Genomic DNA, 216876 nt, shown 5'->3' with positions numbered 1-216876 from the left:
TTACAAGCTCAAAACAGAAACACTTTAGGGCGATAGAGAATTATTACCCAGTTCCTCAAAACCACTCGGTCTGTGTGAAAAAAAATCTCAGCTCTGCATTGCTCTTTTGCCCAAGTTATCCATTTAACATCCTTTTCCTTATTGCGTGTTACTGCTTATATCTGGATCCATTTTCTACATTTAGTGTGAACCTGAATGTAGTGATGTATCAATAAGGGTTTGGGCTCATTTAGAAAAAATCCACACAAATAATTAATTCCTGGCCATGGTATGTCGTATTTCCACCTATTACTTCCACAATTTCCACTTGAGGGTTCCATGAATATTTTGTTGGCATTTTTACCATCCTGCAAGTGCATATTTAGCTAGTTCTTCTGGGCCGAGCAAATGTGCATCGTTTGGGGAGAAAATGCCAACCTAAACTTTCATTTTTGGTTTTCCTTTTTTTTTGGTTTCTCTTATGTGCTGTTTGGGTTATTTTCGGGCTTCTGGCAACTTTAGTTTATCTTTATCTTAATTACGCTTCAAAAATCAGCCCAGGTGTAATTTTCTCTGGCTGCTTTCTCTGAACACTCCAAGCTGGCAATGTCTCTCTCATATCTGCTGATCTCGTATCTTGAACATTTCCTCTTGTCACGTTCTCGTGGCCTAATGTCGTCAAACTCTACCAAGTCTCCTCTATGACCGTGATTTTTGCCTCATCTCTGTAACTGCAAGGGACACCTAGCAGTGTACCTGGCACATTTTGTATGCTATATCAGTGAGCATTCTCTGAAGAAACAGAACCAGTATATACAAACGTGGAGAGACAGAGGTTTATTCTAAGGAACTGACTCCCTTGAATGGTGGAATTTGGCAAGTTCAAATCTGCAAAGTAGGCCAGCAGGCTGGAGACCCAGGGAGGAGCAGATGCTGCAGCTCAAGTCTATGGAGGCAGAGTGAATGTCCCTTTTAGAATTTCTATAAAAGAAGAGGAAGAGAGTTTTATTTGAGCCCAAGTTAGGACAGCTGCCTGGGATACAGTCTTCACAAAGAAGAGAGGGAACATTTGGTATAGGGTTTTGTGCATTTTTTTAAAAAGATTTTATTTATTTATTTGAGAGAAAGAGAGAGAGAAAGATAGTGAGAGAGAGCAGGAGCTAGGAGGAGAGGGAGAAGCAGACTCCCCACTGAGCAGGGAGCCCGATGCAGGGCTTAACCCCAGGACCCTGGGATCACATCCTGAGCTGAAGGCAGATGCTTAACTGACTGAGCCACCCAGGCGCCCCAGATATGTACATTTTTACATAAAAAGTTACAGATTATTAGACAAAGAACATTCAGAAAGCTTCAGACCTTAAGTTTCTAAAACATGCAGGGCTGTATGACGTTAATCTTATGGGAAGGAGGGAAATCTCTTACTTTTTCTTGTCTTTTGTGCTCAGGAGACACCTTTGTGGTGATTTTAACGAAGCAGATATACAATGTGTGCTCTGGGCAGAAATAGAGCCCATGCTTTGAGGGCTTGCTGAATTGATTTGACTTGGTAAATGTTGAAGTATAGATTCCTTGGGAGCCCAGAAGCAGGGCCCATAAATATAAAAAGTTGAGAACTTCCTTTATCAAGTCTGAGGACAGTCTGCTGGCAGAATTCCTCCTTTCATGGTGGTCAGTCTTTTTTTCTTTTTTCTTTCTTTTTTTTTTTTTTTAAAGATTTTATTTATTTATTTGACAGAGAGAGATCACAAGTAGGCAGAGAGGCAGGCAGAGAGAGAGAGAGAGAGGAGGAAGCAGGCTCCCTGCCGAGCAGAGAGCCCGACGCGGGACTCGATCCCAGGACCCTGAGACCATGACCTGAGCCGAAGGCAGCGGCCCAACCACTGAGCCACCCAGGCGCCCCAGTCTTTTTTTCTTATTAAGGCCTTCACCTGAATTGGTCAGGCCTGCTAATATCATGGACGATCATTGGGTTTCCTTAGTATCTACTGATTTCAGCATCCATCTCATCTAAAAAATACCTTCACAGAAACATCTAAAAAAATGTTTGACCAAATATCTGGGTATTACTGCCTTGCCCAAGGTAATTTGCTCACTGAGTCTCCTGAGTTGAATTGATGATCCAGGATATGTGAGCCAGCTGCCTTGGGCTCTTCCAAATTCTCCTATACTAGCTTTTTTCTGTTTTCTTTTAAAAAGCCTCAGCTTGATTTTTCCCCCCACTGTAAGTCATTTTAACAGATGTTTACTGAAGTTCTCTTCCGCGGTATGTTTTCTTTTGAATCTTTCTGTTATTTTGTGTCTGTTAGAGAGTTCAGGGGGCCCTGCCTATTAACCATTTCCTGTTAGCTGGTGCATAAGCTTGCTTTCTCACTCTTTTGTACGTTCTCATGCTTTAATTAGATGTGGTATTAGACATTCAGGACTGTGAAGTGGCAAAGATTTGTTTAATACCCTGTTTTTCAGTTATCTATGCTTCTTCTGTTTTCCTTCAAATGGAGTAGCTTTGACCTACTTTGGTTGGAGGACAACAGAACCAGGGCCTCATTTTCTTTGTATCAATATGAAAGGGAATTTATTCCAGAAGCATTATCTTATCTGAGCATTTGCAATCAATTATGTATCACTGTATATAGTATAGTATTAGAAATAGAATATAAAGTTGTATACAAAATGACCCAATTAAAAAAATGTGCATAAAATAAAGACTGTATACAGCATGAGTGATGAAATTTGAGTGGTTCTGTTTTTTCTGTTTTCTAAAATTTCTTTATACACATAATAAATAAGAATTCTGATTATGAAAGATTAAAAGTTTCTCCATACTCCTGGAAAACTCTCCCATTACCCCCTTGAGAGGTAATCATAATCATTAGCAACTTGATGTGTACCTTTCAGTCATTTTACACACACACACACACACACACACACACACACACAGAACCCCCTTTTTTTAACCTAAGACCATATACATTCTTCATTCTAAAATTAGATTTTTTTTAATCTAACAAAATTATCTCTCAGCTCTTTCCATGTAAGCTTGATTATTTATCCAAACTCTACTGATTTAAATGTCTACCTCATGGTTTTGAAAAGTTCCATAATTATGCCATGATTCAGGAGAAGGAAATGCATATTCCCATGTAAATAGATACTGAGGTTGTTTTCAATTTTCTACTATTAGAAACAATTCTGCAAAGGACATTCAGGAACATATATCTTCATGAATATTTGTGACTATTTTTTTTTAAAGATTTTATTTATTTATTTGACAGACAGAGATCACAAGTAGGCAGAAAGGCAGGCAGAGAGAGAGAGAGAGAGAGGAGGAAGCAGGCTCTCCACGGAGCGGACAGCCTGATGCGGGGCTCAATCCCAGGACCCTGGGATCATGACCTGAGCCGAAGGCAGAGGCTTTAACCCACTGAGCCACCCAGGCGCCCCTTTGTGACTATTTTTTTAGGAGAAATTTTTAGAAGCTTTCCCAACATTTCTGCTGGAAGTATGCATTACTTTTATCATTTAACAAAGTAAACATTTTATTTTATTTTATTTTTAAAGATTTTATTTATTTATTTGACAGACAGAGATCACGAGTAGGCTGAGAGGCAGGTAGAGAGAGAGGAAGAGAAGCAGGGCCCCTGCCGAGCAGAGAGCCCGATGTGGGGCTTGATCCCAGGACCCTGGGAACATGACCTGAACCAAAGGCAGAGGCTTTAGCCCACTGAGCCACCCAGGCACCCCACAAGGTAAACATTTTATTAAAAAACATTTTAAAACTATCATGAGGCAGCAGCATCAAATGAGGTTACATGGCTTGGTCCATGTCACGAGAGAGGGTCCTGGGTCAGGGCCTAGCATATACCTGGTACACCATAGGTATTTAATGTCTGTAAGATATATAAAAATCACTCCAAGACATTGTTAACAATTCTTTATGAAAAGTATCATTATTTCCACCTTACAGTTGAAACATCTCAGAGGTCAGGTCTGAGTCCCACAAGTTTGTTTCTCAGGAAAAGCCTCAAAATGCCAGATAATACTGGATTGGTGAGTAATACAATACTTGTAGTACGTCTTCTTCAGTAAAACTGGGGGTAGAGAACTAAATCTTCAACACCTCTGTATTTCCAGCATCTACACTGATGCCTAGCAGTAGTAAAATGCCAGGTAAATATTAGTTCTTCTTGGCAGAACAGCATTCACTCTTTCCTTTATGAACGAAATCTTGGTTTTTGTATAAGACCCCCACCTCTCGGGGAAGATGTTCTATCCCTAATCAAAGGGGAGCTCATAATCTAACTTGCCTGCCAGTGGTTGATTTAGGAGAGGAGGTGCAGAGAGAGGCTTTCTTTTTTTTTTTTTTTTTAAAGATTTTATTTATTTATTTGATAGAGAGAGATCACAAGTAGACGGAGAGGAAGGCAGAGAGAGGGAAGCAGGCTCCCTGCTGAACAGAGAGCCCGATGCGGGACTCGATCCCAGGACCTGAGATCATGACCTGAGCCGAAGGCAGTGGCTTAACCCACTGAGCCACCCAGGCGCCCCGAGAGAGGCTTTCTTAACAGTTTCTTCATCCTTGAAAGAATAGACATAGCCTTTCCCATTAGGCCTTGTCTGTAATTGTAAATGGATTTGGTACCTGTCAGAGAAGTCAGCCCGGGGATAAAGCTAACACAGTGAGAATAGCAGGGCAGAAAAATGGAAGGAACAGGATCCTTGATGGTAACAAAGAATTAACCCTGGGGATTTCTCATTTCTAAGATATTTTTTTGTAAGCTAAGCTAGACATGTCTAGACATTTTGTTTTATAAGATAGTAAGTGTCTTTATTATTTAAGCTGGTGAGTGTGGGGAATGGTGAGGGGGGTAGGGAGATTGTAATGGTTATTTGCAGGTATTTGGAGCTAACTGACAAATTGTTCTTTCAGTTTGCATGACCATGTCCTTGATGTCCCAGAAATATTTTCTAATTTTTGACCGAGGAGAAAAAAGTGTCAGGAGGTTAGCCTTAAAAATAAAATAGCCAATTATTTTAGCAGCAAAATGAGTGTATTCAGGAATAGCAGAGAAAATGCAGTTTGGGACTTGTAAACGCCAGTAAAACATAGTCAAGATCCAGAGAACAAGTGAGAGGGGTCTGCTTTTATGGAGGAATGGAGAAAGCTGGGTGGGGTAGTTTTGAATGAAAGCTTATGGGAGAAGAGCCAGAGATCAGGGTTGTGGCTACTTCTCAGTGGTTGAGATGTGGCAGTTTCTCACTGGCTGGGTTGTTGAGGGGCAAAGGGAAAATCTTCACTCCTGCTGTTGTAGTAAAGTAAGCTTCTTCCTCTAAGCATATATAAAATAAACTGCAATGCGTGGTACATGCATGAGAGCTTCCTTCTTTAGGGCTGCCTGACTCTGTTGTGAACAAAGTCTTCTTTTATTCATTTTCACATTTCACCATTCTGTTCAAGATGTTTCCTTGAAAACATCACTGATCAGGAGTCAGTTTTTCTGCATTTAGTGGTTTTGTCCTTTGGTGCCAGAAAGGACCTTCCCTGGTTGTCATGACCCATGTCAGAGGTAAAGTGCACAGACTGGAAAACATCGAGGTCACACCTGAGTAACAAGGAAGGGTAGGAGGGAGAATTCTCAGGCATTTCCCTTCTGAAGTTTATGCATTACCAGGGTTGTAAATAACCATTGGAGATCATCTCGAAGTGCTGAGTTAGCATCTCCCTATTTGGCATGCTGCTTCTACAAAGACTTGACAGGCAAAAGGTACAAAGTTTAAAAATGATTATACAAAATGAAATTAAAAGTAATGTGACAAATCCAGTTTGGGTGATGGCTCTAAACCAGGAGCCCAGATCTAAAGGTAACCAGAGAAAGAGGCCAAAGGACCACAGATCATTACATGAAATTTATTGTAGCCAATGTGCTTGTTGCCTAATTTTGTGCTGTTGGGGGTCTAATACCCCAGAAGAATTTATCCATACAGGACAGGTGGTATTGCCTATTCAAACACCTCCTTGTTCAGCGAGTAAATAACCAAGGGCTATTCAATCATCCAAAACTACTTTAGGCAGCAAGTCAAGTGATTAGTTTTGGGCTGCTATTGTTTTGGCTGTGGTTGACTAACTCTCCCAGTATTAGGAAGAAATTCCTGATCATCTTTTCCTCAGCAAACCCAGAGTCCTGTATGCTTCCTAGAAGTTTCTGTTTAAGATGGCCATGAGGGTTTAGTGGAGTAGACCAGTGGTAGGCTTCTGACTGTTATGAAGAGAAAACAGAATAGTAAATACAGGAAGAGCACATTGCCCTTTTCATCCTCCAGCTGTCAAGACAGTGACCTGCCCCGAGTATAGGGGCCATTATGAAACCTCCTCACATAAAGGAGTTGCCAAGTACTTGACCAGTGAGGTGAGTTTCCCAGTCACTATGAAGTTTGAGGGGGGTTACCAAGTAGGTATAATATTTTATAATAGGATTTTTAGCCACAGAAGACACAGTAGCCTGCATACAGGGAAAAGCTTCAGTCCAGTGAAAAAACATACAAACCATGACTAAAACATAATTTATCCCTGAGGTGAGAAAACCTGAATGAAATCCATTTGCTAAACCTTGAATGGCCCATTGGGGAATTTAAAGTGTCCAGGAGTGATGGTTGTATTTTGTGTTTCTCTAGGTTGTATTTTGGGCAGGTGGGGCAAGAAAATAGGCACTTTCTGTCATTATTTCCCCACTAGTCTGGGTTCATAAGAGTTATGATCTTATCAGTGAACCAGTGATTCAATGCATGTACAGTAGTAGTCAGTAATGGGAGTTTTCTGGACTCTGCTAGGACTGGATTTCTATTTGGGCCAAACCAAATTTCTCTTTTTATTGAACCAACAGTTATGAGGTTTCCAGTTTTGTTTTCCCTTTCCTGGGACCAATTTTTGAGCATCTCTAGTAAACTTTTCTCGATTATCATTGGGGGAACATTTCTGTGGACCGTGACAGAGGCATGGTTGTTCATTCTTCTGAGTGCAGTGTTCTTGTAGAAACATCAGTGAGGAACGCCCAGGGACCTGAAAAATCACCAAAGTGGCAGTAGAAGTCTGGCATCTAATAATATGGCTTTTTGAAGCTAAGAACCATTTTAAATTTTATCTTAGTTGGAAGTATGGAAGCCTTGCTGTTTCCATAGCATTCCAAAGTCATAAGCTACTCCAAAGGAATAGCTCCTGTCTGTATGGATATGGATCCTTGGCTAAATGCAGGCCTGAGTGAGAGCATACAGTTCGGCCTGTTGGGATGAGGTAGCCAAAGGCAAGGTACCTCAAGAACATCAAAGAGTTGCAGCTGTATAGCTCGCACAAAATGTATCATTTTTACCTTTTAAATAAGAAACATCAGAAAACCATGGAAAGTCGGCATGATAAAGCAGTTTCTGTAAGTCATTATGGGAATCAGAACGTGGTTTGTCAGTAGTAAGCAGCAGTGAGAGGTTTTGTCCATGGAGGGAGAAGAATCGCAGGGTTAAACTTATTGAACTGAGGAAGAGTCTGGTAAGTAGCAAGAAGATTGTATAGGAGGTGAGGCAACCAGACGAAAGGTAGTGAATAGGGTCAGCATTTAGAAAGGCTTCTACCACATGGAGTGCAAGAATAGTCATGGCGGGGGGAATCTCATGATTATTTCTTCAGTGGCCTTCACTAAAAGGACTGTGGGAGAAATGGTCTGAGACAAGGGAGGGTACCCTTGTACAGTAGGGTCTAGTTATTGGCTATGATACACACTCTTTGGGTAAATGTGGTCCCCATGTTTTTGGGTGAGTACCATAAGAGCATTCCTTTATTTTTAACGTACAAAAAGGAAAAAGAAGAAATTGATCATCACAATATCCACGGGCAGAGGGATTTATTAAGCTTTCCTTTTAAGGCTTTATTTATTTTTTTTTTCCCTTTAAGGCTTTAAAGGCTAAGTCATCTTGATCTTCCTAAATAATATGGTCAAGTTAGTAGTTTTTTTAGCATAACATCTATGGGATGGGCCATAAGAGAGAGATTTGGACAGTTTCCACAATCAGTAGCTAGCTAATCCCCCCAAACCCTCATAGTTGGTACCTAGTTTTGAGTTTTGGGAAATTCAAGATGCCATGAACCCTATTTGGATCTAAATGAGGTCCTTGTTCCAAAATCAGGTGCCCTAGATAGCAAACCTGAATTTGAACAAAGCACAATTTTATTATTTTTTTTAAAGAGACTTCATGTCCCTTTAAAGCTAAACGTTTTACCAGATGAATGCTGTTCACCTGTGAAGAGGCTAGGAAAGAGACCAGAGAAGGAAGTCATCTAAGTATTGTAATAATGCACAACCTCCAAGAAATTTTGTATAATTTGATCAGCCTTTAAGGCTAGTGAGACATAAGAAGGGGTTTCAGGAAAACCCTGGGGCATTACTGTTCAGACTTTTGGTTGTTCTTCTCAAGTAAAGGCAGAGCTACTGGCTACTGGCTGGTCTTATGCACTGAGCAGTATATAAACCAACCAGTTAAAAAATGTGCTTTCAGTGGGGGATGGAGGCACATAAATAGGGGAATCGGTAAAACAAGGTGGTGAAGGATGACGACACTATTTATGGCTCAGAGATCCTGCACAAAACTCTATCTGTAGCCATTCAGTAGCATAAATGAGTCAGGAGTCTAAATGATAGCAACATTAACAGGCAGCATAAAGTAAGAGGAAACTAATGGCAAAGAACAACCCTAGTTATTATTTATATTCAAGCCAAAGAAACACTTTTTCCATGGATTTTTGTTGAAAGAGCACTATGTGATATGAACAATATCCTCAACAGACATTTTAAACTGAAACAGTTATGAGTTTTATAGGAATGCTTATTAAAAACATCCCTCACCAGGGAACTTGGACTACATCCTCAGAGGCTGGCAGTGATTTGATTTCTGTAAACAATTAAAAATCACTTTGGCTAAGGTTGAAGGTGGAGGTGGGGGTTTGCCGGAAAAGGGCACAAAGGAATATTCTGAAGTAATGAAAATATTCTGTATCTTGATTATGACTACTCAGATATATATATATATATATATATATAAAATATATATAAACTCATGATATTTATTAAAACTCATGAACAGAACACCAAAGGAGTGCATTTGCATCTCGATTAAAAATAAAAACAAAACTCTCAGGCCAAGTCTGGATAATTACAGCCAGAAAAATAGGCATAGCAAATTAAAATTTTGGACAAATATATAGAATACTTACATACGGTGATTCTAATTCTTTTCAAGGATAACATAATTAATTTATCCAAACAAAAATACTGTTAGTTTGTCTTTGCTTTTATTTACTATCAGGATGCAAAAATTCCAAACTGCTACAAAATAAATGATGAGTTAAAATTAACTTATTCCTTACAACCACCATTAGAAGTAGGTGCTATTATTTCCCCATTTTATGGGAGGGAGTTCCGACAAAGGCCTTGCACTCAGGACCCTTTCCCCAGTATTTGGCCACACCCTGGCTCACGATAACCCACAAAAGCTCGACAGACCAAAGGTCCCCAGGCATCAGCAAAGGGCTACAGGTGAATCATCGTCACTCAGTCCGAGTCCGGTTCTCTGAGCGGCGACATTCCGCTAGAGGCTGCGCAGCGCCGTGGCCAGACCAGGTATCTGGTGACACTCTTCCCGTGGCCCCCAGCGGGGCTCATAACGGAACGCCGCTGCCGGGAAGGCATTCAGCCCCCGACCCGTCCACTTTCCGGCGAGCCTGGGCCCCCGAACGCGGCTGCGCGGCTCCACCCCCTCCCTTGTGCGCTCCACGGGCGGCGAGGTCATTCTGCGCCTCCACATAGCGGATCGGGCCCTCTCCGCGCACCCTGAACCCCCGGGGCTCGGCCCCGCCCTCGTCTCGCGAGCGCTTCCGAACTGGCGATCAGGTACTTGTACCCGCCGCCCTGCCGGCCGGGCGTGGGTCCCGCCTGCCCTCCTTCCCGCCGACTCTCCTCGGCCCGGCCCCCGCACGCGCCTCCGCCTCCCCCAGAGACCCGCGCGTTCAGCCTCGCGTGCTCCGCGCGCTCGTGTCTACCGGGTGGTGACCAGGCGCCCACCCACGCAGCCCCCTGCCCAGGCGTGTTTCCTCATCACCACCACCAAAAAAGAAAAATTAAGGAGGGGGTGGTGGGGAGGAGGACTGTGCTTCTGCCCAGAGCTTAGTTTTGAAGTTTTGAATTTGAATATATAGTTCGGGGCCAAGAGTGTGAACGGTAGAAGAGCAGTTTAAGCAGTAATGGTGTTCTGAAAGCGGAAGGCTGAGAGCAGTACGTGTAAATGTTAAAAGAGAATTTCCAAGGAAAGAGATGGTCATCGTCCCCCACCCCTGCTAGCAACTCCCCAAAACACACTTTTGGGTAGAGCCAGAAGGAATGGCAGAATAGAATCTGGGGCATTGGGGGAGGGAGACAGGGGGTTAAAAGTTGGTCCTTAAAAGCCAACTAAGCTGGTCTCCGAAGGTCTCAGGAGCCCAAGATGGGAGCCCTTACTCTCCTATTTATAGACGGGAAAATCAAGGTCCAGAGTGCATGGCTGTCCACAGCCATACACCTGATTCTTGGCAGAGCCAGGTGTAGTAGCCCAGAACACCTGTTCCTAGGCATTGTTTGTAAATAATAAAATATGGAAATTACGTTTTACAAATATCCTGTATGAGTCAAGAACTCAGCAAGGTCAGTAAATCCTGTTTGGTAAGCTCAGCCTGTCTTCACCATTTACCCTTCTCCAGGTGCTTGCCGCCCTGCCCTCCCTGGCCCACAGAAGTGCAGTCCACCGGCAGCGGCAGCGAGGCGTTTAAAAGTGCCTGGTCCCTACGAGTGAAGTAGGTGGGTAGATTTGGGGTAGATGGTGGAGGGCTTTGAACATGAATGATGCAGGCAATAGGGCACGATGAATATTGGAAATGCACATATGGTACCTCGCTCACCAGGGATTAGATTTGTCGAGGGAATATTAAGTGAGATCCCAAGACTCTAGAAGCCAAATCATTAAGCAGAAAGACAAAATTAAAATACTGCTGTTGAAAGGAAGGTTGTGGGGAGAAAGATTCTAGTTCAATAACAGAAAAATCTTTTTCCCTAGTTGACTATGAATGAAAATGGTGCTTACTATGTGTTAAGCACTGCTGTAAGAGCTTTACAAAAATTAATTTATTTACTTCTCACAGCAAATCAATGAGGTTGTTACTATTTTGTCACCATTTTAGAGATGTAGAGGCTGAGGTGCAAAGAGGTTGCCCAATGTAAGTAGATCTGTGCTGAGGAGTGGCCTGAAATCTGAAGATTTGGGTCTCAGTGCCTCCATCATTGGGTGTGTAAATTTACCCTCTCTGAGCCTCCGTTTTCTTATCTGCAAAATGCATATTGTTGTCCTGGCCTACTACTGAGATGAAAAGTGCAGGTACTTTACAAACTGTGCATTGCGACGCCAAGGGAACATACTACTATTTAATAAAGGAGGGATACACTTCCAGGCCAAATCCCAGTGAAAAAGAGAAAATGACAAGCTTGGTTTGACTTGTAGAATTTAAGGGCCTTGCCACTCACAGAGAGGCAAAGATGGAGTCATAGTTAAAATCGTTGGCTTTGATAAAAAATAAATAAAAAAAAAAAAAACAAGAAAAAAAAAAAAAATCGTTGGCTGTGGAACCCTGTGACCCAGCAATTGCACGACTGGGTATTTACCCAAAGATTCCCAAAGATGTAGTGAAAAGAAGGGCCATGTGCACCCCAATGTCCACAATAGCCAAACTCTGGAAAGAGCCCATACACCCTTCAACAGACGAATAAAGAAGATATGGTCCATATATACAATGGAATAATACTTAGCCATCAGAAAGGATGAATACCCAACTTTTGCATCAACATGGATGGGACTGGAGGAGATTATGCTGAGTGAAATAAGTCAAGCAGAGAGAGTCAGTTATCATGTGGTTTCACTTATTTGTGAACATAAGGAATAGCATGGAGGACATAAGGAAAAGGAAGGGAAAACAAAAAAAGCGGGGGGTGGGAATCGGAGGGGAACATGAACCATGAGAGACTATGGACTCCGAGAAGCAAACTGAAGGTTTTAGAGGGGAGGGCAGTGGGGGGATGTGTCAGCCCAGTGATGGGTATTAAGGAGCATATGTAATGCATGGAGCACTGAGTTTTATATGCAAACAGTGAATCATGGAACACTACATCAAAAACTAACAATGTACTATACGATGACTAACGTAACATAATAAAAATTAAAAAAAATTATTTTTTAATTTTTAAAAAATTAAATCATTGGCTGTGAAGTCAGATGGACCTAAGCTGTAATCCCAGCCCTACCACTTATTACCTCTGTGACCTAAGACAAGGCACATCATGTTTCTCATACTGCATTCTCTTGGTGATCCTCAATGTACTCACCTCTAAAATGGGTCTAATACATTGTTTATAGAGCAGTTGTTAGGCTTGAATGAGATGCACTTAATACAATGCCTAGGGGTAGCGAGTTCTCAATAACATGTAGATAGGGCCATTATTTTTTTGATTCTTCTTTTTCCTCATCTTCTATGTATCTTAATATTCCTACAGGGACAGCCTCACCATGTGTGAGGGACTGATAGAGAGGTATGTGGCTGCCATGGTGCTGAGTGCAGCTGGAGATGCCTTGGGGTACTTCAACGGGAAGTGGGAGTTTCTCCGGGATGGAGAAAAGATTCACCGGCAGCTGGCCCAGCTTGGTGGTTTGGATGCCATAGATGTGGAGAGGTGGAGAGTCAGCGATGACACGGTGATGCACCTGGCCACAGCAGATGCTCTTGTGGAAGCCGGCAAGGTCTTGGATTTGGCTCACCTGTATTCCCTACTTGCTAAGCATTACCAAGACTGCATGGAAGACATGGATGGCCGCGCACCAGGTAAGTGCAGCCAGTGGAGGTCACGGGCAGGTGGAGGAGAATACAGCAGGCCCAAGGCACTCATTAAAAATGTTAACTGAGGGTGCCTGAGTGGCTCAGTGGGTTAAGCCGCTGCCTTTGGCTCAGGTCATGATCTCAGGGTCCTGGGATCGAGTCCCGAATCGGACTCTCTGCTCAGCAGGGAGCCTGCTTCTCTCTCTCTCTCTGCCTGCCTCTCTGCCTACTTGTGATAAATAAAATCTTCAAAAAAAATTGTTAACTGAGATTTCAATATCAAGGATTTTTTTGTAGTTGTGATAAAAATAGAAACAATCTAAACGTTCTCTGATTTATTTAAGTATGGTGATGCATTCACAGCTATTTAAAATTATGCAGATAAGTATTGACTGATAAAAAAAGATACATATTAAATTAAAAAATGAGGCTTACAAAATACAGCGGGCACCCAAAAGCATGTTGTTGTTCCTAACCGGTTGCTCCTTTTCCCAGCCTGGTATTCCATCTATCAGCCTCTTTCTGGAATTCAGGATCTCCCGTGGTCAGGTTTTCGTTGGGTTCTCTAAGGGCTTGGGTTCGGAGTCTGATGGTTTTGATGGAGTCACTAGCTAGCTGGTGAAGTGATTTTTGAGCAGGGTTCTTAAGCTCTGAGCCTGAGCTTAGTCACTTAAGAATAATCTTGTATGTTAAGCCTACCTTTTTGAGTTACTGTGATGTCTCAGTAATAACTGATAGAGATTCCAAGACTCTATGAATCTGGTTCTTATGTCATCCGTCTTCTCATGCTAGAGATTATATAGGACGTTAGGAAAAGTGTTGGCTTGGGGTTTGGGGTCAGGGGGCATTCATCATATTTGGGGGGCTTTACCTTTCCATCAGAGAAACTTAGGGACCGAACTTGGTTCTTTCCTCCTATGGAGGCCTTTGCTTCGGTTACACTGAGCCTTTGCTCTCCCTGACTCTTGCCAGGGGGTGCTTCAGTGCAGAATGCCTTGCTGCTGAAGCCGGATGAGGCCAATGGCTGGAGGATTCCCTTTAACAGCCATGAGGGTGGCTGCGGGGCGGCTATGCGTGCCATGTGCATTGGCCTCCGGTTCCCTCACCGCAGCCAGCTGGACATGCTGATCCAGGTGAGCATCGAGAGCGGCAGGATGACCCACCACCACCCTACAGGCTACCTGGGAGCCCTTGTTTCTGCTCTTTTTACAGCCTATGCTGTGAATGGCAAGCCTCCCAGGCAATGGGGAAAAGAACTGATGGAGGTGCTACCAGAAGCTAAAAAGTACATTATCCAATCAGGCTACTTTTTGGAGAAGAACCTTGAACACTGGTAAGTTGGTATGTGCATGCTCCTGCTGGAAAATGAATCCAGGGGGCACCTGGGTGGCTCATTTGGTTAAGCGTCTGCCTTTGGTTCAGGTCGTGGTCTCAGGGTCCTGGGACCGAGCCCCACATCGGGCTCCTTGCTCAGTAGGGAGCCTGCTTCTCCTTCTCCTTCTGCCCCCGCCCCATGCTCTCTTTCTCATGTGCTCTATCTAAAACAAATAAATAAAATCTTAAAAAAAAAAAAAGACTGAATCTGAGTGTACACATGCAAGCACATGGGCGCTTAGAATTCATAGATCAAAGCAACCATCCTGGTGTTCACCATCCATTTTTGTTATCTGCTACATCCAGCACTGCCCCTCCCTCTGCCGCCTGCTGAAGGGTTTCAAGTTCAGTGGCAGAAATGGTTGCCACCATGTAGCCAGTGAAGACCTCAATGGGTAGTACACCTGCAGGGCTTCCCTGTTCTGTATTCCAGCCTTCTATCGGTTTTGTGGTTATCCTATACTGCTAAGTTCATGTTACTATGAACTTCCCTGCTTATTTCCTAGAACCCATTTCTTCAGTGTTGTCATGACACACAGTGTTTTGAAATCCTCGGTTACAGTGCCCACAAGATAGGTTTTTTCACTAGCTCGTTATAAGTGGTAAAGCCACAGTTTCCCTTTTGGGTGAGTTGATGTCACATCACCTTTCTTGGAATAAAGAGGTCCAGAAGCTTTCTACTGAAATCACCTGTGGTCGTGATGTTCCAAAGTTCTATCTTGAAAAAAAACGGTATAGTATATAAGGAGATGATGTGTTAATTAGGCTGACTAGAGTAACCTTTTCACTGTGTATCTATTATATCATCTTGCATGCCTTAAATATATACAAGTTTTATTAAGAAAACAAAGCAGGGGCCTGGGTGGCTCAGTCGGGTAAGCGTCTACCTTCACCTCAGGTCATGATCTCAGGGTCCTGGGATCGAGCCCCATGTCAGACTCCCTGCTCAGTGGGGAGTGCTTCTCCCTCTTCCTGCACTTCACCTGCTTGTGCACTTGCTCTTTCTCTCTCTTTCTGTCAAATAAAATTTTAAAAAAATAATAAATGAAGGGGTGTCTGGGGGGCTCAGTTGTTTGAGCTTCCAACTGTTGGTCTCAGTTTCAGTCTTGATTACAGGGTTGTGAATTCAGGACCTACACTGGGCTCCACAGTGGGCATGGAGTCTATTAAAAAAAAAAGTGGTGCCTGGATGGCTCCCAGTGGGTTAAAGCCTCTGCCTTCGGCTCAGGTCGTGATCCCAGAATCTTGGGATCGAGCCCCACATCGGGCTCTCTGCTCAGCAAAGAGTCTGCTTCCCTCTCTCTTTCTCTCTGCTTGCCTCTGCCTACTTGTGATCTCTGTCTGTCAAATAAATAAATAAAATCTTTAAAAAAAAAAGAAGAAGAAGAAGAAAAAAAAGCAAGTAAGTTTCATCTTTGGAAGGTGATATTTGATACTGTTCTCAATTCAGGAAAAATAGACCTTCATTTCTCACCTTTAACTTCCTGTTTTATTTAGCAGCAGGTATTGGTGCCTTGTTTATATTAATCCTTGGCAAAAATTTATTGAACAAATGGCACTTAAAGATTTTGAGTTTTTTTTTTAAAGATTTTATTTATTTATTTGACAGAGAGCGAGAGATCACAAATAGGCAGAGAGACAGACAGAGAGAGAGATGAGGAGAAGCAGGCTCCCTGCTGAGCAGAGAGCCCTATGCAGGACTTGATCCCAGGCCCCTGGGATCATGACCTGAGCCAAAGGTAGAGGCTTAACCCACTGAGCCACCCAGGCGCCCCAAAGATTTTGAGTTTTTAATACAATTTTGATATTAGCACAAGAAGTTGAAGTCATTTTGGAATTCTCTCCCTGTTCCCACATCTATCTGGTACCTCTCAAATTTATTGTTTCAATTGACTGTAGAATTTTTCCTTCCTGCAGGTCCTACTTTCAAGACCAATGGGAAAAATACCTAAAACTTAGAGGGATTTTGGATGGCAAGTCAGCCCCTGTCTTCCCCAAGCCCTTTGATGTCAAGGAGAGGGATCAGTTCTATACCTCCGTGAGCTACTCTGGCTGGGGTGGCAGCAGTGGCCACGACGCCCCCATGATTGCCTACGATGCCATCTTGGCTGCGGGAGACTCCTGGAAGGAGCTTGCCCACCGAGCCTTCTTCCACGGGGGAGACAGCGATTCTACTGCTGCTATTGCTGGCTGCTGGTGGGGAGTTATGTATGGTCTGAAAGGAGTGAGCCCCTCCAACTATGAGAAACTGGAATACAGAAACCGGCTGGAGAAGACAGCCAGGGCTTTGTATGCTCTGGGCTCAAAGGAGGACACTGTAATTGCCCTTTAGTGAGATGTGATGTCATCTCTTGTTTTTTCCCTCTTGTGTGGTCCAGTTTCTTTTCACTTTTTCCCAGGTCAAGAGTTTTAACCTTATACTCCAGGAGTTTTGAGATGACATGTCCCTTGAGCACCTGAAGCTCATTTTTCCAAACTCACCCTATCCTCCCCCAAATCGGTCCCTCTTTCCATCCTGAAGAATTCTTATCTCCATTGACAGAGTCCGCGTCTCCCCAAGGTAGAAGTCTTCAAGCCTCACACTTGAGTCTTCATGTTCATCATCTAAACTTTGACTTAAGTTTTTTCTGTTTGTTTCAGGTTGAGTTCCCCAAAGGTGGACTCTCAGACAAGGATTTAAATACAAGTCATCTACTGGGGAGGTGACTCCAGGAAGTGATAGGAGAATGGGGAAGTGAGACAAGGAGGGCAGGGAGGCCAGTACAACATACATTACTGAGCACGTTACCACTGGGGGCAGTGGGAGTTAGTCCATCTGGGTTTTCGGGGTAAGCCATGGCTCGGAGGAGTCGCAACTGAGGAGCAAGCAAACCAAGGTGTTTATCCATCTGACAGTGGTTGAGGACCTCTCCTAGGGATGCTCACTCCTTGGCACTTCTCAGCCGGCCTCTTGTGCAAGCCACACCCAGCTGTCTTTAGGCAAAGACTCAGGTGCTTGCAGCAGCATACAGTGCATCGGAACAGTGAGGGTGATAATGTGGGGTTCCAACAATCTCTGCAAGGTGGTTCTACCTCAGTATCCTTCACATGTACTACCTCTTTTACCTTTCTGCACCATCCATCTCTCAGCTGGATTTCACAGTCCAGGCTACTCAGGTATGAGAGGTGCCACTCCTAGGCATGCTCTGTACGTCACTGGCTGTGACACTTCACGTGTTGCTGGTTTCATTGTCCATCTGCTTGTCTTTATTCTCCTCCAGACACAACCTAGCACAGTGCCTGCGAACATGGGAGGTTCTAAATTTGTATATATGATGTGAATGTTGTTAATTAACTTGCCTGGTGCCTTAACTCCATTCTTGACTCCCTTCTTCTTGCCCTCCAGAGTTCTCTTTACAAATAACATCAGTCATGCTGAAATTCTACTCACAGTCCAGTGAATGTGCACCCCCTTTCCTCATTTCTTGATGCTCTTCCCTCTCCTTTTTCAACTGGTAGATTCTTACTCATCCCTCAAGCCCCAGCTCAGGTAGAACCTTCTAGGTGAAACCTGGTCTGATTGTTCAGGGACTGGGCCACTTTCTTCTCTTATGCCCACAGCCCTCTGTCTCTAGCCCTGTCACCACACTGATCCTGTCGTGTGGTCGTTGCATGTCTTCTGAGGACAGTCTCAGATTGCTTGTGAGGAATTGTTCTCTTTGTGGCCTCCCTGCCTGGCCCACAAGATACATTCAGTAAACATTACTTTGGAAGTTCATCCAATTGTGTGGGTGTGAATGCTTTCAACATGCCTTTCAACATGTTCCACGTCTGTTTCAGACACCTACTACTTCACGTTTCTGGGAGTGTCGTGTGATGTGCTGGGAGAAATGATGAGTCTGATGCTTTAACCAAGCCCATGCACGGACTTGTGTGAGACAAAACTCTCGGCTCCATATTTGCAGCAGGACTCCAGCAGAGGCATGGGATTTATAAGTCTTATATACATATAGGGAGAAGGGAATTCCAAAGTTAATTTTCTGGCTCAAAAAGCTCTCATGTATTTAAATATTTAAGAAAACAAGCATGTTTTAAATATTACGAGTATGAAAACAAAGAAAACCAACTGGAATTGTTGACTTTCAAGGGTGCTTGTCTACAGGTCACAGAGCAATGTAATAACTTCTTAAATTCCCACATCTTAAAAGACTCCTTTATATAAATATTCTGATGTCAGTTTGAGAATCATAGAAAACACATGGTATGTACTTTTTTACACAAGGTTCCTGAGCAGATTAGGTTGGAGACCCTCATGACTGCTTTTCATTTCCCACTTGATAAGATCTCTTATAGCACAGAACAGTGGGTGTTTTTCTGCAGATGTAAGAAAAGAGGAAACATTTCTCCTTTGTCTCTCTCAGGTTTCTTTTTCTCAGTAGTTGGGAGCCTGCACTTTGAAGGTGGAACACTAGAATTCTCTCAGCACTAACCAAAGAGCAGACCTGGGATGATTCAATCCTACAGTATAGAAAAGAGCAGGGGAGAATTTTAACAAGTGAAATCTGAGGCATGACCTGTTTTACTTCTGTACCCGGTTTGGTAAATTGTCTGAATTTAGTGAGTAAAACATGAAATAATTTTATTTTTCCTCCATTACTGCCTTCAGTATACCGTGTTGAAGCTGCTTTTCCTGTTCCTTTGCAGATCACATAGTTTTTGGTCTTTTGATGGGGGGTGGGGAACATATTAAAAACCCAGCCCAGTTGATCCCAGTACAGTATATTTTTTAAAATTTCAGCTTTATTGAGGCATAATTGATATAAGATTATAAGGTATTTAAAGTACATTGTGGTGATTTGATGTACATATACATTGGGTCTAGACTCCCCCATCTAGTTAATGACCATATCCATCACTGCACACATTTATCTTTGGTGGTGGGGGGGTGAGCACATTTAAGTTCTACTCAGCAAATTTCAATTCTACAGTATAGTGTTATCAACTGTTGTCACCCTGTTATACCTTAGATCCTCAGACCTCATTCATCTTCATCTTTTACCAATCTCTCCCTGTTCTCCCACTTCCCAGCCCCTGACAACCACTTTCCTACTTTGTTTCTTTGAGTTTGACCTTTTTTTTTTTTTTTTTTTTTGAGATTCCACATGTAAGTGAGATACCATGCAGCATTTGTCTTTTTTTCTGTCTGGCTGTTTCACTTAGCATAATGCCTTAAAGTCCATCCCTGTTGTCGCAAATGGCTGGATTTCCTTCTTTCGCAGGGCTGGATGATATTTCATTGTATGTATTATGTATTATGTATATACCACACCTTTATCCATTCATCTGTTGACACTTAGGTTGTTTCCCTTTCTTGGCTATTGTGGATAGTGCTGCAGTGAACACAGACGTGCAGACCCTTTGAGACCCTGTTTTCATTTCCTTTGGATTTTTATTTTTTTAAAGATTTCATTTATTTGAGAGAGCATGCACAAGTGGGGGAAGGGGTAGAGGGACAAGCAGACTCCCCACTGAGCAGGGAGACTCAGATCATGACCTGAGCCACCCAGGTGCCTCTGATTTCCTTTGGATTTATACCCAGAAGTGGGATGGAATCCCAGTCCAGTTTTATCAGTTCTACAACTTTGGGGTCATGCCCTCTTCCCTCCACCCCACTGTCAGTCCTGGGCCCAAAGAACTTAGAGGACAAATGGGGACATTCCTCCCCTCCCTCTTCTAGGCTCCTCACTCCTCTCAAGTGTTGTCTTGAGATCTTTCTCACTAGTGGAGCACTGGTAAGAAAGGCTCAAGGCCGCTCTCTTCTGGGGAGTCCATTCAGCCCAGGGGAAACTTGTCCTTCCTGCTCACATCCCGCAGTGGGAGTGCAGGCTTCACACCTGCTGCTGTCTCACATTTCCACCCATCCTTCTCAGAGAGGTGCTGGTGTGACCTTGATGTCACCTTCAGTCTCAGTGGGTAGGCCCTCCCTCACAAGCTTGTTGTGGAGGATCAGAAAGAGTACCACCTCTCCTCCCCTTTTAAGAAGGTAACGGGGAACCCCCGCCAAATGCTGACACTTTTTTTTTTTTTCATTTGAATCACTATAGTTTTCAGCTGGGGGAGGTGAAAACCCATGTCTTTTCATGTCTTCCAGTCCCTTGAGAATGCTGTGGAGGAGGTGAGAGGAGTGTGGTAAGAGGGTGGGGACTAAGCATTTGTTATTTCCCCAGGGGGAACTTCAGCTACAACTGGGGCAACAAAGAAAGATCCTAGAGATCCTGCTATCTTGGCTTTGAGATTCTCTCTCTTCATCACACGCACAACTTCAAAAAGAGTTCAGATTTTCAGCCTCCTTTTTTTCTCAAACCTCAAAATCTCTTCAGACTACTCTCAACTGGCAACCTTGCTTGCTATCTCTCTGAGAAAAAAGGTGCAAACAGAAGAGAACAATTGCACACTCCCCTCACTACCTCTGCCCTTCCACCTACATTGACTCATGGTCTCCACCTTTGCTCCTGACTGTGAGTGCTAGTGTGTGTGTGTGTGTGTGTAGAAGGAGGAAGGATGAGAATGAACAGATGAAAGAGCTAATAAACTTAATTATATGCATGTGTATGAGTGTGTGGTTTTTTTTTTAAAGATTTTATCTATTTGTCAGAGAGAGGGAGAGAGCCCAAGCAGGGGGAGCAGCAGAAAGAGGGAGAAACAAAATTCCCCCTGAGCAAGGAGTTCCGTGGGACTTAATCCCAGGATCCCAGAACACTGGTATCATGACCTGAGCTGAAGACAGACGCTTAACCAACTGAGCCACCCAGGTATCTTTATATGCATGTTAAAGTAAATTAAAAAACGATCTGATGCACAAAAGAATTTATCTTGCTTATTAAGTTAATACATGTGTACTAAAACAGAATAGATCATGTGAATGTTACAGGATTAATGATACGTTTTCAACCCACTATATGACCGTGCTTCATTTGCTTTCTTTGTTTTCGAAGATTGCTAGATGTTATCTTGAAGTCTTGGCAATATTTTTTTAAGATGTGAAAAATTAGCGCTGGGCTTGTTATGCCCCAATAATGGGTCCGTGATTAAAGAAGCGAGACTGATACAAAGCGAAGGTCAAGCAAAGCTTTATTTCGCGCCAAGCATTAAGAATCTAACGGAAAGTTCAGGGCCACACCTCTTACAAGAGAGGGCGACCCTTCTCTGTTTCACAGACTAGCTTTTAAGGGTAAAGGCCATGCGGTCAGGCCTGGCCACGCACAGGTGGCCAATGAGATTGTAACACACACACAGGAAACTCCACAGTGATGCTAGGTGACCAATTGAGTTACAATTTACCCTAGTAGACATTTGAACCAGTCTATTACACCTTGATTGGGATTGGCGCCCAAAGGGCGGGGCCCATACTCCTTGGTAACCAGGGAGACAGTATGCATCCCCCCACTGATCCGATGTCTCCACCTGGCCGGACCCACCTTTGTACCTGGGCTTTGTTACCTGAAGCTGGTTTCTGGGACTTGTCTCCAAGTAAATCCCCTGGGGGAAGGGGAGCAGGGACAGTTTCTAAATAGGTCCTTACAGGCTTATCCCCCCTTCTCCAAGCTTCTTCAGCCACCATATTCTCCATTTACTCCTCTCTACCTTTCCAGACTAAACATGCATCTTTTTTAGACAGCCATAGAGCTACTGAGAGAGTGGAGGAAGGGATGGAAATCCTGATGATTTCACATCCAACCAGCCTACTGAATCAGCTCCTCAAGGAATGGCTGCTGAGGTCTGGTTAGGAATCTAGGAATCATCCATATAGGGCATGGGGGGAGACTTGCCATCAGTTTCCATCCTTAGGGTTTAGGGGTTGAAAGAAATGACACCTGGGTGTAGGGTAGACTCTTTCCATTTGGAGAAGGAAAAAGAGGAGAAAAAGAGCTACCCTGTGTCAGGCAGTTCACCACAACCTATTAACAGGTGAAGAAACTGGGCTCTGAGAAGCCGCCATCTGTCCAAGGTCACACATCTAGGTGAGAAGGAGCTGGGGTTTTCAGTCTCTTTCAGTGTCTTCAGTCTTGTCATACTACAAGTGTTAGCTGTAGTTAGAATATTTCCTTAGGCAAGGCAAAAATGAAACCCCAAGAGTTATATGGTGATGGCAGAAGTCTGTGCCCTCTGTTCACCTTCCCACAACCATGAGGTGAAGGCAGGACTTCAAATGTGGATGTGGGTGCAGGGGTAGGGAGGGGCACAATGGAGTCCAGGTCAGATGGTGAAATGAACAGAATCTTCATTCTCCTCTCAACATCACTTTCTTCTTCAGAGAGCCTCCTCTTCTCACACCAAAGACACCCCACCCAATGCCTGAGCCGCGATTAGGACTTCCTCCACACTGTGCTTGGTTACACCAGTTCCATGTAAGTTTCCTACTTCACCTTTAGTTTTTCCGTGTCATCATCTGTACAGGCAGAGTGGTCTTGGGCAAGTGTCTGCTCTCAGGGTCTCTGGGCTTGGTGCCCGTGGACTTTCAAATCTAACATCCAAAGAACATGAGTAAAAAATGAGATTGTCTGAAGATTGGGACAGTGTCCAATAAAGAACCCTATGGTTTCTCCTGAGCTACAGAGCTGTGGATAAAGGTTTGTGCTTTGAATAGAGGGCCATGCTTCAAACCAGTGTTCCCCATCATTTTGGATGGTAAATGGGCAGCCATCTCCCATTGCTAATGCCAGCAGGCAGAGGTCACACAGTCTGCTTGTCAGACCACTTCAGGGGCTAGTCCTGTCTTCTCTTTAATGCAAATTGTCCCACTAAAGTCCATTTGTGAAACCTTATTTAAATGAAAACCTGAAAGCACAGGTGGTCGGGGGACATGGCAAGAATAGAGGAGGTGACACTGAATGAGTGAAATTGGGAAACATGACTTTCAGCAGACAAATGAATCTCCAGCAGGATGATGTCTACTGGAGACTGCTCTAGTGATGGTGACATTTTGGGATGAGATGTGCTTTCAGGTGTCCCTGACTTTACACCAGCCCTGAATGCAGGAAACTGGGAGGAAGGCACCCTCCAAGGGCATGCATGTTTTCCCTCTTGCAGGAACATGGCAAGTAAACCTAAGAAAAAGCACAATCTGTGCTGTTTTGCAGAAAGACCTGGCTCTGCTCCTGGGCATGGTAGTTACCCCTCCAGGCCTGAGGTCGATGAGGGCTAATGTACTTCAGAGTCAATAATGGCTACCCTGAAGGCTGTAGTGAGGATGAGACTAGATGTTAGATAATAGAAAATATGTATCTTGGTCTCTGCCCTTGGTTCCTGTCCCAAAGCTCCCGAAGCCCCTGTACTTTCCTACAATATAAGATCGCTAGGAGCATCTTTAGTTCTAATAGTTGGTCTTTGGCCTCAGTTCCTGACACAGGGCTTCTGAAACGCTTGTAATTTCTTGGGTGATAAGAGTGTGATATGTTCTGATGAGATCACTCTGAGTGGATTCACGGATGGCTCCTGGGTGAAGGCTGGTCACCAGAAAGACCAAGCCATGATTGGAAGCTTGGATTTTTCAGCCCTGTTCCCCACTCTTTTGAAAGAAGAAGGGCTGAAAATGGAGTTAATGATTGACCATGCCTATGTGAAGAAGCTTCCATAAAATCCCAAAAGAATGGGCTTGGAGAGTTTCTGAGTTGGTGAACCCATGGAGAGTTAAACACACTTTAAACATTAACATGTCCTTGCTTTGTAGTCCCTAGCTGGTGAGGACTAGAATTATTTCTCAGAATTAGTTCATATTGGTTATTACACTAGTTTATGTGCCCACGCCCCCATCCCCATGGTGATTCCAAGACACACATGCACACACATACACACACACACAAATAAACAAAGCCATATTCACTTATGGAGCTGTAAGCTAGGGGTCCTGACAGCAGGCGAGGGAGGTGGGAAGAGCTGGGAACAGGCAGACAGGGAGGGCTGAAGGGAATCCAGCGGACTCCAGGGTGGTAGCATAGAGGCCTCCCCTTCTTTCCCCCAGATTTTCCTTTTTCTTTTTCTTCTCTCTCTCTTTTCTTAGAGATTTTATTTATTTATTTATTTATTTAGTTAGTTAGTTATTTGAGAGAGAGATGGAGAGTACAGAGGGAGAAGGAGAGGGTGAAGCAGATTCCCTACTGAGTAGAGAGCCTGATGCAGGATGCAATCCCAAGGCCCCAAGATCATGACCTGAGCCACAGGCAGATGCTTAACCGACTGAGCCACAGGCGATCTCTCTCTCTCTCTCTCTTTTTTCTCCCCGCAAATAAATATTTAGTGAGTACCAATTGTATGTCAGACACTGTTCTAAGCACTGAGCACACAATGGGAACTCAGCAATGAGCACTGGATGCTGAACACCCGTTCTTGGTCTCTTCTTGCCTCCTTGTGTTCTTAAATCCTCAGCAAAGAAAGCCACATGACTGCATGTGACAATGGGAGGTCTAAGTGTTCTCTCAGATCAGGCCCCTCGCTGCTGCCCTCTCCAGATGGGCACACTCTACCAGAAGTACCATGCCTTCCCTTGGAAAATCCTGAGCACTGGCTGTGTTGCAGGCACTGCGCTAGGCTCTAGGGATACCTCATTGAGCAAATGAGACCCGAATTTTGTTCTGAGGCTGACATTATCCTTGGGGGAGACAGACCTTATACACTGAATATAATTAGTGTTTTTCAGTGTCTCCTGACCTCATCTTCTAAAACCTGCCACCTCACTTTCCAGGAGGCACCCCCCCCACCCTTCCTTGGTCTCTTCCAGCTGTGCTCCCCACGCTGTTGGGGTCTTTGAGCTTTAGTATCCTCCCTGGTAAAATGGAGATGGCTGTAATAAGAATTAACAGAAAACTCATGGTTCTAGCATGTGTACAAGCATCTGAAGAACATGCTGGAATCCTGAGCCCAACCCCAGAGATTCTCACTTAGAGCTCTGAGTTCAGGTCCCCTGGATGATGCTTGGTCAGGGGGTCCCACACGGGAGCCCTCTAACCCCACCCAGAGAGCACTGTTCTAGAAGATGAAGGGGAAAGGGAGGATGCTGTCTAAACCTCAGCTGCGTTAATGCCGCCTACAAGGAGAACTGGGAGAACTGGGGTAACTGGCATGACATGTCAGCTCCACAGGTGGTATGAGTGGCTGTGAAATTGTAGCCCTCAGTCTGCTGCCACGGGGTACCTAATGGACTGGCCATCCCAGGTGCCCTCTTTCTGGATCTCCCCTCGTCTTTGTGCAGAGACTGACCCCAGCTAGTGATGGAGCAGGATGGAGATGCTAATCCAGGTTCATTCCTATAAGACATAGGACTGTGTTAGTGAGAACCTTCAGCTTGAAGATTCCCCATTTCCCTTGCCAGAACATTCCAGGAACCGTGAGGCAGTGCAAGACTTTTCCATGTCTTCCTCTTTCCTTCCCCCTCCCTTTCACAGGTGTCAGACCTGCATCACTGTCTCTAACTTTTTTTTAGCGCCCCTTATTCTTCACAGGTGTCATCACTAGTAAATCTCTTTCACATCTAGTCCCATCTTGACATCTCCTCCCCGGAGACCTGGACTAGCACACCCAGAGTGGTCTGTGGTACTGGAATAGCCTTTGGTTGTGCCCTATTTGTTGCTCCTTGCCTTCCTGGTGCCAGCAGGGGGATAATGTGCATGAGGAGAAGCCAGCGCTGGTCCTTCCAAAACCGTTTACCCTCAGCCTGGGCAGGCCTGGCACAGCCACACAGGCATGGCACCAATGCCTCTTTGGGGGCTGTTTGTGTCTGGTGCAGTGGTTCAGAGCATGGCTCCTGGGGTTAGCTTATCCCAAGGCTGCATGACCTTGGGCAAGGTACCTAATTTCTCTACCCTCTAAAGCTGTACTCACCTTCCCGATTGTCCGAGGTTTCTTTCTGCCCTGTTGACAGGTTCCCTGCCTCTTAGCAGCATGCTACAGTCTCAGGAGTGTTGGGCAAGTACCTTGCCTTCCCCTTGCCCGTGACCTGCCTAGACTAGCTCTCTGTGGTTTCTGCTACTCTTTTGGGCAGAGAGGCCGTGTGGCACACTGGAAACGCCCTGGTTCCAGGATCCCTCAGCCACTTCTAAGAATAGGGTTTCTATAGGTCCCTTTCTTTCTCTACTGCTTGGTTTCTTGATTCACGAATTTAGGAAGGTGAACATCTCTTTTTAAAGGCCGGGCTTTACTTCTAGCTCCAAGAGTCTACGAAAGGATAGTACTCTCAGAGGCAAACTTCATAGTCTTCTACTCTTTCTGTTAAATGTACACTAAACACAGCAGTTCAGTGCTGTTCTAGGCCGTGGGGATTCAGAACTGAAAGGAGGACGCCTGGGTGGCTCCATGGGCTGGGCGTCTGTGACTCGGGTCATGGCTCTGGGGTCCCGGGGCTGACCCTGCTTCAGGCTCCCTGCTCAGTGGGGACTCTGCTTCTCCCTCTCCCTCTGCCTCTAACCACTGCCCCCACCCCCAAGTCATGTTCTCTCTCTCTCTCTCTCTCTCAAGAAAATGAAAACAAAAACTGAAAGGAGAATGAAAGGAGAAGGTCTTTTTGTCACCACCTAGAGATGAAAGACTTCTGCCTTGGTTTTTACTAACATTTTACAATGGGAAGTGGGAGACGTGCAGGAAATCATTTCCTGATGATGTCTGGCTCAGAGAGGAAGGACAATGTGTTTCAACGTCTCCTGCTTTAAAAAAAAAGAAAAGAAAAGTGTATTTATGTTCGTTGAGAAGAAGAAATCCACAAACTGTGGAGTTTAAACAGATAAGGAGAGTTCATTTTTCTTTTACAGGTCAAGAGGCCAGTTAATGATTAGTGAGACCCAAGTGGGTGTTTGCTGTCCAAAACTTTGAGAGGCTGGCTTGTAGGAACTCGGCTTCACCCCAGCTGTGAGACTTGAAGCTCAGCGATGCCCCCAGGCCTCAGGAAGAGACTCTTCTGCTCATGGGGGCTCCTTTTGTGGCTTAGCATTGGAAGTGCAGGTAATTCTGGGGCTCGGATAATTGGGTGGCATTTCTTTGTCAGTGGTTCTATTTCTTAAGCCACCTGTTTATGCAGTGCTAACCTTTGGAAGGTCCCCTAAAAGCCCTCCTTTGAGATGAATTTAGAAGAGGGAGGAAAAAACCCTACAATCATAATGGGACTGATGGCAACTAGGACACTCTCTCTTTTCTCTGGAAGTTGCATTAATCCTCTTCACCTGGCACAAGCTAGGATTAACTCTAAGAAAATAAGACCTTATTATTTCCAAAATATGATTTACATTCCCCCTATTAATATCCACTGTACCAAGATATATTTAATTTTAAAATCTGAATTTTCCATGGGGCGCCTGGGTGGCTCAGTTGGTTAAGCGTCTGCTTTCGGCTCAGGTCATGATCTCAGGCTCCTGGGATTGAGCCCCGCCTAGGGCTCCCTGATCAGCGGAGAGCCTGCTTCTCCCTCCCTAGCTCCCTCTGCTTGTGCTCTCTCTCCCTGTCTCTGTTAAATACATAAATAAATCTTTTTAAAAATTTTTAAAAAATTTTTCAGACTAATAGAAATTTTGTTGTTGAGAACAGTAGATGTCCTTGCTAATTTACTGATCCAGCTCAAATTTAGTTTTGTTGTCCTTCCTGGTAGGATAGCAAGTCCCTGCTAACCACAGAAGAAAGGATGACCTTTAAGAAAAAATTCCTTCAAGTGCCACTTGGCATTGTACCTTTCCCTAGGTAAAAACCCTACCCACCATGCCTGCCGCTTGATGTAGCAAATGTAAACACTCCCGGGGCCTGGAGGTTCTCTGGCTGGTGAAGATCCCTCTCTTCTGAGCACTGGTCCTTCCGCTGGGAAAGCTTCCCCCCAACCCACCTACCCTGCAGGTCCCCATTCATTCGTGTTCACCAGACATTTAATTTCAGTCCCTGGCTTTAGGATGTATCAGTCCTTCTGCCTGGAGCTGCTCATACCTTTTTGTTGATGTATGCTCTTCACATCTTCCAAGAGACCTGCCGTGATTCCTCCTTCTCTTGAAATACCTCCTTGCCTCTCTCAGCACCCCTCCCTGCTCCAAAGTTCAGCGTGCATGAATGCGTTCACCCCTGCCTTAACGGGGAACTTTTTTTTTTTTTAATATTTTATTTATTTATTTGTCAGAGAGAGCGAGCAAGAGCGAGCACAGGCAGACAGAGTGGCAGGCAGAGTCAGAGGGAGAAGCAGGCTCCCTGCAGAGCAAGGAGCCCGATGTGGGACTCAATCCCAGGATACTGGGATCATGACCTGAGCCGAAGGCAGCTGCCCAACCAACTGAGCCACCCAGGCATCCCTAACGGGGGACTTTTAAAAGGTGCTACTCAGCATCATGTGTGCTTTCTCTTGAGTACTTATTTGTGTCTGTGTATAAAATGGCCTTCTTATATGTATATCAAATTTGTGTGTTCGTGTGAAATTCTGCCATATGAACCACAGAGCTATCTTGCTATTCTACATGGCCATTTATACATGATACACCATATCTGAAAGGATTTCTGTCTTATGCATTATTGATAGATGTGGGAAATACTGCCCTGCAAAGAAGCTATAACAATTTATTAGTATGTAAGCATGGCTGTTTCCCCAGCCTATCTGCCAATACTTTGTAGCATCAAACATTTTTCATGTTGTCAACTTGATAGAAAAAATTGTTATTGCATTGTTGTCTTAATTCTTAGGGCTTATTATGATTTGTGCTTCTGGTGGCTTGTTTAAGCAATCTTATTATAAAGACAATTTCTCATATTTTCTTCTTAATCCCACATGCTAGCCCAATCAGACTAACATCACCAGGAACAAACCCTTTAACTGTGGTGTGTTTTTTCAAACAGTGCTGTTTTATTTTGACAAAATTTATTTTTAAAATATATTTATATATATTATTTTGCATGTATGTCCATAAAAAATTTATTTATCATTTTCTTTTCTTGTATTACCCATGTTCTGTTGATTCTAGGATTATTATAACCTCATGAAATAAGTTTTTATTTTATTAACAGCTTATATAAGATAATGATTACTTGTACTTTAAAGCGGTGGAGTTCTTGTGTAAAACCATCTAGCTCTAGTGTATCTTAGTGCCAGAGAAGACTCTTGATTACCGGTTTAATGTTTGGATGCTAGTAGTTTAATTTGGGCTTACAATTCCTTCTTGAGTCAGTTCTACTAAATTATATTTTTCTAGAAAATTATCCATTTCTTCAAAGTTTTCCAATGCATTCGGAAATTTTTATTTTTATTTTTTAAGATTTTATTTACTTATTTGACACAGAGCGAGACACAGTGAGAGAGGGAACAGAAGCAAAGGGAGTGGGAGAGGGAGAAGCAGGCTTTCCTCTGAGCAGGGAACCTGAAGCTGGTCTTGATCCCAGGACCCTGGGATCATGACCTGAGCTAAAGGCAGATGCTTAACGACTGAGCCACCCAGGCGCCCCAACATATGTTTAAATGTTTAAACATATGTTTAAATAGTTAAACATATTTTAAAAATATCTTTTTATCCATGATGTCCTGGTGTTATACTATAATATACCTATAGAGTGATTGATTGATTGATTGATTTATAGAGGTTTATTTATTTATTTGAGAAAGGGGGGCAGAGGGAGAGACACAATCCTGAAGCAGACTCCCTGCTGAACTCAGAGCCCCATGGGGGGCTCAACATGGGGCTCAATTTGTGACTCAATCCCACAACCCTGAGATCATGACCTGAGCAGAAATCAAGAGTTGGATGCTTAACTGACTGAGCCACCCACGCACCCTTGTTTATTTTTTATCTCACTTATCACCAAGTGTATTTTTGATTGGAGAACTCAGTATTTTTTTTAATTTTTAATTTTTAATTTTTTATAAACATATAATACATTTTTATCCCCAGGGGGACAGGTCTGTGAATCGCCAGGTTGGAGAACTCATATATTTTTTCAGTTATGGAAAATTCTTAACAATGATCTTTTGAAAATATTGCTGCCTCTCCTATTCTCTTCCTTTAGAGCACAGCTACTAGATAAAAATTGGAACCTTTCCATCTATTGTCTATACTTTTTAACTGTGCTTTCATATTAAAAAGTTTTTATTTCTGGGGTGCCTGGGTGGCTCAGTCGGTTAAGTGTCCAACTCTTGATTTCGGCTCAGGTCAAGTTCTCATGCTTATGAGATTGAGCCCCAGGTCAGGCTCTGCACTGGGTGTGGAATTGGCTTGAAATTCTCTCTCTCCCTCTCTCTCTGTCCCTCACCCTGCTCGTGCTCTCTCTCTAAATTACTTAATTTTATAAAGTTTTTTACTTCTGTACTAAACATTATAGTATCGATTCTTTTTTTATTTCAATGGTTACCTTTTTCATTTCCAATTTTTGAACTTGTTTATTCCTATATAACTTATTTTATCACTTATGTATGTTTTTATTTCATGATTTCTTTTCTCTGTCTTTATTTTTATCCTTGTAGATTCTCAGCATACTTATTTTAAAGTCAATGTCAAAGGCTTTTAAAACCTTATTTTACCTGGAATGAATTCATAATTCATTTATTGGTTTTATTGACTATCTTTGTAAACATTTGATTTCTGTATATAGGTAGGTATTTTGTTTGTAGGATGTTTTTTAGGTAAACTCATTATTAAAGTGTAGCATATATATAGACAAGTGCACAGATTATTAGTATACAGATTAAGGAATTTTCAGAGTGAATTCACCAGTGTAACCAACATCTGGGTCAAGAAATAAAACACTACAAGGTTCTTAGAACCCTTTCCATGTACCCCTCTTAATCACTACTACCCCAAAGATAACTATCATCTTGTCTTCTAACATAATAGATTAGATTCAATGAGAAGCTTGTGTTTGGCCGCCCCCCATCACCTCCTCCCCTTCTCATCTTCTTTTAAGATTTTATGTATTCATTTGAAAGAGAGCATGCAAGAGCAGGGGTAGAGGATGGGCAGAGGGAGAGAGAGAGGGACAGTTAGACTCCCTGCTGAGCACAGAGCTGGATCCCAAGACACTGGGGAAATCATTTCAATAGGGATTTTTTGTTTGTTTGTTTTTAGCTTCCTTAACAGAGTCAGGGAGCCCCCCTCCCCCTCACCCCATCACAGGTCGGCCTGGTGCTGACCTTCTACACCTGACATGGAGCACTCTAGACCCCACTTACCTCACAGAGCCGAATTCTCACAACCACTGCCTTCTGCCAGACTAGGAACTCAGCACCATCTTGCAATTCCGTTCTGGTTCTTGTTCACAGAGATATAATCTTTCTATTTGAGATTGGCTATGTCTTCATCTCTTCTCTTTCGATATTCATCTACAATTAGTCTTTGGTTGGAGTGTGGGTTGGGGAGAGGGGAGAGCTGAACATGATTCACTGTGTCACCTTCCATATTCCCAAGTGATCTAAAGTTTTATTCTATCATCGGCAAATATTAGCGATTTTCTCGCTTCCTTTTCAAATTTTGTAACTTCGATCCCATTTTATTGTCTTGTTTCCCTGGCAAGAACTAGACCTTTCAGTACAATATTTCACAGAAACGCTGATAGCAGACACTCTCATTTGTTTCCAGTTCTAAATGGAATGCTTCTAATGTTTCACTCATAAATACGGTCATTGCTATAGGTTCTTGGTAAACACTTTTTCTTACATTAAGAAATGTTGGGTATTAAATTTTGTTGTGCTTTTTTCTTTTACATCTATTGAGATGAGTACTTTTTTTCCTTTAATTTGTCATATGTGAATTACATTAATACATCTTCTAATGTTAAGCTATCTTCTCATTCCCTGGATTAAACCCTACTTGGCCATGATGTGTGTTTAGTTCTTGTTATCCTTTTTCCTTGTTATCTTGTTATGCGTGTTTAGATTTGCTGATAATTCAGGTTTTTATGTGTCTGTTTAATAGTGAAATTGGCCTTCCATTTTCCTTTCTCCTTCTGTCCTTGTCCAGTTTTGATATCTTCGTTCTTTTCATAGAATGAATTTAGATTCTCTCTCCCCTTTTCTATTCTCCAGAACAGTGATGAGAATCGAAGGATTGGTAGAATTTTTCTGTAAAACTGTCTGGCATAGTAGAGTTTTTTTTGATGAAGAGATTGAAAACTACTGTTTCAATTCCTTAATGCTACAGTTTGACATTTGACTTTCTGTTTTTTCTTTCTTGAGTAAGTTTCAGTAAGCTATACTTTTCTAGGAAATTGTCCATTTTCTAGGAAGAAAATGTGTTTTGAACTTTTGGGTGGATATAAACATGCTCTTTTATGGTTTTAAAAATCTAATCTATTTATATCTCCTTTTTATTCTCTACATTGTTTACCTGTGACTTCCCTCTTTTTTTCTTACTCTGCCTTATCAAAAGTACATCTAGCTTATTATTCTTTTCAAAAAACTAGGTTTTCATGTTTATTGTCTGTGGCAGACACTATTCTAGGCAGTAGAGTAAACAAAATGGGTAAAAATTCCTGCCTTCTTTGAAAGTATATCCTAATGTAGAAAAATCAATAAACAATACACTTAATAATAAACTAGTGAATGCCATAGGAGGTTAGAAGGGGATGATTGCTATAAGAGACAATAGATCAGGATGAGGAGGATTGACAGAACTTGGATCAAAGGCACAGGCAGGTGGCAATTTAAATGAGGTAGTTACCTTTGACAGGCAAAGACTCAAAGGAGAAGATAGGGGATGTCTGTGGGAGGATACTCCTGGCAAAAGGGATGGCCAGTGCAAACACCCTCAGGGGGTCTAGGACTGTATAGTGTGAGAAAAAGCTGGGAAGACACGTGGCCAGAACAGAGGAAGCAGTAGCTGAACAGGCAGAGTGCTCCTGGAGCCTGTGGCTTAGATGATTCAGGCTTTATTTTTAACATAATAACCTCTTTAAAGACTATCTCCAAATCCAGTCACATTCTGAGGTCCTCAGTGTTAGGACTTTAACATATCAATTTATAGGGGCAACTTGATTTATTTCATAACAATACCCACTTCACCATGGCCTTTAGTCTTTTCTGGTTAATAGTCATGTCCTTTTCTGGCATTGTATCTTTAGACATGAAAACTATTCACAGATTTTGGTTACAGAAGTGATGTGTTTAATAAATTAGTCAATAGTGCACTAGCTGATTTATAATAAATGCTTGTAAGTCCCTGTTTCTTTCTTCCTCTCAAGAATACTTTTTTTCCTTCTAAGAACAGATGACTTCACCTTAGATCTTTCTTGTTTTTCTTTTGTTTTTTTTCCTCTAGGAGATGCACCTCCTACCGCACAGACAAAGTGCACTGACTTCCAGAATGCTAATCTTCTCCAAGGCACCAATCTCAAAGTCCAGTTTCTCCTCTTCACCCCTTTGGATCCCAGCTGTGGGCAGCTAGTGCAGGAAAGTAGTGACATCCAAAACTCTGGGTTCAATGTCACTCTGAGAACCAAACTACTCATCCATGGATTCAGGTGGGAGTAATCAGCCAATAGAAACATTCCAGCTAGGAACTAGAAAGTGACCATGATGCCATAGGAAGTTAGTGGGAGCAAGAGGAGAAATGGATTTACTGACAGTCCCATGTTTCATCTTTTACCTCCTGCTATCTTTGAAGGTGTCTCATATCAATGTAAATATACATTGTATTGTGCATTCTTGTGGGTCTTGTGCATTACTCCTCCACTCAGTCTTGTCTACAGCTCTCACACAGTAAATAATGTATGATCCCGAACAAGTTGCCCCAGCACATGGAGCCTTGGTTTCCACGTCTGAATAAAAGGGAAGTGGTACAGATGGTCTCAGTGATCCTTTTCTCCCTGAAGCATGGGTTTTATGATTCATTTCAACCAATGAGGTCATAGGCTTTGTGCAATCAGAGTAACAGCATGGTGTTTTTATCCAAGGGTTTATTTCCTCTTCTTCATTTCTTCCCTAGTTTCCCGATTTAAAAACTTCCACTCATGGGTGCTACTTCCATCATCTCCTGAGGTTAACCTTCCTCAGGTGCTAGACACTTCTCTTCTTCAATTTCTTTGATGCCTTATAGTCCAAATTTTGTTGTAACACTGAGTCTCAATTTAACCACCATCCATCCTTCCAATATCTTCTCTCCAGAGCCCAGTGACAAGGCCAGAAACAGAGGAAGTTTGGTGGGAGGAAAGGAGAGAATGCAGTGAAATAATAGTGATATCAAACAACTAGAGATGGGGGCGTCCAATGAAGAGGTGGACACCGAGGCACTGCACAAAGGATCACCGTTTCAGAGTCTCTGGGTTCTTTCTGCTTCTCAAGTCACTGGACTCCGGGGACCCGGCCACTTCCCTCCATAGGCGTTCTTCCTCTCTCTTGTGCCAAAGTCTCTCCTCCAGCAAATCTCATATTCAGCCACTCTTTAAGGCTGAGTGTATCCCAACCCAGAGATAGCTAACAGAGCTAGAGAGCTCAGCAGGTTGTTACTCTGTCTGTTCCTAGATCCCCCAAAGCCACGTTCTGTGGCACACACCCAGTTTGGGCTCCTCTGCCCACATGAGCGTGCCCTTACTGTTCCCTTATTGTGGGCCACTGAGAAAACTTCTCCCCGTCTCAATCTCTTGGGACAGCTTTATGAAATTTTTTCTACCATTCTCCTTTTCTTAGAAAAGCCTATTATACTGTAAGTTCCAAAAGAATAGAAAATATATCTTATTTTTCTTTCTTTCTTTTTTTTTTTTTTTAGATTTTATTTATTTATTTGTCAGAGAGAGAGCACACGCAGGGGGAGCAGTAGGCAGAGCAGGCAGAGGGAGAGGCAGACTCCCCACTGAGCAGGGAGCCTGATGTGGAACTCCATCCCAGGACCCGGAGATCATGACCTGAGCCGAAGGCAGAAGCTTAACCTACTGGGCCACCCAGGCGTTCCATTAGTTTTCTTTATTTCTCACAAAGCACCTAACGTACTGCCTGGCTCATTGAATTAATGAAAGGATGACTGAATGAGCAAGTAAATAAAATCATCCCTCAAAGAGAGTGCTTATATTATAGAATGATAATTAAGATGGCAAATCATAACTCTAAGGTACAAAGCTATCTTTTCTCCCCCATTAGTAACACAAGCAGTGTCAATGTACATGGTGTGTGTAGTACGCACTGCACAAAGATACCTGACTGGGGGCTGGTGGGGCTGAAATCCCACCTGAGTTCCAGGCCCTGGTATGAGGCTGCATCTACCAGAAACAAAAGGCCCTTTTATAATTTACACAAGGTCTCCATATATACAGGCTGAAGCCTTGGTGACTTTGGGATTAAGCTCTCCTATGCTCAAAGTGGTGTAATATTTATTGCCCATTTACCCCCCTTCATTGTTTTGACCTTCACACACACCCCCATTTATTCTGTTAATAGAGAGTGTCGTCATTTCCATGACAATGGATATTGACTTAACAGATAATTTTCCCATCCTTTCTTGGCCCTCTGTCTAGGGCTTTAGGTACAAAGCCTTCCTGGATTGATAAATTCATTGGCAGTCTTCTTCGGGCAGCAAATGCTAATGTGATTGCCGTGGACTGGGTTTATGGTTCTACAGGTGTCTACTTCTCAGCCGTGGAAAATGTGGTTAAGCTGGGACTTGAGATCTCCCGTTTCCTCAGAAAACTCCTGGTAGGTGCCGAAGGGCTTGGGGGTGAGTTTGGCTGCTTATGAGGAGACAGAGGACAGAAAAGAGGCATCAACACATGAAGAGGAGCTTTAGGGCAGAAGCAGAGCCACCCAGTAGCTTGTGGGTCTTTCCTTCTAATCTCCACTTTACCATGTACAGTGTTGACTTTGGGCAAGTTGTTGCCCCACTCTGAACCTCTGCTTCTCCTCTGTAGAATGTGCCATTGATGTTAGATATAGAGTCCCTCAAGAGGAAGTGGCCATGGTCATTACTCACACACTTAAGTCACCAAAGAGAAAGTGAAGCAGTCGTTAAGGTGGGGTGTCTAGGAAGAGGGCAAGTCATAAATGGGATGAAAATTCTGCCTTCTTCTCCCAAAGCATGTGTGGAGGTATGTCATACCCAGGGTCCTCTGATTCTGAAGCTTCAGGGAAAAGTGTGAGCCCGTGAGGCCAGAAGCTGCTGTGACTCACATGCAGTTTCCTGTAAATGCCCTATTCTAGGTGCTGGGTGCGCCAGAGTCTTCAATCCACATTATTGGAGTTAGCCTGGGGGCCCACGTTGGGGGCATGGTGGGACATTTCTACAAAGGCCAATTAGGACGGATCACAGGTAACGTTATTCTCTGCCCATCCTCCCAAGTTTAGAGATAGAGAGAGAATGTCCTGGAAATGCCTCTGTTGAGGTGAGCAGAGGAGATCTTTGTTCTTATGATTGAATTATCTATTTTCACTAAAATTTATTTATTGTGGCCCTTTTGCCTGAAACAGTATTGTGTTGTTATTGTGTGATCTCTAATGTCAGTGTAAGAAGCCACGTATTTCTTCTGAACCTCGGTTACTACCTCTGTACAATTAGTTGTAATAGCTCATATCTGCTTGGCCCACTGTGGAAATCACCCTTAGACAATTATGCTAAATACTTGCAAAAGCACTGGGGACTTTATGCTTCAGAAGCTACTCTCAATGAATAAGGGACTAGAGCTGTGTGGTAAATACCCCGATCTTTCTGGCTCTTCAGTGGGACAATTCTGAGTCATGTTCTACAAAGTCTCTCAGAAGGGTCCCAGTGGGATAAGACCCAATTGCCCCAAATGAAAAAACATTCATTTTTTTCATACTCTAATTTTCCTACTCCCTCACTATACTCTCACTGATCTTCTCCCAAATAAGCTTCTTGGGCTTTAAGTCCTTGTCTCAGGGTCTGTTTTTTGGGAAAGAGAGAAAAAGGCATTCAAACTAAGACACGGGGATAGTAATTTTTACTTCACTGTGTTGTTATGAGGACTAGCACAAGGTCTGGCATCCAGTAACTGCTCCAAAGATTATAGCTGTTGTGATGAGTACATGAGGATCAATATTACTTACATTAGCCCTTACCAAATGACTGATGTTATGAAGCTCATTTCAGAGCCAGAGAAGCTAGGTCATTGAAAGTTGTAGATGACAACGTGGGGTTTCCTGGGAGCAGTGGTCCTGAGCTGTTTTCTTACCCTTGGGTCCTTGCTAGAGGACTCTAGGAACTGACTGGGAAGGGCCCAGAGAGGTGTGTGGTGGGTCCACGAGGGCTGCGGCAGCCAAGAGGAAAGGGCCCCTGACATCAGACTGTCCCAGCAGGCCTGGACCCCGCTGGACCGGAGTACACCAAAGCCAGCCTGGAGGAGCGCCTGGACCCTGGAGATGCCCTCTTCGTGGAGGCCATCCACACAGATGCTGACAGTGAGTGTGGGGGTGGGTGGACCTCCTAGGGGCAGGAAATGAGCACAGCAGGGGCTAGGTAGCTGGTATCTGTGTGGTTCTGGGCAGTTTCCCTCCCTTCTGAGCTTTTATTGAAGAGAGGAGTCATCTTGATCTCTGATTAATACTAAACCTTGTGATGAGGCTGTGTGGGGGAGGGCATTGCTGCCTGGCAGGCATCTGGGAAAGTCATGCTTCTTTTTCAGGGTAAATGTGACTGGCCCCATGCGATTGGGGCATTCCATGTCTGGGGCAGATACTCAGGCCTGTCAGGACTTCCTCCTCCCTAGTAAGGAGCCCAGGCCTTCAGACCAGTGAAGAATAGAATCCTTGCCGCCAATAGTGACAGGCACAGGAAAGACCTACAACCCTAAATACATTATGACCAAGTGAAGCTATTCTGACCATCTGGGAAGAGGGGTGGGTGGGCATTCTTCCTCATTTCTACCCTTATGAAATGCCCAAGAAGTGGCCAGGCCTTGTGCTCAGCATGGTGGGTGCAGGAAGAAATAATGCCTATCCCTCACCAGAAGAGTGTGCAGTTCAAGTGAGAAGTGTCCGTGTCTCATTCCTTTGGGTCAGAAGCCTTCTTCTAGCACCTAGCACTCACAGATTCAGAGTTCTGGAAGAAACTCATGCAGTCATATTATTTAACCCTCTTTTCCACCTTCATCATCTCACAGATAGGAAAACAAAGCCCACAGGCCTCTGCCTAGCTGTTGGGTTAACCGGTTAATTGTCACGTTTAACCCTTCTGTTTTTAAATTTGCTAAATAGGTGACTTATTAGGTTCCCATTTACCAGAGCAAGGCCTTTCAGTCTTCTTCAAAGTTGGGGGCTCCCTCCTCCTAATGTGATGGGGTGGGGAAACATTCCATTTTGTCTAACCGATTTTTATTGAACTATGAGTCAGCACTGAGAATACGGCAGTGTACAGGGCATTGAAGAAGGTCCCACCCACGTGGAAATAGAGACTAATTGAGCAGGCATTCCTTCATTACTTCCTTCTATAAATATTAGGTACTCACAATATGACAGGCATGGTGCTGGTATTGAGGATATAGCAGGAAAAAAAAAAAAGACAGGTAGAGTCCCTGCTATAGGCTGTAGAACAAACAAGTAAGCAGACATAATTACACACTGTGACTACGATGGTGGAGGAGGGGGAACAGAGGGTGATTTGGGTGGGGGAGTCCCTTTAGGTAGGTTATTGAAGAAAGTCTATCCAAGGTGAGACTTTGCAGGTGAAAATGAACCAGCCCTGAGAAGATCTGGGAAAACATTTGAGGTGGAGAAAAGCAAAGCCTGGATGTAGGTGGGGACAGCAAAGAAAACCACATGGTTAGAGAACAGAGAGTGAGGCAGGAGAAGGGGGTCCTGCTCAGGCTGGCCATGGGGAGGAGTTTACATTTATTCTATAGCTGGTGAGGCATAGGATTTCTTGTAAAGATTATTGTGGCTGCTGGGCAGAGACTTGGCTGCAGGGGACATTAAGGGAGCCTGGAGGTTCATTATAAGGTGTTTGCAGGAGTGGTCTGGGTGGGAGATGGTGGGGGCTTACACAGGGGTTGGGGGAGTAGAGACGTTGAGAAGTAGAAAGATTTGAAATACAGTTTGGAGGTAGAGCTGACCACAGAGGTGCTGGGCTAAGTGTAGGGAATGAGGGAAAGGACAACTTCTAGGTCCTTGGCTAAGCCCTGGATAGATGCCATTAAACGAGTAACATACAACCAATCACTTACAGTAGTGATGTGGGAAGGGGAAAGATGTTACGAAAAGGAAACTTGGGGTCTTTGGCAGATGGCTCGGAACCAGTCTGAGGGTCAGATATGGCCACATTGATGAAATTGGAACTCCAGGGCACAATCTTTCAAATTAGCCAGGTTTCTGCTCCATCAAGACAGCACAAAAATATGAGGGGGACTGTGGAAATGTGGCCCCAAATATATATCTGTCTGAACTATTGCTCCAAACAAAATAAGCGCTTGTTTGATAAGGATATTTACTAAGCTTATAACATTTGGTGAATTATCAGAAAATATCAGAGTTATTTTTCTTGATTTATTAGACAAATATGATTATCTTTTCATGGTTTTATTCTTCTTGGCTGCCTTTCAGTGTAGAAAACAGAGGGCATGGTCTTCCCTGTCCTGGCACTGGGGAATGAGGCAGGCACCCAATGAGCACACAGTGTGGGTAGGCTCCCAAAGTCAGAGTTCAGGCTCTGCTGCCAGGGGACCCCCCTGTGGGGCCTGGAAAATATGCCTCTGCAATCCAAAATAATGGGATTCTTCCTCCTTTCAGATTTGGGTATCCGGATTCCTGTTGGACACGTGGACTACTATGTCAATGGAGGCCAAGACCAGCCTGGCTGTCCCACCTTCATTCATGCAGGTCAGAAAGCCAGATGGAATTGGGATTTGGGTGGAGCCCTAGTGTCCTTTGCTATGCACCATAATGCCTTTCCCTGCACTTACTGAATGCATGTCTTTAGGAGCCCGAGGAATTCTGGTGGAGGAGGGCCCAAAATGAAAAGCTTGCACCATACTTTCACTGGCCTCCCCACTTCTTAGGTCCTGCAGTGATAGATCATCACTCAAGCCAATAAACCCTATTCTTCCTGGGTGCCTTGTTGTGGCATGGTCCCCACTAACTACATCTGGGGCAACAGCCTAATTGTGGCAGAAGTAGAAAGACATGCCCAAACCTGGCTAGCTGAAGGATCAACCCACTGTTGACCATTTCCTTAAACTTATTAAATTTGGCAGTTCCCCAGAACTGTTTTCAAAATAATTATCTTGAGTACATTCAATGAATATACATTTCTTCTTTTCTAAATACTCAATTGATGCTTGAACAGCATGAGTTTGAACTGCACAGGTCCACTGATACATGGGTTTTTTGATAAATACAGTAGAGTACTGTAAATGTACTTTCTCTTCCTTATGATTTTTAACATTTTCTTTTCTCCAGCTTACTCTCCTGTAAGGATACAATATAGAATACATGTAACATACAAAATATGTGTTAATCAACTGTTTATGTTATCAGTAAGGCTTCCTGTCAACAGTAGGGTATTAATAAATAAGTTTTGGAGGAGTGAAAAATTATACATGGATTTTCAACTGCACGGTGCCCCAACCCCCTTGTTGTTCTGGGTTCAGTTGTATTCTGGAATGTTCTCTTTGAATACATTCTTTTTAGCGTAATTTTAAATAACATTGAATTTGTCAAAAGTTAAGGATCAAGGGTTGTTTAGTCTTTTTTTATTCTTCTTATGACTATAGTCAACCTATCAGCATTTTTTATGAGAATTTTATCCTGATTTCTGTTTACTATGTTTTTAGTCTTTTCCCGCTTTACCAAATTTTCGACACTTTAAGGAATCTTGATAATCTTATTGAATAACCACTATGCTAATTTACCAAATTTATTGATTTTCCAAAAACACATTTCTTTTCACAATTTATAGATTTTCTAGCATTTTTTTTTAAAGATTTATTTATTTATTTGACAGAGAGAAATAACAAGTAGATGGAGAGGCAAGCAGAGAGACAGAGAGGGAAGCAGGCTCCCTGCTGAGCAGAGAGCCCGATGCGGGCCTCGATCCCAGGACCCTGAGATCATGACCTGAGCCGAAGGCAGCGGCTTAACCCACTGAGCCACCCAGGCGCCCTTCTAGCATTTTTTTAATCAGATAAGATCTTTTTGGTTTTGATGACCTTTGAATATTTCTGTGGCATTTTAGGTGGCCACTTTTCATTTTTCTTCATAACACAGTTTGAGAGGGGTTTAGTTTGTGTCCCTCAGCTCCCTGTTGCACCTGGAAGGAACTTGCCCATAGAGTGTTCCAACCATGGGGGAAGGCAAATTAATACAAGCTCAGACTTGGTTGCTGATCCCAGAGTGGGGCTCCCAAGGTGAAGGGAGAATCTGAAGACCCAGAATCCTGGAGCTGTGGTTCACTATAGACCTCTTAGCCCCGCCAACTCATCCATTGTGAGTTACTTCAAATTTGTATACAGTAAACAACAACAAGAAAACCAAGTTTTTATTAAATTGGGACATTTGGTACATTCAGTGTGTCAGTCATTTGACCAGGTGAACTTGAAGCACGTTGACTTTCAGAGACTTACTGTGAACTGTGGCTGACTCCCTTGATTGTCTCATTGCTAGGCTGGGTATCATGAAGTTGTAAAAAATTGGGTTGTGTAGGTAATGATGAAGGAGGTAAAATATGCAACAGATACTCATTGTAAGAAGTGGGTCAGGATTACCAATACCCAGCAAGCTCCCATTTTCCAAAAGAGAGTTTGCATGATCATGGAAGATGGATCTCAAATTAAGCAATTTTTAAATAAAGATTTTATTTATTTATTTGACAGAGATCACAAGTAGGCAGAGAGGCAGGGAAAGAGAGAGTGGGAGGCAGGCTCCCTGCTGAGCAGATAGCCCAATTCAGGGCTCGATCCCAGGACCCCGGGATCATGACCTGAGCCGAAGGCAGAGGCTTTAACCCACTGAGCCACCCAGGCACCCCTAAGCAATTTTTTTTTTGATCGATTAAGTTTACGTATCTCAGGAAAATTCAAAAGAAGAGGGAGAATATAGTAGCCATGTCTGTTAACATTTTAAAATGTGGCTCAAGAGTTACCATGTATTTATTGCCTGCTGCAATATAAAATTCAATAGAATTACAGTAAGCAGGATGGAGAGATTTTCATTTGTCTTAAACTAAAGACTTGGTTGTATTTTTTTTCCCCCTGTGCAGGTTACAGTTACCTGATCTGTGATCACATGAGGGCTGTGCACCTCTACATCAGTGCCCTGGAGAATTCCTGTCCACTCGTGGCCTTTCCCTGTGTCAACTACAAGGCCTTTCTTGCTGGACAATGTCTGGATTGTTTTAACCCTTTTCTACTTTCCTGTCCAAGAATTGGTAAATGCCACCCCTTTGGCTTCCTTTGACAATTTCGGGAAAGTTTAAGTCTTGCTAGTTGCCACCTCTGTAAGTCCTGATTTCTTATGATCAAGAAGTCTATCCAACCAGAGTAAGGAAATTCACCAATAAGGTGTTCAGCCTATTCCCACTTGGAAGAAGGCATTTGGCCTTCCACGTCCCACTCCTCACCCTGTATATTGCTGCCTGATGCCATATTTGCTCTGTACACACCTTTTACACACAGCCCCTCATCTGCAAGTCCAGACTCAGGACACTTTAGAAACATTGGTATAGCCCAGAGCTGCTGCCCCTACTCCAAGACCAGATGCTTGCCATAGGTCTTTCTAGCGAGGCAAGTCATTCTCCAACACCTGATGGACTCTAAATCAAGGTGTTGTGGGGAGCCCTCAAGAATGGCACTCATGGCCCACTTTAGAGGCTTGAGGCTGTGGTGGCCACGGGCCAGCTGGAGGGCTGTCTCATTGCTGGTCGGATTGGGCACATTCCTGGATCCAGGCCAGTCTGGGGAGAAGGGCTTGGAAAAGGTGGAGGGATCTGGCTTCAACTCCCCTTCCACAGGTCATTGCTGAGAATATCTTAGGGTTTTCCAAGATGAAGGATTTCAGGAAGAACTCTGGGCTGTGCAAATGGCTCCTGCCCCTCCCTCATTTTCTCACTTCTCACCCCTGGCTGCCACTCGGAGCTGCAGCAGCCTGTCATTCCTTCTATCAATGAAACAGATACCAGCCTGACAAAATGTTAAAGGAGATGTAGCTTCCCACAATAAAGCAAATCAACGTTACTTCCAACTCAGTGGGCATATGCCACAGTTTCCCCCAGATGTGATGGGCCTGCTGATATAAACAGCCACCTCACACTGTCGGCCAGCATCACTTCTTGCTACACTTTCCGTGGCCGTGAACACCCCAGGGAAACGTGAACTACTTGAACTAATTGAACTGATTACTGGAACTTCCAAGAATATTTCTTTTCTTCACCCTGTGTGTCTTTGTCCAAACTGTACTCTCTGCTTGGAATGCCCTTCCCTAACTTGTCAACCACTATTCTTCAGGTCAAACACTTTCCTGTGCTTTGTCTGCACAGGGCATAAATGCCATCAAAACAATTGCCTTATAGATTATTTTGCCAATTGGAGACATAATTTTAAATTTCTGTTAAAGATCTCTTGAATGGGCCAGATGATTTGAAGAATGTACTTCCTGTTTGTGTGTTTACCCTTGGCTGGGTTGCAGGTACCCTGGGATGCGCCGTAGGGCATGGCATAGAATGAGCATACAGTGGCCTTGTTTGCAGAATGAACGAGTGCATGAAGGAATCCAAACGTGGTTGGGTGCCATGGGACAGTGCAATGGCCTCCTCAGGGCTCTGCTTTCTTTGTCTTTGCCTCTCTACTTCCAGGGCTCGTGGAACAAAGTGGTGTCAAGATAGAGCCTCTCCCCAAGGAAGTGAAAGTCTTCCTCCTGACCACTGCCCGGGCTCCGTACTGTGGTAAGTTGGGGGAAAGACATGTAGCTCAGTGGTGGCCGAGGTGGGGGCTGAAAGACTGGGACAAAGAGGTCATAGGAGGGGTGGGGGAGCAGCAGCGACTGGTCTTAGATCCTGAACTTTCAGAGCTAGTTCAACCCATTGCTCTGCTTCAAATGAAGACTTAAGGACATGTTACTGTCTATATACTTCTCCTAGCTCCTCCTGTCTCCCTCCAGTGTGGGTTCTCTGCAGTATGGTATCTGGAAGGCCCCCAGACCCCTCCGTCCTGCATACTTTTTTGCTCCCTCCTTGGTGTCCACGTTATGCATCTCCCACCCTGGCAGCCCTCCCAGGTCAGGGTCTCTGAAGAATATTAAACCTTGTCCTCTGCCCTCCTTCCCATACATGTGCCTATTCCAGTTCTTCCCTGTTGCTTCTAACCATAGCAGTTCATTGAAGCGCAGATGCTGGTAAAAGATGTTCAGTGTGAGAGGAAAGTGTGTCTAAGAATCTATGAAATCCATCCCAGGCTGGAGCATCATCTTTCCCTGTGCTATTTGCATCTTAAGTAGAAGGACTATACTTCCTTTTTTAGGCTGTTATCTGGGATCTTGTCTGGTTTATTGTGGGTACAGGACAAAAGTATGCTGGTTAGGATGATACATTATATGGCCATGCTAATTCTAACTGATTTTGGGGTCAGCTTTTGTCTGGTTCTGGAGGGATCTTTATGGCCATTCCTTCCCTGTACCAGAACTTCTGGTGCCATGTGATGTGGAGCCTGAAGCTCAGACTGTGGTCACAAACTTGCATTTGAATCTCAGCTTCTGTGCTTGCCAGACATGTGATCAGGAGATAGGACTTAACCTTTATGAACCTCTACATTTGTGTGTAGAAAATGAGAGCAATAACATACCTACTTCAAAGAATCAGCTGTGAGGATAAAATAAATTAGCATACAGGAAGTTGCTAGCACAGTGACGGGAACTTGATAAGTAATATGATCCCTTTCCCTTTATCAGTCAGAATTGGAGGATACTAGATGGGGGTGCTTATCATGCTAGAGAGAATTCCTGGAACAGGTGGGCTACAAGAGTCCACGATGGACTTCTCACATATATCCACTCACCTGACAACCCAACTCTGAGTAAGGTGTGAGGAAGGAGAGGCTCTGAGAGGTGAAGCCTCTGCCCAAAGCTACACAGTGGGGTGGAAAAGGCAGAATTCAACTCCGGGTCCTCTGGTTCCCAAATCTATTCTCTTTCCATGCTACCACCCGCTTCTGCACAGGCCTCTGCTCTGCTTCTGAGAGCCAGTCGGTGTCAATGACATAAGCTTTGACAGCCCCAGGATCCAAGCTGTCTGGGAGGGTGGGGATACCACAGAGACGCCCAGGCTGCCACAGAGAGGGAGACAGTCATCTCCTACACATGAGTGGGCTTCCTAAAACTCTGCGGGGGAGGGGAGAGGAGGGTGAGTGCTACATTTTATGAGTTCTTATTTAGTGTAAGAGACATCTTGGGGCACCTGGGTGGCTCAGTGGGTTAAGCCGCTGCCTTCAGCTCAGGTCATGATCTCAGGGTCCTGGGATCAAGCCCCGCATCGGGCTCTCTGCTCAGCAGGGAGCCTGCTTCCTCCTCTCTCTCTGCCTGCCTCTCTGCCTACTTGTGATCTCTCTCTGTCAAATAAATAAATAAAATCTTAAAAAAAAAAAAAAGAGAGACATCTTTTTCAGTTCTTTCAAAATCACAACACCAAGATAATGTCAGCAAGCAGGGAGGAGTGGGATGTTCTAGCATTACAAGTAATAACAAAAATTAACATGTATCGAATGTTTCCTAGTCACAGGCACTGTGTAAGGACTTTGTAGATATTATCTCATTTAATTCTCATTCAGAACTATTTTTTTTTTTATTTTTATTTTTATTTTTATTTTTTTTTTTTTAAAGATTTTATTTATTTATTTGACAGAGAGAGAAATCACAAGTAGGCGGAGAGTCAGGCAGAGAGAGAGAGAAGCAGGCTCCCGCTGAGCAAAGAGCCCGATGCGGGGCTCGATCCCAGGACACTGAGATCATGACCCGAGCCGAAGGCAGCGGCTTAATCCACTGAGCCACCCAGGCGCCCCAGAACTATTTTTTTTTTTTAAAGATTTTATTTATTTATTTGACAGAGAGAGAAATCACAAGTAGGCGGAGAGTCAGGCAGAGAGAGAGAGAGAAGCAGGCTCCCGCTGAGCAAAGAGCCCGATGCGGGGCTCGATCCCAGGACACTGAGATCATGACCTGAGCCGAAGGCAGCGGCTTAATCCACTGAGCCACCCAGGCGCCCCCAGAACTATTTTTATGACCCCCAGTTTACAATGAGGATCTGGGACAGCAGGTAATCTGCTGCTAAGAGGCAGATCTCAGATTCCTGCCCTGCTGCTCTCTGGGGCTTGGTGTGCATTGGGCACCACTGACTTCTGGCCTAGGCATCTGCTCTGCTTTGGTTTCCCAGTGCATCACAGCCTCGTGGAGTTTTACTTGCAGGAGCCAAGGAACAAGGACACCCTCATCTCTGTCACCTTCCTGAGCAGCAATATTACTTCCTTGGTCAAGATCACCATGTACGTAAGTGTCCCTGCTCACTCACACACACACACACACCCCTCCCATGACAGCCCTGTGTGCTTACTGGGGATGGCCCGAGCCCATCAGGCTAGAGGTGGGGTGAGGGCAGTACCTACGACAGATGCACCCACAGACACATGCTGGGAACTGTCCCAGGTTCAGGATCAGTAGTGAATCCAAGGATGGTGTATTTAGATAATACCAGAGGAGGCCGGTGAGAGAAGTAATGGGATGTCTTCAGGGCTAGTAAGAACATGAGAATTGGGTCCCTGATAGGAAACACTAGTCATGGAAATCCAGGAAGGGGGTATCAGTGATGTCAGCAAGTAGGAGGACCTCAGCCACTAGCCCAGGGAGGGCTGACCAGAGCCTGGGAAACACCTACTCCTGGAAAGTGGGTGTGGTACTGGGTGAGTTCCTAGAACTGAATCGCAGGCAGAGGGTCAGTTAGCAAGTGAGTACGAGGAGAGCAGGGCTTGAGGCCATGTGGCTAATCCTTAGAACCAGGCTGAGCATTTCCTTCCCTTGGGGGCACATTTGGGTCTACCAGCTGGCAGATGTTATCTTGACGCTAACAGGAGTCATCGTGAGGTGGGAAGATAGAGAACTTCAACTATAGGGAGGCTCAAGGCCGGCAAGGGAGATGAACCCAGCAGCAGACGTGCTTGTCTCTTTAAAAAGCAACTGGTCATGGGGCACCATCCTGCCCTGGGCCTGAGGGGTGGGTCATGTGGGGCAGGTGTCTTTATGATAATCACCTGTGACCATCAAAGAATAACCACTCCTAAAAAGTAAGCAAGCCACTGAAGGTGTTTTCAAGAGAGATGTTAAAAGGATTTAAGTTTCCTGGCTAGCTTTCTATAAAAGTCCAGCCCTGGAGGCCCTCGTTGGCAACCCTGTCTGGACCCCTCTCACTCTTGAGAGCTTTTTCTGTTTCTTCACTTAATAAACTTCTATTGCTTGTGGGGCCTGGGTGGCTCAGTCGTTAAACATCTGCCTTCAGCTCAAGTCATGATCCCAGGGCCCTGGGATTGAGCCCCGCATCAGGCTCCCTGCTCAGTAGGCAGGAAGCCTGCTTCTCCCTCTCCCACTCCCCTTGCTTGTGTTCCCTCTCTCACTGTGTCTTTCTCTGTCAAACAAGCAAACAAACAAAAAACCCCAAAACAAAAAACCCAAAAGTTCAAATAAACTTCTATCTCTTTACTAAAAATAAGATAAAATAAAATAATAATAATAATAAAAAGCAACTGATTAGTTAATCATAAGCCAGCAGGAGCCAGTCTAATGAGAGGTTGCTGTCTCAGTCAGGGTCCAGTCCAGAAACCAGAGCCCAAGCCCGGAGTCCAAGAGAAGGAATTGAACCCAGGGAATTAATTACAAATGTGTAAGGAGAGCTGAAAACCCAAAAGGTTAGTGGGGAGGCAGTGCAGGGATCAGCAACAGGGAAGGGGCCAATGGCCTGTGGGGTTGTAGGAACAGAGCCCTGGTGGTGGTGGTGGTGGTCATGGTGTTGGTAGAGTGCCAGCTGGATCCACCGAGGGAGGGGGCTGCGTGGTGGGAGCCGGGAAATACAGCCCCTCTGGAATCACAGCCCGAAGTGGTCTCCCCACTAAGTGTGCCTCCTGCAAGTTAGACCTCGCTGGGACCTGCCGGCAGGGGAGCCTGAGACGTGTGGGTTGCGAGGGGCAGGATGAAGCACAAACATGCAAACACAGGAATGAGTAGTGCATGTGCACGGATGTGTCCAATTGTCCACAGCGGTGGGTGTCAGGAGAACAGATAAGACAGAGCCAGACCAAGGCTGAGAAGGTGACGTTTGAGTAGTAATTCGCAGGAGTTACCCAATGGAGGGTTGGTGAGAATGCAGCCCAGGAGCAGGAGCGGAGAGCAGGGGGGAAGCACTGGGAGAGAAGGCTGGGGCGGGGGCGCAGCTCAGGGCCAGACCGTGCGAGGTTTGAAGGACCGATTAGGGATTTTGGTTTTTATCTCGAGAGCAGTTTGGGAGCCAGTGGGACTTTGAAGCAGAAAAGTGACTGGATCAGATTGGAATTTGGAAAGATTCCTCAGGCTGCAGCGTTAGACATTAATTGTACTAGCAGGGGAGACGGATTTCCGCCCAGAGGAGCACACTTCTGGACTCCCATACACCCTGCCACCAGCCAGGGCTCCGGCTCACACAGGCCACAGAGAGAGAGGGAGGGTGGGCAGGCAGGATCCCAACACAGACCTTCATGTGCCCACCTAAGTCTTGCAGATAATAGCTGAATAATTTTCAGTAGATCAGTCTGAGGTCGTGTTATTTCCACCAGGTGTTTTCATTGCTTCTCCTGTGCTTTGGTAGATGAGATGAAGCTAGCAGGAGTCAACACAATGACACACAACTGGCCTCTGGTTAGAATCACCAGAAGAGCAATAAACCCCACTGACCCCTCCCCAGCCAAGCCCCGCCCCAGGTCAATTACTGCTGAGTCTCTGGATGTAGCCTCAACCACTACACTTTTAATTAAAGGATTTTTTTTAAAGAATGTATTTATTTATTTGACAGAGATCACAAGTAGGCGGGAGTGGAGGCAGGCTCCCTGCTGAGCAGAGAGCCATCCCAGGACCCTGGGATCATGACCTGAGCCACCCAGGCGCCCCTCAACCGCTACACTTTTTAAAAAGCCCCCCAAGTGATTGGAAGGGACGTCCACAGATTATTTCTTCCTTCTCCCCAAAGCTATTTTTGTTTTACTCTTTTGTAGAAGACTCAGAACGTGGCTATCTTTAATTCCTTGGTTTTTGTTTTTGTTTTCCTTTTTGCAGAATAGAAATCGAAAAAAAGGAGGGGGGTTTATGTGTGGTCTTTCCCTACTTTCTATAGCTTTGTGAACCCCCAGGATTTCCTTCTAATTAGAAAATTTACCCAAATCAAGTCCTTAGGTTGCAGAAAAAATAAAAATCAGACCTGAGAGAAACCTAGTGACCCTCGGAGAAGTAAGAGAACTCGGGTTTATTTTACTCTGGCAGACCCAGACCTGCTCACCCTGGAGATTCTGGGCCCGGGGAAGCAGGGTTATAGAGCTTTTTATAGGGGAGTGCAGGGGTTCGGGTTCCAAGGGCTGGGGGCGGGGGAGGCTGCTTTAAATGGGAACAGTGCAGGGAGCCTGTGGCGGGATGCCTGTTTACAAAAGCAGAAAGGGCTGGTTATCTCTTGCTCTACCCACAGAGATAGTAACTCTCTATCTGCTGGCCTTCTGGGCCTGGACCTGCTCTGGCTAATTTTCCTCTTCAAGGTCACTCACAGCATCCTTCATACCCTGCTAGTTTGTAACTAGCTGCTGTAATCCATGCAGCTTCTTAAAAGAAAAAATCTTATTTTGTCCCCCCTTTGACATATTCCAAAACACTTCTTAAATTAAAAAACAAAAACAAAAACAAACCAGGAATAGCTTTTAAAGTCATATAGATTCTTCCTCAAAAGAAAAAAAAGCAAATTATATGACTAACCTGAGGTTAAAAAGGACACGAAGAAGACATTTTCTCACTCCAAGAAGCCAGAAAGGAAAGAGAAACCATGTGGTTGAGCCATGTACCCCTGTTCGATGATCCCCAACACCCCCTGCTCTCCTCATCTTTCTACAGGCCCCACTGCTTCTGAGCCTGGAGAGGCTGTGGGCTCGACACAGGAGGCAAGTGCCTTCTCTGCACCCCAGGGTTTTGCTCAGTTTGGTGAAATCCCAGCAGGCTTCCTTGCTCCACACCCGAATCTTGTCTTTGTCACCTCTCTAGATTGGTCACTTCATACTCTTTCCATCTTGAGCCAAGAGAGACCTGAATTTTGCTTTCACTCTGGGTCACTTAGGTTGCAGTCGAGGCATACCTAACCCTGTGGGTCAGGCTCATGGCTAGTGTGTGGGGGAGCCGGAGATTAGACACAGGGCGTGTGACTCCAAAGCCACACAGTTGGCAGGAGACAAATCCTGGGTACCACGCCAGCTCTGTCTGGTTTCAAGATCCGTTTTTTGTTTGTTTGTTTGTTCCCATCCACACATCCAAGCTCGGCCTAGTTCACACAAAATTTATGGAGCTTAATGCCCTAAAAGAAGGCTGTACTTCTAGTAGGTAGATCTGAAAGTGAAGATCTTCTCCAATTTGAAATCTAAAAACACAGAATTTTTTTCCAGATATGAAAATCCAAGAGCTATTATTTTGCTGTCATGTCCACTTGTTTGCTTTCAAAAATCAACAACTACTTTCTGAACTATGTTAAAGCTGTGAGTATATGCACAGGGGGCTGGTGAGTATGATACAAGGGATTTCTTTTTTTTTAAGATTTTATTTATTTATTTGAGAGATCACAAGTAGGCAGAGAGGCAGTCAGAGAGAGAGGAGAGAGGAGGAAGCAGGCTCCCTGGCTGAGCAGAGAGCCCGATGTGGGGCTCGGTCCTAGGACACTGGGATCATGACCTGAGCTGAAGGCAGAGGCTTTAACCCACTGAGCCACCCAGGCGCCCTGATACAAGGGATTTTGATCCCCACCATCAAGGAGTTCTTTTGTGCATGACAGCTGAACAACACTACTAGCAGGAGCCAAGGGGGAAGCAAAGGCCAAATGTGCTTGGGTAGCTTAATTTCCCTTTCCCTTGCAGACCTAGACAGGAACTCCAGGGGAAAGGAGTCATAGCTCATGCCAACCCTCAGTGCCAGATAAACCAAGTGAAACTCAAGTTTCATTCTTCCCACCGAGTTTGGAGAAAAGACCGGACTACCATTGTTGGGAAGTTCTGCACTGCTCCTTTGCCGGTCAATGACAAGTAAGCCCCAAATCTACCCCAACCCATCCCTCCCCACCCCACCCCACCCTACCCCACTCCGGCACACCCATAGGACCAATACTGACCTTAGATGTGACATTTGTTGAGGTGCAATCTCATCACAGTGGTTAGCTTCCTCAATGAAGAGATGACAAAGACCCAGCATTTTCTTGAATTTCCTATGAGGCCATCTTGGGTTGGAGGTGTTAGAAAGCCAAAGAGGGTGGAGAATAGCTGGGGTGGGGGTGAGGAACAGAGAGAGAGCGCACACCCCTTCACCACTTTCTCCATAGCCAGATACTCCCTGGATTCTCCCAGACTTAATTGTTTTCTTTAACTCTTTAAAAAAATAATTTACATTATTTTTAAGTGTATAATTCAGTAGTATTAAGTACATCCATACTGTTGTGCAACAATTATCACTTTCAACTTCCCATTCCCACTTCAATATAAGAAACTTCATTTTATCTGATATACAGCTGGATAACTTTATATATAAATATAGAACCTATTTTGTATATGTCTTATTTAGTTTCTATGTATGATTTTATTGGAACAAAGATTTTTTTTTTTTAAGATTTTATTTATTTTATTTTGTTTATTTATTTGACGGACAGATATCACAAGTAGGCAGAGAGGCAGGCAGAGAGAGAGGCCCCTCCTGTGCCTCTAGCAGGGATTGATACTGTTCTTAACACCTTTGGGCACGTGGAGGACAGGAGTAGTAGACTCCTAGATGGATAGTAGTAGACTCCTATAATGGATGATCGTAGACTTCCTTCACCTGACATTATGGGTTCACAAGAGCCCACGACTCCTAGCCCTCTCTCCTGACTAATCACGAGCCTGCCCTGAGGGTATATACCTTCTTGTTGCTCTTCTGTTACAGCAAGAAGATTGTCTGCTTACCTGAGCCAGTGACCTTACAAGCAAGTGTGACTGTTTCTTTTGACCTGAAAATAACATGTGTGTAGTATAAGCCTGGATGAGATACATCCCCCTGGATTTCAGAGGAGGTTGGGGAGCTATGTTCAACTTATTCTAGGCCATTACTACTATAAGGAAGGCAAAATTTTTTTTTTCCCCATATTAACCACTTTAGAGGGGACAGATAACTCATCTAGTGGAGCCTTGTCTCTAATAGCAATTTGAACAGCCTTACACAAATACCATTTCAGCTTTTCTATTCATATTTAACTGCAATAGCCCCATATCCTTGAACATCTGTATCTAGGATTCAATAAAACATTCAAAAATGCTTTTTAAAAAAAATAATAAACTACCATGGAATATCTGAATGATTTGTTTTATTAGAATGGAATTCTGTTATGTACAAAAATGACTGTCTATAGGATTGGAGAAAATAATGGAAACTGAATTCTCTGTACTAAAATAGCAATTGAAAAGAAGTTCTTGGAAAAAGAGAGGGGAGGGAAGGCAGGGAGGATCTTCCATCTGGAAGATCCCTTACCATTGCCTCCTCTGGGTATCTGGAAGGTTTTGGGGATCAGAGAGATCTTTTGAGAATAGAAGTGGATTTTCTTTGGGTCGGTGTTTCCCCAACTTTGTTATAAGTTACCTCGCATCAGCATAGTCCAGCAAGAAACAGATGATGTGCTCAAATTGGGTAATTTGCGGAGAATTTAATAACAAGACTGTTGACAAAGGTGTTGGTAGGAAGTGGAAGGACCACAAAGGATAGCGCAGTTCCCTGGGGCCAGGGGCCCTGGCAGCTGCTACTGTGCTAGGTCTGAAGAGGCAAGAGGGAAAAGCACCGGAATCCCGAGACTGAGAGGGGCTCTTTTTTTTTTTTTTTAAAGATTTTATTTATTTATTTGACAGACAGAGATCACAAGTAGGCAGAGAGGCAGGCAGAGAGAGAGGAGGAAGCAGGGTCCCCGCTGGGCAGGGAGCCCGATGTGGGGCTCGATCCCAGGACCCTGAGATCATGACCTGAGCTGAAGGCAGAGGCCCTAACCCACTGAGCCACCCAGGCACCCCTGAGAGGGGCTCTTGACCTTCAGCCAAGGGACACAGTCACGGGGCAGCAGTCCTTCAGGGAGGGGACCTGCTTGTGCTCCCCATTGAATGACAAGATCCAGAAGCCAGAAAGTAAGAGGCATGCTGTTGTGAGCCCGGGGGTAGAGCAGGACAGGGAGGGCTGGAGAGTGGCTGTGCTAGGGGTGAGGAACTGAAATAGCACATACCCCTTCACCACTCTCTCCACAGCCAGGTACTCCCTGAATTCTTCTAGACTTAATCGTTTTCTTTAACTCTTTAAAACATCATTTTAATCATTTTTAAGTGTATAGTTCAGTAGTCTTAAGTACATCCATACTGTTGTACAACCATTAACCACTTTTCTTCTCCCGAACTTTTTCATCTTCCCTAGCTGAAACTGTATCCCCATTAAACAGCTGCTCATTGCCTCTCCCCACAGCCCCAAGTAATCACTATTCTACTTTCTATCTTTGTGATTTCTACCCTTCTAGAATACCTCATACAATTACACAGTATTTGCCCTTTTGTATCTGGCTTACTTCACTTGGCATAATGTTTTCAAGGTTCACCCATGTTATAGCATGTGTCAGAATTTCCTTCCTTTTCAAGGGTGAATAATATTCCATTGTATGTACAGTCCACATTTAGTTTATGGATTCATCCCTCCATGGACACTTGGGTTACTCCATGTTTTGGCTATTGTGAATAATGCGGCTGTGAACATAGGCATGCAAATATCTGTTCAAGACTTTAAAAAGAACCTAAATAAATGTGCTTTGAAAGAAACTGCTACTTGCTGACTCATGCACCATAGTAAAGGCAGGAAAATGACATAACCCACAGGCTGCAAATGCTTTCCTTGAGCCGACTGCCTCATCAGACTAGAGAGCTCAGGCCTTTCTCCAGGCTGCAGAAATGCAGCGAGAAGATAGGGGATGCACTGTGAATACTAACCTACCTGCTTTATTTTCCGCACCGTCCACCATGGTCAGTAGGACCAATAACATGTCTGAAGAAACTTGCCCCAATATACAGGTTTAGAGTTCATTTTTATTTTTCAAAATCTAAAATCCCTCTTCCTTTTACTTCCACCCTCCTCCACCCGGGATCCAGGCAAGAACCTCCCTGGAGACAGGCCCACCCCACCTGGAGCTGTGTTAAGGCTGCACTTCCTGTTCCTTGCAGCTCATTTGCCATCTTGGGAGATACCGCGTAGCACATAGCGCTTCCTTGGCTTTTCCTACAGCTTATCGATTTGAAGTGTGTGCAAATTATGCTTCTACGATCAAAATTGCATTACGTGATGCTGATTGGGATTACACGGACCTGACCTGTTTTTCCTTGTCCTCATACTTTCAGTTTTGCTTTTGGACACACCCTTGTGTTACTTTGCTAATAGCTTCGTACGTTAAAGTGCCATTAGACTCTCCCACATTTGATTTTCCTGCCCATGGGAAACTTTAGGTCATCACCTTAAATGAATAACCAGTTTCCCTTATCACAAGTTAATACAATGAGAACATAATGTTTAAAATTTCAACAAGAGACTGTGGCTTGCTGAAGGCTCTACACGCCAGGCCTGTCTTTTTCTTTTTAAAAAGAGAAGATCAGGGGCGCCTGGGTGGCTCAGTCCGTTAAGCGGCTGCCTTCAGCTCAGATCATGATCCCAAGGTTCTGGGATCGAGTCCCACATCAGGTTCCCTGCTCAGTGGAGAACCTGTTTCTCCCTCTCCCTCCGCCTGCCTCTCTGCCTACTTGTGTTCTACCTGTCAAGTAAATAAATAAAATCTTTTAAAAATAAATAAATAAAAAATAAAGAGAAGATTGGTAAATACAAGAGAGATGTCAAAACCAGACTAAGGCCAGAGACTTTCTTCTGTATGTAATCAGCGAACTGATAGAAAATGAAAACAGAAATAGCCATCTCACCATGAGATTTAATGTTATTTAAAGCCAGGTCTATGTGCTACCTTAAACCACCTTGCCCAGCAGCCCACACTTCTGGAAGCCCGGCTTTAAGTAGGTAGGGCATGGGTGGATGAAGGGAGAGGTAACAGGGAATTCTGCTTGAGAGCAAGGCAAGAGTGTGGGTCTTATCTCCACACCCACGTCGGTCACAACCTCTTTGAAAATCTTTTCAAGGACAGAGACTATTACAGAAGTAATTCACTTCAGAAGTCAGCTTGTGCCCTTATGTGGTACTACAAACATGCTTTCCAGACTCTTCTTCTCTCTGGTCACCCTACCCTGAATATGTTCAGTTTGTGCCATAATTCCAGGACTAGGCTCGATATCATAGTCCTTCCTCCCACAGAATACACCAGGAGTACATTTTCACATGTTCCTCATTATAATCCTCCAGTAATTCAGCCCAAGAGTCACTTGAGGGAAACTATAGAGTCTATATTTTTATGGTCTATATTCTTATTTTATATTTTTAAAGAGTCTATATTCTATTGTATCCAGCTGACTTGCTTTCATGTGGAGTAGATTTTTTGAACCTGAATGAACTATTCATATAACCTAATTCCTTTCCATATTATTGTTGTAGTCTCTCCAACCCATCAGGAATTTCTTTTTTTCCCTCCCCTAGACTCTTAACTATAGAGAACGAACAGACTGTCACCAGAGGGAAGAGGGGTGGGGGGATGGGTGAAACAAGTGAAGGGGATTAAGATTACACTGATCTTGATGAGCTCGAGAAATACACAGAATTGCTGAACCACTCTATTGTACACTGAAACCAATTTTGTACACTGAGACACTGTATGTTAACTATACGGGAATTAAAATTTTAAAAAAAATTTATGGTCCCATGGTCAGAGGCATGCTGAACATCCCCTCCAAAGAGAAAGACAAACTATTACACCTTTCACCAGCTACAATGAAGATGGAGGCCCAAGGCCAGGTAGTTGTCTCTGGGTTCTGGAGGCATCCAGAATTCTTTGATGGCCCATATCCAGAGTAAGGAGAGCAGTGGCTGGATCTGAGACCTATAAAACAGGAAAGGGCTCTGCAACCAGTCAGGACTGCAAGGCAAGCAGCCTCCCCTGTTTGAGTCACATGACTCGGTGGATCCCCTGGTATTATCAGTGGTAGGAAAATCTGCTGTGTGAAGTTTGTGGCAAGCCCCACTGAAAAAAAATCACAACACACATCCCTGAGGTTTAGGAAAAAGACCATGCCTTCCAGAAGAAAAAAAAAAAAAATTCCCTGTCTGGAATTTCTTATATTCTGATTTTACCATTAAGAACATTTAGTTCCCGCCCCTGAGCTTTGTGTAATTTTTATATATTTATCTACATATAGATAGACATATGTGTACATTTATCTATGACATTTTTATAGACCCTGGTTTTTTAATTATAGACGAGAACTTGAAAGGAGAAGGTGAAGGGTGAACCCCTACCTCTAGAAGCTTCCTTAAGAAGAATCAATACCCTGGGTCTGACCTTCGCATATATTTCTAACTCATATTTATCTTGACTATTCACACATTATGAGAAAAGTTTCAGTACTTTATATCTACAATGATCCCCTGATTTGAGGGAAAGAGAAAGGAGAAATAATATGATTAATTGAGTTTTAGCATGACTTAATTCCCAGAAGCCCATGTAGGCTCTCCTACTAATTGCTACTTCATTTCCTAAGTATATGCAAGCGATGCCGTTTAGTGATTTGTTCCTGGACTTTGCTGATAACACGCCAAGCTTCCTAGGAATGTCTGCTTTCCCTCTTTTTGGTCATTGAAGCAAATGTATTTGCCCACTATCTTCTAACTTCTTTTCTATGGGATTATTCGGTGATCCCCAAACAAAGAGCTCAGTTACCCTACAAGGTCTTTCTACAGCAAGACTGTGATTCAGGGTCTGGGTACCAGGATTTACTTAAAGCAGCTGAGTGATCTCTTCTCAATCTTGGCCTTCAGATTAATTTCCAAACAAAACACCTCCTCTACATTATTATGTATATTTTTGAAACTAAAAAAATCAAAAGACGTTCATTTTAACAAGTCAAACTATAGACATATGGATGCCATTGTCCTGAGGTTACTAGACATATATACATCCTTCTACACATTTCTCCATGCAGATGCAAATATATACACACGATGCTTTTTATTTTTTTAACAAAAATGAAATTATAGCACACCTATCGCTCTGCAATTTTTCTTTGTCAATAACATATTATGACCATCCCTCCTATTAGACATAGATCCAGTTTACTCACTGGATGTGTATCCACAGTATGGATCTGCCGCAAGTTGGTCAACCATTTTCTTTGTGATGGGTATTGGGGTTATTTCAACTACAAATGATGCCACAATAGATATTTTGTACATCTCTTTCCTATATTGGTACCTCCATTTCTATATGGTAGATTCCTGTGTGAGAATTGCTAGGTCAACAGATACAGCGAAAGGTCAGTAGTGCTGGATTACTTTCTAAAAATGTCAAACCAATTCACAAACTCTGACAAAGGTTCAAAGAGAAGGCTTTCTTGCAATTACTTATTCAAGTATTTGTCCTTCTAAGATAAGTTACTCGAATCCCCAAATATCTCCTCTGGAGTTCCCTTGTGGTGTACAACTCATTCCAAGTTGACCGACTCCTACCCATCTGTGGACCTGGAATGACACTTTCCTTCAGAACTAGAGGGACCAGAGATTTTGTTACCTTTTAAAAATGGCCTTCGGAGCGCCTGGGTGACTCAGTGGGTTAGGGCCTCTGCCTTCGACTCAGGTCATGATCCCAGCGTCCTGGGATCGAGCCCCACATCGGGCTCTCTGCTCTGCAGGGAGCCTGCTTCCTCCTCTCTCTCTCTCTCTCTCTCTGCCTGCCTCTCTGATCTCTGTCTTTCAAATAAATAAATAAAATCTTTAAAAAAAAAATTAAAAAAAATAAAAATGGCCTTCATTCAGACACCATAGTCTCTCAACAGTGAAACCACGGGGAGGGGGGAGCTATAAAGAAGTTTTAAAAAATAACAGCTTATTTTTCATGATTAAAAATTCAATTCACCTGAAAAAATTTCAGCCAATACAGAATGTTGAGAAAGAGAAAGTGAAAAACTAAAACTCCCTGAGCATTTAGTAAGTGCCAGGTAGTGGCACTTACTAAATGCCCTATATATAAATTCCCTATATATAAATTACCTCATTAATTTTCCCAGCAATTCCGTGTGTTACCTCACTTTACATATGAGGACAAAAGGGAGAGGGAAGTTAAGCAACTCACCCATGGTCATGCAGCTAGTAATGGATGGAATTAGCATTCACACCAAGACACATGTGTCCAGAACCTGGGCTCTAACCACCACATAATACAGGTTAGCCTGCTCAAGATGGTTTCTAGCACTTGCATCCACATGTCCTATTGAAATAGAAATTCCTCAGTCCAGCCCCACTCTGCCTAACTGAAATTATCTGCCATGTTCCCCAGTGTGCTGAAGCCAGTATCCCCCTAAAACATACCGTGGATGACGTCTGCTCCATGCCTTTGCGCCTGCTGCCCCCACCATCACCCTCAGACTCTACCAGGTGTTCGGGGTGCACTTCCAGTTTATCTCCTGCAGGAAGGCTGGCCATCAATATGTCATTTCAGTCAGTAGCTATGCTGCCTTGCAACGGTGGTCAACAGTTTACTGCATGCATGCCAGCCTTCTATAGAGAGATTGGAAGGTCTTTAAAGGCAGACATGGGTTTTCTCTCTCTGTGGGTCCTCCACATTGTAAGCATGCAATAAAAGCTTCTTGAATGGAATTAAAGACGGCATCCCAATGATGTAGACGAAAGCAAAGAGAGATCAGGCTTAACTGATCTGAGAGGCTTAACTCTAACAAGGGGTTGGTGTCTTTTCATTAGTATCAGGATGGCCTTCATTTATTCATTTTGTTTTCACATTTCGCATGTAGTGTTACATTTTAACCTTTAAAAGCTTGAGCCCCACATTGGGTATAAAGATTACTAAAAAATAAAATCTTAAAAAAATCTCCACAGGAGGAAGCTCTGGGCATATAAAAGGAATTATATTGCAACATGAATCTCGTCAAATTGGTGAAGTCTCACCCAGCCCTTCCTTGCCTTGTTCAGTGGTCCTAAGTGACCTTCTCAGACAGACAGAGATATACTGCTGCCCAGCCTTCAACATACCTCTGACCTCACTCGTGGGCACTCTCAGGCTGTGGGGTGACCATCACAGCCCCATCTTTACCCCAGAGAGGCTGGCTTCTTTCTCTCAGAGGGGAGCCTGAGGGTGATGTGACCATCTCCACGCTTGAGTTCTTCCATTCCCCAGGCCCTAAAATCCTCCCTATCTTCAGTATTCACCCTTCATTTGTGAAGCCAAAACACTTTGCTTTATGGGACCATCCAGTGTCCTGACAACAGCTCAAACTCAACCCATCCAAAATCAACTCAACATCTCCCCTGAAGCTGTTCCTCTTCTCCTCAACGGTAATAGCCACAACACCATCATCCAACATCCAGGCTTGAAGCCTGAGTCATCTTTGGTTCAGAATGCTGTAATGCTCAAAAAAGTCACCATCCTCCTTTCTCCCTCCCAATACCTTACTTACACTGAGACACCATGTCTCTCAATTTCTTCAAAATGTGTCTGATATTTGTCCTTTCCTCTGTATTCTCTCAGACTTGTGGTAAGGCCCTGGATTAGTCAACAAGCCACAGAGTGTCAGAGGAGGAAATCGTAGCCCAGAAAGATGGAGGGAATCACCTGAGGTCAAACAGCCACTAGAGAAGCAGCACAGCCACTCTCCCGTTCATATTGGCCTTTCAAGCCCGCACTGCCCTTCTGCTGGATTTTAATAACTCGAAGTGACTATTCATTCCCTGTGAAAGGTGAGCTTTAGTAACTTTTTGGAGGTTAACAAGAGGCAGTGTTTATCTGGAAGTAAATTCCTGTTACTACCTCAAAGCTCTGAGTCTTTCCCATCTATCCAGACCTGTGCCAGTATAAACAGATTCTTATTTTGGACAGAACCAGAGGGTGGAGAGGTAGAAAGAGATCTCGGTGAATATCCAGGGAAGGAGAGCTCCCTATGTGAGCGCCTTTCTTCACGGCCCTGGGATCAGGCCACGTCCAGTGAAAAGACCCCTTCTCTTTTTCAGTTACCAGCCCTTACAACTGTACAACTTCTGGAGTTCACTCAGCCCTCCTGGTCTGGACTCCAACCTCACAATCATTCCTTCTCACTCTCAGCCCTGGGTTCGTTTCAGAAGCTGCCCTGCGCTGTATTTCTTCTCTGGGGAGTACAAGGAAATGGGCACAGCTGGAGATACATGATCCCCCAAACCAGAATGTTCATTCTTTTTTTTTTTTTTCTAAAGATTTTATTTATTTATTTAACAAACAGAGATCACAAGTAGGCAGAGAGGCAGGCAGAGAGAGAGGAGGAAGCAGGCTCCCTGCTGAGCAGAGAGCCCGATGCGGGGCTTGGTCCCAGGACTCTGGGACCATGACCTGAGGCGAAGGCAGAGGCTTTAACCCACTGAGCCACCCAGGCGCCCTGTTCATTCATTTATTCATTCATTCATGCACTCATGTGGCAAACCTTCATTGTAAGCCTACTACGTGCCGGGCACTTTTCTGATGGCAAACCTCTTAATAATAACTAAAACATATCGAATGCTTACTAATGCCAGGCATGGTTTTAAGTCTCATCAAACTCTCACTGCAACCTATGAGAGAGAGTCTTCCTTTATTGCCAGTTTACATATGAACAAGCTGGGGTACAGAGCAGTTAGGTAACCAGACAATGAAAGTGGGGGGCTGTAATTTGAACCTGGGGCGTCTAGCTCCAAAACTTTGTTTTCTGAGCCCTATGCTATGTTGATAGGGCATCCTAAGTCAATCAATGTCTATTTATGTCATCCCTATCTCCTTCTTGTTTTTTTAATGTGATTTGCTGGCAGTGGCAAGGTGTCTGGCCCTGTTGCATTAAAGTGGGTTTTACTGGGTCAGGTAGAATAACACAGCATAAATAGGACGGTTTAAAAATATGTGTTTATATGTGTGATGAAGAAATGACAGCTGTTCAAATAATTTGAGACTTCCAGGAGGTGAAAAAGGAGAAGAGAAATAGAAGGTATACGGTGAAGAGCGAGGGATCAGGTTACAAGAAACACAGTTCAGGGAAAAGAGAAGAAACCACACTGGAGAAATTAGTGGTGAGCAACGTGGGTGAGCAACGTTCCCGCTTCGGGGAGGGGCAGGCAAGCGGAGTAAGCAGTCTACTGGCAGGAGACGCGCGGCAACAGGCCTGAGCTCCTCAGCCGGGCCTGGAGAAACCACACAGAAAGGATCTCCTTCCTCAGTCACACATGAGTCAAAGACAAAGTGTCCTAGCTTGAATGGGGACAGAAGAAAAGAACACTGGAAGGTGGAACTAGAAGTTTCTAAAATCCTAATCTGACCCCGTGTTGAAATGTTCAGCGGCTGAGTTTCACAAAGATCTAACACTTACCAACTAAATGGCAGGCACACGGCACTGTGTAAGGTGCTGGGACCAGGGCAGTGAGTAAGAACCCGCGCAGCCTTCAAGCACCAGGAGAGGAAGTCTGGAGGGAGATGAGAGCTGAGGGAGGTGGTCCCAGCGGACTCAGAGTCCTGGAGGGACAGGTTAATGCTGACAGAGGTGGGGCAGATGGCAGGGACAGTGTGGGAGGGGAGGAGACATTTGTACTAGCCTGGACAGATGAATAGGACTCAGAGCAGAGGGTTGGTTGGGCCGAGGGCAATTCCAGGCTGTTGAGCAACCGTCAGTTGGCAGTCGATAGTCGGCAATCACGTGCTATGCGGAAAACGACTCTTGGTAAGGATCACGTCAAAGAGGTGAACCAAAAGTGAAATAAAATCCTGTGATTTCCAGGGAAATTTCTGAGTGGGAGACATGTGTTAATATATGACTTCTATGCCAATTAGAAGTGAAACCCCTGAGAGCATTGTTCACATTTTTCAGTGAAGATTTGTAGGGGAGGCTGTAGGAAACTAGGGTGTCGAGAATAAATGGAGAAGAAGATGCAGAACCTCTAAGATGAATTTGATTCCTCTCCCAGGAAGTTCTCCCCAGGCTGTCTCTCAGGTGTCTGCCTCTCTGTTGCCGACACCATCCTATGTTCTGGCCCTTGGTACCTCCCAACCTTACTGACCATTTCAATGGCCAACATTGTTCTCCTGGCTTCATATTCTCAAGTCTTTCAGAACGTGAACATATATGAAATGGCTATATGCTGCCAGCCTCCATGGGATGCTCTCAATGCAACCTCCCTCAGCACTGCTCTGGGATGCACCATTTTCCTGCTCACTTCCTACTGCCTTTTGATGAGAGCTCAGATTCCACACCTGGTCACTGAGAGCCATTGGTTCTCTTCTCCAGCTGTGCTTTCCTTATACCTTCCAGCCTTGGGTCTTTGACTCAATTATTTCTTTCCCCTTGATTGCTTCTGCCTTGTTTAACTCCTTCAAGGCACGGCTCAAAGTCCGCTTCATCATGAACACCCCCTGATTCCAGAAACAGGAAGTGGTATCTTCTGCTGAACTTCTGTAAGTCATATAGTGGTTTTAAATGCTAATGTAATGTTTTCCACAATGGACTGACATAGGGCTTATTTGTATATGCGTCAGGGATCCAGCTACATCTGAAACTATTAATGGACCACAAGAAGCCTATTTATACAAGGACTGAGGAGTCTTCTGGGAAAACATTAATCCTTGGAGGAGTCAAGCCTTGGTGGGGGGTGGGGGAGAACATGGTGCCTATGATTCGTGTCTCTCCTTTGTAAAGCTCAAGTTCCTTCAGGACAGACACCATGATTGATTTACCTACCGAAGTATGTTGTGTCCAGTATAGTATTTGACAACAAGTGGATATTTAATAAGTATTCATGAGATTAAAGGGTATTTAGTATCTTCTTCTTAGAACAAATCTGACTCTCTGTCAGACTTTATTGGTGAAAATATTAAGCTATACCCCCCAAATTTTCTTTTCATGTGTATGCACCTCTTAGTGTGGGGTTAGTGTAGGAGGCTTACAAATTATGTCAAGAATTTTCCATAGACTGAGTAAGTAAGATGCCTTGTACCAACATGTCATGCTATATTTCAAATACATAAAGATGTATTGTGTCTAATTTTTAAAAATCTGCAAATTTATCTAAGAACCTTATAGGAATCCAGGTATCTTTTGCCATTCCATATACCATTAGATAATAAAAGCAGGTTTGACCTGCTTCTACCAGGTAAGGTCTATTCCTTTTAAAAACAAAGATGGTGTGCCTGGGTGGCTCAGGTGGGTTAAGCGAATGACTCTTGATTTCAGCTTAGGTCATGTTTTGGGGTCCTGGGATCAAGCCCTGCAATAGGCTTCACAATCAGGACAGAACCTGCTTGTGTCTCTCCCTCTGTTCTTCCTCTTGTGCATGCTCACTCTCTCTCTCAAATAAATAAAGTATTTTAAAACAAAACCAAAAACAATGGCACACATTAAAAGAATATCCCAACCTGTGAAGCCTCTGGTATGCATCACATGTATGTAACAATAGCCCTGGTTGGGTGGTCCTCATCCTCTAGCTTGAGGGGCGGCCAGGTAACACTGAGTCTCGGTTTACAATGCAGGAGCTTTTTTGTTGTTTGTTTATTGCTTTGTTCATTCTCCACAGTAGCCCCCAAGGGCTGACAAGAGAGCTATAAATTTCTCAAAATGGACAAGGGAGAACTACACTGTGAAATATAGAGGGAAGAGAAAACTCAAACAAGAAAAGAAATACACAGTGTAATTTCAGGGAGAAAAACTGAGAAAAGATCGTAAGAGCTCTGGGGAACACACTTAACAGTTCTATCGAGCACATAATTGGAATCCCAAAAGGAGAGGGAGGAGAAAATAAGACTCTGAAGAAAGTCCAAGCAGAACAAGGGGACAGAAGGTAACGGTGAGGTGAGTCGGTATTTTAGCTGGGATGGTGACAGGGGCTGATAACGGAATGGCCAGAAAAAGTCAGCCAGGAGAAGTTGGGAGGGATAAGCATTTCAGAGAGAAAACCCCCCTGTAAAGACCGTAATATAGAAAGAAGCTAGATATGCCTGACGGGCCCTCAAAAGCACAGTGTGGCTGAAACAGTATATATAAGAATGAGATCAGAATGTAATATAGCTGAAGGACAGGCAGGTAGGGCTTTCTGGCTTGTAAGCGGCCGGAAGAATAGGACTCGCCAATCATGCCTTTTGCTTCCTCACATTCGCCAGTCTCTTTAATCAGCAAAGCACAAAGTTGATTATTAAATGAGTCTGTGTGACTATCTTTAGTCAGTGGACTCTGGACAGAAGTGATTTGTCTCCCTTCTGGGCCACAGCATCAAAAAGCCAGCACCGGAATGTCAAACTGTTTCTTTTTGCAGGGGACAGAGCCAGAAGGTCAAAGTAGATTGAATCACCAAGTTGCAACACGATGACGTTACCCTCATGAGTCATGCAGACTCTACGCAGACTTTAAGAGAGAAATAAACCTTTGTGCTATTAAGTCATAATAGACTGATCCTAATATCACATGGTAAGAAGTCTGGATTTTATTCTAAGTATAATTGGAAGCCATTTGAAGTTTGGAGCAAGAGAGTGATGAGATCATATTCATGTTTAAATGGCCACTTTGCTGTGTATACAATAGATTATAGGGAGGAGAAAGGGGAGCGATGGGAGGCGCGACCAGGTCTAAGTCTATTGAAGTTAATGTAGGTATGAAAGAAATGGTAGCTTGAAATTAGTGGTGGCAGTGAAGGTGGTGAACATACATGTACCCATTTTGAAGCTAGAACTAAGACAGGGGGAAAGACTCCAAGGTTCTGGGCCTGAGCAACTGAGTGGAAAGAAGGCAGAGTAGGAGGTAATGTGGGTGGGTGGTACTCAAGAGTTATGAAGCTGTTTGGTTTGAAGATCTCTTCCAAAGAATAGGAAGGAAGAAAGAGAATACTCCCTAATTCTTTTTAGAAAATCAGCATAACCCTGATATCAAACCTGACAACGATACTACAAAATGCATAGATGCAAAATTCCTAAAAAAAAAAAACCAAACTTACAAACTAAGTTCAGAAATAGGCAAAGATGAAAATATCATGTAATACAATTGGATTTGCTCCAGGATACAAGGTTATTTTAAAAATCACATAACTATTAATGGAATTCATTAACAGGGGTAGGGAGAAAAATCTCGATAAGTGTAGAAAACCATTTAATGCAATTCTATACTTATCCATGATTTAAAAAAAAAACCCTAAGCAGATTAGGAATAGAACTTCATTAATCTGATAGGGCTATTGTAAAAACCTAATAACACGCATCACACTTGATGATAAAATACTGAAAACGTTTTCCTTAAGGTCAGGTATGAGAGAAGGATGTCTTCATTATCCCTTCCATTCAACCCTGTACTGGAGGGCCTATCCAGCACAACAAGGCATCAAAAGAAAAAGAAGGAGGAGAAAGGAAGAAAGGGAAGGTATAGGTTAGGAAGGAAGAAATAAAACCATCATTACTTAGAGATGATATATTTGAATCTATAGAAAATCCTGAAGACTCTGGATTAATGATTAGAATTTGTAAGTTATTTAAACATTTGATTTATGACAAAGGGGACACTGGACACTTTTGGGGATGGGATAAATTTTTCAGTAAATAGTGCTCAGTCTATTGGATAGCCACTGGAAATAAAGAATTTTTTTAAAAGATTTTATTTATTTATTTGAGAGAGAGACAGTGAGAGAGAGCATGAGCAAGGAGAAGGTCAGAGAGAGAAGCAGACTCCCCATGGAGCTGAGAGCCCGATGCGGGACTTGATTCCGGGACTCCGGGATCATGACCTGAGCCGAAGGAAGTTGTCTAACCAACTGAGCCACCGAGGCGTCCCGAAAATAAAGAATTTAATCCTTATTTCATACCATACCATACACCATACACAAAAATCAAATCCAGGTTGACTGTAGGTCTAACTGTGAAATGCAGAACAATAAAACATCTAGAGGGTAGTACAAGAATATCTTCAGGGGAGGAAAAGATTGCTTAAGCATGACACAGAAAGGACTAATGATAGAGAAAAAAAATGGATAAATGACTATACTGAAACTAAGAACATATGTTCAGGGGCAACTGTGTGACTTAGTCGGTTAAGTGCTGACTGCAGGTGATTTCAGTTTAAGGCATGGCCTCATCATGGGTTGTGGGATTGAGCCCCCAGTTGAACTCCACACTCAGTGGGGAGTCTGCTTGAGATTCTCTCCTTCTGTTCTTCTCCTTCTGTTCACTCATGTTCTCTCTCTCTCAAATAAATAAATAAATAAATAAATAAATAAAACTTTTAAAAAGACATGATTTATAGAAAAAAGAGAAGATTCACAAAGTGGGAGAATATATTTGAATATATATAAGCAGTGAAGGATTTTTAATTTGAATATTTAAAGAATTCTTTTAAGTAGATAAGCAAAAGCATATAAATGAATAGAGAAATGGGCAAGAATAAGAATAGACACATCACAATAGAGGATATCTATATGGCTAATAAAAACATGAAAAAGTACTCAACCTTATTGCTCTTTAGAGAAATGAAAATTTCCCTTAAATGAAAACTACAACAGTATGCTGCTACCTACACCCAATGGATAAAGTATTTTTTAAAATGACAAGGACAACAATTGGGAGGATATGAAACACCTAGAACTCTCACATGCCAGATGCGAAACATCTAGAACTCTCACATGCTGGTGGAAATATTAATTGGTACAATCACTTAGGGAACTGATTGGCAGTATTTACTGTGGTTGAACATACATGTACCCAACATTTGAGTAATTTCACAACCCAAATGCCTATTAGCAGTAGAATGGATAAATACACTAGGTCTATTCATGCAACAAATGATTGCAACAGCTATTTTGCAAACAGCAACACAATGAACAAAGTCTTGGGAGAGAGAAAGAGGGAGATGCCCAAGGACTCCCAGCTGTTTGTGTGTCCCCAGACTGGGCCCCAAACACGAGTGAAGAAGTCTTGGAGGTGACACTAGCCTGAGCCACTATCTGAACACGACAGCATGAGAGACCTTGAGTGACAACAGCCCAGCAGGGCCCAGTTGAGCCCCACGTACATCAGCAAAATAAACTATCTTAAGTCACTGTTTCAAGTATGAATGTTACATGCCAATGGATAACAAAATATGTGTTGAAGTATTTAGGGAAAAAGTAAAATAAAATGTGTTAAATTGATAAACCCACTTTAAAATGTTTAAGGAAATTTAATTAACTGAGTTTGTTGAAGTCCCCCTAAAAAATTATTGTTTAATGCTAGGCTCCTAAAGAGAGCAAGATATTTGTAAGTTGAACTTCAAAGCTTAAAGGAAAACTAGGTTTTTAATTTCTACTTCCATAAATTAAATCTAATGGTAAAAAACCCCCCAACCAAATGAATAAGCAAATCGTGAAAAGTTCTGGTCTAGCTGGCTTCAGAGACCCTTCCCGATAGTTCAAAGAAACATCAGGGAAAATAAATGGAGTGATTTATTGAGTGCTCGCAAGGTGCCACGCCATGTCTGAGGTGCATTACCTAAGTCATCTCATCTGATGCTCACAACAACCTTGTGAGATGGGTTTTCTGAGTCCCAACTTTACAGGGGAGGCTCAGAGAGCCTGTGGAACTTGCCCAAGATTCTGCAGTTTGTGAAGGATGTAATCAGTGTTTTTGCACTTCTGCGTGCCTCCTCCTGGAAGGAAGGCTGGTGAGGGCAAATTTCTGCAAGTTGCAGGGGGCCCTCGTGTCGCTGTAGCACCGATGTCTCCTGAGCCTGCCTGGACCTGGCCTGTGAGCCCTCCAGTGGGTAAGACGGGGTGTGCACTCCAGTGAGCTTCCTGTAAAGATTTGTGTGGCCAGAGAAAAAGACAGTCCATGGATCCTTAAAGTTCAGGAGTGTGGGTTGGAGCCAAGGGGGCCTGTCCTCTGGACATAGCTTGAGAGTAACTGTGGAGAGGAGTTCTAGAAGCTGTGGAAAGAAAAAGAGGAAGGATTTCAGCACTGTCTCTCCAGCTAGCTTGCCTCACTTCCCATTGTTCTGTCCCGTTTTATCTTCTTCTGCTAATTCCCACTGTTTCAGCTGTACCCAAGGCATGACATGGTAGGGGCAGTTGTAGCCTTGAATCATTTCTTCTAGAGTATGATGATGAACCCGCTTTGAAGTTATTTAGCCCAACCTCTTGTTTTATGGGGGCAGAAACCAAGAGATCAACTCCTGGTGCTTCCTGTGAAGAATCTGTAGAGCTCTACTTCTTATCTGGCGCTACCAAATGGGTTTCCAAAACATCTGTATGGCAGAATGATGGCTTTAATGAGGACCGTGTCTTTTATTTTCACAAAGGGAGGGGTAGGTGAATGAGGCTAGTACAACACAAGTGGGAGAACAACGGATTGGGCAGGGGGGACAGGAGCCTGTGAATCAGGGGGCTGGCAGGGGGCTGGCAGGGAGCCACTGCCTCTTGCTGAGCCAACACAATACGGGGCCTTGGCAGGGGGGAGGGGTGCTACCTTCAGAGACCCAGAACCCGAGGCCCCGGGGCAGTTCCTGCCATGCCACGGTCAGGGGCACGTTGTCTGCTCCAGGAGTCTTTCCAGTGGTTTCTGTGAGAAAAGTGCTGTTTAACAAAACTGACAGCTACACCAGCACCTTACAGCCGTCATAGAGAGAAGCTACATGTGATGAGTAGAGAATCAACAGAGTGGGTATAGTGTGACAGTATTCTGTCTCCCTCTGAACCAACGAACCTCACAAAGGAGGTGAGGGTCTGGCCAGTTGATTGTGTGCTCCTTCCCTGACCACAATTAGCCTCCCTATTGTAATCTGCTTATCATTTGCTTGCTTTTTAATTTAAATAATAGGGAGAAAGGCAGCAACATATGGCTTCTACTTTCAAATCACAGAGTTTTCAGAATAACTTGAAAACATAATCAAAATTGGCCAAAATTCAAACAGCGTTCAATTAATTTGTGCCAGCAGACACAAACTCTCTGACTTCTTTGCTCACTCCAGAGTTGCATGCACCGAGCATCTCCTGTAAGGAAGACACTTAATGGAACATTCTGGAGAGTGTCCGCAGGACCCAAGTGTGTCGTGAAGGCCGGGTTAAGGTGAGGTCTGACTGGAAGACCCTGCTTGAGTGCCTTATGGTGCAGTGCTGCTTGGCATTAAAAGAAGCAACATTCAATTCTGGGCACCATGAGACTAAAAGATGCACTGTCTTCCGAAGAGAGCTCTATTGGAAGCCCAGACTATTTTTAGCCAGTCCTGGTGTGAGGGACAAGCCCTGTGTCAATGTGATAAAGCCCTTTCATTCTCAATGAGCCCCAATGCAGCCAGCTTCCTGCCTCTTACGTAAGTGCTGTGCCAGGACAAACAGCACTGAGCTTACAATGCTGGTAAGGGCCCAGCACAGAGGGTGAGTTGTGCCCTGTGTTATAAAGGACACAGTAGTATATTGCTACTTATCACAAGGGACTCTGCTTACTCAGTAAAGGAATAGCCCTAGAAGGGTTCTAATGGCAAATTAAGTCAAACCAAGCACCCCACAACACAATTCCAGAAAAGGATCCCATGATCACAGACTGAATGGAAAGTCATCTGAAATTTGTACAACTTGACCAGGTTTTCAAAATTCTGTAGTTTGGAAATAAATAATGCTTTCCCCCCTTTCTATTACCTAAATAAACAAACATTAAAAAGCCGACTCTCTTTACACTGCCAATACCAATACTTTAGAAAGGTGATTATATGAGCAGTTTTCTCAGAAAAAACTGGATTGGCAAAAGGGTATTTCGTGTGGGAGTCTTAAGGGCGGAGGGGCTTGGAGACTGAGTGGTGACCTTCTTTCACTTAGAACATCTGCACTTGTCATCACATGGTAGGGGGTAGGCTCTTCATGCAGCATGGAGGGGACTTCTAATCAAGCAGGACCCATCATTCAGCAAGGAGGACAGTCCCAAGTCAAAAGAGAAGCTGTAGTGAAATATGGCAGAGGGTTCTTGCTGAAAGACACTCGGAAGCCCTGCGGCCTATGTCCCTTATACGGCTGCCTGTTTCTATTTTCCTCCTAGGAACAACTCATCCATTGCCCTCTTATGTAAATCCACTGAGACCTTGGGGTCCAGCTGGTCCAACACACTCAAACGCAGAAAGGGAGGTGTGGTGAGGTTGTGTGGTTTGTAAAAAGTAGCAGGCCCAGACACAGAAGCCAGGCAGGACTGCAGGTGCCTAGTCTGGCTCTTTCTGTTTATCATGCTGCTTTCTAATGTCTGGGAAAACTCGTGCCGGAAATGTGTAGCCACCCACAGCTGGGAATGTTCACACCTTCACTCAAATGGTTTTATCTGTAGCAGAGGGAGACGTACTGATCTTGGAAGAATATGGATTAAAGACAAAGATGGGGGTGCAGGGTAATTTTGGAGAAAGAACAAGGCAGGAAAATGGTGGGGAGGAAAAGAAGGTAATAGAGAAATACATGAATGATAAAATGGGGAAAATGTAAGGGACAGATATTGGGAGGAGAAATTACCTAAGAAGGAGGAGGAGGAAGAGGAGGAGGAGGAGGAGGAGGAGGGGAAGAAAGGACTTTTTTTCTTCTGAGCAGCAAATGGAGGCAACCAAGGACTAAGCAGAAGTCAGAAAGAGGAAAGAAAGAAGAGCAAATAGAAACAGGAAAAGAGAAGAAACCAGGAGAAACACGAGAGCACCAAGAGCTGCGGGGAGTGAAGACTGTGTACAGGTGCGTAGGCGTGCTGGACAAGGAGAGGGAGCCACAGGACAGGGCTCACACGCATGGATGGGGGTGGACAAGAAGGGTGGCAAAAATCTGCACAGTGGACAAGTAGGACAGTGATCAGTGCAAATGGAGGAAGGCAATGAGTGATCTCGGGTCCTGCATAGATCCATGGAATCTGTGGGTCTAGGGACATTAGCACTACAGGAGATGACAAATTCATGTCTATGAAACAAGACATTCAACTTTTACCATTTGCCTGCCCAGCCTCTTTCACCATTTACATAACTTGTTCTTACAAACTATACATTCACTCATTCACCTTGTGTACCTTAGAAACCTTCCTCCCCGGGCTAGTTTCTTTAAAAATTTGTCAGTGCTTCCCAAAAGATGACGGGTCTCGTAGGCCCCTGCATCACACACACACTTGGAAATGTCTTCCCAACTGGCAAGAGTGGGATTTTCCTCAGGAAAAGCCAGGCCTCCGCCATGGCTAGGTGGAGTCCCAGAGGAAAATGTCACAGCAATGCGAGAGCAACCATTTCCCAGAACTACTCTATATAGGCTTTCTTGTGCATTCTCCTGAGCTGTGAGGGAAATCCTGCCCTTCCTGTTAGGACCTCCCACATTTGTGCCCATCCACCTCACACAGGTTAGGGGAAGGCCAGGCTGCTGTATACCCGTATGATCATAGTAATAGAGCAGCATCCAGTTGTCTGCCTGAATAAGCAAGATCTCTCCACGGGGCAAGATGAGAGTAAGGTGGGACATTTTCCTCCCAGGGTTATCAGCCTCTATCACAAGCCTCTTTGAAATTTGTGATTTTCAGAGCTAGCTGCCAATCCAAGCAGTGATTGCTTTCAGAGCTGCCTCTACACTAGGAACTGATAGGAATTAGAACCATGTCAGCTTCCCCCACCCCCATTTAAAACACATGCCACAAATAAAATCCCCTTTAGCCCTCGCTCTCTACGGCCTTAACGCTGCACGAACTCACAGTTTTGCAATCATTTGATTGCTTAAAATGTCAACAAGCCCATTTTCCAAAATGCAATCACACTTAATAAAAAATGAGTCAAAAAAAAAAAAAAATCCCCTCATGCCTTGCATGCACCTGGAGTGAGCTGCTACTGCAAGGTTGGGTTAGTGCCACTTGCTGGGAGTCCTCTGAGAAGACAGGCTCTGTGAACGAGTTTTTGTGCCCTTACAAGCCGAGTGGAGGCCAACTGTTGGCAGGAAGGCATGCCAGCTGCCTTCTGAGTACTTACACAGGATCCTGAGCCGGGTGGCCGTGCCCGTGTTAGTTCTCCCTCACCTCATGTACTCCCCATCACTCCTATAATCCATGAACGATTCTGATCCCGACACCTCCTCAAAATCCTCCAGCACCAGACTGGTGGAGTCCTCACCCAGGATGCCGCTGTCGGGTCGGGACAACCTGGCCCGGGAAGGAGGTGCAGAAGGGCTGGTGGCCGTTGGAAGAGGAGAGCAAGGGGGTGTTTGCTGGGTGGATGTGCGCAAGGCTGGTTCACGAGCTTCCTCGTCATCCTTCTCAGACTCAGGCCCTGTATCCGAGGCTGCGGGACCCAGGACATGGTAGAGGCTGGGGAGACGGATGTCGAAGCGCAGCCCAAACTTGGCAAAGAGCTTGTCATTGAGAGCGTAGAGCTTCTCTGAGATGTCATAGCCCAGCAGGGCTGAGAAGAGTTGGGAAATGTATCGCTCTTTGGTCAAAAGAAGGTGGAGACTTTTCCGGGGCCAGGAAATGTAGCTACATGGGGTCTCGGCAGTCAGAGTGACCTGAGGGGGGTCCGGAGAAGAGAGTGAAGATTTGAATTAGACTATGTGTCCATGCTTAGCACAGAGAAACATAGAGTTACTCAAAAAACAGCTTTACTTTTGTTAAAGAAATTGTGGCAGCGCCCGCCATGGCCTTGCCTGAAGGAGGTACGGAGAATGACTTTTACTTGTGATGTGGAGGGGGGCTTTGTCAGGAGCCCTGGATCCAGCCATCCACTCACTCATCCATTCACCAAGGGGCCTTCACCCCCTTGGAGCCTCAGCCTCTATGCCCAGTCTCCTCAGCTCTCACAGTCTATGGTCCCATGGCTGATACCATTAACAGCGAAGGGAGATTCTGAGTCTGTTGGGATCTCGTGAGAAAGACGGGGCCTCTTACTGCTCTGAAGATAGGCTGACATGGTGATGACAGTTTGTTTTGAGAATAAAGCAGGATAAATATATTGCAAGAGGGATTAAGGATGGGTTGGAAAGCAATTCAGTTAACAGAAGAGCTTCTGATTAGGCAGGCCAGGCTGCGTCACGTGGCAGAATGCCCGCCTGGAATTCAGGCCCAGGAAGCTGCTCTTGACGAGGCCACAACAACTCATCAAAGAGATCTGATGGCTAAGGTCAGAGGAAGGGCATGAAGGAAGAGGAGATCTGAGGAGCAGAAAGTCGAGGGCACCCCACTCTCCATTTATTTAGCCACCTAGGGATTTCTGAGCACTTGCTAGGGGCACACGACACAAAGCTAAATTACACTTGCAGGCTAGGCAATGTGCCCAATATGAGCAGGTGCTTGATAAATCCTTGTTAAAGCAATGATGGGTGGTAAAGCTAGGGTTAAACTAGAAATGTGTCTGGATAGTAAAGGGCCAGGGTGTAGAATACACAATTTTTTAAGAAGACTTTATTTGTCAGAGAGAGAGAGTGAGAGTGAGAGAGAGAGAGAGAGAGAGAGAGAGAATACACAATCTGGGGAGAAGTAGGCAGAGGGGGAAGCAGGCTCCCCACTGAGAAGCAGCTCCATCTTACCAGTTGCTCAGACCAAAAGCCTTAGAGTCCTCCTTGATCTTCTTTCTCTCTCACACACTACATCCAACACATTATAGGAAATCCTTTTGGCTCTATTTAGACTTATGCACCAGCCGTACATGATGTGATTCCTCATCCCATCTTTGACTTCCTCTCTGGCTATTCTCCCCCTGTCCTCTCTCTGTTCTAGGTGTCCTTTCTATACCTCACACATGCTAGTCCCTTCCACCACAGGGCCTTTGCACTGGCTCTTCTCTCTGTCTAATATGCTATGCCCTCAGCTTCTCAGAGCTCACACTATCACCTCTCTCAGGTCTTTGCTCAAATGTCACCTGCTCAACAAAGACTTCTATGATCACCCTATTTAAAATTGCAATGAGACCTCCTGTATACCACTCTATTTTTTTTTAACTAGCCCTCATTATCTTTACATATTACATAATTATTCATTATGTCTATGGCTTATTTTTTATCTCCCCCACTAGAATGCAAATTGCATGAAGGCAGGGAACTTCCTCTGTACTGTTCACTGATACATCCCAAGCACTTTAGCAGTGCCTTGTATATAATAATTGTTCAGTAAACATTACTGAAGTGAATGAATGAGTCAGGTAAAGACCACCAATCTTATATGCTGCAAAACGACTGAAAGTCACTTTCACGGGTCCTGTATAAAATCCTTCCTCAAAGGTCCTCAGGTCTTCAGGAAGAAGACCCAGCTTATTGCCTGGTTCCCATATATATATGCATTTGTCTGTAATAAAGTTTTGACAGCTTTTTTGTCTAATTCTCATTTCAGAGTCTTGTTAAGTGGGTTAAATGAAGTAGCATATGGAAAGAGGGTTTGGGTCTAGTAAGGCACGACGTAAATTGGAGAAATAACGATGATTTCTGTGCGATCCCCTCTATGCTATGTTCTTGGTGACTAACGAGAGGGTCCCAGTGCTGAATAGCCCATAAATTCTTATTTAATTGGATTGCTGAGAGGTGTGATGGAACATTGATTCATTAGTGGTAAACACAATAAGAATTATGGTTCGGTCACTGTGGATTGCCCTATTAGTTCACAAAGACTGTAACTGCAAAAGGCAAGGACAGCATGAACTATAACTCAGGACAACGCTTGACATTTGCAAAGAGGAAATGGGACTTTACAGAGCCAATAGCGAACGTGTGGATCTCATTGCTCCCAAAGGAGGTGCGCACTAAAAATATAAATGGGAGGAATCTGACAGTAGCTACATTCCAGGCTGAGAGGCCATCTGGGGTTACAGTCTCTCCTTTCAAGCAGCGCTTAGGGGAGGACACCCGGCTTATCCCCCACCTGTTCCTCGGTGTCGGTGTCAGGAACAGAGGCTGGTCTGGCTGGCTCAGGACCTGACTCTGCCCTCCTGGAGGTTCTTAGGGGCCTGAAGGAGTTCTCACAGAAGGCTGCTTGGCTGGCTGGAGAGGGTGGGGGTGTGTGTGGTAGAAGGGGAAAAGGATCAGTGGAGGCCTATGGCTGGTGGGATTGGGATTGCCTCTCAGGGTCTGTCCTCACAGGGCCAGGAGTCAGGCTGGGGCAGAAACAGGCCCAGCCAGGTGGCCCTTCCTTGCAGGTGTCTATTCTGGGGTTAGCTCATATACTAGCTTGAGGGAGTCCCCGACAGAAGTGGTAAAATTCACATGGAACCCAGTAGTAGTGAACTATCTGGACTGGGAAGTCCCTGTAATAGGGTATGTGTGTGTGTGTGTGTTTCTGTGTGTGTTTCTGTGTGTGTGTACTTCACTCTCTTGGTGCCCCGCTCGTTTTCAAAAAGAATAGTAATAGCAGAGCAAGGCAACTTCACTTTGCCATTTTCTGAATGAAGACCTTAGGCAAACTGCTTGATGTTTTGGAGCCTCAATGTCCTTATCTGTTAAATGGGAAAATGATAATATCCACCCCAGAGGGCTGTGGTGAGAATCAGTAAGGCAATGTAATATTTAGTGCCTGACACATACTAGCCAGTCAATAAGTGAGAGTTTCAAAGCAAGGAACTGAGGTTTGAAGGACTGGCAGAGAAGAGAGCAGGGGCCAAGCTGCCAGGCCCCCACCCTGGAGCATGTCTGTGACTGCCTCATAGAGTTCCCTGAGACACCAACTGCCCTCTGCCAAGCCAGTTTGGCAAAGCTTTATTGAACACCTACTGTGTTCAGGATACTGTCCTTTGGAACCTGGGAACAGAGAGAAGAGGAAGCCCAGATTTCTACCTCAAAGAGTTAGGAAATGAAACCAAATCGTTAGAGCAGAGAGCAATGTGTCCCAGTCAGCATAAGTAGAAGGAATAGAAAGGCACAGACAGGAACATGAAGCTGTGGGGATTCGAAGCCCATGAGGTCAATCTGGGCAAGCTTCAGAGGAAGTTAAGATACCATCGCCTCATTTACAGGGGGGAATGCATTTCAGATAGAAGGTACAGGAGGGGTCAAGCGTGGTCCTTGCAAAAACAGGGGGATGAATTTAGGGAAGTGTTAGTTGTTCTGTTCCATATGGCTGGTATGAGCAAAAAGTGTGAAGGAGGAAGGGACTGGAGACGTGGCTAGATGTCACTAAAGGTCTTAGGTTACTCTCTAAGGGGTGTGGGTTTTTATTTTGTGGTCACAGTGGTCTTCATGAATTTTGGGCATAGGAGTGACATGGCCTCTCGGGGATGAGTACCTCCCCACACCCGCACCCGCAGCCCTGGCCCTCCTTCCACAGAAGGAGAGCGCTCCCACCCCTAGCTTCACATTGGCAGTGGTTCAAAGAACAGAGGTGAGTGGGGAAGGATGGAGGGGGGCATATTCCTGGGTCACAGTGGGAGAGGGTGGGGCGGTCCCGGCACTGGCTCCCCATTACCTGGAACACACCCTCCTCAGAGGGCTGCAGAGATTCCCACTCTGGAGAGTCCATGAACTGGTAAGGGAAGATGTAGTGAAGAAACTGCCCATCCTGGCTCACACGAACTCTGGCAAAGGGAGAGAAGAGACCATGTGGAGAAAGGGAAGTGGCCGCCTAAACCCTCCTCCGTCCAAATTATGTATTTAAAAATGGAAAATAGGAGGCATCTGGGTGGCTCAGTCATTAAACATCTATCTGCCTTGGGCTCAGGTCCTGATCCCAGGGTCCTGCGATGGAGCCCCACATTGGGGTCCCTGCTTGGCGGGAAGCCCGCTTTTCCCTCTCCCACTCCCCCTGCTTGTGTTCCCTCTCTCGCTGTGTGTCTCTCTGTTAAATAAATAAATAAATAAAATCTTTAAAAAATAATAAAAAATAAAAATGGAAAACGATTAGGATCCTATATGGGTTTTTCCTCTTTCCCCCAGAAAACTCAGAGTTTCAGCTTCAAGCTCTCCCTAAGGTTGAGTTATACCAGGAAAGGAGGTGTCTCTGTCAAACAAAGGGGGGGCAGACAAAGAGATCTCTGAGGTACACTCTGTCCAAGGGGAAGGAGCTATTGTTCCATTTTTTACTGGAGCTTTATTGGCTAAATACATATGCATGAGTACCTCCTGGGGTCCTGAGGTCTGGAAAAGCAGAGATGGGTATGAGCTAATCCTTGCCTTTAAGGATTTCACAATTTAGTGGAAATCACATATGTGTCCATAACTGCCTATAAGTCCATGTGTGGTCTTATGAAACGGGAGAATAGAGGAGGGAGAGAGATTAGTTCTCTTCAAGTGGTAGACTTCTCAAAGATGACATCTGAGCTGACTTTTGAAAAACGAACAGGATGCTGGGAAGTCGATGGGGTTGGGGACAGGTGGTGGTGTGGTAGTCTCTTTCCCCCTATCTGCTCTTTCCTTTCCTCCACAGTGCCAGAGTTTTAGTGGGGCTTGCTCGGCTAGACCGCATTTCCCTACCTCCCTTGCAGCTAGGTATAGCCACGTGATTAAGTTCTGGCCAAATGGGACATTAGCGCTCCAAATCTTGCTCCTAACGAATGCCTGCGCACATGCATGCACACAAATTACCAAAGACCTTCACCAATAAGCTGTTGCCTTTTGTCTGACAACCTAAAGATGGAAGATAGAAGGGGATGTAGTTCTCACGCCAAGCCATGGATGTGGTGTCAGCCCATAGTACCCCATGGCAGAGACACAGGTGTTCCTACTAGCTAGACAGCTAGGCAGAACTTCCCCGAGTCATAAAAAGATACAAGAGAAAATGAAGTGCCAGGCTCTCCTACCTCAGGTTCTCCACATAGTCTGTCCCCTCTGGCTGGATCTCTTCCCAACCTCCACCTTCTCCTCAGGTCTCAGCCTAAACATTCTTTCTTCCAGGAAGTTTTGTTGACCTCCCCCAGAAAAGTAGCTCCATCGGGTACATGCTCTGAGTGCACTTATGTTTCTCCTTGGAAATATCATGCTGTGATTCACCATTATGTCAAATATTATTGATTTTCTTGATAGACAGTAAGAGCAGTATTTTTCATATTTTAACACTGGATCCTTAGTCCCTAGTGCTTTTAATAAATATTTTTGGAAGGGGAAAAGAAAGAAATGAAGGTAGGAATGGAGGGAGAAAGGAGAGAAGAAAGGAACAATTGAACAAATTGTGTGAACTCACTCATGTCAACATAAAAGGGGACCAACATCTCAAGGAAAAGCTTCCTGAATACAGGAAGACAGACAGACATTAGGAGAAAACAAGGCTGTTGCTGAATACGTAAGATCCTCTTACCAGCTCCTCAGGCAAGGGATCTGACCACTTGAGCAAACATCATTTAAAGTATAACATCTAATGAGCCTGAGGGGCTCCCTTAAGCCATTTAAATTGGTATATCATGCCTTTTATCATTTAAGCCTCTCCTTCCTTCTTGAACCCCTGGATGACAGGTATTTCCTTCCACTTGAATAGCCTAGACAGTTAGCTGCCTGCCCAGGAGGCTGTGCACGAGAGAATTCTGTAGGACAGAAACACACCAACAGTAAGCCTAGCTTAACAAGGTAACAAACTTTGGGGAAGTCACTTGGTTTTTCTGAGTCTTAAAAGGGACTAGTTGCACACATTAAAATAAAACAGAAAGGGCATCTGAGTTTTTAGCAAAGGGCTCCAGATGAGAGCCTGCATGTGATATGGGGGAGGTCTGCACCATAAATCCCAACTTCCTGGCACAGAGTTCTTGTTCACAGCTCTGAGGTATTGGGTACCTCAACTCTAACCAGCCTGAGGTACAATGATTCTCCCTTAAAACTGGAGCCTGGTCACAGACAGGAAACCTCTTCTTCCAGCTCCAGCTTAGCAAAGTTGAGACAGGATGACATTAAAATATAACAAATAAAACTCTTACTCCAAACCCTGAAAAGCAAGAAAAAAAAAACTGTCTAATTTCTGACTCTGGTTTTTGATGCCAAGTATACTAGGAAAAGCCACATTGAGGAGGCAAACCCACCTCTCCCCGTCACAGGGAAGAGGTCTTCTACAAATTCATGGCAAGTTCATCATGTTAAAAATGGATTTAAAATATCGTATAATAATCGTACATCATACAGGTGCTGCAGGCCTTTCTCCCACCTGTCTCAGCTCCTTTGAACGGACAAGGTATAGGTAACAAATAACATCCTGAATCTCCTGAAGAAGAACATTTCTTTTCTTTTCTTTTTTAAGATTTTATTTATTTGACAGAGAGAGAGAGATCACAAGTAGGCAGAGAGGCAGGCAGAGAGAAAGAGGGGGAAGCAGGCTCCCTGCTGAGCAGACAGCCAATGCGGGGCTCGATCCCAGGATCCTGAGATCGTGACCTGAGCCAAAGGCAGAGGCTTAACCCACTGAGCCACCAGGCGCCCCAAGAAGAATATTTCTTAAGTAGTCTATATTTTATTTTTAAAAAGAATTTTATTTATTTATTTGTCAGAGAAGCAGAGGGAGCAGCAGGCTCCCCACTGAGCAAGGAGCCTGATGCGGACTCAATTCCTAGACCCTGGGCTCATGACCTGGGACTTTTTTTTATTTTATTTTATTTTTTCAGTGTTCCAAGATTCACTGTTTATACACCACACTCAGTGCTCCATGCAATATGTGCCCTCCTTAATACCCCCACCAGGCTCATCCATTCCCCTACCCGCTCCTTTCCAAAACCCTCAGTTTGTTCCTCAGAGTCCACAGTCTCTCTGGGTTCCTCATGACCTGAGCCTTAACCGACTGAGCCACCCGGGCATCCCAGATTGTTTTTATTTTAAACATGGAACTGTAGGCGGCAAACATTTTGGCAAGTCATAATGTACTTCTATTTACACATGTATTTGTTTACAGATAATTCCATTTGTTTACACTTCACTTTATTCATAAATGAAATGTCTCCTCACAAAAATCTCATAGATCATTCAACCCAAGACTCTGAGTCCAAACAAAATCACATGTATACCTAACACTGTTGATTCTACACAGTAGGACAGCAATGCACATTATTGCTACCAGTAGTCGTTGTAGTACCATCATCATCATTCTAAAACTCTTTTTTTTCCCCGTATGTGGTTTGCAGTCTTATCTGGTTTCTTCCCCCGCCACCCTGGGAATTAAAGCCTTCTGATAAGATTACTACCTTATTTTTTCTATCACCTTCTCCTGGTCTCCAAAAAGCAGGGAAGGAAACCGCAAACAAAGCTTTTGAAATACTTTGCTTGCTTTCCACCGAGGTAGCCCAAGTGAACCAGGTTACATCATTTACTGTTTGATGCTCAGCCCCACACAGAAGTCCCACTAGGGCGATATTTCAAAGATTCCACAACCACCTCCCAAATGGACAGCATGGAGCCCGTGGTATTTGTTCAGAAGATGTCAGCCAAGGGCCAACACTCATGTGTGGGCTGACTGAGCATACACTAATCGTGACTAAGACCATTTCCGCTCATTTCTGTTGTCACCCAGCCTGAAGGAATCAGCCAGGTATCTCCACCAGATCCAGATCCTCAATGAGACACGTGTGGGCATTACTTCTCCTTCATTGTGTGGTCTTTTTGGTACTTGATCACTGGTCTGTAAGACTCTCAACAGAACACTTGGGAATGGAAAAGAGGACAGGGAATATTCCCTCTCCCCATGTGCTTGTACACCAAATGGCTTCCCCACAGACTCTTATAGGATAGCCTCAACATAACTGGGGCCGTTTCCTCGATGCCCTCACTGTTCCCTGCACATAGTTGGCACTTAGGAAATACTGAATACATCTGGAAGGAACAAATCAACCTTATTAAAAGGTCCACTTTTTCAAAGCTCACAGACATTGTGGCAGCTTACACATGACCCACCAGTGTGTGTAATACGTGTGTGCGCACGCGCGCATGTGCACGGCCATTTTAGACCCAGGCTCAAGAGACACTCAGCCCACACCTCCCAACACCAAGGGCACACACAGTCCTTCCTGCCAACTGAGAAGCTATCTCATGATCTTGTTTCCTCTTGGAAAATGCTAAGAAAGAGGAACCAAACCCACGCTTGGGGAAGAAAAAAACCTGTTTTTGTTTGTTTGACTTGCCACATCCTTCCGTCAATGGAAGGGCCTCAGAATGGAAAGGGACACACTAGGAAACGAGAAGCATGGGCCGAGGGAGGAAACGCCCAGCTCTGACGTAGGAGCTTACCGGCCGGAGAGGAGCAGGGACAGGCGGTTGATGGGGGTCTCGCCCTCCACAGCGTAAGTCTGCTCAGTGGCCAGCGTCAAGACCTGCGCCTCACAGCAGTGAACAATCTCCTTGTACACCTGCAGAGGCACCTGCAGGGGTAGATACAGCGTCTTGTAGAGGACGTCGAACTCCTCGGGGAGGGCGCGCCTGCGCAGCCGGTGTATCAGGTATGCCAGCTGGAGCAGGCAGGCTGTGGCCAGCAGGAAGCTCCAGAGGATGAGGTCCAGGCCACAAGCATCCAACCAACCCCACATCACGCAGCACACGTAGCCCGTGCCCAGGAAGCCGAAGAGGTAGAAGCATCCATACACCCCGCTGCCCCCCATGAAGCCCAGGAGCAAGAAGCAGTTGGCCAGATGGTAGACGGCCCCTTCCAGGTCCCGCTTCCAGCCAACGCACACGGGGCCCTGCCAGATTAGCTGGCTCATGGTGCTGCTGTTAGCACTCATCTTCAGGGCGCCCCAAAGCCTTGCAGGGCTCGGAGACTGTCCCCACAGAGGAAATTCAGAAAGTGGATTAATCGGTCCTCCCAGGAGTCTTCTCACGTCCGGCTTCTCGCCACCAAGCCCACCTTTCCTGAGAGGAATGCTTCCAGGAGCTTTGGGAATAAACGGCAGAGCATAGTACACTTCATGGAGGATTTTTAAATTTGTTTTCCCCTCTCTCTTTCCTTCAGCAAGGCTCTGGCCCTGTCCGCAGAGCTCTGGCGAGCTGACTCGGCTCCAGGTTTCTTAGGACAGTCTTCACATTTGGCTCTCAGCAGAAAAGCTAACGTGTCCCGAGGCAAAGCTAGGACTCAGGGGCTGAAAACTTTAGCTGTGAGGGATAAAGTGGCCACATCCTGCTCTGTTGTCCCCAACCAGAATGAGGAGAGCCCAGCACGGGAGGCACACTTGTGTTCCATTTGGAATGCGTCTCTCTTGGCACCGGAAGAAAGGGTGACCCCAGATGGATACCATGTTTGGAATTGGAATCCAAGAGGTACTGGCAGTGAGAAAAAACAGGCCAGGCACACAAGCAGGCTGGCAGAACACTTATCTCCCCAGAGGACAAGACCTCGGAGGCAGGGAGTCAGGCAGGGGAGAACAAAGGAAAAGTGAGCCCAGAATTTACCAAACGCCTCAGGCAGGATACTGTTCAGGGTGCCTGTGGGGAGGGCTAGGGGCTCTCCTGAGGTAGGCTTACACATCAAAGCAGGAAAGTAGGGGACTATTATAAGAAAAAATCCTAACAGTGAGAACTGGAAAAACCCTCGGAGGCCTTTATTAGGTCACATTATAAACATCACTAGGCATTTATTTTGACAGCCATTAAACAAAAATGACTATGCAAAGCAGATCTTTGAATTCTAAACTGACTTGCCCCTGCATGTCTGGATCTAGTAATAGTTTATTCAATGGTAATACATTCCTCAGATCATCACCTTACCCATTATTTGCAAATTATAATAACTGACACCTATTAAATACCTACCAAGTGCCAGACCTCTAGATACTTTACACATGTAATATTTAGTCACCACACAACCCTTCCAAATAAGTATTGTCCTCCTAGATCTGAAAGAAATTGAGGCTCATAGAGATAACAAGTTCCCACAGACAGTAAGTGGTCCAGCCAGGATGTGATCCCAAGTCAGACCCACCACTGTGTGCCAAGTAGTTTGCACAAGTGGAAATAGACTAGATCTATGACTCCCAACCCCACACACGCACCCCCCCCCCCAGATATCTGATGATGTCTAAGGAATTTCTGGATGAACCTGGGGTCTATTTTGGGTCATCAGAAAATAAATCTGGAATGTGCAAACATTAAGACATGTCCCTCTGGCTTCCAAATGACTCCTTGATTTTTTTTTCCCCATGCTGCTAAATATTTATTATCAGTATTCCTATTAGGGGAGGGGTGTGTGTGGAGTTACTCAGTAACAATCTAGAACTATTTAAGTACTCAGTCCATAGGGACTTTTATTATTCTGCTGATAACCTAACTAAAAATAGTCAGAAATTAGAAATGGGCAAATATGCCGAGTAGTAGAAGTCGGAACTCAACAAATATTTACTGGGTGCTTACTATGAGCCAAGCACTTAGAGAATCAGATTCCTAAGAGCTTTCACTCTAACAAGGGAAAGATATCTCAAAAAACAATGGCAATTCAGTGTGTGAAGCGCAATGACTGAGTTAAGTTTAAGGAGAGGTGTCCACCTTGAAGGAAGGGTAGTGTACAGGAGGGAAGACACAAGAGCTAACGCTGGATTTGAGGCATAGGCATTGAATGAACCACGTAGGTAGAGGGAGAAGAGAATTTCTAGTGGTGAGTACGGCAGGAGCATAATCACGGAGTTTTGAAAATGCATGACGTGTTGAAGGAAGCCAGTTTATTTTTTCTTTTCTTTTTTTCTTTTTTTAAAAGATTTTATTTATTTATTTGTCAGAGAGAGAGAAAGAGAGCGCAAGCAGGCGGAGTGACAGGCAGAGGTAGAGAGAGCAGCAGGCTCCCCGCTGAACAAGGAGCTGGATGCAGGACTCGATCCCAGGACTCTGGAATCATGACCTGAGCTGAAGGAAGTGGCTTAACTGACTGAGCCACCCAGGCGTCCCTTTTTTTTTTTTTCTTTCTTTTTTTTTTTTTTTTTTAAGATTATGTTTATTTATTTGAGAGAGAGGAGGGGGGAAAAACTAGTAAATGAGTAAGGGATGGGGTGCAGAGAGGGAGAAGCAGACTCCCTGTTGAGCAGGGATCCTTAGGCGGGGCTCAATCCCAGGACAGTGAGATCATGACCTGAGCCCAAGGTAGACGCTTAACCAACTGAACCACCCAGGTGCCTTTTTTTAAAAATTTAAAATCAACTGACCAACAGATGTGTAATTTATTCACTTCTTTCTAAAGCTGAGGGGGGAGAATCGGTGGTTAAGGAAAAGAGAGCAACTAGAGAAGGAAAGGCCCTGCCCACAGTCTTCCTCATGGCAACGATCTGGATGTCATTTGAGCAGTAGAGTTTGGGGATTTCCATATGCTGCTTTTATGTCACCTGCCTGCCTCCCAACCAACCCACTGACTTTAGCAAGCAGCAGCTGTTCATCCCTCCACCTTAGTCATGCACCCAGAGCTGCCAGAGTGGTGATTCCTGCCAGCTGTGAGCCAGGAAATCAGAAGCAGGAAAGAAGAAGCAGTGGAGGCTAGAATTTCAAAGCAGGTCATTTTTCTCAGCAAGCCTGACCAATGGCCCCGCCCTGACCCATTAAAGAGACAGGCAGACCCGCTCTTATTCCCAGCCTCCCTTCTTTGTCAATCCACATAAGTGCTCATCTGAGCATGCTAACATTACATTTATCAAGCAGTTTTTGTTTCCTCATGTCATCCCATGGGATCTTTTTTTTTTCCATTGGAAGAAATAAACTCAAGAGAGGTTAAGGAAGGTCACAGAGCTAGTATGTGAACTAAAGCATAGGTCATTTAAATCGTGTGTTCTTTGTGTTGTCCCACCTTGCTAGGTACCTTTGGGAGTTTATATGTATCCATATACAGGCTCCTTTATTGCTCCAGGGGATTTGACCCTGCTGCTGGGGTATGTGTGTGTCTGTGTGTGTGTGGCATCATCAGTATATAAAACTCACATTCTGCCTGCAGTGACAATGACATTGTTGCCTGAAGGATGGGACCTGTGATGGGAATACAACAAAGCCAAGTTGCAGCTTGTTTTTAAAACCAGATTTGAAAGGCCAGCAAAAAAAAAAAAAAAAAAAAGTGTAAAAATGGTATGTTCTTCTTTTTTATTTAAATTTTTTAATTTATTTGACAGACAGATTACAAGTAGGCAGAGAGGCAGGAAAAGAGAGAGAGGAGGAAGCAGGCTCCCCGCTGAGCAGGGAGCCCGATGCAGGGCTCGATCCCTGGACCCTGGGACCATGACCTGAGCCGAAGGCAGAGGCTTTATTTAACCCACTGAGCCACCCAGGTGCCCCTGATATGTTCTTTTTTAAAAAATTAATTAATTTTAAAGTAATCTCTAGACCCAACATGACTCTGAGTTCAAGAGTTGCATGCTCTACCAACTGAGCCAGCCAGATGCCCAAAAACATTGGGGGAGAATAAAAGGGAACAAACAGAAGTCGCATCGTCACACCATTTGTTGAGTTGATTCAATTCAATAAGCATTTATTTAAGGCAAAGTATGTGTGGCAAGCACAGGGGATATACAGATGAGCATGACAACTGTCACTTTCAAGGAACTATTGGTCTATCGAGGGAGACGGACCCAGAAATAATTGCAATCCAATTAAATAAATGTATTTGGGGGTCAAAGGAAGCCCTGATCAGGGAGAAAAAATTCAGAAAAAAACATCACAGGGAAGGTGACATTTAAGCCAGTCTAAAGAGATGATGAGGTGTTCCCCAACTAGGAGGAGGGCATTCCAGGAAAGGAGAACAGAATGTGAAGTCAAGTCCAGAAGTAAAACAAAATACACTTGACATATTCTGGTAATAGAGGACAGCCTACTGTAGGTGAATCAGGAGGAACAGCAGGGCACGAGGTAGGAAAGGCAGATCGGGGCCAGATTATGAAGTCAGCTGGCTAACCTGCCTCTCCAAGGGATTCTGTGAACGACGGCTGGTCTGTGAGCTATTACCGGTCCATGATGAGATGAGGACAGAAACTGAGAGAATTGACATTTTTATAGCAATTTGACAAAGGGACTTACGGCCTTTTAATGCAATGAAGACTGGGCTTGTAGAGTATATGTGTTTTTTAAACTATATTTTCCCCAAATTCTGAGTAGTGATTATTAATTGGAAAAAAGTAAACCACATAGAGTTTGAAAAACACCGAGCTTGAGATTAATCCTTTCCTAATATTTATTAAAATAGAACAGAGGCATGGTCTGAGCTTTGGACACATACTGCCAAGTTGACCTTAGGCAGACACTACTGTTTGTCTGCCCTATAACCATTCCCCATTTTTTCTTAGTTTATGGAACTGTGATTTTGCTTGGACAATATGTTAAGGAAGGTGAGATTTTCCCTCAGTTGCCAGAGCCTAAAATAAGACTGGTCAAAGCCAAGCACAATATCCTATTCCCCTTGGTGGCAACTGCCTTACGAGTGGGCATGTGACTAACGGGATATAAGAGGAAGTGTATGTGGGGCTTCTGGGAAAAAAACTTCCTGACAGACAGTGCGAGGCCTGCTACTATCTTGGCTTGACCAGTGTAGTGCAGTGATGTAATGCTTGAAGCTACCATGAGATGTGACATACCTAAGGAGGAGAAGGATAAAGAACTGAAAAATAGAGTAAGTCACACTTCTCCAAAGTTTTACTGATCTGGAACTCTCAACCTTCAGACTTCACAACAGGACGTCAACTACATTTCTTGCTTAAGCACTGTAATTAGGCATTCTGGTACTTGCAGGTGAATGCTTCTGGACTCAGATCTCCCTTGGGATCTCCAGAAGGTCTACTCTTCAGGAAACAGTTCTCTGAACATCTGCTAATTGTTTTATTCTATGAAAACTTAACATCAGCCAATTTATTGTGCTTTACTAATATGTTTCTCTCAAAAGTTTGAATAAACTATGAGAGGAGATGCTCCTTTAAAACTCAATTTGGCCATTTAGGATGACTTAGTTGTTAAGTGAACAAGGTGGAAAATTGATTGCCTACTCAGTCTATTTATCCCTTCCTCCTTGTTACAGAATTCCAGTTTTGTGCTGATAACTATAATTACAAATGGATCCAAGGGTTGGGGGGAGGGGTCCTATTTAAGCCAATCTGCATAAGGCGCTCTGTTCAGCAACTATTACTGGTCAGCAACTATACAGCAAATATAACCTAATTTGTCTCAATCAGACTTTTAAAAAAAGGGATTTCATGTCTTGGGAATGCTTTCTCTGTTCTGCTGGACTTGAACAAGGAAGTACATGGTATCATCAGTCCCGGAAGAAAGAGCTCTGAGATGAAAACAACTTGGATTCTTGGATAATATCATTGAACCTATGACATCATTGCATCTAGAGCTTCCCCTAACTCTGGATTTCCAGACATATGAGTTTCTCTTGGTGAGGATTTTCTATTACTTGCTTTCAAAATCACCATAATCGACAGAGATGGAACTACCAGCTAGCAGTTTTTGAGAGCTAAAGGAAACTCTGGCTAGTCACACATGCACTCGTTTTAGGAAAGTATCTTGGAATACTCATCATAATACTGAGTATTCAACTCTGTATGTTCACAGTTTATATACATATAGGTACTAGATTATAAGCTGAGAAGCTTAGAGTAAGACCATATCTTACATCTTTGTTCACTACTTAGCACATAATTAGGCATATATTATGTCCCGAGTAGATGTTGAGTCAAATAGCCTCTCCTCTCATCTCCTTGAGTGCAAGAAGTATGTCTAATCTACACATGAATATTCAACACCTAGGGCAGTTACTTGCATATATCAGGCCTTTACTAGATGCGAACTGTATGAATAACTATGAATATGTGATGTTTATATTAGGTATCTGGTACAGGAAAGAACATTCAGCTTCAACTCTACTGACCAAAACTCACATTCCAGGTCACCAGCTATTTGACCACAGTGATTTCCTTAAAGTGAATACCTCTCACCTGTAAAATGGGGATTATGGTTCTTCTAGCAGCCTCACATCAGACCAATGAAACATATAGTTATCCTAAAGTAGGCCTTACTTAGGGTCCTGGTCTTGTATTTTTTTTTTAAGATTTTATTTATTTGAGAGAGAGAAAAAGAGGGTGTGAGCAGGGGGAAGGGGCAGAGTAAGGGGGAGAAGCAAACTCCTCACCGAGGAGGGAGACCAATGCGGCACTTGCTTCCAGGACCCTGCGATCATGACCTGGGCCAAAGGCAGATACTTAACCAACTGAGCCACCCAGGCATCCTCATGGTCCTATTCTTATCCACCTTTTAGTCAAATGTTTTAAGATTAGACAAAAAGAAATGATTAGAAAGAATGGTGTGACTGTGTCTGCATTGTTTGGGAATTACTGTGAATATCAAGGGCTTAGCCAAGATGTATGTCAGAATGTGGTGGTCACCTATTAGGAAGTGAACTTTTTCATTTTTCAGATTACTGTGGTAACATTTCTTACTATTACTAGTATTAAAATGTTATGCATAATTTTTGGGAAGGCTTAAGCACTAGGGAAGGATGGGCAGAGGGTCTTATGAGATATATTTTTAATTATGGCAGATGTTAAGGGCGCTTTAGTTCCTTTACATATGTGAACATATCAAACTGGCAAAGCCTGAAAAAACTAACCTTGCTAAGAGCTTAGGGAAATAGACACCCCCCGATACAAAGGTGCAATGGGCAACCCCCCTCTAGAGATCAGTCTGGCAATACTCATCCAAAGCCTTGAAAACATGCATAGCCTCTGGCCCATCCTTAGCTAAGTGATTAGTAAGGGATCTGTAAAGAAATTCCTATGGAAACTTCCAGTGCCGTTTTATTATGAAGTGCCCCCCCAAAATAATAAAGAATATACATGCAGAAAGGGATGAATGGCAAAGTCACCAAAAAGTCGTCCTATTGTACACTGGTAGGATTTCAGGTCATTTCTTCCTTATATGTTTCCATAAAACCAACCATCAAAAAAATCAGAAATAATTTAGGCGTCAGGTATATGTCCTGTTTAAGACCGATACTCAATTCCACAAATGGTATCTGACATAGAGCAAGCATTCTACAAAGCACTTTGTTGAATGAATGATGGTACAAACAATAGGGAACTGGTTAAATTATAGTAAGCTCAGAATGGAGTTATACATATGAGGATTATAATCATAGCTGGTAAAATACATCAAGGGAGAAAAGTAATATGATTTCATTAAAAATATATAGCATAGAAAAATGACCTCATTTATTATTTTTAAAACATGTATAAATACATAAGAAAAGTTTGGAACAGCACACAGCAAAAATTAACACTGGGTGGTAAGTTTATAAATTTTTTCCCCCCTTTTGTGTAGTTCATGGCATAGTCAAGCAGAATCTGGATGACTATCTGCCAAGGACTGGGTGTTTTGGTGGGAGTTGATTTTTATCTGTCTCAGGAGTCCAAAATTCTATTCTTCACCTATTCTTCACCTGAACGTATTATATCCAAACAAATATTCAGGGGAAATATGAGTATAAAATCAAAGAATTAGAGAATGTTAATCAACATTAAATGCTAGATACAATGCCAAATCCATAGTATATAAACCATTTTAAGTAGTAGTCACAACCCTGTACAGTTAAGTATTACTTCTATCCTTGCTTTTTTTCTTTCAGATGAGAAAAACAGACTGAAAGAGGTTGTGATCTGTTGAACCTAAGTCTGTCATATTTCAAAGCCACGCTGTTAATTAACTAGCAGGAATCCTAAGGAAAAACTTAATTCAGCTCCTTTATTTTATAAAAGAGGCAATTTTCCCATCACAGAATGACGTATGGACACCACATATTCTCTTATGTTCTTCAGTATTTTTTGCTGAGATTTGAAACTCAATTTACTTCAGGCAGAATACAACCTTGTTTCATTAGCCCATAAGCAGCTAACAGGACCGTGGGGTTCTATGTTCTACCCCAGGTATCACTCTGTAGCAGAGCACTAAGCTATTTCATTGGTGACTATCTGTCCTTGTCCAGCCTCTGGTCTGGGCCAGCTTCTAATCAATAAGAGACAATTATCTGGCCAGAGGCATTAAACTAAGGATCCTAGTGTATCTTAAAATGCAACTAGACATCTACAGATTAATTATGCCATACAGTTAAGATCTTCTAAGCCAAGGCACCTAAATGTAGCCCAAAATCTAAACAAATAACTTACCCCAAAGAGAGAACTAGTGAAGAGTAAGAATAATGATATAAAATATTAAGACTGAAAGCTTGTCCAGTTCTTGCCTTTAAGTAAGTTAAAAATAAAAACCAAAAACACTGAATGAGATGACATGGCTACCATACCCATTCTCAACTCGGCTATTTCCTTACTTCTATGCACTTCATTTTGGAGATTTCACTGAGTGAGATCAGTACCTGCTTTCTTCTTATCTAGAGTTCCCAGAAAGACACAACAGAAGAAATTAATATTTTAAGATTTTTTTTAATACTATATCCTTAAAGAAAAATAAATAAATGCCATGTAAGGATGAGAGGAACACAAAAAGAAACACACCTTAAGATTTCTGACCAGAGATATTTCCTTTTTTTTTAATAAATTATAAATACTTTTTCCATTTATCAAAGGTCCTCAAAGAATTCTCACAACTACTGAATCTTCTTCATTCTTCAGGAATTATTCATTCACAGAGTAAACCTACAAAAAAAATTTTATATTAGAAAATTAGATTTCAAACATCATGCCAGACCTAGAGATTTAGGGAATTAAGACCACTGGAAATGAATCTCACTCAAGTACTATTAATTCTAAACTGTGGTTTAGAATAAAAACCTATAGTTTTAAACTCTAGTTTTGTCTAACTAAAAAATCAAAAACCAAAACTGTTCGATCCAGTACATTTTTTAATCTTCAGAAGTCTTTGTTAAAAACTACATATATTTATTTATTAAAAAATATCTTCCCCAAAAGGCTAGGGCAGTTCATTTTTGCAGATATTCAAGAGAAGATACTTGCAAAGCTCTCCTTGCTGATTCAAGTATGTCTGGCAAAGATCCACAAAGTGGAAGGCAGAAGGTCAGCTCTGTATCCAAAACACTTCCTGTGTAAAGTTACTCACTTTGACCCCAGGGGAAAAAATGAAATCCATTTAGAAATCAAAAAAGGAAAGTAGTAGAGGATAGGGTTGCTGGTTTAAGTCAATCAGTACCAGGCTTCTCTCGAGACCGAGATCTACCCCCACCCCCAGTCCCTAACCCAGAAGACAGAGAACAATGCTTAAAATGGTAAGTCATTTGGGCTAGCCAACTCTTCAGGCCCAATGCAAGTGCTTCTTCATCTAGCTATTAATCCCTGCATGCGGTTTAAGAAAAGATAAACCTCACTAACAATACAAACATCTGAACTCTCTTTTCTAAAAGGCTCAAAGGAAGAATACACTTAAGGAAAGGATTGAGCAGGAACATAAGCAGAAATGAAGCCACCCACACTGTAAGAGACAGCAATCCATACCACTGTTACTTTTTCTGCGGCTAACTATGTATCAGGAGGGGCTACTCCTGAAAGCCTCTGGGTATAAAACTCTTGGTTATATATGTGGATGTAAAGTTCTTGACAGAAGACACCCTGTCTTTCTCATGCCACCATTTTCTAGTAGTTAACAATAAAGATCTATTGAATGAATAAAAGTTTGAATAGCAAGAAATAACACTTTTTCTGGATTTTCTTGGGATCATATTTTCATAGATAATTAGGTGGGTGTATGTGAAATCAGCATACTTTAACCAACTATTAAGTTCTATTAAACAGTAAATAGAGTATCCTCACTGCTCAGTCCTTGGCCTTTTATTTTCTTTCAACAATTTTAGCCCCTAGACTGAGTTCTCAAGGTTCCTTCTGACTCCTAAAGTCAGAAAGATACTAGCTGCCATTTCCTCTTTACATTTTTAAGCAGGTTCTTGGTTTCTCTAGTTTCTCTTGCAGTTAAAAAAAAAAATAGTCATAAGACAGAAGAAAGTGTCTAGAGTCACTACCATCATATTTTTCCCTAGGAGTTTTCAAGTCTCTTCCTTTGCTATTATTAAATCTTTAGGTAATTTATATTTAGCAGTATCTCTGCTACTTCTTCAGCTTAACCCAATGGTTCTTAAAGGGTATAAATGAGTTAAAGGGTACACAGGAGTTTCTGAGTCAACAGGAAGAGATCAAGGCCTACAGCATGTGAATTTTGGAAAACAGTCCTCAGGTGATTACAAAGTACACCTCTGGCTGAATGTAGCCTACTTTTATATTAAGTCCCAATGTACTAAATTAAAGGTACAATAAGACCTATCTTATTTATGATCTAACATTAAAATCTACAAAAAATTTCTGAATTAAGTAACTTTTGCGATCATTACCGGGAAGATCTAGGTTTGCAAAAGTGTTTTTCCTTTACAGCTATCCTCAGAAAAATGTGATCTAACAGTCTAAGGCATATCCATTTAGTTAGGTTTATCTTATAACAATGTAGACAGCCGTATTGGATTTTACAACCAATGACCTGGTTATTGATAAACACACACACACACACCCCCCCCACACACCCACCCCTACGCATTTTAACAATAGGTCTTTCCCTCTTTTAAGTTTTTAAAATTTTTATTTATTTGAGAAACAGAGTGAGAGAGAGAGAAAGAGAGACAGAGCGTGCACACATGCACAGGCTGGAGGAGGGGCAGCGGGAGAGGGAGAAGCAGGCTCCCTGCTGAGCAGGGAGCCCAATGTGGGGCTTGATCCTAGGCCCCGGGATCATGACCTGAGCTGAAGACAGCCATCAAACTGACTGAGCCACCCAAGCACCCCAACAATAAAGTTTCAGGATTGAAGATCAAGACTATGTGCATCCTAAAAATGAGTATGTTGGCAATAGATCTCATTAAATGCAAGGAATAAAGTGTAAAGCATCTGTGTTTTGGAGAACATAAAAGACCTAAACTCCAGTTTTAATTCCACCAGTTATCCATTTGTCACCTAAACAAGTTTTTTTGACTTCACTGTTCATCCATTTCCCAATGCGGGTTAGAGAGACAGGACACCTGGGACCAAAGGAGATCCAAACACCTGTTCCTTTTCCAAAAGCACTATCATGCTGTAAATGAAAACATGACATCTGAATTCTAAGAAAGGCCCTATGTGGATTCAGATTGTTTCTCTCATAACCGGGATCCAAAAATATGTAATCAGGTCATATATTCAACAGACCTCAACTGAATGTCTGTTATCCACAATTACGAAGACATAGACTATCCCATTCTGGTTTCTCTTAAGTAGTTGACAAATCCTATTCATACACCTGTCATTTAATCATCATAATGACTCTGTTATATAAACTAAGGTCCAGAAAGTGACAGACTTGCCCAAGACCACACAGTTAAACATCAGGTCTTTTAAGTCCAAAGTTTCTCCATTTTCTTCTACACACAAACGAAGTACATAAGAATCACTCTCACTCTCTGTCCCAATAATATAAAGAAAACTAGGATATCTTTGAGTCCTTGTGAATTTATGATAATTATCCTATCAGTTATAGCACCTCTGTGGTCCATGTGAAGTCCAAGAGAAGTTTCTGTTGCTCCTAAAATAAGCATTTTTAAATCATCTTTTTTATCAAGACAGGCTTGGCACTAACCAGCAGTTTATACAACACCCTAGGAAGAGAGTTAGATTATGAACAAGGAAACTGTGTATAAATGTTAAGATTCTAGGTCTTTAAAAATAATCAAAAGGTATACTTAACTTTTAAAGAACACCCCCTGACACATATCCCCAACTTACTTATTTTACAAAATGATTCACCATGGGATTTAAAGAAATCTAAAAGCCATTTAAGTATGTCATGTACACACAGGATACCGTATACCATATATAAAATCCACCATACCATATATAAAATCACAAAATGTATTATGGTTCTCTTTTTATAAATTAAAAAAATGAAACCCAGGGAGGATTAGTGTCTTGATGAATGTTAAATGTAGCTGAAGTAAAATACATGCTAAACTAGACGTCAGGAGAACCAAAATTAAAGCCTCAAGACTTTCATCCTAGACTGTTCTCCACTACATAGTGATACTTATCAGCTTGGAACAGGTTCCTTGTCCATCCTTTTTTATAGCTCCATGAGGAAGACTAGCCATATGTGAAATTCTAAAGAGGCAGAAGAGAGGTGAAAGGGAAAGAAACCAGGCTTTCTATTACTGTTACACTGGTATGTGACTTTGGCTTTATCTCTCAGCTATTATTAAGTTAAAAGCGGTGGTGTGGTGTGGATATTGGGGGGTGGGAGGGGTAGGCAAAAAGCAAAGGAAGGAGAACTCACTTTGGGAGGCCTTAGTTCCTCATTTATTTATTTATTTATTTGACAAACCTCTACTGTGAACCTACTACATGCCAGCCATGGTTACAGGTCCTAGGGATATGACAGAGAGTAAAGCAAAAAATTCTTTCTTTCTCAGAGTTTAAATTCTACTTGAAGTAAAGAAAAGCAGATAATAAGTAAATATCTAATATGCAAGCAGTGATGTTAAGAATAGGGTAGCCACTAGCTGAATATGGTTATTTAAATTAAAATTAAACTAAATATTCAGTTCTTCAGTTTTACTAGTCACATTTCAAGGGCTCAAGAGCCACATATGGCTCCACATATAGCATAGTGGAGAGTGAAGGTACAGAATATTTTCATTATCACAGGAAGTTCTATAGGACAGTGCTGGGATAGTGATGGGCAGGAATGCTATTTCAGATGGAGTGTTGAGGCAAAGTTTGTCTAAGACGGAGGCTTTTTTTCTTTAAAGATTTTACTGATTTATAGAGAAAGAGAAAGAGAGAGAGAGAAAGCACAAGAAGGGGGAGGGGCAGAGAGAGAAGGAGAAGCAGACTCCCCACTAAGCAGGGAGCCCAATACAGGGCTCAATCCCAGGACTCCAGGATCATGACCTGAGCTGAAGGCAGACACTTAACAGACTGAGCCACCCAGGTGCCTCATAAGGAGACTTTTGAACACAGACCTGACTGGAAGGAATTAAGGTGCTATCTGAAGAAAGAGCTTCCAAACAAAAGATCATTTATTTATGGTATTGTTGTTAATTTAAGGTCCCTTTTAGCATTAAAATTTGGATTCAGAGTTCTTAAAAAAAAAAAAAAAAAAAAGGTCTGGGGCACCTGGGTGGCTCAGTCTGTTAAGCTTCTGCCTTTGGCTCAGGTCATATCCCAGGGTCCTGGGTTTGAGCCCTGCATCAGGCTCTCTGCTCAGAGGGGAAACTGCTTCAACCTCTCCCTCTGCCTACCTGTATGCTCTCTCTTTCTCTTCCTTTCTGTGTGACAAATGAATGAATGAATGAATAAATAAATAAATAAATATCCCAAAAGAAAAAAAAAAGGTCTGAGGTTGTAATATTATTGGAAGCCTGGTACAAAAAAGTAGTCATAGTTCCTTTCTCTTTTGCAGAAAGCAATGCTTCTATGTACTACTTATTCCCTACTTAAAAGACCCTACTAAAGACCCACAACATCAGAAATAAGAAATAAAGAATATTTTCCTTTTAGTTCCTTTAAGTCAGACAACTGATTATTTTGGACTTCCTACACTATTATTCCTTCTGACTCTAAAAAAATTTTTTTTTTCTTTTTAATTTGACAGAGAGAGAGAGATCACAAGTAGGTAGAGAAGCAGGCAGAGAGAGAAGGGGAAGCAAGCCCTCTGCTGACAGAGGGCCCAATATGGGGCTCGATTCCAGGACCCTGAGATCATGAACCGAGTCAAAGGCAGAAGCTTAACCCACTGAGCCACCAGGCGCCCCTCCTTCTGACTCTAAAGGCTTTTATCAAACTCTTTTGTGAAAGATCCACTGAATACCTCTCAATTTATTAACATCATTTACTCCCTATATTAGAAACTGAAAATTATTTTTAAGTGATACTTAAGCATCTTAGATTAGCCAGGTGAACTGCCTTTTGAACAGAATGTTGCCCAAATTACTGCTAAATCTATAAAGCACAAATCTGAAGCAATAAGTCTATGTATTATCTTCCCAATCAGAAAGAATCTTGCTCACCATCTCATATCTTAAATCCCAGGGCTCTCATGCATTCCTTGTGGGCCTCGATTAGGTGTCCACAGTGTTCTTCTCCTTTCTCAATGATGCTATAAAACAAATTGTACTTGTTATCTAACAAAGCAGGCATTAAACACGTTAGTAGTAAGTAAGCATGCATGATAGTGATGGGGAGTGAGGCAGAACATGGGTCTGATGGAATGTAGCTGGGGTTAAAAAAATTAAAAAAGCTACTACACCAAATGGCTTTGTTTTTATTGGCTCTTGTGAAACTTCCATGCCCATAAAGATGTTTCACAGATAACTAGTTTTTAGGGAGAATCTAATTAGAAGAAATAATTATGCTTAATATTGCCTCTCGTTCATATCCAAGGAACAACACAGTTCTCTAATGAAATAAACCATCTGAGTACAATATCTACTTTAAACAAAGGACAGAGAGAAGAACTTACTTTTTTGCCTAGTACAGAGGAATTAAATTTTTTATTCTGCCCTACATTCAAATAGACCTAAATAAATCTTCTTATCACAATACACCCCAAAACATTCAAACAGCAAGATCTGGCAGCCAATAGCATCCTGATGAGCCTCCCTCATGATGATCAAAGAACTTTTTATTTGTAAAATTCACAAAGTAAAACCTAGGACCACACAGCTTTATTTCTAGGGCCTGAAAATGTAATTTTAGCAAAGATCAAGCTAAGCCAAGTGCAATTATAAAAAAAAAAATACTAACTACAGGTATATGGGCATAGTGGTCTGAAGCAATTAACACAAAAACAATTTGAAGGTTAAGTTCTCCTTTAGAGATCCAAATCCTATACATCCTTCAAACAGCTCAAGGGCTGCCTGCAAATGAATAAATGCTTGGGGTAGAGCTCCCTATGAAGGTAATAGCTAGCAAGGCACTTGTGTGGCTTGAATCATTAACCCTTACAGTAATCCTAGATAGAGGTGGATATTTTTATTAAGCCCATTTCGCACAATTTGCTCTAAGTCACATAGTGGTGGACCAGGATTCAAACCTGACTCTGGATCCCAGGCTCTTAATCATGACAGCATACTATCTTTAGATTCAATAAGCACTTATCAGATTGTAGTCTTTCAATTCACCTTTCACAGTATTATTTGCGAAGTACTGAGTATTAATAAAAAGCACTAAGCTCCTACAATTATTAACCCCACTATGCCACTTTTTATTATTTTTATAGGAGGACAAAAAGGGGTTGGAGGGAGAGGTGTACATTCACATTTTCTGAGCATCCGCCAAATGAGACTTGCTCCACAACACAGGCTGTATAAAATTAGTACAAACAAAACCTTTTGTGCGTTGATAGTACTTTAGATGTACTATTCTGAACACTGTCATCAACGTCATAGTCTGATCTTTAATTCATTTACCCAAAGAGCGGGGAGAGGTAGGGGGAACTCTTCAGTACTTTAAGAAATGTACCGTGTCCTACTGTGCCAAAACTTTACCACAACACTTTTACTCTTTGATCTTGCCAAAATTTTCTATCACGGCCCATGCCACGTGGTAACAGCAATCTTAGTATACGTCTCCATTAATTTTAAGCTCCTTTAAATCAAGTAGCATCTATAGTTCTATGTCTTTAGTAGACCTAAGGTAGTGCTTGACACAACAGATACTCAAAAACCCCTTGCAGTAAAGGATCACTAAGTGAAGCGAGCCCGGTTCAGTCTGACCTCTCTCTTAACCTTTCATCCATGTTTCCGGTCTGGGCTATGGGCTCAATGGAGACAGCTGATCCATACCCTACAGGGCCCTCTTAACTCTCAAGAGCGCAGAACAGCGAAACTACGAGCCCAGGGCCAGGCAGGGCACGAGGGCACCGGAAGGCGGCGCGCGGGGCCTGCCCGCCGCCCCCTCCCCGCTGGCGCACTGACCAAGCATCGCGGGCCTTCTTGGTCTCCGGGCAGGCGCAGCAGGGCTTCAGCGGCTTTTTCTCCTGTGAGTCAGACGGGGCAGGGCTTGCGGCCGCCAGACCTGGCATCTTTGAAGCCTAAAGCAGCAGTTAGCACCGCCAACTACACTCTCCCAGGCTTGGCTAACGCCGATTCGCCTGCAGTCACTTGCGGCAGTTGGTCTATAAGGGACAGGAAGTCCCGCCTCTCTCAGGCGGGGAGGGAAACTGGCGCCTACGCAGGAGAGGCTAAATGAAGGTATTAAAGCGAGACGCCTCTTCCGCGCAGGCGTAGAGAGGCGGAGTGAAAGCGCAGGGTTTGTCAATCAAAGTGGGAAGACTCGAAAAGGAAGAGCGGAGTAAGTTAACTCCTACTTCACAACCTCTCCGCCCAACAGTGGAAAATCGAAACCGAGGAAGGTGAAATGACTTGTCCACGCTCAACAAGAGAAACCACTAACGAGAGCCAGTCCCCCCTCCCCAAGTAACATATTAGTTCCGCAGGTTTCCTGCTGTTGTGTTACCTGCCCTCTCCTCCCCTGCTGTTGTATAATCTGCCCTCCTCTCTCCCCATCCCCACCTCCACCTCCGTCTTTTTCTGATTTAGTTAAAAGCGTTCAGCAAAGACATTTGGACAATGCAATCCACAAGTGTGGGGAAGAAAATTCTAATACTCATACGGTACCCCATACACGTTCAATTATTAACGGATTGGTGTTTATAGCTGCCTTTCTGAGTTGATTTCAGTATGAATTGTTCACTCATAGGGCGAATATATCAGTTAAAACATTTGAAAAAGGACTTTTCCTTGATTCTCGAATTCGATTAGATATATGCGAACTGGCGCCTACTATGTTTTTTGTTTTTTCCTCTGCAGAGAGTTGTTGGAGAAAGGGAGTGAACTTATTTTTTAAAGCGGGGCTTCAAAGCATTGTTCAAATAGCTGCCTAGTGATTGATATTTTGGGTACTCAAACTTTCAGTATCACCTAACCAAGGTTTGTTGCTGTATTTTAGAGATTTAGATCAGGGAATCCATTGTTTGAATGTGAACTGGTGCTATATAGAAGTAGTTTCTCTCTCTTTTTAAAAAAGATCTTATTTATTTGAGAGAGAAAGAGCGTATGAGAAGGAGGAGGGTCAGAGGGAGAATCAGACTCCCTGCTGAGCAGGGAACCTGATGTGGGACTGGATCCTGGGACTCCAGGATCATGACCTGAGCTGACAGCAGTCGCTTAACAGGCTGAGCCACCCAGGCACCCTAGAAGTAAGTAATTTCTCAATGTATATTTTCCAGATTACCAAAACCATCCCTATTTTATCATCTAAGAACTTCTTTTTTTTTTTTTTAAAGATTTAATTTATTTATTTGACAGAGAGAAATCACAAGTAGATGGAGAGGCAGGCAGAGAGAGAGAGAGGGAAGCAGGCTCCCTGCCGAGCAGAGAGCCCGATGCGGGACTCGATCCCAGGACCCCAAGATCATGACCTGAGCCGAAGGCAGCGGCTTAACCCACTGAGCCACCCAGGCGCCCTCATCTAAGAACTTCTAATGGGCATGATTTTTACTTCATTATGGATTGGTATGTTTAAAAATACAATGTATAGTCCTTATGTTCTCCTAAAATAACCCTTATCTACCATTATCAGTTCTTTCAACTAGGTGTTCACTACTCTTGTTTAATATCTTGCTATTTAAACAGTGCGTCTTGGACTTCCAACATCAGTATCAGTTGGAAAGGTAATGTACAATAAACATGGCTGCACAAATCAATGGGGAAAAGAAAACAAATGGAAGAAAATTAAACACCACATGAAAAGGTGGGGCCTGGATGCATTAAAGGTGTACATGTGAAAGGTCAAACTAAGAAATTAATAGAAAGTAGTGAAAATAGAGGAGCATATATATATATTTTTCTTTTTTTATTAATCATCCCAGTTTTAGGGTGCCTGGCTGGCTCCTTCAGTGAAGCGTTCCACTCTTGATCTCAGGGTCACAAGTTCAAACCCCACATTGGGTGTAGAGATTACTTAAAAATAAAATCTTTATAGCCAGCAGACACATGAAAAAGTGCTCAACATCACTCGGCATCAGGAAAATACAAATCAAAACCACAATGAGATATCACCTCACACCAGTCGGAATGGCTAAAATTAACAAGTTAGGAAATGACAGATGTTGGTGAGGATGCGGAGATAGGGGAGCCCTCCTACACTATTGGTGAGAATGAAAGCTGGAGTAGTCACTCTGGAAAACAGTATGGAGATTCCTCAAAAAGTTGGAAAATAGAGCTACTCTATGACTCAGCAATTGCACTACTGGGTATTTATGCTAAAGGTACAGTGATCTGAAGGGGTACGTGCACTGGAATGTTTATAGCAGCAATGTCCACAATAGCCAAACTATGGAAAGAACCTTGATGTCCATCAACAGATGAATGGAGAAAGAAGGTGTGGTGTATATCTACAATGGACTACTATGCAGTCATCAAAAGAAAAGATATCTTGCCATTTGCAGTGATGTGGATGGAACTAGGGGGTGTTATGCTGAGGGAAATGAGTCAATCAGAAAAAGAAAATTATATGATCTCTCTGATAGGAGGAATTTGAGAGGCAGGGTGGGAGGTCTTGGGGGGGGGGTAGAGAAGGAAAAAATGAAACAAGATGGGATCAGGAGGGAGATAAACCATAAGAGACTCTTAATCTCATGAAACGAACTGAGGGTTGCTGGGGAGTGGGAGGTATATGGACAGTGGGGAGGGTATGTGCTATGGTGAGTGCTGTGAAATGGATAAGACTGATGATTCACAGACCTGTACCCCTGAAGCAAATAATATATGCGAAATAAAAATAGAATCTTAAAAACAATCATCCAACCTTAATAGTATGTCTGTTACTTAAGACCCCAAAATACATTAATGTAAAGTTGGTTGGAGGTTATCTTTATACTGAAGCGTGGGGTACAACCTATTTGACAACATTGCAAAAGCACAGATTGTAAGTGTCAACACAAATTGAACAAACCATTTAGAATTTCTAAAAGTAAAGAGTTTTATCTGAGCCCAAGTTAAAACAGCTGCGCAGGAAGCACACTCTTCACAGAGAAGAAAGTACTCTGGAGAATAGTTTCTATGGAGTTGTATACTTTTTTATATCTTGTAAAAGCTCAATAGATTATAGGTTAGTGTATAGGCAGGAATTATGAGTTTTATTGTAAAGGAATGTAAGGAACAGGAGTGTTATTGATATCTCAAGGATAAGAGGGTTTTCCTTTTGGCTACCTTTCCTTAGGCTACATAAACACATGTACAATAAATGTGTAGCAGGCTATAAATCAGGCTGTTGTTTTGAACAAAGTTGATGTGCAGTCATGCTAACTTAGAAAGAAATCTAAAATGGCTTCCCTTGTATATTAGGCCTTTAGAGAGTTTTTCTCTCATCATAAGTTAAAAAAAAAAAAAAGATAATCACATCAAAACAACAGCTTGATGTTTTCCATAGCAGAGATTAATTAAAGAAGCCATTAGACTGCTGTGGCACTAATGCTGCAGTGGCCTACATTAAGCAAACCAAAAATTGAGCCTATAAATACCTCAAAGTTACAAAATCAAAATGCTAAGGACAACCACTCACAAACAGCCAACTAAAATTTAAGCTGTAGCCAGTCAATAATTGGCTTTTCTTCTGCCTTTTCTCTGTAGAAGACTCTCTCTGAGCTCTTGTCAGTACAAGCTCTTGCTGTCCAATTTGTACCAATTTTTGTTCAAACAAGCTCTTAAATTTTTATTATGCCTCAATTTATCTTTCAATAGAGACTATAGAATATAAAATTAACAGATAAATGATGAATTGGTCAAAGATATTGAAATATCTAAATCCAACAAGGGATTGAAGTCTAGAATAATTAAGAAACATATAGAAAGTAACAATAACAACCTCACTAGAGATATGGAAAAGGGATATGAACAGACAGTATATAGGAGCAGAAATGTTCAAGCAACTTTTTTGTTTGCCTACTTACTGCAAGAGGATATGTAGAATATATAGAAGAAAAACCTGAAGCCAACACTTATAAAAAGAACTACGAGTATAAATCATAGATAAGGAAAACAAAACAGTGAAGAATCACTTTAGACCCATTAGACTGACAAAAGAAAGCTGAACAATGTCAAGTACCTGTAAGGATGCAGGAATCCTTCCAGGTTACTGTTGGGGATGTGGAATGGTCCTGCCATTTTGGGGGGCAGTTGGGCAGTATCCAGTTAATTTAAGAGTAGGTGTATATTCTGTGACTCAGCAATTCTGTTTCTGGCTCTGTATTCCAAAGACTTTCCCAGCAAGTCCATAGGGAACATATATGGGGATAATTGTGACAGCTTGTTTATGGGGCAGAGGATTGGAGGCAATGTGGGCATTCATCACTGTGGGGGTGGATAGGGAAATGTAGTGTACTGGGCACATACTAGAAGAAATTGACAACATAAAGTAACATGGACAAATTTTTTAAAGAGTGTGGGTATTGAAAGTAAGAGAATAGGTATGTACCCCAATACCATTTACATAAATTTAAAGAAGAGGGGCACAAAACCCCAAAACACACATAAGATGGCATATGTATAAAAAGACTTGCTTTAAGCAGAATGGTTGTTTATGAAGAAAAGTTAAGTGGGGGAAGAGAATGGGGATAAATGCCAATAAAGTGATCTTACAGGGACCGATGATGACAATGGGTCATGAACAGAGCAGGATTAAGAAATCAATTATCCACACTTGAAAAACAAGGAAAACTATCCTAGTAGCACCCCACTAAATGCAATTTGGAAAACACTGCTTCATGGGGTAGTAATTGAATTTAATGATTTTGATGTCCTCTTTCACTACCCTTGTAGGTGGTGTGAAACAAGGTAAGTTTTATTCTAAGAGCTCTAGCCATCTCCTTGCTTTTAAGCAAAAATAATTATTTTGTTATAAGTACATATTGTGAATTTGTAGTTGATGTGCTATGATCTTGTCATACTCATTTTGGTGCCCCAACAGTAGTTAGCAGATGGTAAACACAGCATAAAGTTTTATTCAGACAAATTATTCCCAAGAAAGCTTTATTTTGCCCTGTTGCTACAAAGACTCTTGAAGTATTTTTCCCCCATAGATCTATTTTAAATAAGGAGAAAAACAAAAAAGTGTTGTTTGAACTGATGTTTCCCTCTAGTATTGTCCAATAACTCTCATATTGGCACTGATAATTCTTAATAGAGAAACCAGATTTGTAAGATGGGCTTAGTTAGAATGTATAAGCGGTTGAAATGGCAGCATCATCTTCAGCTGTGATGTCTTCCATACATGAAGAGTTTGTGAACCATCATTTGGTCTTCATAGCAGTTGAGCTTATTATTTACAGTATAGATGAGAATATTGAGAGATGGACATGATTTCTTCAAGGTCACATACTTGTAAATGGTAGGCCTGAGGCTCAACATCTTTTCCCTCTAAGGTCTATGCTGTATCTACTATCCCACTTAATATGTCTAAATGCAAGGTGAATATTTCTTATTTTTAGATTAATCATTGACTTCCATTTAATTTGTTACTGAACTTTAGTGTCTAGGAAATCAACAAGGAATAAAAGACAAGTATCTAAGAGAATTTAGGGAGTTAAGAAAATTGAGATAAATTGTAGATGTAGATTATAGACGAACATACTCAGTTTCTGCAATTGAGAAAAGATTTTTCTTGCCCACTGTCCTTCCTTGCTTCAGTGAAGAAAGGATACTGCAGTGACAACACTCTGTGACTTCCTCTGGGTTAGCTAGTATTGGCAGGCCTCAGGCAAAGAAGTTGGATAATAGCCCCAAAGAAGTTGGGTAGCAACAGGCTGTTTTCCAAATATTAGCAAGATCTTGGTTTCTGGGGCGCCTGGGTGGCTCAGTGGGTTAAGCCTCTGCCTTCGGCTCAGGTCACAATCTCAGGGTCGTGGGATCAAGCCCAGTCCGACATTGGGCTCTCTGCTCAGCAGCGAGCCTGCTTCCCCCCCTCTCTGCCTGCCTCTCTGCCTACTTGTGATCTTTATCTCTCTCAAATAAATGAAATCTTTTAAAAAAAATCTTAGTTTCCTCCCTGACCATTGTGACTTTTTGTTTTTTAAAGATTTTATTTATTTATTTGAACGACAGAGATCACAAGTAGGCAGAGAGGCAGGCAGAGAGAGGGGGGGAGGCAGGCTTCCTGCTGAGCAGAGAGCCCGACTTGGGGCTCGATCCGGGGACCCTGGGATCGTGACCTGAGCCGAAGGCAGAAGCCTTAACCCACTGAGCCACCCAGGTGCCCTGTGATTCTTTTAAAAAAATTTTTATTTTATTTAAATTCAATTAATTAACATATAGTGTATTATTAATTTCAGAGGTAGAGTTCGTGACTCATCAGTTGAGCAATGGTGCTTAAAACCCTCCAACAACTGGTTCTTCGCGATGAAATATTCTCCTGCCATTGAAAAAAAAAAAAGACCAAAAGATAATCCTTTCCAAAGTGAAATATTTAGTTATTTATATCCAGCTACTTACCTCTCGTTTCAGAATGGTACCGTTACCCTACACATGTAGGTTGCTTTTTCTTTTGCCTTTTAAGTTATGAAGAGGTAAGCTTTAAGGTTAATGATTGGTTTTAACACAAACACCACTTTTTACTTTTTCTTACTCAGTCTAAGTGTCTTTAGGCTTGTGGGATTGTTAGAGTAGATGGTTAGTTAGGTTCTAACAGGATCCCAGGAGGCCAGCATGGAGGAAGTCATGGCTAGCTACTGGGAAAGTCAGAGGTCCCTCCTGGCAATACTCCACAAGAAGCCAGATCTAACCAATAAGTCCAAGATGGTGGAGGCCATGACAGGGAACCCCTGGCCAAATTAGGAAGAAAAACTGTGAAACACTTCTTCCCACCCCTTGGTTAATAACGGTCACTAAAAGATAGAAACCGAAACCCCCAATGCCACACACATTGCTCTTGCTATCATTCTTGCTCTCATATCGCCACAGGGTACTTTTTACTTTAATAAACTCTCCCGCTTCTGTTACTCATCCACTGTGCTGCCTGTCTGTCCTTGACAAGACCAAGAACCTTGTGTAACTCCTTCAGTTCTGGCTGGGTCATTGGCTCAGGAACCAGGGTCTCTCCCATTCACCCAGCAACAGGATGGCCTTAGTCTTAAAGGAAAAGTAGGAGTAAAGAACAATGACATTTAGTGTTTCCCATTCTCCCCCAAGAAAACTCTCAAAGACCCACTTCTCCCAAGAAAAACATGACAGTTTTAGAGTTGTAACTGGAGATTAAATTGAGAGAAGGTGGCATGTGGAGACTAAATAATGAAGGATTAGGTGAACCATCTGTTTTACAGAGCAACTCTGAGGTTGGTTTGATGAGCATCTTTCATTTCAAGTTCTTGCTTCCAATTTTGATTCTAACCAGCAATATTTTACTATTTTAAGCCCGTGGAGCTCTTTGTTATTGCTGTTGTCATTGCTTTATCAATAGGCAGCTAAGGCTGAAACGGTGACTATAATGGACTTCTTTATAGTAGAGTGAATATGTTATTGTGTGGTACTGAATGGAAGCATAACCTATGAATGCCACCAAGCCGTCATTCTGTGGATGACAGCCCTGGTAATGTAACAAGCAACAACTAAGGAAATGCTTTCTAAAATCCAACCATGACAAAAGTGCTTAGCTATTTTTCATGCCTAACTAATTCCACTTGTGGCGCCTTTACCAAGCAAGGGTAGGAAGTAGATGTTGGTAGAGGAGTGACACCATATGCTGAGAGAGAAGAATTACAAGGCTTGAATTCTCACTTCTCTAGTTAATACGTTCAGAGGTAATTTTATATAGTATTTACATTTCTGCCTGTGGGGAAAAAAAGCCTTCCAATTTCCATAGGCAAATATGGGCTATTTATCATGCTCTGTAGCTTTTTAAGAACTCTGAAGGGTTTAAAACTTTACCCTATTTGCCTACTACAGTCCCATGAATGCTAATAGAAGCCAGCAAACTACTAGGTCAGAGGTAAAGGGTAATTTATTACTTACAGCTGTAGCAGCAGTGTATCAGCATTTTTGTGTCAGTTCACTGAGCTCTAATTCCCACAGGGTGATGTGAAGAAGGCCAAATGACATCTGCATACACACTGGGTTACATTACAGGAAAAAAACAGTGAGCTTAGGAAACCCAAATCTTTACTAATGGGTGGTAAGAACGTCTGCCCTTTGCTCAAAGGGAGACTGTTTTTTTCTTTCTAAAGGTTTTCATTTATTTGAGAGAGTGCAAGAGAGTGAGAGCATGAGTAGGGTGAGGGGCAGAGGGAGAAGCAGACTCCTCACTTAGCAGGGAGCCCGATGTGGGACTCAATCCTGTGACTCTGGGATCATGACCTGAGCCAATGCCAGATGCTTAACCATGGAGTTGCTCAGGAGACTGACTTCTAAGGCTCTAAGCAAACCTGCCCTTTGCTCTAGAAGTGCACACTATCTGTATTGTCCAAGGTTTTTTCCTACCCAAAGGAACAAGGGCAGAGAGTATCCCCCTTAAAAGATAAGCAGAAACATTGCCAACTGTCTTCCAATATGGCAAAGTATAACTTTAATGATTTTTTTTAATTAACTAGCGCTCCTCTACAATATCAAAGTTACAAGTAAACTGCAAAATACCATGTAATTTCATAAAGACTGCACATTATTTCTTGCTGTGTAGCATTACCAAAAACCTAGTGGTAATAGATGTGTATTATCTTGGTTTTTATTTTTTTTTAATTTTTAAAAATTTTAAATTTTAAATTTTTTTAAAGATTTTATTTATTTGCCAGAGATAGACAGAGAGAGTACACACAAGCAGGCAGAGAGGCAGGCAGAGGCAGCGAGAGAAGCAGGCTCCCTGCCGAGCAAGGAGCCCGATGCAGGACTTGATCCCAGGACCTTGGGAGGATCATGACCTGAGCCGAAGGCAGCGGCTCAACCAACTGAGCCACCCAGGTGCCCCTATCTTGGGTTTTTATAGTTAGGAATCTAGGCATGGCTTAAGTAGCTCCTCCAGGGTCTCAGACTGCAGTGAAGATACTGGGTGAGACTGTGATCTTATCTAAGGTTCTAATGAGGAAGGATATGCTTTTAATCTCACTTAGGTTTTTGGCAGAGTTCAGTTTCTGGAGTGGCAGGATTGAAGGTTTTGGTTTCTTGCTGTGGGTTGGAGGTTGCCCTCAGCTTCAAGAGGCTCCATTCCTTGTTATGTGAGATTCCCCAACATGGCCACTTGCTTCCTTCAAGCAAGGGAGAGAGTAAGCAACTCCAGTAAAATGGATTGTACTGTTTACATAAGACAATCACATAGTCACATATATATCATCACATTTGATGTATTCTATTGGTTAATGTCTCCCAGTGTATTTATGGAAGAGGCTGGTTGTTGGCTACTGAAGATCATTTATGTGATTCAGTGAGGAAAAGTCTAAGGGGGGGATATTTTAGCTGAGAACTCAAATGATGAGGAGTCAGCGACAGGGATGAGGAACGTTCTGGGAAGAAGGGACAGAAAATGGGAAATGTAGCTATGCCCACAGACAGAAAAATATTGTTATACCATTAAACATTGTATTTTGTTTCTGTGTCTGTTTTCGCCATAATTCAGTAAGCTGTACAAATTATCTCAGAATCTTCAACACCTATTTTATAGTAGATAGTAAATTTGTTTAATAAATGGATTTTTCATTTACGAATCATTTTATTAAGTTTTCATTTATCAGGAACTTCAGAGATACAAAATAATCATGTGAAGGCCTGCATCCACAATGAACTCACAGTTGTGCAGAGCAGAGTTGTAAATAATTACTAATTCAAGGTGGTCCATGCTATTGGCACTACTATAGTTTTGGAAGAAAGAATGAAGCCTCACTCTTTTGTGGGGATTTGAGAAAACTACATGAAGTTAGCACTGAGTCTTCAAGGATACCTAAATTAGTTGGGGTGCATAAATAAGAAAAGGCATATTAGGCAAAGGAATCGGCTTGAGCAAGGGCTTGGGAGTGACAAAGCTTATGGCTGGTTTGTAAAATCCCCAAGAAATTTAGGAGTAAACAAAACCAGGAGTATGTGTGGAAAGAGGGATAGTAGGCCTGTAGGCTTATTCAGTGTGTCAATGGATCACATCAAAAGGACAAAGAAGTCAATTCTAAGGTGTGCCACTAGCCTAACAGAATTTGAGTATCATAAATAATGGATTAAACCACATCAGATATGTAAAATGTATGCATTCCTAGTGATACCAACCAAACAAAACCTTACTGGTTAATATTGGAGGTTGCTAAGACACCAACTCATTTTTCTGAAATTTTACAATTAAAGGGAAAAACCACAGCATTTATGTAGTGTTTCTTCTAGGATCCCTCTATTTCAAGAAAACCAATGAGTTGGTGAAAAAAAAAAATTTTTTTTTTTAAAGATTCTTATTTGAGAGAGAGATGGCAAGAGAGAGAATAAGCAGGGTGGTAAGGGACAGAGGGAGAAGCAGACTCCCCATGTGGGGCTCCATCCTGGACTCCAAGATAATGATCTGAGCTGAAGGCAGGAAGACCTACTGAGCCACCCAAGTGCCCTAGAAAGTTTTTTTTTTTTTTTTTAAAGATTTTATTTTTATTTTTCAGAGAGAGAGAGGGAGAGAGAGCGAGCACAGGCAGACAGAGTGGTAGGCAGAGACAGAGGGAGAAGCAGGCTCCCTGCCGAGCAAGGAGCCCGATGTGGGACTTGATCCCAGGACGCCGGGATCATGACCTGAGCAGAAGGCAGCTGCTCAACCAACTGAGCCACCCAGGTGCCCCCCACCTTTTTTTTTAATAGAAGAATCCCAGATAGTAAAGAAAATCATTGAAAGTGTTAAAAATCTACTGTTATAAGACTTAAGAACTATACCAAAATGTAATGTGAAGACTTTTTTTTTTATCTTTTGATAGGAAAAAAAAACATTAAATGACATTTTGGCTTTAACCAGGTTAATTTGAATATGTAGTGAGTATTAGATGACATGAAGGAATTCTTAATTTTGTTAGATGTGAAATTAGGTGGTGAAGTTAAAAAATCTGTATCAGTTTGAGATGCACATTAAGGGTAAAATAATGTCTGGGATCTGTTTCAAAATACTCAAGCATAGAGTTGGGGAAGGGATGAAATTAGATTGCCAAAATGTTAAGCGTTGATTCTTGGTGATGGGTACGTAAGGGTTATTAAAAATGGATTCACTTTTGCCTGTTTAAATTTTTCCTTAATAGTTTTAAAAAGCAGAATAAGCCCCGCAGAAAGGGGATGTCCGAAATGAAAGACCCCAACTATTCTAGAAGGTTCTAAGATTTCACAGGGATTTCCGAAAGTTGTGAACTGTAATTCCCAAATCGCTGCTGGATTTGAGCATTGGACTCCGGCTCTCGGGACCGAACCCAGGGTAGGTGGTTGAGGGCTCACGTCAGTTTTGGGAGTGCTTTGGGAAAGTAGGACGTCTTTCCCCAGCCCAGCGGCCTCCTCTCTTCAGGAATGCCCTCTTTTCAATCTTTCTTCCTCTAAACCCCCCCGTGCCCTTCACTCCCCTACGCCTTTGGGTGCTTCTCTTTTCGCCGCCCCCAGCCTTTCTCTCCAGCGCCTAGCCCCACCCATCCCTTTTTCGGACCCTACCTGTCCTCTCCCACGCCAGGCCCACCCCTTCCGTTTCAAGGCCCGCCCACGAATTCGCCCCGCCCTCCCTCTCGTGCTCCTCGCCCCGCCCCTTATCTCGACGCTGAGGAGGAGGTTACCATAGCTACCGTGCACACAGCAACTACGCGTCCCTAGTTGGTCCCCGGCTGGCCGGAGGGAAGAGGCGACACCATGAGCCATGTGGTGACTATCGAGGAGCCCCAGGCCAACCTGCAGGTGTCTCAGACCCGGTGCGGGGTGAGGTCGAGGGCCTGGGGCAACGTCTCTACCAGTCGACAGTATGATTTTCTGTACGGTAAGGGTGACACCAGACTTCGCTCCTGAGTTACTGCTTCCTGAGCTAGGTGGGCTTCGGGACGGTGGGACCGAGCCAGGAGCCCGGTGAGCGGAAGATGAGCCTCAGATCAGATCCCTTGTCCGCGGTTATCCTTTGTTGGGTGGGGGCAGCTCGGAGCTCCCAGGTGGCGGTGCTCTCCCTGCGCGTTGGGAGCCCCAGGTGTGCTCAGCGTGTCTGAGCACCGCGCCGGATCATCCGCCTTTACTGTTCGCCACGGTCTTTTCCTGATAATTTGCACAGCCTTAAGCAGTCTTTCTAAAACCTGTTCCCACTGTTTTGTTATCCAGAAAAGTGTGCAGTGATTTGCAGAGTTGGAGATTCACTCAAATCCCCACGATGAAACTGCAAAAATGACCTTCCCGCTCCCATTCTCCGGGCAACTCAAAATTTGGCTTTGTATATAAAGAAGTAGCAGTTTATCTCACCTTTGTTTTTAGTTTTATCTTTTTTAAAAAACTTATTGTTACTCATCAAAGCATTGCTTATAAACTATGTCCGCTGGATTCTTTTGGGTCAGTAAAGGCAGGCCCAGTTTGTTTCAGTACTATGCTTGTCCGTTGATATTCTGTTTCTTTTACTGGATCTTTAAGTTCCTTGAGTTCTTTAGGTACTTGTTTTATACAGTTTTGCAGGCTTATCATCATCAGTGTTGGTACATATGCGAGCTGCTTCACAAAAAACCTTACTGAATTTTGAATTTACTATTATAAGAATTTTAATCAGTTAAACATGATTTTTCTAATTTTGCCCTCATTGATCCCATGCTCTTCTCCTGAACCCTGCATTGCTTTTAATCATGTGGTAGCTCCTTTAGGATTCCCAGGATCATCTTTGGATGGGTATCCAGAGGTTACCCATTTCCTAGTATAGGGACTGTGTAATGGGTTGCTTGGGTATTATGGGCAGTGGTTTTCTTTATTCACTCTTGGTTTCATCTTGTAAAAATAAGTCTGGTAAACTGTAAAAACATCACGTTGGTTTCAAAGGTAATTTGGAAATTGGATAGACCTCTTCAGTAAAGACAGGCAAAGAATTTATCAAGCTTCTTGTCTCTTTTATCCTTAAAAGTATTGCTTTCTCTCTTTCTCTTTCGCTTTTGCAGAAGGATTGCTAAATGTTTCCATGTTCCTTGCAAGGAACAGAAACCCACTCAAAACAGGCCAAATAAAGTTTGGATTGTTCCAATAAAACAGAGAGTCTCACAGCTATTAATGGACAGGAAGCATAGTTTAGCTAGGACAAAGTAGAACCAAGACAAGGAAGGTCAGAACTAAGTTGTGGTGCCCTTCTGCCTGATTTCTTGGACCTTATGGTTTTTTACCTTGTTTAGGTTGTCAGATTTAGCAAGTAAAGGTACAGGATGCACAGTTAAATTTGAATTTGAAATAAGCAATGAATAATATTTTAATACAAATTTTTAGCCCCATGCAATATTTAGGATCTATTTATATGAAAAGTTATTCATTGCCTATATGAAATTTAACGGAGCATCCTGTATTTTAGCTATCAACTCTAACCTTTGCTTTTTTCTGTGCATATGTTTCCTTCTTCCATCTGACAGGAAGCCACTTCTTTATGGATTTCTCTTACTGTGATGGGTACTGGGGTGGCAGTCTACATGACCTCTTATCCTAAAGCTTATCACCAATTGTATAGAGACCTCATGTATCTAAGCTGAAAATTGAAGAGAGAAATAAGATAGATTGTTGACAAGCCAGTGAAGTGACTGACTTGGGTCCAGTTTCCACCCTGACAGAACTGTGCTAGCGTCGGTGTGGTGGTCAGTGGTATACATGTGAACACCTTTCCAACTTTTTCATGCTTCCCCCGTCCCCACCCCTCAAACCCAATGGACTTTTCACCATAGTTAATTGTCTGCAAGGCTTTTGCTCCTCTAAGAAGCTTTGGGTGCCTTCATTAAATGTAATATTTACTCTTCTGATCACTCTAGCAATTAAGATTGATTCAGATGCCTTCCATTTTTTGGTATTTTAGAGTTAACATCATTTTCTTAGTAGATTTTACCTCATTTATATACCATTTTGCATTTAACTCAGTTTTTTGGTAAATGCTTTGTGTCTCTCAAGTGCCTCTTGAAGTGACCAGTGTACATTGTCACTTTGCTGAATCTGTACATTATTAGTTATATATACAGTAGTATATATAACTATATATATAGTTACATACATATACAGTATATATATAGTTACATATACAGTAGTCCTGATAATGAAAGCCTTTTAACTGTATGATACAGTTTTTCTAGCTTCCAAAAATGTTTTAAAATGCTTTCTAGATATATCATAAGCTCTTTCCTCCTTTTTTTCCCCCCCAGAATATGCAATTTAGTATATTTTTGCCTAAAAGTAATCCTTCTGTCTTGGGGTTTTATACACTTCTTCTCATGATTACTTGGTTGTGATAACTTCCTAAGCGTGCCAGAACAGTTTCTACAGTACGGTTAAATTGGCTGAGGGGCTTTCCCATGGTTTCTGTGGCAAACTTCCACCCATAAAATTCATGGGGTTTCGATAATATTGGGCCTGGGAACCAGAAGGATTGGAGTTGAAATTCTAACTGTCAGTAAGTGGCTAATTTCTTGAAGCCTCAGTTTCCTCCCCTATAAAAAGGAGGCCTAGTGCCTATCTCATTGACTTTTTGAAAGGATTAAATGGAGTGTTGCATCTAAAGTACTTAATACCTGTCCAGGAATAAGCAAGTGATACCTGGTGAGTACTATTACCTGGGCATCTCAGAGGTCTTTCTATTGCCTTTTGAGCATTGATTATGATCACAGTTGTGGGGTATGTTGCAGAATGTAGCCATAAATCCTACAGTATTATGCCATTATCTTCTATGGATGGCAGGAATGTTTCTATAGGTCACATGTCTTTGTACTCCTTATGGGTAGAAGAGGAGAATGGTTTATAATTTATTATTCAGATTTAGGAGAAATGCAGCCTAAACTCATTTAAAATGAACAACACGGGTGGAACCAAAGACCCAGTGACATCTTTTAAATCACTTAAAGTAAGAGTATGAATAGAAATTTCCTTTTGGGGGCACCTGGGCGCCTCAGTCAGTTAAGTGTCTTCCTGCCAATCCCCCTGCTTATGCTCTCTCTCTCTCTCTCCCCGTGTGTCAAATAAATAAATAAATAAATCTTTTAAAAAATTTCCCTTTGTCCTATACTATTCCTAATATATCAGATGTGTTGAAGCTATAGCCTTTTCCCCTTTAAACAGGTGCATTCATTCAGCCTTCAGATTCACTAGCCTGTAATTTGGGGCCATAGAATATGGTGTCATCATTCCTAATCAGCCCAGTTTTCATCACTTCTCAACTTGAATCATAGGTGTGGATTTGGGTGCTGCAGTTGAAGAAGAGTATATCTAAGGGTGATGATTCCCAAAGTCGTATCACTGGTCCAGACTTCTCTCCCAAACTCTAGATTCTTATATCAAATTGCCTGCTTCATTTCTCCACTTGGACATATAATAGATGCCTAAGGCATGCTTTTCATGTTCTACCTACAAACCTGCACCATCGCAGGCTTTCCTGTGTCAATTGATACCAGCCCCATACTTTATTTTTGTATTATCATTATTTTTATTATGTTATGTTAGTCACCATACAGTACATCATTAGTTTTTAATGTAGTGTTCCATAATTCATTGTTTGCATATAATACCCAGTACTCCATGCAGTATGTGCCCTGCTTAATACCCCCTCACTGGACCAACCCATCCCTCCCCACCCTGCCATCCAAAACCTTCAGTTTGTTTCCCAGAGTCCATAGTCTCTCATGGTTCATCTCCCCTTCTGGTTTCCCACCCTTTATTTTTCCCTTCCTTCTCCTAATGTCCTCCATGCTATTCCTTATATTCCACAAATAAGTGAAACCATATGATAATTGACTTTCTCTGCTTGACTTATTTCACTCAGCATAATCTCCTCCAGTTCCATCCATCCAGCCCAATACATTGCTAAGTCGAAAAATCTTGGAGCCGTCATTGTCTCATCTCTCTCTCTCTCTGACACACACCATTCCAATCCACTAATAAGTCCTCTCTGTCCAACCTTAAAAATATATCTAAAATCCTGCCCCATTTCATAAGTTCTCTTGCCATCAACATTATTTTTTCTCTAGGCTCACTGCATGAGCCTCCTAATAGGTTCCCTGTCTTTTCGATTGTTTCCATGCTATCTGTTCTTCACTGGGCAGCAACAATGAACATTTTATTATTTTTTAAAATATTTTATTTATTTATTTTAGAGAGAGAGAGCATATGAGTTAAGTGGGGGAGAGGTGTAGAGAGGTAGAGGAGGAGACTAGAGGGAAAGGGAGAGAATCCCAAGCAAACTCCACACTGAGTACAGAGCCCTATGTGGGGCTCAATTCTGCAACCCCAAGATCATGACCTGAGCTGAAACTTAACCAACTGGGCCACCCAGGAGCCCCTACAATGAACATTTTAAAATGTAAGTCAGATTTTATCACATCTTGTTTCAAAATCTTACAATGGTTTCCCACCTAACTCAGATTAAAAGCCAAAGTCTTTTCAGTGGTCCACAAAGCCCCATGTGATCTAGGCCCGTGATAACTTGCCTGACCTTTTATCTACCCTATTTTGCCCCTCTCACTCTGTTTCAATCCTGTTGGTTTCTGCTGTTCTTCAAACACATCAGGCATGCTGCCATCCTAGGGCCTTTGCTCTGTTTCTTCTGCTTCAAATGCTCTTCAGATAACTCTGTAGTCAACTCCCCACTTGCAAGTCTCCTTAAATGCCACCCTTTGGGGCACCTGAGTGGCTCAGTGAGGTTAAGCATCTTCCTTTGGCTCAGGTCATGATCCCCGGGTCCTGGGATTGAGTCCCACATTGGGCTCCCTGTTCAGCGGGGAGCCTGCTTCTCCCTCTGCTGCTCTCCCTGCTTGTTCTCTCCCTCCCTCTCTCTCTGTCAAATAAACAAACAAACAAACAAATAAAATCATTAAAAAAAAAAAAAGTCATCCCTCAATGAGGCCTGGTCTGCCCTGACTATTCTGTGTAAAATTGCAACCCAATTTCCCTTATCTGCTCTTTCCCCACTTTTTTAGTAGCACTTAACTGTCCTCTAACATATTATATAATATGCCAATTTGTTGTGTTGTTTATTGTCTCTCATGAAGTCAGGGATCTTTATCTTTTTCTTGATATGTTCTAGGCACCTTGAACATAGTAACCTGTCCATAAATCTTTCTTGAATGAAAGAGAGCTAAGCCTCTTGTAGTTTTTCAACCTTGGGGAGAATATTAAAAATCTGCATCCAATATATCATTTTTGTTTGGTAACTGAGGAGTTATTAGACTCTAGGAATTGACTCACATTATCTAAATTAAATTAAATTTAAATTACTTATAAATCACAATAACAATTATTAATTCCTGAGAAGAAATATATTGCCAAGTCATATAGACTAGTTGGCCAGGGTATTTGTTTCTAAAGAGATACCTACTTGGGAAATCAAACCTCTATCTGAAGGTTGCTTATGAATTTAATATCATGTTATTTCATTTTAAGAGATGGCATAATAAATCATAAATATTATTCATTGCTTTAAAGATATACCTAACAAACCCATACTTACAATAACAGGGTAACCTTTTGTTGAACTTTGGAGAAAAAACTTTGTCCCATCATCAACATCCTTCTAAATTTAAGGAGTGAATTATAGCTGATTTTATTTATTTATTATTAGAGAATGACATTTTCTTATTATGTTTATCAATTCTGAGGTGACATGTTGTTAAGAGTTTTTATCTTTCCCTTGTACTGAATATGGGAGGTAGTGCTGCAGTGTGTTATTTCTTTCACTTGCAAAGGGGCGTAGTTAGTGTATATATCTTAGAGTATTTCTTGGGCCACCTAGACCCAGAAAGTGGTCTGGGTAAGAGAAAGCGGTCTGAGAGAAAAGATGGCGTATTTATGCTCTGGTGCTTGAGAACATATCAGGCCTACTTTTTGCCTTCTAATTCTATATCCTGACTTTGGAATATACGGAGGAGAAATGCATCTAACAGACTCTCACTGGTGACAGAGTAACAGGGCAATGAGCTTCTGTAGAGTTAGGCAATATCTAAATCTTGTAATTAGTTTTCCAATTAAGAAGTTACATTTTTTTGCTATTATTCTCAGTCTAGATATATTCCATTCCTTATACCACCTTATTGTTTATTTTGCAGATCCATTGTTTATTGTGTCGAGTGAGAAAGACCATACACAGGCAACTATCCAAGCTAACCTGATTCGAAACAGACTGGTAGGTCTAATTCAATGACTAAGGCCACCTAATGAACTTGAACCATCTAGTTTTGCTAACCACACTAATCAGACTGACTAATCATGAGATTTCCAGTGGATTTTGTATTCTGCAGAAATCACTCTGCCATGATTACTATGGGATAAGACATCTTGATACTTGAAGATACTGTGAAGATTAATTAATTGATTAATTAATTAACTAATAGTGAATAAAGGACTCATTATAACCTAATTTATTTCAGTGGGAAAAGTTATATGTGCCTGTGTTAAAAGAATTCAAATAGTACAGAAACATATATAGTATGAAATAAATTCTGTCCCTCATCCCCCTTCTTATAATCATCCATTGCCATCAGTTTCTTGGGTATCTTTCTAGAGATATTCTATTCATATACAATTACCCTTCTTTCTATGCCATAGACGCTGTTTTTGTACCTTTCAAAATTTATAATAATAAATAAAATGCTTTAGAAAATCTGATGGTGGGGCACCTGGGTAGCTCAGTGGGTTAAAGCCTCTGCCTTCAGCTCAGGTCATGGTCTCAGGGTCCTGGGATCGAGCCCTACATTGGGCTCTCTGCTCAGTGTGGAGCCTGCTTCCCCGCTCTCTCTCTGCCTGCCTCTCTGCCTACTTGTGATCTCTGTCTGTCAAATAAAAGAAAATTTTTAAGAAAATCTGATGGTAAGATTTTGTCCTTTTCCTCCCTATCTGCCTGTCCTAATATTAGAGAAAAGTTCCCAGGTTTAGAACCATGTTCAGTAACCTGATCCATTATCCAAGATATTCTCTCTATTGGAGCAAGGCAGACCCTGTCCCACCATTCATCTGCCGGGAATGGAAAGGACAGGAGGAGAAACACAGAGAAGCCCTCAGGCAGCTTACCACGTAAGTGTCAGGTAGCTTTGGCTGCTAATCATGTTTTTAATAAAGGTGTTTTTCTTCTTAAGAATTTTTATTCTGCATTTTTTAAAAGTACAATTGTGATGTTACACCAGGGTCAATTGACCAAAAGAGACCTGATTCAGGGGCAAAGGTTATGGGATTATAGTTAGTAGATATTCTCAGAAGCTTGGAGTGAATATATATATTAAATGACAATTTGCCACCAAAGGTAGAGGTAGAAGTGACTGAATTTGTTTCTTTGATCCATCTTAGAAATTGCAACTATACCCTTCTGCTAGTATCTAAATATATATATATTTGGAGATTTGTAGCCAAAGCACCTTCAGAGACAAGTCTCTTGAATTCTTTATTCTTTTAATTATTTACAAATCATGGCTAGTAAGTTTAAAAAGCTACCTTTCAGCCTGGACATAAAAAGTTTCTCTTAAAACTCTGTTATTCCTATATACTATTAATTAAAAGTGTGTATTTTCATATGTGAGATTTCATAAACCCACTTTTTTCTTACTCTTCCTTCCTCTTTTTAGCCCCTGGTTTCCTGGCTCAGGGAAAGTAATTATTATGTAGTCTGAGATGTAGGTCAGTCAGATGCATGTTATAGATGACTTTGCTCTCAGTCTCAGATACTCTGTGCATCTCCTACTTTATAGACATAAAAATATGAAATAGAAATTATATTTGAAAATGACACATTAGACTTTAATAATGTTTTTCTGCTTCATTTTAGAACTGGTGAGTCTTTTCAGATGACTAAAGAGACTTATGAAGATCCTGAAGTTACTGGAAGGAATCGCTACAAATATTTTGAAAGGTAAAAAGTAATTACTAATGAAAATGAGCCCTGATATTATTAGAAAATGTCTTTTATGATAATATTAGCAGCTATCAGTTTTGAGTGCATGCAGTGTGTCAGGTACCAGTTTAAGTGCTTTATATCTATAATCATTTTTTTTTTTTAGATTGTAAAACTACACCCAACGAGGGGCTCTAGCTCACAACCCCAAGATCAGTAGTTGCATGCTCTACCAAGTGAGCGAGGCAGGCACTCTATATAATCAATTTTTATAACAGAATTGTAGGATAAGATATATTATCCCTCTTTATCAATAAGGAAGCTGAGACCAAGAGAGGAAAAATAAATTGCTTGAAGTTTCTTAAGTTAGCAAGTGGCAGATCTGGGATTCCAGCTAAATCTGCCTAACATCAGAGATACTAGCTGTAAGTAAGAATGTAAATTTGAGAACAAAATGAAGTCATCAAATCAAATGAGATATAGCAGATTCATCATGACAGTCATAGTACATGGGAAATTGTGATAAGTGGACAAATAGGCAACATTCACTGTCTTTGTGTGAGTGTTGTCAAAACCAACATGGTCGAAAATTTCACTTTGTTTCATTTGTGATCAGTATTCATGTGATAATCCTGTAGTTGGGTTAAAATAAAATGAGGATCTCTCTATAGGTCTTATGTGGTTAGAAAAACAGTCGTGATGCCATATGTACATAAGCTTTCTTGAGAACGTAAATTTGTTATCCACATTGTTATTTGTAAGCAACCTCTTTAGAGAAGCTTTATAACGCTGACTTTTTAGAGAAGTGTTAAATTTTCAACATAGTATACTCAATTCCTAGACTTTCTGGGGGTAGTTTTTAAAACTAAGTCATTGCGAATTTCGCAATGTCTCAGGGAACTGAAGTTGCTGGGAACCGATGACCAGCTGAAGCCCAGGTATAAGGCATTGCTTCTGAAACTGTGGCTTGTTTACCATCTGCAGGGAAAACACTGGAATGTTTATTACAAATGCAGATTCATTAGCTCTATCTTAAATGTCCTGGATCTCCTGGGCTAGACTTGGTAATTAGCATTTTAAACAAAATCTCCCCCACTCTCCAGTGATTTTGTGTTTGTCCAGATTTGAGGATTACCAATACGGGATATTCAAGCTCACTGATTTTAAGGGACTAATATGAGAGTTGGAATAAAGCCCAGAGAGCACACAATGAAAAAGTTCCACATGTTTTTGTCTTTCTCCACCAGACCTTTCCTTCCATTTCAACAGATGCCATTCAATGTCGTTTTTGCAGCAACCAAGTAAGTAACCGTTATTTTACAATTTTTTTTCTGTTTGTTCCCATATTTGTTTCCAGAAGATAGTTCTCTAAATCAACATTTTTCAAATTCCAGATGACAAATCATTAGAAAGTCATGACATATTTTAGTGGGTCATGAATAGCATTTTAGAAAATGAAATAGAAAATAACCAAAAGCATCAGATACTTTGAAGGTAAATTGCCTTTTTGCTAATAGTTTCTGTTTTGGATAGATATATACATATGTTCATATGTAATGATTATGATGTAAAATGTATTTCTTATTACACATTTAGGTAAAAATACAAGTTAAAAAATGCTTTAAATATCCTCTTTGCTTCCCTGAAACACAACTTACTTGGCAACAGCTCTTCAGTATTTTATCGAGAAAAGTAATCAGTTATGAAATAGTTTTTGAGTACTGGAAGTTCATAATTTAATAATCATCTAATATACACAAGGTTATTCAATATACAATGATCAACAAAACATGGTTTTTGTCCCAGAGAGGAATGGCCCAAGGTGACAGAAAAGTAAAGGACAGGGGCCAAAGCTGGAATGAATGTGCAGTTCTCCAGTATTGTTTTAGGGCTGTACTGTTTTGCTCTACTGTTTCCTGTGTCAGTATAACATAATGTGTGTACAAGAGAAATCATTGAAATGATCAGGAAAAGAAACCTTTCTTAAGGTCTCAGATTTCTGAACAGAAATTTGGATAGGGCTTGGCTTTCAAACAAGTATTTAAAGGATATCCTAATGATACAGTATTTTATGAATAGATGTTATCAAATGCCTGTAATCCTCAAGATAAGTGCCAGTTATGATCCTGATTCTCTGAGTATTTATTTATTTATTTATTTAAAAATATTATTTATTTATTAGGGAGTGCATGAGTGGGGGGGTGGTTTGTAGACTCCCCACTGAGCAGGGAGCCTGACACAGAGCTTGATCCCAAGATCATGATCTGAACCAAAGGCAGATGCTTCACTGACTGAGCCAATCAGGTGCCCCTCTCCTCTGATTTTTTAAGACTATGCATGGATACTTTTGGCTCTTATACAGATGGAGAATAGATTTCTTGCTCTCCCCCTAGAGAGAGCAACTTTGTGTGGTGTCAGTTTACTCAGGGATGGCTGCAGACTTGTTTTCAGTGAAATGCTCTGTATGAGAAAGGAGGAACATATGAGATTGGGAGAGCCCTATAGATATCTTTGATAACTCTTTGAAAGCAGGCTTAGTGGATCATCTACTTTGGAGGTAATATTTACGTCAGGTCTAAAAGTTGTTTAATTGTGGGGAGTTCCGGGTTGACAGTGATGAACACTAAGCCTCTTCTTTTCTAAATAACTGTGACATGAGAGATTCCCTATAAGAATTAAACCATAACAGTTGACATCTTAGATACTCTCTTAGAAGTTTTTAAGGAATTAATCAGTATCCCTGAATGCAATCAGCTCTGGGATTCTGGCAGGGTTGAATTTCTGAGCAATGAGGATAATTCACCTTACTTTAGCAGGGATGGAATTGTCTGGGGGACCAGCTGGCCTTCTCCAGCCTTTCATGGTTGGCCGTGGACTCTACTTTGGACTCATGTAAGCATCTTGGTGAAAAGGATAAAAAGTTAACATTTTTAAAAAGTTCAGTGGCAGGTTTTAGTTCCACATGTAAGGAGCTTGGCAGTTGCCATCTGTCCTATCAACAAGTAAAAAGCGGAACAAACTGAAAAAGCAACAACTTTTCTTGGATCTGTAAGAAAGGGGAGGATTCAGGGCAAACTGCTGCCCTAAGATTAGAGTGTCAGACAGGCATGGATTCCCAGGATCCCAGAGATTCATGAGTGGAAACGACTCCAGAAACCAATTCCAGATAGGAAAACCTGAACGATGACTGATGAATTGCAGGGCGCCTGGGTGGCTCAGTTGTTAAGTGTCTGCCTTCAGCTCAGGTCATGATCTCAGGGTCCTGGGATCAAGCCCCACATCGAGTTTCCTGCTCAGTGGCAAGCCTGCTTCTCCCTCTCCCACTCCCCCTGCTTGTTTTCCCTCTCTCGCTGTCTCTTTCTCCCTGTCAAATAAATAAAATCTTTAAAAAAAATTGATGAGTTGTTGGAGGCTCTGAGAATTAAATTTTAGGGGGACCTAGTCATTGGAGCTCCCACAATTTTGTGAGATTTACCTCCAGGAGCTCAACTAGGTTCTCAAAGGGGGTTTAGGGAAAAAGCCCCTCATGTGGGGAGTGGAAAGGGAACTATTTTGAAATATGCCAGAGCACTGTGTTCTTAACAAGGTCAGTTATTAGGAGAAACTAGTTAACCAGAGTCTAAGCTCCTGGAATTACTATGGCCTAACTCACCTGGGGGAAGGATAATATGCAATTCTATCCTTCTCTAACCATCTTGCCCAACCTGGGGAGGGGACAGATGGAGAAAAAACTGGGAAACACTTAGGAAATTCACAGTCCATATGCATAGGCTCACCAAAAGACTGAGACATAATCACAGGACAATAGAATACTTATTTTCCCCCTCTTTCCCACTTCACCACCACATTACTAAAGGCCTATTTACAGTAGTTCTTCTCACCCAGTATTATGTGTATCAGTCAAGAATCAAAAGGCATACTGAAAGGCAAAAAACAATTTGAAGAGGCAGTATAAGCATGAGAACCAGACATGGGAGATATGTTGGATTATCAGATCAAGAATTAAAACGACTATGATAACACGCTAAGGAGGTCTAATGGATAAAGTGGATAGCATGCAAGATCAGATAGGCAGTGTAAACAGAGAAAAGGAAATCTTAAATTTAAAAAATGCTAGAAATAAAAAATGCTATAGCAGAAATGAAGAATACCCTTGATGGGCTCACTAGTAAGCTGGACATAGCTTAGGAAAGAATTTTGGGGCTAGAAGTTAGAACCATAGAAAGTCATAAAACTGGAAAGCAAAGAGAATAAAGACACAAAGACTGAAAAAAGGAACAGAATACCCAAGAGCTGTGGACAACTACAAAGATAAAATAAATGTATAATGGAAATACCAGAAGAAGAAAGAGAGAAAGGAACAGAAGACATATTTGAAACAATCACTGAGGACTTCCCCAAATTAATATCAGACATCATACTACAGAGTTAGGAAGCCCAGAGAATACCAAGCAGGATAAATGCCAAAAGAAGTACACTTCTCTTACTGATAATTACTTTTCACTGATAAGACATATCTTATTCAAACTAAAGAAAATCAAGATATAGAAGAAATTTTGACAGAATCTAGAGGACAAAAATACCTTACTTACAGAGGAACAAAGATGAAAATTACTTCTGACTTCTCAGAAATCACATGTGCAAGAAGAGAGAGACATGAAAATTTAAAGTGTTGAGAGAGAGAAAAAAATCAACCTAGAATTCTGTATCGTATGAAATTACCTTTAAAAGTGAAGGAGAAATAAAAGCTTTCTCAGACAAACAAAAATTGAGAAAATCTGTTGCCATTAGACCTGCCTTATAAGAAATGTTAAAAGATGTTCTTTAGAGAGAAGGAATAAATGAAGGTAAAATGAAAAGTTTTATTTTTTTAATCTAACAGTTGACAGTTTGTTCAAAATAACAGCAACGATGTGTTTGGAAACATATATAGTTGATACACAGTAGACTCTTGAAAATATGAAGGTTAAGGGTACTGACCCTGGCATACTGAAAATCTATGCATAACTTTTGACTTCCTTAAAACTTAACCTACTCATAGCCTATTGTTGACTGGAAGGCTTACCAATAATATAAACAGTCAGTTAACACATACATATTTTGTATGTTGTATATATTATGTACTATATTTTTTACAATGTTAAGAAAATCATAACAGAAAATAGATTTACAGTACCATATTGTATTTAGGAAAAAAATCCACGTATAGATGGATCTATGTGATTAAAACCTATGTTGTTCAGGGTTCAACTGTGTGTGTGTGTGTGTGTGTTTGCTTATGTATGCTTATATAAAGTAAAATGACAGCAATGATAGGTGAAAGAGAAGAATTAGGATTATTTTGTTATTATATAAGGTGTGTACACTACCCATGAAGGAATATAATGTTATTTGAAAGTGGACTTGGATTAGTTTTAAATACATATTGCAAGCTCTGGAGCAACCACTAAAAAAAGTAAAAAAGGAAATATAACTAATAATACTTAATAAAAAAGATAAAATCATATAAAATGTTCAACTAAAGCCATAAAAAGCAGAAATATGGTAGAAGACAAAATAAGAACAAAAAACAAGAGCAACAAATAGAAAATGGTAACAAATATAGTAGACCTTAATCCAAATATATCAACAATCACTTTGACCATCAGTGTTCTAAATGTACCGATTAAAAGACAGATATAGTCAGGATGGATCAAAAAACAAGAACCAACTATATATTGTCAATAAGAAATCCACTTTATTTTTTATTTTATTCAGTTTTTCAATTTTCCAGTATAGTTAACATACAATGTTATATTAGTTTCACCTGTACAGTGTAGTGATACAACAGTTCTATACACTACTTGGTGCTCAGCATAATAAATGTACTGTTTAATCTCCATGATTTATTTTACCCATACCTCCAGCTACCTCTCCTCTGGTAACTACCAATTTGTGCTCAATAGTTAAAAGAGTCTCTTTCTTGTTCTCTTTTTCTCTCTCTCTCTCTCTCTCTCTTTTTTTTTTTTTTTTTAAGAAACCCACTTTAACTATAAAGACACTTATAGATTCTTCTTAAGATTTTATTTTTAATGTTGGGGCACCTGGGTGGCTCAAGGGGTTAAGCCTCTGCCTTCAGCTCAGGTCATGATCTCAGGGTCCTGGGTCAAGCCCCACATCAGGCTCTTTGCTCACCAGGGAGCCTGCTTCCTTCCCCACCCCCTGCCCGCCTCTCTGCCTACTTGTGAACTCTGTCAAATAAATAAATAAAATCTTTTTTAAAAATTTTATTTTTAATGTCTATACGCAGTTTAGGGCTTGAACTCACAACCCCAAGATCTAAGAGTTGCTCTATTGACTGAGCCAGCCAGGTGCCCCAAGACACCTATAGATTAAATGGGTGGAGAAAAATACATTATGCCAACACTAATTAAAAGAAACCTACAGTAGTTATACTAATTTCAAAAAGAGCAGACTTCAAAGCAAGGAAAATTATCAGGGATAAATAGAGGCATTATGTAATGATAAAAGGCTCAGTTCTCCAAAAAGACATACATTCTTTCACATGTATGCACCTAACAACAGAATGTCAAACACATAAGGCAAAAGCTAATAGAATTACAAGGAGAAATGGATGAATCCATTATCATAGTTGGAGACTTTAACACCCTTCTAGCAGAAATGGACACATCTAGCAGGCAACAAATCAGTAAGGGCCTAGTTGAACTCAACAACACCATCAATCAACTGGATGTAATTGATATCTATAGATTACTTTGTCCAACAACTACAGAATACATATTTTTCTCAAGTTCACATGGAACATTCACCATGATAGACTACATTCTGGGCCATAAAACACAATTTAACAAATGTGAAAGGATAGAAATCATACAGTGTCTGCTGTCAGACCACAGTGGAACTAAACCAGAAACTAGTAACAGAAGGGTAGCAGAATTCCTGAATATGTAGAGATTAAATGATACATTTCTAAATAACACAAAGGAGAAAGAAGAAATCTCCACAGAAATTGAAAAGTATTTTGAGCTTCATGAAAATGGCAATACAGTTTATCAGAATTTGTGGAGTACATTGAAAGCAGTGTTCAGAGGGAAATTTATATTGAATTTATGTATTAGAAAATAACTAAAACCAATCATCTAAGCTTTCACCTTAGGAAACTAGGAAGAGAAGAGCAAATTAAATCCAAAGCAAAAGAAAGGAAACAAAAAGAATTAGAGCATAAATCAATGGAATTGATCAAGGAAATCAATAGAAAAAAGTCAGTGAAGCCAAGAGCTGGTTCATCAACAAGATCACTAAAATTGATACCTCTAGGGACACCTGGGTGGCTCAGTTGATTAAGCTGCTGCCTTCAGCTCAGGTCATGATCCCAGTGTCCTGGGATCGAGTCCTACATCGGGCTCCTTGCTCAGCGGGAGCCTCCTTCTCTCTCTGCCTCTGCCTGCTGCTCTGCCTGCTTGTGTTCTCCCTCTCTCTCTCTCTCTCTCTCTCTCTCTGACAAATAAATAAATAAATAAATAAATAAATAAAATCTTAAAAAAAAAAATTGATACCTCTAGCTGGGTTAACTGGGGGAAAAAAAAAACAGAGAGAGAGGACACAATTTACTAATATCAGAAATGAAAACAAGGACCTCACTACAGATTTTATTGATGTTAAAAACGTAAAGGAATGCTATGAATAACAGTACCTGCAAATTTGGTAACCTAGATGAAGAGACTAATTTCTTGACGCTCAGATGGTTAAGTGTCTACGTTTGGCTCAGGTAATGATCTCCAGGTCCTGAGATCAAGCCCCATGTTGGGCTCCGTGCTCAACATGAAGCCCGCTTCTCCCTCACCCTGTCTGCTGCTCTCCCTGCCTTTGCTCTCTCTGTCTCTCTTTCTTTTTCTTTCTTTCTTTTTTTTTTAAGATTTTATTTATTTATTTGAAACATAGAGAGAGATCACAAGTAGGCAGAGAGGCAGAGAGAGGGAGAAGCAGGCTCCCTGCTGAGCAGAGAGCCCGATGCAGGCCTCGATCCCAGGACCCTGAGATCATGACCTGAGCTGAAGGCAGAGGCTTAACTCACTGAGCCACCCAGGCGCCCTCTGTCTCTCTTTCTCTCTCTTATTTATTTATGAATAAATAAAATCTTTATTTTATTTTATTTTATTTTTAAAAAGGTGTCTCCCTTCAGTTTGGTTCATGATCCCAGGATTGAGTCTAGGCTCCCTCCTCAGCTGGGAGCCTGCTTCTCCCTTTCCCTCTGCCCCTCCCCCAGCCCACTCATTCTCTCTTTCTCACTCTGCTCTCTTTCTCTGGTAAATCTTTTCCTTTTAAAAAGAAAATGCTTGAAAGACACAATTTGTCCAAACTCACACAAGAAGAAATAGACAATGTGAATAGACCTGTATCTATTAAAGAAATTAAATCAATAATTAATAACCTTCCAAAACAGAAAGCACCAGACTCAGATGGGTCTACTGGTGAATTCTACCAAACATTTAAGGAAGAAATGATACCATTCTCAACAATCTGTTTTAGATAATAGAAGAAGAGGGAATACTTTCTAACTTTATGAGGCCAGCATTATTCTAAAACCAAAATACAGACAAAGACATTGAAAGAAGACTGCAGACCAATGAACATAGGCACAGAAATTCTCAACAGTGTATTAGCAAATCAAATCCAGCAGTGTATAAAAAGAGTTATACACTACAACCAGGCTGATACTAGGCTAATTCAGCATTTGGGAATCAGTTAGTATAATCCATCATATCAACAGGCTAAACAAGAAAAATCACATGATCACATTAATAGAGGCAGAAAAAGTATTTCACTGTATCTAATACCTGTTCATGATAAAAACTATGAGTAAACTAGAACTAGAAGGAAACTTCCTCAACTTGATAAAGAACATGTACAAAAAACTTACAGTATACTTAAATGTTGAGAAACTCAGAGCTTTTCCACTAAGATCAGAAACAAGGCAAAGCTGTCCCCTCTCACTCCTTCTTTTCAACATCATAAAAGTCCTAGCTAATGCAGTAAGACAAGAAAAGAAAGTAAGTTACAAAGATTGGTAAGGAAGAAATCTGTCTTTGTTAGCAGATGCTATGTTTATCTATTTAGAAAATTGGGGAAAAAGGACTAAAAATACCAGAACCAATAAGTGATTATAGTAAGGCTGCAGAATACAAGGTTAATAAACAAAAGTCCATTGCTTTCCTATATACCAGCAATGAACAAGTGGGATTTAAAATAAAAAATGCAGTACATTATCATAAAAAATGAAATATTTAGGTATCAATTCAATAAGATATATACAAGATTTATAGGAGGAAAACTATAAAACTTCGATGAAAGAAATAAAAGAACTAAATAAGTGGAGAAAGATTCCATGTTCCTGGATGACAAGACTCAGTATGGTCAAGATATCAAGTCTTCACAACTTCATCTATGGATTTAATGTAATCTCAGTCAAAATCCCTGCAAGTTATTTTATGGCTATCAAAAATTGATTTTAGAGCTTATATGAATATTCCTTATGTGTTGACAACAGCCAATACAATATTGACGAAGAAGAACAGAGTTGGAGGACTGGCACTACCTGACTTCTAGACCTACTATTAAGCTATAGTAATGAAGACATAATGGTATTGGGAAAAGAAAAGACAGATCAGTGAAACAGAATAGGGAACCCAGATGTAAGCCCACATAAATATAACCAACTGATTTTTGACAGAAAGAATAAAAGCAATACAATAGAGCAAAGTAGTTTTTTCAACAAATGGTGCTGAGACAACTGGACATCTAAATGCAAAAGGGAAAAAAAAAAAAAAAGAATCCAGATACAGACCTTACACCCTTCACAAAAATTAACTCAAAATGAATCACAGATCTCAAGGTAGAATGCAGAACTGTAAAACTCTTAGAAGATAACAAGAAAAAACCTAGATGCCCTTGGGTATGTTAATGAATTTTTAGCTGTAACACCAAAGGTACAATCCTTTAAAGAAATGATGGGTAATCTGAACTTCATGAAAATCAAAAACTTCTGGTTTTTCGAGCAAAGATGGGAGGACTCTAGGCTTACCTTATTCCTTGAACACAGCTATTATTCTGAACACCCAAGAAATCTGAGTACTGACAGAACAAACTACACCACCAGAGGGAGAGAAAAGGTCACATCGTGGAAGGTTGGAGGTGTGCAGATGTGATGTGGGGGAGAAATAATGGTGGGTGCTGCAGAGGGAAGGGAGACCTAATCATGGAGAGAGGCAAGGTGGTGGGGGGTGTTGCATAGGTGAAACATTCCACACAAGGAAATCATTTCCCCCAAGAGACTGGCTGGGAAGATGAGCGGGGCTGATTATTGTGAGTTTTTACAGTCAACAGAACTCAGACTGGAGTTTTAGAGTTCTGTGTCATGGCTGGTGTGGAGCCTTGTAGGTGCTGCAGTGCTCCTGTGGAGAAGGAGGGCAGAGAGCCTGAGAGCAGACAGCATGATCCAAGGATCCCCTGGGATACAGAGAGAGATGGTTCCCCCTTCTTGGAGTGCATCTGCAAGAAGCAGAATTGCTTCTTCAAGGAAAAAAGAGATGGCAGGCACCATTATGCTCCCCAAACCCTTAGCACAGACACAAACATCTTCTGAGGGTGGCTAACCTGGACACTGGTTTTTGCTTCACTTTACTCCTAACTCCTGTATGTTCGTGCTATTTCTAGGACAAACCTGTACCAGCCCCAATGTGGCAAGACCTTTCCCCAGAGGGAATGTCCAAGCCATGCCAGGTCCCTAAAGTTTGGAGCTGTAAAACTCAGCCAGCCTGCCTGGGATAAAACACAGGTGCCCTGGAGCACCTGGGTGGCTCAGTGGGTTAAGCCTCTGCCTTCAGCTCAGGTCATGATCTTGGGGTCCTGGGATCGAATCCTGCATCGGGCTCTCTGCTCAGCAGGCAGGGAGCCTGCTTCCCCCTTTCTCTCTGCCTGCCTCTCTGCCTACTTGTGATCTCTCTCTCTCTCTGTCAAATGAATAAATAAAATATTAAAAAAAAAAACCCACAGATGCCCTGCACTGCCAAGTGGGCAGACATCTGGACACAGGGTGAAGGCAGGGATCTGTGGGATCCCTGGGACATACGAGGGAAGATTGTTCACTCTTCTCTACGGGCTTCCTAGACAGTAGTGGGCACAAACTCCCCTCTCAAGGGAGAGGGCTGGTGCCATTTCTCTTCCCTGCCCCTCAGCATAAACTAACTACAGTAAGCAACACAAGCTAACAGTGGCAGCATAAACTGCTTACACCAAGCCCTGCCCCCTTGCACTCTGCAGTTGCTTCTTTACTAGGGCAAGTGTGCCTGAGAACCTGAGTAGTGGGCCCCTCCCCCAGAAGAGCAGCATAACTGCACTGTATGCACCAAGTCTACTGACCATAGAGTGCTGCAAAGCATCAGGTCTCTCTTAATAAACAGACCAGAGCACACATAGTTAAAATTTGCCACACTCTGGCCGAGTTCCAAGCAGTCCCCAGTGCAGGCAAGGTGAAATTCTCCAGAGGACTGACCTGAGGGAAAGAATAGCCATAACACAGCAGCAAATGTACACAGCATCTAGAGAGACACTTTTTGAAGTGCGTAGCCCTCGACAGCATATGAACCTCTTCTTCATAAAGCTGTTACTCTCAGGAGCAGGAATTATAACAGGCTTTCTTAACACACAGAAGAAGACAGAGACCTAAACAAATACCAAGATGGAGGAATTCATCCCAAAAGAAAGAAAAAGAAAAGATCACAGTAGTGATCTAATCAAAACAGATATAAGTAATATGCCTGATCCAGAATTTAAAACAATAACCATAAGGATACAAGCTGGGCTTGAGAAAAGCATAGAAGACATCAGGGAGACCTTTATCACAGAGATAAAAGACCTAAAAACTAGTCGGGCTGAAAGCATTCTATAACCAAGATACAAAATTGATTGGATGTAATGACAGCAAGGATGGACAAGATATGAAGAAGTGCTAGGATAAAATTATGGAAAATAATAAAGCTGAAAAGAAGAGAGAAAGAAAAATATTGGATCATGAATGTAGATTTAGGGGACTCAGTGATTCCACAAAGTATATAACATTCATATCATAGGAGTCCCAGAAGAAGAAGAGGAGGAAAAAGGGGCAGAAGGTTTATTTGAGGAAATGATAGCTGAAAACTTTCTGATCTGGGGAAGGAAGCATATATCCAAATCAAGGCAGCACAGAGAACTCCCATCAAAATCAGCAAAAGCATGCCAACACCAAGACACATTGTAGTAAAATTTGCAAAATGTGGAGATAGGGAAAAAAATCATAAAAGCATCAAGACAAAAGAAGTCCCTAACTTATAAGGGAAGACAAATAATGTTAGCAGGAAACCTTTCCACAGAAACTTAGCAGGCCTGAACGGAGTGGCATGATATATTCAACATGTTGAATGGGAAAATATTCTGGGAAAAGCCAAAGTATTTTAGAAATGGGAAAAGCCAAGAATACTCTATCTAGCAAGGTTGTCATTCAGAGTAGAAGGAAAGATGGTGTTTCCCAGACAAAAACTAAGGAAGTTTGTGACCACTAAACCAGCCCTGCAAAAAATTTTAAAGGAGACTTTCAGTGGAAGAGAAAGGCCAAAAGTAACAAAGACTAGAAATGAACAGAGAAAATCTCCAGGAACAAGGACAAAACAAGTAACACAATGCCACTGAATTCATATCTAACAATAATCACTCAATGTAAATGGACGAAATGCTCCAAACAAAAAACATAGGGTATCAGAATGGATCAAAACAAAACAAAAAAATCGAAACAAGACGTCTGTATGCTGCCTACAAGAGACTCACTTTAGACCTAAAGGCACTTACAGATGGAAAGTGAGATGGAGAACAACTTAACATGCTAACAGACATCAGAATAAAGCTGGAGTAGCCATGCTTATGTCAGATAAAGTAGATTTTATTTTATTTATTTATTTTTAAGATTTTATTGATTTATCTGACAGCACAAGCAGGGGGAGAAGCACATGGAAAGGGAGAAGCAGGCTCTCTGTTGAGCAGGGAGCCTGATGTGGGGTTCAATCCCAGGACCTTGGGATCATGACCTGGGACAAAGGCAGATGCTTAACCATCTGAGCCACCCAGACACCCATAAAGTAGATTTTAAATCAAAGGCTGTAACAAGAGTTGAAGAAGGGCATTGTATCCTAATAAACGGGTCTGACCAACAAGAAGATCTAACGATTGTAAATATTTATGCCCCCAACTTGGGAGCACCCAAATATATAAAACAATTAATACAAACATAAAGGAACTCACTGACAATAGGGGACTTTAATGGCCACTTAGAGCAATGGACAGATCATCTAAGCAGAAAATCAGCAAGGAACCAATGACTTTGAATGACACACTGAACTGGATGGACTGAACAGATATATTCAGAACATTTCATCCTAAAGCAGCAGAATACATATTCTTTTTGGGAGCACATGGGCATTGTCCAGAATAGATCATATACTAGGTTACAAATCAGGCCTCAACAAGTACAGAAAGACTGAGATCATACCATGAATATTTTCTGACCACAATGCTATGAAACTCGAGGTCAACCACAGAAAATTTGGAAAGACCACAAATACATGGAGGTTAAAGAACATCCTGCTAAAGAATGAATGGGTCAACCAGGAAATTAGAGAAGACATAAAAGAAATACATGGGAAAAAAAGAAAATGAAAACAGGCTGGTCCAAAACCTTTGGGATGTAGCAAAAGTGATCATAAGAGAGAAGTATATAGCAAGATAGGCCTATATCAGGAAGAAGAAAAATCTCAGATATACAACTTAACTTTATACCTAAAGGAACTAGAAAAAGAACAAGTGAAACCTAAAGCCAGCAGAAGAAGGGAAATGATAGAGTAAAAATAAATGGTACAGAATTTTAAAAAACCAAACAGAACAGATCAATGAAACCAGGAGCTGGTTCTTTGAAAGAAGGAATAAAATTGATAACCCCCTAGCCAGACTTACCAAGAAGAAAAGAAAAAGACCCAAATAAATAAAATCACAAATGAGAGAAGATAGATCACAACCAATACCACAGAAATTCAAACAATTATAAGAGAATATTATGAAAAATTATATACCAACAAATTGGGCAATCTGGAAGAAATGGATAAATTCCTAGAACATATATACTACCAAAACCGAAGCAGGAAGAAATAGAAGATTTGAACAGACCCCTAACCAGCAATGGGATTAAATCAGTGATAAAAAATCTCCCAGCAAACAAAAGTCCAGGGTCAGGTGGCTTCCCAGGGGAATTCTGATAAACATTTATTTTTTATTTCTTTAAAGTTTTTATTTATCCATTTGACAGAGAGAGAGAAAGATTACGAGCAGGGGGAGCAACAGGCAGAGGGAGAGGGAAAATGCAGGCTCCCCGTTGAACAGGGGCCTAATCCCAGGACTGTGGGATCATGACAAAGGCCAGACACCCAATCAGCTGAGCCACCCAGGTGCCCCTCTATCAAACATATAAAGAAGAGTTAATACCTATTCTTCTGAAGCTGTTGCAAAAAAAGAAATTGAAGGAAAACTTCCAAACTCATTCTATGAGGCCTGCTTTAGTTCCCAAATCAGACAAAGACATCACTAGAAAGAATTACAGGCCAATATCCCTAATGAATATGGATGTAAAGATAAATTTCCATAAGGTAGTAGCAAGTTGAATCCAACAGTACATTAAAGAGTTACTCACCACATCAAGTGGATTTATTCCTGGGCTGCAAGGTGGTTCAATATTCACAAATCCATCAATGATACACTATATTGATAAAAGAAAGGGAAAGAACCATATGATCCTCTCAATAGATGCAGAAAAATCATTTGACAAATACAGCATCCATTCATTATAAAAACCCTCAACAAAGTAGGGATAGAAGGAACATACCTCAACATTGTAAAGGCCATGTACAAAAGACCCACATCTAATATCATCCTCAATGAGGAAAAACTGCGAGCCTCCCTCTGGTCAGGGATGTGACAGGGATGGCCACTCTTATCTTTGCTATTAAAGTAGTACTGAAAGTCCTAGCCTCAGCAATTAGACAACAGATTGGCAAGGAAGAAGTCAAACTTAATTATCCATAGATAACATAATACTCTATGTAGAAAACCCAAAAGACCCCACCCCAAAATTGCCAGAACTGATGACATGAATTTAGTAAAATTTGCAGGATACAAATCAGGGTACAGAAATCTGTTGCATTTCTATATACCAATAATGAAGCAGCAGAAAGAGAAATCAAGAAATCAGTTCCATTCACAATTATACCAAAAGCAAGATACCTAAGAATAAACCTAACCAAAGAGGTAAAAGATCTGTACTCTGAAAACTGTAGAACACTTGTGCAAGAAATTGAACAAGACACAAAGAAATGGAAAAACATTCCATACTCATGGATTAGAAGAACAAATATTGTTAAAATGACTATACCACCCAAAACAATCCACACATTCAATGCAATCCCTATCAAAATATCAACAGGACTTTTCACAGAGCTAGAACAAAACAATCCTAAAATTTGTATGGAGCCACAAAAGACCCCAAATAGCCAAAGAGATCTTGTAAAAGAAAAGCAAAGCTGGAGGCATCACAATTCAGGACTTCAATTTATATTACAAAACCGTAGTTATCGAGACAGTATGGTACTGGCACAGAAACAGACATCTAGATCAATGTAACAGAACAGATAACCCAGAAATGGACCCATGGTCAACTAAACTATGGTTTCCTGCTTTGACAAAGCAGGAAAGATGGAATCTTTGGAAAGATGGAATCCATGGAAAACAGTCTGTTCCATAAAAAAGAGTGTAATCTTGCCATTTGCAACAACATGGATAGAATTAGAGTGTATTATGCTAAGCAAAGTAAGTCAGAAAGACAAATACCATTTTATTTCATTCATATGTGGAATTTAAGAAACAAAACAGATGAACATGGCAGGGGGAAAGACAGGCAGACCATAAATTAGACTTTTAACCATAGAGAACAAACAGGGTTGCTGGAGGGGAGGTGGGCAGGGAGATGGGCTAAATGGGTGATGGGGATTAAGGAGGATACTTGTGATGAGCACTGGGTGTTATATGTACGTGGTAAATCACTAAACTACTCCTGAAACTAATATTACATGGTATGTTAACTAAGTGGAATTTAAATTTATTGCAAGGACAGGACTTGCTCTTTTTTTTTTTTTTAAGATTTTATTTATTTATTTGACAGAGATCACAAGTAGGCAGAGAGGCAGGCAGAGAGAGAGGAGGAAGCAGGCTCCCCGCTGAGCAGAGAGCCCAATGCGGGGCTCGATCCCAGGACTCTGGGATCATGACCTGAGTCGAAGGCAGAGGCCTTAACCCGCTGAGCCACCCAGGCGCCCCACTAAGCGGAATTTAATACAAACTTTAAAAAAAATAAAAACTTTTGCCATACAAAGACAGTGTCAGTAGAATGAGAAGACAGCCACAGACTCAGAGAAGATATTTGCAGAAGATGTATTTGCTAAAGTACCGTTATCCAAACTATGTAGTAAACTTCAAACATAACAATAAGAACAACCTGATTTTAAAATGGACCAAAGACCTTAACAGACACCTCACAAAAAGGATATACAGATTGCAAATAAGAACATGAAAAGATGCTTCATATCATATGTCATTGGGGAAATGCAAATTAAAATGATAATCAGGTGTCACTATGCACTTACTAGAATGGCCACCATCTGGGACACTAACAATACCAGCACCAGGAACCCTCATTCATTGCTGGTGGGAAATACAAAATGCTATAGCCATGTTGGGAGACAGTATGGCTATTATAAAACTAAACATACTCTTAGCATATGATCCAGCAATCTTGCTCCTTGGTGTTCACCCAAGGAGTTGAAAACTTACGCAAAAATTTAAAAAATTTACCTGCATATAAACCCATTAGTATTTATAGCAGCTTTATTCATAAATGCCAAAACTTGGAGGCAACCAAGATGTCCTTTACCAGGTTGATGGATAAACTATGGTATATTGAGACAGTGTAATATATTATTCATCACTAAAAGGAAATGAGCTATTAAGTCATGGAAAGATGTGGAAGAATCTTAAATGCATATTACTAAGACAAAGAAGCCAATCAGGAAAAGCTACAGTATGTGTGATTCCAACTATATGACATTCTGGAAAAGACAAAGCTATGGGGATTCTAAAAGGATCATTGATTGCCAGGGGTGGGAGGGGTATGGATGAATAGATGGAGTACAGAGAGTTTTTAGGACGGGGAAGATACTCTGTATGACGCTGTAATGGCAGATAGGTATTATGCTACATGTACTACGTATTGTAAGGATTTGTCAAAACCAAAATACCAAGAGAGAACTGCAGTATACTTTATGGGGTGATCATGATGTGTAAATGTATGTTCCTCATTTGTAACAAATGTACCACTCTGGTGAGGGATATTGATAATGGAGCAGCCTATGCATGTGTGGAGGCAAAGCGTATATGGGAAGTCTCTGTACCTTCCTCTCAGTTTTACTGTGAATGTAAAACTGCTCTGAAAACATTAAGTCTTTAAAAAACACATTCTTTAGCGTTCAGTTACAGAAACCCCTCTTGGTGTTTAGTTTTGTTGGGCCTGGAGGGGAAAATCTAGAAGGGGGTCTGGCAGACAGGGCATGCTCCTGGTGCTTGTGCGGTAGTGGAGGAGGAAGGGTCTGGATAGAGGGAACAGAGCAGTGGTACATGCTGTCAGGGTACCAGTGAGCCTGGGGATGGGATCCAGGGCTCAAGCCAGATGAGAAGCAAATACGGGGTTTTTCTTCTTTTTGAGTCCTGACTGAAGTTGGGGAGGGGTAGGAAAGAGATCATTATTCTTTCTTACTCAGTTTATTCTCCCTAAAACCAGCTGAAATGGAGAAAAGGAGTATAGGTTGGAGAAAAATAACAAGTTAGAAAAGAATCTATTAAGTTATAGGACTTCTGTCAAGGTAGCTTTCCCCTTTGCCTCCTCTCCCCCGACTCCTCTAGAAGGATCTTAAATCATCAGAGAGGCTAGTCAGAAGGATTCGTTAGGCTTTAGCATAATCTTAGCAAATTTGATCAGATGGTTCAAATGTGTATAATTTTTAATTTGGTAAGCAATTTATTTTCTTGATTCAAACCAGTGGTGTTATAATATTCATATGATCTGAGATAACATAAAGCTGATTTGAAGTTATTTCCTCAACTAGAATCTTTATAGTCAAGTAATTTCTGCTGAAAACATAAATTATAAAATATCTAAATTATCTACAGAGATTAGAAATTCATAACAGCTGCTGAAAAAATGATTTCAATACCACTAGAATTCAGCATTAATAACAGTTTAAAGTACTATTTCATTACAGGTTGAGCCTCCAAGAAGGTGCTTCTTTCTAGCTGACTTGAAGTGCATTTTTAGAGCTCAGCTCTGTATGTTTTGCTTATATATAAACACCTCCCATTGTCTATTTTTTAAAATGGAAAGCCTTTTTCTCTTTTGCCATTATATTTCAGGTTTTTTGCTTACGTAATTTAATATTCTACCAACTAGAAAACGTATTTTCTTTTAAATGGAAATGGCTATTTTTTCCCTTATTTTTTAGTACTTATTTAATAGTACTACGTGTTTAGATTTTTTTAAAATGTTAGAAAATTTAGAAAAACTATAAAAATGAAAAAATTCTGTAATCCTATCCAGAAATAGTTATTTTATTGTATATCCATCTAAGCATTTTTCTATGCACAAAACACAGGTGTGGTTTTTTTTAAGATTTTATTTTATTTATTTGACAGAGAGAGATAGCAATCACAGGTAGGCAGAGAGGCAGACAGAGAGAGGGCGGGAAGCAGGCTCCCTGCTGAGCAGAGAGCTCGACTCAGGGCTCCATCCCAGGACCCTGAGATCATGATCTGAGCCGAAGGCAGAGGCTTAACCCACTGAGTCATCTAGTTTCCCCCAAAACACAGTTTTTAAATATAAAAATGTAGTCCTGTTGTACATGCTGCTCTACAGTGTGCTTTTTTCCCCTATTTTACATTGAATTATGGACATTTTTATATGTTTATAAATTCTGATTACATTTTTACTTTTAATAGCTGCATAAATTCCATTATAGGTATGCCATATTTTTAGAAGTAGTTTTTCTATTGATGGTGATCATTTAAGTTTCTTGAAAACTTAAATTTAAATCATTTTTCTTGAAAAAGAGCCACATGAATAGATTGAAAAGATTTCCCTGAGGTATGATTTAGTTAAAAGGGGAAGATGCAAAAATGTATTAATAATATGATTTCCATATTAGCAAAACAATAATAATCTATATGTGTATATTTGTTCAAGTGTAGAAGAATAAGTGTGGATGAAAATACAGCAAGATTCAAGCATAATTCAAGTATATATTCTAGATATAGGATATACAGAAAGGGTCCTTCTATAGGTGGATAAGGGAGAAAAGATATTAAGGGAAACAAACTCAAAAGTAAAAGAGAAAAACACTGCTGGGGTGCCTGGCTGGCTCAGTTGGTGGAGTTGCAACTCTTGATCTTGGGGTTGTGAGTTCGAGCCCCTCATTGGGTGCAGAGATTCCTTAAAAATAAAATCTTTATTTTATTTTTTAGATTTTGTTTAAATTCAGGTTAGTTAAAATATAGTGTATTATTAGTTTCAGGGGTAGAATTTAGTGATTCATCAGTTGCATACAACATCCAATGCTCATTACATCAAGTGCCTTCCTTAATACCCATCACCCAATTACTTGGTCCCCTCACCAACCTCCCCTCCAGCAACTCTGTTCCCTATAAGAGTATCTTATGGTTTGCTCCCTGTTTTTATCTTATTTTTTCCTTCCCTTCCCCTGTGTTCATCTGTTTTATTTCTTAAATTCTACATGAGTGAAATCATATGGTATTTGTCTTTCCCTGAGTTATTTCGCTTAGCATAATACACTCTAGTTCCATCTATGTCATTGCACATGGCAAGATCTCATTCATTTTGATGGCTGAGTAATATTCCTGTGTGTGTGTGTGTGTGTGTGTGTGTGTGTGTACACACTATATCTTTATCCACTCATCAGTTGATGGACATCCAAAAATAAAACCTTAGAAAAGAAAACAGTGTGCTGTTTTTAAAGCATATGTGCTATCATACTTGTTATAAAATATATATAAATATAAAAATAGCCATATATCATTTTGATATCATATAAAAATATATAAAAATATAAACATTATCATACTTGTTATAAAATTATGTTAATAGTAGACATGTTTATTTTTTGTAATATTTTAAAGATTTTATTTATTTATTTATTTGACAGAGAGCTAGAGAGCACAAGTAGGCAGAGTGGCAAGCAGTGGGAAGAGAGAAGCAGGTTCTCTGCTGAGCAGGGAGCCTGACATGGGGCTCAATCCCAGGACCCCGAGATCATGACCCAAGCCTAAGGCAGATGCCTAGCTGACTGAGCCACCCAGGCACCCCAGGAGTAGACATATGTTTGAATGAATTAATATAAAATTTTTTTTCCGTACTTAAAAGTAACCAGAATAAGAAAAAAACAAAAAGTTGAAAATATGGATCTAAGATTGATGCCTAATAACCTCAGGTGCAACCATTTTTTAAAAATTGGTCATTAGAAAAAGTTTTTAAGTTTTCTCTTACACATCAGACTTTATGAATATGTTTGCATATATCTCTGTATATCTGTTTATATTTCAGTCAACATGAGAATGCCCGTTTCTTTGCAATTTGATCAATGCTAGGTATTTTCAATTTTTTAGATCTTTGCTTATGTGATATAATAAAATAGCATCTTGTGGTTTTATTTTACTTTTCTTTGATTACAAGTTATGTTCATTATTTTTTCATATGTTTGCTACAAGTTTTCGTTTTTGCCAATTGTTCTTTATCCATTTTTCTTTTAGTATTTAACTGTCTTACTGATTTATAAGGCCTTTATTTGGTAATAAAAATATTATGGTATATTTACTTATGTTTCCTATTACTTTTATAGTCTCATTTTTTACATTAAATGCCTTAAAATATCTGGAATTAATTTCTATCCAAGGGATGAGGTAACTTTTACATAGTTAACCAGTAATCCTAACATTAATTAATTGGGTCATCTATCTTGAAAGAGCCTTGCCTTTTTAAAAAATCAGAAAACATCTCTTCTCTTTTCTCTGCTCCTGAATTTCTAGAGGGAAACAAATTTTGTTGTATAACTGAAAGCAGAGAAAAAAGAAACCAGAAGTTAGCAATTCTCAGCAGGTTCAGAAGTAACTGTATGACATCCTAGAATCTACCTTTTATAGCTCTATACTACATTCCCGCCCAGTGATACACAGATAAGTAGGTACTTTTGTGATTAGACCTGGGCTTTTATATCCCTTCAGTTTTTTGGAAGAGGTGAGACTAACAAGGCAGTTCTCTCAAGATAATTGGGCACAATCCTGAATACACTGGATTCATGAATTTGTGCATGTTTAAAGGGGAATGGGCTTAGTGAAGCTAAGGATTTATTTCTACGTGACTGTATAGTCTTCTAAGTGATTGGATCAGGTTTTAATTTTTGAAATAATTTTCCCTTTTAGGACAGAGGCATATATTTTCCCTCCTACTCCTGCTAAGTACCCTCCTGTACCTTCAAAGTATACCGTGGGTACTCAGACTGATTATCGGGATGCTGAAGTTCAAACTGATCCGTATTCTCCAGAATATGTAGTATGTCAGGATTCAATCCCTGAGCTCTTGACCCTGGCTACTCTTACGTGGGGTGAGTTGACAGTTGTCTTGATTATTTTTGAAGGCCTGTCCTGATAACAGTGCATGCTATTGAGTTCCTGGAAATGATGTGCTCAGAGGTAACTGCCTCTGTTGCTGTTTAAAATGTCTTGCTCAGCAGAGCTACTTCACAGACTCATGCTTCTATTGATACTTTTCTTCAAGGAGAGTATACCCTTTCCATTTTAAGGAGGCTTATTGTACTTTATCCTCGAAGCTGAAGTTCTATTTCAGCTTAATTTTGTGTTTATTTGCTGACTACTCACCTCCCCCCGCCCCCCAAACTGTTTTTCCTAATGAATCAATTCCTTTTCATTGAGCAATCCTCACTCCCTCTTTACATATAAACTTTTTTGAGTGTATAATACTGAATGTATATTCCACCATATGTAACAGTATTATCTTACTTTGCCAAAATATCTTGCAGTTATCAAAGCTCTCTTACATACCCCTATTGGATGATTTGGGTGATTTCTTTTGCTGTTATCTCTAAAATGTCAATATGGTTCAGGCTCAGAAATTCACTCTTAGAATGCAATAAAATCTGACCTAGGCCTATATTATGTGAAATTAGAAAAATTAATAAGGAAAGGGGCTTTTTAAAAAAAAATATTTTTTCAGTGTTCCAAGATTCATTGTTTATGCACCACACTCAGTGCTCCATGCAATACATGCCCTCCATAATACCCACCACCAGTCTCACTGGTCTCCCTACCCCCCCCCCCAAAACTCTGTTTGTTTCTCAGAGTCCACAGTCTCTTATGGTTTGTCTCCCTCTCCGATTTCCCCCAACTCACTTCTTTCCTTCTCCCAGTGTCCTCCGTGTTATTCCTTATGCTCCACAAGTAAGTGAAACCATATGATAATTGACTCTCTCTGTTTGACTTACTTCACTAAGTATAATCTCCCAACAGTCCCATCCATGTTGATACAAAAGTTGGGTATTCGTCCTTTCTGATGGAGGCATAATACTCCATTGTATATATGGGCCATATATATCTTCTTTATCTGTTTGTCTGTTGAAGGGCATCTTGGTTCTTTCCACCATTTGGCTATTGTGGCCATTGCTGCTATGAACATTGGGGTACAGATGACCCTTCTGTTCACTACTTCTGTATCTTTGGTGTAAATATCCAGTAGTGCAATTGCAGTGTCATAGGGTAGCTCTATTTTTAATTTCTTAAGGGATCTCTGCACTGTTTTCCAAAGTGGCTGCACCATTCCCACTAACAGTGTAAGAAGGTTCCGGAAAGGGGCTTTTGGAAATGACTAGCCATTAGCTTCTTGAACTCACTTGATTGTAGCTGGGAAACTGAGAGCCAGAGAAGCCAGCTCCTCCTAGGTGTTAGAGATAATTGGTTCACTGTAATGATTTTTATTAAAATGAGTTACTTTTGCTTCCCAGTTGTGATAGTTTGCTCTGGTCAAGTCTGTATCATAGACAGTAAAGATGTTCATATCTGAGACCTAGTTTGGTTCTTGTTTCCTGGCTCTCCTTACAAATTCAGAAGCATTCTTTACATCCATACTTAAAAGTAGAGGCTCTACTTTCAGATGAGATTTTCAGAGGAGATTTCATACAGATTAAAAATATGCTGAAACTTTTCCCTTCTGCTCTGAATATGTATATGTATTAGTGTATATATATGAAAATATATAGTGGTTATATGTATATTAGTGTGTTTGTATACACATAAATACTTTTTAAGAAAGGAAGAAAATTTCCGTAGTTTAGAAGTATAGACTTCCTAAAAGAAAGAAATAGCTGGGAGCCTAAGATGATGAGCAGGAACTGTGAATGGTAGGGAGCCTGATCTGAAATGCCTGCCTGAACTAGAAGAAGCAGGACTTTTCTCCTGCCCACAGGTGGGGCCGAAGCCCAGTTCCTGCCAATACAGATGTTGAAGTATCAGTAAAAACCACTGAGTCAGGCCTACCCCCTCATTTGTAAGGCCCTGAGTAGGATTTTAAATGGAGGCCTATATACTATATGTATAAGATGTTTTAAAATGATAAATCAAGTTAATATCTGTTAAGTAAAATATTTTAAGGAAATAAATCTGTATTTTTCACAAATATATCTTTTTTTCTATTTTAAAAATTTATTTATTTATTTATTTTCAGAGAGAGAGTGCATGTACAAGCAGGCAGAGTGGCAGGGAGAGGCAGAGAGAGAAGCAGGCTCCCCGCTGAGCAAGGAGCCTGATGCAGGACTCAATCCCAGGACCCTAGGATCATGATCTGAGCTGAAGGCAGATGCTTAACCTACTGAGCCACCCAGGCATCCCTACAAATATATCTCTATAACAAGTTGAAAGGACAAGTTTAAATGGAAAATTCTTAGATACCTTGGGATTCTTTGGAGGGATGGGGCAGCAAGAAAAGAGGCTGCCTGTGATTTACTTTTTTCTCTGGCTCTGTTCCACATCATGAGGGGCCTGTCATGTATGCATGTGGTTACTTCACCTTCTTTTTCCAATCTCTGCATATATATCCCTGTAAACAGCTGCTACGTGGTTACTCCTTGGGTTTAAGGGTGAACGAACAGGGGCACCTGGGTGGCTCAGTTGGTTAAACATCTTCTTTCAGCACAGATCATGATCCCAGGGTCCTGGCATCAAGCCCAACATTGGGCTTGCTTGGTAGAGAGCCTGTTTCTCCCTCTCCCTCTGCTGCTCCCCGTGCTTGTGATTTTTTTTTCTCTCTCTCTCTGTTAAATGAATAAAATCTTTTTAAAAAGGAGGGGGGTATGAACAAACAGCAGCATATAGTCTGCCCAGGGGAGTCTGAATTCTAGGAAGAGGTCCATGTAGATACTGCAAGGAGGCTTGGGCCATTTTTTAAGGAATTCCAAGGTCTCTAACAGTGGAGTAGGTTCAGCTGGGCATGGTCTGTTGAACTCCTCATCTTATGATAATGGGCAGAGCTCTAAAGAATGAGGCTGGGGAGCTATCCCTTTTGCCAGGTCAAAGACTGTTACTACCCAGTGTGCTCATGAGAGGAATCTACAGATGATCTCAACCCAAAAATCACAAAACATCTAAAGAACACAGGCACCAGGAGTGATCCACAAAAAGTTAAAAAAGAGAGAGAGAGAGAATAAATTCCTGAGCAAACAGAGCAAATGGACCAATCTGAAAAGGACTTGGGAAATACATTTTATATCCTCAAAGAGATAAAGAGGGATAAAGCATGAAAACAAGAGTGGGAGCTATGAAAAAGAACCAGTTGCAATCACTGGGAAGGAAAACTATGAAGTTTGAAATAAAATGAGCTCAGTAGTAAACTAGGCAGCGCTGAAGAACAAATTAGTGAAATGAAAGAGGAAATGAACAAATATTCCAGAATGCAATATTCAAAGATAGAATAAGGTTTAAAAAAAAAAAAAAAAAGGTAAGAGCCATGGGGGATAGGATTATAAGATCCTATAATAGAGAGAATGGTGGAGAAGCGGATGCAAGAAAAGATAAAGACTGAGAAAGATAAATGGCTGAGAATTTCCCAGGACTAAAGAAATATATGAATCATGTACTGTTGGATCCTATTGGCTAGTATTTGGTGAGAATTTTCGCATCTGTGCTCATCAAGGATATTGGTCTGTAATTCTCTTTTTTGACGGGGTCTTTGTCTGGTTTTGGTATCAAGGTAATACTGGCCTCATATAATGAGTTTGGAAGTTTTCCTTCCATTTCTATTTCTTGGAAAAGTTTCAGGAGAATAGGTATTTTTTTTCTATTTATTTATTTATCTTTTTTAGTTTTTATAAACGTATAATGTATTTTGATACCCAGGGGTACAGGTCTGTGAATGGCCAGCACTCACCATATCACATACTCTCCCCAATGTCCATAACCACACCCCCTTTCCCAAACCCCCTCCCCCCAGCAACCCTCAGTTTGTTTTGTGAGATTAAGAGTCACTTATGGTTTTTCTCCCTCCCTATCCCATCTTGTTTCATTCATTCTTCTCCTACCCCTTAAACCCCCGACGTTGTATCTCCACTTCCTCATATCAGGGAGATCATATGATAGTTGTCTTTCTCCGATTGGCTTATTTCGCTAAGCATGATACCCTCTAGTTCCATCCATGTCATCACAAATGGCAAGATTTCATTTCTTTTGATGGCTGCATAGTATTCCATTGTGTATATATACCACATCTTCTTTATCCATTCATCTGTTGATGGACATCTAGGTTCTTTCCATAGTTTGGCTATTGTAAACATTGCTGCTATAAACACTCGGGTGCACGTGCCCCTTCGAATCACTACGTTTGTACCTTTAGGGTAAATACCCAGTAGTGCAATTGCTGGGTCGTAGGGTAGTTCTATTTTCAACATTTTGAGGAATCTCCAACCTATTTTTCAGAGTGGTTGCACCAGCTTGCATTCCCACCAACAGTGTAGGAGGGTTCCCCTTTCTCTATATCCTCGCCAGCATCTGTCATTTCCTGACTTGTTAATTTTAGCCATTCTGACTGGTGTGAGGTGATATCTCATTGTGGTTTTGATTTGTATTTCCCTGATGCCGATTGATGTGGAGCATTTTTTCATGTGTCTGTTGGCCATCTGGATGTCTTCTTTGCAGAAATGTCTGTTCCTGTCTTCTGCCCATTTCTTGATTGGATTATTTGTTCTTTGGGTGTTGAGTTTGCTAAGTTCTTTATAGATTTTGGACACTAGCCCTTTATCTGATATGTCGTTTGCAAATATCTTCTCCCATTCTGTCAGTTGTCTTTTGGTTTTGTTAACTGTTTCCTTTGTTGTGCAAAAGCTTTTGATCTTGATGAAATCCCAATAGTTCATTTTTGTTTTTGCTTCCCTTGCTTTTGGTGATGTTCCTAGGAAGATGTTGCTGTGGCTGAGGTCAAAGAGGTTGCTCCCTGTGTTCTCCTCAAGGATTTTGATGGATTCCTTTCTCACATTGAGGTCCTTTATCCATTTTGAGTCTATTTTCGTGTGTGATATAAGGAAATGGTCTAGTTTAATTTTTCTGCATGTGGCTGTCCAATTTTCCCAACACCATTTATTGAAGAGGCTGTCTTTTTTCCATTGGACATTGTTTCCTGCTTTGCCGAAGATTAGTTGACCATAGAGTTGAGAATCTATTTTTGGGCTCTCTATTCTGTTCCATTAATCTATATGTCTGTTTTTGTGCCAGTACCATGCTGTCTTGATGATGACAGCTTTGTAATAGAGCTTGAAGTCCGGAATTGTGATGCGACCAACTTTGGCTTTCTTTTTCAATATTCCTTTGGCTATTTGAGATCTTTTCTGGTTCCATATAAATTTTAGGGTTATTTGTTCCATTTCTTTTTTTTTTTTTTAAGATTTTATTTATTTATTTGACAGAGAGAAATCACAAGTAGATGGAGAGGCAGGCAGAGAGAGAGAGAGAGAGGGAAGCAGGCTCCCTGCCGAGCAGAGAGCCTGATGCGGGACTCGATCCCAGGACCCTGAGATCATGACCTGAGCCAAAGGCAGCGGCTTAACCCACTGAGCCACCCAGGCGCCCCTTGTTCCATTTCTTTGAAAAAAATGGATGGGATTTTGATAGGAACTGCATTAAATATGTAGATTGCTTTAGGTAGCATAGATATTTTCACAATATTTGTTCTTTCAATCCAGGAGCATGGAACATTTTTCCATTTCTTTGTGTCTTCTTCAATTTCTTTCATGAGTACTTTATAGTTTTCTGAGTATAGATTCTTAGCCTCTTTGGTTAGGTTTATTCCTAGGTATCTTATAGTTTTGGGTGCAATTGTAAATGGGATTGACTCCTTAATTTCTCTTTCTTCTGTCTTGTTGTTGGTGTAGAGAAATGCAACTGATTTCTGTGCATTGATTTTATATCCTGACACTTTACTGAATTCCTGTATAAGTTCTAGCAGTTTTGGAGTGGAGTCTTTTGGGTTTTCCACATATCATCTGCAAAGAGTGATAGTTTGACTTCTTCTTTGACCATTTGGATGCCTTTAATTTCCTTTTGTTGTCTGATTGCTGAGGCTAGGACTTCTAGTACTATGTTGAATAGCAGTGGTGATAACGGACATCTCTGCCATGTTCCTGACCTTAGCAGAAAAGCTTTCAGTTTTTCTCCATTGAGAATTATATTTGTGGTGGGTTTTTCATAGATGGCTTTGATAATATTGAGGTATGTGCCCTCTATCCCTACACTTTGAAGAGTTTTGATCAGGAAGAGATGCTGTACTTTGTCAAATGCTTTTCAGCATCTATTGAGAGTATCATATGGTTCTTGTTTTTTCTTTTATTAATGTATTGTATCACATTGATTGATTTGCAGATGTTGAACCAAACTTGCAGCCCTGGAATAAATCCTACTTGGTCATGGTGAATGATCCTTTTAATGTACTGTTGAATCCTATTGGCTAGTATTTTGGTGAGAATTTTCACATCTGTGTTCATCAAGGATATTGGTCTGTAGTTCTCTTTTTTGATGGGATCCTTGTCTGGTTTGGGGATCAAGGTGATGCTGGTCTCATAAAATGAGTTTGGAAGTTTTCCTTCCATTTCTCTTTTTTGGAACAGTTTCAGGAGAATAGGAATTAGTTCTTCTTTAAATGTTTGGTAGAATTCCCCCGGGAAGCCGTCTGGCCCTGGGCTTTTGATTGTTTGGAGATTTTTGATGACTGTTTCAATCTCCTTACTCATTATGGGTCTGTTCAGTTTTTCTATTTCTTCCTGGTTCGGTTGTGGTAGTTTATATGTCTCTAGAAATGCATCCATTTCTTCCAGATTGTCAAATTTGTTTGCATAGAGTTGCTCATAGTATGTTCTTATAATTGTTTGTATTTCTTTGGTGTTAGTTGTGATCTCTCCTCTTTCATTCATGATTTTATTTATTTGGGTCCTTTCTCTTTTCTTTTTGATAAGTCTGGCCAGGGGGTTATCAATCTTATTAATTCTTTCAAAGAACCAGCTCCTAGTTTCATTGATTTGTTCTATTGTTTTTTTGGTTTCTATTTCATTGCTTTCTGCTCTGATCTTTATTATTTCTCTTCTCCTGCTGGGCTTAGGGTTTCTTTCTTGTTCTTTCTCCGGCTCCATTAGGTATAGGGTTAGGTTGTGTACTTGAGACCTTTCTTGTTTCTTGAGAAAGGCTTGTACCGCTATATATTTTCCTCTTAAGACTGCCTTTGCTGTGTCCCACAGATTTTGAACCATTGTGTTTTCATTATCATTTGTTTCCATGAATTTTTTAAATTCTTTAATTTCCCAATTGACTCATTCATTCTTTAGTAGGATGCTCTTTAGCCTCCATATATTTGAGTTCTTTGCAACTTCCCTCTTGTGATTGAGTTCTAGCTTCAGAGCATTGTGGTCTGAAAATATGCAGGGAATGATCCCAATCTTTTGGTACTGGTTGAGACCTGATTTGTGACCCAGGATGTGATCTATTCTGGAGAATGTTCCATGTGCACTAGGGAAGAATATGTATTCTGTTGCTTTGGGATGGAATGTTCTGAATATATCTGTGATGTCCATCTGGTCCAGTGTGTCATTTAAGGCCTTTATTTTCTTGTTGATCTTTTGCTTGGATGATCTGTCCATTTCAGTGAGGGGGGTGTTATAGTCCCCTACTATTATTGTATTATTGTCAGTATGTTTCTTTGATTTTGTTATTAATTGGTTATATAGATGGCTGCTCCCATGTTAGGGGCATAGATATTTAAAATTGTTAGATCTTCTTGTTGGACAGACGCTTTAAGTATGATACAGTGTTCTTCCTCATCTCATTATTGTCTTTGGCTTAAAATCTAATTTATCTGATATAAAGATTGCCACTTCAGCTTTTTAAAATGTCTGTTAGCATGGTAAATTGTTTTCCACCCCCTCACTTTAAATCTGGAGGTGTCTTTGGGTCTAAAATGAGTTTCTTGTAGACAGCATATTGATGGGTTTTGTTTTTTATCCATTCTGATACCCTGTGTCTTTTGATTGGGGCATTTAGCCCATTAACATTCAGGGTAACTATTGAAAGATAAGAATTTAGTGCCATTGTATTGCCTGTAAGGTGACTGTTACTGTATATTGTCTCTGTTCCTTTCTAGTCTACTACTTTTAGGCTCCCTCTTTGCTTAGAGGACCCCTTTCAATATTTCCTGTAAAGCTGGTTTGGTATTTGCAAATTCTTTCAGTTTTTGTTTGTCCTGGAAGCTTTTTATCTCTCCTTCTATTTTCAATGATAGCCTAGCTGGATACAGTCTTCTTGGCTGTATACTCTTCTTATTTAGTGCTCTGAATATATTGTACCAGTTCTTTCTGGCTTGCCAGGTCTCTGTGGATAAGTCTGCTGCCTATCTAATATTTCTACCATTGTATTTTACAGACATACAGCTTGTCCTGAGCTGCTTTCAGGATTTTCTCTTTGTCACTAAGACTTGTAAGTTTTACTATTAGATGATGGGGTGTGGACCTATTTTTATTGATTTTGAGGGGCTTCTCTGTTCTTCCTGGATTTTGATGCTTGTTCTCTTTGCCATATTAGGGAGATTCTCTACTATAATTCACTCCTTTCTTTCTTTCTTCTTTTGGAATCCCAATTATTCTAATATTGTTTCATCTTATGATATCACTTATCTCTCGAATTCTCCCCTTATGGTCCAGTAGTTGTTTGTCTCTCTTTTGCTCAGCCTCTTTATTCTCCATCATTTGGTGTTCTTTATCACTAATTCTCTCTTCTGCCTCATTTTTTATTGCACCTCATTAATAGGTTTTTAAATTTCAACTTGGTTAGATTTTAGTTCTTTTATTTCTCCAGAAAGGGATTTTATTTCTCCAGAAACGGTTTCTCTAATATCTTTCATGCCTTTTTCGAGCTCAGCTAGCATCTTGAGAATTGTCATTTTGAACTCTAGTTCTGACATATCTATGTCCATATTGATTAGGTCCCTAGCCATTGTTACTGCTTTGTATTGTTTTTTTTGTGGTAAGTTTTTCTGCCTTGTCATTTTATCCAGACAAGAATATAAGAACAAGAGAATAAAATGCTAAAAGGTGGCAAAGACCCCAGAAAAATGTATGCTAACCAAATTGGAAGAATCCAAAACTGGGGGGGAGAGGAAAAGGGGAAAAAAAGAAATAAAAATTAAAAAATTTTACACATTAGACTGTGTGCAAAAAATTTATACATTACACACACATTAGACTGGTGAGTAGAACAGAGCCACGCCCTTGATTTTGGGTGTATTTTGGTATCTTTGAAGGAACTACCTCCCAAAATTTTAAAGAAAAAAAAAACATATATATATACACACAAAAGTAAGGGTAAACGTGATGAAGGGATGGAATATGACTGTACAGATGAGAATAAAAAAAATTCTAAAAAAAGAATTGATGAGATAAGTTGGTTGGAAAAAGAAAAAAAAAGAGGAGGGAATGTGCTCAGGCTGGAGACTAGAACAAATCCATGTGCTAGATTAGGGTATATTTTGATTAGAAGAACTTATACCCCAAAATTAAAAAAAAAATACCCTACACATATACAAAAAACAAGGTTAAATACAATGAAGGGATAAAATATGGTATAACAATGAAGGTTTAAAAAGATTTTTTTTTTAGAAAGGTATTATTAAGATAAATTAGCTCAAAAACGTTAAAAGAGGAAAGAGGAAATGTTAAAAAAAAAATAGGATTAAAAAAAAAAAAAAAACTAGGGAACCTGGGTGGCTCAGTCATTAAGCGTCTGCCTTCAGCTCAGGTCATGATCCTAGGGTCCTGGGATGAGCCCCACATCGGGCTCCCTGCTCTGTGGGAAGCCTGCTTCTCCCTTTCCCTCTGTTGCTCCCCTGCTTGTGTTCACTCTCTTGCTGTGTCTCTGTCAAATAAGTATATAAAATCTTTTAAAGAAATATTTAAAAAAATTTAACTTTGCAAAACTAAAAGATCATGGAGAAAAGGCCATGAATTCTATGCGTTGCTTTCCCCTAGCTCTGGAGTTCTGCTGTTCTCCTTGATTGGTGAGCGCGGTGTTGGCTGGATGGTCTTGCTCATTTTCTGTGGGAGGGGCCTGTTGCAGATTCTCAAATGTCTTTGCCTGAGGCAGAATTGCACCACACTTTCCCGGGACTGGGCTAAGTAATCTGCTTGGTTAGCTCTTGGAGCTTTTGTTCCCTGAACATTTTCCGTACTGCTTTGGAGGATGGGAATGAAAATGGTGGCCTCCCAATCTCTGGCCCAGAGGAGCCAAGAGCTCGGGGCCCCACTCCTCAGCGTGCCCTCAGATATAAGCAATCACTCTTGTTTCCCTGGTCTCTGGCCGTAGTCCAAGCTCACCCGGCCTGTAATTGAACGTTTCTATCTCTGGTGCACAGTCCCATTTGGAGTCTCCAAACCCAGCAGATTCCTGCTGCGCTGCTTCTCCTGGAGAAGGAAGGTGAGTCTCCCTGGATCTGCCACTTGTGGGGTCTCTGCTCAAAGAGCAGTGACCCAACTGTGCCTTGGATCATGGTTTAAGGCAACCCCGATCTGAAAGCTCACTCTTTGGTTCTGATTCTGTAGTTGGCTTCCCCCCTCTGATACCTGGCAGCTCTGACACACTCAGACACCCCCAATCTTTCTCTGACCCCATGGGACCTGAGACCACACTGTCCCCACGAGGGCTCCACCCCCGTTTAGCCTCTGGAGTGATGTCCCTCAGTGGAGCGGACTTCTAAAGATTTTATTTACTTATCAGAGGGAGAGAGGGGGAGAGAGCGAGCACAGGCAGACAGAATGGCAGGCAGAGGCAGAGGGAGAAGCAGGCTCCCTACTGAGCAAGGAGCCCGATGTGGGACTCGATCCCAGGACGCTGGGATCATGACCTGAGCCGAAGGCAGCTGCTTAACCAACTGAGCCACCCAGGCGTCCCTGGAGCAGACTTCTAAATTTCTAATTTTGTGCTCTACTGCTCCACTGCTTGCCAGGAGCCCCCCATCCCCTGGTCCATCCTCCTGTCACTTTCGATTCACTTCTCCCCACATCCTACCTTTCAGAAAGTGAAATCAGAAAGGAAATCTACCTTTGTGTTCCTAGAATTGCTGCTCTTATTCTTTCCTATCTCCTTTTGAGTTTGTAGGTGTTTGGAATGGTTTGATAACTATCTAGCTGAACTCCAGGACCTGATGTCATTTCAGTCTGCTACTCCTCCACCATCTTGCCTCTCACTCAAGATGATAATTTTTTGAAAAGTTTTTTTGGGGGGTGCCTGGGTGGCTCAGTCGTTAAACATGTGCCTTCGGCTCATGTCATGATCTCAGGATCCTGCAATCAAGCACCGCGTCCAGCTTCCTGCTCAGTGGGAAGCCTGCTTCTCTCTCTCCCACTCCCCCTGCTCGTGTTCTCTCTCTGTCTCTCTCTCTCTCTCTGTCAAATAAATAAATTAAATCTTTTTTTTTTAAAGTTTTTATTTATTCATTTGAGAGAGAGAGAAGGCACAAGCAAAGCGAGGGGCAGAGAGAGAGAAACAATCAGGCTTCTCACTGAGCAGAGAGCTCAATGCAGGACTCTCTCCTAGGACCCTGAGATCATGACCTGAGTGAGCCAAAGGCAGATGCTTAACCTACTAAGCCACCCATATGCCCTGTAAAGATGATAATTTCTTAAAAAAAGAAGTAAGTATTAAAACTCTATGTTAGGATTGGCAGACTATGGTCCAAAAGCCAAACTGGCCTATTGCCTTTTTTTATATAGCTTGAATGCTAAGAATGGCTTTTACACTATAAAATAGATGAAAAAAATCCTATTTTGTAGCATGTGAAAATTACATGAAATTAAGATTTCAGTGACTCTAAAGAGGTTTTATTGGAACACAGCCACACTCATTTGTTCATGTACTGTCTGCCTGCTTTTGCATTTCATTTTTTGGAAAAAAAATTTTTTTTAATTTTAATTTCATTATATTTAACATAGAGTGTTATATTAATTTCAGGTCTATAAGATAGTGGTTCAACAGTTCTATACATTACTAACACTCATCACAATAAGTGTATTCTTTAATTCTCATCACCTATTTCCCTCCTTCCTCCCTCCCAGTAACCAGTTCTCTATATTTAAGAGTCTATTTTTTGTTTTTCTTTTTTTTCTTTGTTGATTTGTTTTGTTTCTTAAATTCCACACAAGTAAAATCATATGGTATTTGTCTTTCTCTTTCTGACATTTCACTTATCATTATGTTCTGTAGCTCTACCCATGACAAAGATGTTGCAAATGACAAGATTTCATTCTTTTTTATGGCTGAATAATATTCTATTGTGTATATATGCCACTTCATATTTATCCATTTATAATTCTATGGACACTTGGGTTGCTTCCATAATTTGCCTATTATAAATAACACTGCTATAAACATATACCTTTGGAAATTAGTGCTTTTATATTCTTTGGATAAATACCCAGTAGTTCAAGTACTGGGTCGTATGGTAATTCTAGTTTTCATTTTTTTGAATAACCTACATGCTGTCTTCCACAATGGTTGCAGAAGTTTGCATTCCCGGGGTACCTGGCTGGCTCAGTGGAAAGAGCATTCCACTCTTGATCTCAGGGTCATAAGTTTGAGCTGCATGTTGGATATAGAGATTATTTAAAAATGAAATCTTAAAAAAATGTTTTGGGGCACCTGGGTGGCTTAGTTTGTGAGTGTTGGACTCTTAATTTTGACTTAGGTCATGATACCAACCCCCGTATTGGAGTCATGCTCAGTGGGGAGTCTGTTTGAGATTCTCTCCCTTTCCCTCTGACCCTCCCCCCACTCACTCATGCACTCTCTCTCAAATAAATATATAAATCTTTAAAAAAAAAAGTTTGCATTCCCACCAACATCAAGGTTCCTTTTTCTCTACATCCTTGTCAACACTTGTGATTTCTTACTTATTTTAGCCATTCTGACAGGTGTGAGATGACCTCTGGTGGTGTTTTTGATTTGCATTTTCCTGTTGATGAGTGAGGCTGAACATCTTTTCTTGTGTCTGTTGGCCATCTGTATGTTTTCTTTGGAGAAATGACTGTGTGTGTGTGTGTGTGTGTGTGTGTGTGTGTGTGTGTGTGTGTTGAGTTGTAAAAGTTCTTTCTATATTTTGGATACTAACCCTTGGTCAAATATGTCATTTGCAAATATATTCTTTCATTCAGTAGGTTGTCTTTTAGTTATGTTGATTGTTTCCTTTGCTGTGCAGAAGCTTTTTATTGTAGTCCCAGTAGTTTATTTTTGCTTTTGTTTCCCTTGCCTTGGGAGACTATCTAGAAAAATGTTGCTGTGACCAATGTCAGTGAAATTATTGCCAGTGTTCTCTTCTAGAATGTTTATGGTTTTAGGCCTCAAATTTAGGTTTCTGATCCATTTTGGGTGTATTTTTGTGTGTGGTATAAGAAAGTGGTCCAGTTTCATTCTTTTGTATGTAACTATTTCGTTTTCTCAACACCATTTGTTGAAGAGACTTTTTCCCATTGCATGTTCTTGCCTCCTTTGTGGAAAATTAGTTGACCATAAAATTGTGGATTTATTTCTGGTCTTTCTGTTCTCTTCTGTTGATCTATGTGTCTGTTTTTGTGCCAGTACCATACTGTTTGACTACTATAGCTTTGTAGTATATTTTGGATTTTTTTGTTTTGTTTTGTTTCCCAAGATTGGTCTGTCTATTTGGAGTCTTTTGTGGTTCCATTCAAATGTTAGGATTATTTGTTCTAGTTCTGTGAAAAATACTGTTGGTATTTTGATAGGGAGTACATTAAATCTGTAGGTTGCTTTATATAGTATAGACATTTTAACAATATTTGTTCTCCCAATATATGAACATGGAATATCCATTTGTATCATCTTCAGTTTCTTTCATCAGTGTTTTATAGTGTTCAAAGTAGAGGTCTTTTACTTCCTTGGTTAAGTTTTTTTTAAGTTTTTTTTTTTTTTTTAAGATTTTATTTATTTGACAGAGACACAGCAAGAGAGGGAGCACAAGCAAGGGGAGTGGGAGAGGGAGAAGCAGACTTCCTGTTGAGCAGGGAGCCCGATGTGGGGCTCAATCCCAGAACCCTGGGATCATGACCTGAGCTGAAGGCAGTTGCTTAATGACTGAGCCACACAGGCACCCCTCCTTGTTAAGTTTATTCCTTGGTATTTCATATGATTTTTATACTTTGTGCTGTTGATGTGATTTATCATGTTGGTTGATACTGAACCACCCTCATATCTCAGGAAAAAATCCCACTTGATCTTGGTAAATGATTTGTTTAACTTGGTTTGCTAATATCTGTTTGAAGATTTTGCATTTCTGTTCATCAGAGATATTGGTATATAGTTCCCTCAGTCTGTCTCTCTTTTTTTTTTAGTGTCTTTTATCTGGTTTTGTTATCAGGGTACAGGTGGCCTCATAGAATGAATTTGAAAGCTTTCTTTCCTCTTCTATTTTTCAGAATAGTTTGAGAAGAATAGGTATTAACTCTAAATATTTGTTAGAATTCACCTTTGAAGATGTCTGGTCCTAGACTTTTGTTTGTCAAAGTTTTTTGATTGCTGATTCAATCTTTTATGCTGGTGGTCATTCTGTTCACATTTTCTGTTTCTTCCTGATCAAGTTTGGGAGGTTATATGTTTCTATTTCTTCTGGGTTATCCAATTTGTTGGCATATAATTTTTCATAATAGTCTCATAACCCTTGGTATTTCTGTGGTGTTGGTTGTTATTTCTCATCTTTCATTTCTGATGTATTTTTGAGCCCTCTCTTTTTCTTTTGATGAGTCTGGCTAAAGGCTTATCAATTTTGTTGATCTTTTCAAAGAACCAGCTCCTGGTTTCATTGATCTGTTCTATTGTTGTTTTTAAAAAAAATTTCTATATTTATTCATTCTCTAATCTTTAGTATTTCCTTTCTTCTGCTAGTTTTGGGCTTTGTGTATTTTTTTTTTTTTTTAGCTCCCTTAAGTGTAATGTTAGGTTGTTTATTTGAAGTTTTTCTTGCTTCTTGAGGTAGGCCTGTATTGCTATAAATTTCCCTTTATTGCTTTTCTGCATGTCAAAGATTTTAGGCCATTGTGTTTTCATTTTCATTTGTCTCTATATATTTTTTAATTCCTCTTTGATTTCTTGGTTGATCCATTCATTGTTTAGTAGCCTGTAACTTAGCCTCTATGTATGTGTGTTTTTCCAGATTTTTTTCCTGTGGTTGATGTCTAGTTTCATACTGTTGTGGTTAGAAAAGATGCATGGTACTTAAGTCTTTGTAAACCCATTGAGACTTGCTTTGTGGCCTCATATGTGATCTGTTCTGGAGAATGTTCTATATGCACTTGAAAAAAATGTGTGTATTCCACTGTTTTAAGATGCAATGTTCTGAATATATCTTTTAGATCCATGTGGTCGAATGTGTCATTTTATAGCCACTGTTTCCTTAATCATCTACTGTTTAGATGACCTATCCATTAATATAAAGAATGTTAAAGTCCCCTACTATTATTATGTTAGTATCAGTTGCTCCCTTTAAGTGTCTTATTAGCTGCTATATATTTTCGGGTGTTCCCATCTTCTTGTTCAATGGTTCCCTGTGTGATTATGTACTGTCCTTCTTTGTCTTCTGTTACTGTCTTCGATTTAAAGCCTATTTTGTCTAATAAAAGTGTTCCACCTGGCTTTCTTTCACTTTCATTTGCATGATAAATGCTTTTGCATTTCTTTATTTTTAGTCTGCATGCATATGTCTTTATGTCTGAAGTGAGTCTTGTAGGCAGTATATAGATGGGTCTTGCTTTGTTTTTTTTTTTTTTTAAGATTTTACTTACTTATTTACTTACTTATTTATTTGTTTTAGAGAGAGTGTAAGTTTGGGGAGGAGGAGTGGAGGAGTAAAGAGAAGAAGAATCCAGGTAGACTCTGTTCTGAGCATGGAGTCCCACACAGGCTTGATCTCACAATCCTAAGATCACAACCTGAGCCAAAACCAAGAGTCAGATGCTTAGCCAACAGAGATACCCAGGTGCCCTGATGGGTCTTACTTTTTTATCTATTCTGTCACCCTATGTCCTTTGATTGGAATGTTTAGTCCACTTACATTCAAAGTAATTACTGACAGGTATGTACTTATCGTCATTTTGTTACTTGTTTTATGGTTGTTTTTGTAGTTCTTATTAAATTCCTTTTTTTTCTCATTCTCCTCTTTCAAGGTTTGCTAGCTTTCTTTATTGATATACTTTGGTTCCCTTCTCTTTGTATTTTGCATTTCTATTACTAGTTTTTGATTTGTGGTTACGTTTAGGTCTATATGTAACATCTTATGCATGTAGCAGTCTATATTAGGGTTTTGGCCACTTAAGTTTGAACCCATTCTAAAAGCATTAAATTTTTATTCCTCTCCCCTGTTATATTTTAGGTATATGGTGTTACACTTTACGTCCTTTTATTTTGTGATTCCCTTGACTGATTTTTATAGATATACTTTATTTTACTGGTTTTGTGCTTCCTACTTTTCTTACTCCTGCTTATGGTCTTTCCTTTCCACTCATAGAGTCTCCATTAACATTTCACGGAAGGCTGGTTTAGTGGTCATGAATTCCCCCAACTTCTGTCTCCCTGGCAAACTTTTTCTCTCTCCTATTCTGAGTGATAGCTCTGTGGGATAGAGCATTCTTGGTTATACATTTTTCTCTTTCAGTGCTTTGAATATATCATGTCACTCTCTTCTGGCCTGCAGTGTTTCTGCTGAAAAATCAGCTTGTTGTCTTACAGGGTATTTCTTGTATATAATTACTTTTTTTCTTGCTGCTTTAAAAATTCGTTACCACTACTTTCTGCCATTTTAATTACCATGTGCTTTGGTGTAGACCTCCTTGAGTTGATTTTGTTGGGGGCATTTTGTGCCTCCTGAATCTGGATTTCTGTTTTCCTCTCCAGATTTGAAGAGTTTTCAGCTGTTATTTCTTCAAATAAAATTTTCTTTCCCCCACCCTTTTCTCTTTTTTTGGGATCCTTACAATGCAAATGTTATTATACTTGATGGTGTTGTTGAGTTTTTTTAATCTATTTTCATTTTTATTATTCTTTTTTGTCTCCTGTTCAGTTTGATTGCTTTCCATTACTCTGTCCTCCAATCACTGAAATATTCATCTGCATCGTCTAGTGTACTATTTTTTTCTCTTCAGTTATTGAGTTCTTCATTTCTGATTGGTTCTTTTTTATGTTTTCTCTCTTTGTTGTGTGTCTCACTGAGTCCTTCACTCTTTTCTCCATTTCAGTGAGTATGTTTATGACGATTACTATTTCCTACCAAGCATATTGCTTATCTCTATTTCATTTAGATTTCTTATGATTTTTCCCTGTCCTTATTGATATTTTCTCCTGTCCTTTCATTTGGGACATATTCTTCTGCATCCTCATTTTGTCTAATTCTCTGTGTCTGTTTCTATGTGTTATGAAAGTCAGCTATATCTGCTCTTGAAAGTCATGGATGTATGAAGAGGTGGTCCTGTAGTGCCTTGCATTACAATGTCCCCTTTTCACCAGACCCTGGAATTTCAGGGGCATCTTCTGTGCATGTTGTTTGTGCCCTACTGTTGTGGCTGAGTTGTGTTTACCTTCAGTCTAGTCATCTGCAAAAGCTCTTTGCCTGTTGTGGGCAGGGTTTGGTGCCCGTGTTTTAATTTTGCCAGTCTGGGATTGCCTTGAGCTTGAGTTGAGTCAGACCAGGGGTTTGCCAGAGCTTCAGTAGCACTGAACAGCAAGGTATTTTTCCTGTATTGTCCCTTGAGATAGTTTTGTTGGTGAGTGGGACCAGCAGTTAGTTCAGAAATCTGTCCCCAGCACACTACTATGTGTGGTTGGACTGGTATGTGTGGTTATCTTCCCCTCTCCTTGAGACAGGAATTGCTTGGAGTGGTGGTGGCCCCTTTTTGGGCTGCTTGCATAATGCCAGCCTTGGATGGACTTTTGCCAAGGATGGTTCCACAGGAGACATGGGATCAGAGTTAATAGTGTCAGCAAGGTCTGTCAGTATGTACGGAGGTGACCTGCAGCTGCCTGGGACAACTCTGCTGAGGCCAGCTTGGTTGGACAGAGCAGATCTTCAGAAGACTGTGGGGCAAGGTATGCTATTAGAAAGGTTGGTGGAGATTATTCCTGCTGTGCTGATTCTGGCAGTTGTCCATATATTTACACTGGAGGGTGGAAGTGGGAAATGGCCCCTGCCAACTTCTTTGTTCCTCGAGGAGTCTCCCAAAGATCCCTGCCCCTCCAGCACAAACTCTGAGATAGTAAATACCCCCCTCTTGTATATCCCAGATGCTTATCAAATTTCTGCTTCTAAGTTGAATCTCAGTGGGGCTATTTGTTATGCTGTCTCTTTAAGGGTAGGGGCTCAGTTTTCTCTCATCCTCCACTCTCCTGGAGCTGAGCCCACTGATTTTTTTTTTTTTTTTTTTAAGTTCCAGGTGCTAAGCCATACTGATTTTAAGAGTTGGCGAAGCCGGACCCCTCTGCCTTTCAAAGCCAAATGTTACAGGGATTCCTCTTTCTGGTGCCTATCCCCTGTGCCTGGGGTACCTGGCATGGGTTCTATCCTCTTTGTACTCACTGCATTCTTCCCTTTGGTGGACAGTCCTGCAGGTCTGTTTGGCTCCCACTTTGCCTTTCTTACCCTCCTTAGTGTGGCCTCTTTTCAACATATAGGTGTGAAGTCTTTTCTTCCAGTCTTTGTTTTTTGTTTCTTGTTTTTTTTTTTTTTTTTTTTTCTGGTTATTTACACTGATGGGGATGTATCTAGTTGCATCTGTTGGAGGAGACAAGCCTAGGATATTCCTGTTCTGCCATCTCCCTATAAGTCCTTCCTCTACATTTTAAATATAGTGATGATTAGGATGTGTTCCTGGCATTTAGCACATGGGATTGGGCTTGGGAGGTAGGCTGGCATGGATACTAAATATCCTATCCTGCATTCAGCAGTCCCATATAAGAAATAATTGTTTGCTCAGTATGGCAGTGATATCACTGATTGAGTGATGCTGACTTTTTGATTCAGAAATGCTGACTCAGTGCAGTAAGAGGGAAAAATTCATGTATGAGGATTAGAAATAAAAAGCAAAACTATACTTGTAGACAGTTTACTTATTTAGAAAATCAAATGAAATTACAAATTATCAGAACAAAGAACCTGAGTTGAAGGTAGGTGATTGTGGAATTGACATACAAAGATCAATAGCTTTCCTATATGTGAACTATGTCTATAAATATATAAGATTATATTTGAAAATATAATCTTTTTTTTTTTTTAAGATTTATTTATTTATTTATTTGACAGAGAGAGATCACAAGTAGGCAGAGAGGCAGGCAGAGAGAGAGAGAGAGGAGGAAGCAGGCTCCCTGCTGAGCAGAGAGCCCGATGCGGGACTCGATCCCAGGACTCTGAGATCATGACCTGAGCCGAAGGCAGCGGCTTAACCCACTGAGCCACCCAGGCGCCCAATATTTGAAAATATAATCTTAAAGCAACAAATAACAACCTAAGAAAGTCACTTAGCAAAAACATGTGTATAGCATTATGGAGAAAAATATAAAGTGTAACTTATATAATAACTTATAACTTCTTAAGCATGTGAACAAAGATTTGATAAAAAGAAGAGCATACCATGTTTATAAATGGGAAGACTCCTGCTTGAATAAATAAATATTATTTCTCCCCTAAATATTTTATACCTTCAATCAATGCTAATCCAAATCCCTATTTCCAGTATAACTGTATATATATATATATATAAGTCAGTATCTTTGCTCTTCTCTTCCCAGAAACCACACAAAAGCAATAAGCACAACAGAACTCCCACAAGGTACACTTTCAGTGAAACTACAAAAAAAAAAAGAAAATCTGTGAACGACTACTAAGTATTTGTTAGGACTACAAAAAGCAACTGAGATTAGGCAGAAACAATGTGGGAGGAAGTAAGGAAGCATGCGCTGTGGGGGAGCACCTGGGGAATCTCAGAAGGCTTGAGGAAAATTCTGGGAGGCAGGTTTGGCAATATCCAGAAAAATTTAAAGTGATTATATTTTATGATCTAGCTGCTAGACTTTAGGTCTTTCTAAGGATCCTAGAGAAATTTTCATATGGACATAATGAGAGCAGTACAAGGATGTTTTTTGCAGCATTACTATGTGTATTCAAAAATTGAAGCAATCTAAAACATCAATTTTTAGAAGATAGCTTAAATTCTGGTTGAGTCCTACAGTGGAAGAATGAAATTAGATCTCTTTCTATCAGTGTGACTAGTGTCCCCAAGACAAAATTGAGTAAAAAAGCAAGTTGCTGAGTGATACTTAAATATAGTAAAATATCATGTATGTAGAAATTAAATAAAAGACTAGTGTTATATTTTTACTTACATATAGTTCATTTTTTTCCAGCTTTATTGAGATATAATTGACATATCATATAAGTTTAAGGCATACCATGTGATGATTTTATATATATATATATTTTACAAAATGATTGCCACAATTACTTAACACACCCATCACCTCACATAGTACTTTTTTTTTTTTTTTTTTGGTATGTGTGGTGAGAACATTTGAGGTCTACTCTCTTGTCAGCTTTCAAGTATACAGTATAGTATTTTTAACTATAGTCATTATGCTGTATGTTAGATATCCAGAACTTATTCATCATATAACGGTAAGTTTGTACCCTTTGACCGCTTTCACCCATTTCTCCCACTTCCTTGCCCCTGGCAATCATCAGTCTACTCCCTGTTTCTATGAATTCAGTTTTTTTTAGATTCCAGATGTAAGTGAGATCATACAATTTTTGTTTTTTTCTGTCTGACTGATTTTACTTAGCATAATGCCCTCAAGTTTAATTCATGTTTTCACAAGTGGCAGGATTTCCTTTTTGTATGGCTGAATTTTATATATTTTATATTACATATAAAATTTATCACATTAACTATAGTCAGTATTAATTATATTAAATATTACATATATGATAAATTTTGTTATATCACATAGTAATCATATTTAATATAATGTTAATTATATTTAATGTTATATAGGAATTATATACATTTATATCATTTTTTTACATAGTCATGTGTTGATGAACACTTAAGTTGTTTCCATGTCTTAGCTACTGTAAATAATGCTACAATGAGCATGGCAGGGTACAGATATCTCTTTGAGATAGTAATTTCATTTCCTTCAGATATATACCCAGAAGTGGAATTGCTGAATCATATGGTACCTCTATTTTTAATTTTTTGAGTAAGCTCCATACTGTCTTTGATAATGACTATAGCAATTATATTCTTGCCAACAGTGTACTAGGGTTCCCTTTTCTCTATATCCTTGCCAGCATTTGTTATCTCTTGTCTTTTTTAAAACAACTATCCTAACAGCTTTGAAGCAATACCTTCTTGTGTTTCTCTTTTGTAGTTCTCTGATAATTTGTGATATTGGACGCCTTCCATGTACCTGCTGGTCATTTGTATATCTTCTTTGGAAGAATGTCTATTCAGGTCCTTTGTCCACTTTAAAATCACATTATTTTGGTTTTTTATTTTTATATGCTAATATATTTAGGATATTAACCCCTTATCAGATGTATGGTTTGAAAATATTTTCTTCCACTCTATAAGTTGCCATTTCATTTTGTTACTTATTTCTTTTGCTGTGAAGAAGCTTTTTAGTTTGATGCAGTCTCATTTTTGTTTATTTTTGCTTTTGTCATTGTGCTTTTTGTGCCATATACAAAAAACCATTGCCAAGACCAATATCAAGAAAGAGGCTTTCTCCCTATGCTTTCTTCTAGGAGTTTTACATTTAAGTATTTAATCCATTTCAAGTCAAGTCAAGTCAAGTGATTGATGTAAGTTAGGGATTCAGTTTCACTCTTTTACATGTAAATATCCAATTTTTCCAGCCTCACTTACTGAGGAAAGTATCTTTCCCCTATTGAGTATTTGTGGCTCCCTTGTCAAATATTAGTTGACTATATTTGGGTTTATTTCTGGGCTCTTGATTCTGTTTCATTGGTCTATGTGATTGTGTTTATGCCACTACTGTATTATTTTGATGACTGTAGCTTTGTAATATAGCTTGAAACCAGGAAGTGTTATGCCTTCAGCTTTGTTCTTCTTTCTCAAAATTGCTTTTGCTCTTTGGGAGTTTTTTATGTTTCCATATTAATTTCAAGGTTGTTTTTTCTATTTTTTTAAAAGATTTTATTTATTTATTTGACACAGAGATGGAGATCACAAGTAGTCAGAGAGGCCGGCGGGGGGGGGGGGTGGGCGGGGGAAGCAGGCTTCCCGCTGAGCAGAGAGCCTGATGTGGGGCTCAATCCCCAGACCCCGAGATCATGACCTGAGCTGAAGGCAGAGGCTTAACCCACTGAGCCACCCAGGCGCCCCTGTTTTTTCTATTTCTGTAAAAAATGTCTTTGAATCTTACTAGGAATTGTACTGAATCTGTGTATGGCTTTGGGTAGTATGTATATTTTAACAAATTAATTCTTCCAATCCATGAACATGGGATATTTTTCCCTTTACTTTTGTCATCTTCGATTTTTTTCATCAGTATTTCATAGTTTTTAGTGCATAGATCTTTTACCTCCTTAGTTAAATTTATTCCTATTATTACTACTACTACTACTACTACTACTACTATTATTTTAAGATTTTATTTATTTGAGAGAGAGAGCATGCACAAGTGGGGTGGGGAGGGTCAGAAGAAGCAAGAGAAGCAGCCTCCCCACTGAGTTAGGAGCCTGAGGAGGGGTTCAATTCCAGAACCCTGGGATCATGACCTGAGCTGAAGGCAGAAGCTTAATTGACTGAGCCACCCAGGTGCCCCCCATTTTATTATTTTTTATTATATTATAAATGGGATTGTGTTCTTTATTTTTTAGGTAGTTCATTGTTAAAATATAAAAATACAGCTTATTTTTGTATGTTGATTTTGTATCCTGCAACTTTACTGAATTCATTTGTTAGTTCTAGCAGTTTTTTATAGTCTTTATAGTTTTCTATATATAAGGTCATGTTATCTGCAAAAGAGACCATTCACCTCTCCCTTTTCAGTTTGGTTGGCTCTTGTTTCTTCTTTGCGTGATTGCTCTGGGTAGGACTTCTAGTACTATATTGAATAGGAGTGCTAAGAATAGGCTCTTGTTTTGTCCCTGATCTTAAAGGAAAAGCTTTCAACTTCACTGTTGAGTATGCTGTTAGCTATGGGCTTGTCTATAGAGTTCATTTCTGTTTCATTTCTCTAATAGAGAGGGAGTATAGAGTAGTAGATAAGACCACAAAGGTCAGATTGCCATGTTCAAATCCTAATTTCTATCACTTACCAGCTGTGACCTTCTTTAAGTAACTGATATTTCCTTGCATTTCAAAATGTTGATTTGTCTGATATAGGGCATTCCAAGGTATGATTATTTAGTAGGCAGATAATATTCTTCAAATACTGTCTAGCTTTATTTTTTTTTTTAACTGTCTAGCATTTTATGTGCAACTAAAATGTCTTCTGGCCGAATAAGTAACAAGAGGCAGTACAGGGCACAGATAAGCTATGAGGCACACCAGGAAGATGTTTCCTAATATCATTTTGTCATCACCCCTGAAGTTCAAGAGAACAGGAACTGAAAGGGAATAAATGAAATACTGAAACATACATGAGTTTGTCCATATGCTTCTAAGGTTCTTTGCTTCATCATCCAGGTCGAGGGCTCCCGGCAGGACAAGCTGAGGTTGAGATGATAGAACGTGCCCGGGAGAAGCGTGCTTGGGAAGCCACTCTTCCAAGTCTGAGTGACTCCTTCCAGTTTGAGAAGAGGAGGAGGATGATGAATGTGATGGAGAGGAAGGAGTGGGCCTTCAGAGAGCAGGAGATTGAAAAGTAAGTTCTAGATTACCCAAATATCTGCGCCTGAGCTGTTGGCGTAATGTAATTACTTTTTATCTGTAAAACATTTTCCCAAATGTATGGGTTTAACAGCAACCTGCCACCTATAGAGATAGAAAGTTGGGTTTCTGGTTCTTTTGGGAATAATAGCTCTATAATTTTCTTCCTAACAATATAAAAATGTATAAGGCCCTTTTCATATGTAAAGTTTTAAGTATGGAACCCAGATTTGAACAATTCCTCAAAACATCTGTGATTCTTCTCTTCCCTTTTCTCTTAAAAGAAATCTAGACTATCACAGAATCCCATTGAAATGCCTTTCATTTTTTTAAAGATTTTAAAAATTTATTTGAAAGAGTGAGCACGAGCAGGAGGAGCAGCAGAGGGAGCTGCAGGGGGAAAGGGAGAAGTAGGCTTTCCACTGAGCAGGGAGGGCGATGTGGGGCTCAATTCCAGGACCCTGGGATCATGACCTGAGCTGAAGGTGACTGAACCACTCAGGTGCCCCTAAAATGTTTTTCTTTTTAAAATTTTTAAAACTGTAGTTCATTAACATACGGTGTATTAACATACAGTGTAATACTGGCTTCAGGAGTAGAATTCAGTGCTTCATCACTTACATATAACACCCAATGCTCATCACAAGTGCCCTCCTTAATCCCCATCACCTATTTTACCCATCCCCCACCCACTTTCCTGCATCAACCTTCAGTTTGTTCTCCATTCCTAAAAGTCTGTTTCCTTTTTCTTCCCCTTCCCATATGTTCATCTATTTTGTTTCTTAAATTATACATATGAGTGAAATCCTATGGTATTTGCCTTTCTCTTTCTCTTACTTTGCTCAACATAATATACTCTAGCTCCATCCACTTTGTTACAAATGGCAACATTTCATTATTTTTTCACACCTGAGTAATTTCCTATTGTGTGTGTGTGTCTGTGTGTGTGTCTGCCACATCTTTATCATTCATCAGCAGTCTTTTGAACTGACCCTTTCTGTTCATTCCCAGTGCCAACCTCTGGGGATATCTTCATATCCAGCAGCCTCCTAGCTAATCCTCTTATTCTCCCTTCTACTGGATTCTCAGTCAGGACGCCTCGGGTTCTAGTCACAGCCCATGGGGCATTTTCGATTTAAAAGACAAATTGTGGAGTTCCTTAATTAAGAGATGAGCTCACAGTACACAAATAACAATATGCTGTGGTACTTCTGGTTTTCAGTTATTTATCTAATGTATTTGCAGTAGCAATGTATTTGTCTTTGGAATGTGTGGAAAGGATGAAAACCCCCAAATTACAACTCCCTAGCAATAAGGAAAGGAAAGGAAGGGAACTTGATAAGGTTATCGTTTGTCCTAGGCTGAGCTGAGGCACTTCACTGCTCATAGCAATGCCACCACAGCCCTGACGGTGCGCTTACACAAAAGAAAGTTAAAAACCAGAGCCTCAGTGTGGTTCTGAATTCAAAATATGTTTATCTTTTTATAACACCTTCTATTAACCCTGAATCCAGACTGTGTGATGTTTTGGTAAAAACTTGCAATTAAAGAATGCAAAGGTGTTAGGTATTGGGTGTCCAATCCTGTCTGTAGAAAATTAAATTTATTGCTGCAATTTGGAGAGGTATAGTCTTATCAGAAGGGCATTAAAAACATTTAAAATGTTTCTGGGTAGTTCTGTTTGGGGTAAGTGGAGATTTGGGAAAGTTATTGTGAGAAGCTAGCCTCTGAGCTGTGTGTTGAAGGGTGAGTAAGAAGCCATCAGTTAGATAATATTAGTGATGATGATGATGATGATGATGATGATATTTACAGAGCATGTTACAGTTACAGAGTACTTACTATGTGTTGGAGCCATGTTCCAAGCCAGTAGTTCTCAAATTGTGGTCTGCAAACCAGCAGCATCAGCATTACCTGGGAATTTGTTAGAAATCCAGATTTTCGGGCACCATGAGGATTCCAGATTATCTGATGCATGCTCAAGTTTGGGAACTACTCTTCTACCATGTTGTATGTATTAACTCATTTAATGCACACGACAATCTTATGGGATAGAAATTATGTCCATTTTATGACTAAAGGAATTGAGGTTTAGTGATGAATTTTAGAATGAACCTAGGATTTCTAACTTCACACAGAAAGGTGACTCTTGGTCTGTGGCTTATTTTTAAAAACACCTGTTTCTCCATATTTTTTGCTTTTCACTACTTCCCCACTCCCCCTTGTATGTTCGCTTTGAGAAGCTCCCCCAGTATGACATGTTAGCTCTGTCTCTTGAGTTGAACTTTCCTTTACTGAGGCCTCACTTTTCCCTTGTGTATGTGGCAAATCTCAATCCTTGTTTATTCTCAAGACAAGAGTTCACGGCTCCTGTAAGGAAGACTTCCCCACCTTCCTGGATCCACTGGGAATAGCATTAGACATAGACGCTCTGTCATTTCTTCTCCCACATTCTTCATTCTTCTGGTCTGGTATTTATCTTCTTGTGCTATAAAATACTAGTTGATATGCCCGCTCCAATAGAACAGTGCTTCTTGAGAGAAGGTGTTTTATTTTGTTCATCATTGTTTGTTTCCTGCTTGGCATATGGTGAGCACTTCATAAATATTTGACAAATGAGTGGCTGAATAAATTACTTTATGAATTTTTAAGTAAGAGTAAAATGTTCAAATGTCTATTTTAGGAAGGAAAATTTTGACAGCTGTCTGGAGCAAGATTAGAAGGAGGGACTAGATTAGCAACTAGAGTCAAAGTTAGGAGAGGGATGATAAAAACATGAGCTAAGGGATGGATGTAAGAAGTGTTTTAGAAGAGGAATTATTAGGGGAGGGAAGATGTAAGAAAGAGTAGGTTTCTGGTGGAACAAAATGAGTGGAGTTTGTTTGAGGTTGTCAAGGACTAGCTGAAAATTCCTAGCAGACAGGAATTCTGGTTCAGAAACACCTGGTCCGGAGGTAGAGATTTTGAAGTCATGTGTACATGGTTGTATACACATGAGCAAGGTAGCTAGCTCTGGGAGAACGAGATATAGGTAAGGGGAAGGGAAACAAAGATTGATTGGGTGTCTATATGTGCCAGACACTGGCATTTTCACATTTATTCCTTAAAATAGCATGCTGCTTCGTTTTCTCTTCACTCGTATTACTTAACTCCCCGGCCAACACCTATGGACCTGGAACTGTGTACAAACGTCTTATTGTTCTTTTAGGTCCATCTGCCTAGAGAGCCCTTTTATTTGACTGGCATACTCTTCTCCTTTCAGAACTACGCCCATACATATTCCTTTTATAGAGAGACTCACTATTGAGTTGCCTCCCCCAAACAGCCAATCCGTTTGTCATACTTTTGCCAGAGCAGCCTTTTTAAGTACTTGAATGTGATACCAGCCTCAAGAGAGCATCCTGTTTATGGCAGGGGTTTCCCTTCTCTCTAGTAGAACACTCTGAGATACCAAATAGGTCCTTATGTCTGGTGATTTACTTAAAGGCTTCAGGAGATTCGCCTGGAGATTCTAAAAGAGCTGCTGAGAAAACGTGATGAGAATCAAAACGAAGTGAACATGAAGCACCTGAATGCCCGGTGGTCTCAACTGCAGGAAGCAAAGGAGGCAAAATTGGCACGGATTCAGCACACACACGTCTCAGGTAATGGTGTCATATGAACAGTGAAGGGAATGGGAGGGTTGGCTTTGCTTTGAATCTTCGAGCAAACCTGATTTAGATACAATTCTTTTGAGTCCTAATGTTATCAAATAAGTAAAGGAGGTGAATTATTTCTCAAAAGTTGAAGAGTGGAAGAAAATTCCTTACTGAGAAAACCAAGTATTGATGTTCCAACAGGCAGTCCAGCTATTAACATTATGTGTGTGGGGGGGCGGGGAAGGGGTAAGTGTAAGGGGTTGGCCTTCCTATATTCATGGATTGAAGTCCTGGATAGGGAGCCCTATTTCTCAGTCTTTTTTTATTATTGCTCTTAAATGAGACATTTAATCATCATTTTTCCTGCTCACCCCCTGCCATGAAATTTTAATACCGTGGATATACTGTATATCTGTTTGTGTACTATATCTGTACATATAAAAAGAGCAGTCCGTGGATGATTAAGAATGACTATATCAAAATTTTAAATTAAAATTTAAAAAGGGGCATCTGCATGGCTCAATTGGTTAAGTGTCCCCCTCTATTTCGGCTCAGGTCATGATCTCAGGGTCAGGAGATTAAGCCCCATGTTGGGCTCCTCACTGGGCATGGGGCCTACTAAAGCTTCTCTCTCACCCTCTCCCTCTGTCCCTCACCACCCCTCATCTCTGTCTCTCTCCCTCTCAAAAAAAAAATAAAAATAAAGTTTAAAAATTTTAACTCATTAGTATTTAACTTTATAGTTTTATTTGCTTAGGAACTTTTAATGTAATTTACTTTTAAAGTTGTAATATTTCAATTACATGTGTAAATTAGAAATTTCTGTGCCTAATAAATGGAATAATCATAATATTTAAAAAACCAAATTTGTTATTTATCTACAAAAGTAGAACAATTATAAAAATTCCTTAAAATTAAAAAAAATTCCTTAAAATTATTCTCAGTGAACTTAACTTTTAAAGTTTTCTTTTTTTTTTTTTTTTTTTTTTTTTAAAGATTTTATTTATTTATTTGACAGAGAGAGAGGCAGGCAGAGAGAGAGAGAGAGAGAGGGAAGCAGGCTCCCTGCTGAGCAGAGAGCCCGATATGGGACTCGATCCCAGGACCCTGAGATCATGACCTGAGCCAAAGGCAGCGGCTTAACCCGCTGAGCCACCCAGGCGCCCCCTAAAGTTTTCTTGATGTGAGAAAATAACTTTTAACTAGATGCTAAGTATGCATTTAGATATTGTCAACTGTTTCTTTTCAGTACTTCACAATAATAAACGATGGATTGACTAGCTTGTCTATTGTATTCTATTCTATTCTAAAGTCCTCCTGTCCCTCTATTCCGCCCTCTGGGATCGGTCACCCTCCAAAAAACTTCCTGCACACACAACTTTGTTTTAGGCTCTGCCTTTGGGGGAACCAAGGCTAAGACATTACTCATATGTCACTTCTTCAGTGAGGCCTTCAAGGACACCCCTACCCCCCATAAATTAGGTACCTGTTATCTGCTCTCACTTATATGCCCCTGAACTTATTTTGTGTGTAAGAAGATAACTTTTAACTAGCTGTTAAGTATGCAGTTAGATATTGTCAACACTTTTTCTCTTCAGTACTTGATCTAACTAATGATGGGCTGACTAACTTTTGTAGATAAATAACAAACTGAAGGTTGCTGGAGGGGAGGGGTAGAGGGATGGAGTAACTGGGTCATGGGCATTAAGGAGGGCACTTGAGATGATGAGCACCATATGTTAGATGCAACTGATGAATCACTGACCTCTACTCTGAAACTAATAAAAAAAGATAAATAACAAAATATAAACTTTTTGTTTAATTCCCAAACCCCACGTCACACACAAAAGTGTGGAGAATCAAACATAAATGCCCACAAGGTAGCAGTAGTACATGCAGCCGCCTCTTATAGTAAGACTTTGCCGTCCCACAGTATGGGTTTGCACCCATGGTGAGTGCACAGTGTGGAGCCCTAGGGGGTGGATCTGTGGTAGGCGGAGAGGTAGCACAACTCCTCAGCTGAGTAAACTCCCAGTGTGCACAGCTGAGCCTTTTCCATCTGACGGCCAAACAGTTCTGAAAGCTCCAAGCTGGGATATATTGTGTTTTATTCTATTGTTAGCCAAGGTAGAAGGAGATTATTAAAGAACCTGTTGTCTTCCTTCCCTTGCAGTTATTTTCCCAGGAGAAAATAATTCTCCAGAACTTCACTGACCATGTCTTTCTTGGTTAGTTTGAGTTTCTTTCATTAGCTTGACAAAACTCTTCCTGAGTTTTTGTAAGTAAGTTTTTGTAAGCTCTTACCTCAGAGCTTAGAATGCACTTATAAAAGACTTTTGATGAGTACCAACTGAGGACACCAACTGACTCAGCTTCTGTCACTCCCACTTGTCTCCTGATGACCTGGGCTATGCGGATGACAGACCTGGCTACAGTGAGCGGTCATCATGAAATTCAGTCAGTTCAGTAGCTTCCCTGTGAATAAAAGTAGAACTGGTTTATTAGGCATTTGTTCAGAACAGCACTGTGAAGATAGTCACAGAGGTATGTTTTATTGTAGCAATCAGAAAACTTGTGGGAAAAAGAAAGAATATAGAAGGAAAGTTGGAGAGAAGAAATATCATCAGGGATTATTGTGATTATGCATCACAGGTCTATGGACCTCTGTCTCGTCTTGGTCGTTTCCCCGACAACAATTCAGAGGACTTTGTAGTAAAAAATCACTATCTCAACACCTATGAAGGTAAGCAATTTACATAATTACAAGTCCAGTATAAGAGGAGTATTAAAGTACTAAAAGAGAAGTGTTAGGTTAAAGGCTAAACAAAAAATAAAAATATTTTCAAGAAATAGCAATGAACACATTTAATGTTATTAATAGGAGTACATACAAACCAATAAAAATTCCTAAGATCCAAATAAATAAATGGATTTATTGTGTAACAATATATCTGTGTTTACCTACTAAACATTTAAGCATGTTCAATGTCACAAAAATGAAACTGAAAAAGCTTTTATACTAGGTTTTCAGAGTAAACAAGGAATATATCATGAAATCAGCCCTTTAAAAAGAAGTATTAGTAAACTGGTGGGCAAGGAAATGTGTAACTAGGGGATAAGTTCATGGAGAGGACTATACCTCTTGCCAAGTCTCGGTGAGGCTCATTTAGATTATTTAAATTTAATTGGCAAGTTGAAGCATATACATGGCCAAGATCATGAATTGATGGTCACACTGTTGAACCCGTAGCTCTGGCTGATCATCTCCAGAGCAGAATACAATAAACTGGTGTATAGCAACCAAAAATTGGTGATCCCATATATCATATGGTCACTAATTTTCTGTGGTTATTGTCATAGAACTTAATACTTTTTTGTAGGGATATATTTAATTAGAATGCATTTCTCAGGGTCCCTGGGTAGCTCAGTCTGTTAAGTGTCTGATCCCAGGGTCCTGGGTTCAAGTCCCGCATTGGGCTCCCTGCTCAGTGGGGGGTCTGCTTCTCTGTCTGCCCCACCCTCTTTATGTGCTCTCTCTCTCTGTCTCTCTCTCAGATAAATAAAATCTTTTTTTTAAAAAGAATGCATTTTTCATTTTGTGGTCTAAATCACCAAGAACACAAGAACATTAATTATGTAGAAATTTGCTTTACATTTTGGGGCCACTTCAATTATGTGAGCTCTATCTTATCAGTAATTCTAAATTAAACCACTTAGCAAACAGCTACTAAAATTAACAATATGCTTTCAAAATGTGAAATTTAATCACTGAATACTAAAAATATGTACTTCCTTCCTGTAGGATTAGTTGAACTTGAGTCATGTCTCCCAGATTTTGTGACACAACCCCGAATCAGACCGCCAAAGCCAAAAGTCACTACCACGAAAGCTGGTTTTCTCAAGAGGGCAGCAAGGATGGACCATGAGTTGGTAGAGGTTCATAAGGTATAAGACTTATTCGTAGACAAGCGCTATTAGTGGGACTTTTGTAGTGAAATACTTCATCTCCAAAACTGCAGTGTCCAGTAGTTCTCAGCACATAACTCTACATCTTTTTTCTCCAGATTTTATCTTCTGGAAGTTGCCCACACTGTGTTGAACCAATGTTTTTTCCTTGTTTCAAACTGTAGGAAAATTGTTGGAGGCTGTTCTGGCCATTTGCAGAAGTCATGCTACTTCTTTTTTTTTGTTGTTGTTGTTGTTAACATGTTACTTCCTAAAAGTGGTTCTGACTTTGGATCTACATAATAAAATCTGCCACTACAATGAGGTGTAGCAAGTTCCTAGTATCAGGAATTACTGCTGGTTTTAATAGTGTAATAGGCCTCATTTTCTCCCTTTTAGATTTGTTACCGGGGACTCGGGAAGAAAGGGAGTCACGTTCAAGTCCTTTCTCAACTGGTTTAAAGCTCAACTAAATGAGAAAGTGCAGTGGTTATCCCCATAATACAAGTTACACAGCACCTCACAGCTGTGCTTCCCATTTGTTAGTTGGACTGTAAGTGTACAGACACTAGAATTCGTGATTTATGATCATGCTGCTCCATCTTTAGCATGCATCACAATCACCTAGAGGGCTTAAAACACATGTCGCTGGGCCCACCCCTCAAAGTTTCTGATTGAGTAGGTCAGGGGTGGGCTGGAGTATTTGCATGTGGTACAAGTTTCCAGATAACCCGATCTTCAGAAATTGCCATTGGAGACACACTGGTTCGTGATAATCTCATCATTGGCCCATGCATTTGTTTGTTCATTTTTGCTTTGGGAATAGCATAAGAATCCACAGTAGCCTATACTCAATATAAAAATTAAGACCGTGGGGCGCCTGGGTGGCTCAGTTGTTAAAGCGTCTGATTCTTGATTTCAGCTTAGGTCACGATCTCAGAGTCCTGAGATGGAGCCCCACTGTGGCTCCATGCTAGATGGGGAGCCTGCTTAAAATTCTCTCTCTCCCTCTTCCTCTGCCTCTACCCACCCCACCAAGGCACGCATCGCCCTTTCTCTCTATCAGTAAATAAATAAATAAATAAATAAATAAGGACTTTGACAATAATTCACGTATATCTATGTGTTTTTTTCCCACCTCATCACCCCATCTCCATTTACCCATTCTGAACTCGGTGTTCATTATTCTCTCACTTTCTGTAAGAGTTTCTTTCAAATACTCTTTATTAGGGTATGGAAGTTCTCTTCTACTCCTGTTTTACTAAAGATGTTTTATCTGTATCTATTGAGGTAATTATATATTTTAAAAATTATTGAATAGGGAACATTTATGTTTATGTTTTTGTTTTTTTTAAATGAACAATCTATCCTTACATACTGGGAATGAACCTAACTTGGATAAGATTTTTTTTTTTAAGATTTTATTTATTTATTTGACAGAGATCACAAGTAGGGGGAGAGGCAGGCAGAGAGAAAGGGGGAAGCAGGCTCCCTGCGGAGCAGAGAGCCTGATGCAAGGCTCGATCCCAGGACCCTGAAATCATGACCTGAGCCAAAGGCAGAGGCTTAACCCACTGAGCCACCCAGGTGCCCAAGATGTTTTATTTTTAATACACTGTTGGATATTAAGGAGGGCACTTGTTATGATGAGCCCTGTGTGTTATATGTAAGTGATGAATCACTAAATTCTATTCCTGAAACCAATACTACACTATATGTTAACTAACTAGAATTCAAATAAAAATTTGAAAAAGAAAAAAAAATCATTGTTGGATTCGATTTACTAATATGTTTTTCAGAATTTTGATTCCATATTCATGAGTGAAACAACCTTATTTTTCTCTCATTTTGACTCTGTATGGCTTTGGTGTTAGAGTGATGCAGGTCTTCTGAAATGACTGCAGAGTATTCCTTCTTTTCTACTTTTGGAAAGAGTTTAAGTTTAAAGTGATCTAGTCCTTCAATTCGGTAGAATACTTATATTAAAATTATCTGAGACTGATGTTTTCTTCATGGAAAAATTCTAACTACTCCTTCAGTTTCCTCACTAGTTATAGAACTGTCTGCATTGTTTTGGTAAATTATATCTTCTTTTTGTAAACATTTCTTTTTTATTATTATTTTTATTTTTTACGGAGGGAGAGAAGAAAGGGGCAGGAGAGGGGCAGAGAATGAGGTAGAGAGAGAATCTTAGGGGATCCATTCCCAACTGCAGAGCCCAATGCGGGACTTATCTCACTACCCTGAGATTGTGACCGGAGCCAAAACCAAGAGTCAGACATTTAACTAACTAAGCAAATCAGGTGCCCTGGTAAATTACATTTTCCTTATAAAGTGTTCTGCGCCTAACTTTTCATGTTTTTTCTCATGTGGTTGTTGATAGTATTATTTAAAGTCTTTTTAGTGTTTGTGGTATCTATAGTCATGCCTACTTTTTTTCGTTTGTAATACTATTTATTTTTGCTTTCACTTGCTTTCCTTACTTGGTTTTACAGGAGGCTTATTAATTTCCTTGGTATTGTTTTTCCAAAGAATGAAATTTTTACTTTGTTGATTTTCTCTATTATATATATATATTTTTTTAGTCACATTAACTCCCATTCATAAACATCTTTCCTCTTTCTTTTTGTTTTGTTGTTCTTTTCCTTAAAGTAGTCATGTAGCTCATTAATTTTCAGGCAGTCATCAGTTTTATAAAAGTATTGAAGGGTAAGCATTTCCTTCAAAACACTGATTTTGGTATATTCCATTAGTTTTGATTTTATCAATATTAGTATCTAATTTTTTTAAACATCTGTTATGGTTTTTGAACCTGTGAGTGTTTAAGTTTTTAAATTTCCAAATATGCAGGAATTTTAACTCATTTTTGAATTAACTTCTAACTCCTTTGCTCTATGGTCAAGGATCCCTATTCTTTGAAACTTAGTGAGGCTTGTCTTGTGAACTAGTTTACATATAAAATAATCTAAGTTTTACATATAGAACTTTTTTACATATAAAATATTTTACATATAAAATAATATGTTACATATAAAATAATCTAAGTCCACCTTCAGATAATGCTGCCACTTTACGTGCAGTGTAGGTTCCTTATAGCAGATTATTCCCCGTTCATCCCTACTGTCCGTGTGGCACTCCTGTCATTCACTTCACTGATCCATATGCTATAATAACCAATATATTCTTACTCTCATTGTTTTAACATTTCTATTTTGGATCAATTAAAAATAAGAAAAAATACTTTATTTTACCTTCATTTATTCTTTCTATGGCACTGTTCCTTTATAGCAATGCAAGTTTATGACCTATGTCATTTTGCTCCTACCTGAAGCAACTGGAGAACTTGGTTTACATTTATTATAAGGAAGGTCTCCTGGCAATAAACTCTCTCAGTTTTTGTCTCAGGAAGTCTTTATTTCTTCTGTATAATTTTTTTTTTAGATAATTCACATACCATTAAATTCACTCTTTTAAAATAAACAATTCAGTTTTTTTTAGCATACATATACACAAGGTTGTTCAACCATCACCATTATTTAATTCCAAAACATTCTCATTATCCCCAAAAGAAGCCCATACCCATTGGCAGTCACTCCCAATTGCCTTCTTCTCCCTGTCCCCCAGCAACCACTCATATTTCTTTTTATGGATTTGCCTATTCTGAACATTTCATATAAATGAAATCAAACAATGTATGGCCTTTTGTGTCTAGCTTCTTTCACTTAGCACAATGTTTTCAAAGTTCATCCATGTTGTGGTAGGTACCTTATTGCTTTGTATGACTGTACAATATTCCATTACGTGGATATATCACATTTTGTTTACCTGCTCATCAATTGATACAGTTGATAGAGATTTGAGTAGTTTCTACTTTTTATCTATTATAAACTATGGTGCTTTGCACATATGTGTACAAATTTGTGTGTGGACATAAATTTTTCAGTTCTTTTGGCAATATACCTAGGAATGGAATTCCTGGGTCACCAGGTAACTCTTATACTTCTTGAAGAACTCCCAGAATATTTCAAAAGTGGCTACACTGTTTTACATTCCTACCAAGAATGTATGAGGATTCTGATTTCTCCGTATTTTTGTCCTCACTTATTATTGCCCATCTTTTTTATTATAGCCATCCTAGCTCACCCAATGAGATTCCTGCATGGTATCTCATTGTGGTTTAGAATTGCATTTGTCATAATGATTAATGAATTTTAGCACCTTTTTCATGTGCTTTTTGGTCATATGTACTTTTTTTTTTTTTTTAAGATTTTGTTTATTTATTTGCGAGAGAGAGAGACAGCGTAAGAGAGTGAGCAAGCACAAGCTGGGGGAGGGACAGAGGGGAGAGGGAGAAGCAGGCTCTCTGCCAAGCCGGAGCCCGATGCAGGGCTTGATCCCAGGACCCTGGGATCATGACCTGAGCCAAAGGCAGATGCTTAACCCACTGAGCCACTCAGGTACTCCAGGTCATTTGCATATCTTTTTTGGGGAAATGTCTATTCAGATCCTTTGCTTATTTTTTAATTGGTTGTCTTTTTATTGTTTATAATAGACATTACTTTTAATGTCTATTTACTGTTGAGTTGTAGGAGTTTTGTATATATTCTGAGGACTATTCCCTTGTCAGATGTGATTTGCAGATTTTCCTCCCATTCTGTGGGATGTGTTTTTACTTTGATAGGATCCTTTGAAACAGGTTAAGTTTAAAATTGTGATCTTTTCAGTTTTGAATAATTATTTTATTGAGTGAATTCTAGGTTGGCGGGATTTTTTTCCAACACTTCAAAGATTTCACTCTCACATGGATTTTTTTTTTTTTAAGATTTTGTTTATTTATTAGAGAGAGAGTGAGCAAGAGCATGGGCAGGGAGGAGGGACAGGGAGAAGCTGAAGCCGATTCCCACTGAGCAGGGAGCCCGATGCAGGACTCGATGCCAGGACCCCAGAATCATGACCTAGCTGAAGGCAGATGCTTCAGACTGAGCCACCCAGGCATCCTGCATAGATGTTTTCTGACTAGAATTCCACTGTAATTTTTAATCTTCATTCGTCAGTAACGAAGGTGTGTTTTCTATCTTCTTTCAGACTTCTCTCTTTGTCTTTCTCTAAATGTTATATGCCTGGGGTGTGTGTGTGTGTGTGTGTGTGTGTGTGTGTGTATGTATGTGTGTGTGTCTGTGTGTGTATGTGTGTGTTAAGGTACATGTCTTGCTTAATGTTTTCTAAGCTTTCCGGATTTCTGGGTTGGTGTTTGTTATTACTTTGGGCAAGTTTCCAGCCATTATTATTTCAAATATTTATTCTGCATTCTCTCTTTCTTCTCCAATTGGCATTCCACTTACACATATTACTCCTTTTGATATTGTCTCACAGTTCTTAGATGTTCTGTTCTGTTTCTTTGTTTTTCCTTGCATTTCAGTTTGGGAAGTTTTTATTGACATATCTTCAAGTTCCTGGAGTCTTTTTTTTTAAATCTTTTTTTAGCTGTGTTGAGTCTACCAATGAGCCTATTGGTAGCATTCTCCATTTCTGTTATAGTGTTTTGACTTCTAGTCTTTCCTTTTGATTCTTTGGGTTTCTGTCTCTGCTTACATTACTTATCTGTTCTTGCTTGTCATCTTCCTTTTCCATTAGAGCCCTTAACATAGTAATCATTGTTATTTTAAATTTTCTGTCTGATAATTCCAACATGTATATCATATCTGACTTTGGTTCTGATGGTTACTTCTCTTTTTAGAGTATTTTTTTTCCTTGCCTTTGTAATGCCTTTTAATGTTTTTGCTGATAGCCTGACATCTGTTATCAAACAATAGTAACTGAGGTAAATAGACTATAGTGTGGCATTTATATGAATCTGGCTAGATGTTGGGCTGTGTTTAATGTTTGTTATAGCTGATGTCAGAGGATTCACATTCTTCTACAGTCCTTGTTTTTAATCTGTCCTCTTGGCTTTGGGATGAGATGCCATTATAAGGTGTCTGTCAGTCTGGAATATTGGTTTGAATTAAAGAGAGTCACTAAATATTAGATTTATGTCCAGAGAGTGTATTTACTTGGTCTTATGGTTACATTATTTTCAGAATCCAGTATCAGAAATATAAAGGTATAGGTGGTATAAGGCTTTAAAAAATATTTCATGAGCTATGTTACAGTAACCATAGAGGAGAAATATCTAGAATAGTATAAAATAATTTCCACAGTACAGTATTTTCAGGCTATTCTTAGTAGTAATTTAGGTTGGAATATATTTTTGAAGACTTGTCAAATTACTTATGTCCTAAAGGAGATTAAAGAGTGTACCAATGAATACTTCTTCTATTTATGAAAATCATGGATTGAACTCAGTTGCCTAATGTATTTGTCTTTTAAGCATGTTAAAATGTATTGTTTGGTAACAACATTTCCTTGATATTCTCATATTCATTCATATTCCCCCTCCCAAGAGCTTTACCTTTCTAGACAATAAGACAGATTGAAGGGATTCTCATATACTTTTATTTGTTGGTTTTATTATACTTTTCTTTTCTTTTTTTTTTTTTAAAGATTTTATTTATTTATTCGACAGAGAGAGAGATCACAAGTAGGCAGAGAGAGAGAGAGAGAGGAGGAAGCAGGCTCCCTGCTGAGCAGAGAGCCCGATGTGGGACTCGATCCCAGGACGCTGAGATCATGACCTGAGCCGAAGGCAGGGGCTTTAACCCACTGAGCCACCCAGGCGCCCTATTATACTTTTCATTAGACTTCTTGACCAAATATTTTTCCCTTAACTGTGAAAATGAATTGCCTTTTTTCCAAAATTTAAATTATTTGTTTCTTTCCTCTTATATTTAGATTTTATTTGCTGACTGGGAAAAATATCCACATAGTTCAAAATTCATAAATTATACAAAAGTATTAAATATAAATCTTCTATCCCTGTCCCCCAGCTATGCAGTTCCTTCTTTGGAGGCCACCAGTGTTTTTTAGTTTCATATCTTTCTGTCCAGAGATATCTTACAAACAAATATATTCATATCTATATAGAGAAATATACACATGTATATATGTGTATATTTAGAAATATGTAAGAACAAATAAAAATACCTATGAGTATCTTCTTAAATTTTTTTACACAAATAATACATAATACATACTGTCTGTCTGTGCTTTTGTTATTTAATATATGTTGGAGATCATCCCATATTGCATTACATCATTTTTTACAGATTTTTCATCATATAAATGTACCATGTCTACCCAGTCCCCACTTGATGGATATTTATATTGTCCCAAGTTTTTTGTATATAAAAAAATACTATATTGAGTGATCTTATTTGCATATAATTTGGTACATGTATGAGCAACATATCTAGAAGAAAATTCCTAGACATAAATTACTGACCCACAATATGCCTGCATTTATAGTTTTGATGGATGCTGATAAATTTTCTTACATAAATGATGTACTAATTGCTGAGTGTGTGAGAGTGCCTGCTTTTCCAGATCCCTACCAACATATTATGAATGATTGGTTTTAAGATGGTTTCTTGTGGTGCTGTTTAAGGCAACGCACTCAAGAGATGCCTGAGCTTAAAATTATTATTTTTTAGACTGCTGTTGCTTTCTGTTGATTCTATATATTAGAGCTCTATATATTAGAGCTGTTGTGTATTTGGTGTCAGTTTCATTTTGTAGAAACTCAGAGGGTTCTGTTAAAACCACAATAATTTCATGTGGTTTCAAATTTTACTCAACTTGCATATTTTTATTAATTTCAAGTTTTGGCTTAGTGCTTATTTTGTCACTTCTCTCTGTTTTCTGTGGGGAAACTAATATAAAAATCATATGATGAAAAACATTCTAAAATATGATTTTTAAAAGACAAAGATCAGGTTTTTTGATCCTTTTAAGTTACAAGTATCCCCCTATGGCTGAAAATAGAAAAAATGAACAAAACCTTATGTCATATATAATTTGGGGGACTTCTGGTGACTAAAAGTAAAATCAGTAAAAATGTATGTTGAAATCAAAGACATGCACACACTGTTTCTCAAGAAAACAAGTTCATTTTCAGAAAAACTGAGGTGCAATCCTTCATGGTCAAAGGAAAGCCCTTTCTTCACTAGGAGACAATTGCCATTTAATGCTCCTCAGTTCCCCCATAACAACAGAACATACCAAATATTTCTGTCATTTGTGGCACAGGGAAATTTTCTATCACCCAGGTACTTACTTGAAATAGCTAATTGGCTCTTATGGAAGAATAGGATTTGGAGGTTTTGCTTGCATACATACCACAAAACCTTTCAAAATCTCAAAAAAAATTTTTTTAATTCCCCAAATCTTTGACTAAAATGGATAAACCTAGAATATGTGCTTGGTTTATTCAATGTTAGCAGATGTTTAGGAATATCATACCATCCCTTGGGTCAAACAAGCCCCCAGTTTTGGCCCTTCTCAAACTGTCATAGCATGACCATAGTGAAGATTATTTCTGATTGATACTTGATCTGTGGCCTAGATTGAGTAGTGGAAGAAAATACAAAGGTAAGAAATGATGCTAGTTGGTGTGTTTGATTTCAGGCAATACTGGATAAGAAGAATAGAGTTCTTGAACCAAAGAAAGTTTTGCGCTTTCTTCAAAGAAAGGCTCTACCTCAACCTCGGCTTCCAACTCCAACTTTGGAAATGAGTTCCAATGTAAGTTTGAAACTTTATTTGAAATGCTAAATTCAGTATTGCTGTTTGTTTATTCTTATACTTTGGGTTAAAAACAAACCTAACTTAACAGAGTTACCTTTTCAAGATCTGACTTATGGCTTTTCTTCTTATGCTTCAAACATCAGACCATTACGAATAAGCAAAATGAAATCTTCCTAAGAAAAATGGGCATCAGAAGGTAATCCTCATGTGTGTCAAATAAAAAAAGATGAAATGATGATCAGTTACCATAACCATCTTGCCCATGGGAAGGTGGCTATGAGCTGGAGTCAGAAAGGAGGGAAATACCAGCGATGTCACGAGGACAGGCCAGCTTCTGAGGTGGGACTGGCTCCAAGAGTTCACCCTGACCAAGGTCACACTTCACCTTCATAGGTCTCCAAACTTAGTTTGGGCAAGGTACCAGAGTCAGTCAGGATTTAGGACTGACTTGGACTCAGCAGCTTCCGCACCCCCACAAGAAAGTGCTAGAGATGCCACAGTACAGATGTATTGCTTGACAGAAGGATTACTGCCTGCCTTGTAGAGGAGGATATTCTTTTTAGCAGTCCTTTTCCTCAGCCCACTATCTCCCAGTATAGGCAGTTCTCACAAGATGCCAGAAGGTCATTGTGCGTTGTCAGAGGGAGAAACATTGGCAGGAGGTCTCATTAGTGCTTCTGAAGGGTCACCTGTGTGGAGACCCTGCTCCAGTACTCCCACTGACTGCCCGGGATGTGCTTCTGGAGTTCCCCTTTCTAGGCTTTGTGCCAGTCACTCCCTGTGGTTCACATTGTCTTTCGCATGTGTTCATGCTGTTGATTTCTGTTGCTTTCTCTTGCATTCAGGGGCACTTTAAGTCAATTTGCAGGCTCTGCTTTCTGCTTTTGGTATATAGTTACTTAAGGTGATTTTTGTAGATGGCTATTCTTGTCCATTTTGATTTTACCAGCTTTTCTAAATTCTTGAGAGAAGTACCTTACTCTAGACTCCAACATAGACTAGTTGTATTCCTTGTCTACTCATGAACAAACATGAAAAAACTATTACAAAAGGGATGTTATAAACAATACTTGCTGCTTCAAGAAAGATTTTGCTAGAAAGGAGTATAGGAAAATGAAAATGACTTAATTTGTAGGAATAGAGTGAGTTTTTTGCTTTTGATATGATTTTTTAATGATGTCTTATGATAAAAAATAATTTTAACAATACAGGAAGTAACATTTAAAATACTATATGTTCAATGAGTGTAGGCCTTATTTATTTCTCTTCAAATCCTTCTGGCATCTAGCACAGTCTCTTTTGCTTGATCTAAGTCTTCAAAAAAATATTTGATGCTGACCGCTACTCTTTTCAGCCTGCTTGGTTCTCACTTTGTTCTTTTAGGAAGAAGAAGATATAGAGATGGCTGTGATCTACCTTCAAAAGTTACTCCGGGGAAGAGCCATTCAGAACATGGTATGTACAGTCCAACCACTGGTCCTGTGCTTCTTCTTTGAGAATAGATTTATAGAAGGTGTATGTACTCGGTTCCTTGGGGTGAATTCCCTCTTACACCCTGCTGTCTGATGGAACTGTGCGCTCTTGAATTACCTACCCATTCCCTTCTACTGTCAGAGTTTGTCCAAGTGGGTGGCATAGGGTCAGGGAGAGAAAGGACCTGCCTGCTGTTTGTCACAGTTGTCACCGAGGCAAAGTGAAATTAGTATCTTCCTTAGAATCACTAAATCCAACAATTTTCTTACCTGAATTTCGACTCATTTTATAAAAAGTTTATTTAGTTAAGTAATCTCGACACCCAACATGGGGCTTGAACTCATGACCTCTACCCCCCAAGATCAAGAGTTGCATACTCTGTCAACTGAGCCGGCCAGGTGCTTCTGAATTTTGACTATTACGGCATCATAGACTAAATGGATTCCCTAATTTTCCACAATGTCATAATTATTTGAGTTTGTATATAGCTAGCACTACCTGAATAATAAATAGCTAAGTAATGCTAATTACAGTTTTGAACCCATACTATAAGCTCACATTATATATTCTTTGCTTTACGTTTATCATCTCAGTTTTTTCTATCAGTTACCCCATTTTATAGGCAAGTGATGTGAGTCTGAGATTATTTTAACTACTAGCAAATTCAACTCTGGTCTTCCTGACTGTAAAGCCTTCACCACATTATTTGTGCAAGCACACTTTAATTTTAAAACGGACTGATACAAAGCACCAGCAAAAAGATCTCTTGGAAAGGAAAGCATGGCTATGAAAAAGAGCATCCTCAGGCATCTTTGGGAAGGAGCACAGAAAATGAAGGGGAGGGTCTGGTTTCTTAATATGACACTATAGAAACCACTTTATCTTTGAGAGGCATTTTGAGAAACTGAGTAAACAACTGCTAAGTAAGCTCTTTCTCGACCTGAGCAGCTGGAGGTGTAGAAAAGAATGCAGAGCTCTAAGCCCTGTGGAACACCCCTGCTCTGCGAAGGCAGAACCGAACCCACCGTTCACCAGTCCCTCACCAGTCACTGCAGGAGCCTTAGGGTCCCGCACAGGGGATGCTAACTTACAAGTCTCTTTTTTATTTGATTTGATTTGATTTGATTTGATACAGATGTTTGAAGGGAAGGAAAAGCGGCTAGAGTTGATCCAGGAGCTGCGTACCAGCCACGCACTACAAGAGGACGACAGGCTGCTGAAGAAAGCCGAGAAGCAAGTGACGCTGGCCTTGCAGCGGCAGAGGAACTTGCATGAGCACAAGGTTCTTTCCTTTTCTTTCTTGTTATGTCATTTCCCCAGATTTTTATTATTGAGCAGGTGGCATTACAACAACAGTAAATGAAATGACAAAAAAGAACCCCCCCAACCCCATCACTCTATCATAGTTGTGTTTTAAATAACAGACTGCAGCAGCAGTCCAGAATTGGAATGGGATGTGCCCTTGCTGAACTGGATGTGGTCTTATTTTATTTGCAAAAGAAAAAAAAAAAAAACCACCACATTTTAAAAAGGCTTTCCCTTCCAATTTTCTTAAATATTTGGTTATTGTACTCAGTAGAATGGGGGCTCAACAGAATGAAAAGTAGTAAAGGCAGAAAAAAAAAAAAAAAAAGACATAAGATTTATTTATTTATTTATTTATTTAAAGATTATTTATTTATTTATTTGACAGAGAGAAATCACAAGTAGATGGAGAGGCAGGCAGAGAGAGATAGAGGGAAGCAGGCTCCCTGCTGAGCAGAGAACCCGATGCGGGACTTGATCCCAGGACCCTGAGATCACGACCTGAGCCGAAGGCAGCGGCTTAACCCACTGAGCCACAGAGGCGCCCCCAGACATAAGATTTATTTTAAAAAGCAGCACTTGTTTATGAGTTTTGGAGCTGTTCATAGTGTATGCTGGTTAAACCACATATAAAATATGTTGTTATCTCATGGTATTTGGTATCCTGTGACTTTCATCAGTGTCACCTGACAACAGCTGCTAATTGCAGCTCTTCCCCAAAAGTTGTAAATGTTTTCCTATGGCATTTGTCCATGTATACAGTTTTCAATGTTTCTGACTACAGAGTAGACATACTTTTACTATCTCTCCCACTTATCTCTAAATCAGCGTGAAAAAGAATCCGTTTGCAGAGTCTTGTGTTATAAGAAAGCTAATAGTGGAGTTAATATGACCCACCCTTAGTAGTGTACACAACACTTGTGCCCTGTGGGACTGGGCATAAATGGCAGGCAGCTTGAGAATGAATGTGTTACTCCTTTCCCGTGACACCGGGCTTGTAGATGCTCTCCGAGTCTGGGGTTGATGGTGTAGAGAAGGGAGGAAGGACGCCACAGACTGTGAGACCCAACAGAGGGACAGAGAAAGAAGAATGGAATGTGGACACGAGAGTTTCTGAATCTGGAGGTCTCAGAGCCCTCAAAATGACAGAGACAAGGCTGCACTACTGTTCCGATGGGAACAGAATGGCCTAGAAATACCAGGACCCAAGAACTGGATGGAAAAATGCCCTCCTTGGCCCTTCAGAGTTTCTGATTATAGACTTCAGCAGGTGCACCTAAGCCAGACCGGGCTTTTTTTTTTTCTTTTTCTTTCTTTCTTTTTTTTTTTTTTTTTAAGATTTTATTTATTTACTTGATAGACAGAGATCACAAGCAAGCAGAGAGGCAGGCAGAGAGAGAGGAGGAAGCAGGCTCCCCACTGAGCAGAGAGCCCGATGCTGGGCTCAATCCCAGGACCCTGAGATCATGACCTGAGCCAAAGGCAGGGGCTTTAACCCACTGAGCCACCCAGGCACCCCCAGCCCAGGCTGTTTAACTCATGTGTCCCAGTTCATAGGTAAACACTTGACTGATACCATCTCAGCTAAGAGCTGAAGGAGTCGTTAACAGAAAGAGCTGTCCCTTAACAAAGGACTTGCCCTGCTTACCTTCTGCTGTACCTAGATACACCACTGATATGCAGGAGTCTGAGGGAGGGGGCAACTCACATCTACCTCCAGCTGATCCTCTCCTATTCTCCTCTTGTATTTTCTTCGGGGCATAGTACAGAAAATGCACAATTCCCAATTATGTAATGCATTGCGTGATATGATCACAACAAAATCACCTTCCTAAAGATTTTTACTTAATTTTCAAATTAGATTGTACTACCTTAGCATACTCAAATTTCCTGCTGAAGGAGAAGGCTGGACACGAACAGGTAGCCACTTGGGATTTTAAAGGTCGCATCTGCCCCATAACGGAGGGAGCTTGTGATCCTGAGACAAGGAGAGAATCTGTTTGTGGTCTCTGGGCTGAATGACCACTGTTGATAAATGTAAGGAGCAGTGAGGCACTCTTAGTGTGGCCCTTTCTTTCCACCTCCTCCTGTCATATAAGTAAAGCTGAACTTTGTGGTTAGAAAGTATGTGCGGGCTGGGTTGAGGTGAGGGAGGGTGCTGGCGCTAACGTCCGCGCTTGAAGGCAGTCTCCCACAGCCTCATCATCTTTGAGACCGATGTGGGTTTCCTCCCTTCAGAGACAAACCAGAGAAGAGTACATCACAGAAGAACTGTCAGGACTGAGGGAGTGTATGACTGGGAGATGAGCCCTTTCCCTTAAACTGGAGGGTAGGAAAAGGAACGGGATGAAGTTGCAAAGGATTCAATCTTCCTAAACACTTTTATTCTCTCTGTCAAAGCCAGGACAGACAGATCCATAAATAGATACTGTGGCTTATTCCTGCCAGAGAACTCCAGGCCCCAGCTTTACCTCAATGATTACATAGACCTGTAGGCTTTTTCTTGCTCTGTTTCAAAGATAGTTCTTAATGACTTTGAAGTTATTTAAAAGAATATGGTACCACAGTTTCTACTTTCATGTTATTCAAGACCTTAGAATCCCCCAAACTTGTGTCAAAGGACCAAGCGTTAAAAAATTAAAAGGTATCATGAATGAATTTCTAGAAGGTTCTATTTTATTGAACTCCAAAAATTTTTTTTAAAAAAACCTTGACATTTCCCTTCATATCTGGGAAGATAGAAGTACTTTACCTTCTGGAAAAAATGAAAAAAAAATTTTGTGTGGGTATTAACTAATGTTTTGCTAAATCCCCCTCAAAATTTGAGGACTGTAATCTGTCAGTGACTGACTAAGCAATCCACTTTCTCATGTCTCAGTTTGATCATAAGTTTTCTTAGTAAGAATCCTTGGGGCCGGGCTGCCTGGGTAGCTCAGTGGATTAAGCCTTTGCCTTCAGCTCAGGTCATGATTTCGGGGTACTGGGATCGAGTCCAGCATCGGACTCTCTGCTCAGCAGGGAGCCTGCTTCCCCCTCTCTCTCTGCCTGCTTCTGCCTACTTGTGACCTCTCTCTGTGTCAAATAAATAAATGAATAAATAAATAAATAAATATTTAAAAAGAAAAGAATCGTTGGGGTGATGCCAACCTAGTGATAATACTCCTAATAAACACTAAGTGTGTTCTGAAAATGAAGTGACTGTCAGGAGTTCTGGGTAATCCAGCCTCCCTCCATACACATCCGCATGCTTAGTAGAATTTGTATCCTTAAAATTTTACTATTGTTTTTAAGGTCTCACTGGTCGAAAACCATTTGGCTGGACTGGAAGGAAGGGCACTGGCAGACATGTTTGACTTCCTGTCCAAAGAGCTGGTGAGACTACAGGAAGAGCGGAGGATCCATGCTTTTGCCATGCTGGCCGAGCGGCAGCGGAGGATGCGAGAAGCTGAAGAGAGTGGTCGGCGCCAAGTCGAGCAAAGGCGCCTGAGGGAGGAGGACCAGATATTTAAGGAGGCAAGTCGGGGGCGCAGCTGGATGGCTGAGGAGCCGAATCAAACCAGAGGATACTCATGATACGAAATGGCACTTGTTTTTTGTTTCTCATTGTGTTCTACAAATATGTATTATGTTCCTATGATGTGCTAGGCACTGTGAGATACTTTGGAGGGAAGAAACCAGACATGGTCCCCTTTCTCCTGGAGCTTAAGTACTATGTAACATGCAAATATGTGTAGGATGAGAAATATAGTACGTTTCATGAAGCAAACAGATGGGGCCCAGTGGCACATTTTAAACAGGCTACTCTTTTTGCTGTGTGGAGAACAGGTTGGAAGGAGTACAGAGTGGAAACCAGGAGACCAGGAAGGAGGCCGTGGAAGTAGTTAAAGCCAGTGAGAAACAGGAAGAAGTCAAAGAAACTGTCCAGTTTCTGGCCTAATCAACTGGAAGATGATAGTACCATTTTTTGATGTGGGAAAGCGGAGCATGGAATTAATTTAAGGGCAGGGGTAGAATCAGGAATTTGATTTTTATTAGGCTTGAGACATTCTAGTGGAGGTGTCATTTCAGTGGTGGATAGCTAAGATGGAATTTAGAAGAGAGGTTTTGGCTAAAGATATAAACTAGAGCACCAGGTTGGTAAGTTAGAATTCTGACCAAGACCTAATGAGTGTGAAATTCCAAAGTGAACAGGATGTAAATTCAGAGGAAGTCCAAGGAGCTAATAATATCTCAAAGCACTCACCCTCATCAAGAATATAAAAGCTCAAGTGTTAAAATTGAAGGGGATTTATGAAGAAGATTCCTTTAGAGAGAACTGTGCTGTGACTACCCGTTACACCTCCTACTTCACTCCCACCCCCCAACACACACCAAAACACACCCAGAGGTTGGTTTCTTTTACTGCAGTCATTGGCTAGCTTGATACATACTCTTTCAGTTAGGGTGTCTGACGCCCTGGGCATGGAGAAGAGGGAAGCTGGGCCAGCTGGCTGCCCAGGGATAGAAGAGGCTCTATGGGTGGCTAGCACACCCAGAATATGTCAAGGCAAAGGCTGTGTGAGAGTTTCCCCTGGTCCAAATGTGGGCCACATGGGAAAGAGAGATAGAACCAACCTGGATCTTAAACATTTTCCAAGAGGGCTGTCTGAATTGTATGTGTGGGTACACAGTTCAAAAAAAAAAAAAAAAGGGGGCATCCATTTGAGATCTTCTTACTTGATCTGAGATTTTCAGGATTTACCCAATTCTTTCCTTTTTTTTTTTTTTTTAAAGGATTTATTTATTTGACAGAGACACAGCAAAAGAGGGAACACAAGCAGAGGAAGTGGGAGAGGGAGAAGGCAGGCTTCCCATCAAGCAGGGAGCCCGATGCCGGGCTTGTTCCCAGGACCCTGGGATCATGACCTAAGCTGAAAGCAGACACTTAATGACTGAGCCACCCAGGCGCCCCGATTTACCCAATTCTTACGGAATTAGGATTGATTCTTGAATAGTATTTGTTTTGTGTGTGTGCTTCAAGTTTTTTTTTTTTTTTAAGCCAAAGAGATTGCTCTCCCTCTATACAGCATAAGAATTTTTGAGTTACATATTGTCATGTTCAGCCTTTTAACTGGGGTGGCAGATCATCTACAATGTGTAACAGCCTATAATCCATATTCTAGCTATTTATGATTGCATACTTTGGGAGGAAAACTGTAAAGAAAAGGGAATGTTTACCATAAAGTCATGACAGTGGGAAGGGTCTGTGGTCAAGAAAAACCCATAGCGGACTTCTAGAATTCTAGCAGTGGCTACATGGGTACTGGCTTTACCCTAATTCAGTGAACAGGACATCTGTCACTGTGTACTTTTTAAAATGTGTGTTCTACTTCACAATTTCAGAAAGCTTAAAAAAGCAACAGTCCAGGGTATGATAGTTCAAAAATTCATCAGAGACTCAGGATCCTTCTAGCTTTCTACTTTTTTGTCCTTAAGGCATGGCCCTCATGACAGTTTAAGATGACTTCTGGTGCTCCAGGATTATGTCCCCATGATGTGAGACGTGAAAAGAGAAAAAAAAAAAAGCTAGGTTACTCCCTTTAAGAATCTTTCCTAGGGGGACCTGGGTGGCTCAGTTAAGTGTCCGATTCTCGATTCCACTCAGGTCACGATCTCAGGGTACCGAGAATGAGTCCTGCCTCAGGCTACACACTGGGTCGAGCCTGCTTAAGATTCTCTCTCTCCCCGACTTGGTTGTGTTCTCTCTCTCTCTCTCTTAAAAAAAAAAAAAAAAAAAGAATCCTTTTTAGAAAGTACACGGATGACTTCTGCGTATATTCCCTCAACCATAACTATGGTTACTAGGAAATGTAGTCTTTAGACACCTGTTGACACAACTAAAACTCAGGGGCTCTGTTATATAAGAGAAAGGAGAGAAAGGACATTGGGAAATAAACTCTTAATCTCTGCTACAGTTGGGTAGTTTGACCAAGTCACATCACTGGAAAGAACAAAGCCAGGATCCAAAACAGGGTTGTTGACTGAGGCCCATGGTCCTTCTGCAGTGTTGTATTGCCCACCCTAAGTAAGCCTCATAAAGTGGGCTAGATGGATAGGGCCTGCCCGGACTGGGTGGGTAGGTGGGCTTGAAACAGACTGACCAGACAGGGGGGGGGGGAAAGGAATGATCAATGAGGGAACTATTGACTTAAAGAATGAAATAGATGTGCTTAAAAGACATTAGCCAATGTTTGTTCATTTTTTGGGTCTTGTTTATAGTAGTATTCCTAGTCTTAGTAAGGAGGTATTTTTATTTTTTGCAGGTGATTAAAGTTCACCAAAGTACTGTAACTTCCTATCTGGAAGACATAATACTGAACACTGAGGAGAACACTGCAGAAGAACAAGCCAGGGCAGAAATTGAGAAGATGGCTAAGGAAATCAATGACATTGCTTATGAAATGGAGAGCCGGTTTGTACCAAGACACCAGAGGGCAGGATGGGCAGTCCTGTTACCGATATGTATTTTTCAAGAGCTTAAGATTTTACCTTTAAGGAGAAACAAGTATATATCTCCCGCTTCAGTGTCCATTGTTTTTTTGTTTTTTTGTTTTTTTAAGATTTTATTTATTTATTTGACAGAGAGAGAGATCACAAGTAGGCAGAGAGTCAGGCAGAGAGAGAGGGGGAAGCAGCTCCCCGCTGAGCAAAAAGCCCGATGCAGGGCTCTATCCCAGGACCCTGAGATCATGACCTGAGCTGAAGGGGCGGCTTAATCCACTGAGCCACCCAGGTGCCCCATTGTCCATTGTTTTAATTGCATAATTCCTTAGAAGTCAACGTGCCTAAACCTTTGTATGGCAGGAGCACTGGGAGTCGGATTTTCAGTGATCCTCTGCAGTCTAGATCACTAACATGTACTTTTACAATACCACAAAGCATGAAAGCAATGTGAATAAGTATGTGCAGTATGACTTCACCCCAAAGGTTTTGGCTTCTTGTATAAGTTATATTTCTAACATTCCTTTCCTGGCAGGCAGGTTAACTAAAGGACAAGATCAAACCTGAATTTGCATGAAATCAACCAAGCCCTCTGGCAGAATAATATTTCAGACAACTTAATCAAGGAAAAGGCAGTGGTGGGATTTGAGCAGTGGAGTCCTTCGCATAAGGAGAACTTAAGTAGAAATCAGAAGCTCAAGTAAGGCAACAAAGGAAATAGTTTAATTTGTTTTTTATTTTTTAGTCGAACTCAGCTTCAGTCAGAGGAGATTGTTGCTGAGTTGGTTTATAGTTTCCTGATCCCAGAAGTGCAAAAGGACTATGTCAAAGAAAAAGGTAAGCCAATGTAATGCTTCACTTTGTGATTTCCTTTAAAAGATATAAATTATTTTCAATATCCCTGAGATTTAAAATTGAGCAGAAGTATAAAGAAATTTCTGAAGGAGAATCACTGAGTTTTTATTTCAGAGCTTGTCAAGTTCTCTTCATGCTCTCTGATTCCAGAGTACAATCAGTCTAGTATAGATGTAATGCAGTTCTAGTAAGTGTGACGGAGTATCACAAGCAAAACCTTCTTTAAGAATTTGGTAAAAAAAAAAAAAAAAAAAGAATTTGGTTTAAGGCAAATGTTGACAATATGCAGGATTTTCAGAGTGCGCTAGCCTTTTGGAGGTGGAACACATACAGGGTGGGTGTTGGAAAGCTGAGATGCTTAAAGGGTTTAAATCTATTCTGCTGCTCTGCCTGTGCCCCAGATAACTTAGTTTCTGCCAGGACTGTATCTAAGTATAAATATCTTCATTTGTCAAAAGTGGCATGTCTTGAAGACTGATGCTTTTAGTTAATAGAGAAAGAAAAATATTGTCTTAAAAAATGTTCTTGGGGCACCTGGGTGACTCAGTCAGTAAAGCATCTGATTCTTGATTTTGGCTCAGGTCATGATCTCAGGGTCTTGGGATCAAGCCCCACATCTGGCTCCATGCTCCACGTGGAGTCTGCTTGAGATTTTCCCTCTCCCTCTGCCTAACCCCCCAGTCCCCACAGAATACTTCTTTGGAGCTTTCAGCCTATTGGTGATAGGTTAGCAGAGACAAAGGGGTGCAACCAGAAGCAAGAAGTGAAATAACTTCCAAGGAAGATGGCCAAGTAAGAAGATCCTAAGCTGACCTTGTCCCACAGTTACACATAGATGACACACATATCAGTGTAAGCAACCCAGAAAACAATCTGAAAACTGGCAGAACACACTCTCAACATCTAAACGTAGAGAAGAGATCACATCAAAAATGGTAGGAAGTGCATAGACAGGTCAGAAACCAAACTGACCCATGACGCTGTCCATGGAAGGGACACTGCAAGCATAGAGAAAGGAAAACAGCAGATCCTACACGAGACACCCCAGGCAAGGGGCACCTGCACAGGGAAGAAGAATCCCTATAACATCTGGTTTTGAAAACCACAGGGGCTTAACTTCACAAGTTTTACAATCAGCAGGGCTCAACATCTGGTACTTTGTAACAGTGGCTTGGCTCTAGAGAGCCAGAAGGCAATAGGAAGCAGTCCCCATCCTTAAAGAGACAGCATAACAAACAGCTCTACTGGGATACAGCATGGAAGCAGCAGTTTAAGTCTATGAGAAGACTTACTAATCGCAGAACATGTGCTGGAGGGGCAGGGATCTTTAAGAAACTTCTCCAAAACCAAAAGTGCTGTCAGGAGCCATTTATCTCCCTCAACCCCAGCCTAGATAAATGGATACCTACAAGGACCAGCAAAGTGCATACTCTACTTAGCTTGCTAACAATATACTCCATTCCCAGGTTCTTCTGGGAATCCCAAGCACTCCACTAGGCAGGAGTTCCACTAAAGCTGTGTCACAAACCTGGCGTCATGCAAGCAGCTCCAATGGGCCAGCACCACTCCAAAGTGACTCCTGCCCCAGGGAGAGAGGAAGATAACCACACACACATCAGTCAGATGTGAATCCAGCAAATGGCAGACATTTGGTCTGACTGCGTGCCTCACCCACCAGTTAAAGCCTCCCAGGGGTCAACACAGAAAGAATGCCCTATAGTTCAGTGTGACCATAGCTCTGGCAAACATAGAGCTGACCCAAATCAAGCCCATGGTGAACCCCAGACATCACAGGGACCAAGCCCTGCCCACAACAAGCAGAGAGCCTTTGAAGATGACTAGACTGAAGGCAAAAACAACTCAGTCACAACAGTAGGGCATACACAACATGCACAGGAGACATCCCTGAAATTCCAGAATCTGGTGAACAGGGGAAATTTTAATGCAGGGCACTATAGGACCACCACTTTATATGTCCACGACTTTCAAGAGGAGATGTAGCTGACTTTCATAACACATAGAAACAGACACAGAAAAAGGAGGAGACAGAGGAATATGTCCCAAATGAAAGGACAGGACAAAATCATGAGAAAGCTAAATGAAATGGAGATAAGCAATATGCTTAATAGGGAATTTAAAGTAATGGTCATAAACATATTCATTGGAATGGAGAAAAGAGTGAAGGACTCAGATACACAACAAAGAGAGAAAACACAAAAATACACTGGAGGGAAAAAAATAGTACATGAGAGGAAGCATAACACATCAGTGATTTGGAGGATAGATTAATGGAAAGTAATCAAGCTGAAAGGAAAAAAAGAATAATAAAAATGAAAATAAATTAAGGAAACTCAGCCACACCATCAAGTGTAATAACACTTGCATTGTAAAGATTCAAGAAAGAGAGGACAGAGAAAAGGGTAGGGGGAGAAATTTTTATTTGAAGAAATAATAGCTGAAAATTTTCTAAATCTGGAGAGGGAAACAGAAATCTAGATTCAGGAGGCACAAATCACCTCCAACAAAATCAACCCAAGGAGGTCCACATGGTAATTAAAATGGCAAAAAGCAGTGGTAAAGAATTTTTAAAGCAGCAAGAGAAAAAAAAAGTTTCATATAAGAAATACCCTGTAAGACGGCTGATTTTTTAGCAGAAACATTGGAAGCCAGAAGGGAGTGGCAGGATATATTCAAAGTGCTGGAAGAGAGAAACATGTGACCAAGAATACTCTATCCAAAAAAGCTCTCATTCAGAATAGAAGGAGAGAAGAAAAAGTTTTCCAGACAGAAGTTGGAGGAATTCATGACCACTAAATCAGCCTTACATGAAATGTTAATGGGGACTCTGAGTGGAAAGGAAAGACCATAAGCAGGAGTAAGAATAGGAAGCACAAAACCAGTAAAATAAAGTATGACACCACATACCTAAAACATGGTGGAGGAGAGGAATAAAAATTTAGTGCTTTTAGAATGGGTTCAAACTTAAGCAAACAACAACAACAATATAGACTGCTATTTGCATAAGACATTACATATCAACCTAATAGTAACCACAAATCAAAAACCAGTAATATATATGCAAAAAATTTGAGAAGGGAATCCAAGTATATCACTAAAGAAAGCCAGCAAACCAGGAGAGAAAAGAGTAAGAAAGGAACAGAGAACTACAAAACAACCATAAGACATGTACTTATTGCTATTTGTTACTTAGCTATCAGTAATTACTTTGAATATAAATGGACTAAATGATCCAATCAAAAGACACAAGATCATAGAATGGATAAGAAACCAACACTCCTATATGCTGCCCACAAAAGACTCATTTCAGACCTAAAGACACATGCAGATTGAAAGTAAAGAGATGCAGAAGGGTTTATCATGCAAATGAAAGTGAAAAGAAAGCTGGGGTACCACTTAGTTCAAATAGACTTGAAAACATGGGGCACCTGGGTGGCTTAGTGGGTTAAGCCTTTTCCTTTGGCTCAAGTCATGATCTCAGGGTCCTGGGATCGAGCCCCGCATTGAGCTCTCTGCTCAGCAGGGAGCCTGCTTCCCCCACCCCTAACCGCCTGCCTCTCTGCCTACTTGTGATCTCTCTCTCTCTCTGCCAAATAAATAGGTAAAATCTTTTTTTAAAAAAAAGAAAGAAAACAAAGACTATAGCTGGAAACAAAGACACTACGTAATCATAAAGGGTATAACAATCTAACTAGAAGACACAACAATTCTAAATATTTATGCACCCAACATGGGAGCACTGAAACACATAAAGTAGCTATTAACGTACAAAAAGAGAGTAACTGATAGTAATACAATAATAGTAGGGGACTTTAACACCCCATGTACATCAATGGATAGATCATCCAAAGAGAAAAATCAAGGAAACAGTGCTTTGAATGACCTAGCAGACCAGATGGACCTAAGAGATACTCAGAAATTTCCATCCTAAAACAGTGGAAGAGGCATTATTTTCAAGCACACATGGAACATTCTCCAGAATAGATTACATGTTAGGCCACAAAATAATTCTCAACAAATTTAAGGAGTTTGAAGTCATATTATGCATCTATTCCAATGACAATGCTATGAAACTAGAAATCAACCACAGGAAAAAATCTGGAAAGAAAACACTACATAGAGGTTAGATTACAAATGAATGCATCAGCCAAGAAATAAAAAAATACATGGAAATAAATGAAATGAAAACGCAATGATCCAGAATCTTTGAGATGTAGCAAAATCTGTTCTAAGAAGAAAGATTATAGCCGTACAAGCCAACCTCAAGAAAAATCTCAAACAATCTAACTTTACACCTAAAGAAGCTAGAAAAATAACAAGCAAAACCCAAAACCAGAAGGAAGGAAATAATAAAGATAAGAGAAAAAAATGAATTAAAAAACTAAAAAACAAGGAAGGAAAACAAGAGCTGTTTCTTTGAAAAGATCAACAAAATTGATAAACCTTTAGCCAGACTCATAAAGAGAGAGAGAGAGAGAAACAAAGACAGAGGACTCAAACAAAATGAGATCCCTGGTGGTCTAGTGGTTAGGATTTGGTGCTCTCTCAAACAAAATGAGAAAAGAATGAGGAGAAATAACACCACAGAAATACCAAAGGTTATGAGACTATTATGAAAAATTATATGGTAACAAATTCAACACCAAGAAGAAATGGATGAATTCCAAGAAATATATAACCTCTCCAGACTAGATCAGGAAGACATAGAAAATTTGAAGATTAATCACCAGCAGGGGAGATGAATCTGTAATCAAAAAAACTTCCAACAAACAGAAGTTTAGGACCAGGTGGCTTCACAGGTGAATTCTACAAGCATTTAAAGAAGCATTTAAAGAATTATACAAACATTCTTCTCAAACTATTCTGAAAAATAGAAGAGGAAGGAAAGCTTTCAAATATAGTCTATGAAACCAGCTGATATCCTGATACCAAAACCAGATAAAAAAGCTACAAAACAAGAGAACTACAGGCCAGTACCTCTAATGAACATAGATGCAAAGATTCTCAACAAAATATTAGCGAACCAAATCCAATAATACATTAAAAAAAATTCACCACAGTCAAGTGGGATTTCTTCCTGGGATGCAAGGGTGCTGCAATATTTGCAAATCAATTAATGTGATACATCACAACAACAACAAAGTATAAAAAACATGCTCATTTCAACAGAAAAAGCATTTGACAAAGCACAGTGTCCTTTCATGATAAAGACCCTCAACAAAGTAGGTTTAGAGGGAGCTTACCTGAACATAATAAGGTCCATATATGAAAAACCCACAGCTGAAATTGTACTCAGTGATAAAAAACTGAGAATTTTCCCCCTAAGATCAGGAATTAAGACAAGGATGTCCACTCTCACCACTTTTATTCAGCATAGTACTATAAGTCCTAGCCACAGCAATCAGAGGAAAAGGAGAAATAAAAAGGCATCCAAATTAATAAAGAGAAGTAAAAGTTTAACTATTTGCAGATGACGTGATAATATATAGAGAAAACCCTAGTGATGCCACCAAAAAACTATTAGAACTACTAAATGAATTCAGAAGGGTTACAGGATACACACTCGATAAGCAGAAATCTGTTGTATTTTTTATACATTAATAGTGAAGTAAGAGAGAAATTAAGAAAATAATCCCATTTACAATTACACCAAAAAGAATGAAATACCTAGTAATAAACTTAACCAAGAGGGGAAAAGATGTTTACTCTGAACAGTATAAAACACTAATGAAGGAAATTGCAGATGACACAAATGGAAAGACATCCCATGTTCATAGATTGAGAGAACAAAATTGTTAAAGTATCCATACTACACAAAGCAATCTACAGATTTAATGGAATCCCTTTCAAAATTCCAACAGCATTTTTTCACAAAACTAGAACAAATCATCCTACATTTGTATGGAACCACAAAAGACCCCGAATGACCAAGGCAGTTTTGAAAAAGAAGAACAAAACTTGGAGGTATCACAATCCCAATTTCAGGATATGCTACAAAGCTGTAGCAATCAAACCAGTGTAGTACTAGCACAAAAACAGATATATAAATTAATAAAACAAAATAGAAAGCCAAGAAATAAACCTACAATTATAGTAGCTGACTAATTTTCCACAAAGGAGACAAGAAAATGTAATGGGAAAAAGTATCTTTAATAAATACTGTTGAGAAAACTGGACAGCTACATACAAAAGAATGAAGCTGAACCATTTTCTTATATCATATACGAAAATACACTCAAAATGGATTAGGGACATATGTGTGAGACCTGAAACCATAAAAATTCTAGAAGAGAGCACGGGCAGTAATTTCTCTGAGGTTGGTCATTGCAACAATTTTCCTAGATAGGTCTCCTGAGGCAAGGGAAACAAAAGCAAATATAGATTACTGGGACTACATCAAAATAAAAAGCTTCTGCACAGCAAAGGAAACCATCAACAAAGCTAAAAGACAAACTACTGAGTGGGAGAAGATATTTGCAAATGACATATCCAGTAAAGGTTTAGAAAAAATATAAAAAACTTTCACAACTCAACACCAAAAAAAAAAAAAAATGGACAGAAGACATGAACAGACATTTCTCCAAAGAAGACATACAGATGGCCAGAAGACACAGGAAAAGATGATGATACCACTAATCATTAGGGAAATGCACATTAAAACCATGGTGAAATATCACATCATACCAGTCAGCCTGGCTAAAATCAAAAACACAAGAAAAAGTGTTAGCAAGGATGTATTAAAAAAAAAAAAGGGAACCTTATGCATTTATGATGGTAATACAAGCTGGTGCAGCCACTGTAGAAGACTGTATGGAAGTTCCAAAAAAAAAAAAAAATGAAAAATAGAATTACCAAATGATCTAGTAATTTCACCATTGGGTATTTACCTAAAGAGTATGAACAGTAATTTGAAAAGATATATGCACCCCTGTGTTTACTGTGGCATTATTTAAAATAGCCAAATTATGGAAGCAGCCTGTTCGATCAGTAGATGAATGGATAAAGAAGATGTGGTATATATCCACTATGGAATATTACTCAGCCATTAAAAAAGAATGAAATCTTGGGGTGCCTGGGTGGCTTAGTGGGTTGGGCCTCTGCCTTTGGCTCATGTCAGGTCTCAGGGTCCTGGGATCGAGTCCCGTGTTGGGCACTCTGCTCGGCGGAGAGCCTGCTTGCTCTTCTCTCTCTGTCTGCCTCTCTGCTTACTTGTGATCTCTCTCTCTCTCTGTCAAATAAAGAAATAAAATTATTAAAAAGAAAGAATGAAATCTTGCCATTTGCAACAACATGGATGGATCCAGAGGGTATAGTGCTCAGTGAAGTAAGTCAGACAGAGAAAGACAAACACTATGATTTCATTCCTATGTTAAATTTAAAAACATCAAATCAACAAACAAAAATAGACAAATAAGAAAAAAGAATCTTAAGTATAGAGAACAAACAGATGGTTACCAGTGGGGAGACTAGTGGACAAATATATGAAATAGGTAAAGGGGACTAAGAGTTCACATAACGTGGTGAGCACTGAAGAATGTATAGAGTTGTTGAATCACTGTATTATGCACCTGAAACTAATCTAACACTATTTTAATTGTACTGGAATTTTAAAAAAAGAATAAAAAATTTTAAAATGATCTTTTGTAAGCCTCAAATGTTTACAATAAAAAAATATGGAAAGAGCCCAGATGTCCATCGATTGATGAATAGATAAAGAAGATGTGGTATATGAATATACAATGGATTATTACTCAGCCATCAAAAAGAATGAAATCTTGTCATTTGCAACAATGTAGATGGAACTAGACAGTAGTATGCTAAGCAAAATCAATCAATCAGAAAAACAATTATCATTTGATCTCACTCATGTGGAATTTAAGAAACAAAACAGAGGATCATAGGGGAAGGGAGGGAAAAATAAAGTAAGATGAAATCAGAAATAGAGACAAACCATAAGAGACTCTTAACTCTAGGAAACAAACAAGGTTGGTGGAGGGGAGGTGGGTGGAGGTTGGGGTAACTGGGTGATGGGCATTAGTAGGGCACTTGAAGTAATGAGTCCTGGGTGTTGTAAGCAACTGATGAATCACTGAATAATACCACTGAAACTAATAATACAGTATATGTTAATTAAATTGAATTTAAATTAAAAATTTTAAGTGAAAGAACAGCTTGGTTATTTTTTTACAAGGTTTCCATGTTATGCGGGGAATTCTGGACAGGCTTAGAGAAGTATAACATTTCAGTTCACCTAATAGGGACAAAGAAATGATAGAATTCTAATGCATTGGAAGAAAACAAAGAAATATCTTTTTTTTCCATTACATAAGTGTACTGTAATTTTTAAGCCAGTACCTTCTAGTTATAAGCATTTAGTTTGTTTCATTGTGTTTTCCCATAACTAGCAGTGCTGCAAGCAATATATTTTATGCAAATCCTGGTCATGCTACTGACAGTAAATTCCTAGAAGTACGATGCTGGAAATAGGGCATGTGCCTTTTACTTTTGCTAGATACTACGAAAAGATTGTCCTAATTCATACTCCCATCATAGGTATATGGTAGTACTTATACCAACAATATTTAATTTTTGGATAAAATAATCAATGTTTTTGTGTCATCTTATAAAAGGGATCTTGTGTATTCTGAATCTTAAGAAAATATGTAACTCCTTTTTATTTTTCTTAGATCCAAAGTGAGGTCAGCCTGCTTCAGGTCAACTCTAACTGAGGGAATTGAAGGAGGCAGGGAAATCGTGTGTTTAGTAGTTACTAGTTTATGACCCATCCCCTAGCTTCTCTGGGCTCTGAGGGAAAGTGGCCTCTGAAGAGGCACTTGAGCTTAAGGAATCCAGTGGAACTTGTCTGTGGGGAGGGTGGGCAAGTCCTTAGCCTCTTCTCTTTGTATGTTTACCCCATGAAGAAAGCCATCTGGACAGGGAGCACACACTGGGACCTTTTTGTTTCTCTTTTCAAATAAAAGAACCATATGTATTATATATACTCTTTACCCCAAATTAAGATAATATATACAGACCGTTTTTGAGATATTTCATGATTGAAAAGACCTGTATATAGATATAAAATAACAGTGACTACCGAATTTTAAGTGCATGCTAAGTTCCAGATACTGTGCTAAGCATTTAAAAAGTACCTATATCAATTTCTTAAAATAGCTAGAGGTCTATTCTTATTTTTCAGTTCTGGAAATAAGTGCTTAGAAATTTTATACAACTTACAGATTTGAACTGTGGTCTGTGTGGAAGTTGCTGTGTGATTTATCCTCTGTAAACTTGCTGACACCTGAATAGCACAGAATCCATAGTACTTCTTCCTGTCCTTTACTAGCTGTATGATCTGGGGCAAATTACTTAATCCCTCTGTGTCTCCATTTTCTTCTCCGAAATGGGGATATTATTAATAGTCTCTTTTAGGCTTGTGAGGTGGTTTAAATGAATATATGCCAACTGCTTAGAACAGTGCCTGGCACAAAGTAAGGGCAAATGCTAAATGCTAACATCATCAACATCAACTTCAGGATTAGTGCCTTCCGAGGGAAATGGGATGCCTAACTACTAATTCTTGATAATAAATATCCTTAAAATATGGAGCAAAGACCACCTTCTATAGCCAGGAGCTCAGAAACTTATCATCAGTCAACAAGTATCTTCCAGGCTCAAAGAAAAGTAGGAGACAAGGTCTCTACCTTTAAGTCATTACAACCTAGTTAATAAACAAAACGGAACTCACGCGGAGTGCTTCAGTGCTGCAAGTGAGCTTGTACGAACTCAGGTGTGGCCGTGGTAGATGCGGGCTGGCCCAGTCGGAGGAGACTTCTGGAGGAGCTGGGACCGGAGTTGGGCTACGCAGAGAGGGTAGAACCCGAGTGCAGGCATTCCAGGGGAGGGCAGCTGTGGAGGAGAGGAATAGAGGAAGCCTGTGGGGAGGAGCAGGACCAGCCGGAACCTGAGAGTAGGAACAGGGGGAGCCGCACTCATGAGCCAGGAGCCTAGATCTGGCTCCTGGAGGAGGTGTACTTCTAAAACAGAGAGCAGGTCAGTGTTATTTAATCTCATCAGCTTTAAGCAAGGGAATATGTGGCTTACAGAATTATCATTTCTATCACTACTTTCTTGAAAATCTTTGGAAATGATCTTGTTTAGACTTTCAGAGTAAAATTTCTTGTCGCTTTGGCACAGTGAGGAACGCCCAGCGGAAGCACATCGTTGCAGCCCATCAGATCATCCACAGCCACATGGAAGACATGGTCAATAAGGATTCTGTGGAGCAACGGCAGGATGAGGTGGTCTCAGACACAGACGAGTTACCCGAGGGAGAAACTCAAAAATAAGAATCACAGCTCAGGTGAGGTGGGTTTTTCATCTGAGAGGAGGCAGAGAGGAGGAGAGGCAGCAGCATTCAGTTCTCTGCTCTAGTCCAACAACCATGATGTGTTTAAGAAAGTGAAACACTCCCATTCAAATCGCCACATTTCATCTAGGTTACGGAATCTACTACTGAAATTCTTAGAGAATAGAGTTGACATTATAGCAATTGGACTCTTGGGTCCAGGAAACAGGATCCTAGGTAATTTTTTATGGGTCCTTAAAGCAGATGATGGTAGTTCATCACAAATAAAGCTTAAAATGTGTGTTATAAAAAGCAGCTTGTTTTTAGGGAGTAGATGAGGACTCCTTGTCTCATCAGGCTGGTTGTAAGCAGGCTGTCCAATTCTAGCCCAGAGGCCACCTGCAGGCCCTACCAGGAGCTGGTCTTAGGTTCAACTAAACATCCCTGCTCACAAGACTAACATAGACAAGGTTTGATATGAGTTTGGTATCTGTCTACACTGCAAGAGAGAACTCGGGAACTGCAGCTTTGAGCAGGGTGGCGGCAGGTGCTTCTCTATATGGAAGCCCTTGTCGTGTCCACACAGACACAGTTACTTTATCCCCTGGTTACAAAGCTCAGAGGCAAGGAAGAGAGATTTACATTGGGTTGGTGCAGACCTGCCCTGCTTCCCATGCCTTGGGGGCCAGGATGTCTCATAATGATTCCACACGCATCGTGTCTGGGTCCCCCTAATGGATCCACTTGGTTACAAAAGTCAGCACACTTGGGAAAACTCAAAGCTATGGTTTCTTGTTAGGTATTAATAGTTCATTTATAATTATTTCCAATAAAATGGTAGTTACTTGGTGGTTAAGTAGTGTAGCTTAGTAACATAGTTGATACAAACTACCTTATCAAATTACTAGAATAGAGCTAGGGAGTCAATTGAAAATAAAATTCTCATGAGAATTCTCATAAGAAGGGAAGTGAACCCTTTGCCTATACCTTCTGCCTCAACCCTCCCCTGGTCAAGCACATCAGTACTGTTTTGGCCTGAGAGTATGCTATCAGGAGAGGGAAGACACAAGGCTTACAGGAAAATTTGAGCCTGGCATTCAGAAGATTTGGATGTTAGCCAGCTCTGCCACTAACTATAATTTTATAGAATAATTTCCCTTCACTAGAGGTTTGCCTGTGTCTATGTGACCAACAGACCCTGTGCAAGGGAATCTATTAGGGCCTTAAGTTTCAACCAAAGAGGATCGTACAGTGGCTAACTGAACATAATTAAAAACAAAGAGGATCATAGAAGGGATATTGAGAGGAAGGGACAGTAAAGAAAGAAAGCAGAGAGAAAACTGATAAAGGACTCTCAAGTACCAAGCTATGGCTGTAAATTACTGAAAAAATCTTTCATTTTTAATTAGTAATGAAAGAGCCTCTGAAATCCCCAAAGATATAAAACATGTATTTACATGTAACATTATCCATACATCTATGTAATATAAATTCAAGGACCATAGCATTTTGTCTATCTTATTATGATAAAAACCATCATCAATACTTGGATAGTCCTTTGTCTTACATGAAAATGTAAGAAGATCAGTAATTTACATAGTTTAAAATGAGTATGTCTGCACTTACTTCTGAGTATAAAGTATCTCTTTACTGTTTTATTAATGTCTGGAACATGATGCTTAGTTATCCCCATTGTATGTACCCTCTCTTCCTTCTCTGTGGGAAGGAGGGAAGGACAGATGTGAGATTATTTAATAGTGCTTTGGGATGTAGGCACGGACCATTGATTTTAAAATATTTTTAATCAGCTTGAAGACAATGGAGAGCTAACAGTGAGGAATCTCTGGCCAGATATCTAAGAGAAGACATATTCAGAGAGGTGATTCTGGCATTTGCAGCCGCCTTTTTTTCCCCCTGAAGGAATGTGCATAGTTTAGAATATGGGGCTGAAAAGCTGAGTGATGCTTTCACCAGCTTTGTAAAACTAGGGGGACAAAAACTAGAGTCAAGCTGGAGGCCCTGGTAAGCCTCCCCTATTTGGGTTGGGGCACCAACCCCTAGTTGGGACTAGGGGCACCTGGGTCGCTCAGTTGGTTAAATGTCCAACTCTTGATTTCAGCCCAGGTCCTGATCTGAGGGTCATGAGATCAAGCCCTGGGTCAGGCTCTGTGTTCCACAGGAGTCTGCTTGGGATTCACTCTCTCCCTCTCTCTCTGAAAGAAATAAATAAATCTTTAAAATATATATACCTAACTTCTCTGGTTCACAGCTGGAGAGGAATTTGCCTCAGGATGAATCATATCCTGACCCTCACCCATACCTGATTTAGAGGATATTTAGATGAGACTTAGATGATGCTCTAATGAGTTAAGACTTTGGAGGCTTTTGGGATGGAATGGTGAGAAGGACATGAATTGGGGGGTGGGCATGGAGTACTACAGACTTGTGTCCCCCCAGAATTCAGATGTTAAAGCCCTAACCTCTAATATGATGGTATCTGGAGATGAGGGCTCTGGGAGGTAATTGGCTTAGATGAGATCATGAGGGTGAGTCCCCTATGATGGGAATGGTGCCCTTATAAGAAGAGACACAGAGAGCTTGTCCTCTCTTTTTCCCTGCCATGTGAGAACAGGCCAAGAAGACAGCCATCTACAAACCAAGAAGAGAGTTTGCCCCAGAAACCGGCCATGCTGACATCTTGATCTTAATCTCCAGAACTGTGAAAAAATGAATTTCTGTTGTTTAAACTCCCCAGTTAAGGTATTTTGTTAAAGCAGCCTGAGCTAACACACTTATGTTTAAAGAGATAAAAGTCAACGTTGAAATGTTCAGAATTGGAGATGATACAAATGATATAGCAGATTTCTACTGTAAAACAGAAATTCTAGATTCTAAAAATACAGTAATGAACATGAGAAACTCAATGAATGAATTTAAGAGCAGGATAAATATAGCTATGGAGAAAACTAATAAATTAGAAGATAGGTCAGAAGAATTTGTACCTAGAAAGAATAAAAGAACAAAAAGGTGGAAAGTACAGAGAAGATGCAAGGATAGATGTAGGATAACTTAATTATTAGGAAGAGACAAGAGGATAGTAGGAGTGGACCACTGATTCAAGAAATTTGACTGCTAAGAAAAGAAATATGTCAAGAAATCCTGAATTTATAAAAACCAATGAGAGACTCAATATTTATAACAAGCCTTCTTTTTAAAAAAAAAATTAAGATTTTATTTATTTATTAGACAGAGATCACAAGTAGGCAGAGAGACAGGCAGAGAGAGGGGGAAGCAGGCTCCCCGCAGAGCAGAGAGCCCATGCAGGGCTCAATCATAGGACCCTGGGATCATAACCTGAGCTGAAGGCAGAGGCTTTAACCCATTGAGCCACTCAGGCGCCCCTCTAACAAGCCTTCTTAACCCCAAGCAGAAAAATATTAAAAATCTATACCTACATATATTTTAATATGACTGTGAAAACAAAAGAGAAAAAAATCTTTAGTTTTCAGGGGAAAAGGACGTGAATTGTCTTCAAGACAATAATTAAAAATTAAAGAGCAATAATTAAACTGAAGTTGACTTCTGGCTAGAAACAAAGCCAGAAAATAATGGAGTGATAGCTTCAAAATGCTGAAATAGTATAATAACATAGGCTTCTATACCATGCCAATATATTCTTCAAGAATGACAGTGAAAGACATATTCAGATAAATGAAACAAAATTAGTCACTAGGACATCTTCACTACAAGAAATTACTAAAGGGTGTTGATCAGATAGAAGGAAGATTATCCCAGTTGGAAAGTTGGATATAAAGAATATTTGGATATTTATTAACTGCAAAAAAAAAAAAAGAAGAAGAAGAAGAAAAAGCAACATTGGTGAAATTACAGTTACACAGCATAAGTAGTGCAAGAGTCCGAAATCCGTGTATGGGCTAAATTGTTGTAAGGCATTTGCTTTATCTAGAAGAGGGATAAAGTGTTATTTAGCATTATCTTTGATGACTCAAGGCAACAGTCCGTAACGTCTAAGGTAACTTCTAAAGCACAGTAGAAAGATGTATGACACTAAACTAATAGAAGAAAATGGAATAAAAGTCCCACTCAATATAAAAGGAAGATAGAAAGGAGAGGAAAAGGAAACAAAACCAATAGAAAGCACTGAATAAAATGGTGGGTTTTTTATTGTGGATTCGTCATTAATTTATATTAAATGTAAATAGCTAAATGCCCAAAGTCAGAATTTGTCAGACTGAATAAAAATAAATGCTGTTTGTAAGAAGCATATGCAAAATCTAAATATACAGAATGCTTACAAGTTAAAGGATAAAAAAAGATACCATGAAAACAAAATCCACAGGAAAGCAGGAATAACAATATTAGTATTAGACAGAGAGGGCTTTAAAGCAGAAAACCCCACTAGACAAATGTGGGTCACTTCATAAAGATAAAGGTTTTAATTCATTGGGAAGGTTTCAGTCACAAATGTATCTAGTAACATGGCCTCAACCTTTGTAAAGCAAATGTAATAGCACTGCATAGAGAAACAAATCCGAAATAATGCTAGAAAATTTTAATCACTATCAGGAATTGGTGGAGAAACCAGAGGAAAAAAAAGAAATGGAAGGTTTGAAATACATAATTAAGAAATTTGCCTAATGGACATTTATAGAATATTACACCTAACAACTCGAGAATGCATACTCTTTAAGAATACACACAACAAACAAGTACAAAAACTATTTATGGTCATAAAGCGAGTGTCAACCATTTCAAAGAGTTGAAATCCTGCAAAGTGTGTTCTCTGATAAAAATGCAATGAAATGGGAAATCAATGACAAGATAATTCTAATATGTTTAATTCTAATTCTAATATGTTGTAAAGTGTCATAGAACTAGAAAATACTTTGGACTGAAAAATGACAAAAATGCTAATGTGTATCAAACTTGTGGAATGCTGTTAATGTGGCACTTAGAAATTTGTAGTCTTAAAGGCATTTATTTGAAAAGATGAAAATAAGACTAAGCATTCTTTTCAAGAAATTATAAAAAGAACAGTGAATTAGGGCACCTGGGTGGCTCAGTAGGTTAAGCGTCTGCCTTCAGCTCAGGTCATGATCTCAGGGTCTTGGGATCGAGCCCTACATTGGGCTCTCTGCTCAGCCTGCTTCATCCTCTCTCTCTGCCTGCCTCTCTGCCTACTTGTGATCCCTCTCTCTCTGTCAAATAAATAAATAAAAATCTTAAAAAAAAGAAAAAAAAGAACAGTAAATTAGATGCAAAAAAGCAAAAGGAAAGAAATAATACAATAAAATAACAGCAGAATTTAATAAAACATAAAAATTTGAAGAAAACATTCATAAATTGGGGGACAGAATTTAATAAAACAAAAAATAGAAATGTCTTCTGATTTTAGTAGAATGTAGTAGGTAGCTGCAACATTTAGGGAAAATAATGGACACATTGTAAACATATTTTTAAAGACACTGGAGAGCTATGGAAATGGAAGGCACTAGGTGAACAATAGCAGCAGAGAAGAAAGTCCTTCCTAAGGGATCTGCGATCACTGACCATTTTCTTGTCTTGGGGCAGTAGCCGAGTTTGGGTACAAGCTGGGACTCAGGCTTGCCAAAGGCAGAAGATCTTTATTTACTAGCGGAAACAGAAACCAACAAGGCTTTTAAAATCAGTGTGGCAGGACGTGATGGATTACAATCGAGAGGGGCCCCGAACATATGACCAGATTTCCCCACAGAATGTCAGCAGTAGGTTTTTTGTGGATAAACCTCTTACTAGTGAAAACATGTTTGAATCTATCATGAGTTTTTTAGCCAGCTGTTTCAGTGGTGATCTTCACTCAGTCTCATGGATTTAACCATTGTTAATTTATTGTTCCATGATTTTTTTTCGTCAGAAATAGCTGTATATCCTGACTTGCCTACCTCAGTGATACTTGTTAGCTTAGCACTGATAACCCTTCAGTGCGAGTTTTTGAGCTCAGATTAAGATGGAGATTTTTCGGGACGCCTGGGTGGCTCAGTGGGTTAAAGCCTCTGCCTTCGGCTTAGGTCATGATCCCAGGGTCCTGGGATCGAGTCCCGCATCGGGCTCTCTGCTCAGCAGGGAGCCTGCTTCCTCCTCTCTCTGCCTGCCTCTCTGCCTCCTTATGCTTTCTATCAAATAAATAAGTAAATCTTTAAAAAAAGATGGAGATTTTTCTAAGTAAGAAAACTAACTTTATCCACTACTATGGAATACTGAATGGCTTTGGAAATTAACTTTTGCTGTAGACTTGATAATATTTTTTAAATGAATTCAACCTAAAATTACAAGGCAAAGCAGAGCTTATATGGCAGAATTTATACTACGGGAAAGTCACTTCAATGGCAACTAACATTGAATCACAAGCAATGGCAACCTGCTTTTTATACTTCCTTTGCCTGTCACAAGTTAAAACAAGAAGCAAGATTTTAATCCCCATACATATTTGCAGTGGATATGTTATCTGAGTTTACACCTTCAGGAGCATTTTGTGGACCTTGAAACAAGTGCAAAGGAAATTATCCTATTTCAAAGTCTCTTTAACTGTGTGAAGGAGGAATGTCCCACTTAACTTCAACTGGAAGTGATTAATATGTGTCGTAATGACATGCTAAGAGGGAAATATCAAGAGAAGAATCTAATGGAGTTCTGTAAATGCCCCCCAGACATAGATATGCACAATTAAAAGCATATGCTCATGGTTGATATCGGTGTTGGCAGCACCTATCTGTGTGACAGACATTTTCAAAGCTGATGGGGATGGGTGTCGGGGGTCTCATTGTAAATGTTTATCTGCTATTGGGGATATGTAATCAATTTTGAAGCTCTGAACCTCAATTAAGCAAAATGTTATCCTCTAAATAAGACTTCTGGGGCGCCTGGGTGGCTCAGTGAGTTAAGCCTCTGCCTTCAGCTCAGGTCATGATCTCAGGGTCCTGGGATCAAGCCCGGAATTGGGCTCTCTGCTCAGCAGGGAGCCAGCTTTGCCCTCTCTCTCTGCCTGCCTCTCTGCCTACTTGTGATTTCTCTGTTAAATAAATAGATAAAATCTTTAAAAAAAAAAAATAAGACTTCCATTTTTCTTATTAGTAGACCCATATTAAAAACAAACCTGTAGTCAAATATTATTACTGCCTTTGAATTTTATCAAAAATTTTGTGAAAATATCTTCTCTTGTTGAGGACCTATATAATATCCTTGATTTTATTTACTGGCCCACAAAGCCTAAAATATTTACTATCAGGCCCTTTGTAGAAAACATTTATCAATTCCTACTATGTAGCAGTTAAAACGATGAAGCAGAACTAAATACAACATGGATGAGTCTCACAAACATAGTATTGAAAGAAGCCAAATCCTAAAAAAATCTACAATATGAGTTTAAATCCACACAAAACTATGGCATTTAAGAATGCATACTTAGGAGGTAAAGATACAAAGAAAATCAAGGAAGTAAATACTGTAAAAAATAAAAATCAAAATAGTGATGACTTTTAGAGGATAGAGAGAGGGTTGTGATTGCAAAGGAGGAAGTGGGAACTTACAGGACTTCTTGACCTGGGCGATATTTACACCGATCAATATTTAACATGAATTCACTAAGCTGCACATTGGTTTTATGTTATTTTCTCATATATGTCACATTCCTTAATTAAAAGCTAGAAATATGTATGCACACATACAAATGTGGATGGACTCATGAGGCCTACAATACACACCAAATATTTCTGGAAAGATCAACAAGAAATTGGTTTAGTATTTGTTGGAATACCTGAGGACTGGGGAGAATAGACATACTCTCCGCACATTTATATCCTTTTGTAGTTTGACTTCTTTACAGTGTCCACATATTAAGTTTTCAGTTATAATTCAGTTAATGTAAGGATGGTAAGTCCTGTGATTTGGAAACAGACCCTGTGAGTTAAGAAACATTTGGATCGTGGGGCTCATAAGTGGCAGAGCTGGGCCATCTGGCGTTGTCTGGCTCCTCAACCAAGGGTCTGTGTAATTGCATCACAGTAGTTTTTTGGATGTATCGGTCTGATAATGATTGTTTCTTAAAAGATCGCATAATCAAACACTTGTGGGTTTTTTTTCTGTTTCTTTACAGATTATCTCTTTTAAAAGAAGCTGTACAATCATCATATGGAATTCCAGTAATCTGTGCTTCTCCCAAGATGTGCAGCTCTTATGGACTTGTCAATGTGTAATTCATGAGGAAAGATCTTTATTCTCCCTAAACTTCCAATAATTTAAAATTATTTTCAGTAATTACAATCAAATGAAGGAGTTTATTCTCTTTAGTGTTTCACAGATGCTCTACTTCAAGAGAAAATTTTCTCATGTCTCATTTCAGCATTTTGTTAACTAGGAGGATATTCTGGCTTGCTGAATCAAACAAAAAGAAATGTTACTGAATATTTCTTAAGTAGTTTTGGCTTGATATTCATAATGCATTGACCTTATCTGCTAAGTTTGGAAGTATGCACACCCCATGACCTGGCATTTCATCTCCTAAATACATACGCAGCAAAAATACATGGATATGTGCACCAATGGGCATGACAAGAATGTTCACAGCAGCACTTTTCATGACAGCCCCTAAATTAGAAACCCAAACCTCCACTGACAGTGGAACAGAAAAATAAGCTGTGGTATTCAGTGGCCCATCAACTTACCATTGAGAATAGCAGAAGAATATTCATGCAACACCCACAGAGAGGATGCTTTGGGGGAGCAATCTGCCCATCCTGTGTGTTGACTAACATGAGGATCCCTCCTCAGTTAAATATTTTTAAATAGGGAAAAAACCTAAAACATAAACAAATCTATGTGGGCCCCATATCCACACTACTCTGACAACAGAATAAAAACCTATCTTAGAAAATACCCTTCTCTAGGAAACCAGAAAAGCTTCAGAAGCTATCTGCTTGGTGAGGAGGCAAAAAGAAATGGGCTCCTGGGAAACTGCAGCCGAGAATAAGAAGAGCAGACACCAGCAGATGCAAGAGAAGAAAGCTGGCTACGATGAAAAAAATACAAAAAGATTTAAAAACCCGTGGAACACATTTGGATGCAGTTAAAAGAACAGAAGTACCAAAGCAGAGAATAAAAGAGAATAAAAGCAGAGAATAAAAGAGGTGATGTTGCCAACAAACTTCCTATATGGTTTGGGAAGGATAAAGAGATGAGAATGACAAAGAGGTTAGCTCTGGATCACCAGTCCTAAAGCAATGGAATTCTTAAAGAAGGAATCAAAACAAAGTTATAATAAAAGATTTTCTGAGCTGAAAAAATACTTGTGCATATAAATTTGAAAAGATTTATTTTTACCTTGTATTAGGAAAAGAGTGATCAGGGTAACTTTTTTTCACCGGAGAATCACTGACAGGAAGGTACTGCACAGGTAAAGAGTCAGCTGCGTTTTGCTTTGGTCCTTTAAAAATCTAACCTGGGGGCGCCTGGGTGGCTCAGTCAGTTGACCCCCTGCCTTTGGCTCAGGTCCAGATCCCAGCACCCCCTGCCCCCGCCACCCCACTCAGCAGGAAGCCTGCTTCTCCTGCTCCCTCTGCTTGTGCTTGCTCTATCTCAAATAAATAAGTAAAATCTTTTTAAAAAATAAAAATAAATAAAAATAAAAATGCTAACTTGAATGAGGTAACAGTTACCTGTAAAATAGAAAATCAGGAACGCAAGACAAAATGAGAAGCAGCCATGAGGCATGGTGGGCTAGAAGATAGGGGCAGGGCAGAGGTGTTATCCAATAGCAGGCGACAGCAGACTTACTCTGTAAGGAGTCAGATAGTAAGTAATTTAGGTTTTGCGGGCCAAAGAGTTTCTGCTGCAATTACTCAATTCTGCCATCATAGGGTGAAAGCAGCAATGGATAACACGTGGAAGGAACATGGCTACATTACAATGAAACTTGACAAACTGGCAGCAGCCAGATTTGGCCCATGACCTGTGGTTTGCCCATCTCTGCTATATAAGCTGTGAACCAAAAATCAAATATCCACTTTGAAAAAGTGGTCAAAGTGGCTTTGAATAGTTAACTATAATAATGATAATGAGATAGAATATTTTCTAAAACAATTTTTATGCAGTCTTCTAAAACTAAGATTTGTATTTAGACGTAAAGGAAAATACAGGGTTTTAGAGAATTCTCATTAGCTAATTGAAGTTTACCAGGAAGGGAAACTTTCTTCTGTTACTAGCATCCTTCTACTTAAAATGACTTTACTTAAACTACCTGAACCTTAATAACCTTTAAAACACCTTCAATGATGAGTAAAACTCATGTTTAAAGCCATGTGATCATGGCAACCAAAGCCATGTGGTTGTTGGGACTAGACTAGTATAATTGGTGGCAATACACAATCACAATGAACTGATTTGTAAGGTAGAAAACTTTGTTTCATGGATGTTTAATCATGTATCTTGAATCCTTGTGCCACTTAAAGGCACTTCCTCTTTTCAACATCCTTAAGAACAGGCAAAGTAGAATCCAAGGAAGAAGTGTGTAGTGTGAGTTAAGGGTCTCTCTGGGGTGAGAAACTCAACACAGAATTGTTAGAGATTCCAAATCCTTAAGTGCAGAACTCCCAGACAGTTTGAAGTCTGAGTATATGTTGACTGAAGAGAACTCTCATCCCTCTCCTCAATTCTGGACCATGGTACCCACTTGTGAGTAGAGTTGCACCTACTAAGATGACTTGGGGTACTTTCATGCAGCAGGCTCCACAGAGAGGCTTAAAGACCCAGTGACCAGTAGAGTGGGGAACGCCAGGGGGCAAGCATGCGCTAAGCAGTGGAGTAGCATGGACGTTAAGCACTATGCTCTGGAGCCAGGTGGTCTGGATCGAAATCCCAGTCCAATGACACTGTGTCCTCAAACAAGTTACTTAATCTCTTTGAGCTTTAGCTTCCTCATACCTAAAAGGATATAAGTATAGAATGTACGTCATGGGGTTGGTATGAGGATGTAATGAATTCATTCATGTAAAAGGCTTAGGACAGTAGCTGGCATATGGTAAGCATTCAGTAAGTACCACTTAGCTATTTTTATTATCACTATGGTATAGAAGCAAAGGCTATGGGTAGAGCAAAGTAACACCATCTACTGCTATGTAGAAAGTGGCTCAGTGAGTGTCAGAATCTAACCAATTAGATGAATTTCTCCATCTAACTTGGGGATGAGTAAAAGAAAGAGAGAGAGGGATGAGTGCTCGTGTTCTTTAGAATCTTGAAGCGTTGACAGTAAGGGCTCACTCTCTACCAAACACCAGAGCAGCAGAAGGAAGACATAGGTATTGTGAAGACTTTCCCAGAAAACTAAAACATTGAAGGAGGGTTCTTTTATTTTAAGTGTCGAATGTTGAGGAAACATTTGGAATCAAAGACTATATTAGTTCTTAACCAGGGCTGCATGCTAAAATCATTGAATACTTTTGAAAAATCAGTTCTTGGGACTCAGCAGATGAATTAAGATAGACTCTTTAGAAATGGGGCCAGGCAGGGATATTTTTTTTTAAAGTTTCCCAAGTGATCTAATGTACGTTCACACTTCAGAATAGGAGAAACCTTTCCCAAGGGAACTACCCTTCCCCAAGTATTTACCATTCAGAAACTTACCATGGGAGACATGTCCTTAGTCTAGGCTTTAATGATATTTTATTTCTAAAGCCTCAGGGATTCCAAAAACCATAGAAAAAAATTGTGGGAGCAAACACAGATACTGGGCACAATCATAACACTTGAGCTTCTTCGTCTGCCATTGCCCGTATCGCACTTGCCTGTAATTCCTGCATAATCATCTCTCTGGACTGTTAGATCTGAGGGGAGGGCAGGAGCCTTCTGAGTACATTTGTTTTTATTCCTGGTGCCTAGCACAGTCTCTGGCACATGGTAATCTCTCAAGTATTTATTGAATGAAATTTTACGTAATGTTTGTAAAAGCAAATACTTGTATGATTTTGAAGAACATTTGTGATGTCTTGGTATTTTATGGTATGAAATGAGTTCTCAAGAATAAAATTCTAATTTATAATATTCACTTGTAGCAAGTAACTTCTTGTGATTCAACTGGTGAATGTTATGAAGGAACCAAGTAAGCCATAAAGGGCATACGGACCTTTCATACCACATCCTGAAGGGAGTTTATGCCCTTCATTTTGGACAAACAACATTAACAACTTAAAAACCTCCAACAGAGGTTTAGAGAAGAGGCATAAATGTTCTTCTCAATATTTTTAATAAAGACATATTAAAACATTACCATAAAAATAGCTTCTAATTATGACAGAAGAGACCAGCAATTCTCCTCTACTAACATACAGATAGGTAAATAGCTATAACTAGACAAAATTATCAAAAACACCCATTTTAGGGCACTAGAAATCTATTAGAGATGGCCAACAGGTCTACACTACCCCCCAACACCCATGCAGCTCATTCTGCAAGAATGGCCGTCTTCTAGTCCAGCAGCTTTGCTGAGGAAAGAGTTGATTTTGGGTGAGGAGATGGAGAGAAATCTAATGGTACTACATGCTAAAGGTAGCATCTTCTCAGTAGTTTATAGAAAAATCAGGAATCCGTAAAGTTTTAGATGATCTGAACAACACTATTCACTGCTTTAACCTAATGCTAATCAGAACACTACACCTATGACAGGATATACATTCTTTTCAAGTGTACATAGGACATTTGCTGAGATAGGCCATATCCTGTGCCTTAAAACAAGTCTCAAAAAATTTCAAAGAATTGAAATCTTAAGAAATATATTCCCTGGCCACAAATAATTAGAAATCAAAAGGGGAAAAATCCTACAACTAGCATGATAACTAATGTTGAAATACTGAATGCCACCTGCTTCAAAACTAGTAACAAAGCAAGTATAGTCACCACCATCTTTCTATTCAATATTGCTTCTAATTGATGCAACAAGGTAAGGGGGGATAAAGCATAAAGATTTGAAAGGAACAAGTAAAACTAAAAACATTTTGCAGAAAACATAACTGTTTGCACAGAACAACCTAAGGAAAGCTAAAGAACAACTACTAGACTTACTTAACAAAGTCAAAGGACACGGCAATATACAGAAAAATATGTGTTTCTATAGGCTAGCAACAACTGGAAGATGGAAAGAAAAATTAAGTTCTATTTACAGTAGTATCAAAAGACCTAAACACTTATAGGACTTGCCATAAATACAACATAATATTAGCATAATAGATAAATAGATAAACATTACAGAATATGGGGTCTAGATAGGCCCATTCATTTACAGTTAATTGATTTTTGACTAAGGTGACAAAGCTATGTAATGGGAAAAGGAAAGTCATTTCAACAACTTGTGCTAGAAAAAACGGAAGAAATAAAGGGGGGAAATGAGTCTTGATACCTACATCACACCAAACACAAAAATTAATTTGGGATAGATCTCAGAATTAAAAGTTTAAGCAATACAGCTCCTCGAATAAAACATAGGAGAATGTTTTCATGACTTAATCTGCAGAGAACCCAAAAAATACTAATTGTAAAAAAGAAAGGCTGATATGCCTATGGATTCTTCTGAGGAGAGGAATTGTTCACCATTATGACCAAGATAGACACAAAACCCAACACAGCAAGGTCTTAGGCTTCAGAAATAGGCTTTCCTGTTTCATTGATCACTTTTCTCAAAAGCAAAGCCTTACTACAAACTACCTGTGTCATTTCCTCGCACAGTGAAGGGAACAAAGATGTACACAAAAAAGAAATTAGGCATCCACTAGCACTGGTGGTATCAGCAAAATGGCAGAGTGGCTAGCTCCAAACTCCTGACCCTCCACAGAAACACTGAAGAACAAGCAGCAACTATTAGAACCAACTTTACCAGAACTCCTGAAAAAGTCAAAGGTTTATAACAACCAAACAGATGCTGAATCAAGAAAAGGACAACTTAAAAATGGTAGGAAAGTGATCACAGGACTTCTGGGGAAGATGGCAGAGTAGGAGGATTCTAGGCTCACGTCATCCCACAGTTACACAAATATAACACCCACATCAGTATAAATAACCCAGAAAATGACTCGAAGACTGGCAGAATAGACTCTCCAGCAGCTAAATGTAGAGAAGAGGCCACAGTGAAAATGGTAGGAAGGGTGATGACATGATTGGGAAATAAATCGACCCATGAGATGGGCTGAACAAGGGAGGGACCTACAGGTGTGGGGAGAGGAGAAGAGCAAACCCCAGACCAGACACCCCAGACACAAGGGACCTGTACTGGGAAGACGAATCCTCCTAACATTTGGCTTTGAAAACCACATGACCTAACTTTGTGCATTCTTACAGTCAGTGGGGCTTAACACCTAGAATGTTAAAAATCAGTGAGCCGACCTCTGGGAGAGCTGGAGAGTGATAGGAAACTGAGTCCCTACACTTAAAGAGACAATGTAACAAACAGCCCCATGGAAATACAGCATAGAAGCAGCAGTTTGAAAAATGCTTGGCATATAGAGGAGGGAAATCTGTTCACTACTCTCAGAGCATATACTGGAGGGGCAGGGACCTTTGGGAGACTTCAGCAAGAACAAAAGAGCTTGTGAACACCATTTCCCTCCCTTGCCCCCTACCTAGAGACAAGGACACTTGTGAGAATCAGCACAATGTGAACATTCTCACTTATCTTGCTAACAATGTACCCTGCACTCCACCCCCTTCTGCAGACCACCTCCTCCTGCCCAGCCTTGGCAGGAGTTTTTGTAGGTGGCTGCAGATTCCATCCTGCAGAAGACCAGATGGGATCTTGTTAGCATTGCACCCCCCGCCTTTACCCTCATATTCTCCTGCAGATCCACCGCTTCAAACATGCCCTTGATAGGAATCCATCAAAGCAGCACCACAAGCAGACCTAACTGGAGTAAGTCCACTCCAAAGTGACTTTTGCTCCAGAGAGAAGGGAAGAAAACCACATATACCAATTTGACTGCAACTCCAGAAGTGGGCTGAGGTAGACTTCTAGTCTGACTACAGCCTCCCCCTGCCCCACCCCGCCAAAGAAAGCTTCTCAGAGGAAAATAGAGGAAGAGTGTCCTGCAGTTCTGTGACTCAATTCAGGCCCAGTGTAGCCCCAGATTAGCTCACTAATAGCAGAGGGACTAAGCCCTGCCCATAAAAGACAAAGAAAGCCATTGCAGATGACTAGACTGAAGGCAAATATAGTTCAGTCACAAGAGTAGGGCACACACAACACACACACACACACACACACACACACACACACACACACCCCTGAAGTGCCAGCTTCTGGTAAAGAGGGGATATTGCACCACAGGGCATTATAGGACCTCTTCTTCCTAAGTCTGTGACTTCCAAAAGGAGAGGATATAGTTGACTTTCCTAACACAAAGAAACAAACACAGAGTTACACAAAATGAAGAGATAGAGGCATATGTTCCAAATGAAAGAACAAGACAAAATCACAAGACAGTTAAACGAAATGGAGATAAATAACATGTCTAATACAGGATTTAAAGAATTGGCCATAAGTATATTCAATGGACTTGAGAAAAGAGTGGAGGATCTCAGTGAGACCCTCAACAAAGAGATAGAAAACATAAAAAAGAACCAATCAGAAACAAGGAACTCAAAAACTGAAATTAATAATACACTAGAGGGAATAAATAGTAAACCACAGGAAGCAGGAGAACAGGTCAGTAACCTGGAGGACAGATTAATGGAAAACAATCAAGCTGAATGAACAGGAGAGAGAAAAAAACAATATAAAGTGAAAATAGATTAAAGAAACTCAGCCATACTGTCAAGCATAATAACACTCACATTATAGATTCAAAAAGGAAAAGGAGAGAAAAGGGGGGGAGAAATTTTTATTTGAAGAAATAATAGCTGAAAACTTCCCAATCTGGGGAAGGAAACACAAATTCAGATCAAGGAAGCACAGAGAGACACCCCCCCAAAAAAAAAATCAACCCAAGGAAGTCC

The 216876-nt window shown here is 40.8% G+C and overlaps 5 protein-coding genes across 19 annotated transcripts; 3 read left to right on the top strand and 2 right to left on the bottom strand.

Moving 5' to 3' along the window:
- The first annotated feature begins 9459 nt into the window (after positions 1–9459).
- ADPRH (ADP-ribosylarginine hydrolase) lies at positions 9460–18041 on the top strand. 4 transcript variants are annotated; one of them, XM_032347841.1, is made up of 5 exons: positions 9460–9908; positions 10751–10843; positions 12591–12916; positions 13883–14243; positions 16202–18041. In XM_032347841.1, exons 3-5 carry the CDS (start codon positions 12604–12606, stop codon positions 16614–16616), a joined length of 1089 nt encoding a protein of 362 aa, XP_032203732.1. In that variant the 5' UTR covers positions 9460–9908; positions 10751–10843; positions 12591–12603; the 3' UTR covers positions 16617–18041. The 4 variants fall into 4 exon arrangements, with proteins under 4 accessions (XP_032203732.1, XP_032203727.1, XP_032203722.1 ...); XM_032347836.1 differs by having other exon boundaries at positions 9461–9908; positions 10751–10851; XM_032347831.1 differs by having other exon boundaries at positions 9464–9638; positions 10751–10847.
- Positions 18042–26899: 8858 nt separating this feature from the next.
- On the top strand, positions 26900–62992 carry PLA1A (phospholipase A1 member A). Of its 9 annotated transcripts, XM_032347734.1 has the most exons (11): positions 26904–27253; positions 33517–33718; positions 35705–35882; positions 36384–36492; positions 37497–37598; positions 39921–40010; positions 42388–42555; positions 43978–44067; positions 46546–46654; positions 51290–51454; positions 52344–52752. In XM_032347734.1, exons 1-11 carry the CDS (start codon positions 27181–27183, stop codon positions 52426–52428), a joined length of 1371 nt encoding a protein of 456 aa, XP_032203625.1. In that variant the 5' UTR covers positions 26904–27180; the 3' UTR covers positions 52429–52752. The 9 variants fall into 9 exon arrangements, with proteins under 9 accessions (XP_032203633.1, XP_032203640.1, XP_032203661.1 ...); XM_032347742.1 differs by lacking the exons at positions 51290–51454; positions 52344–52752 and adding an exon at positions 54562–55082 and having other exon boundaries at positions 26900–27253; positions 46546–46658; XM_032347749.1 differs by lacking the exons at positions 51290–51454; positions 52344–52752 and adding an exon at positions 47963–49191 and having other exon boundaries at positions 26900–27253; positions 46546–46658.
- A 4998-nt stretch (positions 62993–67990) lies between these two features.
- On the bottom strand, positions 67991–84087 carry POPDC2 (popeye domain containing 2). Of its 2 annotated transcripts, none has more exons than XM_032347805.1 (4): positions 81654–84087; positions 76930–77038; positions 72662–73052; positions 67991–68488 (listed from the first exon to the last, which is right to left on the bottom strand). In XM_032347805.1, the coding sequence occupies exons 1-4, from the start codon at positions 82142–82144 to the stop codon at positions 68403–68405; spliced, it is 1077 nt and encodes a 358-aa protein (XP_032203696.1). In that variant the 5' UTR covers positions 82145–84087; the 3' UTR covers positions 67991–68402. The 2 variants fall into 2 exon arrangements, with proteins under 2 accessions (XP_032203696.1, XP_032203685.1); XM_032347794.1 differs by having other exon boundaries at positions 68399–68488; positions 72521–73052.
- Positions 84088–90877: 6790 nt separating this feature from the next.
- On the bottom strand, positions 90878–98528 carry LOC116593510 (cytochrome c oxidase copper chaperone). 2 transcript variants are annotated; one of them, XM_032347820.1, is made up of 4 exons: positions 98323–98528; positions 96415–96503; positions 94728–94769; positions 90878–91018 (listed from the first exon to the last, which is right to left on the bottom strand). In XM_032347820.1, the coding sequence occupies exons 1-2, from the start codon at positions 98427–98429 to the stop codon at positions 96419–96421; spliced, it is 192 nt and encodes a 63-aa protein (XP_032203711.1). In that variant the 5' UTR covers positions 98430–98528; the 3' UTR covers positions 90878–91018; positions 94728–94769; positions 96415–96418. The 2 variants fall into 2 exon arrangements, with proteins under 2 accessions (XP_032203711.1, XP_032203707.1); XM_032347816.1 differs by lacking the exon at positions 94728–94769 and having other exon boundaries at positions 98323–98527.
- An 11596-nt stretch (positions 98529–110124) lies between these two features.
- Positions 110125–210338, top strand: MAATS1 (MYCBP associated and testis expressed 1). Of its 2 annotated transcripts, XM_032347728.1 has the most exons (18): positions 110125–110347; positions 116613–116689; positions 117419–117576; positions 118322–118405; positions 119635–119688; positions 140054–140235; positions 163924–164101; positions 167593–167750; positions 170305–170487; positions 171547–171689; positions 180252–180368; positions 181755–181826; positions 182980–183126; positions 186441–186662; positions 189452–189600; positions 190375–190466; positions 200700–200865; positions 209003–210338. In XM_032347728.1, the coding sequence occupies exons 1-17, from the start codon at positions 110224–110226 to the stop codon at positions 200849–200851; spliced, it is 2292 nt and encodes a 763-aa protein (XP_032203619.1). In that variant the 5' UTR covers positions 110125–110223; the 3' UTR covers positions 200852–200865; positions 209003–210338. The 2 variants fall into 2 exon arrangements, 1 of the variants encoding a protein (XP_032203619.1); XR_004286904.1 differs by lacking the exons at positions 189452–189600; positions 209003–210338 and having other exon boundaries at positions 200700–200807.
- The last annotated feature ends 6538 nt before the right edge of the window (positions 210339–216876 follow it).

The sequence above is a fragment of the Mustela erminea genome, chromosome 1 (assembly GCF_009829155.1).
Source record: "Mustela erminea isolate mMusErm1 chromosome 1, mMusErm1.Pri, whole genome shotgun sequence".
NCBI classification, from domain to species: Eukaryota; Metazoa; Chordata; class Mammalia; order Carnivora; family Mustelidae; genus Mustela; species Mustela erminea.
The sequence above is the reverse complement of the archived record's forward strand: the minus strand, read 5'-3'. Positions and strand labels throughout refer to the sequence as shown.

What these genes read in the sequence shown, in the direction of transcription:
- ADPRH (XM_032347841.1), top strand. Translation starts at nt 12,604, where the DNA reads ATGTGTGAGGGACTGATAGAGAGGTATGTGGCTGCCATGGTGCTGAGT. An exon ending in CATGGATGGCCGCGCACCAG is followed by an intron (nt 12,917 to 13,882) that starts GTAAGTGCAGCC and finishes GACTCTTGCCAG; the next exon opens with GGGGTGCTTCAGTGCAGAAT. An exon ending in GAGAAGAACCTTGAACACTG is followed by an intron (nt 14,244 to 16,201) that starts GTAAGTTGGTAT and finishes TCCTTCCTGCAG; the next exon opens with GTCCTACTTTCAAGACCAAT.
- PLA1A (XM_032347734.1), top strand. Translation starts at nt 27,181, where the DNA reads ATGCCCCCAGGCCTCAGGAAGAGACTCTTCTGCTCATGGGGGCTCCTT. An exon ending in CTACTCATCCATGGATTCAG is followed by an intron (nt 33,719 to 35,704) that starts GTGGGAGTAATC and finishes CCCTCTGTCTAG; the next exon opens with GGCTTTAGGTACAAAGCCTT. An exon ending in CCAATTAGGACGGATCACAG is followed by an intron (nt 36,493 to 37,496) that starts GTAACGTTATTC and finishes CTGTCCCAGCAG; the next exon opens with GCCTGGACCCCGCTGGACCG.
- POPDC2 (XM_032347794.1), bottom strand. Translation starts at nt 82,144, where the DNA reads ATGAGTGCTAACAGCAGCACCATGAGCCAGCTAATCTGGCAGGGCCCC. An exon ending in TCCCTGCTCCTCTCCGGCCG is followed by an intron (nt 77,039 to 81,653) that starts GTAAGCTCCTAC and finishes TCCCTTTGCCAG; the next exon opens with AGTTCGTGTGAGCCAGGATG. An exon ending in CTGAGGAGGGTGTGTTCCAG is followed by an intron (nt 73,053 to 76,929) that starts GTAATGGGGAGC and finishes GACCCCCCTCAG; the next exon opens with GTCACTCTGACTGCCGAGAC.
- LOC116593510 (XM_032347820.1), bottom strand. Translation starts at nt 98,429, where the DNA reads ATGCCAGGTCTGGCGGCCGCAAGCCCTGCCCCGTCTGACTCACAGGAG. An exon ending in AAGAAGGCCCGCGATGCTTG is followed by an intron (nt 96,504 to 98,322) that starts GTCAGTGCGCCA and finishes TTTGTTTTATAG; the next exon opens with CATCATTGAGAAAGGAGAAG.
- MAATS1 (XM_032347728.1), top strand. Translation starts at nt 110,224, where the DNA reads ATGAGCCATGTGGTGACTATCGAGGAGCCCCAGGCCAACCTGCAGGTG. An exon ending in CCTGGCTACTCTTACGTGGG is followed by an intron (nt 140,236 to 163,923) that starts GTGAGTTGACAG and finishes TTCATCATCCAG; the next exon opens with GTCGAGGGCTCCCGGCAGGA. An exon ending in AGGACCAGATATTTAAGGAG is followed by an intron (nt 186,663 to 189,451) that starts GCAAGTCGGGGG and finishes TATTTTTTGCAG; the next exon opens with GTGATTAAAGTTCACCAAAG.